Source organism: Mobula hypostoma, chromosome 6 (genome assembly GCF_963921235.1).
Source record: "Mobula hypostoma chromosome 6, sMobHyp1.1, whole genome shotgun sequence".
In the NCBI taxonomy this organism is placed as follows: domain Eukaryota; kingdom Metazoa; phylum Chordata; class Chondrichthyes; order Myliobatiformes; family Myliobatidae; genus Mobula; species Mobula hypostoma.
This window is the reverse complement of record NC_086102.1, coordinates 28,451,952-28,740,309: the sequence shown is the minus strand read 5'-3', so window position 1 is coordinate 28,740,309 and position 288,358 is coordinate 28,451,952. Positions and strand designations below refer to the sequence as shown.

At 40.9% G+C, this 288,358-nt stretch overlaps 3 protein-coding genes across 6 annotated transcripts; 1 reads left to right on the top strand and 2 right to left on the bottom strand.

Annotated features, from left to right (window-relative positions):
* Nucleotides 1-17,711: 17,711 nt before the first annotated feature.
* On the bottom strand, nt 17,712-78,298 carry hunk (hormonally up-regulated Neu-associated kinase). The gene is made up of 10 exons (XM_063049816.1): nt 77,368-78,298; nt 72,696-72,988; nt 60,232-60,287; nt 56,389-56,524; nt 53,575-53,702; nt 45,832-45,982; nt 32,871-33,039; nt 29,275-29,355; nt 23,189-23,357; nt 17,712-19,389 (listed from the first exon to the last, which is right to left on the bottom strand). Exons 1-10 carry the CDS (start codon nt 77,590-77,592, stop codon nt 18,728-18,730), a joined length of 2,070 nt encoding a protein of 689 aa, XP_062905886.1. The 5' UTR covers nt 77,593-78,298; the 3' UTR covers nt 17,712-18,727.
* Nucleotides 78,299-118,945: 40,647 nt separating this feature from the next.
* On the bottom strand, nt 118,946-140,811 carry cpox (coproporphyrinogen oxidase). The gene is made up of 7 exons (XM_063050483.1): nt 140,237-140,811; nt 136,579-136,722; nt 133,948-134,058; nt 132,218-132,359; nt 129,112-129,330; nt 125,732-125,836; nt 118,946-122,208 (listed from the first exon to the last, which is right to left on the bottom strand). Exons 1-7 carry the CDS (start codon nt 140,721-140,723, stop codon nt 122,121-122,123), a joined length of 1,296 nt encoding a protein of 431 aa, XP_062906553.1. The 5' UTR covers nt 140,724-140,811; the 3' UTR covers nt 118,946-122,120.
* Nucleotides 140,812-157,151: 16,340 nt separating this feature from the next.
* On the top strand, nt 157,152-284,454 carry eva1c (eva-1 homolog C (C. elegans)). 4 transcript variants are annotated; one of them, XM_063050480.1, is made up of 9 exons: nt 157,152-158,975; nt 226,557-226,710; nt 241,400-241,605; nt 248,211-248,334; nt 250,836-250,985; nt 267,969-268,112; nt 271,553-271,627; nt 272,700-272,792; nt 273,822-284,454. In XM_063050480.1, the coding sequence occupies exons 2-9, from the start codon at nt 226,605-226,607 to the stop codon at nt 274,241-274,243; spliced, it is 1,320 nt and encodes a 439-aa protein (XP_062906550.1). In that variant the 5' UTR covers nt 157,152-158,975; nt 226,557-226,604; the 3' UTR covers nt 274,244-284,454. The 4 variants fall into 4 exon arrangements, with proteins under 4 accessions (XP_062906550.1, XP_062906551.1, XP_062906552.1 ...); XM_063050479.1 differs by lacking the exon at nt 226,557-226,710 and having other exon boundaries at nt 157,156-158,975; XM_063050481.1 differs by lacking the exons at nt 226,557-226,710; nt 271,553-271,627 and having other exon boundaries at nt 157,154-158,975.
* The last annotated feature ends 3,904 nt before the right edge of the window (nt 284,455-288,358 follow it).

The following is a 288,358-nucleotide window of genomic DNA, read 5'->3' as shown; positions in this document are numbered from 1 at the left end:
AGACAGCAGAGAGATTTTAGGATCCAAGTTCACAACTCCTTAAAAGAGACTACACAGATCGATAAGATGGTTAACAAGGCGTATGGAATACTTGCTTTTATTAACCGAGGCATTGAGTTCAAAAGCCAGGAGGTTACGTTGCAACTTAATAAGACCCTGGCTAGGCCACATCTGGAGCATTGCATACATTTCCGGTCGCCCCATTATAGGAAGGAATGTTGAGGCTTTGGGGGGGATGCAGGAAAGGTTCACCAGGATGCTGCTTGGTTTAGAGGAGATGTGCTATCACAAGAGGCTGGATAAACTTGGGTTGTTTTTTTCTGGAGCCTCGGAGGCTGAGGGGAGATCTGATAGAGGTTTACAGGATTATGAGAGGCATAGATAGAGTGGACAGAGAGTATCTGTTTCAAGATCGAAATGCCTAATACTAGAGGGCATGCATTAAAGGTGAGAGGGGGTAGATTCCAGAGGGATGCGAGAGGTAAGTTTTTTATTCAGAGTCATGGATGCCTGGCATGGTGGCATGGTGGTATGATGGCATGGTGGCATGGTGGTATGATGGCATGGTGGCATGGTGATATGGTGGTATGGCAGTATGGCGGTATGGTGGTATGGTGGTAGGGTGGAATGGTGGTATGATGGCATGGTGGCATGGTGATATGGTGGTATGGCGGTATGGTGGCATGGTGGTATGGTGGTATGGCGGTATGGTGGCATGGTGGTATGGTGGTATGGTGGTAGGGTGGCATGGTGGTATGGTGGCATGGTGGTATGGTGGTATGGTGGTATGGCAGTATGGTGGCATGGTGGTATGGTGGTATGGTGGTAGGGTGGTATGGTGGTATGGTGGTATGATGGCATGGTGGCATGGTGATATGGTGGTATGGCGGTATGGTGGCATGGTGGTATGGTGGTAGGGGCAAATACATTAGAGGTTTATAACAGATGTTTGGATAGCCAAATGGATATAAGGAGGATGGAGGGATATGGACATGGTGTAGGTAGGAGGAATTAGTGTTTGGGTGTTTTTGATTTGATTTTTAGCCGGTTCAGAACAACACCGTGGGCTGAATAGCCTGTTCCTGTGCTGTTCTATGTTCTATATTCCAGCTGACCCAGAAAACATTCTAGCTTGAATTCTTTGTCATTTAGAACTAAATTACACACTATACATAAACAGCCCTCAATTTTATCTATTTAATACTTTATTTTATTTCTGCCTTTCACCAATTTGGCCTTTATGTCATAATTTTCATCTGTCTTGAAAATATTTAATGTTATGTGTCATGAAGCATGACTTTAATGTTATGAGTTAACTCCCTGCTTGGGAGGAAACATACTGTAAAGGGAAAGTCATTTTGACCTTTGTTGTGAGAATACAAACTTCATTCTTTCTTCCACAACTATCAGTCACTGAACAGAACTAAAAATCTGTACCTAAAACAGTCAAGGCTTGAATTTATTCCACGTTCACACACTGGAATTGTAGCTAAATTCTAATTTTGCATGGTTGTGGCTGAGTTAGTTTGTTTTCTTTACAGAACACTTACTTCATTTATTGGCACCAAAAGGTTTAGGGTCTCTCCATTGTGGAGTTCCTGTTGACAAAGCAGCCTATTGGAATTCACATATACATGTGGCTCCCAGTGGCTCACTGATGGTGTGTCAACCCTAGTTCTTCAAGGCCCATGTTGCTTTGTTGTGCTGAGAGAGACTGAGCGAAATTAGATGCTATCTCAGCACGTAATGTAATCTACCTTCTCAGATGTAAAAGACCCAATACAAGAGTTGAATAGTCAGCTCCACATGATGATTAACATTTATTCCTCCATTTGACATCATGGCCACAGGGTAGGAATTGTTATTATTGGTAGGATGTTGACCAAAATCTGCCTGTCCTACTGCATAAATTACAACAGAGTACATACTTCAAAAAATTCTTCAGTGACTACAAAACATTTTGGCTTGTACATGAGTCCATCACAGGCAAAGCCCGTCAGTTCACTGAGAACATCTACAAGGAGCGCTGCACAAGAAAGTAGCATCACTCATCAAAGACTCCCACCATCCAAGCCTGCTCTCTTCTCTACTGCCATCAGGAAGGAGCTACAGGAGTCTCAGGTCCCATACCAACAAGTCCAAGAACAGTTATAACCCTTAAACAATGAGGCTCCTGAACCAGCGTGGATAACTTCATTTGCCTCAATTCTGAAATGATTCCACAACCAATGGACACAATTCCGAGAACTCTACAACTCATGTTCCCAGTAAACACAAGAGAATCCCCAGATTCTGGAAATCCAGAGCAACACACACAAAACACTGGAGGAACCCAACAGGTCAGGCAGGATTGGATAATTATGTCTGCGGGCAGGAACAAGCACGAACAAATTGGGATATAAACACCTACAATGGTTGGTATATAGGCTTGTATGCAACATTTTGGACCAGTGGAAATGGTCCAGAAGGGTTGTATGGAAACTATTATTACCATTTTTCTTAACAACTAATTTCATTACTTAGCCTAATAGGTTAGATTTACCACAGTACATAATTATCTATTTAAATGTTTATTTTGCTTTTATATCATCTCAATGTGTACTTAAGAATGTATAAATAATTGTAGTTTTATACATATAAAAAATGGAAAAGGTTATATGTGTGAAAAAAGTACATGATAATTGTGAACTCCTTATCCAAATAAAAATAAAATTAAAAAAAAAAAGAAAATAAGGCAGGGGCAAGCATAGTGGTCGTCATCTGAGTGAACAGAATGGTGATCTTGAAGATTTAGCTCTTCGAAGCTTCAGTCAGAGAAAGCAAAAGAAATGAAAAGCTCCAGGTTAAGATTTCTTTGTCCTTCCCTTCTTTATATCTGCCCAGCTAGGACAGTAGAGACGCCAGGCAGGATAGCTGAATGCTCCTGTTGTGGGATGTGGGAAAGCAGGGAGATCTCCAGTGTCCCTAATGACTACAACTGGGAGAAATACATCCAATTGCATCTTCTAACAATTCACATTAAGGAGATGGAGCGGGAACTGGATGTACTCCGGATCATTCGAGAGGCTAAGGAGGTGATAGACAGGACATATAGAGAGGTAGGTAGTTACACTCAAGATGCAGAATGCAGAAAACTGGGTGACAGTCGGGAAGGAGAAAGGGGTTAAGGATACAGTGCAGAGAACCCCTGTGGCCATCCCTCTCAACAACTCTCAGGGATACTGTCCAGCTGTTGGATAATTTCAGGGGGAGTGACCTAACAGAGGGAAGTCACAGTGGTCCTGTCTCTAGCACTGTGTTTGCCTCTGTGACTCAGAAGGGAAAGGCGAAGAAGAGGCATGGTGTGGTGAGAGGGGATTTGTTAGTTAGAGGAATGGACAGGACATTCTGTGGGTGTGAACAAGAGTCCCAGACGGTATATTGCCTCCTGGTGCCATGGTCAGAGACATCTCAGATTGAATCTTCAACATTCTTAAGTGGGAGGGTGAACAACCAGAGGTCATGGTCCATATAGGTACCAATGACATGGTAGAAGGAGTGATGAAGTTCTGTATAGGGAGTTCAGAGAGTTAGGTGCTAAGTTAAAGGGCAGGACCTCCAGGGTTCTGATCTGAGGATTGCTACCCGTGCCATGTACTAGTGAGAACTAGGAAGATTATACAGTTTAATCTGTGTCTAAGGAGTTGGTGTAGAAGGGAGGGCATAAGATTTTTGGATCAGTGGGCTCTCTTCCAGGGAAGGTGGGACCTGTACAGAAGGGACAGTTTGTACCTAAACTGGAGGGAAACTAATATCCTAGCAGGAAGGTTTGTTAATGATGCACCGTGGAATTTAAACTAGAGTTGCAAGGGAATGGGATCCAGAGGGCCAGAACAGTTACCGGAGAGGTTGTGGAGGCAGATGTTGGTATAACCTCAGACAAAGTTAGAAATCAAAAGGTTGAGCATGGTGTGACTAGTGTCCTGAGCTGCCTATATTTCAATGCAAGAAGTACAGTAGGAAAGATGTATAATTGTGTTGAAGATGAAGTAGCTGCCTTACAAACAGAGGCGATGTGTAGTGAGGAGAGGCTGTTGATAGGGCAAAATTGCAGTCTTTTAAGAACCAACAGAAGGCACCTAAAAAGTCATTACAAAGGTAAGGATGGAATACAAAAGTAACCTAGCCAATAATATTAAATAGGATACCAGAAGTTTCTTCAGATGCATAAAGTGCAAAAGAGCGTCAAGAGTGGATATTGGACTGTTGGAAAATGATGCTGGATAGGTAGTAATGGGGGACAATTTAATGGCAGATGAACTGAATAAGAATTTTGTATCAGTATTCATTGTGGATGACACTAGCCCTATGATGGAAGTTCCACGTGTCAAGGGTCATGAAGTATGTGAAGTTAACGTAACTAGAGAGAAGGTTCCTGGGAAACTGAAAGGTCTGAAGGTAGATAAGTCAACAGGACCAGGTGGTGTACACCCCAGTGCTCTGGAAGAAGTGGTTGAAAAGATCATGGAGGCATTATTAATGATCTTTCAAGAATCACTAGATTCTAGAATGGTTCCGGAAGACTGGAAAATTGCAAATGTCACTCCACTCTTCAAGAAAGGAGAGAGGTTGAAGAAAGGAAACTATAGGAGAGTTAGTATGACCTCAGTGGTTGGGAAGATGTTGGAGTTGATTATTAAGGTGGAGGCCACAGGGTATTTGGAGGCACATGATAAAATAGGCCAAAGTCAGCATGGTTTCCTGAAGGGAAAATCTTGCCTGACAAATCTGTTGGAATCCTTTGAAGAAATAACAAGCAGGATAGACAAACAAGAATCTGTTGATGTTGTGTACTTGGATTTTCAGAAGGCCTTTGACAAGGTGCCACACATGAGGCTGCTTAATAAGCTATGAGCCCATAGTATTACAGGAAAGATTCTAGCATGGTTAAAGCAGTGGCTGATTGGCAGGAGGCACAGAGTGGGAATAAAGGGAGCCTTTCTGATTGTCTGTTGGTGACTAGTGGTGTTCCACTGGGGTCTGTGTTGGGACTGATACTTTACGTTATATGTTAATGACCATATATAAAAACTTAAATTAAGTAGTGCAAAAAGAGAGGAAAAATATATGGGTTTATTCAGAAATCTGATTAGATTCTGAATTTTCTTTGAATATTGTAAAACTTACATATAAGCAAGTTCTTCTTCCATAGACTTCAATACTGGTGGCCAGAGTCATAGACAGGTTCAACTGGCAACAAGGACCCATCTTCGAATGGGTTGTCACCTTTTCACAATTCTCCTGTGAGAATTAATTCTCTAGAAAATTACTTCAATCAATCCAACAGGAAAATGACAGACATTCATAGTTTCTTTTAAATTTTCCTTGAATCTTTCAATGGTTATAAAAACATTGGAGTTGTGGAGTTGAGGGGAAAATTAATGTTTTACCAACTCTACAAAAGCACACAACTAGATATCAAAGGCGTTGGCCATTTTCTGATTGAGTTGAGAAGTGAGAGAGAGTGTGGAAAGAGGTTGGTGCCCATGGAGTCTGCATCAACCATAAAGCACTTACTGTGACACAAATCTTATCATTAGCCATTTATTCTTTTCACATTTCTATCAGCTACACCCACGCCCAGATTGTACAACTCAACAACACAATATGGGCCATTTACAATGGTCAATTGACCTACAAACCCACACGTCTTCAGGGTGTGAAAGGAAACCACAGCACCCAAGGTCACAGGGAGAATGTGCAAAATCCACACGGAAAACAGCCAAGGTTAAGATTGAAGCTGGGACTCTGGAATTGTGAGGCAGTGGCTCTAATGGATACAGAACTGTACCATCCTGTTGGATGTTAATAGAGGAAAACAAATAGGATAATATTTTGTGCAAGGATAAACAGTTATACTTTAGATCATGTTGAACTATACCATAAATCCCACTAGAAACTAGTTTGCTTTAATGTAGTTTCATGGTCTAGGTCATGTACCTTTAAAGAACAATGCACTAAACAGAGTGTCTTTCACCACTTCTTCTAATTCATTTCCCTGTGGGGCCAATGTATGCTTAGCATTTGACCTGCACATGTGCATGACATTATAGTTTTCTAAGTTCAATAGGTACATTTAATATATACAATATAAATCCTGAAATTCTTTTTCTTTGTGAACATCCATGAAAACAGAAGAGTGCCCCAAAGAATGTATTTCCAAACATGGGCTTCAAGCAACCATTTCTCAGTCCCTTAAATTCCTAATTCTCACATTTATTGGCTGTTTTTCCTTTAACGTCATAAATGCTGAAATCTACCAACATCTCTAAGTTCACATCCAAGACAATACTTGTTTTCCCTCTTTATAAATGCTTAGCCTTGTTACACCTGCAGCTACAGCTACATTATTAATGAGCATAATAAACTATGAGGGGTCTAACGCTGACCTGTTTCAGATATCACCACCACAGGGAAGTCCAGGCTGATGTGCATCAACTGGTAATCATCTCCACCTGCAGAACATTCCAGGAGGGCCCTCTTCCTTCTCTTGGATCATCTCATCATGTAGGTTCTGAACGCTGAGGAAAATATTATCAATTGGAGAGTTTGTTAGGATATCACTGCCATCGTAATGTATGTAAGTACGTATTTGACTTTCTGAAAAGCATTCGATTTTTCAACATTGTTTGAGTTTTTTAGGGGGTGGATTTAGTGGGTATACTTCTGCCTCTTTGCTCTACACTCCACCTCAGTAGGTTGTGGTAATGCACCTTATGTTGGTCTGCTAACTGCAATTAAGCTTCATAAGACGAAGAAGAAGATATTACCTATCAGATAATCCACATCTACTAACTAGGTGGCTTTCCTGTTAATCCTTTGATATCAGATTCATACTTGCACTGTTTATAGCAATCTAAAATGTGGTATGATATGAGCTTATGTAATTTTCTTGCATTAATTAATTGATCATCACCATTATGTGCCGTGTCAGTATGATGTGGGCAATCATGGTCTTATGACCTTGATTGTTCTTGACAAATTTTTCAACAGAAGTGGCTTGTCATTGCCTTCTTCTGGGCAGTGTCTTTACAAGATGGGTGACCCCAGCCATTACCAATACTCTTCATAGATTGTCAGTCTGGCATCAGTGGTTGCATAACCAGGACTTGTGATATGCACCAGCTGCTCACACAACCATCTCCCACCTGCTTCCATGGCTTCACGTGACCCTGATCGGGTTGGGGGGGTGGTGGGTAGAGTGGTTGAATAAGCAGGTGCTACACTTTGCCCAAGGGTGACCTGCAGGCTAGCAGAGGGAAGGAGTGCCTTACACTTCATTCGGTAGAGACATACCTCCACCCTGTGGTTAACTGCACGTGATAAAAGTGTTATGGTTGAAGCAAGGGTTGGAAGGGATAAAACAATATGAATGGTTATTGTGTGATAGGACTACATTTTTATTTCAAAGCCACAACCTCTGTACCTATATCCTTATCTCCTTTGGACCACAGCTGTCTGAAATTCCTACAATATTTAATACCCATGTCGTGTAATGGTAAATGGAACAGATAAACAGATTGTGATGAAGGACAGGCAGCGAATTTGGGCATAGTGTATTCAGTTGGATTGATTGAAATATGTCCATTTTAGGGTGAGAAGGATCAGGAACAAGGGTGATGGATTCAGGACATAGATCAGTACATAAACTTACAATGTTGTGGCCATTAATGAGACTTGGCCTTCCCAAGGGCAGGAATGGTTGGTGGAGGTTCCCAGGTACATAGGTGTTTCGAAAGGGGTAGGGGGAGGTAAAGAGTTGAGGAATGGCATTGCTAATCAGGGATAGTTCAAGTCTGCACAAAGGGAGGACGTCATGAAGGGATCATTTACTGAGTCAGTGTGGGTGGAAGTTAGAATCAGGAAGGGAGCAAGCACTTAATTGAATGTATTTTGTAGAAGCCCCGAGGAGCAGATCAAGAGGCAGATTTTGGAAATGTGCAAAATTGACAGGGCTGTTGTCATGGGTGACTTCAGTTTCACTGATGTTGACTGGCATCCCCTTATTCCCAAAGTTTAGATGGAGGAGAATTTATTAAGTGTGTCCAGGAAGGATTCTTGAACAACTAGAGGAGGGTCATACTGGGTCTGAAACTAGGCAATGAACCTGGTCAGATGTCAGATCTCTCGATGGGTGAGCAACTCAGATATAGCGATCATAACTCCCTCACCTCTACTATAACCTCGAAAAGGGATGGGAGCAGACAATATGGAAGAATATTCAATTGGGGGAGGGGGAATTATGATGTTTTTGGGCAGGAACTTGAGAGTGTAAACTGGGAACAGATGTACTCACAGAAATGCATAACAGAAATGTAGAGTTGTTTAGGGAGCACTTGCATAGGGTTCTGGATAGATTTGTCCCACTGAGGCAGGGAGGGAGGTATGGCAAAGAGATCAAGTGAAAGAAAAGAGCATACCTAATGTTTAGGAAGCAAGGATCAGACAGGGCTCTGGAGAGTTGTAAGGGAGACAGGAAGAAATTTAAGAAGGGACTTAGGGGAGCCAGAGGGGATATAAGAAGGCCTTGGTGAGTTAAATTAAGGAAACTTCCAAAGCATTCTACACATACATGAAGAACAGGAGGTTGACTAGAGTGAGTGTAGCACAGAACTTCCAGATAAGATGGGCAGGTGGGTGTTGTGAAACTAAAAACAAGAAGTATAATAATATAAGATAATAAAAGATGTTAAACTGAGGAAAGAATGGGAGTGTAAGATGAGGTCCAGCATCCTTAATAATTAACAAATTGAATTGAATTGAATTGACTCTATTTCTTACATCCTTCATATACATGAGGAGTAAAAATCTTTACGTTACATCTCCGTCTGAATGTACAATGTGCAATTTATAGTAATTTATAATAAATAGTATGTACAACAGGATAGTCAATATAACATAGAAATACAGTTGTATCAGCATTAATTAATCAGTCTCTCTGCTCAGTGGAAGAAGCTGTCCCGGAACCTGTTGCTCCTGGCTTTTATGCTGCAGTACTTTTTCCCAGATGGTATCAGCTTGTGTTTGGGGTGACTCAGGTCCCCAACAATCCTTTTTACACACCTGTCTTTGTAAATGTCCTGAATAGTGAGAAGTTCACATCTACAGATGCGTTGAGCTGTCTGCACCACTCTCTGCAGAGTCCTGCAATTGAGGGAAGTACAGTTCCCATACCAGGCGGTGATGAAGCCAGTCAAGATGCTCTCAATTGTGCCCCTGTAGAAAGTTCTTGGGATTTGGGGGCCCATAGCAAACCCCTTCAACCGTCTGAGGTGAAAGAGACACTATTGTGCCTTTTTCACCACACAGCCCGTATGTACAGACCACGTGAGAACTTTGGTGATGTGTATGCCGAGGAACTTAAAGCTGTTCACCCTCTCAACCTCAGATCCATTGGCGACAATAGGGGTGAGCCTGTCTCCATTCCTCCGGTAGACCACAACCAGCTCCTTTGTTTTTGTGACATTGAGGAAGAGGTTGTTTTCTTGACACCACTGTGTCAGGGTGATGACTTTTTCTCTGTAGGCTGCCTCATTATTATTTGAGATTAGGCCAATCAATGTACCATCGGCAGTAAATTTAATTAGCAGATTGGAGCTGTGGGTGGCGACACAGTCATGGGTATACAGACAGTAAAGGAAGGGACTTAGTACACAGCCCTGTGGGGCACCTATGTTGAGGGTCAGAGGGGCGGAGGTGAGGGAGCCCACCCTTACCACCTGCCGGCGATCTGACAGGAAGTCCAAGATCCAGCTACACCAGGCAGGGTGAAGGCCAAGGTCTCTGAGCTTCTTGTCGGGCCTGGAGGGAATTATGGTGTTGAATACTGAACTGTAGTCCAAGAACAGCATTCTCACATTAGCATCCTTTTCCTCCAGATGTGTAAGGACAGTGTGTAGAGCTGTGGCTATTGCGTCATCTGTCGATCGGTTGTGTTGGTAGGTGTTTTGTAGGGGGTCCAGGGTGGGTGGTAGCAAGCTGCAGATGTAGTCCTTGACCAGCCTCTCAAAGCATTTGCCTATTATTAAGGTGAGTGCGACAGGACGCTAGTCGTTCAGACATGTTACCTTGGTCTTTTTAGGTACAGGAACAATGGTGGATGTTTTGAGGCAGAAGGGCACTCTACACTGGAAGAGGGAGAGATAAAAAATGACTGTAAACACACCTGCCAGTTGTGCCGTGCACACCCTGAGTACTCGCCCTGGGATGCCGTCTGGTCCAGCAGCTTTGCGACTGTCCGCTCATTGGAAACACCTGCGTACTTCAGCCTCAGAGATGACCAAGGTGCAGGTCTCTTTGGTGGCTGCCCTCAAGGGCTCAGTGTTGGCAACATCGAATTGAGTGTAAAAGAGATTTAGCTCATCTGGGAGCGAGGCAACGATGTTGGAAAACACCACTGCATTTAGCTTTGAAGTCTGCGATGGTGTGCAGACCTTGCCATAAGCTGCGTGTGTTGTTGCTGGAGAGTTGTGTCTGGATCTTGTCCCTGTATTGTTGTTTGGCTGCCTTTATGACTTTGTGCAGATTGTAGCTGCATTTCTTGAGTCACCAGCAACGTAAGCTCTATGTCGCGCAGTAAGTGCTGCTCGCACGGAATTGTTGATGGTTCTGCTTTGATCGATTTCTGAGACACAACATCCTCAATGCATTCTGGATGAAACCCGTGACCCCTTCTGTGAACTCGGAGACATCCTCATCATGAAAGACATTCCAGTCGTCGTCATCAAAGCAGTCCTGTAGCATGGAGGCCGATTGGTTTAATGAAAAGTGGACGGTTTTAACTATGGCCACCGCTTGTTTCAGCTTCTGCCTGTACCTCGGCAGCAGCGAGATGGAGGAGCGATCCGACTTTCCAAACGGCGGACGGAGGAGTGCTTTTTAAGTGTTCTGGAAGGGAGAGTAGCAGTGGTCGAGTATGCTCTGTGTGCTCACCTGGATGTGCTGACAAAACTTCAGTGAGACTTTATTCACTGACGCTCTATTGACAGTACAAAATGAAATCTATCCCAGGATTCTCAAAAAATCATAATAGGAAGGAGTGCATGTTCTAGCAATTTCTTCTATGGTCTTTTTGACTAAAGTTGTGGTAACCTGGATGAATATTTTTCCTAATTTATAAATTTCTATAATTTTGTGATTTTTTAAAACTTATTCCTTTGACAAAGCCTCTGGCCACCAATATTAACCTTGGCTTATGGAAACCAAGTCAATATGCATTTCTTTGAAACACTTTGCATTACTTTCCAATTTTAAATACACTGTATAAATGAAAACAGTGTATATTGACATGTTCATTGTTGTAGAAGAAGCAATGCTGAATTATATTCACATGTTCCTCATCCATCCCCACCAGCTGGTGGATAATTTGTTGCTTTTTTAACATGTAAAATAATGAAGAAAAAATGATTTGCGGTGGTCCCATTGTATTGTAGCTGATGCATGTGTGATAGGTCAGACCTCCATCGGAATGGAAGGGATGAGCAGGATAAAAGTTCAAAGTTCTAAATTCAATCTTCAAAGTACGTATATGTCATCATATGCTACCTTGAGAAACATTTTCTGCAGGCATTCACAGTAAAACAAAGAAACAAAATAGAAGTAATGAAAAACTCTACACACTAGTTGTAAAAATTCAGCTCAGATACTTTGCAGTCTTATCACAATGAAGGCCGTGAATTATAATAACATAAATCCAAAACGGAACCTGGTCAAACACCACTGTGTTCCTTCCTCATCAGTTATAATTTACTTCAAAGGTTATTCTGGAAAGCAGTTTGCTTTTAACAGGGCTGTCTTGACTTCTACAGAATAAACAATAACATTTTCACTTTTAGTCCAGATATAACACTGTCTCCAGAATAAGTTGTTTACTCATTGTAAACAGAGTGTCAGACGGGGTCCATTCTTCATCGTGAGTCAGTGGAAGAAGGAGGCCTGTCTAGCAGCATAACTGCTCTTGTAATGCAAACAAAATAAAGAAAGCGTGTGTTTGAAGAGAAAGTTTCCAAGGATCAAAATATTTGCTCAGAAACATTTTTTTTAAATGTCATGAATCATTGCGGCAGAGTCTTTACAAATTACAAACATTCTGACGCTGATAAAAGAGATGGCAGACGCTGGAATCTGGAGCAAAATAACTGCTGGAGGGAATCAGTGGATCAGGCAGCTCTGGTGGAGGGATATATACAGTCGACATTTTGGGTTAAGATTCTTCATCTGGACTACAGCTGCTGCCTGTGCTACCAAGCTCCTTCAGCAGATTGTATTTTTTTTGCTTAACATTCCAGTGCCAATAATTTAATTCACGTTTTTAATGTAATTCTTGTAAGAATTAAAATGATTTCTGAAGGCAAGTGTTCAGCAATATGAATGATACTACAAGGGCAGAAATGAAATAAAAATACTGCATGAGGGACCCTAATCCTAATGCTCGAAATCCTAATGCCTCATTAAGGTGAGGCTTTGTGGGTTGCTGGTGCCAGCCTTGTGTGGGGTCCCAATATTCCACCATACGCAACAACCAAGCTTCGTTTATTCAGACCTACTAAGTAACATCATAAAACAAACTCCTGCAGAACCCATATGATCTGAAGGAGTCTTTCTGCTACATTAAGGAGAATCCACAGCAGTCTGAGACTATACTGCTTTAGGGGAAATTAAGTTTTATATGATTCAAATTTGAATGAGTAAATTAATTCAGGATCAGACTCTTAGTAATTAAATCTGTTGGCCAATAAGTAGATTGCTTCCATGCTGAAGAACTGCTGATAAATAATACTCATCTGCCAAACTGGATCCACATGGCAGATTACAGGATTACATCATCCTTTGTATACAGTACTGTGAAAAGCTTTTGAAAATAAGCAAAACAATTTCTTCCCTTTTGGAGCAAAGCAGAACATTTTAGACTCACCCTGCAAATCCATCAGCAGACTCACAGAGTCCCTTCGGCCCAATTGATCCATGCAGACCAAGGGTTGTATCTAGGCTAGTCCCATTTGCTCATGTTTGGTACATATCCTTTTTTATGCCATAGACCAACACCATTAAGCAAGGAGTCCATGGACCCTAGGATGGGAACCCCTGTTTCAACCTTTCCTGTACCTGTCCATGTTCTTTTTAAATACTGTTAATGTAAGTGCCTCAACCACTTTCCCTAGCAGCTCATTCCATATACTGACAACGCTCTAGGAGAAAAAAGGTTGTCCCTCAGGTTCCTGTTAAATCTCACCCCTCACACCTTAAACCAATGTCCTCCAGATTCCCCAACTCTGAGTAAAAGAGTGTGCACATTCATCCTATCTATGCCTTTATGCTCATCTACAACGTCACCCCTCTTTCTCCTTTGCTCCAATGAATAAAGTCCCAACCTGCTGAACCTCTCTCCATAAGTCAGTCCCTTGACTCTTGGCGATATCCTTGCAAATCTCCTCTGCACTCTTTCCACTGTAATGGCATCTCTCCTATACCAGGGTAACCAAAACTGAGCACAACATTCCAAGCGTAACCTCTCCAACATCTTGTACAACTGCAGTGCAACAGTCAAACCTCCATACTCAATGCCTGGAATGATGAAGGTCAGCAGGGCAAAAGCCTCCTTCACCATCCTGTTTACCTGCGACTTCACTTTCGGGGAACCATGTTCTTGTGCTGGTGTAATAAGGGCTCTGGCGAGAGGATATACAGAAAGTTAAAGGTCAATGTGATAGTGCAGAGTAGAGGGATGAGTAATGAAAAACAAAGTCTGTCAGGAATAGAAGGAGCATATTATCATAAAGATATTCCTCAATTTAGAATGAGAGAAAGAAATTGTGGAAATTGCAAGCTTAACATAACATTCACTGATTCACTAAAGGCACAAAAAGAAATGAATGGATGCGACCAATAGTTATTATGAAGATACTGTTGTGAAGTGTCCAAGGCTGGGATTTAAATATGTCAGGGTATCTAACATCCTGGGGAAGTGCCAAAGTAGAAAGGGAAAACTGAGAATAAAATAATGGAATTACAGCAGAAGATGGATGCAGGATAAGTTTGGGTGCAGCTAAGAAATTGCACAGGACAGAAAACATCAGTGGGATTTTGTGTAGGCTCTCCAGAGACTACTGGTAAGTAAGCACACATAACAAGCTTAACACAATAATCATCAGGCACTTCAATCTACATTTGTAAAACAGAAGTGTTCGGCACATATACATAGCTAGGGAGCCTAAGACTTTAACACAGTATTACACATGTAGATTAAAGTGCCTGATGATTGCGGCCAAAAAGTTCTATTCTAAAGGTTCAAAGGAACATCTAAACAAGCGTGATGCATTTTGGAGATAAGTCCTGTGGACTGCTGAAGTTAATATAGAACTTTTTGGCCGCAATGAGAAAAGCTATATTTGGAGAAAAAAGGGTGCAGAATTTCATGAAAAAGACCCCTCTCCAACTGTTAAGCACGGGGGTGGATCAATCATGCTTTGGGCTTGTGTTGCAGCCAGTGGCGCAGGGAACATTTACCGGTGGAGCGAAGAATGAATTCAATTAAATACCAGCAAATTCTTGAAGCAAACATCACATTGTCTGTAAAAAAGCCGAAGATGAAAAGAGGGTGGCTTCTACAACAGGATAATGATCCTAAACACACCTCAAAATCCACAATGGACTACCTCAAGAGGCGCAAGCTGAAGGTTTTGCCATGGCCCTCACAGTCCCCTGACCTAAATATCATCAAGAGTCTGTGGATAGAACAGTGCAAGCAAGACGGCCCAAGAATCTCACAGAACTAGAAGTCTTTTGCAAGGAAGAATAGGCAAAAATCCCCCGAACGAGAATTGAAAGACTCTTAGCTGGCGACAGAAAGTGTTTACAAGCTGTGATACTTGCCAAAGGGGGTGTTACTAAGTACTGCCATGCAGGGTGCCCAAACTTTTGCTTTGGACCCTTTTCCTTTTTTGTTATTTTGAAACTGTAAAAGATGGAAATAAAAAAGCAATCTTGCTTAAAATTTTAAAGAAATGTGTCATCTTTAATTTTATGTCTTTTGGAAATTAGTTCATCTTTTACTCGCTTAACTATTCACAGTAACAGAAATTTTGACCAGGGGTACCCAAACATTTGCATGTCACTGTGTGTGTGTGTGTATATATATATAGACAGATAGGATACCAAAGACTTTTGGACAGTATTGTATCTACTAAATGTTTACCAAAAACTTAAGATTCATAGATATTGCTATTTCAAGGACAAATTAAGACAGGATGGAGATAGATGCCTTTCCGCTATGTGCTTCAAATGAAATCAAACCTTTGCACAGAACAATTCATGTGATAAATAATTGAATCTGAATCTGTTTTCAGAATTCAAAGGATGACCTAAAAATTGATAAGGAAATGTGAAGAAGAATACAAGAGTAATCCGGAAAAAAACAAAGAGGCAAACTAAGTAATGAAGGGTACGGATCAAGAGCAGGCAGATGGAATCAGTTAAATTAGCATTTTGGTCAGTGCAGCGATAGTGGGCTGAATGGCTTGTTCCTGTGCTGTACTGTTCTGCAAATCTCTCTATGTATTCAAAAATGAAAAGCTTAGGAAGAGCAGAAAAACTGAGTACTTTTTTAGAATGCAAGAGATTGGAAGGTGGTTGTTTTTTGAGGGATTGGGTTGTCCTTGTACATGATGGCAGAAAGTAAACCGAGATACAAAAAACAAGTAGTAGGAATTAAAGAATATGATAGTCTTTATTGCAAGAGGATTTATATACAAGAGTAAAATGTTGTACTGCATTTACAATATATAGGAACCCAGTAAGACTGCTCCTTGAATATTGCATAGAGGTTTGGTCAGTCTACCTACTTGCCTGAGATGGAAGGTATTTAATTTAAGAACATTAGAGACAGGGGTTGGTGTAGCCTGTCTCAGTAAGGGGAACTGATCCAGACTTGGCAACAAGACCATTTTTCCATTCGCTCCCCTTTGGATTTGACTTCCTTGTAGTTTAAATGTCAATCTCTACCCTGAATAGATGAAATAGATCCCCCTCCACAGCTCTGTGAGTAAAGAATTCCAATAATTCCCAACAATCTGAGAGAAAAAAAGTCTTCCTAATTTCCTGAAACGGGTAATCTCTTATTCTGAATCTATGTAGTTCAGCTCTATATATCTTCACCAGGGAAAACATCGTCAAGGATTCCATTGTGTCATTTCTCTTCAGAATTTTATGTTTCAGTATGTTCACTTGCCATTCTTACATATCCATTTGTTCAGCTTTTAAAATAGTAACCTGCAGGCTATACTGAACAACAGATGGTAAGTCACACAGAGAATTTTAACTTCTCTCTGCCCCTGTTGCTACCAGACAGGCAAGGTTAAAAAGTCCCCTCAGGAAGGCATAGTTACAATTTTCAGTGAAATGTGCCAAATGTTGCTAAAACAAATCTTTAGAAAAAAAAACTGAATGCAAATTTGTTTAAATTTAATCAGGCATCCAATTTATATAAAAATGATTTCAGTGCTGTGCAAAAGTCTTAGGCACGTACATATAGATAGGATACCAAAGACTTTTGGACAGTACTGTTTATATTGAAAGTTTACCAAAAACTTAAGATTCATAGATATTGCTGTTTCAAGGGGAAATTAAGAGAGATGGAGATAGATATCTTTCCACCATGTGCTTCAAATCAAATCAAAATTAACCCAAGCAAGAAATTATATTAAAAACAGCTTACAGTACCATGCAAAATCCTTAGAACCCTAAGAATTTTGCACAATACTGTAGAACAGTACAGCATAGCACAAGCCCTACTGCCTCCACAATCTACCTCATGATTAAGCTAACCCTCCCACTTCATCATCATCATCAAGTGCCGTGCCCAGTTTGAGCTTTGACTGCCATGGCCCACACACTCCTGTTTCGGGTCAAGTGGATCAATTCATTGGTATTCATTTCCAGTTCTCTGGCTGCTGTCTCCATCATCATTTGTCTTTGTCTTCCTCTTGCTTTCTTCCCTTCAATCTTTCCCATAATTACAGTGCATTCTAACTCCTCTTTCCTAATCACATGTCCAATGAAGTTACATTGCCTTTTCATGATCTCATACATTATTTCTCTTTTTGTGTTTGCTCTGTTCATGACATCCTCGTTAGATATTCATTTCGTCCATGATATTCTTCGCATCCTCCTCAAAAACCACATCTCTGCTGCTTCAATTCATTTCCTCATGTTACTAGATATTGTCCAACATTCTGAGCCATATAACATAACTGGATAAATGTAACATTTCAGTACGCTGAGGCAAGTTGTCATGGCTAGTTTAGTATTGATCCGTATACTCTTCATTCTTGTAAAGGTGTTTTTTGCTTCACTATTCTTCTTTTGATGTCCAAGTCGCACCTGCCATCTGATGTCACCCAGCTTCCTAAGTAGCAAAAGTTCTTTACTTGTTTTATGTCTTCCCTATTTATTCTCAGCCTGCAGATAGGATTCTCCTTCTTTATGGATATCACCATACATTCTGTCTTTTTGCAATTGATAGATAGACCTATTTTTGCTCTTTCTTCAACAACTATATCAATTAGGTTTTGTAGTTCTTCCTCCATACTTGCAATTAACATAGTGTCATCTGCATATCTGAAATTGTTGATGTTTTCACCACCAACTTTGATTTCCAAGATGTCTCTTATTTTTTGTGATATTGTTTTACTGTACACATTAAATAAATCAGGGGAGAAAACATACCCTTGTCTAACGCCTCTCTTGATTTTCGTAAACTGACTCACTTCTCCACCTATTCTTATAGCGGCAGTTTGTTCCCAGTACAGATTTTTGATTAGGCAGAGGTCTTTCAAATCTAGATCTAGAGTTTTCTGTAATATTTCAAATAACTTATCCCTCCTACATAACCCATAAACCTCAATTTTTTTCATCCACATGCCTATCTAAAAGTCTCTTAAATGCCCCTAATGTATCAGCCTCAACCACCACCTACAGCAGTGCATTCCACACACCAAACACTCTGTGTCAAAAACCTACTTCTGACATCCCCCTTATACTTTCCTCCACTCAACTTAAAAAGATGTGCTCTACTTTTGCTGTCCTGGGGATAAAAAACTCTGGCTATCCACTCTATAATGTTTCTCAGACTGCTTAACAAGTTTGATCAGATATTTGCTTTTCTGTTAAATATCTTACTTTCCACAAAAGAAACATAATTGCTTGTCTGAAGTTTAGACCATATGGCATCAGCACAGAATATGACACCTATAAAGCACAAAGTACATGGCAAGGCAGCTTTCGAGGTGCAATTTAACTTAAGTTCTTTGACGAATGGCCGCGTGCAATATAAAACACATCTGCGTGATTTGTAGCATTCAGAATCCAGACAATGGCTCACAAACAAACAAAGATTTTTCAGAAGTGGTTTCCCTGCTCTTTTTAATATACAACAACAGAGACTATTGTACAGGAAACAGTTCAATTTTGTGCTATTTTATAATAATACTGACCAAATTCACGGCCTTCTGATCCAAATTAGCTTAGCACAACAAAATGAGATTAAATATTTTCTATGAGTTCCTGAGAGAATTTATGTAAAAATATCATAGAAAAGAAATCATATAATATATATTTATATAGTGTATTGAATGAGAAATCTCATAAACCTTATGCATGCATCCCCGAGATAAACCACACCTCAGTCTATGGCTCAGGAGTGAAATGAGCACTGGGGTTGTAGACTGCCAGCAGTATACAGTATCTTCTGTATAATGTTTGATTTTGGGGTCACATGGCCACTCACATCTATGGGACTGTCTGTTCTTAACTGTAAAGCCTCATTTCGTTTTCTTAACATCTGTCCAATGCCCATCATTGGGAATTTGCCTCTGCTTTTAACCAAGTAAGGATTGGTCAATTCATTAGATTTTGCATTAGTTGCATTTGATGGAATAAGTGATGCCCTCTGGGGCCTTAAAATATCTTTCTTTCCATCATACATTGGAACAGTGTGAGCTGGATGACTCAGAGATTTCGAGGGACTTAAGCATTCATGCTGTTCAGTGGATGCAGAAAAGATCATTTGTGTAGATGCTATGTCCCTCTGCTGAGGAACCAGTTCTTGTTGTTCTTGCCCCATGCCAGGATGATACCCAGTGGTGGTGATTGGCAATAGATCTTTCATTCTTCGTTTCGAGCTCACCAAGCATAGTGGCTGGGATTCGTGCTGCCTGATAGGCAAAGGAGTCCTTGGCTGGGGATGATGCATTTCCAAGTACTCTAAGGAAGGTGACTTGAGGTAGCCGTTCTTGCTGGATGTTGCTCCACCTACTGGGATGGATCCAATAGGGCGGCAAGGTTCTGGCAACAGCCCTGCAGGGAAAAGATTAAAAACAGACTTTGAGGCTTCAGATTTCCAAAATTTAAATAAATAAGTTATCTCAGCAACCTTGCAAATACTTAACGCACTCAGCAGAAAACCTTGGATGTTTTGCATTGCAAATATCTGCACATAATTTAAAATATGTGCTTGAAATTGGTTGGGTTGCTGGCCAGTACAGCTTGGTGAACTGAAAGAGCCTGTTCTGCGCTGCATCTCGAAATAAAAAAATTAATGCATTCCGTGCCTTTTTATTAAATTATTGCACCTAAAGTCTGAGACTTTAATCTGTTTATTTTAAATGGCTAAAGCCTTCATTAAAATAGATGGTTAATATGATACATAAAATGTTTATATATAATAATAATTGAGAAATGGACTTTCTATTATGCTTTATAGTCAGTGGGGAATGATAGAGGAGAACAGGTTCAGAGGTCATTTGGTCTATTGCCTGCACTGTCTCATACACGAGAAAATGTACAGATGCTGGAAATCCAAACAACACACACAAAATGCTGGAGGAACTCAGCAGGCCAGGCGGCATCTATGGAAAAGAGTAAACAGCTGACATTTCAGGCCAAGGCCCTTCATCAGGACCAGAAAAAAAAAGATGAGAAGTCAGAGCAAGAAGGTGGGAGTAAATGTCAACTGTTCAATCCTTTCCATAGACACTGCCTGGCCTGCTGAGTTCTTCCAGCATTTTGTGTGTGTTGCCTGCCATGTCTCTGTTGAAGTGCAATCCAATTAGTCCTATTTCTCTACAATTTTCCTCTGTCCGTGCAAGGTTTCATTGAATTTCTATCTGCCTGGCGGTGCCAAGGCAGTTCATCTCATTCCCTAATTATATATGGAATAAGATTTACCTCGAATTCCTTCTGGTTCTTCTGCCAGTTACTTTAAATTTATGCTCTCCGCATTTCAACACTGCATACAATAGAAATATACTTCTTTGTTTATTCTTGTGTATATTTTCAGGAGTTGAAACGCCTCCATCAAATCTCCTCCCTTGGCCTTCTCTACTCTCAGGAGAGTTACTGCCACAACTCTAGTCAATCCATTTATCAATGCTCTCTTGTACCTGGAACCATTCAAGTAAATCTCTTATATACCCTCTTCCAATTACCATAACCTTTCTCAAGTGTGAAATTGGAAACAATCAGGAAGCTGGGAACTAGTTAATGTTTTATGTAACTCTAACAAAGCTTTTTTGCTCCTATGCCATTGTACACAAAGCTGAGGATCCCATATTCTTTGCCAAATGCTTCGTTAATCCATATTGTCACCTTCAAATACCGTAGCCTTTCTATGTTATTGTACACTTATCATCTGATTCATTACATTTCAAGCTCTATGTGTCCCATCCACAAAAATTCTTTTAGATTATCTATGCCATTGATACCTATTGGTTCCTTAAAGTTGTCATGGCCGGTCGAGGGGGCGGGGGGCAGGGTGTGCATGTAGTAGTCGGGATAAACTCCCACTACCTATTAATTCCTCCCTCCCAATGGTGTGCATCTTAAATATCCTCTGACAACAAAGTCCGGCTCCTGGTTTTCATGAGTGGCTTAACTACTAGACCCGGCAGAACCGTTTCTACTGACAGGAGAAAGGGCAAAGGCAGGTTACTGGCGCCTTAAAACCAGCTGCTTCAGGCAGATAAGACCTGTCAGCCATATTTGGCATCACCCATGTATCTACAGACAATTAAATACATAGATCTTTACAAATTTTACCCTCAGTTTTTAGAATCCTTACACATTTTACCCTCATTTCCCTCTTTCAAGCTTGCATTTGTATACAAAATTATGAAGGATATAGATAGGATAAATGCAAGCAGGCTTTTTCCATTGAGGTTGGGTGGAACTACAACAAGAGGCCATGGGTTAAGGGTGAAAGGTGAAAAGTTTAAGAGGAACATGAGGGGAAACTTCTTCACTCAGAGGATCATGAGAGTGTGGAATGAGCCGCCAGCACAAGTGGTCCCTGCAAGTCTGATTTCAATGTTTAAGAGATACATAGATACATGGATAGCAGGGATATGGAAGGCAATGGTCCAGCTGTAGGTCATTGGGAGTAGGTGGTTTAAATGGTTTTGGCATGGACTAAATGGGCTGAAGGGCCTGTTTCTGTGTTGTACTATTCAATGACTCTATTTCTTCTCAAGCAGTCAATTTATCCGTCTTAAATACTGATACTATTTCTGGTTTATTTATTTTACCACAACCATCTCACTTGTCACAGCTCTGGTAAAATCTTCTTCCGGAGTAAATGCTGATGTAAAGAATTCATTTGGTAGCTTATTGTTCTCCGCTAATAGTTCTCCATTGTCTAATTTACCTTACATATTCTGACAACCTTTTTTTATTATTTAAATCGATTAACTCCTCTTCACGTTGATCATCGTTCTATTTTTCATACAGTCTGTTTGCTGCTCGCATTTCCTTTTCCTCTTCTTCTCTGTACTTGCTATAATCAGCTTTATTCTCCTTTGAATTATTCAGTTAACATCTATCATATGAATTATTGTGTTGACCTGTTGATATCTATCATGAGAGCCCCTCCGCAGCTCCATCCCGTTTCCTAAATCTTTCACCATCCAGGAAGCTTTGGCCTTCCTACAACACTTGTGGGGAAGTATCAGTAAATTTTAAGTAGTTTGATTAATTGCTTTAAAAGATGTTACCGAGATTTTCAATCAAGCTGCATTTTTGCAGACCACCGCTATAACGTAGTACATTAATTTAAAATATAAACTTAATTCTTTCTTTAATGCAAGTGTAGGATATTTAAAATTTCAAGGACTCAAATGAAAAATTATTAACTGGAAGAGGACAAGTTACGGACAGCACAGTAGCAAAGTGTTTAGTACAACACTTTTCAGTACCAGTGACATGGGTTCAATTCCCACCACTGCCTTTAAGGAGTTTGTACCTTCTCCTGTGAACATGTGGGTTTCCTACAGGTGTTCCAGTTTCCTCCCACGGTCCAAAGATATACTAGTCGGTAGGTTAATTGGTCATTGTAAACCGTCTTGTGATTAAACTAGGATTAAATTGGGGGATTGAGGGTGGAGCGGCTCAAAGGGATAGAAGGGCCTATTCCGTGCTGAACCTCAAGCAATAAATAAATAAAATACTTTCTAAATAGCATAAGTTTACATATAATTTATCACTGCAGTCATCCACATTTAGAGAAAACTTTTCTTATTCACCATTTTAGTACAAATGTGCAATGGGACTTAAAAATGGACAAAAAGCAATATTGGAAATCTGTAAAGAGAGATGATTGTTTTAGGAAAGGGGGTTTCATTAGTTCTGTTGAAAGATCTATACCAAAAAGATTGTATTTCCAGTGGTGTACACTTCCATTGAACAGTTTGACAGTGCAAGAAAGGTGTTTTGAATAACAAAATCTAAGCTTTTACATGATTATGTAATGAAGTTCAAAAGAAAGCTATTGATCTATAGATGTACATTGGGGTAGAGGTTCATCCTGAGTCACTTATGCCAAATGCATAATGTATTCTACAACTTGATGCTATGTATTAAATATATGCATGACGTACTTAATACAGCACATTGTATTTCTTTTCTGGAACTTATTTTTAATGGAAAGAAATTTCAGAACTCATGCTCATTTTGCTGTTATGAATGGGCAATTGCTGTTACATTGCTCATTTGGTGCAAGAAGATAAGCACATATTCCTATGGTAACTCTATCCCCTCCACAGATGCTGCCCCACCTGATGAGTGTTTCCAACATTTCCTGTTTATCCCATTCTACTGAACTTACCTCGCTCAGCTTTGGCGACCTTTCTGTCAGTCTGCGCAACTTTATTGGAGTTCACTGGAGCAAGAAAACAGGGTGACTGTTTTGAAATATTAAAACCTTTCTCTGCCTTTCTGGGGAAAGGTTTCTGGATAACATCCATTCGTTTCCCTGGATCCTTGGTCTTCTTTTCCTACAAAGGAGAAAACAATTTAACTTATCATTCAAACAAAAAGGACTATTTCAAAGAAATTATATCTTAATGGACAATTCCATTCAAAGTACATCAGAGAATAAACAAACTGTGCTGGCTTGCAGAAAGGTCTAGGCAATATTAAAATGAATAGAAAATAATATTTTTACCACTGAGGTGCCAGTCAGTGCTCATCTCTAAGAAACAAGATTCAATGCCAGTAGCGTCTCTGAGCTCTTACCACCAACATATAGGCGTCACTATTCACCAAGAACGTAACTGAAGCAACCACATAAATACTGTAGTTAAAAGAGGTCAGAGGCTGGCTGGTCCCATGGAGAAAGACTCACCTCATGACAGTGACTCTCATGTCTATACAGAAAGAGATCAGGCCAAAGTTCTGCTGCGGAACATGACAGACCCTCAGTACTCCTCAAAGGTTCAAAGGTTCATTTATTGTCAAAATACATATCCAGATACAACACTGAAATTTGTCTTCTCCAGATAGCCACAAAACAAAGAAAGAACATGAAAGTGGTCCAGAGAGAAACATCAAACCCACCCCCTCCGTACAAAAGAGAATGGCATCCTGATCACCAACCCTCAAAACCGTGCACAAAACGGAACAGGAACATTGACCCCCTCCAAAAAAACAACCCTCCCCTGAACAAAAAAACTAACAGAACGTCAACCCCCAAACACCCTCCCCTCTCACAACAAAACGGAAAAGGAATGGGTGATATAAAAACACAGGATATCAAAACCATATGTATGACAAAGCATGGGCAACTGTCGGTCTTCCATACAACCTTGCCCAGGCCTGCGCCCTGGAGAGTGAAGACTTTCCAGGCACAGATCCATGGACTCACAAGACTAACGGATGCCTTTATTCTCATTTAAGTATGAAGTCCACAGTCCATAAACACAATAGTCCAATCCATGAAGGTAGAACCATGAAACCATCCTCGGATATCACCAACATTCATTAAAGAGAGAGAAGCCACACGATGCAGGGAGGCCACCAGCCTGGAACAGCAAGCCAAGCTGCAAATGGCCACTCACAGACTCCTTCTTTAGCAGCTATCAAAAAAGGAAGGCAGTCGGCGCTGAACTCTCGCTCACCTTCCGCATTCGCCTCGATGTCTCAAACTTGCTCAATGCTTTAATCAGCAATTAATGGATGCTTTAATTGGCAAAATGGAGTTGAACATCAGCTCGTGTTCAATCTCATAGATTCTTCGTATCGAGGCCATCCGAGTACGCGCTGCCTTGCTTGCTGGACAGTTCAAGGTACAAATGCATCTCCCAGAGTACTCTTGAGGGAGAATTCAGAGTCCTTTTGATAATAAACTTCTACAAAGTTCAGAACAACCTTCTGTTGCTCCAAAGTTCTGTGTGCCTGACTTAAACAAGCTCAGCTTCAATTTCCCTTCAAAAAAAAATCCTGCAAGTAATTGATGATCCCTTTAAAGTGGACAGGTGCAAGCCTTGCTCCTGCTGCTCTGATTGATTTCCAGTTCATGGTCCACACTGTATTAATTGCATGTGCATAAATCAATTTGACAAGCAAGACATCAATTGTGCATTGCATGCGGCGTGATGTGTCCCTGAGCACTCTGGTACCGCATGCACATGCTTTCTATGCCCATGAAATTGTGCAGTGAAAAATCACATGCTGTGCCACATGACCACATTTACCAGTCTATTTCATTCTACAGTTCACTTGCACAGCCCAGGGCCTTAGTGAACAAGACCTGAGGGGTGCAATGCCTCCCTGAACTGTGGATTGTGAATAATTTAACATCGTTTAATTTTGGAGTTGTACTGATTTAGCTATCTAATAAATATTCAAAAATATTTTGCTATTTCATTAAACACTTTTGATCTTTAACAATGTAATTTTTTAATAATTTATGACTATGATTCTGTTTAACTATAATTCCATTAAATGTAAATTTTAAATTTTAAATTAATTAATTTGTTAGTCCATTTAATTATAATGGAATAACAAAGTAAATTATTTAAAATTTAAAATGTAGATTTAATAGAATCATAATTCAAAAGAATCATAATTCCATGACCATAAATTAAAAGGAATCATAGTTACAGTCATTACAACACTGAAATGGATTCTTCTGACTCATCATATCCATGCCAACTATTTTGCTATCTACACTAGTTCCAGTTTCCCATATTAGGCCTGTATCCTCTGGTCCCTCGCCTATTCAAGTGCATGTCTAACTAGCTCTTACATGTAGTGATTATATCTGATTCCATCCCTTCCTCTCACAGCACATTGCAGATGACAATGGCTCTGTCAAAAGAATTCCCTTTATATTGCCCTTCAAATCCCCCTTTATAATTCCTCCCTCTCACCTTAAGCCTACACTCTCCTTTCTTCGCCACCTCTACTGTGAGATTATTTGAATGCATTAGTTCCTCATATTAAAAAAAATTCAACAATTCCCATGGGAGCACATCCTGCACCTCCAACTTATTTCTCCATACCCAACCCTTGAGGATGTCATGTTAACTTATTTTTTCCCCCAGTCAACTGCATTTGAAGGAACGTTAGACACACCCAGAGCTTAAGTTTCAGACCCATTGAAATATTTTTTGACTTGTGATCAGGACAGATCTCAGAATCTCAGCATTTTGAGGCTTGCATCAGCTTCGCTTTGGGAACTGTCAGTCTGTCTCAACAAGTTAGCTTGACTGGCAATTTCATTGCCTCAGCACATGCCCAATTGTACCTGATTGTCCTGTGCATTTAGCTTTCAGGCAGAAGCTAGGTTACTTTCAAAGGCAAAGCAGCTGGTGAAGTGAAACAGTTCCTTCATCAGCAGGATTCCCTCAGAAAAATTGAACATGAAATTTAAACTACATGAACATGAAACTAAAACACAGCTGCTCTTTGTAGGAATCTCACAAACACTTGACGCGACTTTGCACTAAAGAAAGATTTGTAAAAGCAGAAATTGTCAAGGCTAAAGAGCATGTGGCAGCTGCAAACGTTTGTCGAACTGCTTCAGGCAAACTTGAAGGTGAGTGGACAAAGAGGTCAGTCTGTTCAGTGAAGCAAACAAAGGACAGCTTTCTATTAGCTTTCACATCTCACTGTAAGCTGATAGCGGCAACCATTAACACAGCAGATGGACTGTCTGTACTGTGAAACAATAGGGACTGATTTATTAGAAATAACAAATAACTTTCAATTACATGAAAAACTGGAGTCTTTTCTCGGTCAAGGTAGAATTTTTTTTTGCTGTTGTCATTAGTACCCTGAAAACAGAACTGTATACGTATATCACACTGTCCTTGGATCACCCATGTTTGTTGCAACTTTGGATGGTGCCCTCCCAAAATGAACACTAATTAGGGTATTGGAATAGGGTTAATACCCTAGCTAGTTATACCTTAGGGTATTAACACCAGAATATTATACAGGTTTCCCCCGCCATCCGAAGGTAGAGCGTTCCTATGAAATGGTTCATAAGCCAGAATGTCGTAAAGCGAAGCAGCAATTATCATTTATTTACATGGGGAAAATTTATGAGCATTCGCAGACCCAAAAATAACCTACCAAATCATGCCAAATAACACATAAAACCTAAAATAACAGTAACATATAGTAAAAGCAGGAATGATATGATAAGTACACAGCCTATATAAATTAGAAATACTTCTCTACAACGATTGCCTGCACTGTTCTCTGTAGCGAAAATCTCACGCAAGCGCTCTCGGCAGAAACATGGTGCAAGTGCTCTCCAGTAACCTTTAAGCTATGAAACTGCCAAATCATACCAAATAACATGTAAAAATACACAGCCGATATAAAGTAGAAATAACGTATGTACAGTGTAATATCATTTATGGGAATCGGGAAGACAGCGTTGATCACACTGATGATGGTGTGTTAGGCTGAGTCGTCGGAGGCTGGGGTGGTGCAGTGGTCCCCACTCTCCGGGCAGCAAACTGATACCGATCCGTGGAGAATGCAGTGGTCCAGCGGTGGCCGGGACGCACCCAGCACATCTTTAAGAAAAAAGCCGAAATGAACAAGCTAATTAATTAGGTGCCGCCTGGCACCTATATGTCTGCCCAGATCAGAGGCGATTGCTGATTGCATCGCCTCTGATCTGTGCCGACATTTACGTGCCGGGCGGCACCTAATTAATTAGCTTGTTTATTTCGGCTTTTTTCTTAAAGATGTGCTGGATGCCTCCCAGCTACTGCTGCATTTTCCGCGAATCGGTATCTGTCTGCGGCCTGGGGGTTGGAACCACTGGGGTGGTGGGACACGGGGGTGTCATCTCATCGTCGATCAGGGCAGGCAGGTCATCTTCTATGTCTGCCTGCCTCGATGTCAAAGGTCGAGGTTCGTTGTCTGCTGTGGCTGATGTGGAAGACTTGAAAAACGACAGTATGCTTGACTGCTTAACCTTGCACATTTTTCCATCATACAGTTCTTTGTAAGCACTCAAACCATCTTGCAAATATGCCCTAAACCTACGTACCCTTTCAAAATTAAAGTCATACTTTTCTGCAATCATTGCAGCAAAAATCTCACGCAGTTGCTTCACGTTCAGTTCCTGGACAACTTCACTTTCGCTACAGCATTCGGTTTTGATTGTTATCCTTTCCTCTTACAATTGCATCAGCTCTTCATCTATCAGTTCTTGGTCATGGGATGCCAAAACCTCTTCAACATCATCTTCGTCAGCTTCCACAAGCCAAACTCACTTTGTCCTTACTTCGTTCACCACGATCAAAACGCTTAATTATGTCTAGTTTTACGCTAAGTTCAACACCCTTATGAGCTCTTTTAGGCGTTTCCAATACCTTAGAACTCATCTTGCAAACGGACGCTCACAGGCACGTGTTTAAGCAATGCCAGCAAGAATGCCGTTCCAAATCCGGGGGAGAGTGGCTGCTCGGGGCGCACGGCGCGCTGCTTTTTTCGCGCGCTGCTTTTTTTTCACTCACTACTTTTTTCACACGCTGCTTTTTCTGCGCACTGCCTTTTTTCGTAACAGTGAAAACACCTTCTGTTAGCAAAAACAGGCAACTAATGTAGGTCTTTCGTAACAGTGAGGTTTCGTAAAGCGAACGTTCGAGAAGCGGGGGACACCTGTAATAGGGAACTTTTGAGTATTAACTCAATTGACAGAATATTACTGGAGGGAAAATTAGAGTATTTGTATTTTATTATTACTGAAGGCCCCTATTTCCTCTCTTTTTCATTCTTCATGTTGTAGCACTATTTTTTATAACATTCCTCCTTCTCTTCCCTTTAAAAAAACGGTTTTGATTCCTTCCTCATCATGGATCAAACCAAAATATTGCACACTTTATCCATATACATGAAACTCTTTGCAAGACTTTCTTTTACAGCATTCTAGACTCAAGAGATTCTGCAGCTGCTGGAAATCCAGAGCAACACACAAAAAATGCTGAAGGAACTCAGCAGGTCAGGCAGCATCCATGGAGAGAAAAAAACAGTCGATGTTTTGGACCGAGACCCTTCACCAGGACTGTATCTCTACGTACTGATGCTGAGAGTCCAAACATTTCCAGTGTCCATTATCTATATTTCTTTTTTTCCCCTCATTATGTTTGGGAGAATTCTACTTGTCCCCAAGACGTAGATCTGCCCTGCACATTACAAAGCTCAAGCAGCCCCAGCAGATACAGCCACACTTAGATAAAACAGGAAGCTTCCAGAACTAAAAAGGAATCACCAGACTGATGACTTGTAGATAGTAGATAAAATCAAAATACATTTGCTTTTCTGAGATAATTATTCTATGTCCAGAATAGGACGCTTAGTTTGAAGGATGCAACTTGGAAATGTAAAATCATAGATGTGAAAATCAATATCAAGAAAAAAAATGGATCTACTCAGATTAAACTGTACCTCCTGCATTTCCTTGAGTCTGTATTTATCACACTGATGCAGTAGGTTCTTATAGCAAATGCCATCTGCAAAGTCTGCTTTCTGCAAAAGAAGTAAATATGATTAACATTGGCAAATGATTTTCTCAGTCCTGTTCTGAATCCTGTTAAATGGTAGAAAGAGTTTTGTATTGATTTAATATTACTTTCAAAGAGTCTTTGTTTTAAAGTGGTCCCTGGGTTTAAAATCAACAAAATAATTTGGTTCAGCTAAATTTATCTTTCACTATCCTGTTTTAACAAAGTTTCAAGGGATTGACAAAGTTTTTAACTTTTTTTTATCATTCTGTTCTTTTATTACTGTTTGGTTTAACCTGACTGGATTAGAGAATTTACTGGACTCAGTGGAATGAACAGAGAAGTGATTAAAAGCAGAGAACCTCTGTAATCTTATCCCTTCAACAGTAGGCATACTAAGTTAACTTTTGTACCATTAGGTTCAGTGTTCAGTTATTCTTCCCATCCATTTCCCTCAAAGCTATAGTTAGTGGTTAATTACCTCAACAAAATTTTTTGTAGAATTATATCATGTTCTCAGGTCATCAATAATTTTCACATTATTTAAAGTTTCAGAAAATAGAATAAAAGCATTGTATAATATAATGATCTGCTATGCAAAAAAACATGAAGTAAACAACTTAGAATCAAGCAGACTTAGCATGTTGACAAGTGGAAAATTTTGAGTGGGGTTCCTTTGATAAATTGACTGATGTATGCACTTGACTAGGTGAATGAAAATGCATGACACACTATAAATTATTGCTTCTTAAGAGTTCCTAAATTGTTAAATGAATTTAATAAATGATTAAAAAGAAATTTAATTTACAAAAATTAATAATACATTAAATATACATTTAATTGACTGTGGATTTCTTTCCATCAAACTCTTACTTTTTAAATAATTTCTAAATCAAACACTATACAATATCAGTCCTGTCTGTAGGCTCTTTCATGTTGTTACCAGCTAAGGAAATCAGTGAACTTCCAATTAAAAAGTTGTGACTGGTACACCAATGTATCAAAGGCATGACACAAATATACCTCAGTCCTTTAAAAGTTTCTTTACCCAAAATACCATACACTACTCTTCAAAAGTGAAATGAACTTTACACATAATCAACTATTTACAAACATAATTATATAAGATAGGTTCAATATTTACATTTGGATCTACATTTATAAATTCACTCAATTATACATTCAATTGATTTATTGGTCCTCTTAATCTCCCATTCCACAAAATTGCATTTGTCATCCCTGAAGTGTCTATTTTTGACATCCTCAGTTCTGGTGCATCATCTTCTCCTGTTGGAAATGTGGCATCCATTCAATATTCAGTGGCTCCTGACCCCATCCTATGAAGTAACATCTGCATCATGGAACTGACCCTATAACTCAAATCCATGCATATTCAGTACCTCATGTTCTTGAGCACCTTCTTCACATTTACCAGTTAAACCACACTAACCCATGCCATTCGCAATTTGACTCCATAACATGGGTAATGGCTGCACTATTTCATGGACAGCACGAGAACCAAAATGCTTTCCATCAATCAAATTGGGCCAGAAAGGATTTACTAAATTCAGAGGGGTGTAGACTCAGCGAGCAACAACCATCAAGGGCACCTTCCAAAGAGCGTGCCTCAACATAGGCGGACCCTCGGAAACACTTCCACTCTTTCCATTTAAAGGCCAGATGGTTGAAACAGTTTGTTCCCCTCTGGCTTACCAACCTGCCTTTCAACTGCTGCCTCCCATTTTGAGAGAAAAATCCAATTTTCTATCCTCATTGCAAAGTATCATCCTCTCAGTGCTACCACAAAGCATCAAAATACTAAACCCGCTGCCCTTGAGGGCCCTTTTGGCACAAGCAGTGATAGAGAGACAGCTATCAATAGAGTATTCCTTAATGGAGCAGTAAATCTCAGCTAATCAATAGTGGCTAGTACACCCATGTATCAAAGTCATCCCACAAGATGCACTCGGATGTTCAATATACGCATAGGCAGCGTAGAACACAGTATCCTCTACACAGAATATTGCAGCACAATATGGTGCTGACCTTTTAACCGACTCTAAAATCAATCTGACCTTTTCCTTTCACTCATTTCCTCTGAATTTCTTTGCATTTCTTCCTGCAAAGGCACCCTGTAATCTTTAGCATTATACACTTGTCATAGTTAGTCCCAGCCCAGAGTGCATATTTGGACTAGCACACTACCAGGAGTGAAGGACAGCTGCCCTGTCAGAAGTGTTGTCATTCAATCGCAGCAGGGGCCCTCCTCCATTGACATAAAAGATCACATTACATAGTTCTAAAGAAAAGTTGGGTGTGGGTGATTGATTATCTGCTCACCACATTTGTGGAAACAGATTAGACATGAAGAGGAAGCCTTCAATATGGAGGAGTCCGGGACCAGGTTGCATCACCTCAGAATACAAGGGATTCTCTTTAGAACAGAGATGATGACACATTTCATAGGCATGAACATCGATTTTTCCAACTTCCAGTAATTTCTTTCCCCTGCAGCTTCCCTCTTCTTCAATTCCCCACTCTGGCCTCTTAAACTCTTCTCCTCGCCTGCCGATCACCTCCTCCTGGTGCCCCCCCTCCTTCCCTTTCTCCCATGGTCCATTCTCCTGTCCTATCAGACTCCTTCTGCTCCAACTCATTGCCTTTTTACCTATCTTCTCCCGGCTTCTTACTTCATCCTACTCTCCCCCCCTCAACCCACCTGGCTTCACTTGTCACCCTCTAGCTTGTCTTCCTTCCCCACTCCAGCTTCTTGTTCTGGTTTCTCTTCCCTTCATTTCCAGTCCTGATGAAGGGTCTCGACCCGAAACATCGACCGTTTATTCATTTCGTTAGATGCTGCCTGACCTGCTGAGTTCTTCCAGCATTTTGTGCGTGTTGCTGAGAAGGAATTTCTTTAACCAGAGAATTTTGAATCTCTGGAATTCATTGATGAGGATGGCTGTGGAGGCCAGGTTGTTGGACATATTTGAAGCAGAAGGTTGATAGTAAGGGTGATAGAAGGGAAGAAAATGGGGTTGAGAGAGTTCATATATGAGCCATGATTGATGGGCTGAATGGCCTAATTCTGCTCCTATATCTTATGGTCTAAATATCGCGCAAACATAGGCTGCTGTGTTTATCACAGGAGTAAACACATTGGTTGTAAGGTACTTTTGGCTGTCCTAGATCATATAAATATAGATTTTACAATCCAGCCTTGACAAGGTGGAGGCCAACATTATTGATCGAACATCCAACCATTTATACTTTCAGGGTGAGTAGGGTTGAGGACCACAATGCACCCAATCAAGACAAAATACTTATTTATTTCCCCTTCAAGAACCCCAAGAAACTGAAGCTAACCCCATTCTGATATCAGCATAGACCAAAGATCAAATCGTGTCCACTAGGTTCCATGATCCATCTAACACAGCATATTCTGTTGCTACAACAACAGAGGCTGTGTGGTATTTCTTGCCAATTTAATTTCTTCCTTTGCATAGTTCTTTTCAAAACATCACTGCTCAGTCTGTTACTTACCCCAATGCTTTTAAAATAGTGATCCAATTTCCTATTGAGCAGAAAGTAGATGGAAAGAGTGTGGGAGGCTCGGTTTGACAGCACTGTGTTTACAACCTCAGCGTGCTTATATCCCATTTTCTCAGTCATGTGGAGCACCACACTCTGATTCAAGTCCTCTGGATGAAGCCTAGAGTGGTAAAAACAATTGGATGTTTAACAACAATCTTTTTTATCTTTCCAGAACATTGGAAGGAGAGAGAAAACAAATTTCAGAACTAATTGCTGTTTGCTTTTGATAAACAGCATATGACTCACTCCAACAGTACACAATGTAATTAATGCTCATCATTTTCAATAGACATCAGCAGCGAAGTACCACAACATTTCATTCAAAACTGAGTAACTGAGTAGAGTGTTCGTACATTATCCAATTCTCATGTAATTAAATGGCCTAATCACTTCAGTGAGAGAAAGGAGGCCATAATCTAGTCCTTAATTTTTGATTTTTTAATTCAACATTTTGGCTCTTTTATTCTAATTAAGGCAGCAGCTATATTTAATTAGGAGTTTGAGAAGATTTGGTATGCATCCAAAAACTCTTGAAAATTTCTACAGATGTCCTGTGGAGAGCATTCTAGTGGCTACCTCACAGCCTGGTATGGAGGGCCTTCTGCACAGGATCAAAGTAAGCTGCAGAGAGCAGTCAGCTCTATCATGAGCACTAGCATCCGTAGTATCCAGGACAGCTTCAAGGTGCGATGCCTCAAAAAGGCGGCGTCCATTATTAAGGACTCCCATCACCCAGGACGTGCCCCCTTCTCATTGTTACCATCAGGAAGGAGGTACAGAAGCCTAAAGGCACACACTCAATGATTCTGGAACAGCTCTCTGCTATCTGTTTTCCGAATGGACATTGATCCTATGAACACTACATCACAACTTCTTTTATTTCTATTTTAGACTACTAATTTAATTTAACAATTTAATATTTATATACTTTATATAATTCAGGTTTTTTTCTATTATTATGTATTGCATTGTACTGCTGTTGAAAAGTTAACAAATTTCAAGACAGATGCCAGTGATATTAAACCTGGTCCTGATTCTGATTTATAGAATTTTACTTTTTCATGTGGACTGCTTTAATTCTGTGAATATCATTATTCTAGCTTCTGCTATATCACCTAATGAACGTGCTTATAAACCTGCTCCTTTGAGGCCATTGTTGGAAACAGGCAATTGCTAAAATTGCAGCTACTTAATAAACCACTGAGATTAGAAGACAGGCTAAACTACTTAAGTCTAGGCACCAGTCTTCATGTTAACACGGATTCTGTTGCTCTTTGTTCAGGATCAGGAATGAGATAAGATCAACATATGGCTAAGCAGCAGACTTTAATTGAGCAAGTTCCATGTCATCATTTGCAACAGGGCTTTACCTGACAGGAGGACAAATTAGACAGTTGGTCAAAAATATTAAAAATCCACAGGTAGAGCATCCTCATCTATCATTTTTAATTATCATTCTGTTTCTCTTGAAAATAGTTCTACACCATGACTGCTAACTAGCCAACAGAGTACTGTACAAAAGCCTGAGGCACACACATGTAAATATACTGTAGGTTAAAATAGGAAGGTGGTTGGGAAACATAAATTTGAGTACTTAGCTTTGTGTTAGTTCAGTAGTATTAAGTGTTATTTGGTAACTGGAAAGACATGATACACCCTAGCTATATATATGCGTGTAAGGTTTTTGCACAGTACTGTACATACACATTAGCTTCTCTTCTGAGGCCAGCACAGTAGAGTAGTGGTTAGCTTTATGGTGCCAGCGGCCAAGGTTCAATTCCCTCCACTGTCTGGAAGGCGTTTGTGCGTTCTCTCTGTGAGCACGTGTTTCATCCAGATGCTCCAGTTTCCTCCCACCTTCCAGAAACGTACAGGTTAGCAGGTTAATTATACACGGGAGTAATTGGGCAGTGCAGGCTCGTCGGGCCGGAAGACCCTGTTACTGTGAGCTGCATTTCCAAATATAAATCAATCAATCAATAAATAAGGTGAACTTCAGACGAAACATAGCATCACACTACACAAATGGATGTAGATTTAAATGTTACATCCGTGAAACGTAGAGGGTGAGTCAGGGAAGAACTCTTTTCTAGCCAGCTTGTTTCTTGTTTCATCAGTGGAGCGACAGTAAATGTCATGTGTTGAGCAAAAAGAGCAGACGGTTCTCTTCAGTTTTCAAAGAAAAGTGGAGGGCTGTGCTCCAATTATATAGGGCACTGGTGATCCACATCTGGAGTACTGTGCACACTGGCCTTATTTAAGAAAGGATGTTAATACATTGCATGCGGTTCAGAGAGCTTTACTAGACTAATACTTGGAAAGGACAGATTGTCTTATGATAAATACAGGAGATTCTGTAGATGCTACTCAGACAGATTTGTAATGCTGGAGTTAAGAAGAGAGAGGCACAGGAATCTGAAATATATGGGTAAGAGTGACCATAATATGGTGGAATTCTTCATTAAGATGGAGAGTGACATAGTTAATTCAGAAACAAAGGTTCTGAACTTAGAGGGGTAACTTTGAAGGTATGAGACGTGAATTAGCTAAGATAGACTGGCAAATGACACTCAAAGGATTGACGGTGGATATGCAATGGCAAGCATTTAAAGATTGCATGGATGAACTACAACAATTGTTCATCCCAGTTTGGCAAAAGAATAAATCAAGGAAGGTAGTGCACCCGTGGCTGACAAGAGAAATTAGGGATAGTATCAATTCCAAAGAAGTAGCATACAAATTAGCCAGAAAAAGTGGCTCACCTGAGGACTGGGAGAAATTCAGAGTTCAGCAGAGGAGGACAAAGGGCTTAACTAGGAAGGGGAAAAAAGATTATGAGAGAAAACTGGCAGGGAACATAAAAACTGACTGTAAAAGCTTTTATAGATATGTAAAAAGGAAAAGACTGGTAAAGACAAATGTAGGTCCCCTACAGACAGAAACAGGTGAATTGATTATGGGGAGCAAGGACATGGCAGACCAATTGAATAATTACTTTGGTTCTGTCTTCACTAAGGAGGACATAAATAATCTTCCAGAAATAGTAGGGGACAGAGGGTCCAGTGAGATGGAGGAACTGAGCGAAATACATGTTAGTAGGGAAGTGGTGTTAGGTAAATTGAAGGGATTGAAGGCAGATAAATCCCCAGGGCCAGATGGTCTGCATCCCAGAGTGCTTAAGGAAGTAGCCCAAGAAATAGTGGATGCATTAGTGATAATTTTTCAAAACTCATTAGATTCTGGACTAGTTCCTGAGGATTGGAGGGTGGCTAATGTAACCCCACTTTTTAAAAAAGGAGGGAGAGAGAAACCGGGGAATTATAGACCGGTTAGCCTAACGTCGGTGGTGGGGAAACTGCTGCAGTCAGTTATCAAAGATGTGATAACAGCACATTTGGAAAGCGGTGAAATCATTGGACAAAGTCAGCATGGATTTGTGAAAGGAAAATCATGTCTGACGAATCTCATAGAATTTTTTGAGGATGTACCTAGTAGAGTGGATGGGGAGAACCAGTGGATGTGGTATATTTGGATTTTCAAAAGGCTTTTGACAAGGTCCCACACAAGAGATTAGTGTGCAAACTTAAAGCACACGGTATTGGGGGTAAGGTATTGATGTGGATAGAGAATTGGTTAGCAGACAGGAAGCAAAGAGTGGGAATAAACGGGACCTTTTCAGAATGGCAGGCGGTGACTAGTGGGGTACCGCAAGGCTCAGTGCTGGGACCCCAGTTGTTTACAATATATATTAATGACTTGGATGAGGGAATTAAATGCAGCATCTCCAAGTTTGCAGATGACACGAAGCTGGGTGGCAGTGTTAGCTGTGAGGAGGATGCTAAGAGGATGCAGGGTGACTTGGATAGGTTGGGCAAATTCATGGCAGATGCAATTTAAATGTGGATAAATGTGAAGTTATCCACTTTGGTGGCAAAAATAGGAAAACAGATTATTATCTGAATGGTGGCCGATTAGGAAAAGGGGAGGTGCAACGAGACCTGGGTGTCATTATACACCAGTCATTGAAAGTGGGCATGCAGGTACAGCAGGCGGTGAAAAAGGCAAATGGTATGCTGGCATTTATAGCGAGAGGATTCGAGTACAGGAGCAGGGAGGTACTACTGCAGTTGTACAAGGCCTTGGTGAGACCACACTTGGAGTATTGTGTGCAGTTTTGGTCCCCTAATCTGAGGAAAGACATCCTTGCCATAGAGGGAGTACAAAGAAGGTTCACCAGATTGATTCCTGGGATGGCAGGACTTCCATATGAAGAAAAACTGGATGAACTGGGCTTGTACTCGTTGGAATATAGAAGATTGAGGGGGGATCTGATTGAAACGTATAAGATCCTAAAGGGATTGGACAGGCTAGACGCAGGAAGATTGTTCCCGATGTTGGGGAAGTCCAAAACTAGGGGTCACAGTTTGAGGATAAAGGGGAAGCCTTTTAGGACCGAGATGAGGAAAAACTTCTTCACACAGAGAGTGGTGAATCTGTGGAATTCTCTGCCACAGGAAACAGTTGAGGCCAGTTCATTGGCTATATTTAAGAGGGAGTTAGATATGGCCCTTGTGGCTATGGGGATCAGGGGGTATGGAGGGAAGGCTGGGGCAGGGTTCTGAGTTGGATGATCAGCCATGATCATAATAAATGGTGGTGCAGGCTCGAAGGGCCGAATGGACTACTCCTGCACCTATTTTCTATGTTTCTATGTTTCTATATTATATAAGATCATAAGACCATAAGACATAGGAGCAGAATTAGGCAATTTGGCCCATCGAGTCTGCTCCACCATTCAATCATGCCTGATTCTTTTTTTCTCCTCCTCAACCCCATTTCCCGGCCTTCTCCCCGTAACCTTTGATGCCACATCTAATCAAGAACCTATCAACCTTTGCCTTAAATACACCCAGCGACTTGGCATCCATAGCTGCACATGGCAACAAATTCCACAAATTCACCACTCTCTGGCTGAAGAAATTTCTCCACATCTGAATCATGAAGGATCTAAACAGGATGGATGAAGAGAGGATGTTTGCACTGATAATAAATTCTAAAGCTAGTGTGCACTGTCTGGAGGTAAGTTAAGATAAAGATGAATTGATTATTTATTTCTCTCCCTGAACAGTTAAAGGTAAAGTCTGTCCCGAGCCTTGTGGCCCTTATGCCGGTTTCTGCAGCATGAAGCGACTGAGAGTACGAGACTCCCCAGCATTTGTCGGTACCCATTTTCAGCTGGGTGGACTGGCAAGTGCTTGAATACTCTTAAGCCCAATAAGTTTAAATATTTAATAAACGAGGAAATGAAAAGTTACTGCAGATCAATGACTATTGGATTTGAGATTACTGTCAGGTCCTTTATGATCCATCACGGACAGGTTGGTAGATTAGCAGTTAGTGCAATAATTTTACAGTGGAGCAATCACTAATTGGGGGTTGATTTCTGCCGCTACGTTCTCCCTGTGATGGTGGGTTTCCTCCAGGTGTTCCAGTTTCCTGCCACATTCCAAAGGTGTACGGTTAAGGTTAATAAGTTATGGGCATGCTAAATTGGCACAAAATCATGGTGACACTTGTGGGCTGCCCCATTTATTCACAGTTCAGGTAGCACTGACACCCAAAGGCAGATGGGCACAGGTAGTAGAAGCTGAAAGATATGGATGCTGAAGTGCAGCACAACTGTTTGACAACGATTACATTTCTTTTGATTATCCAGGGCCTTTAATAGAAATTCTAATAGACAGCTAAAGCTGACATTTTTTTGTTTTCCAGTTGGGTGGGAAGAACATATTGTCAGACAGAGATGCCTAGCTGGCTGACTATTTAGCTATAAGCATTCTTTGTTCCAGCTGTGGGATTTTTCAATTGTCCTCCTGGGGATTAGCTCTGTGATCTGCCTGAACTAGAAGAAGGCTAAAGCAATACCTGGAACCTAAGTCAAAGAAAATAAATCAAAATTGGGAGCATTAGCAAAGGTACTGAGAATTTGAAACAGGCTGGCCAACCAATGCCCTTAAGCTTTCAACCTGTGACAAGGCGAATTTTCCAGTAGCTTGAAGTGTACAAGACTGACATCCATAATTATTATTGTCCACATGGTTTGATACTGATGAAGTCAAGAAGGCATCTTGTGGTATAATGTAAGAATATTTAAGTAAGATTATTTGTTCCCTAAATAATTACCAAATGTTGTTCACACCAATAATTTCAATGTAATTGAGCACAATCTAACCTGAACATGTGAGAAAAGAATGATGTGGGATTAAAGAAATTGCGAACAGTTCAGAAACATGTATGAACAAGTCATTAACAAAACTGACTTATCTTCATTTATATAGCTTTCAACACTGATCCATGTATTTCAGTTTTTTAAATGTTTCTTCCCAATACCCCAATACATCTGGTATTACTCCTTCACTGAGTTCCCAATTGAATGTGCACAAGTCATGTGTTTAAAATTTCTGCCTGTTGTGTTCACAAGCTGGGTAATAGGTAATGTATAACTGATGGGTGGTTTAATCCATCCCCTTGCCTGGGAATTCTGGCAGAAACCTGAGACCAACAACATAAACAGTAACAACCTGCACTCTATCACTCCACAATACAAGTGGGTTAAGGTATCAAAGTACTGGTCAACCAGACTGTTGAGTAAGCGAATCACAGTTGCTCAGAACTGAAGTATTTGAAGGGGCAAGGTCTGATATCCCACAACCAAATCCTGTGAATCAAGCTGCGTGCAACACTACTTGCTAGGCAGGTACTCCACAGGCTCTGAGGATTCTAAACAGCTCTGAGCTATGGGATAGAACCGCAAAAAAAAACCTGCTTGTTCTGCTTATTATTAACAAATACAACATTAAAGTTAACTAAAGCATCCTTAAAGGTTGAAATTAGATTGTAACTCAATGAAGTTTGGTTACTTTGGGTCATATCTATCAGCTGTTCCTCACTTTTGAATTAACTTTTAATAAAAGCTTTAATCTAGTTAATTTAAGTTCATTATGAAATAATAAAACCAGATAATTTTTACAATTTTGCACAGGCTGATAACACTCATCTATTTTGGCATTTGGGACTAGAAAATCAGTCAACGTAACACATTTTATCAGTGTTGCCTGATAGAAAATGAGCATTACTTGAACGAAATGCAGCAATGAGCATCTGAATCACTCCCATCCATCCAGAAATTACACAATGCAAATTCCGGAGTAGTTAAATCTTGGTCTTGACATGATTACTGCATCAGTCACACACACACACACATTGCTCATTGTTCAGTGCTTCTTCTGGGAAATTAGACTAAGTTGCCTGGTCATTGGTTACTCCCGGGCAGAATTTGACTTTCGTACCAAAGAGTTTAAGGGGAACCAGAGGGGGAGCTTCTTCATTCAGAGGGTGTTACGAGAGGAATGTGCTGCAGTGAATGTGGTGGATGCAGATTTCATTTTAATATTTAAGAGAAGTTTGGATAAGTACGTGGATGGGAGGGGTATGGAAGGCTATAGTCCAGGTTGTAGGTCAATGGGGCTAAGCAGAATAACAGTTCAGCACAGACTAGATGAGTCGAATGTCGTTGTTGTTGATTCTCTCCATACCTTCTGGATCAATGGCCGGCAACCTTGCCACCTCTTTAGCATTTGTCTGTTTTTTATAAGGCCAAGTTGGTAGCTCAGTGCTAAACTCAACACGGATGGACAGCATCAAGGAGCCAGCTGGATTTGAGTTCGCTCACTTCAAAGTCCGGTGCGGATGCCACTACACCACTGGCCGGCAAAGGTGGTCCAAATGCTGTATTTCTATGCTGCAGTGCTCTGTGAATCTGCCCTGACTGAATCCAAGGCATGGGTATTGACCCACCAGTCCCCTGAGACTGTAAAGCAGAGACCCCAATCTCCACACCCCCACCGTATCCACCCACATACCTAATCACTGCCCTGACTGAATCCAAGGCATGGATATTGACCCACCAGTCCCCTGAGACTGTAAAGCAGAGACCCCAATCTCCACACCCCCACCGTATCCACCCACATACCTAATCACTGCCCTGACTCAGATCCTGATGCCTATTACTAACTCCAAGCTGTCCAGCCCACTTTATGGCTTTCAATACCTTTTCAGTTTGGCCCTTTCTGAATGCATGGTTCACAGAAAGGCTCCTATACAGGTAATTGGGAAACAATTACCAATAATTTGGTAAATAATTGGGAAAGGTAAGAATACATTGTTGTTATCAAACACAAAAGTAAGAGGTTACAGTTCATTGATAGAGGGCATTAGTGAGATCACATCTGGATTCTGTGCATTGTATGATATTGGCCTCATTTTTAAGGAGGAATGTCTGCATGTTGAAAGCCGTTCTGACAAAACATAATAGACTTAGTCCTGGATTGGCTGGATTGTCTTATGAGGAAAGGTTGAAGTGACCGACATTTGAAGTGGTGCATACAGCCCAGTCCATCACAGGCAAGCCCCTCCCACCATCGAGTACACTTACATGGAGCACTGCCACAAGAAAGCAGCATCCATCATCAGGGACCTCCACCACCCAGGCCATGCTCTCTTCTCACTACCTGCATCAGGCAGGAGGTCCCACACCTCCAGTTATTACCCTTCAACCATTAGGCTCCTGAACAAGTGTGCATAACTCACAACAATCCTGAACTGATTCCACAACCTATAGACTCACTTTGAAATACTCTGTAACTCGTGCTCTCAGCATTACCTTCTTTTATATTTGCACAAGTTATATTTACACATAGGTGGTCGGTAATTATTTATGTATATGTAGTTTTTCATAAATTCTATTGTATTTCTTAACTTTCCTATAAATGTCTGCAAAAAAAATCACATCGTTGTATATAGTGACATAAGCATTCTTTGATAATAAATTTACTTTGACTTTGACTTCCAAGAGTTTGGATGGACTCAATCTGTATCCAGAGGCGTTTCAAAGAGTGAGAGGGAACTTGACTTAACCATGCAAGGTCTTGAAGGATCATAATCAAGAGTGGTTGTGGAGAGTCCATTTCCATTGGGAGGAACTAAAACAAGGGGTCACCCATTTAGGACACAGGTGAGGCAAAATTTCTTCTCTCTGAGGGTTGTGAAATTTTGGATTGCTTTCTTCAATGAGCGGTGAAAGCAGGGTATTTGATTATCATTAAGACAGAGTTAGAAAGATGCTTGATAAGGTTCAGGGACTGAATAGCGATCAATGGCCCCAAATGGATCAGTCACAGACTTATCAGAATCAGAATCTTGTTTAATATCACTGGCTTATGTCGTGAAAGGCAGAGCAGGGTGAAAGGGTCAGGTCCTACTTCTGATTCTATCCCATTTGTTTGTATGTTTGTTTTTTAGCATTGCTATTTTTGGTGGACCAGGTACACTGCTTCCTATATGAACGATTTTGTAAGGTTGTTTTATTTCACCACACTCTGGTGAAATAGTTTTCTTTTCAATACAGTGACTAAGGTTAAGATCTTTCTTTCCCCAACGGCAGTCTGTCATGACTGTCTGTCATCATCAGAATCTGATGGATAGATTTGCATCAGTCCTAAGTTAACAGCTGCATACAATCTATCTTTTTTTTCACATTGCCTTAGTGTTTCTGCCTTCCTTTAAGGGACCTTCTATTTTACACCATGCTACATTCCTGACAGAGATGAAAGCAATCAAAAGAGATGATGATAACAATTTGAGTTATTCTAAAACCTCTGTCAAAATCTACCCTCCAATCATCAGGGCAGGTGCAAATCCGACTCAGAATCCAATTTTCCCTGTGGCTTTGTATCCTGCCACAATATACTGGATGTCAAATATATTGTTCCTTCTTGCGGGCGGCTGTTAATCTTCTGTGATTTTAATTTGAAGTGAATCTCTAAATCTCCAGTGACTTGGTTTGCATCCTTACATCTAACACCTTCTGTGCAATAATGTTTATGAACAGCAGGGCTGGGCTTGAAACTCAATTGCCGATAGGTGTCTGCCTTGAACATTTTTGTTTAATTAGCAGAAGCTCTACTGAAATTGCAGCTTCTGATGGGAACATGAAAGAAACCATGCATATTCTGGTGAATCATATAGTATTTGTTTTACGGGTATTCTTCTGACAACAGGGGAGAACCATGCCAGCATTTATGGATGATTACTCTGGACAACATAGATTTTGTTTCCTCAGTGCTTTTAGGTGTATTTTATGGATTTTTGGGCTGCTGATTATGAAAAGCACCATGAGATATCCCTATCACATACCATTTTTTTGAAATCACCTATATTTGTTATTTCAGTTCATAATTTGAGTCAGAAAAACTGATGCCAAGAAAGGCATTTTTGTTGGTCCACAAATCCAACAGGTTATCAATGGCAGGCAATTCAAGGAACTTCTAGTGGGACTGGAGAAAATCACATGTTGAAAATTTTCTTGGCAACTACAGTGCACCAAGCTACACGCAGCTGATTAACAACGTGCTTCAGGCACACAAAACGACGAGGTACAACATGTCACTAAAGATTAATTTTCTGCATTCCTACTTAGGCTTCTTTCCTGCAAATCTTGGCACTGTCAGGGATGGGCATGGTGAAAGGTTTCTCCAGGACATTGGAGGTCATGGAGAAACGGTATCAGGGCAACTGGAATCCATCAATGCTAGCCGATTATTGTTGGACATGTAAGCAAGGAGCCTCAGATACTAAGTACAAACAAAAATCATCAATAACACATTTTTAGCTTAGTTGAACAATTGCAAGCTGTCAGCTCTGTTATGCAATTAAATGCATTATATTCAATAGTTAATTTCTTATTTCTCCAAGTTCCTACATGATACAAGTGGACTGACTTTATTTATTTATTTACTTACATATCTATTTATCTATCTATTTATTTATTCCAGTGTGGAATAGGCCCTTTTGCCCCTTCAAGCCATGCTGCCCAGCAATCCCCTGATTTAATCCTAGCCTAATCACAGCACAATTTACAATGGCCAACTAAACAGCCAACAGGAATGTCTTCAAGCTGTGGAAGGAAATCAGAGCACCCAGAGAAAACCCACGCAGTCACGGGGAGAAAATACAAACACATTACAGGCAGCAGCGGGAACTGAACCCAGCTCGCTGGTACTGTAATGCATTGTGTAACCACTATGCTGCTGCCGTGCCACCCCAAATTTATTACATTTGTGCTCAGCTTTGTGCGGTCTATCATAAACAAAGAAAAATGCCTGAGGAAGCAACACTTTTGAAAAAATTTGTTGTCCGGTGTTACTTGACTTGTCATTGGAGTTGTACATCGCACTGAATCCAAGCACCTAATTTATGCCAGTCCTATTTTCCTTATCGCATCCCCACCAACTATTTCCGAATTAGACATATGGGCCAAATGCAGGCAAGTGGGATTATCTTAGATGGACATTGTGATCAGCATGCCTGAGATGGGCCAAAGGGCCTGTTTCCATGCTGTACTACTCTGTGAATCTGACTTCAATTCTTTTGCCACATAACTAAGCTAGGAACAATTTATAGAAGCCAATTGAACCAACCCATCTTTAGCAAGTGGGAGGGAACTATTTGCACTATTTATTTATTCATTTTTGTAGCTTGCAGTAATTGTTTTGTCTTGCACTGTATTGCCGCCACAAAAAAAAAGCAAGTTGCACAACATACGTCTGTGATAATAAACCCAATTCTGATTCCATAGCAACCAGAGAGAAACCAACACAGTTACTGTGGGAACATGCAAACTCCACACAGACAGCACCCAAGGTCAGGATCGAACTCTGGTCTCCGAAATTAGTGAAGCAGCAGCGCCACCTGTGAACAACCTCTTTTCTCAAATGGGTTTGTACTCATGTTTCATAGAACATAGAAACCTACAGCACATTACAGGCCCTTTGGCACACAATGTTGTGCCGATCACATAGCCTATTCTAGAATTTCCCTACCGCATACCCCTCTATTTCCCTAAGCTTCATGTACCTATCCAAGAGTCACTTAAAAGACCCTATTGTATCCACCTCTACCACTGTCAATGGCAGTGCATTCCATGCACCCGCCACTCTCTGTGTGAAAAACTTACATTTGACATCCCCTTTGTACCTACTTCCAAGCTATGCCCTCTCATGTTAGCCCATTTCAGACCTGGGAAAAAGCCTCTGTCTATTGACATGATCAATCCCCCTCATTATCTTATACACCTCTGTCAGGTCACCCCTCATCCTCTGTCGCTCCAAAGAGTAAAGGCCAAGTTCACTCAACCTATTCTCATAGGGCATGCTCTCTAATCCAGGCAACATCTTTGTAAATCTCCTCTGCACTCTATCTATAGTATCAGTGGCAGTGATCGTACATGTAAATTGGATGACAGTAATTTTGAGTTCCATTTGATACTCGACAATAAAATATAGGATGGCAGCCGAGTGCATCATGTGAGATGTTTTCCTTCAGTTTGGGAAAAATGGTCCTGATGTCCTCTCAGGAGAACATTAAATATTCCTATACATTACATTTTTTCCCAAAAGAAAAGGGAATTCTCCTTCTGCTCGGTAATATTATTGCACCAAACAAAATCAATCAAACAGATTTGCCTAGAAATTCAATTCCATCGTACAATGTTTTCATACACTTGAAGGTTCAATTTCATCATGCAAGACAAGCTTTTCACTGTATCTCAGTACATATAACAAATAATAAACCAACTTCAAATCCAATTCATTAAAAAATAAATCACAAAGGAAAATTGTGGATTTTCTCTAAAAGCCACAAAGTCTGTGGCTTCCTGCCAGGTCCTCTGAGCATTGAATGCAATGAGAAACTCAGGCATGCACAGTGATGGCCAAGTAAATCCACAACTTTTGCTGAGATAAACAGGGCTTAATCCTGCTATTTGAAACAAACAGATGTCATTACGCCCTACCGGTATGAGTAAGCCATGCTTGATGTAGGTGTCCTTGATGTAGGTGTCCCTGAGGAGTCGTCATTCAGCCAGTGATCAGAAAGTACCTGTTGAATGTTTGGCCGTTTAATGGGGTCAGGCTCCAGTAAGGATAGTAGAAAATTAATAGCAGCTGGGAAAATAATAAAAATAGTAATACAACATTTATTGATCACACTAAAATATCAATCTCTCCCTCTCCCTCTCTCTCTATCACAGAGTTTTAGTTATTTTCTCCTTGACATCTTTATGTAATTTCTCTCAGTCTGTGTCAGGATAGCATTCCAAAGTGATGCCTCATTTTGTTTTCATTGGAGTTTAATACAGGCACCTGCTTTACATTAATTTAATATTAACGGGCAGTCATTCCAAATTCACTCTGTGATTAAAGACAGCGTTGCAGCCTGAAGTATACAAATTTTACCAGTCAAGGGTTTGGAATGTTTCTGAGAGTTATGTTTTTATTTCTGGATTGCATTAACACTATAATATTATCAATTTTCATCTGAAAACAGACTTTAGAAGTAAAGAATAATAACAAATACTGCCACTATGAAATATTATGAAACATGCATAGAAATCGTTCAACAGTCCATTTGTCAGATTTGAATTTTATTAACCCTGAGTTAAAATGCATGTTGTTGTGAAGGGTATTCTGTATATAATTTTTCTCTCCCAGTAGTTAAGAACTTAGCCCTGTAAGACCCTCTTTCCTCCACTGGTCAGATCAGAGCTCCCACCTTCCACTATGTATTTTTATGGTAATTGTGTTTTCACATTTTTAATCACCACACCACCACTCGATAAATGCTAGAGATTCTGCAGATGCTGGAAATCTTGAGGAACTCACACAAAATGTAGGAGGAACTCAGCAAGTTGGGCAGATCTATGGAGAGGACTGAACATTGACTGTTTATTCCCCTCCATGTAAAATGCTTGTTGTGTTGAGTCCCTCCAGCATTTTGTATGTGTTATACCATCACTCTGTTGGAATTCTAGAAAAGCTTAAACAGATTGGGAACAAATTCCTTATTTCATTCAAGAAACTGACATGATTTAACTGGAAACAAAGATTTATCCTTCTAACAAGAAAATTAAAATCAGACATAGTAATTAAAATTATTTTAATGGTAGAATAAGCAAATGGATTTTAACAACTCTGCCAGTTCCTTCAAATTTTAGTTATAATTATAACTTGATCTCTAACAAATTAATGCTAGTGCAGACATGTTTACCACATAAAATATCTAAAGGTATTTTGAATTTTAATTGCCTGTGACTTCTACTTATATAAAATTAAAATGTTCTTTTTATGAAAACCAATTGAGAATTTATTTTTTTAAGAAAGAGCCTTTCATGCCAGAGCCCTTTCATCATAGAAAAAATAATTTTAATAAAACTGAAAAAAATTAAGTTTGCATTTTTATTCAGCAAGGCATGTCAAATTTTAACTCACTCATGGAGTCAGCCTTATTCCACAATAGCTGTGTTCAATCTCTCCGGCTACATGCTAATTCTGAGAATGGATATATCTGTGGTAGCTATCAATATCAATCTTACCTTTATAGATATTGAAAAATACTCCACTGTAAACCCACCTTATAAGGTACAAGCTAAAGACATCTCCTTAATAAAGATCGACCATGGTCATGACCATCAGGACCAATCTTCCATGTTGATCAGTGAGAACATTTATCTTATCTGCTATGTTACTGCTCAATACAGATCTTGGAAAAATGATTGCTAGACTCAATGACTTACATTCTGAAATCTTGTCCTGCATGCCTTTAGGGAGGTATCTAACTCGCTTAATAACTTACTTCCACGGCAATAGTGGGACTGAACTTGCATCTCACCACTCCTTTAATACCAACCCTTTGTTGCTTTTGTAAAGTACAATGCCATTACAAGCCCAACAACCATAATAACAAAAGCATCATCAGCAGAGTGGCATTAACAGAGTACATTGAAATCTACTCAGTTTCCAATTCATCATCACATTATAGAAAAGTATCTTTTTATTGCAGTTGTATTTAGTGATATTAAATATAGCATCAACAATATAATACTTAGAAGAAATGCCTTGATAAAAGGGTAAATTACTGTGAAGGACAATACCGTAATTTTAAAACATTTCTTGCTTTGTGGTATAATTTCTGTTGCTTTTCACCCCCTGGTCCTATAATTTTGAAATTAAGGAAGGAAGGAGTAACCTGAGCTTTGAAAACAAAAAGTCACATGAGACGAAAGAACTGCCAATTTTTCTTCTCCTTTGAGATTTATCTTTGCATTGCCTGGAGCACATCTGCACAGTTCCAAGCATATAAAATTCACTGGAAGCAGAGCAATGCCAGTTCATCTGCTAATCAGAGAGATCATTACTGATCCAAGACCTAACTCCACCTATCAGTCTTTATTACCTTGGGATGAAAGCCATTTGATTCTAGGTGTTTGTCATTCTTAAGTTTTGTCATTATCTTTGTTGAAATTCTACTATGTTAACTTTGGCAAGACCACATCCTGACTTCACTGCTAGTTACGTTGGAACATCTGGCATCTATCCCATTCCTCAAATGTAAATACAGATCAATATAATTATTCAACATGCCTGTCTAAGCTTATTTTCATTTACAATGTCATATTATCTGCTTTCAAAAGGCTACATTTTTACTGATGACACAGTTCTTCTAAATTGCAACTGGATTTTGTTGGATTGATTGGATATCCTTTGCAGATTTCCATTCACTCACTTTTTAAAAAATCTTTTGCTCCCCTTTGTATCTTTTCTATCATGAAGATCTGTGCAAGCTTTTGCAACTTTGCTATCTTTTTCATTAGGTTTTATGTTGCCCCTTAGTTTAATCATACATGGATTTTGATTCAGTAATTAGAATTCTTCCTCCTAAACTGGTTATGCATCACCTTAAATTCTTTACTCTCGTCCTATTGATCAGTTTTTATAAATCTTCTGTTGTTTTTCCCCATTAACAGATTTACCCAGATTACTGTGAAAGAAATCTCCTCTCTCTTTTTCAGTTATTTTCTCAGTCATAATAAAATTCTTAAAAGATATCTTGAAAAAAGTCCATAACATGTGCAATATATTATGGACTTTTTTTTTAAAAAGTGGCTGCTTGAACTACTAATTCCTGTCTGGATCCACTTTTCTTTGTTTAAACACAGTGAGAAACTAAAGTGACATAAATTAAAAACAGCCACGGACGCAGTAGGGTTGCATTATTTTTAGTTGGATTTGATATGACTCATTACGACAGTGCCCCAGTTGGTTCCACGTAGATACAGTTGTTGAAACTGATAACAGCTGACATATCTCACCTACCATAAAATAAGGCTTGTTGGCTGCATTGAGTATCACAGTGTTGGATGATGCATTACAGGGAACTAAACAGGGGAATGGAACTAATCAGGAGTACTTTGACCACAAGACCATAAGACATAGGAGCAGAATTAGGCCCTGTGGCCCATCAAGACTGCTCCACCATTCAATCATGGCTGATCCATTCTTTTCTCCTCCTCAACCCCATTTCCCAGCCTTCTCCCCATAACTTTTGATGCCATGTCCAATCAAGAACCTATCAATCTCTGCCTTAAATACACCCAACAACCTGGCCTCCACAGCTGCACATGGCAACAAATTCCACAAATTCACCACCGTCTGACTAAAGAAATTTCTCCGCACCTCTGTTTTAAATGGACGCCCCTCTATTCTGAGGCTGTGCCCTCTTGTCCTAGACTCTCCCAACACGGGGAACATCCTTTCCACATCTACTTTGTCTAGGCCTTTCAACTTTTGGAAGGTTTCAATGTGATGTCCCCCTCATCCCTCTAAATTCCAGCAAGTACAGACCCAGAGCCATCAAACATTCCTCGTCTAACATTTTTATTCCTGGAATCATCCTTTTGAACTTCCTCTGGACCCTCTCCAATGCCAGCACATCTTTTCTAAGATGAGGAGCCCATAACTGTACACAATACTCTAGATGTGGCCTCACTAGTGCCTTATAAAGTCTCAGCATCACACCCCTGCTCTTGTATTCTAGACCTCTTGAAATGAATGCTAACATTGCATTTGTTTTCCTCACCACCGACTCAACCTGCAAGTTAACCTTTAGGGTGTTCTGCACAAGGACTCCCAAGTCCCTTCGCATCTCAGATTTTTCTATTTCCTCCCCATTTAGAATATAGTCCGCACATTGATTTCTACTTCTAAAGTGCATGACCATGTCTTTTCCAACATTGTATTTCATTTGCCACTTCTTGCCCATTCTCCTAATCTGTCTAAGTCCAGCTTTGGCTCAATGGGACAAATAGCCTATGTTGATTTCATAAGAAATTAAAATTTTAATAACCACTGTTTTCTACTTCAACATCGACTCAAGATTCAAGAGTTTGGAGTTCAATTCCCATGCCATCTCTATGGAGGTTGTATGTCATTCCGGTGAATGTGCTGGTTTCCTGCGAGTGCTCCAGCTTCCTCCTACGTTCCAAAGGCGTATTGGTTAGTAGGTTAGATGGTCATTGTAAATGGTCCTGTGATTAGGCTAGAGTTAAATCAGTAGGTTTCTGGACGGTGTGGCACGTTGCGTCTGAAGGTCCTAATCTGCACTGTGTCTCTAAAAAAATAAATTAGATCATGATTCACGTGTATATATCACACGTACATCAAAACATAAAATGATGTATGTTATTTGCATTGACAACCAACGCACCTGAGGGTGTGCTGGGGATAGCTTGTAGGTGTCAGCATGCATGCCACTGCCCATATAGCACCTGGACAGGATTCCAATTCCAGTTTCCAGGGAACACAGACTCAGGCCTGCAGACACTGGGCTTCGACCTCACCAGTAGACTCACAGAGGTTCACAGACCCGACTCCAGCCAAAGGGCTTCGACCTCTGGACTTCTGATTCATCCTTGGGCTACAATCCTTGGCATCAATCCCAGGACACGCCAAGCACCAATACCAGGCCTCCAAATCAGGAATTACTGATGGTAGGAAACCAAACACTAGGCCTTGAACTCTGGTTTCACTGACCCCATAAACCCAGGGAGTCATTAGATCTCATTCCTCCTGCCCACACAGAAATCCAACTCCAGAACCTATTGACAACTTCCTGACTTGAAAGCACCCTCATCCACTCTCTGCCGATCCGACACGAAACATCCAACTATGGATATCCCACATCCATGTTGCTGGTCTTCAAACGCAAAACAATCACTTAGACATTTGTAAATGGGTGGAGTATATGGGCTGATGCATTCAGGCATCAATAACTTGATACATGGCATATCTCTCATTAGGAATTCAATAATTCTTGCAGTAGGGAAAGCTCTCCTGTGACTGCCACAAGTTGAACAAAAATCTCACGTCCACCAATACCAACAAAATTGTAAAAGCAAATAAAATATATTTAATTTTTCCTGAGAGAAATAATAAATTCAAGAAGTCTTTGCAACCACAGGGAATCACTGGTTTCAATCAAATACCTGCAGACTGCAAAGTTCTATAACTAAGTGATCTCTTCGGTGCTTCAATATTAATACAAAATTTTGTAGCCATGCTCCTTGCAGAAACCAATTCAACTGCAGTATTGGATTATAGTGTGTTCTGCAGCCTCATGGGACACAAAAGGCTTGGAAAATGATATTTTAAAGGGAAACATGAAATCAGAATGTATTCTTTCCTAATATAAAGAGTACTTTAGAAAGGAGGAAGCCATCATTGAAAATACAACTTCCCATTATTATAGTAGGTATAAGGGCAGCAGATTATCAGTATCCCTATGTCTTCCATTTCACACATCATTCAAGCTGTCCTTATAGGAGTGGTCAGAGAAGGAATCAATGTGTGTACAAAAAACACATGTGGAGATAGAAAATGTGTGTGTGCAAAAATATATGCACAGAACAGAAATGCGCCATGATAACGACTGAGATTTGCTAAAATATGTTTTTAAAAACTCAGTCACAGCAGCATTTTCTGAGTTGTGTTTCTTTATCAATTCACTTTTGTCAATTCAATTCATTTTATAAACTATACAATATTCTTATGTTGTCCTGAGAGGAAACTAAGTTATCCTGAACTGCCATAAGCTTGATTTTTGGGTGCCAAAAATCTTCCAATTTATGGAATTGAATTTCAACTTTTAACCCACTGTATTTCCCCAGAAAACAAATTGCAAACAAGCAACAAGCTGCAGCCATTTTACTCATTCTATTCATTCTACTGATTTATATCAGTCTAAAACATAATTGCCACACTTTTAACCTTGGATTAATTCACTGAACAAGCGCAATGTAATCAGCTCCAGCATGTGAGTTAGGCCATGGTACGTGCTTTAGTATCTCAACAAGTTTTCTAAGCATGGACCACTCAGATCAAAGAGACTCCAAGTTCATCATTAGTCTACGCTTAGCACAAGTCTACATTCAGTTACTTGGCTTCAGGCCAAGCAAGAGTGTTTCAGCCAACATGCAGGCTGATCCCTTCTATGTGAGCGTGAGAAGCTGTTGGAATTTTTCTACTGCTACAAGAACAGTCACTGAAGTACTCATTGTTTGCAATTTTATGAACTAGCGAGGCGCCAATACATTTGAAAGAGGAGAGAAGATGATGAGAGAAACATGGTGCAAAGGAAATTTTAAAAATACGTTGTGATCACTATTTTAAAATGAGGGCACATTGAGTTGTTGATGCTCCAGAAGGTATAATTACTCCTGCCTGGTTGGCTTTGAACACTGTTGACCCAGCTTCGTTTGCTAACCTCTGTATAAACTAATACATTATGTTCTCAGATGTTTGACCCCTTAGGATATTTGGTTGCCATTACATTTTTCCCCCCAGGGAAATTATTCTCAGAAACATCTGCATTAAAAATTGCAAGTGGAACACATACAATGAAAATCTTAAAGTTTCATTCATTTTCTTGACGAAGCATTTGCAAGTAAATTTAGTCACTTTTGTAAAAATCTTTAGAAGATTAAGTTCCCACTGTTTGTTGGGGTCAACCATGGATGCCGCGATCCAGCTGTCAATATGCAATACTCAATACAGGGCAGAACGATATGGGGAGCAAGTTGTTGCCCATGTAGCAAGCTCCCCTCCATATGCAGCTGATGAATCCAAAAGAACGGTAGAGACTGATACAGCTTGGCACCAGTGGTGTCGCAGGAGTAGCTAGTCAGCGTTGAACTCAACACAGGGTTACCTTAGGGACTCCAGCTGCTGATTTTTTTTTCTCGGGGTTACTACCAAAGCCTTCACAATGAGTGGTCATAGTCACAAGGCAGCAGAGGTTTGAGAACAGAGTTTTCCTTCTCAGAGGTGAGCTGCATCTACCCAAAGTGACTGATTTAAGGCGCCAGTAGCCCAGCTTTGCCCTTTCTCCTGTCAGTAGAAATGGTTCCACCAGGCTGAGTAGCTAAGCTACATTGTGAAGCCCAGGAACTATTTGAGGCGCATGCAATTGGGAGCATTTAATAGGTAGTGGGAGCTTATTCCCACTACATCCCCCACCCCACCCGCTATGAAAATCTAGAAGATTGGGAAGATATTTTAAGCCAACAGAGTAGAAGTAAATGAAAATAAAATTTTTAATGTGATTTCCTGGTTTCAATTATCCTCCAAAGGTACAGAAACTGTTGGTCCCATAGAAAATTGCTCTTGCATAATGTATTATAATAAAACTCATTGTGTGTAATTACCTGATGAGAGATGGACAGGTAGAGGATTAAGGTCTTTATCCACCATTTTCTGGTGCAAGGCTCTTAGGCTGAATGGTTCTACTGTGAAAGGTAAGGTCCCAGTCAGCATTGCATAGGTATTCACACCACTGGAAGACAAAAGAAAAATTTAGCGAATGTACCATTGAAAATTAAATTGAACTTTTATCCTCATTACTCTGAACACCAACACATATCCACCATACCTCAATCCTGCTACATTCCCACATTTCCTGTCCATAGCTCAAATGTAAAATCACATCTAAAGATTATCTTTACTTGTTATATGCACATTGAAACATCAAAACATGCATCGAAATACATCGTTTTGCATCAACATCTAGCATAGTCTGAGGATTGTGCTGGAGGCTGCCAACAGCTGTTGCCATGGTTCTGCTACCAACATAGCATGACCACAACTTACAAGTTTGCAACTCAATCGCTGACCTCCAACTCTCAGATACATGGAAATGTTCAGGAGTGATTTATTCTGAACATTATCTCAGAATAAAAAAGAACTTTCATTCTTTAACCTCAAAGCTGGCTTGGAATTCTGTGATTTAGAAACTGGTCTTCATCATAAACTACCTGTTAGGAATGACCATACGTCATTTGAAAATTACTTGTAAATAACCCATCTGCTGAGCAGATGCAGTGATGATTTAGATCAGTTCAGGCAGTTGGCCTTTGATTACCAGATGAGAATTGGACTCCAGTAGCAACAGGAGAATCAGGAAGATCCTAAGGATAAGCTTGACTGGTTGGCTGAACCCTCTGTAAACTACGCTGTTGGTGAAAAACAGTCAAACCTGTGATCAATGTCCTGAGGTGAAGTCCAAAGTTGGAGGCCCAATGACTGTGATTCTGAGAATCTAGGGACAAGGACTAGAGGCAAGGAGATGCCTGTTATGGGACTGGAGGCCTATCTGGTTGTGTAAGCAGGTGGGAGCGATGGGAAAGGTGCTTGTTTTGCTGTTGACTTGTTCTGTTTTGTTGTTGCTTGTGTTGTTCTGTGTAAGATTGTGGGCATGCTATGGAATGTGTGGTGACACTTGTGGCTGCCCTGAGCACTTTATACTTCATACTTCATACTTTATTGTCATCAAACAATTGGTACTAGAACGTACAATCATCACAGCTTCACGCTCCCTGGATTACAAATATTAAATATTAAAAATATTAAAAATAGTAAAAATTAGTAAACATTAAAAATTTAAATTATAAATCATGTTTGTAAATAGAAAATAGAAAAATGGAAAGTAAGATAGTGCAAAAAAACCGAGAGGCAGGTCCGGATATTTGGAGGGTACGGCCCAGATCCGGGACAGGATCCGTTCAGCAGTCTTATCACAGTTGGAAAGAAGCTGTTCCAAAATCTGGCCATACGAGTCTTCAAGCTCCTGAGCCTTCTCCCGGAGGGAAGAGGGACAAAAAGTGTGTTGGCTGGGTGGGTTGTATCCTTGATTATCTTGGCAGCACTGCTCCGACAGCGTGCGATGTAAAGTGAGTCCACGGACGGAAGATTGGTTTGTGTGATGTGCTGTGCCATGTTCACGATCTTCTGCAGCTTCTTTCGGTCTTGGACAGGACAACTTCCATACCAGGTTGTGATGCACCCTAGAAGAATGCTTTCCATGGTGCATCTATAAAAATTAGTGAGGGTTTTAGGGGACAGGCCAAATTTCTTTAGTTTTCTCAGGAAGTAAAGGCACTGGTGGGCCTTCTTGGCAGTGAACTCTGCTTGGTTGGATCAAGTCAGGTCATTTGTGATATTAACCCTGAGGAACTTAAAGCTTTTGACCTGTTCCACTTGCGCACCACCGATGTAAACTGGGTCGTGCGGTCCACTACTCCTTCTAAAGTCAACAACCAATTCCTTCGTCTTGCTAACGTTGAGGGATAGGTTATTGTCTTAGCACCATGCCACCAGGTTCTTAATTTCCTCTCTGTACTCAAACTCATCATTACCCGAGATACAGCCTACAATTGTGTCATCAGCAAACTTATATATTGGTTGAGCAACACACATCAAAGTTGCTGGTGAACGCAGCAGGCCAGGTAGCATCTGTAGGAAGAGGTGCAGTCGACGTTTCAGGCCCTTCATCAGGACTAACTGAAGGAAGAGCGAGTAAGAGATTTGAAAGTTGGAGGGGGAGGGAGAGATCCAAAATGGTAGGAGAAGACAGGAGGGGGAGGGATGGAGCCAAGAGCTAGACAGGTGATTGGCAAAAGGGATACGAAAGGATCATGGGACAGGAGGTCCAGGAGGTCTCGTATCCCTTTTGCCAATCACCTGACCAGCTCTTGGCTCCATCCCTCCCCCTCCTGTCTTCTCCTACCATTTTGGATCTCTCCCTCCCCCTCCAACTTTCAAATCTCTTACTCGCTCTTCCTTCAGTTAGTCCTGACGAAGGGTCTCGGCCTGAAACGTCGACTGTACCTCTTCCTAGAGATGCTGCCTGGCCTGCTGCGTTCACCAGCAACTTTGATGTGTGTTGCTTGAATTTCCAGCATCTGCAGAATTCCTGTTGTTATATATTGTTTGTGCTGGTTGTTGATGCAAACAACGCATTTCACTGTACTACAGATGTGATTTTAAAAAATCTGAATATGTTAGAAAATGTCAGCAAATAAAACTTGCCTGGATAAGACAAATGAATCTAGTCAATAAAATTAGAAAGAAAAATAATGTAGCATTCATTTTGAAGAATAATATAATACATTAAAATTTGAGGCATTTACTTGCAATGAAGTTCTACTATTTAAATCTAGTCTAATCATTAATAAAGCACTTACATTGACCATATATCAACCTTGGGACCGTACTTCTTCCGTGCTAAAAGTTCTGGAGCTGCATAGGCTGGACTCCCACACTGGGTGCTAAAAGGGTCAGAATAACCCAAAATTCCAGCACAGTTGCTCAATCCAAAATCTAGTGGATCCAAGAGAAAGAATGTCAAAATCAAACTGGACATGTACAGTCATTCTCAGCTTCAAGACATGCCTCAAAAATTTCCTTGACAAAATCTGTCCACAGATTGAAGTGTTTCATTTTCCCAGTCTTGTCTATCGACACTATTTTATCCTCAAATTCCAATATTCTACACTTCCTGCTACAAGTTAGAGTAGAAAATATTTACATACTTTTAAATCTCCAATTTTACAAAACAATTTGAAATAACAATTGCCACTCTAAAATTTGAAAAAAAAAACTCAAGTTAAGCACTTTAAAAAATCTTCAGCTATTCCAAATGAAGCAATTGGTATTAACAATCATATATAAATTACTAACATTTAACATAAATCTTTTTAAATTTTTTGAGTCATTGAATTACAATATATAACAGGGGAAAATGCTTTTCTGCTCAATGTCTCCACGCTAAACAAAGTGCTTGCACAGTTCAATTCTCCTGCATTTGACCTGCACATACCACTAAATCTTTCCTATTCATGAACCTTGAATCTGGCCAAATGTCCCTTAAATGTTGTAGTTGTACCAGTCCCTACCACTTTCTCTGGTAGCTTGTTCCATATACAAATATACAAAATATATATATTTTTTGTGAAAAATTTACCACTCAGGTCCGCTTGAAACCTATGTTTTAGACTCCCCTGCCCTGGGATAAAATCTTAGACCATCTCCCTTACCTGTGCCCTCCATAATTTTATAAACCTCTAAAAGTCATCCCTCAGCCTACTTCATTCCAAGAAAAAACATCTCAGCCTATCCAGTCTGTTTTTAAAACTAAAGCTCTCCAATCCAGGCAACATCCTTACTAATCTTTTCTGCACCCTCCCCAGGTTAATCACATCCTTCCTATAGCATGGTTACCAGAACTACACACTCTATGTGTGTAGCACTGTGAGGATCATGTTTTTTTGATTTCTCAAGTACTTCCAATAGCACACAGCCCTCATTGTGGGGGAAAAGCTCTTTCAATGCAGGATGGCTCTTCCATTGTGTCCTGGACGATGGACTACCTGACCGGCAGACCACAGTCTGTGGCGCTTCGGAGCTGTGTGTCAGACATGGCTATAAGCAGTACTGGGGCCCCACAGGGAACTGTATTGGCTCTCTTCCTGTTTACCTCGTATACCTCGGACTTTAGCTACAACACTGAGCCATGTCATCTGCAGAAATTCTCTGATGACTCAGCAATAGTTGGGTGTATAAAGGGAAGACGGGAGAGTGAATACAGGGCTATGACGCAAGACTTTGTCAAGTGGTACAAGCTGAATCATCTGCAGCTCAACATCAGTAAGAGAAAGGAGACGGTGATGGACTTTACAAAGACTAAGCCTGCACTGCTCCCTGTTACTATTGATGGCGAGGACATGGTTGTGGTAAGGACCTACAAGTACTTGGGAGTGCACCTGGAAGGCAGACTTGAGTGGGGCACCAGCAAAGGGGCTGTGTACAAGAAGGGCCAGGGTCACCTCTACTTCCTGAAGAGACTGAGATCCTTGGCAGTATGCAAGCCTTTCCTTCACATGTTCTACCAGTCTGTTGTTGCCAGTACAATATTCTATGCGGTGGTGTGCTGAGGCAATGGCATCAACATGGGTACTGCCAAAAGGCCCAATAAACTGATCAGAAAGGTTGGATCTATTACAGGAGTCAAACTAAACATACTGGAGGCTGCATTAGAACAAAGGACTCTATGGAAAGTCCTGGCATTTCTGGAGAATGTTTCTCACCCTCTGCATGCTACCTTGGCTGAACAGAGGAGCACTTTTAGTAACAGACTAAGACAACTGGACTGCTCCAAAGAGCGCTATATGAGGTCATTCTTATCCTTGGCCACTAGGCTCTATAATGAGTCAACCTATAGCTGGGGAAGTGATGACCTGCCTCCTGTTAGACTGTTTGAGGTAACTCATTTTTTATTCTTTCTTACTTCTCTTCTAATATTTGTATATCTGTGTACTTATAATGCTACTGAGACACTGTAATTTCCTTTGGGATCAATAAAGCATCCATCTATCTATATACACTAGGTGGGATGTCAAGTAATATACAAGGTCTTACTAATGCCTTGTATATTATTTGACATCCCACCTAGTGTACTCAGTTCGTGTCTAATGAAGATAAGCATGCCATGTGCCTTCTTCAGCACCTTGTCTATGTGTGTCATTGCTATGTGTTTGTGCTCCTCGGTCTCTCTGTTCTACAATGCTCCTCAGGGCCTTTCAATTACTGTTTAAGTCATGCTCTGGTTTTGCTGCCCAAGATGCATCACTTCATACTTATCTGAGTAAAATTCCAATCTGTCAGTCTTTGGCCCACTTTCCCAGTTAATCTATATTCTGTTGTAACTTCAGGCAAACTCCTTTACTGTCTACCACCGCACAAATTTTAGTGTCATCTGTAAAATTATGATTCATGCCACCTACATTCTTAACCAAATTGCACCGATCCCTGTAGCACGTAACTGGTCGCAGGCCCACACTCTGAAAATCAACACACCACTACCACCCCCGACTCCTTCTACAAAATCAATGTGTGTCCAGTCAGCTATGCAATCATGGATCCCAAGTAATCTCACCAACTGGACCAGTCTACTATTTTGGACCTTGTCAGATGAATTGCTGAAGTCTACATAGATAACATCTACCACTCTGCCCATGACAATCCTTTTGGTTACTTCTTCAAAAAACTCATGAGACATGATTTGCTAATGCACAAAGTCATACTGACTTTCCCTAATCGTTCCTTAATATGCTTCAGGACATCAGAATTCTATTCACTGAATTACTGGATTTTCTACACAGTAAATACAGAAGAAAGTATTAATTTTAAGACCTCATCAATTTGAACATTGCAATATGTGCTTTTATATAGTTCCTTAACATATCAAACACTTTCCAGAATGAATAGCAGTTGGAGACCAGCATCAAAAGCTAACAGTTTACTTTTTTAGTAGCTGCCTTTAACTATATTGCCGGTGCTTTCAGGTATCTGCTCGTTCTCACAGATGAAACTTTCTAGTTCACTGTTTACTCCTAACAACTTAAACTAAGATAAACAAAAATCTGGAATATTCATGAGATTAATCATTATCTCACACAAAAAGAAAAACTAAAAAAAACAATTATTTGTGTGGAGGAGCCCTTTGTCAGGCAAATGTTCCTATGAAAGTATTTACACCTTGTTGCTTCAAGCAGTTTCTGAACTGGCTTGTCTTTCTCACTTTGTTTCTATTATGTTTCATCTTCTCAAATCCCCCTTCAATTGTTATTTTTAATTTTAACATCTGCATAGTCCCTCTCCCAGAAAAATCCTCTAATATTGGTCAATCTCCTCTCAGTATTTTTATTAATTTTACCACATAGTATTCACCAGCAATTTTCCCCTTATTTTATTTATTTAATATTTATTGAGATACAGTAGCAATAGGTCCTTCCGGCCCTTTAAGTGGCATTGCCTAGCAACCCCTTTGGGACCGTGGGAGGAAACCAAAGCACCCAAAGGCAACCCATGCAATCACGGGGAGAACGCACAAACCTCCTTACAGACAGCAGTGGGAATAGAACCTGGCTCAGCAGTACTGTAAAGCATTGTGCTAACCCCAACAGCATGGGAAAAATTTCAAAGTATCCAACCCTTCCCAGTTCTGAACCAATGCCCACTGAGCATACCTATTAATTTTATATTGTTTTCTTCATCAAGTAAAAGGTTTTCAATCTTCAGATCTCTGCAAAAAGAACAAAAGTGAAACTCATTAACTCATTCAGAAAACTCTCTGTTACTGTATTTAGAAAGAAATAACTTTGGTTAAAGGGGCAAGACACTACTGAAGAGAAACAAAGCTAGAACTAAAGTAATTAAGCCAAACTGAACGTATGCAATTACTCAGAATTAGCACATTCACAAAATTTGAATGCAGTCATTGAAAACTAGGTAGGATGTTTACTGCTCATGAAATGGGCTGTTATGCTCTGGGGATCCGTCAAGCTTGTTTGTGGCACATAGGCACTGGCGGAATAAATATCTCATTCTACAGCTCTGAAGTACAGCAACACATTATAATTTATTTTTAAGCATGTCTAATGGCTTTGAAAACTGTGAAGACCCACAATATTTGCAGCAAGTGGGGCAACACCTCTTTTCACAGTGTCGGTAAACACTCCTGCATTCGATTCCTCTGTGGGTTATTTAACCAAAAAGACATTAATGGATTAAATAGAAAAGCATAGATGGGAAACTGTTACTACTACATTAAATAATTATTGCACAGATGAATTCTCAATTGCAGGTGCAATGCTCTTTCTAGTATGGCAGTGAAATAGCTTCAGGATAGGCAGAAATGTCTGCTTTGCAAAAGCAACAAATAGCTGATTTTGTGGCAATTCAAAGCTACAATTGCAACCAGGAATGAATTGTATTTGAGCATTTCAATTCCAAATTGGATACATGTAAATAGCTTAACATTATTCTGTTCAGTCTGCAAGTAACAGATTTGTATGTGCAGAATGATGCATTCTCACTAGAAAAAACAAGATTTTCAGTGAAGAATCTGTTAAAAGTGCAACCGACTGGGTCTCATATATCCTCTGAAGTAATTCCTATTACGATAATACTTTGTTCTCATTCTATATATAATTATTCTTCACCTTCCTAAGACCACAGGACATGGGAGCAGAATTAGGCCATTTGGCCCATCAAGTCTGCTCTGCCATTCATCATGACTGATTTATTTTCCCTCTCAACCCAATTCTCCTGCCTACACCCCATAACCTTTGACACCCTTACAAATCAAGAACCTATCAACCTCCACTTTAAATACGCCCACTGGCTCGGCTTTCACAACCGTCTGTGGTAATGAATTCCACTGATTAACCATCCTCTGGCTAAAAAAAAAACCTCCTCATCTCTGCTCTAAAGGGACTTCCTTATTTTGTGAAGTTTTCCCCTCTGGTCCCAGACACGCCCACGACAGGGAACAACCTTTCTACATCCAATCTATCTAGGCCTTTCATTTTGGAAGGAACAGTGTAGTTGTCCAAACTGCTGACTTTTTAATGTGCACCTTAACACATTAGTCAAAAATAGTATAGGATGCAAAACATTTCTCAGTATAAGGAGGGAAAAATCAGCCCCTGAGTACTGAAAAATCCATCCATATACTTTTTGATTGAAGACAACTTGGTTTTATCATTATAAGTCTTTAAGACATAAGAGACTGTGCCACCATTCTATTATGGCTGATTTATTACCCTCCCAATCCCATTCACCTGCTTTCTCCCTATAACCTTTGACTCCCTTAGTAATCAAGAACCTATCAACTTTCACTTTAAATATACTTGTTGACTTGGCCACCACTGCCTTCTATGGCAATGATTTTCACAGATTCACCACCATCTGACAAATTCCTCCTCACCTCTGTTTTAAATGGATGTTCATCGATTCTAAGGTTGTGCCCTCTGATCCTAGATTCCCTCACTACAGGAGACATTCTCTACACATCCACTCTATTTAATCCTTTCAATATTCAATGGATTTCAATGAGATCTCCCCTCATTCCTCTAAACTCCTGTGAGGGCAGGCCCTGTGCCATTAAACACCCCTCATATGTTAACCTTTTCTTTCCTGTAATCATTCTCGTGAACATCCTCTGGACCTTCTCCAATGGCAACATATCTTTTCTTGGATAAAGAGCCCAAAACTGCTCAAAATACTCCAAGTCTGGTCTGAGCAATGCCTTATAAAATCTCAGCATTACATCCTTGCTTTTATATTCTAGTCCTCTCAAAATGAATGCTAATATTGCAATTGCCTGCCTTAACACCAACTTAACCTGCAAGTTAACCTTTAAGAAATCCTGCACAAGGACTCCCAGGTTCCTTTGCACCTCTGATTTTTAAAAAAATTTCTTCCTATTTAGAAATAGTCTACACCTCTATTTCTTCTACAAAGGTGCATGACCATACACTTCCCTCCACCATATTCCATCTGCCACTCCTTTACCCATTCTCCTAATCTGTCCAAGTCTTTTTGCAGACTCACTGCTTTAAAAACGTGGGTTATGACCCAAGAAAACAAATGGCTGAAGTCACATAGCACTTTAGTGCAAGGGACTTCATTAGGTGTGTCAAAAATCAAACTTACAAAAATTAATGAAGATAGCAAGAAGAAAAGTGCCAATTCTTACAAAAAGATGGCTACCAGAAAACACAATAATAGCTCCATACTTCGTCCAGTGTGAATTCCTGGCAGCCCCCATCTCTCTCTCTCCAACTGAGGACAATCTGCTCCTTTTTTTAACACTTGGACAAACCATCTTTAATTACCTACAAAGTTAACTTAAGACCACACATGAATTAGAATATGATGCACCCCACAGTGTAGTTACTTCTCTCACTCTCCTTTTTCTCCCTCTATCCCTCTGAATATACCCCTTGCCCATCCTCTGGGTTCCCCCACCTTGTCTTTCTTCCAGGACCTCCTGTCCCATGATCCTCTCATATCCCCTTTGCCTATCACCTGTCCAGCTCTCGGCTCTATCCCTCCCCCTCCTGTCTTCTCCTATCATTTTGGATCTCCCCCTCCCCCTCCCACTTTCAAATCTCTTACTCACTCTTCCTTCAGTTAGTCCTGACGAAGGGTCTGGGCCTGAAACGTCGACTGCACCTCTTCCTAGAGATGCTGCCTGGCCTGCTGCGTTCACCAGCAACTTTGATGTGTGTTGCTTGAATTTCCAGCATCTACAGAATTCCTGTTGTTTACATATTTACACATCCCCATTACCAAAGGAATGGAAAAATCAGCCACATAAAGTGGAAAAGACACTATAAAGGTAACCCAAGTGTATTAGCTCAGTTTATGACCCATTATGAGAATATACCAGGGAAGACGTGTGGTAAAGAAGGCAAATGCAATGTTCAAGGGAACTAGAATATAAAAGCAAGGAGATAATGCTGAGCCTTTAAAAGACATTAGTCAGGCTGCACTTGGAGTATTGTCAACCATTTTGGGCCCCATATCTCAGAAAGGATGTGTTGTCATTGGAGACAGTCCAAAGGAGGTTTATGAGGATGATTCCAGGAATGAAGGGGTTAACATATGCAGAGTGTTTGGCAGCTTAGGGCCTGTACTCACCAGAATTTAGAAGAATGCATGGGGATTGCATTGAAACCTAAATAGAGTGGATGTGGAGAAAATGTTTTCTATGTTGGGGATATCCAGAACTAGAGGGCACAGCCTCAAAATTGAGAGGCGACCCTTTAGAACAAAGGTAAGGAGGAATTTTTTTCACCCAGAGAGTAGTGAATCTGTGGAATGCTCTGCCACAGACTGCAATAGAGGCCAAGTCCATGGGTATATTTAAGGCAGAAGTTGATCATTTCCTGATCGGTCAGGGTATCAGAGGATATGCCGAGAAGGCAGGTGTATGGATTTGAGTGGGATCCAGGATCAGCCATAATGGAATGGTGGAGCAGACTCAATGGGCTGAATGGCCTGATTCTGCTCCTATGTCTTGTGGTCTTATGGACACTGAAGTGCGTACACTCAGAATGACAAGGTTTGTGTGTGTGTAAATGCACTTGTGTAAGGAATGTGTTTACTAAGTACTCTCCATCACACCCTGCTTCCTCAGCTCTACCTGCCCCTTCACCTATCTTTGTATCATCTGCTAACATGGCCACAAAGCCAGCAGTTCTGTCATCCAAGCAACACAGACAAAATGCTGGAGGAACGCAGAAGGCCAGGCAGCATCTATAGAAAAAAGTGCAGTCGACATTTTGGGCTGAAACCCTTCGGCAGGACTGGAGAAAAAATGCTGAGGAGCAGACGTATAACATGATAAGAAGTGTTCTCGACAGCCGCCCCTACGGAACACCACTAGTCACAGGCAACCAACCAGGAGAGGTCTTTATTCCCAATCTTTGCCTCCTGCCAGTCATCCAATCTTCTGTCCTGTTGGTATCATGTATTATGTTAGATATCTTCTCCTCCACAATCACCTTCAGCACGAGTGCACCACAAGCCTGTGTGCTCTATTTGCTTTATACTTATAACCGTGAGGCTAAGTACAGCTCCAATGCCATGTTTAAGTGTGCTGATCACTCCACTGTGGTTGGCTGAATCAAATGTGGTAACTAAACAGCATAAAGGAGGGAGATTGAAATTCTGGCTGAGTGGTACCATAACAACAACCTCTCACTCAACATCAACAAAACCAAAGAGCTGATTTATTGACTACAGAAGGAAAGAACAGGAAGTACAGGAGACAGTCCTCTTCATGGGACCAGAAGTGAAAAAGGTCAGTAACTTTATATTCCACAGTGTTATCATTTCAGAGAATCTATCTTGAGTCCAGCATGTGTCGTTGTGAAAAAGGCACACAAGCACCTCTACTTTCTTAGAAGTTTGCCAAGATTCAGCATGTTATTTAAAACTTTGACTAACTTCTATAGATGCACAGTGGAGAGTATACTAACCAAATGCATCACGCCTGTATGGAAACACCAATGCCCTTGAGCAGACAAATTCATAGATAGAATAGTACAGCACAGTACAGGCCCTTCGGCCCACAATGTTGTGCTGACCCTCAAACCCTGCCTCCCATATAAGCCCCCACCTTAAATTCCTCCATATACCTGTCTAGTAGTCTTTCAAACTTCACGAGTGTATCTGCCTCCACCACTGACTCAGGCAGCGCATTCCACGCACCACCACTCTCTGAGTAAAAAACCTTCCTCTAATATCCCCCTTGAACTTCCCACCCCTTACCTTAAAGCCATGTCCTCTTGTATTGAGCAGTGGTGCCCTGGGGAAGAGGCACTGGCTATCCACTCTATCTATTCCTCTTATTATCTTGTACATCTCTATCATGTCTCCTTTCATCCTCCTTCTCTCCAAAGAGTAAAGCTCTAGCTCCCTTAATCTCTGATCATAATCCATACTCTCCAATACAGGCAGCATCCTGGTAAATCTTCTCTGTACCCTTTTCAATGCTTCCACATCCTTCCTATAGTGAGGTGACCAGAACTGGACACAGTACTCTAAGTGTGGCCTAACCAGAGTTTTATAGAGCTGCATCATTACATCACGACTCTTAAACTCTATCCCTCGACTTATGAAAGCTAACACCCCATAAGCTTTCTTAACTACCCTATCCACCTGTGAGGCAACTTTCAGGGATCTGTGGACATGTACCCCGAGATCCCTCTGCTCCTCCACACTACCAAGTATCTTGCCATTTACTTTGTACTCTGCCTTGGAGTTTGTCCTTCCAAAGTGTACCACCTCACACTTCTCCGGGTTGAACTCCATCTGCCACTTCTCAGCCCACTTCTGCATCCTATCAATATCTCTCTGCAATCTTTGACAATCCTCTACACTATCTACAACACCATCAACCTTTGTGTCGTCTGCAAACTTGCCAACCCACCCTTCTACCCCCACATCCAGGTCGTTAATAAAAATCACAAAAAGTAGAGGTCCTAGTACAGATCCTTGTGGGACACCACTAGTCACAATCCTCCAATCTGAATGTACTCCCTCCACCACGACCCTCTGCCCTCTGCAAGCAAGCCAATTCTGAATCCACCTGGCCAAACTTCCCTGGATCCTATGCCTTCTGACTTTCTGAATAAGCCTACCGTGTGGAACCTTGTCAAATGCCTTACTAAAATCCATATAGAGCACATCCACTGCACTATCCTCATCTATATGCCCGGTCACCTCCTCAAAGAACTCTATCAGGCTTGTTAGACACGATCTGCCCTTCACAAAGCCATGCTGACTGTCCATGATTCTCTAAATGCCCAGAGATCCTATCTCTAAGAATCTTTTCCAACGGCTTTCCCACCACAGACGTACGGTTCACTGGTCTATAATTACCCAGACTATCCCTACTACCTTTTTTGAACCTTCAGAAGATAGTGGATATAGCCCAGATTATCACAGGTAAAGCCCACCCCACCACTGAGCACATTTGTAAGGAGTGCTGTCACAGGAAAATAACATCCATCATCAACCACCCCCACCATCTAGGCCATCCTCTCTTCTCACGGCTGCCATCAAGGAGGAGGTATAGGTGCCTTAGGTTCCACACCTCCAGATTCAGGAATAGTTATTACCCTCCAATCACCAAGCCCTTGAACCAGGCTCTTGAACTCACCCCAAGACTGAACTGATTTCACAATCTGTGGACTCACTTTCTACAACTCATGTTCTCAATATTTATAATTTACTATTTTGTTTTTTGTTTCTTTTTTGTATTTGCATAATTTGTCTTTTGCATGTTCATTGTTTGTCCATCTTTGTTGAGTGCAGTTTATCACTGAATCTCAGGATAGTATAAGGTGACATACTACATATGTACTTAGATAATAAATTTGCTTTGAACTTTAAACTTTATACCTTGATTATGTCCTGATGGCCCAAACTGTTGACTGTTTGCTCTTTTCCATACATGCTGCCTGACCAGCTGAGATCCTCCAGCATTTTGTATGTGTTACTTTGATTACCAGCATCTTCAGATTTTCTCTTTTTTGTAATTTTATGTTTATTATCAGTGAGCTGTTCTTCACAAAGGGCTTAATCAAATGTCTTTTGCAATTTCAGTTAAAAACACATGCTTTAACAAGTAACTTTAATATCCTCTTCAAAAACTTCCATTGGGTTTATCTTTTACCAATCTATCATTTTGCAGAACAACTGTAAAATTCTCAGTTCATTCAGTCACTCTTTTCTAATTATAGATTTCAGCATTTTCCTGTAATAGATGTTTTGCTGACCTGTCTAAAATTCCCCGTTTCCTCTCTCCTAATTAGCATAATAACATGCACAATGTTCATTCCCAAGTTACATTTCCAGAATCAAGAGAAATTTGAAATGTGATAATTAGAGTAACTATTGTGTTCTTGGCTAGCTGCTGTAACATCCTAGATCTTGAGATATGACAGTCTATAAAACCATTATTTCCATTGCCACAGGAATTTATATTATGTTACCTTTGTGGTTCCTTGTCCCTGATACAGAATTAGTTTTTCTATGAATTTCGGGATTCTGTCTTCTTCTACAATAAATACTTATATAAAATACTTGCCAATATAATCAACCAATATCATGGTGTTGTTTAAAATATCACAATCATTGGTTTTTGCTGGTATCATATTGGCCCAACCACACCAAATTTAATTGTATTTTTAATTGATTTTAACATCCTCTTATTAACAGCTCATCCACCTCTTTACTATATTTTGTCCACAGATCAACAGAACCCACAATAGGTCTTTCACTTTAGTCTGCTCTTTTATTTTACTTTTATGTTGTTCTCTATCTCTGTAATCAACCATGGCTTGCCTTTATTTTAACAATCATTGTCACTTTGATGAATAGGCTGGTCTTGCATCAAAGCAAGCACTGTTTTGGACACTGCTGGTGTTCTGTGGTTTTATCCATTAGTAGATTGCCTCTCAAAGTCTAACCCTATATCCCCACCATGAGAGGTGGAAACGGGTAAGGTCAGCCAATAGGGCTCTGGTGAAACCGTATACGCCAATCCCCTGTACAGTGGATACAATGGATTACAGAAACATTGATGAACTCCAACCATACCATCGACTTTGGACAATGGAGATGGAAGGTCATCAATGGCCCATGCTCCACTGGGAGATAAGGACCCAAGAAGATTAATGGGTTATTCTCTGCTGTGGCTGGTATTTCTTGAGGAATGGCTGGATATCTCCTTGTCAATTCCGATGCTTGTGCATGTTCAGTGAAAGACAGATGTTGAAGCCAAGGTGAAGGTCAGCTATAGACACATATAACCTCCTGTTCCACCATGGAAATTGCAGAGAGAACATCAGTGATGTACAGAATTACTGAGCTGAGAGGCAGGGTGTACAAGGCTGACAGAAGAAACAGCATCTCATCCATGCAAATAGGGTTATCAACTTGAAGTAAAAATACAAATGCATATAAATGGTTTATTTATTTTTCCTTGTTTAACTTTCTAATAATTACTTTTAGGACTGGATGGGGCTTTTGATGATTTTTAGTCAATGACAACAATTGAAACTATTTTTAAATGTATTTGATGCTTCCAGTTCTTTGACAGCAGTGAGTGGTCAAAGAGCATCAAAGTATAGAGAGGAAGACCTTAAGATCTGCTACCTGAGGTTAAATCACTACTTGCTGGCAGAATGAGTCTGATTAGTTGGAACTCTGATTCTGAATTAGGTCATTCTGGGTGGGCTGGGGACACCATGAGCAGTGAGAACAAAGTGGTGGGTCAGATCCAATAGGTGGAGTGGCTCGATATCATAGCCAGTCCTCTTTCTTGCCTACTCCCGACAGGTACTAACGCCTTTACAAACTAAAATTTGTTAAGTTTGAACCTTCAAAGATTGAATAATTCATTCTCCACATCTCTTCAGCATAGAGAACTTCAGAGATTTATCACCCTCTGGGAGAAGAGAATCTTCTCACCTTTGCCTTCAATTAGAGGCAACTCATTCTGAAGCTGTGACTCCCGGTTCTGTACCGCACACCCTCCCGTCTCCTGGCATCTATCCTGTTAAAATGTTATAAGATCAGCAGTCAATCTTTCAGACTTCAATGTAAATAGGCTCAACATGTTCAAATGTTCCTTATAAGACATCCTTTCATCATAGGAATAAAGGCTCGTGAACCTTCACTAAAATTCTTCCAGTGCAAAATCCTGCCTTAAATAAAAGATCGTAACTATTCAGCACCCCAGGTGTGGTGCCATGAATCCCTGTAAAGTTATAAGACTTACATTTGAATATACATATGAATGCATTTTTGTACTTAATTCCTCTGTGAATAAAGGCCAACATAACATTCCATTTACCCTCATAATTACTTGCTGTACTCGCATGTTAACGTTCTCTGTTTCATGTATAAGTATTCCCAGATCCCTTTGTCAGGCAGCATTCTGGAGTCCTTCTCCATTTAAAATTACCCTAATTTTGTATTTTTAATACCAAGTGGATAACTTACCATTTACCCTTATTCTGGTCCGTCTGCAAAATACTGAAATAGACATTCAACCTACCTACTCTCAGTAGTCACCAGTACACCTGCTCATTAATGCAAATATCTAATCAGTCAATCATGTGGCAGCAACTCAATGTATAAAAGCAGGGAGCAGGGAGGAAAAAAAGGTTCAGTTGTTGTTCTGACCAAACATCAAACATCAACATGTGATCTAATTGACTTTTATCGTTGGTGCCAGACAGGGTGGTTTGAGTAACAGTCTCTAGAATTCACAAAGAATGGTGTGAAAGACAGAAGACATCCAGTGAGTGGCATTTCTGTGGACAAAAACATTAATGAGAGAGGTTAGAGGAGAATGGCCAGACTGGTCTAAGCTGACAGGAAAGCAACAGTAACCCAAGTAACCATGCATTACAGCAATGGTGTGCAGAAGAGCATCTCTGAATGTTCAGCAAGTTGAACCTTGAAGAGGGTGGGCTACAGTAGCAGAAGACCATGACCATACACTCAGTAGTCACTTTATTAGTTACAGTACCTCCTATACCTAACAAAGTGGCCACAGCGTAGATTCCTTTGCAGACATTTTGCATTGTCCTCATCGCTTACTTTCCTGTCTACTTGTGTGTCATTAGCAAATCTGCCTCAATTCACTCCATCCCTTTGCCCCAACCAATAAATAATTCTGTACATAATTGATACTAGTGATGCTAGTAGCATCCATATCATGGAACTCTAATTAAATCTAGAATATAGCTGCTTCACCTTCCTATGGATGTGATTAAAATAATGTGTCTTTGTGAGTGATTCATTTTCCTAACCCACTTTTTTATACTGTGGATTGTGAGCGTATACAATGAGATACTAAAGGAGGCTCTAAACAGGGGTTCCCAACATGGCTTCTACGGACCCCTTGCTTAATGGTGTTGGTCCATGGCATAAAAAAAGGTTGGGAACCCCTGCTCTAAAGTGATATAACTGGTAAAATCTGAGAAAATGTTGGACAGAGCTATGAGTAAATGTATTGAGAAGCTTCTGAATATACTCACTCATATCTCTATCAAATCAGTATCTAATGTGATATGTTATTTACCTAAATGGATATACCATATTAGGAATCTTGAAATGGCCATTGCTAAATTTATTGCATTAGGTGAATTAGTTTTTAAAATCAGTTAGAGGTAGCAGAATAACTCACACAAAATGTTGGAGGAACTCAGCAGGTCAGGCAGCATCATTTTTACATTATTGACATACAGTGCAGAATTCGGCCCTTCCGGCCCTTTGAGCCGAGCCACCCAGCAATCCCCTCGATTTAATCCTAGCCTAATCACAGGACAATTTTCAATGACCAGTTAGTCTACTAACCGGCATGTCTTTGGGTTGTGGGAGAAAACTGGAGCACCCGGAGTAAATCCACGCGGTCACGGGGAGAATGTACAAACTCCTTATAGGCAGCGATAGGAATTGAACTTGGTTGCCTGTACCGTGAAGCATTGTGCTGACACTATGCTATGGAGACAAATAAAGAATTGGTCTTTTTGGTTGAGAAACATCGACTCTTTATTCCTCTTCATAGGTGCTGCCTGACCTGCTGAGTTCCTCCAGCATTTTTTGTGTGTTAGTCTGCACCTGTAGAACTTCTTCTGTTTTAGAGATACCAAGATACTATTTTCAATTTTATAATATGTACCAAATTATTTAAAAATACATATGGGAAAAAGAAGAAGATGGCACCAGCAAACAACGCTACCAAAGGCAACCCCCTCAAGACAGTTCATGAAGCAACCCCCTTCACTTCTTCTGCATCTTCTTTTCATTTCAGATATGGTTCTGCTACTGTTACAGCCTGTTATCTACATCCTGGCATTGTGATGTAAAGCTGATAAGGCATTCTGGTGCTTTACTGTCTCCAGAGTATTCCACAAGGCTGCAACAAAGCATGCAGTGTGGAAGACAGGAAGCAGGGAACGAGCTCATGATCAACTCCTTCTCTCCCTGATTTTGCTGATGAAAGCGCTGGGGAAGATTAAAATCATCGAGGTGGGTGCTGAGGGAAAGCAAGTGTTCAGTGCCATCTACCAGCCTCTCAATCACTGCTGCCGGAGAAGGCATCTGCATGTGGCAGTCTCGTGCCCTTTCTCACTCACTACTCCCAAGGGAAGGTCCTTGCACTTGAGTTACCTCTTCCTCCCTTGATGCTGTCAGCAGATGGTGCTGGAGCAAGGTTTAATTGACCCGGATTGTAGACTTGGACTCTAATTTAGGTTTATGATGCGTTCTAGTTTCTAATTCTCGCCCTGGTCACTCTTTTTTGCTACTACTTCTGGGCAACTTTTGAATCAGGGCCGCCTGCAGATAACGAACACTGAGATGAAATGTACTGAAATATGCCTTTTGATTTTGTGTTTTATATTCTATGTTTTCATTCTTTTTGTTGCCGTTTGCATATTTTTTTTGTGCGTGGGGTGGGGGGTCGATATTTGATGTTTTTCTTTGAACGGGTTGGTTCTATGGTTCTTCTTTGTTTGGTGAGTGCCTGTGAGCAAGACGAATTTCAGAGCAATATACTGCATACATACTTCGATAATAAGTGTACTTTGAATCTTTGGAAAAGGTACCATCCAGTCCATCAAAACTCTCTCCATTCAATAGTTAACTTTCCTATCACATCAGCATCAGACTTCTAACATGCACATTAAATAACTTAAACATTGCTGGCAGTTTTTTTTTCCTATGCTAATGAATAAAGATATTCATCAAGCCAGATATTCTAAATTTCCTTTATCCCATTCCCATTTACATTCCAGTTTACCTAAACAACTGTAACAGATGTCAGAACATTGACTTCAAGGCTTTCTGATATGCTATTCATCATTTTAAGGTATTTATTTTGACATATTTCAGGTGGTAGCATGACTTTTTGATGTTGGGAACAGCAGTGTCAGCCAAGTGTGCTTACATGACAGACAAAGAGTTGATTACCATCATCAATAATGATACTATGATAATATGCCCTTTTATAAGATTAAATCTACCCGTGAAAAGCAAATACACACACACACACACACACACACACACACACACACACACACACACACACACACACACGTATGCACACCCATACACCTACCTATGGACCACTCCTGCTCGGTGCAGGTGCTCCACTGCTAGAGTGAGTTGCCTGATATATCGGCGTGCCTCTGCTTCTTCCAATATCTTTCTGTCATACATTTTGTGCATTAAGTTGCCTCCTGTGCATAGCTCCATAACCAAGTAGTAGCTGTTCTCTGTTTCGAGTATATCCAGAAGCTGCGTGATATTTGGGTGCCTGATCATCTGGTGGATCTGTCCTTCTCTCCGCAGGTTCTTTGTTACATAGGAGTCTTTCTTGGCTTTCTTCTTATCAATAACCTTCACAGCCACCTAACAGATAACAGAAATTCTGATTACCATTCAGCACGAAATTTACTCCAGCCCACGTCTGCAACTAATTGATGAGCTAACTCCTTTTGGAAAGATAAATGACTCAAAATGAATAGGTGCCGTGTGGCCACTTGGATCTTATGAGGTTTGAAATGTTCATACTTTCCCAACTACAATTGTGAAATACACCCAGCAGTTAAAACTGTGTCTGGAGAGTACGGTTCAAATTATACATTGTAAGTAGTAAACAGAGTGTTGGTGATTATCGTCCTCTGATTGATGATAACCATTTGGAAACAAATTAAGGACGGTCACACAAGAATGTGAACTGTATAATGTCAAAGCATTGTTGTTTTACAATAATCTTTTAAAGTTAAATCAGGCCTGACATTAAATAATGCCAGCAATTCAGTGCATTATTTCTCAAAGCAGGAGACTTCACATGTTGCAATCTGGAGCACCTCAGAGCTCTGGTGGGGAAAAGGAAACTTTGACAATATTATATGCGTTTCTGCTCACCGCACTACCTGATTGATGGAAAGGATGCACAGGCAGTTCACCAGGATGTTGCTTCAGTTATGACTCTGGCTAGACTGGTTTATTTTCCTTGGAGCCGAGGAGGATAAACACTAACTTATCCCTCTCTTTTCCAGTTCTGATAAAGGGTCACTTACTTGAAACGTTAACTGTTTTCTCTTTTAGATGCTTTCTTTTACAGTCTGAGGCATAGAATGCTTGAGAAAGGAAATCACTGAGAACCATATAAAAAGTTTTATGCAGTTGTGATCACCACGCTAGAAGAAGGATGTGATCATAATATTGTTGGTGTGGGAGTGTTGCCAGCAATGGAGATCATTAATTAAAAATTCAAGTATTCATTTTTAAGATATTTTCAGTAAATGTTAATAATTTAATGTACTTTTTATATCTTTACACCTGCTGTAATTTTCATGGAAAATTGATCAATGTTCAATTTTCTGCTCCGGGAAGAACTTTAAGAGCATTGTGATCTTGCACAAGGGAGAACGCTGCTTTCAAACCAAGGACATAGAACATAGAACAGTACAGCAGAAGAACAGATCCTTTAGCCCACAGTCTGTGTTGAACACGATGCCATATTAAAGTAAATTTTTCTACTTGCACATGATCCATATCACTCCATTCCAAGAATATTCATTAGCCTGTCTAAATGCCATTGAAACACCACTATTGTGTCTGTTTCTGCCCTATCCATTGGCACAATCAGGTGACCAGAACTGCACACAATACTCCTGGTGTGGCCCAACCAAGACTTTAAAAGACATGCTTGTGAGGCTCTCCTGTAGCTGATTTGCTTCTTTGCTGCCACCAATAACTTAACTGAGAAGAAAGGAGAAGCACACCAGGGGATTCAAATCAAAGTTAATTGAGGTAAAGGTGGAGGAAATAATTCGGTCCTTGCACAGAATGTGTATTTAGAACTGAACTCTGTTATTGCAACTCATGGCAGTCTAGTCTTGAACTAAAAATATATAGAACTACATATTCTCCAAACCAAAGGGGACCATCAAAAGCCAAACCCTTCCATATTTTGGCCATCTTACTTGGAGTTCTATACTTGTATTCTTGCAATCTAGTTTCCACTATTGTTACAATGCCTCCTTGTTAAATCTATTGCAAAAAAGTGGTAAAGCAGAACATTAATGTTTATGCATATTGAATCTTCACTAAAAATACTACAAACTGAATGTTCCAGACTGTGTGACATTGTAGAGAAGTTGGCACATCATGATTCACCCGAGCAACCAAAATTACAGTAAGAACATAAACAGGAATACAACATGTTCATGCATAAGGCTATATTATTGATGAAGATCGCCAATAAAACCCTTTATAATTAATGCATTACTCTTTGACTTTCTCAGTCTGCCTCAGTCTTTAATATACTTGACCACCTCACCCCCTTCTCCCGTCTCTCAGCTACACACCAGCTAGGTTTGTCTGAATTCATCAAGCTCCATTCATATTTACCTAGTCATAACCAAAGATCATTAGCAATCCCTTTCCTGGATCTTATCTCTTTCTGAATTATAACCAAAAATCTTCAATCCAAAATATTAACTGAGTTTCCCCTTCCATAGATTCTGCTTCTATTTCAGACTTCCAGCATCTTCAGTTTTTTAATGTTAATTCCTCTCCCATCTCTATGGAGATTTGACATGACATCTAAAACTTTGATGAAATTTTCATATACGTGTGGTGGAAAGTATATTGACTGGCTGCATCACAACCTGGTATGGAAACATCAATGCCTTTGAATGGAAAATCCTACAAAAGGTAGTGGATTGGGCCTAGTACAGCATGGGTAAAGCCTTCCCAACCATGGAGCATATCTACATCAAACACTGTCATAGGAAAGCAGCATCCATCATCAGAGAACCTTGCCATCCAGGTCATGCTCTTTTCTTGATGGTGCTATCAGTTAGAAGGTACAAGAGCCTCAGGGCTCATACCACCAGGTTCAAGAACAGTTGCTACCCCACAACCATCAGGCTCTTGAATAGAAGGGGACAACTACACTTGCTTGTCCCGTCAGAAAAATGTTCCTACAACCAATGATCTCACTTTCAGGACTCTTTATCTCATGTTCTCGTTATTCATTGCTATTTATTTATATTTGCATTTGCACAGTTTGTTGTCTTCTGCACTTTGGTTGATCTTTCATTGATCCTGCTATAGTTACTATTCTTTGGAATTGTGAGAATGCCCACAAGAAGCATAGATGTATAAGGTGTATAAGCATAGGTGTATAAGGTGACACATATGTACTTTGATAATAAAATTAACTTTGAACTTTCCCTTCCGGTGGCTACAGCATTGCCTCTGATTATAACCATGGACTTATCCATGTTTATTCCTATTCCTCAGTGATATCATCAAAAGACAGGAGCTATTTTCATCAAGTTGTGCCACACCATTCTATCATTCTCTGTCTCTAAATTTGTCCAGCACCCAAAATAAGCCAATGAAGTACAGATAATTTTCTCCTGTTTTTGAACCAATTATTCCAAGTTTCCTCTGGTCAGTCTCTGAAGTTGAAGTGGATAGTCTGAAATATTGGTAATGCATTTGACTCAGAAATTAGTTTTCAGCTATTGTGCCATCAGAAAGAGCAGCTTCGGTCTCTATGAAATTGCCCGACTTTGTCCATGCCCAAGCTAATCTCCTGTGAAACCCCTCATGTCTGTTGTAAAATCTCAAGACCTGTCTATTCCAACACAATACTGGTCAGCTTTTCTTGGTGTTTCCTCAAAATATGAATTATCCAAAATTTTGCAGCAATCTTAAACAATCCCATTCACTGACTATCCTTATGCTTGCTGACCACTCTGGCTTGGCCGAAGCAACACATTAGTCTAGAAATTGAATATTACCCTTTCTTAGTGTGTGAATGCCCATTCAGCTTCACAGAAAAACAAAAGCAAAATTGACCAATAAGACATTTGAAGGTACAGGAGAATGGATTACACGCAGAAAATTTGACTGAAATAGGGGCCACACTTAACATAATGAACCTTCAGCTGCTTCGCTATACACCAGTCTAAGGAAGGTATACTCTGCCTGGTAACCGCGTCCAATGCGGCCGTCAAGGTGCTGAGAAGCAGAGAGGAAACACCTTCTACATTCACTCTAGGGATGGGAGGGATGACCTATAGGGAATAGTTCAGTAGAAGTGGTCCATAGTCTCTGATGAGTAGCAAGGTGAATACAGAGTCCCTCCTCCCCTGGACTGAAGAATTTAGAACTAAGGGTCGTGGTCTCAGTTTAGAGATAGGGATTCGTTTCTCTGCTCAAAGGGCGGCGAGTCTTTGGGAACCTTCACTCCAGCAAGCCACTAAAGTCCTTCCTTTATGCTGAGATTTTTGGTCAATAAGGGAATCAAGAAGAACAGGTATCATGTGGGTAGTGTACTGGCCGTTTTCTTGTTTTAACGAATAGCAGAGTGGAGTTCTCGCGGCTCTGTGATCTGCTCCAGCTCCTTTCCCATTGTATTACGGGTCAGATCACATCTGGCTCTGAGTTAAACCACCATCCCGAGGGAATACTTCTCCAGCATAAGTTAGCGCGCCTTTGACCAAAGGCGTTCAACTCCAGTGTAACCCTGCCTTGCTCCTCAAATGCTGGGAAACCTGTTCCTTATCTCCTGCACTTTTGTAAACATGCAAGGAGTTGTTCTAAACTATTGTCATTATCAGACCAGAAAACAGTAATTCTGGAAATATTGGCGTTAGACCTCTGAAGCAATTCATCTATTTTTAAGTTTTTGGTGTTTCAGCCAAATGCCCTTCAATGATCCAATTGAATAAAAAAATGAAATAAGAGTCGGAAAACTAAGTTACCTTTTCACCAGTCAGAACATGCAATCCTTCTCTGACTTTGGCGAAAGATCCCTCGCCTAACTTTCTCCCAATCAGATAACTTCCGACCCGCTTGGTGTGGTGGAAATTGCGGATTGACTCTCGAGAAACATGGGCAACCGAAAATGGAAGGTTAATTTCCGAGCCGGAAACGCGGAGCTCTCCCGGTGACGGGTCGTCCAGGCTGTCTCCGGCCGCCGCCGGCATCCTTGGCCTGGGAAGTGGCTTCTTTCGCCGCCTCTGCAGGAACGTGCCGGCGATCCGGAGCGATAAACGCAGGCAGCAAAGGTCCACAAAGTAAGTAGTACGCTCCGATTTCCAACTATCAGTAGTTCAACATCGGTCCAAACAACTCAGGCACCAAGTGGAATTGAAAGAACTCGCTCTGTGCAGGTGTCCAGTTACTTGCACTTAGTCTAATTGACACAAAGAATGTTAGTCAAGCAAGTTCCGTTTCTCTTCCCCGCACTAGCAATGTTTACAAGTGGGGCGGCGAACAGTTTATGTCAGATGTAGAGATCGTCATTCCGACAGCTCCACTGTACTTCCTGTGAGAGAGGCAAACGAGAGGGGTTTCAGAGGCAGCAAAGTAATCAGACAACTGCCATATCGGCGTATTTCTCTTCAGAAAACCCGCGGGCACGGTTTGCCGCTGGAACAGCATAGAGAGAGCAGCAGCTCTCAGTTCTGGAAGATATATATTCGTGTTTTCAGTTTGATCCCATTAATCGTGTCTGATCCATGTTGACAGATGCGATGCCGCTCGGCGATTCGTATAGATTTCTGGTCAGTTTCGGTCACTGGAGAATTCTCTGAGACACACACAGACATGCACACACTGAGCTGCGCGAAGGGCACCACTGATTTCATCTTTTGAACTTCTCGGATTTCCAGAAGGCGGGAGCAATCCCAACCTCTTTTCCTCGTACGCGATTTGTGATTTTTTTAACCTTCCCACTGTCTCCTTTCAAATTTGATGACGCCTTGTTCCTTCCTCCTGTGAACTACCTTTTATTTTATTAATTGTACCTTTCCCGACGGCACGGTCTTTAATCAGCTCCTTTTGAAATCCGGTTAAACATTTCTTTCCGATTCTCAGCTCACTGAAGTAAAAGAAAGATGCCTTTAACAATACACTTTTCAAACTCTTTGCGCAGCGTTTATTAATGATGTATCATGTTTTCCCTCCTTTACCAAAACGGCGCCGAAACTTTTCTCCCAGGTTTTCCGATTTTGTTCGTATCTCCTCATCGCCAGGGAAAGGGAAAGTTGCTCCGCTTGGACATATTTCTATCACCATACATGGCTGGGTCTACATGCTGGTTATTATTAATGTGGCCTTCACCCCAGCGGAGTTTCTGCAGAATTGTGTGATTGTGACCCTTGCTATCGTCTGTTTCCTTTTTAACTTGACGCTTCTGGATCTTTCCGTGATTTTATGCACGTTCGCCCTGACCCGCACAATACTGACCCTTTCCTGGTCTCTCCCCTCCTCGGCTAGCTCTTTATTTTCCTTTTGGTTTCCCGTCCCTCGTCGAATTTTGTTCTATTTCACCCTCCCATTTCCCCTCTAATTCAGTTTATCGCGTCTTTAATTTGCTTTCTTTCGTGCTTGCCGCCCGTTTTGCATCTAGCTTTGCTCACCAGGGAGCCCCGAAGCAAAGCAAACGCTAATAGTTTTCCGTTCACCGTTTCATTTGAATATTTGTCCCGAGGCAGCAGAGCTCTTAATTGGCCAGTGTCTTACGTCTGGAGAACAATCTAATTCCCTTTCATGCTGTCTAACAACCCGCAGCAATGTTACAAGAATTTTTCATTCAATTATATATTCTGAGGCTAAATAATGCACATTTACACTCAGTGGCCTCTCCATTAGATGCCCCTTGTACCTAATACAGTGGCCACGGAGTGTATATTCATGGTCTTCTGCTGCTGGAGCCCACCCTCTTCCAGGTTCCACATGTGTGTTCAACTGCTCTTCGGCACACCACTGTTGTAACTTGTCCTTATTTGAGTTACTGTCACCTTCCTATCAGCTTGAACCATTCCACTCTGACTTCTTTCATTAACAAGGTGATTTTGCCCACCGATCTGTCCCTGCCCTCACTGGTTTTTTTTTTAATTTTCACACCATTCTCTGTAAACTCTAGAGGCTTCTGTGTGCAAATCATCACGTTTCTTCCCCATTCTGTTGTTTGTTCAGAACAACCAAAGCTCTTGACCAGGACTGTACCTCTTCCTAGAGATGCTGCCTGGCCTGCTGCGTTCACCAGCAACTTTTATGTGTGTTGCTTGAAATTCCAGCATCTGCAGAATTCCTTGTGTTTTCTTCTTGACCATTTCTGCATGCTTTTATGCATTGAGTTACCGCTGCATAACTATTGCCTGATTTGATATTTGCATTAATGAGCACTGTTTCGGCGTAATTAATAAACTCGCCACTGAGTGTAATTTTGCTATAACAAAGACAGATTTGTGTGTTTTATGATATATAAACTTTCCCAATCAAGGGAAAATTAAACAAATACAATTGGAGGCAGCATGGTAGCGTAGTGGTTAGCACGATGTGACATTGAATCTGGACTAACAATCAATGTGTTCTACTTTACACTTACATACTGAAGAATGACAATAAATAATCGATGGTAGTTTAGCAGTTGGTGCAACGGCATCATAGCAATTAGCACAATGCTTAACAGCACCAGCGACCAGAGTTCAATTCCCACCACCATCTGTAAGGAGGTTGTACGTTCGCCCTTGACCACCTGGATTTCCTCCGGGAGTTCTGGTTTCCTCCCACAGTCCAAAGACCTACCAGTCAGCAGGTTAGTTGGTTTTTGTAAATTGTCCCATGATTAGGCTAGGGCTAAAGCAGGAGGTGGACGGTGCAAGGACATGCTTCGTGCTAAATCCCAATAGATAAATATTTAAAAATTACAGTTCAGGGTTCAATTGCAATGCTGTCTGTGAAGAGTTTGTACGTTCTCCCCATGACCGCGTGGGTTTCCTCTGGGTGCTCTGGTTTCCTCCCACAGTCCAAAGATGTACGGCTTAGTAGGTTAATAGGTCATTATAAATTGTATCGTGATTAGGCTATGGTTAAATGGGGGGATAGCTGGACACTGCAGCCCAGTGGGCTGTAGGGGTCTGTTCCGTACTGAATCTCAATAAATAAGATAAACAACGCTTTACAGTGCAGGTGATCTGAGTTCAATTCCCGCCACTACCTGTCAGGTGTGTGTACGTTCTCCCCGAAACTGCATAGGTTTCTTCCAGGTGCTCTGGTCTCCTCCCACAGTCCAAAAACGTACCAGTTGGTAGGTTAACTTTTACATTGTAAATTGTCCTATGATTAGGCTAGGATTAAATCAGGGGATTGCTGGGCAGCTTGGCCTCGAAAGGCCAGAAGGGTCTATTCCACACTGTATCTCAATAAATAGATAATCATCAGACCATCCTGGCCTATGTTTAATACCGTGATATTTCGGGAGCCTTTGTTGCTGATTTTCTGATTCTAGAATATATTAAAATAAGAGAATGCAGAACATAACACTTGACTTTCATTCTGTGGAATGGCTTGAAACCATCAATTGTTAAATAGATGATGAAGCATGGGGAATACAGAAATAGAGATGTTTCTTTTGAGAGGAGAGCATTTGAATCAGACTGAGTGTAAAATACGGCAACTCACACCAGTTTGTTTGGAGCTCTGACCAGCGATCAGTCAGCCTTTGGGATTGATAAGCAAGAACAAATTAAAGGAAGTCAGGGGAAAGCACAACGGCTGTCGTCTGGACAGTTAGAGTAGTGATTTTGAGGCTTCAGCTCTTCAAGGCTTTAACAAAGAGGAGCTTCAATCAGAGACAGCAAGAAAGAAAAACTATAGGTACCTTTTTTCTCCTCCCTTCTCTACATTTGCTTAGTTGGGACAGTAGAGATACCAGGCAGGATAGCTGAACATTGCTCTTGTGGGGTGAAGGAAGGCAGGGAGACCGCTAGTATTGCAGGGAACTGCAAATGCGAGGTGCATCCAGCTGCAGTTTCCAACAATCCATGTTAAACAGTTGGAGCTGGAACTCGATGAACTGTGGATCGTTCGGAAGGCTGAAGGGGTGATAGATAGGACATATAGAGAGGTGGTTACACCAAAGGTGGAGGACACAGGAAATAGGGTGATAGTCAGGAAGGGGAAAGGGGTTAAGGATCCAGTGCAGAGTACCCCTGTGGCCATCCCCCTCAACAACAGGTGTACCACTTTAGATACTGTTGTGGGGGATGACCCAATTGAGGAAGGTCACAGCGGTCGGGTCTCTGGCACTGAATCTGGCTATGTGACTCAAAAGGGAAGGGGAAGAAGACGTGTGCTGTGGTGATGGGGGATTCGTTAGTTATGGGAACAGAAAGAAGGTTCTCTGGACAAAAACAAAATTCCCGGATGGTATGTTGCCTTCCAGGTGCCAGAATCAGGGACATCTCAGATCAAGTCCTCAGCATTCTCAAGTGGGAAGATGAAGAAACAGAGGTTGTGGTCCATGTAGGTACTAATGTCATGGGTAGGATGAGTGATGAGGTTCTGCATAGGGAGTTCAGAGAGTTAGGTGCTAAGTTAAAGGGCAGGACCTCCAAGGTTGTGATCTCAGGATTGCTATCTGTGCCATGTGCTAGTGAAGCCAGAACTAGGAAGATTATACAGTTTCATACATGGCTAAGGAGTTGGGTTCTCCTCCAAGAAAGGTAGGAGAAAGGTACAGAAGCAACAGTTTGCACCTGAACTGGAGGGGAACTAATATCCCAATGAAAGGTTTGTTAATGCTGCACGGGGTGGGAGGGGAGGTTAAACTAGAGTTGCAGGGAGTGGGAACCAGAGGGCCAGAACAGTTAGTGGAGAGGTTGTAGAGGCAGATGGTGGTAAGTCCTCAGACAAAGTTAGGAATCCAAAGGTTGAGCACGGTGTGACTAGCATACTGAGTTGCCTATATTTCAATGCAAAAAGTATTGTAGGAAAGGCAGAAAATAGCGCTGAAGATGTGGTAGCTGGTTTACAAACAGAGGCAATGTGTATTGAGGAGAGGTTGACAATAGGGCAAAATTACAGTCAACAGGAGTTGCAATGGAAAAGGCAGACAATATAAAAAGGGTGAATACAGGACTGAATATATATCTGAATATGTGCTACATATGGAATAAGGTAGATGAATTTGTAGCACAATTACAGATTGGCATGTTTGATCTTGTAGGCATCACTGAATCATGGCTGAAAGAAGATTATAGCTGGGGGCTTAATGTCCAAGGCTACACACTGTATCAATAGGGCAGGCAGGAAGGCAGAGGGGGCAGTGCTTCTCTGTTGGATAAAAAATTAAATCAAATCATTAGAAAGAGCTGATATAGGGTGGGAGGTGTTGAATCATTATGGATAGAACTAAGGAATGGTTCTGTCAGGGTAAAAAGACCCTGCTGAGAGTTATATACAGATGTCCAAATAGTAGTAAGGATATGACCTACAAATTACAGTGGAAGATAGAAAATGCATGCCAAAAGGGGAAATGTTACAATAGTCACGTGGATTTCAATATGCAAGTTGATAGGGGATATCAGGTTAGTGCTGGGGTCCAAGAGGGGGAATTTCTAGAATGCCTATGAGATGGCTTTTTAGAGCAGCTTAAGGGTGATCCCACAAGGGGATCAGCTATTCTGGATTGGGTTTGTGCAATGTACCAGAATTGATTAGAGAACTGAAGGTAAAAGAATCCTAAGGGGCATGATCACAATATTATCAAATTCACCCTGAAGTTTGAGAAGGAGAAGCTAAAGTCAGATGTATCAGTATTAGAGTGACGTAAAGGGAATACAGAGGTATGAGAGAGGAACTGGTAGAATTGAGTGGGAAAGAACACTAGCAGTGATGATGGCAGAGCAGCAGTGGCTGGAATTTCTCGAAGCAACTTGGAAAACGCAGGATGTATACATCCCAAAGAGGAAGAAGTATTCTAAAGGCAAGACGATAGAATTGTGGCTAACAAGAGAAATCAAAACCAACATAAAAGCCAAAGACAGAGCATATAATACAGCAAAAATTAGTCGTAAATTAGAGGATTGGGAAGCTTTTAAAAACCATCAGAAGGCAACTAAAAACATCATTAAGAAGGTAAAATGGAATAAGAAAATAAAGTTAATGAGGATACCAGAAGTTTCTTCAGATGCATAAACTGTAAAAGAAAAGTAAGTGTGTATATTGGACAGCTGGAAAACAATGCTGGACAGGTAGTGATGGGGGATAAGGATTTGGCAGACCAATTGAATAGTTTACATCAGTCTTCACTGTGGAACATATCAGCAGTATGGTGGATGTTTCAGGAGTCGGGGTCGTGCATTGAGTGAAGTTACCATAACTAGAGAGGAGGCTCTTTTGAAACTTAAATGTCTGAAGGTAGATAAATCACCTGGACCAGATGGCGTACACCCCAGAGTTATGAAAGGGATGACTGAGGAGATCGTGGAGGCATTAGTAATGACCTTTCAAGAATCACTAGATTCTGAAGTGGTTCTGGAAGACTAGAAAATTGCAAATGTCACTCCACTCTTCAAGAAGGGTGAGAGGAAGGATAAAGGAAACTATAAGCCAGATAGTCTGACCTCAGTGGTTGGGAATTATTGGCGCCACCCATATCATAATTGTATCCTTTTGAAATGCTTTTTGTTCAAAACTCTGAAAATTATTTTTATATCAAGTATTTTAAATCTGGGTTGCAAAATATGGTTTATAAAAGTAGAATTAAAACCTTGTCTCCCATCAGGGACACCAAACATAAACCACATCTTTACACTGATGATGTACAGAGCTGATGTGCCTGAGGCCTGAAATCCACTGATCTAGGTATCTTGTAGGCAACACAGCAGGAGCTGGTGTAACTTTTTACAGATTTCAGTCACTCAACTCCTTTTGTGAACTCCATTCAGTTCTGCTCTGCATTAAGTAGAACTACCACCCACTTCTAGCCTTCTTAATTCCAGAGAGTTTAAAGACTAAATGCTCCTGTGGGAAAAGAATATAATCCCAATCTGTAATTCAATTGATTTCTTCGTTAAAACCCACACAAAGAGAACAGTACTTTTTCTTCAGTGAAGTAGACCACATTCAGCAACTCATTATGGTTATATTAGTTTCAAAATGAAAGGAAATATTTGTTGTTCGCTTTTTATAAGTTAACTTCATAGATTCAGGTGGCAGCAAGAATATTACCCAGTTTGTTTTCTGGACAGCTCTGTGATAATTATTGCCCTGCAAGATTCTGATATGGAAAAAAGTCCTAAGCAATCTGGGCCCTGTTCAGCTGTTCATACGCCAATATCTTATTTTGTACAATAAGTATTCCTATTCTCACTTGCTTGATGATAAAACACCATGAATACAAACAGCATGGGTTTCATTCTGAACACCTTAAAAATAAATTATTTCAGAACAGACACAAAGACTTTTGGGTATGCTGGTTTGGGTGATGCTACTTTTCTATGGTCTTTTTTCACTTTGTGGAAGAGCGCTTAAAGACATTAATCTGTGGAATTTTTGTTTGCAGTCCATTCGGGTCGTACCCCCTTCTCATTACTACATCAGGGTGGAGATACAGGATCCTGCAGTCTCACACTCAGTGATTTAGGAACAGTTTCTTCCCTCCGCCATCAGATTTCTGAACAGTCCATGAAGACATAAATACTAGCTTCTTTTATTTGTACTGCTTATTTATTTACATAGTTCATAGATTTTGTGTTACATTGTACTGCTGCAGCAAAACAACAAATTTCACAGTATATGTCTGTGATAATAAATCTGAATCTGATTTGTCACATGAATTCAGTGCATATTTTGATATAAATTCATACAACTATGTTTGTTGATATCTTGTTTCAAAATATTTATTTTAATCATATAGTAAGCGGTGTGATTAATATAAAGATTTCCAAATCAAGTAATTATCATTATTGCAAGCATTATTTATTTTATCCTTCATGTCAGTCATAGCTTACATATTCATTCATCTCACCTTTAGTTGGAGAGTTAAATAGATTGCTTCCCCTTGAATTGGCTGTGTCCAATTCAAGATTCAAGATTGTTGATTGTTATTCTTCAGTACATGAGTGTAAAGGGGAACAAAAGGATCTGACGCAGCATAAAAAATAAGCATATAGAACACAATAAAAAAGAAATAAGCACAATAAATATAAATATAAAACGCAAACAACAGGAATTCTGCAGATGCTGGAAATTCAAGCAACACACATCAAAGTTGCTGGTGAACGCAGCAGGCCAGGCAGCATCTCTAGGAAGAGGTACAGTCGACGTTTCAGGCCGAGACCCTTCGTCAGGACTAAATATAAAAGAAATCTTACAAAACACAATGCACAAAAAACTGTAATAGACAGACTGTATGTACATAAAGTGACACTGAGTAATAAGACCATAAGGTATAGAAGCAAAATTGGGCCATTTGACCCATCGCGTCTGCTCCGCCATTTCATCATGGCTGATCCAATTTTCCTCTCAGCCTCAATCTCCTGCTTTCTCCCCATATCCCTTCATGCCCTGATCAATCAAGAATCTATCAACCTCTGCCTTAAATATGTAGTGGTGGAGGGTTGTCATCGGATAAGGTGTCTGTAGTAGCAGTGTGGGTTCGTGTTGATCAGCCTGATACCTAGGGGACAGCAACTGTTTTTGAATCTAGTGTTCCTGGTGTGGATGCTGCGTTGCCACTTCACTGATGTGATTGGGATGGACAGTCCTTATGCAGGCTTTGATGTACTTTCTGAACTGTGGACGATGTGTTCTGGGACGAAGAGAAGTTGTGCAAGATGTGCAATGCCAGGAGTTTGAAACTGCTCACAGTCTCCACTGCTGTGCCATTGATGTGAAGAGAGGTGTGAATGGTTTTCCTGAAGTCAATAACCATCTCCTTTGTCTTGTTGACATAATAAGGAGGTCCTGAAGAAGGGTCTTGGCCTGAAATGTCAACTGTTTATTCTGTTCCATAAATGATGCCTGCCTTGCTGAGTTCCTCCAGCATTTTGTGTGTGTTGCTAAGAAAGAGTTTATTTACCAGGCACCAGGCCTCAAGCTCTTCCACCTCCTCTCCGTAGGCTGTCTCATCACTGTTTGGTTGAGAGTAATAATTTGCTAATTGCTTAATATTATGCTACAATTGATCAGTTATGGAGTCAAAGAGTCAAACAGCCAGAAACAAGTCCATTGTGCTATCACGTCTAGGCAGATCAAGTACCATTTGTACTCACCCCAGGCACCAATACTTGGTGCATGTAGCTTTCTGCATCTCGGACTTGAGTGTTCATTGAGATACTTCTTAATTGCTGTGAGAGTAATGATCTCCACAATCTTCTCACCCAGTGATTTCCAGATTTTTTTTCTCAGATATCCTCTGACCCTTCTCCTCACCTTAAAACTACGCTCTCCGGATTCAGGCACCTCCATTATGACAACAATCTTCTTAAGGCTGCTGGAGGTTCTAGGGTTTGGATGCTTCAAAAGGAAAAGGAAAAGAGGTAAAAGAGAGGGATGGGTATGGCATTACTATTACTAGGGACACTATCATAGCTGCAGAAAGGGAGGATGTGGAGGAGGCGTTCTCTACTGAGTTGGTGTACATGGAAGCCAAAAACAGGAAAAGTGCAATCATTCTATTGAGAGTAGAGTATTGTTTAAACCCCACACCCCCCATTGGCAATAGAGACACCGAGGAACATATCAGAAGGCTGATTTTGGAAAGATGCTAAAATAACAGGATTGTTGTCCTAGGCGATTTCAAATTCCCTAGTATTGATTGGCGCCTCCTTAGTACAAAAGATTGGATGGGATGAAATTTGTCAGATGTGTCTAGGATGGATTCCTGACACAATATGTGGACAGGTCATCTAGAGGAGAGGCAATGCTGGATCAAGTACCAGACCATAAATCTGACTAGATGACCGATCTCTCATTGGTTGAGTGTTTCAGAGATAGTGACTGTAACTCAGCAGTCCCCAACCACCGGGCCGCAAAGCATGCGCTACCGGGCCGTGAGGAAATGATATGATTTGGCAATATGAGTCGGCTGCACCTTTCCTCATTCCCTGTCACGCACTGTTGAGCTTGAACGCACGCAAAGTCATTACGCACGCGTCATCCATTTCAGCGCGGGAAGAAGATCAACTCCTCGGGCTTGCAAATGACGACGGGCTGAAAAGTATGTTTGACATAACATCTCTGCCGGCATTCTGGATCAAAGTCAAGGCTGAATATCCTGAGACAGCCACGAAACCACAGAAAACGTTGCTTACAACATATTTCTGCGAAGCAGCGTTTTCTGCAATGAATGCAACGAAAACTAAATTGCGGAATAGACTGGACGTAAGGAACCCCCTTCGAGTATCGCTGTCTCCCATCACCCCTCGATAGGACCGTCTTGTTGCAGGGAAACAAGCCCAGGGCTCCCACTGATTCAGCGATATTGGTGTGTTGCAATGATTTTATATGTTCATATGGGGAAAATATGTGCTGTGTGTTTAATATCCAAACGTTACTTAGAATGTTATGATGCTATTGACATATAACCATATAACAATTACAGCACGGAAACAGGCTATCTCGGCCCTTCTAGTCCATGCCGAACGCTACTCTCACCTAATCCCACCGACCTGCACTCAGCCCACAACCCTCCATTCCTTTCCTGTCCATATAGCTATCCAATTTTTCTTTAAATGATAATATTGAACCCGTTTCTGCCACTTCTACTGGAAGTTCATTCAACACTTACTTCAAGTTCCCCGTCCTCCCCTGATAATTGACTTATCACTATATTCATGCGAGGAAAATATGTGCTGTGTGTTTTATATTAAATTCGTTAGATAACCCATTTAGAAACGAAATTGAGTGTATTAACCACTTATCACCAATATTCTGGTGGTGATTAACACCCCCCCCCCCGTCCGCCGGTGAATAGAATCGCCAAAATCGATTTGCAGGGGAAAAGAATCGGCAGGCGCACGCATGCACACTGGTGCCCGCGCAAGGCTTCATGGTCATTGTAGTCTTTCTTGGGGTAACTACAACGTATTTGACTGGTACTCTGGTCCGTTGGCAATCCTTCCACCCCCCTCCACCCCCCGTCAGCCGGTCCGCAAGAATATTGTCAATATTAAACCGGTCCGCAGTGCAAAAAAGGTTGGGGACCCCTGCTGTAACTCCACGACTTTAACAAACATTGTACAGGGATAGGAGCAGATGGTATGGAAGAGTATTTAATTAGGGGAAGGGTGAATTCTGATGCTATTAGGCAAGAACTTGGGCACATAAATTGGGACAGATGTTCTCATGGAAATGCATAATGGAAATGTGGACATTGTTTAGGGAGCACTTGCCTGGGGTTCTGGTAGATATGTTCCATTGAGACAGCAAAAAGGTGGTAGAGTGAAGGAACCATGGTTGACAGGAGATATGGAACATCTAGTAAAGAGGAAGAAAGAAGCTTATTTAAGGTTAAAAAGCAAGGATCAGACAGGGCTCCAGAGAGTTATAAGGTAGCTAGGAAGGAGCTTAAGAAGGGATTTCCGAGAGCCAGGAGGGGACATAAGAAGGCCTTAATGAGTAGGATTAAGAAAACCCCAAGGCATTGTACATGTACATGAGGAACAAGAGGATAATTAGAGTGAGGGTAATACTAATCAGGAATAAAAGAAGAAACATATGCCTGGAATTAGACAAGATAGGGAAGGTCCTTAAAGAATACTTTGCTTTTGTATTCGCTAGTGAGAGGGACATAATGAATGTGAGGACAACATAAAGAAAGCTGATATGCTGGTGGGTGCATGAACTGAATTGTCAGAGATGGTGGTAGAGGCAGAAGCATTAGGGACATTTAAGAGACTCTTAGATAAGCAGATGGATGAAATAAAAAATTGAGGGCAATGTGAGAGAGAAGTTTTAGATTGATTTTGGAGTCTTGCGAGACCATGGATCTGCGCCTGGAAAGTCTTCACGCTCCAGGGCGCAGGCCTGGGCAAGGTTGTATGGAAGACCAGCAGTTGCCTATGCTGCAAGTCTCCCCTCTCCATGACACCGATGTTATCCAAGGGAAGGGCATTAGGACCCATACAGCTTGGCACCAGTGTCGTCGCAGAGTACTGTGTGATTAAGTGCCTTGCTCAAGGACACAACATGCTGACTCGGCTGGGGCTCGAACTCACGACGTTCAGGTAGCTAGTCGAATGCCTTAACCACTTGGCCACGTGTCCACACATTGGTACAACATTGTGGACTAAAGGGCCTGTACTATGCTCTACTCTGCAATGTTCTCACCACCCATTCTACCTCTGACTCTCATAATTTTGTCTGTCTTTATCAGGTCGTCCCTCAGCCTCCTTGATGCCAAGGAGAAAAAGCTCAGGCTATCCATTCTCTCCTCATAACTGAAGCTTTCCACCTCAGGATCATTTCTTTTGTGATTGCAAGACCCTGTTAGACATTGATTGCCGCAGGCCTACTTCCTTTGAGTGGTGGATAAGCGGCAAGGCAGCAGTGTCTCCTCGGTTGTGGCGAGAACTAGGGCTCAGTCCTCGGGCTTGCATTGTAGCATGGTGTCTGGGCTCGGTTGGGGATGGCCTCTCCCATCTAGTGTTGGATCAGTGGAATTAAAGGCTGGTCTGCTGGGAACCATCAATTTGCAGGACTTGTCACTTGGGGGTTGGACTAAAAATGTGTTTTCTACGTGGCTATGTTCTTTTTATTTCCTTTATCATTATTCTGAATGTGCAGGTATGCTTTGGCACATTGGCTCCAGAGCACTGTTTCATTCAGCTGTATCCATGTATGGTTTGAATGACATAAATTAACTTGATTTGATTTGAGGTAACATCAAACAAAGTCATCGAGTACAACAACACAAGCAATAGGCCGGTAGCATCCTGGTAAATATGGCATTTTAAAAGGACTTAAAAACCTGATGGAAATGTTCAGCAGGTTTGTCCACATTTTATGGACATAGCATGGAGCCCGGGCCTTTGGCCCATCAAGACTGTGCCTGGCATCAATCATCCATTAACACTAATTCTTTTTTTTATTCTCCACCTGTTCCCATTAACTTCTCCCAGATTCTACTACTCACCTACACACATGGAGATGGGGGTGGTGATGGTGGTGGTAAATCCTGAGGATAAATATCTAGAAACTACAGATAATGGGTTTGTTTTACTGCCGGTTACAACAATTAGTCATCAGACTTGGTACACCATTAAAACATCACTTTTACCTCATTCAGTGGGTCACAATATTCCCTGTTGTTCTATAGTTTGAACAATTTATAGGTAGCTGAGGTTTTCCTCAGATTGTGAATTAAAAATAATTAAAGTGGTTAAGAATGCAAAGTAGGGCACCCTGTGGTGGACAGAAATGTACTGTCAGCATCATTTCGGATTTCCTCATTTGACTGCATGTGTGCAACTATCAGAAGCTGCTGTCAGTTTTATCAAGTGATGACAGTAATCAGTGATGACCTTACTGCTTTTACAATCGCAAAATCTGGGCCAAAAAGGGAACTTTGTCCACTCAGTGAGTACGTTATTAGGTACACCTGTACTCTTGCTCGTTACTGCAAATATCTAATCAGCCAATCATGTGGCAGCATTTCAAGGTTTAAAAGCATACAGACATGGGCAAGAGGTTCAGTTGTTGTTCAGACCAAACATCAGAATGGGGGAAGAAATATGATCCAAGTGACTTTAACTGTGGAATGATTGTTGGTGCTAAGTGGGGTGGTTGAGCTATCTCAGAAACTGCTGATCACCTGGGATTTTCACGCACAGCAGTCTCTTGAGTTTTCAGAGAATGGTACAAAAAACACATGTTACAACAGTGGTGTGGAAATGAACATCTCTGAATGCCCAGCACATCATACTTTGAAGTAGATGGACTACAGTGCAGAAGACTACGAACATGCATTCAGTGGTCAATTTATTAGGTATAGGAGATACCTAATAAAATGATCAATGAATGTACTTGCCACTAGCTGAAGAGAAATTCTTCAGCATCTTTCTGCCATCTTCATTTTATGAATGTCTTTTCAGATGAGCTCATCTAGAGTGGCCTCTCCAGTTCTTACAAGAACAGACCTTGCCTTGAGTGGGTAAGACTATCAGCCATCTTCAAATGGAATTTAGGATTTTTAAAGGTATTTTTAAAAGAACTTCAGTGGTCTTTCAACATGAGTTAGCACACATTCCCAGGCTTCACTGGGTGCAGGAAGGTACCCTCCATGATGGACTGCTGCGGATGGGCACATTTCCAGATGCAGGACTACATGATGAGGAATACACATATAGTAACATCAGTTCTACCATTACAAAGGCTTAATGGGGAGAAGCCACAATTAAGGACCTGTTACCATTGCACACTGAGGTTCTGGAATCCATTAAAGTGCCTCAACTTGCTTAGTCATGGAAAACATATTAAAGTAAAATCAATATTCTGAACTTAAAGAGGGGTAACTTTGAAGGTATGAGACGTGAATTAGCTAAGATAGACTGGCAAATGACACTCAAAGGATTGACGGTGGATATGCAATGGCAAGCATTTAAAGGTTGCATGGATGAACTACAACAATCGTTCATCCCAGTTTGGCAAAAGAATAAATCAAGGAAGGTAGTGCACCCGTGGCTGACAAGAGAAATTAGGGATAGTATCAATTCCAAAGAAGTAGCATACAAATTAGCCAGAGAAAGAGGCTCACCTGAGGACTGGGAGAAATTCGGAGTTCAGCAGAGGAGGACAAAGGGCTTAATTAGGAAGGGGAAAAAAGATTATGAGAGAAAACTGGCAGGGAACATAAAAACGGACTGTAAAAGCTCTTATAGATATGTAAAAAGGAAAAGACTGGTAAAGACAAATGTAGGTCCCTTGCAGACAGAAACAGGTGAATTGATTATGGGGAGCAAGGACATGGCAGACCAATTGAATAATTACTTTGGTTCTGTCTTCACTAAGGAGGACATAAATAATCTTCCAGAAAAAGTAGGGGACAGAGGGTCCAGTGAGATGGAGGAACTGAGCGAAATACATGTTAGTAGGGAAGTGGTGTTAGGTAAATTGAAGGGATTGAAGGCAGATAAATCCCCAGGGCCAGATGGTCTGCATCCTAGAGTGCTTAAGGAAGTAGCCCAAGAAATAGTGGATGCATTAGTGATAATTTTTCAAAACTCGTTAGATTCTGGACTAGTTCCTGAGGATTGGAGGGTGGCTAATGTAACTCCACTTTTTAAAAAAAGGAGGGAGAGAGAAACTGGGGAATTATAGACCGGTTAGCCTAACGTCGGTGGTGGGGAAACTGCTGGAGTCAGTTATCAAGGATGTGATAACAGCACATTTGGAAAGCGGTGAAATGATCGGACAAAGTCAGCATGGATTTGTGAAAGGAAAATCATGTCTGACGAATCTCATAGAATTTTTTGAGGATGTAACTAGTAGAGTGGATAGGGGAGAACCAGTGAATGTGGTATATTTGGATTTTCAAAAGGCTTTTGACAAGGTCCCACACAGGAGATTAGTGTGCAAACTTAAAGCACACAGTATTAGGGGTAAGGTATTGGTGTGGGTGGAGAATTGGTTAGCAGACAGGAAGCAAAGAATGGGAATAAACGGGACCTTTTCAGAATGGCAGGCGGTGACTAATGGGGTACCGCAAGGCTCAGTGCTGGGACCCCAGTTGTTTACAATATATATTAATGACTTGGATGAGGGAATTAAATGCAGCATCTCCAAGTGTGCGGATGACACGAAGCTGGGTGGCAGTGTTAGCAGTGAGGAGGATGCTAAGAGGATGCAGGGTACCTTGGATAGGTTGGGTGAGTGGGCAAATTCATGGCAGATGCAATTTAATGTGGATAAATGTGAAGTTATCCACTTTGGTGGCAAAAATAGGAAAACAGATTATTATCTGAATGGTGGCCGATTAGGAAAAGGGGAGGTGCAACGAGACCTGGGTGTCGTTATACACCAGTCATTGAAAGTGGGCATGCAGGTACAGCAGGCGGTGAAAAAGGCGAATGGTATGCTGGCATTCATAGCGAGAGGATTCGAGTACAGGAGCAGGGAGGTACTACTGCAGTTGTACAAGGCCTTGGTGAGACCACACCTGGAGTATTGTGTGCAGTTTTGGTCCCCTAATCTGAGGAAAGACATCTTTGCCATAGAGGGAGTACAAAGAAGGTTCACCAGATTGATTCCTGGGATGGCAGGACTTTCATATGAAGAAAGACTGGATGAACTGGGCTTGTACTCGTTGGAATTTAGAAGATTTAAGGGGGGATCTGATTGAAACGTATAAGATCCTAAAGGGACTGGACAGGCTAGATGCAGGAAGATTGTTCCCGATGTTGGGGAAGTTCAGAACGAGGGGCCACAGTCTGAGGATAGAGGGGAAGCCTTTTAGGACCGAGATTAGGAAAAACTTCTTCATACAGAGAGTGGTGAATCTGTGGAATTCTCTGCCACAGGAAACAGTTGAGGCCAGTTCATTGGCTACATTTAAGAGGGAGTTAGATATGGCCCTTGTGGCTATGGGGGTTAGGGGGTATGGAGGGAAGGCTGGGGCGGGGTTCTGAGTTGGATGATCAGCCATGATCATAATAAATGGCGGTGCAGTCTCGAAGGGCCGAATAGCCTACTCCTGCACCTATTTTCTATGTTTCTATGTTTCTATAATGTTGATAGTAAATGAATCTTTTCTGTACAGTAAACACAACCTGGTGTGCTGTGAACTTTAATGCATAGATGAATTTAAGTTGCATTTCAAGTTATATGAATGAAGAATCTTCTTGAGATAAAAAGAAAGCCTCCCATTCATTTAAGTTTTGGACCAAGAGAAATGTAGCAATAAGACGTTGTCAGTCTAAAACGTAGCTGTGCTTCATACCACACAGAAAAGTTTGCAAATGCCAATCTGCAGGAAATCAATCTCCTCTACTTTTAGTCTGCAGGTTACTTAAAGATTGCATTTATGAGAACTGTCCATAAATCAAATTTTCTGTCAGTCAGAAATGATCAATTTTAATCAGAGTTAATTAACATAAACATTTATTTATTATTTTCCACCGTGTTGTTACAGTGAAACAAAGTTGGAGAGGAGCATTCTTAATGGTATTCAGTATCTTGTGTCCATATGTCAGGCGTACAAAGAAAGTCCCATGTCCAGGAAGCAGTGAATCACTTCCTAAACTACCCACCCATTTACCATGTCAGGAAACTCCTGCCCCACCCATGGCAGATTCTGCGGATCTTACAGCATCCTCATCAGCCATCTCATAAACCAGAGAACTGGAGTGTAAGAAATTTCTTCCTGATCCCAACAAACTGCCTTTGAGAAAATGACAAAACTAATTTATATCCTCAAGTGCTTGCTTCAAATTGAAATAATAGCACAAAAAATGGCAAAAAAGTATAAGTTTTGCAGACAACCCTGCATCCAAAGATCAGCAAGATTAGTATAATCTGAATAAAATCTAGCAGTCTCAGGAGACTAGGTACTCAAAAGATCCTACCGATGTGAAAAAGCAATCTATCAAATCAATAGACTGTTGAATTGTGCAGTCAAAACATTAAAATAGGTATGATATTGTATTTTAGACTACATTGCAAGATGATTTATGTTCAAGAGTGAAGCTAACTTTTTCCAACTGTATTAAAACTCAGGGGAAACCACACAGGGGACATTGTACACCTATCTAGGGGAGGAATTAACAGTCAATGTTTCGGAATGAGACCCTTCTCAGTCCCGGGGAAAACGGAAGCATTTCATGGGGAGGATGTACAGAGACCCCTTACAGAACAGCACCGGAATTAAACTCTGAACTCTGGAACACCACTAGCTGCAATAACATTACGCTAACCGATATGCTCTCATGGTGCTCTCTTAGCCTCTCTGACCACATCTCCATAATGTTAATCCCAGCATACCAGCCGCTGCTGAAAATGGAGAAGACTGCCGTGGGGACCATCACTTTATGCTTTAGGACTACTTTGAACAGATTTATTGGCAGAAATTCAAGGAGGTTATCAGTGATCATAAAGCTATTCTCTTCAAGGTAAATATGGAAAAGAACAGCTCTGGTCCTCAGGTTGAGATTCTAAATTGGAGAAAGGCCAATTTTCATCGTATCAAAAAAGAATCTGTCAAGTGTGGATTAGGACAGATTGTTTTTTTGGCAAGGGTGTACTTGATAAATGAAAGGGCTTCAAAAGTGAAGTTTTGAGAGAACAGAGTTTATATGTTCCTGTCAGAATAAAAGGGAAAGATAACTGGTTTAGGGTACCTTGGTTTTCAAGAGATATTGAGGCCCTGGTTAAGAAAATGTGGGTATATGCAGGCAGGAGCAAATGAGGTACCTGAGAAATCAGTATCAGGTTTAATATCATCAGCATAAGTTGTGAAATTTGGTAACTTAGCAGCAGCAGTACAATGCAATACGTAAGAAAAAATAAAAAATAAATAAAACAATTACAGTAAGTATATGTAAGTATATTGAATAGTTAAATTAAAAATAGTGCAAAAACAGAAATAATAGAAGTGAGGTAATGTTTATGAGTTTAATGTCCATTTAGGAATCAGATGGCAGAGGTGAAGAAACTGTTCCTGAATCTCTGAGTGTGTGTTTTCAGGCTTCTGTACCTCCTTCCTGATGGTAACAATGAGAAGAGGGCATATCCTGAGTGATGGGAGTCCTTAATGATGGATGCTGCCTTTCTGACCCACTGGTCCTTGGAGATGTCTTGGATACTATGGAGGCTAGTACCCAAGATGGAGATGACTAATTTTACAACTTCCAGTAGGTTCTTTCGGTCCTGTGCAGTAGTGCACCCCCTCCCCCATACCTGATAGTGATGCGGCCTGTCAGAATGCTCTCCATGGTACACCTGTAGAAGTTTTGGAGTGTTTTAGGTGACAAACTCCTAATGACATTTAGCCGCTGTCTTACCTTCTTTATCGCTGCATTGGTATGTTGGGACCAGGTTAGAGTCTCAGAGATCTCGACACACAGGAACTTGAAATTGTTCACTCTCTCTGCTTCTGATCACTCTATGAGGGTTGGTTCATGTTCTGTCGTCTCACCCTTCTTGAAGTCCACAATCAGCGCTTTGGTCTTATGTATAAGAAATGTTATAAGAGGAGTATGAGAAGGAGGACTATAAGAGATACAAGACAACACTTAAGAGAAATATCAGGAGAGCTAAAAGAAGTCATGAGGTTGCTCTCACAGACAAGGTGAAGGAAAATCCTAAAGGCTTCTACAGATTTATTAAGAGCAAAATGATAGCAAGAGACAAAATTGATCCTCCGGAAGATCAGAATGGTAATCTATGCATGGAGCCGAAGGAGATGGGGGAGATCTGAAATGGATTCTTTGCATCTGTATTTACTCAGGAGATGGACACAGGGTCTATTGTTGTGAGGCAATGCAGCAGTGAGATCATGCACCCTATGCAGATCATAGAGGAGAAGGTGTTTGATGTCTTGAGGCAAATTAGGATAAATCCCCAGGGCCTGACAATGCATTCCCTCGGAGTCTAGTGCAGAAATTACAAGGGCCCTGGCAGAGATACTTAAAGCATTCTTAGCTATGGGTGTCGTGCCAGAGGATTGGAGGATAGCTCATGGTTTTCCGTTGTTTAAGAAAAGCTCTAAGATGAGCCAGGAAATTATAGGCTGGTGAGCCTGACATCAGAGGAGGGAAAGTTATTGAAAGGTATTCTAAGGGACCAGATATATAAGTGTTTGGATAGACAGAGACTGATTAGGAATTTTCAACATGGCTTTGTGTGTGGTGAGTCACGTGTAACCAATCTCATAGAGTTTTTTAAGGAAGTTACCAGGAAAGTCGAAGCCAAGACAGAGGAAGTTGTTTACATGGACTTTAGCAAGGCCTTTGACAAGGTCCCATATGGGAGGTTGGTCAAGAAGATACAGTCACTCAGCATTCAAGATTTAGGAAGTTAGATATTGGCTTTGTGGGAGAAGCCAGAGAGTGGTTGTAGATGGTTGTCACTCTGACTGGAGGCCCGTGACTAGTCGTGTGCTGCAGGGATCAGTGCTGGGGATCTATGTCAATGACCTGGATGATAACGCGGTGAACTGCATCAGCAAATTTGCAAATGACACCAAGACTGAGGGTGTAGTGGACAGCGAGGAAGAATATCAAAGCTTGCAGCGGGATCTGGACCAGCCAGTGAAATGGGCTGAACAATGGCAGATGGAATTTAATGCAGATAAGTGTGGGGTGTTGCACTTCGAGAGGACCAACCAGGATAGGTCTTACACTGTGAGCAGCAGGGAACTGAGGAGTGTGATATGACAGAGGGATCTGGGAATACAGATCCAAAATTCCTTGAAAGTGGTCTCACAAATAATTAAGGTCGTAAAGCTTTTGGTACATTGGCCTTCAAAAATTAAGTAGAGAAGTTGGGATGTTATGTTTAAATCATCTAAGACTTTGGTGAGGCGTAATTTGTAGTATCATGTTCAGTTTTAGCTACCAACCTACAGGAAAGTGGATTGAATAAGATTAAATAAGACTGAAAGACTGCAGAGAAAATTTATAAGCATGTAAGGATATAAAGAAAATTTACCAGCTGGGATGGGTCAAGTTGATGTCAGCAAACAATGATTCCTCAGGCAACATCTTCCGGATAGCCAACCTCTTCAATTATTTCATTTTTTCCACATCTTCTGCTTCTTCTTTTTGTCTCAATTGTGTTATGGAAACTGTTGGAGCCTGTGATGTTCAGTTCAAAACCTGATCGAACGATCTTGAGCTCTGCTGTGTCCGGAGATGACCGAAAACACGAACTGCCTCATGGAGAAGACCAGAGACGGGTCCCAAAAAGGACTAAGAACACGAGCTGCATTGTGTAAAAGACCAGAGACGGGACATAGGGTCATGAATGACTCCATTTCCAAGTGCTGAGAAAGACTGAAGCATCAAGGTGAATACAGAAGAGGTCAGCGGTCACTCTCATCGGAGACCATGGGGCGACAGCGGTCAGTAGCCAGGTCAGCGCCATTCGAACTCGCCATGGTGGTCACTCTTTATGGAAGGACTGAGTTCGTGCAGCCGCTCTCCTCGAAAGATGACAGGAGGATGTTTTCGATACTCTGAGATTCATGTGATTATTGGACAGTACTTTATATTTGTCTCCTTCAGTTTTTGGTGTTTTCTTTCTTGTAGCCGATTGGCAGGTGGGTGATATTTCACTTTTTGTGAGAGGGAGGAGTTGGGGATTTAGGGTCTAATGTCCTTGGTGTTTTTCTGTGTAGGCAATCTGTTAGTTTTTTGTGTGTGAGAGAGGATTTGGGGTTTTGATGCTATTGTTGCTGCTATTTTCTACAAGGGAATGGCTATCTGGAGAAGACAAATATTAGAGTAATATTGCACACAATACTTTGACAATAACATTAACCTTTGAACCTTTGGAGGACCTAAGTTATAGAGAAAGATTGAATAGGTTAGAACTTTATTCCCTAGAACATAGAAGATTGAGAGGAGATTTGATTTAGGTACACAAAATTCTGTGGGGTATAGAAAGGGTAGATGCCGGCTTTTTCAACTGTGGTTGGGTGAGATGAGAACTAGAGATCATGGGTTAAGGGAGGTAAGTGAAATCTTTAAGGGGAGCATGAGGGGGAGCTTTTTCATTCCGAGGGTGGTGAGAGTGTGGATCGAACTGTCAGTGCAAGTGGTGGGTGTTGGGCCAATTTTCTCATTTAAGGAGGGCATGGTCCGGGTGCTGGTCGATGGGACTAGGAAGATTAATAGTTCAGCATTGGCATGGCCTAGATGGACCAAAGGGCCTGGTTCTGTGCTGTATGACTCTATGAGGCTGCCACAAATGGAGAACACACAGACCCCGAGGAATATACCTCATCTATCACCAGCTACATCAGTTATAGTGTAGACAATGTTGATGACTCAAGAATGGTGATCTCACAGCCCAACCAGAATCACTGTCTGAACACCGAGGTGAACTTCCTACTAACAGCCTGGGGCACTGGTGACAGAACAGCTCTCAGGGCAGCCAGCAGAAACCTTAGCTAAGGCATCAAGAGGGGAAAGACCACCTATGCACAAAAAAATTCAGGAACACTAGTCCAATAATAATCCTTGGCATATGCGGCTGGACACCAAGGCATTACTGACAGCCAAGGAAAAACAGTGTTGGCTTTACCAGTGACACCTCCCTCCCTAATGCTCTAAAACACTTGTATTCATGCTTTGAGGCATGCACCGCAATGCCAGCCACGGAAACTAGCCCCCTCCCAGATGAGCGACCACCGTCTGTAACAGCAGCAGATGTGGCAAGAACCAACCCCCATTAGACTCACTGAAGTCATCACGGACACCTTCAACACTGCACTCATCCAGGCTACTGTCCCCACGTGCTTTAATCAGCCACCAACATACCTGTCCCAAAGAACTCTGCACCTTTAGAACTAAATGACTACTGTCTGACGGCATTCCACTCCTGTCAGCAATAGGCTTACCAACTGAACTGCTCTACAACAGACGCCATATCATCTGTCATGCACCTGACCCTGACACACGGAGAAAACAATGACGCATGTCAGAATTTTCTTTTTGGATTTCAATTCAGCATTCAACTCTATTGTCCACAAACCTCGATGAACCCTTCCTTAAAGGTCCCAACAGACCTCAGATGGTCAGAATGCACAACCACTCCTCCCTCCCCATTATCTTTAACATGTGTGCCCCCCAGAACTGTGTGCACTGAGCCCATTGCTATACACTCTGCTCACACATGACTACACAGCCAAACGTCAACTGCTGACTCTTCCAGGGGTTTTTGAGTAAGTTAAACTTCCAGCTAATATTTCTTGCTCTGCCTCTTGTCGTAAACAAGGGTCCTCGTTGGCCCGATGTTTCAAGGGGAAACAATGGGGTTTGCTTTCGCTTAATTAAACAATGCATTCAGCTGGCTTGAGAAATGTAACTGAAAAATATTCACATTCATGTGAAGACATTAAGTAGTGAAACAAAAAGAGTATAAATGTTAGAGAGCAATCAGGGTCATTAGGAATGACAGGAAGAATGACAGAATGAAGGGCTGACTGGAATCCATTCCTCTGCCTTCAATTTCTGCGATGGATGACTCATCTGGCTACAGCTCATTGGTAAGTCTTTTTAGCTTATAGGAATTGTACCTGTGTTTTGGAAATCCTCTGTGTTTTAGAAATTATTTGTAATTTGGAAATCTTTTATAAGATAGAAATCCTCTGTTAGTCTTAAATGTCATTTAAGAATTTTATCTGAACTTAAACATGTATCACTGAAAATAAATGAACTGTAGGGTGCGGGACCCATCACTTAAATAGTGGGTATTGGCAGTGAAACTCACCATGGAGGATAAACAGGGAAGTGATCTAGCCTTTGAAAATGAGGCGGCTGTAGTATAACCTCCCTTTAGTGAGGGTAGCTGTAGCTATCTTTATCGGACAGAGCTGAAGAACTTTGCAAACAGCAAGCCCAATAGCATCACAATAATAACCAACTTTAACACTAAATGGCTGAATATCCAGGGACCACTGCAGTACACTTCCGTTGTTGTCTAAGACACAACCAGAGGATACAGGTTTAGACTCTCATCTGAATCTCTGCAGGATCCTGAAGAAGGGAAAAGTGTCGTCAGCACCAGAAGCATTTCCTTGTCTTAATGAAGTGGGTGGACTTCACTCAGGACGCATTTCCACATCCTTGCACTTTCATTCACTTGGCCAATCATCAATGAACACAAACAGGCATGTGAAGTAGACCTCATCAGACCTAAATGCAGTGGCCAGTGTTAGCTATTCAACAGCACTACAGGAAAGGAAAAACATATATAAACAAAAAGAATTGCAGAGACAACGTCAAAATCAGAATCACATTTACTATCACTGACCTATGTCATGAAATTTGTTGTTTGTGGCAGCAGTACAATACTGACATAAAAGTTACAATAAGATACAAAAATACATACATAATGCAAAGATTAAATTTTATTTTATTTAGACGTACAGCACAGCAACAGGCCCTACGACCCAATGAGCCTGTTCCACCCTATTAACTTACTGACTGGTACATCTTCGCAATGTGGGAGAAAACCAAAGCACCCAAGGAAACCCACATGGTCATGGGGAGAACATACAAGCTCCTTACAGGCAGGAATTGAAACCGAGTTGCTGGTTCTGTAATACTGTTACACGAACCACTGCACTGCCATGCTGCCCCAAAGCATAGTGTTCATGGCTCATGGACTGATCAGAAATTTGATTGCAGAGTGAACGTTATTGTTCTTAAAACACTGAGTGTGGACCTTCACATTCCCGGACCTCCTCCCCAATGGTGGTAATAAGAAGAGTGCATGTGCCAGATGGAGAGGCTCTTTAATGATGAGGCACTGTCTTTTGAAGATGTCCTAGATGGCAAGGAGAGCTGTGTCTGTGATGAAGCTGGCTGATTCTACCTCCCTCTGCGGCGTCTTGAGATCCTGAGGTACAGAGGCCCAGGTTTGGAAGGTTGTTCGTTAGTACTGAGTGGACGATGGTGGTGATCGTTGATGTTTTGCTGTTGTCCCGGTGCTCCAAAGCTGAGTGGAGAGCCAGTGAGATTGTATGCACTGCAGGCCTCTGATTCTCTGATATTAAATGGAACCATTGAACCATTGAGCCAGATGACAAATCGCAGTAGATCCAGGTCCTTGCTCAGGCAGGAGTTAACTGTAGCCATAACCAACCAATTGGAGACACGAGGAAATCTGCAGATGCTGGAAATTCAAGCAACACACACGAAAAATGCTGGTGAATGCAGCAGGCCAGGCAGCATCTATAGAAAGAGGTACAGTCGACATTTCGGGCCGGTACCCGTTGACTGTACCTCTTCCTGTAGATACTGCCTGGACTGCTGCGTTCACCAGCATTTTTTGTGTGTGTTACCAACCAATTGGAATTGGTTTATTTGTGCCACATATATGAAGGAGAAGTGGAAAACATACATCTGCATGCCATCCACACAGATCATTTCAAAACATAGGTACATCGAGGTAAAACTGATAACGGAATACAGAAAATAGTCTATTGGAACTAAGTTTTAAGGAGTTGGACAATTATAATAGACCTCATGAATAGATCAGCTTGCAAAGCCTTTGCAATGTGTAGACGTTTATACTGAAGAATTTTATAGTCACATTCAGGTCCCCTAAGCAATTATTACTTTCAGCTGCAACCTTTTGAAAGGATACAGGCCTAACCTACAGGTGCAAATTTCTATAATTCAAAGCCTCTTTTGTTGAGGTTGTAAAATTATAGATTATATGTTAACTTCCACTGCTCTTGTGGGAAGCTTCTACGACACTAAGATCAGTATGGACACCATTTATAATCCTTCCTCCTGCCCAATGAGCTAGAAACATAGTCAGCAGTTTCACACATCTCGACTGCATACCCCTTGGAATGCAGGCTGAATGGATTTATTCTTTTTCCAGACCTGTAAGCAGAATTACTGTCACCATTTATGTTAAAACTATAGTGCCAATGTAAAATGTAGTCACGTAGTCACTTGTCTAACAGGTCTTTCTCACAATTTATCAACACCTCATTGAAACATTGAGCTCTGGTGCTCTTTTCCAAGTTTAGTCAATGATGTTTGATGTTTGCACCACTACCCTATTTCCAGAGATGCAAATAAGTGTTAAAATATACTTTCATTTACATTAAACAGTATTCTAATTACAGCCATTACTCTCAGAACACTGCATACTTTAAGTTAAAGCATTTCCTGAGACACTAACTGCGCTGTCTGACATATGACCCAACTAAACAAAGTGACCTGTGGCTACAGTAAAGTTAATAAACTTCAACTGAACCCTAACCAGCTGCTGGAGAATTTTTTTTGCCAGCTATGGTCAATGTATATCCAAACTACTAATTCTGCATGCAAACGGGACCGTAATTTGAAGGTGTTGCTCAGAATAGTGAAATAACAGACTGAAACTAACCACAGATTATGTACTGGGCTGAAGAGTAACTAAATTTCAACAGATTGTTAAAATCTGTTTGCCTGTGGTTTGTTTAAAAAAAATATCCATGGCCTTGTCTTCATTTCAGCTGTGAACCAGCTTTGGGCAATAGTAATCATTTTCACAAACCTGTTTTGATAACTTGCAGGCAAAGAGTTTTAAAAACAGCCAGTCTGCTGCGTCACTTATCACATGATAACCAATCTGTGACTGCTATTGTGACACAAAAGGTTAATTTATTTTGTTCACTTGTCAAAGATTCCTGATCATATTTTTTTAAATTTTGTTTTTCCCTCCTGTAGTGACATGCCCTATTTGCCTTATCCAGAAGCTGAGTTTGCAACCTGTTTCCTAGTTCTCTGCTGTGTAACTGGTTTCTAGAGTTGTGTGTGTTGATTGATCTGTTTCTCCCCTGTGGGGAAATACTTTGACTTTTGCAAATTTACTGATTTTCCCAGATGGCCCCATGGAAGCTCTGTGAAGAGAATGCTGATATTGATCATTATGCTACCACTCTGCACGCAGTCGGTTCGTGCATATGTTCAAACGCGCATCAAAATATACTTCTGATGACCTTGTTCTCAAACGACCACCATCCAGTGTTTGATTTGCACATGATCTAAGGCACAGTTAGAGCCATGGTGCAGAAACAGTCTCTTCTTTGCACTAAGTCCATGTTAATGGCAGGACCTTCCAGACATCTACGCTTCAATATTACTCAGCTCCCCGTTGTCACTGAAGAGATATTGAAGAATTATTTCATTATGAGCAACACACACAAGATGCTGGAGGAACTCAGCAGGTCAGGCAGAGGAATAAACAGTTGACATTTCGAAGTACGAAGTAAATTTATTATCAAAGTACATATATGTCAACATAGACTACCCTGAGATTCATTTTCTTGCAGGCATTCACAGTAGAATAAAGAACTGTAATAGGGTCAAAGAAAAATGACACACAAACACCGACAAACAATTGATCTGCAAAAGAAGACAATCTGTGCAAATACAATAATAAATAAAGAAAGAAAGATGTAAATAAATAATACTGAGAACATGAGTTGTAGAGCTCTTGAAAGTGAGACTATAGGTTATGGAATCAGTTCAGAGTTGAAGTGAGTGAAGTTATCGATGCTGGTTCAGGAGCTTGACGATTGGAGGGATACAACTGCTCCTGAACTAGGTGGTGTGGGACCTAGGGCAGGTCCCAATAGCAGCAGTGAGATGGAAGCATGGCCTGAATGCTGAGGTCCTTGATAATGGATGCTGATTTTGGGCTGAGACCCTTCATCAGGACTGCAAAAGAAGGAGGAAGAAGCCAATTCCTAAGGAAAATCTGTTTTTTTAAATCAAGCCATAAGGATTTTTATTACTCTTTTCCCAAACACTTTGTGTTTTTTTTTTACCTATCATAATCTGGGCAAGTAGATGGGCATCTTTTCAACACATCATTCCTATACCTAGAAGAACTGAACCTTTTGGAACATGTTTAATCTAATAGTCAAAAGAACAAACAGCTACATAAAACATCAAGCAACACACATCAAAGTTGCTGGTGAACGCAGCAGGCCAAGCAGCTTCTCTAGGAAGAGGTACAGTCGACGTTTCAGGCCGAGACCCTTCGTCAGGACTAACTGAAGGAAGAGTGAGTAAGGGATTTGAAAGTTGGAGGGGGAGGGGGAGATCCAAAATGATGGGAGAAGGCAGGAGGGGGAGGGATGGAGCCAAGAGCTGGACGGGTAATAGTCAAAAGGTATACGAGAGGATCATGGGACAGGGGGTCCGGGAAGAAAGACAAGGGCGGGGGGACCCAGAGGATGGGCAAGAGGTATATTAGAGGGACAGAGGGAGAAAAAAGAGAGTGAGAGAAAGAATGTGTGTATAAAAATAAGCAACAGATGGGGTACGAGGGGGAGGTGGGCATCAAATTAGGAGGAACCCTTTTAAAGCCCCATTTAAGAGTGGTTGCAAAGATACATTTCATACAATGTAATCCTAGAAGACTTGATACTTGTTTTTTTTCCCCAAACATTGCACATAACATTGAACAAGATTACACAGAAACTGAATTCCACAAATGCCTTGCATTGGAGTATGTGAAATCTAAACTGCAGTAAAAGTCAAAATTGATGGTATCTGACCAATCACCTCTACCCTCTGGGCAGTGGCAGAGTAAATTAAACATTTACAACACAAAGGGAAAAAGTCTTTGTACTGTCTTCACACTAATTTGTCAAATTATAAACACAGGAGATTCTGCAGATGCTGGAAATCTAAAGTAACATATACAAAATGCTGGAGGGACTCAGTAGGTCAGGCAGCATCTATATATGGAAAGAAACAAACAATTGACATTTCGGGCCGAGACCCTTCAACTTTGTCAAATTATCGGAATCAGTAGAGGGCCCACATTGCATACATTTCCTGTGCTCATACTGTAGATTTTTAAAAATTAAAACAAAGTGTAAGAATTAACAAACAGCTGAAATAATATTTATAGAGACCCGTTTAATCAGAATTTGCATTTCCAGTGGTTGGATAAGGACAGGCAAGAGCACAGAAAATCGAATAAGCAGATCATAACACTGCAGCTAAGACTTACTGCTTTACAACATTTTGTAGCCAAAGTCAAAGTCAAAAAAATTCAAAGTAAATTCATTATCGAAGTATGCATATGCCATCCTAGGATTCATTTTCTTGCAGGCATCAAATGTACGTACATGTACGCACAGGTGCAGTGAAGAACTTGCTGCAGCAGTTTCGCAGACACGTCACATCAGATAAGCAGCATTCACAAAAAAAAGATCAATCAAACATAAATTATATACAGTTTTTACAAGAGAGAACACAGCACCAAAACAAAACCAAGTCTGTTTTAGGAATTCCAGGAAAAAGAATCACAGGGTTGTATCTGGTGACATGTACGTACTCTGATAATAAATGTGACTTTGAACTTTGAAAGACTTTAATATGATGAGCATTTGATGGCTCTGGGCCTCTACTCACTGGAATTCAGAAGAATGAGGGGTGGTGACCTTAATGAAACAGATGGAATTTTGAAAGGCTTTGATTTAGTGCATGTGGAGAGGTTGTTTCCTATGGCGGGGGAGTCTAAGACCAGAGGACACAGCCTCAGAATAGAGGGACGTCCTTGCAGAATAGAGATGAGAAGGAATTTCTTCAGCCAAGAGTGGTGAATCTATAGAATTTGTTGCTACAGGTGGCTGTGGAGGCCAAGTCATGCTTATACTTAAGGCTGAGGTTGATAGAGTCTTCATTGGTCAGGGCATGAGGGGGTACTGGGGGAAGATAGGAGATTGGTGCTGAAAGGGGAAATGGATCAGCCACGTGAAATGGGACACCTCTTTTCCCTTATTAGGGGGAGAGAGAGAGAGAGAGAGAGCCTGTGGTTGTTGAATTACCAGGTGAATCAGTAGTCTTTGGGGTACTCCAGGAATGAAAGGGTTACCGTATAAGGAACGTCTGGCAGCTCTTGGGCTGTATTCCCTGGAGTTCAGGAGAATGAGGGGGGATCTCATAGAAACATTCCAAATGTTAAAAGGCCTGAACAGATTAGATATAGCAAAGTTACTTCCCATGGTAGGGGAGTCTAGGACAAAAGGGCACAACTTCAGGATTGAAGGACATCCATTTAGAATAGAGATGCAGAAAAATTACTTTAGTCAGGGGATGTAAATTTGTGGAAGTTGTTGTCACGAGCGGCAGTGGAGGCCAAGTCATTGGGTGCATTTAAGGCAGAGATAGATAGGTTCTTGATTAGCCAGGACATCAAAGGGTATGGGGAGAAGGCAGGGAGTGGGGAGGACTAGAGAATTGGATCAACCAATTGGTGGAGCAGACTTGTTGGGCCAAAAGGCCTACTTCTGCTCCTATATCTTATGGTCTTAAGTCTGTGTCTTCATTGATGCTTTGCTGCAGGCCTGAAGGCTTGGTAGAAGATGCAGATGCTTTTTTGCTGGTGGGGGGGGGGGTTGTCACTTTGCTGCTGCTTGTGCGTGGTAGGGGGGAGCTGGGGAGGCTTTGGGGTTCTAGCATTTAATTGTCATTCATTCCTTGGGGTACTCCAATTTTTTTGTGGATGTTTGCAAAGAAAAAGAGTTTCAGGATGTATATTGTATACATTTCTCTGACATTAAATGTACCTATTGATGAAATGGTGGAGCAATCTCAATGGGCCAAATGGCCTAATTCTGCTAAAGGTCATGTAGCAGTTAGCGTAACTGTTTTGTTTTGTAATTCCAGTATATAAAGCTAATTGGAAGAAAACACAGAACTAGGATAACTCATGTACATTACTTTTGTTTTTACTTTAAACTAGGCATGTGCATATGACATGGTGGCATCATAACATATACAGTTCACGTATTTTTACATATAACCCATAATGAATTATTTAAAATTGGAATGATTAATCAAACAATATATTTACAATATTGCTCAAGTGCTACTGAAATATTAAATACACAACAGTTCTCCCAGTTTAACTATAAACTCCCTCAGTATAGAATGTAACTCTACTCAAATATGTAACCTATTACTCTCTAGTCATCTATATATACACACATGTACAAAATATTATACAATGTGACTACTATATACACATCCAGAGCACAATAACTTTGAAATTGTTCCATTCAGGACTAAAAAATTAATTGCTGTGGAGGATTTCTTCCTCTAGTGGGATAATGTCTTTCCTGACAAGGGACTGCTGTGGTATCATCCAATACTTTTCTGAATTCACTTTCAGCTCACTCTGTTGCAGGGGATGTGGCATGCAAATGGCGGATGGATCTCCAGTCAAGTTGTAGTTGTCTCAGCCACTCACATCCCCACAAAGCTGTCCCTCCTGTTCTTACCACATACAAGTCCAACATAGCTTGTTGGTTGTTGTATTTCATTATTATTAATGTTATTTCCACAGTAATTATCTTTTCTCCAGTTTAAGTTCTCTGTTGGATATCTGCAGGTTTCAATTCAGTATCATTGAAATGCCATTCAAACTCATTTTGTGAAATGACTGAAACAGCCTAACGAGTATCCAATTCCATCTTAATTAATTTGCAACTCACTTCTGGTGAGTTATTGCTTATCTTTCGTTAGTTTTCACATTGTAAGTCTCAAGGCTACTCAATCCTGTGTCACTCACATCATTATCATATTTTTCATCACAGCATGCAGGTAGTGCTCTTTTTGAAACTGTAAATTTAATCTTTGTCATTTCCCTCTGCAGTCCACTTATTTTTGTCTGACCAAGATGCCCTTTGCATGTGACGTACTTTGATGCATTTTCTTCAAGTTTTGTCTTTAGATCTACATTTGTCTGGCATATGTGAACCTAAGCCCTGAGCAAATTGAATGCAAACAAATACACTCAGCAAAACTGGTACTCGTTTCTCATTGGCTATTTCACTTGCTTTCAAATACTGCTCAAATTGCTCAGCATACAAAATCCAGTCATCTCTTGTGCAATCGAACACGTCAATCTTTCAGATGTAGCCCCAGCCATTTCTGCTTTTTTAAAATTTATGATTATTATCACCCAGTACTCACTGTTTATAAACCCGTGAATTCTTGTGTTTTCTGCCTTTTTGAAAACTCGAACATTTTTCCTTCTGTGAAGAAAATGTGCTGCTCCAAAGAAAAAAAAGTGTGCTGCATTTTTTAATACCAACCATTTCTCACTGCATTTCTTTTAACTCTAACAACTCACTGCACTTCAACAGGTATGTAGTCTACTTGGGTTCATGTAAAATATATTCATCACCACTGTTATGTTTTGTAACCCCATAACATAAAACTAATGGGAAGAAAACACCCAATTAGGACATCACTTATACATTAGTTTTCTTTTTACTTCAAGTGAGGTGTGAACGTATGACTTGGTAGTGTCATGATGTATGCAATTCACCTATTTTTACATACAAAAACTGGGGCTTTTGGGGTAATTAGGCTTTTGCCAGTTGGTTCAAGAAGTGAATGGTTGAAGGGATGTAGCAGTTCTTGTGATCATGAGGCTCTGTTGGACATTGATGGTATGGAATATTGCAAGTTTAATTCATTAGTTCATTGGCAAACTGCAGGGGAGCTGAATGGCCTCGGTTTTAGCAAGGATCAGGCCTCAAGCTGCAGTGTGGCCTCTGCAGGTGCCCAGTGGGAGGCATCAGAGCCAGGCACTCCATCAGAATGCCGGAGGCATTGTGGCATGGCGCCCTTGCTGGAGGTGCTGCCCCCCAGTGTTCCGTCAGCAGAAGACAAGCTGTACTGTGTTCAACTTCAGATTGCTGCAACATTCAAAGACTTTGGGTCTTGGACTATATATATATATACATTTTGTACGACTGTGTTTTACTGTTATCTTATATGTGTTTTGTGCTGTGTATCACTGTTGGTATTGTGTTTTGCACCTTGGCTTCGGAGTAATGCTATTTCATTCAGCTGCATTCGTTGGTATTCGTGTATGGTTGAATGACAATTAAACTTGAACTTGAACTGTTCTTAAACCTGATTGAGTAGAACTTCAGAATCCTTCAGGTAACTGTGAAAAGATTGTATGGCCAGGACTGGGGAGTGGGGTAATCTTTGATTAAGGATGTTGCCTTCTCAAGGCAGTGCCTGTTGTAGATATATTCAATAGTGGGGAGGGGGTGCCTGTGATATATTCGGCAGAGTCAATGTGACTAACTGAGCCACACAAAAACTGGAACTGAGAAATATAAAAGTCTTTATTCACACAGCAATCCTCCAGGAGAGAGAGTCCAAGGGAATCCAAGAGAGTTCAAGAGAATCTCATTCTCCTGACATGATGCTTTATACCTTTACACAAAGATAACAGCAGCTGAGTAACAACAGTTTCAATTGCTATAATCGTACATAACCTTAATATTTTGAAACTAATCAGGTAAATTTGGAGAATTATTTACAATTTCAGTACATCCCAACTAGCAGAACAACACACACAACATGCTGGAGAAACTCAGCAGGTCAGGCTGCATCTATGGAACTGAATAAGGGTGATTCTTCAATTAAAATTCACTTGAAATTCTGAAAAATGAAATTTCTTGAAACTCTGTTCTATTTATGTTATAACCTCTATTCTTGGCTCAGGAATGAAGACCAGGTCTTGGCATTGATCAACCTTTAAGAAAACTTTTACATTTTAAGGTATATTTGCAGTTTTAACAGATGAGTGTCATTACCATCACACCATCAAAATACTGAATTTAATTTAAAATGAAATAACAAAGTATTCAAAGTAAACCTTGAAAACAAAAATCATGTCCTTTAATAAAATTATTTAAACTTATTTTTAAGTACATTCAGAATATATTTTTGTGACACATTTTCTTAAGTGTGTCAATATTTTCCTTGGCTAAACAACAAAATATTTGTTTACTAATTAGACTATTGGAATTTCACCCTCTTTGACTGAATGCTGATTTTTGCTTCAAAGCACTTGACTCTCCCAAATGAGTTCAGACCAATATTACCAACCAAAACTTTATTTCCCACCAAAATACACACTGTGATGGAAATGACAACATATTTCTGACATTGACAAACGATAGTTTTAGTTTAACATTAACTCTTACAAAACATCTGTCCAACTAGAAGGAGCAACACTTAGAATTAAAAACACATCCTTACAGTCAGCACCATTTATCAAAATTCCATAAGAGATCACAATTTTTAAGACAGGCGGCTAGAGAACTTTGTTAAAAACATTCACGTGGAACATGAACAGAGGCAGCCCAGCTGAACTCGGCTTTGTCTAGTCTTGTTAAAAAAACAATAATGCTTACAAAACATCTGCCTAACCCTCCCCAACTGGGGAATAAGCAGCAATTCAAGTTTCAAACAAACAGAGATCATTGTTTTTCAACTGTCCATAAGAGAGAATACTTTTTTAACACTGACATAACATTTACTCAACCCTCTGCTCACTTTTTTTTATCAGTAAGACTTATGAAATATTCACAGAGATCTCAACAACTCTGAAAAAAAGCAACACTTTAAATTTAAAGCACCTTCTTATAGTCTCAGGAAGATGGAGGCCATTCTGTTCTTGTTGCTGGCCCACTGGAGATACTGATGGGGTATTCTCTGTTATAAAACTTTCTACTGCATCCCTTTTGTTTCTTTGATTAACTCTCCACTGTCATCTCTTCAGTCTCTGTTCGTGCTTTGGTAATTGTGGGATGATCTTAAGTTTTCCTGCCTTCCTTTCTTTTATATCTCTCGCTTTCTTTTTCAAGCTACTGCTGCTATTCCACTGGGTCTTCTGTAATTGTGCCTCCGTATTTTTTGATCGGTCAGCTGACGATTTTAGGGCCATCTTGACAACTTCTCCACCAGTTGTACAATGGTAAAGAGGTGACAGTAATGATATTCCTCACTTTTTAAATAAAGAGTTAGCTAAGTCTCGCACTTGCTAACTCGACTGGATAGCTAGCCTGGAAATGTAATTTGAATATACCGAAATAAAGTGAAGTTATTTATTTCTCAGTTAAAACACTCAAATATTAACTCATTTGGTAATGACATGTAATAAACATACTCACAGATCAGGAGGTATAAACTTTTAAATTACTCACATTTCTGGACATCAAACTATCAGTCTTCTGTCATGACAGACACTATTACTTCTCATTCTTACGGCAACTACATAAGCAGTTGTTTGAATAAACTTGATTGATCTCTAAAATGTGTTGCATGTTGGTAAAGACTTAAGTGTTGGGCGCAGCGATTCTTTGTCATAAAAAATGTACAAATTGTACAGAAAATGATTCACATGAATTTGACATGCATTTTAAAAGTCCTTGTAACAAAATGCAAACTAAAAGTTTCATGAGTTTAACACTTGTTACTTTATTTTGAAGACAAAGTTACAGTGTCTGCATAGGGGCCCAAAATAGTGAAATTTGGACACATTCAAGTTTTTACCTCACTTAAAAATTAAGAAAATATTATTTATGAAGCATACTTAAAGAAGTTTAGTGTTACAATTGCCTAACTCTTAAAACTACAGTACCTGTTTTTGTATAAGCTATTTTTTTTCTAGAGAATCTACCCCAGGGACAGAAAAGTTACCCTAATTAAAGAGTCACCCATAAACATTCAATGTTTCAGGCTAAGAACCTTCTTTGAATATTCAATAAACTAAAAGCTTCTTGAGTATAAACTCTGCACACTCAAGATATATTCTTTTGTTACAGCATTTAATGATAGCTTCATGAATATACAGCTAACCAGAAGGTTAAGTGACAAAACAGATTTTGTCCTGAACGGGACATTAAGTGACATCTTTAGTAATGTTCTAATAGCAGGAACATTCATCTATGTCTTCCCCCTATGTAGTTTCAATGGGACAGAAATCAGAATATCCCCCACCTAATATCACTGGCCACAAAGAATTAGTTGGAAGTTAAATTGTATACAGGTTTTCATTCCTGAATCCTGGATCTGATTTTAATTAATCCATAATATCATAACTCCAAAAGAATCCCTAACAGAGTCCACTAATCTTAGCAGTTTCTTACAATCCTGCACATTCGAATTGCCTTACCAGACCATGATGTCCTGAAGAAGGGTCTCAGCCCAAAACTTCAGCTGTTTGTTCATCTCTATGGATGCTGCCTGACCTGCTAAATTCCTCCAGCATTTTGTATGTGTTGCTTTGGATCTCCAGCATCTGCAGAATTTCTTGTGTGCACAATGCAACCAGTCAAAATTCTTTCAACAGTACATCTGTAGAAGTTCGTTAGAGTGTTTAGTGACAAGTTGAATCTCCTAAAAAAAGTAAAGGTGGTTGCACATTTTCTTTATGATTGTATCTATATCGGACAGGCCATCCAATATGTTAACACTCAGAAATTTAGATATGCTGACTCTCTTTATTTTAGTATACATTCTTTGAATACATTTTGTGACAACTAAGAGAATTTTGACTCTAAATGCCAAGCAGATACAGAATGATAGACACAACAGATTCTGCAGATGCTGGAAATCTTGAGCAACACCCACAAAGTTCTGGAGAGAAAATTAGCAGGTCAGGCAGAATCTATGGAGGGGACTAAACAGTCTGAGAAATGCCTAGATTCTTAATCCCTGGGAATTGACTAGGATCACCAACATTTAACCAGACCACTCACCGAAGCTGGTGAAATCTTTCTCTATGTTGCATGTTGACCCTGATAATGTTAACAAAAGAAATGGGCAAAGTTATATCTTTTGCCCTCTCGGCTTGGTTACTGTCATTCTCACACATGTAGCAATTCAACCAATCATGAATTGTGACGTTGTAAGTAGACCCACATTTTCCCTATTTACTTGTCAAAATACTCAACAAACCTTGGAAGCCAGAAGTTTTCTCTTAAACTTTCTATGCTTCACTGATAAAGAGTCTGTGCTCATCTCTCTTATTCCTTGTATTATGCTAGTGAATCCCTTCTGTGTTCCTCTATGCTCTTGACATCACTTTAATAATTATCCCAACAGTTTCACCCCATACGGGCCTCTCCTCTCTCCGTGGCTTTAGGCTTATTTTCTGCCTCATTCCGAGTACTTTAATCTTTGAATTGGACTTTTACTTCAGATGCTTTCTAGATCTCTGCAAATGAATGATCATTTGCATGCATGCTCTCACATTTACATGCCTGACCTAGTTTAATTGTCTGGCCCTGTACTTTAAAGCACGAATGAACTGTTTTGCTTCTCCACTGTGCACACAGATGTTGTTTTATTTCTTTTGTGAATCCTTGCTTGCTACACATACATTTTATCACCAACATCATCATCAGAGGAAATTCAAGAGACAATTTTTTGAAGATAAGGACACCCAAAATAAAGAGACATGCATTAATGCAACATTTTTTCACAACATCTAAATTATCTAATTAAAAGCTTCACAGACAAGAGAAAATCTGCAGATCCTCGAAATCTGAGCAACACATACAAAATGCTGGAGGAACTCCGCAGGCCAAGCAGCTGCCATAGAAAAGGGCACAGTTGATGTTTTGGACTGAAATCCTTTGGCAAGACAATAAAAAGGCTTTTTGAAGGGCAATATCATTGTGTTGTAGAAAAAAAATGGAAAATAAACTGTAGTGCACTAATGAGCAGATAATGTTTTGATGACGGAGAAATAACATAAATATTTCCAGAGGAATGCAGATAATACTCCTCTGTTCTTTAAGATATTGTTTTGTGACCATACTGTACATTTCAAACTATGAGAGCGAGTGGGTCTTTGCTTTAATGCCTCATGTAATATCAGCCTCTAACAATGCAACACTCTTGTAGAATTGAATGGGCTGATGTCCTACATTCTTGTGGAGAAGGTCATTGTTAGTTGCTGTATGCACAGAGGAATTCAGTCATCAGTTGTCACCTTTGCACTTTCAATCTATTGAATTCAATGAGACCAGTATGAAGACAAGAGCATAGTTTACTTTCACATAAATTTAGAGCAAATACAGAACAGACACAGTGGCAACAAATTGTTGGGGACTTATTGCACTAGAAAACAGATAGAAGGTACAGACTGATGTTGCAGAATCACAAACAAGAGAAAATCTGCAGATGCTGGAAATCAAAGCAATATACACAAAATGCAGGAGGAAATCTACAGGGCAAGCAGCATCTATGGAAAAGAATGAAGAGTTGATGCTTCAGGCGGAGACCTTTCATCAGGACTGGGAAAAAAAGATGAGAAGTCAAAGTAAGAAGGTGGGGGAGAGGAGGAGGAAGTACGAGGTAGTAGGTGACAGGTGAAACCTGGAGGAGGGAGGGGTGAGGTAAAGAGCTGGGAAGTCGATTGGTGAAAGAGATTCAGGGCTGGAGAGGGGGGAATCTGATAGGAGAGGAAAGAAGGCCATGGAAGGAAGGGAGGGGGATGGGCACCAGAGGAAGGTAATGGGCAGGTAAGGGGATAAGGTGAGAGAGGGAAATGGGAATGGGGAATGGTGAAGAGGGAAAGGAGGGGAAGGGAGGGGAGGGGGTAGGAACAGAAACACAATCAACACCAAGTGAAACTATATTGGAACCTGGTAAAGAAGGAAGAATCATGAAAACTATTAATCAGACAGAGGGAATAGAAGACAAAGAAAACATTTTGTGGAGTACGTATGCAGATACTGCTTTTCTTTCTGTTGCAAAATATTCAAGAAATGTTTGCTTAGTATTCATCCTTCATATTAACCTGAAAAAAGTAAAATTCTAGATGTATTAATTGGCGTTCTAATCTGTCATTGGCTTGAGTGAAATTGGCTGAAATATGTTTAAGGCTCCATAAGGATATATACATATATTAGAAATGTAATTGCAAAGAAAGCATTACAGCACCTCTACTTCCTCAGGAGTCTGCGGAGATTTGGCTTGTCATCAAAAACCTTGGCAAACTTCTATAGATGAGTGGTTGAAACTTTACTTATTGCCTGCATTATAGCTTGGTATGGGAACACCAAATCCCTTGAATGGAAAATCCTACAAAAGGTAGACTCAGCCCTGTACATAAGGAGGAAAGCCCTCCCAACCACTGAGCACATCTACATGAAATGTTGCTATAGAAAAACAGCATCCATCATCAAAGATCCTCACCCCCCCAGGCCATGTTCTTTTCTCACTGCTGCCATCAAGTAGAAGGTACAGTACAATTACCTCAGGACTTGTACCACCAGGTTCAAGAACGTTTACTCCCCCTCAACCATCAGGCTCTTGAACAAAAGGGGCTAACTACACTCATTCTTTATTCATTGTTCATTGATCCTGTTTACAGTTATTGTTCTATAGATTTGCAGAGTACGCCCACAGGAAAAAGCATCCCAGGGTTAGATGTGGTGACATGTATGTATTCCGATAATAAATTTTACTTTGAACTTTTGAATTTTGAATTTTGCATAATCACTTGCACTTTTCATATGCATGAACACATTATTGTCTGGATACAATTAGCATTTCATGTAGAAAACAAACCAAAGGAGTCAGATTAAAAACACCAAAATCTATTGTATAAAGAAAACACGTCAATCAAATAGAAGAAATCGAAAAACTGATTCCAAAGTACTTCCAGTAGTCACTGGATTGAAAAACTATTTTATACTAAAAAAAACATTGTAGACACAAAGGTAGGCTTTCTAGTCACCAAGCTATTGGAAAATTGATAGTAGCAATGTTTGGCAATTGCACGACTAACATAACCGTGCTTCTCCAGAAGCAGACCAGTGCATTATTACAATATGTAAATTATACACTTTCTCACATTTTATGTTAAGAATGAGCTGAGCATCTCTCCCATTGAGTAACAAGTCTAAAACTCAAAATAAATGATAAAGACCTTCCCAGTGGAGTTGATTAGATTAGGTAATTCCTCTTTCAATGAAGTTTGGTGACCACATCGTTGTGAATTATTGAGACTGAATCTATACAGATAATTTGTGTGTAATTATCCTCCACTCTGCATTTTCTTTCTTTAATTAGAGTCAGAGTTATACAGCCTGGAAACACAGGCCCTTTGGCCCAACTCATCCACACTGACAAGGGGCCTACTCAAATCAGTCTCATTTGCCAGCATTTTGCCCATATCCCTAAACCTTTCATATCCAGGTACTTGTCTAAATGCCTTAGAATGTTGTAATTCTACCCACCTATACCCCTTTCTTTGATGGCTCATTACATATACAGAGTGGTGAATCTGTGGAGGCCAAGTTTTTATGTATATTTAAGGCAGAGGTTAATAGATTCTTGATTGGTCAGGGCATGAAAGGATAGGGGGGGCCGAGGCAGGAGATTGGGGATGAGAGGAAAATTAGACCAGCCATGATGAAATGGTGGAACAGACTAGATTGGCCAAATGGCCTAATTCTGATCCTATATCTCATAGTCTTATGGCCTTATACCCACCGCCTTCTGTTTGAAAAATTTGCACCTCAGCTCCTTTTAAATATTTCTCCCTTCACCCTAAACCTAAATCCTCTTGTTTCGGAATCTCCTACTCTGAGAAGTATACTGTGAAAATCCACCTTACCTATCCTTTCATTACTTAATAGACCTCTATAAGGTCACCCCTCAGTCTCCTGTTTTCCAGAGAAAACAAACTCTCCTTACAACTCAAGTTATCTAGTCCTGGCAACATCTATTCTTCGCCGTTTCCATCTTAATAATATCCTTTCCATAGCTAGGCAACCAGAGAGGCATGCAATACTCCAAGAGTTTTCTCACCTATGGAGACACAAGAGATTGCTGATGCTGGAATCTGGAGCAACACACAAAGACCTGGTGGAATTCAATAGGGTGGGCATCATCTATAGAGAGTAAAGACCAGCCAACATTTTGGGTTGAGACCCTTCATCTGGACTGGTCAGACCAATATCTTGTACAGCTGTAACATAATGTTCCAAGCCTTATACTCAGTGCTGTGATCAATGAAGGCAAGCATGCCAAACGCTTTCTTCATCACTCTACCTTTCTATTGGTAGAGGATACTCAGCAGTTTCTATTTCTTTCCAAGATTATTGATATTTGTGAGTAATAGAGCACAGCTTATTGGCTGTTGCAGTGTTGGCTATAAATATTTTCTTCACAACCACTTTCATTAGTCAAGGTGACAAATATCTTTAAATTAATTCTAATTTGACCTCTAAATTGACAAACAGTGTATGTAATAGTTTGGTTTTGAAAGCACCAACAAGGTCACTGTTTATAGTGGTGCTTTGCCTATACATCAGCAGGAAAGGATTTGGTCCTCATTTTCGCAGCTAAGTACAAGTCAACCTTAAGGTTAGTCAGTAATTGTGCAAATAATGTGTTCTGATCAAGAACATATTTTGATCTTACAGTGGCGTATAAAATCATGAGGGGCATAGATAGGGTGATTGAGCATACTTTTTCTTGCAGGGTTGGGGAATTAAAAACTAGAAGGCAGAGGTTTAAGCTGAGAGGTGAAAGAAACCTCTCAGGAACCTAAGGGGCAACATTTTCACTCAGAGGGTGGTCTGTATTTGGAATGAGCTGTCAGAGGAAGTGGTTGAAGCAGGTATATTAGTAACTTTTAAAAGAAACCTGGACAGCAAGGTAGATTGGATAGACTTAGAAGGATGTGGGCCAAACACGGACAAGTAGTACTGACTCAGATGTACATCTTTGTCAGCATGGACCATTCAAGCCGAAGAGCCTATTTCCCTACTTTATGACTCAATGATCAAGAACAGTCAACCTATAAAGTAGGAAAGGCAGTGACCAACAATCTCTTTCTAAATGTTCATTGACAATCACAGCTTAAAAGGCAGTCATGCTCATGGTAGTTACACTAGATTTAATAGTTACACACTGCAACTTTTGAAAATAGCATCAGGGAAAAAATGTAACAGGCAGCAATTCCAGTTTCCTTATTTGAGGTTCTGCATCAAAGATTCATCCAGTCAAATTTAGAAATATAATCGATTGATCCAGCCTTTTATTATATGTTGCAAATAATAGAGCATTATGCTAATTTTTTGCCACTAATTTGTATAAAACACAATGAATCAAAGTTCAGAATCAAAAACCAGAGAATATTACAATATATTTGTGGCTACATAATTTGAGAATAGTCTGCTGATGTTACAAAGTACAGGTACTTTGCTACAGGACATCGCTTAACATAATATGCAATTAAAAACCAGCAGAGGGAAGCAGTCCATGGACAATAACTTGTGGCTTATTATATTTGAGTACATCCAGCCGGCTCCCTTGCATGCTTTCCATCTGTGCTGGGTTGACCGTCGATCTAGCAACTCGGCCTCGTAAAAATAAGGAAGCCTGCTAAAAAAAACGCCATCATGATGGTGTCCCGATGACTCCACTCGGAGTTAAGGGCTTTCTTTTCCTTCTTCATATTTGAGTCCAGGTTGTTGGCAAAATATCAGACAGCATACAGGAGCGAGACAGCTCAGTTGGTTGAGTGATATTGCAACAACAAATCTCACACTCAATGCCAGCAAGAGCAAGGAAATAACTGGACTTCAGAAAGAGGAAGTCAGGAAATGACAAACTAGTCCTCATTGAAGGCGCAGCAGTGGGGAGGATGAGCAGCTTCAAGTTTCTTGTTTGTCCATATCTCTGAGGATCTATCCTGGGCCCAACACATTGATGCGATCATGAAGGCAGCATACCTACTGCTCTACATCATTAGGAGCTTGAGGACATGTAGCATCTCAGCAAATTTCTACAGATGTACAGTGGAGATCATTCTGACTGGTTTCATTACAGGATCAAAAGAAGCTGCCAAAGGTTGTAGACTCAGATAGTTCCTTCATGGGCACAACCCTCCCAGTCACTAAACACACCTTCAAGATGATGCCTCAAGAATGCAGCATCCAACATGAAGGGTCTCCATCATCTGGAACATGCCTTCTTCTCATTTCATCCATCTCGTGCCTGAAGACATTATTCTGGAACAGCTGCTTCTCCTCTGACATCAGATTTCTGAGCAGAGCATGGACACTCCCTCATTATTTGTCTTTTGCACTATTCATTTTTTGTAACATAACTTTTGTCCTGCACTGTGCTGCTGCAGTACAAACAACACATTTCACAATGTACGGTATATCAATGATGACAGAACGTAATCTAATTCTGAAGGGGAGGTTGCTTTTGGGATCATACAGCATTTTCATGGAATAAATTGTGAACCTGGCCTATTTTAAATGCTCAACTTTATTTAAATTCCCTCAGTTGATTTCTGATAGAAAGAGGCATCAAGCCAAGAGGTCAAGGCAGACTAGACAGCCCAAAGCATCTCTTAGAACTAGAAATTTGCTGGGTACTCCTGCTCCCCAATTTTTTTAAAAAAAACATTAGGAACATAGCTTTATGAGCCTGACCAACTACCCAATCTGACATAGCAGTAATGAAAGCTATGGTCAGGGTAATATTCAAATTCTCTTACGCTGCCATACAAGTTATAGAATCCTAATTTATGTTTGCTAATTAAAGCTCAGACTGCTCTGCTTTCAAAACTAGCAGATTTAAAATCAGAAATGGAGCAAAGGAAGGAAAAGTAATGCATTTCACATTTTTTCCTGACGGGGGGGGGGGGGGGTTGGAAGATCAGGAAATTGGAAACAACCGGTGCAATCCCTTGTTCAAAAGTAAGACAGAAAATCATCAATAGTTTAACATCGATTGTTGGTAAGATGCAAGAATCAATGACCAACGCAGACGCAACTAATCATTTAAGGAAGGTAAATACTAATTTGACAAATTTGCTTGAATTCTTTGAGAATGTGGCAGTTGAATTCATGGAGGGGATTCTGTAGATGTAGTGTATTTAAATTTCCAAAAGGTATTTAACAAGTTGTCACAAGGATCTGGTGCATTAATTAAGAAGCTAAGGTACTGAAGGAAGTGTGTTAGTGTGGATTAAAACTGGCTGTCACATAGAAGAGATGGAAGAAATGAGTCATTTTCAGACTAGAGGGATGTAACTCATGGTAGGTAAATATTTGAGATGGAGAATTTGAGACCAATGAGGAACTGACAAGAGTTGAGGCCAGCTATGATCTTAAAGGAGTGCTGGGCAGGTTTGATAGACCTGGAATCTGAGTCCTGCTTCTATTTTCTCACTCCAAATAAAAAGCCATCTTCCTACATTCACTGGAAGAAAAATCAAAAATAGTAGAAAGAGCCTTGAATCCAATTAAAGGATCTCAGAAAATTTCTAAGACTCATGAAAGACAAATTACAGGAAACCAGAGTGGCTCTTTATTGAAATCAGAGCATAAAGTGCAATTGAATATCAAATTGCAATATTAATCTCAAATACTGAAACAATTATTATTCTTTATAAACTTTATTTTAATAGATATACCATTTAAAAATCCCAACACCAGAAGGGAATATCAACAGTTCTGAAAAATTACAGAACTAGAAAAAAAAATCGGTACATGGGGATAGAAAAATGATTTGGATGTTATCTGTTGTAAAGCTTTTCCTCCCAGATAAATTTTGTCCTTTCATCAATTCCAACATATAAAAACTTTGAAGCTCTATCTTATATTTACAATAAATACTTCTGCACCTGATCTTTTTCTAAATGCTTTTTTAAAACTACAAACTAGCAGAATCAACTTTGGAAAAGAGATTATTATATCCCATTAACCATCGAAGATTAACATCACATTAAAAGTGGTCACATTCCATTGTTTTATAATACATTTGACCTGTTTCATAAAAAGTGCACAAGATTGAAATATATATAACAAGTTTTGAAAGGCTGCACATTTCATTTTAAATTAAGACAAAACTTCTACCTTGCTCAGACCAACAATGAGATATGGCTTTTGTTTCTCAATTATCTTAATGCAGCATCAAGTACATTGAAACTTTGACATCAAATCAATCTTATCTTTCACTCCATCTCCAATCTTGGAGGGTGTAGAATTGACAAAGGCAATACATTCTGTATGTATACCTAGTGGATTGAAAGTTTATAAATAACTCATTCCTTCTACAAATCATTGCAGCATTTTGTCTTTGGGTGAGAAAAGCAATAGCCATTATGTTTATATTTTACAAAACAACGTAACAAAAGAAAGACAAGCTCAGTCTTCAGCCTTCTTGTTTACTCTTGTTTATCCACATTAATGAGCCCAGTCTTTGGGATTCTTCAATATCTCCAGTATTTCTGCCTCTTTGGTACCCTTGGCAGGATTATGCATATATTCCCATCTGCACAACAGAAAAAGAACAGAATATGAATGAACACCAGTCCTGACATCCACCCCTATTTTTGAAAAAGACAAGGAGATTTTAATTAAATCTGCATAACTGGCTGTCCTTATACCAGTGGTTACACTTTCCCCATCTGCTAAATCTCCACTTTATTTTGTGTGCAGATCACTGGAAATGGAGACTTCAAAATCACCAGTGAAATGGCAGAATGACCAGGACTGGGGACTGGCAACTGTAAAGTCTGAATAAGGAAACCAATTCAGTCTGGAGAAGTTCAGCGTTAAATAAAATACAGACAGGAAGGAAAACAAGGCTTCCCTATTGCCTTTTTTTATGCCTACTATTTTGATGGGAATTTTGAGCCAATATTGCCAAAAGCAAGACTACTGGTATGGGAAAGAATAGATTCCAACTCAATATTATAAACATCCTCCAACTTCAGATCTAAGATTTTACACAGTTGCATTAGGATGTTGTAATGTGTCACCTAAATCCATTCCTTTGCCATCAAATGTACGAACTTTAGAATCAAAGTGGTATGACTCAGACTATTACCAGGTTCACCAGATTGATTCCTGGGATGGCAGGACTTTCATATGAAGAAAGACTGGATGAACTGGGCTTGTACTCATTGGAATTTAGAAGCTTGAGGGGGATCTGATTGAAACGTATAAAATCCTAAAGGGATTGGACAGGCTAGATGCAGGAAGATTGTTCCCAATGTTGGGGAAGTCCAGAACAAGGGGTCACAGTTTGAGGATAAAGGGGAAGCCTTTTAGGACTGAGATTAGGAAAAACTTCTTCACACAGAGAGTGGTGAATCTGTGGAATTCTCTGCCACAGGAAACTGTTGAGGCCAGTTCATTGGCTATATTTAAGAGGGAGTTAGATATGGCCCTTGTGGCTACGGGGATCAGGGGGTATGGAGGGAAGGCTGGGGCAGGGTTCTGAGTTGGATGATCAGCCATATCATAATAAATGGCGGTGCAGGCTCAAAGGGCCGAATGGCCTACTCCTGCACCTATTTTCTATGTTTCTATATTATGTTTAACACTACCAAGGGGATGAATTTCCAGAAAAAATATTTATTTATATACTTAGAGATACAGTACAGAATAGGCCTTTCTGACCAGTTAACCATAACTCAATCACAGGGCAATTTACAATGCCAATTAACCTGCCTGTTATGTCTTTGGACTGTGGGAGGAAGACCAAGGCATTCCATGGGATGGATGTACAAACTTCTTACAGAGGATGCCGGGATTGAACCCCGAACTCCAACATCTTCAGCTGTAATAACATTGCATTAACCATGGCTCTGCCAAGGTGCCCATTTCCTTTGACTTCACATTGATCACTATGTTTCAACAAAAAGGCAATACATTTTTAATCACAAACGAGAAAATCTGAAGATGCTGGAAATCCAAGCAACACACACGAAATGCTGCAGGAACTCAGCAAGCCAGGCAGCATCTATGGATGAAGGGTCCTGACAAAGGGTCTCGACCCAAAACGTTGACTGTTTACTCTTTTCCATAGATGCTGCCTGGCCTGCTGAGTTCCTCCAGCATTTTTTGTGTGCTGCATACATTTTTGACACTTGTTTAGCATACAGCAATAACCTGCATTTCTGGATGCGCACCTTTCTCTGGTTTGTTGTAATCCTTCTGAAATCTACCCTTTGGCCCAAGTTTCATATCACTTTCTGCTTGCACTCCCTAGACAGAATGATTTTATTGAATCTAAGCCCTGTCCATCACATAACTGTTATTATCTATATTCTTTCATCGAAGTTAGGGAGTATAGGTAAAGATTAATTTAGAAGATGAGGTATACAATATGAAAAACTGCAGGAAAGCAAGGCCAACCATTTGCTACTTTTTACTTTAAACAGAAGAATGGTTACTTTCACAAACAGCACCCATTTGAACTACATAACGAATACAGTTTGAGAATGCGGCTTTCAGATTTATAAATAATAACACCATCACGGAAAAATAGGAACGTGAAATATATGACTACCATCACAACAGATCAACAGCCAATGCCATTTCACTGGCTCTTCACTCAACCCTGGAACACCCGGAGAGTGAAAATGCATACATCGGGCTGGCTGGTGGCGCAGTGACATCGGCGCCGGACCCGGGAGCGGAGGTTCACGGGTTCGAAACCAGTCGGGTCCGCTCCCGAGTATGCTTTCCATCCATGCCAGGTTGAGTGTTGAGATCGCAACTCCACCTTGTAAAATAAAGGGAAAATACTGCGAAAATGTCTGTGAGAGGAGTGGTGCACAACACAGTCTCTCTCTCTCATTCCGCGCCTTGTAAAAAGCCATGAAAAAGACATCATCACAGACGCAGGCACACACCAAAGAAAAAAAAATAGAAAATGCGTACATCAGGATGCCCTTTATTGATTACAGCTCGGCATTCAATACTATTATCCCCTCAAAACTAATGAACAAGCTCCAAAACCTTGGCCTCAATACCTTCTTGTGCAATTGAATCCTTGATTTCCTCACTTGCAGAGCCCAGTCAGTTCGGATTGGTTACATCTCCACAGTCACCAACAGCATGGATGTACCACAAGGTTGTGTGCTCAGTCCCCTGCTCTACTCACTCTATACTCACGACCGTGAGGCCAAGCACAGCTCCAATGCCATATTTAAGTTTTGACTGTCACTGGTCAAATCTAAGGCAGTGACAAATCAGCATGTAGGATGGAGAATGAAAATCTGACTGAATGGTGTCCTGACAATAACCTCTCACTCAACGTAAGCAAAACCAAAGAGCTGATTATTGACTACAGGAGGAGGAAACCAAAGGCCCACGAGCCAGCCCAGTCTATCACAGGTAAAGCCCTCCCCACCATTGAACACATCTACAAGGAGTGCTATAGCAGGAAAACAGCAACCATTAAAGACTCCCACCATCCAGGGTATGCTCTCTTCTTGCTGCTGCTATCAGGAAAGTACAGGAGCTTCAGGACTCACACCACCAGGTTCAGGAACATTTATTAGCCCTTAACTCTCTGGTCCTTGAACCAGCAGGGACAATTTCACTCAACTTCACTCACCCCGACCCTGAACTGTTCCCACAACCTATGGATTCTTCATCTCATGTTCTTAGTATTTATTGTTTATTTATTATTATTATTTTTTGTAGTTGCAGTTTGTTATCTTTTAATATTGTTTGCTCGTCCATCTTTTGTGTGCGGTTTTTCATTGATCTCAGGGTAGTAAATGATGATATATGTATTTAAATAATAAATTACCTTGAACTGAAATTAAACAACAGGATAAAACTAATACAGTTGGTCAAGTTCTACACTTATGTAATTCAAAAAAAACTTAATTTCAAGAATTTTGAAGGATATGTTACTTTAAATAACAAGTACCAGCATAATTATACTCAATCCATCAAAGTCCTTGGTATAAAGTATAGCAGTATATAAGCATATAACATCAGTAGGCTAATGGACAAAGACAGTGAAAGAATTAGCATTTGTAACAAACCCTTACCTAGCAGTCAGTGGAAGGGACATCAAAATGCTTTCAATCCTGGATCCTGGAGTTGCCAGCCCAAATTTTGTTCCTCTGTCATAAATCAGGTTGAATTCTACATATCTGAAATAGATCACCAGGGAATAACCAATGACAGTATGTAGAAAGGCAGGAGAAAAATCTGAGGCTACACTGCGGTAAATTTTTCATTTAGAGACACAGCACGGAACAGCCCCTTTCATTCCAATAAGCCACGCCACTCAGCAAACCACTTATTAACACTAACCTAAACACAGGACAATTTACAATGACCAATTAACCTACTAAGCAATCGGTCTTTGGACTGCAGGAGAAAACCAGAGCACCCAAAGGAATCTCACAAGGTCACAGGGAGAATGTACAAACTCCTCATGTTAGATTAAACCAAAACACAAACATCCCCATCAATGCTCCATGACCTGCTGTGCAGCATTTTCTGTGTTCTGCAAAATCTGGTATGCTTTTGACTGAACATACAGTGCCACCTACTGGAACTTCTTTGCATCATTCCACTCTAGAGAAACAGGCAGGAGTATCCATGGATCAGACAATGGGTCCACTACTATATCTTTCTTTCTACAGAATTTGTTTTGCTTTAATTTTTACTTGCCACTTCTTTTCTTCCTGCTTATCCTTGTCCTTTCAGGCATGGAAAAAATGTAGAGACACACAAAAGCTATTCACCTTCAAGTTCCTACTGTAATCATTTTAAGTTTAAAAAAAAAGATTTAAAGATTTATTTTATCTGTGATATGTACATCGATAAATCGAAATATACAGTAAAATGTGTCATTCGTGTGAACAACCGATACAGCATTCCCAATAGTTACTAACCCTAACCTGAACGTCTTTGGAATGTGGGAGGTGACCAGAGCACCCAAAGGAAACCCACATGGTCACAGGCAAAATGTACAAACTACTCAAACAGCAGTGGGAATTGAAACCCTACTCCTGATCGCTGGTGCTTCAAAGCACTACGCTAACCGCTATGCTACCGTGCTGCCCCAACAACTTTTTAAAAATTTCAAATACTCTGCATCAGGACAACCTCCAGTGAAGGCATTTAATAAGAATATCTCATGTAGATTGGGCCCAAAGATCTCAGTGCACAACCTACTAGTTTCATATCAATCTGTGATAGAATAACCTAAATTTTGCTCAAGGAGGACAGCCAAATCTTGCATCAAAAACATCTGAGAAACACAATGAAGCTTTTTTTAAAAAAAAATATATTTATTGCACTTCATATTCCTTCCCCGGTGAAGCCAGTGCTGCTGATTTGAAGAGCTAGTGATATTTTGACACTCCCTAAATACCAGGAAATAGCAGATATTATCACTACATAGAAATGAGCATTGTGCCATCAATGGATATGGAAACCTCACGGGAAAGGGGAACTGAGGCGAAGGATCAGTCATGGCTGAGGAGTTAAGAGAAGAAGGCACCGCGTCACAATAAGGGATAAGTAATTTAGGACTGAGGTGAGGAGAAATTAATTCACTTAGTGGATGGTGAATCATTGGAATTCTATAACCTGGAATACAGAAAGAGGCTCAGTCAATGTGGTGTGGGGCAGCATGTTTAAGAGACCATGGCCTTCTCTTGATGCTGTTCTTATGCCCCTATAATCTTAAATACCTAAATGCAACGCTTCATTGTTCAACTTACAATTCAAAAGCAAAAATCATAAATAAAACAGGATGTCCTTCCTTGATCAAATTTCCAGGTGCAAGGAGCTCTACTACATGGGCCACTAACATTTGTTGCAATTAATCAAACTTATAAAACCTTTAGACTAATTCCTGATTTATAGAAAGCATCCCTTTAAATCAATACCTCCACATCAAAAGCTGTCAAATTAACCAATCTCCCCAATCTACATGGGAAAATCTATGGCTTCATTACGATTCTGTGAAACACAAGGACATTTCGTAATGCTTATAAGCTGCTATTCCTCCACATTTAAATGGTTCATATCTTGTGGAAATGCTGTTTATTTCCTACTGCAAGTAGGTATTATGCACATCACACGCAGAGGGCGTGCACTTTGCCTTTGTCCTAATAACTTTATGGCAAGACAAGTAAAATTGGAATACCATTACCCAAGAGAGTAGCTAAAAAGGGGGAAGTTATATATTAGCATCTAGTTAAATAACTAATATGACCATCTACACATGCATTGCATCACAGACTTAAAAAGAGCTTATGAATTATAATGATGCTACAAATCATATCCTGGCAGCACACAGGCACAAGTAGTTTTGCTTTCTCACATCTTCAGCAACCCGGGATTTAAGCCCTTATTTCCTATGCTCCTTTTATGTAGCTTGCATTGATTTCCTCCAAGTGCTCTGGTTTCCTCCCACATTCCAAAGACACATTGGTAGGTTATCTGGCTTGAACTGTAATTCAACCCTGGCAGGAGTTTGATGGGCATGTGCAGAGTAGCTTACAGGAATTAAGAGTAATGTGACTGATGGGATTGATCTGTGAGCACTGGGCCCAATGGCTTCTTCTTCGTCACAAGGGAAAAAAAGTTCAAAGGGAAATTACAGGCTGCAGATTGCAGTGATAGTAGTTCAGAAGTAGTACATCTAGAAGTTTTGTAAATTGCCTGCTAAACATCGCCATATATCACCAGTGCCATCTTATCCATTAATAAGAATATAATAGTAATGTCTAAAAATAAGAACATATTAGATTACTACTATATTAACTTTAGTGAAACAAAATGCAGTGAGTTATTTGCAGCTACTTAACAACTGCACACCTTGATATTTTTGACTACAATAAAAGCTATAATAGGTTATTATATTGAATCATGGGTATGAATTAGCTTTCTTAAATGATAGTATCAGATGGAATACTGTCCTCACACCATGGTGAGTTTGTTTTCTGTAAAGAAAGATATGAGGACATTACTGAGAAAACCACTCCCACAAAAAAATGACAGCAACTGCTGGCATAGAATCGAAGATTGTAAATGTGCTGCTTATCATCAAGACAGTTAAGTGCCAAAGCCAATACGTTATTTTGTTCCACAGTCGTTCTCTATGGCTGCAGTTCACGCAAAACTTAAGACAATTTTATGTTTGTGTTTAATATTAATAATCCAGATTATTTGATAACATATTAGTGTTTTCAGACGCTTCTTATGTGCAAATTTGCCAATACATTTCTAATGTTACAATAACAATATTTCAAGCGTGCTTAATTAAGAATATATAAAGAACTGCATTGAAGAGAATTGCAACTATCTTTTAATGGGGAAAGAATATAATTTTAAATTACCACATAATGACCAAATTATCAGCTTCTGCAAGGTACTTCTCTTCTTTTAAGGATTTTGTTCAACATACCTGCCCCTGCGGAGTTGCTGCCATGCTTTCTCCTCTGGCGTAAAAGAGTCATAGAGGTGCTTCTTCACAATGGGAATATAGCAGGGAACCACTGCCTGAGCACAGCTACGTACAAATTTCAACAACTCATCTGCTGAAGGAGAATCCAGGTCGTCAAAAAATATGCCACCTACTCCCCTCCGCTCTCCACGATGCTTGATGAAAAAATAATTATCACACCTTTATGTGGGAAAGTGGGAAGAAGGTGGTTACAGATTGATAAGACGTTTCCAATTCCTTTCTCTCTCATTTCTGCAATACCCAAACAATACAACGGTGTTGCATATGATAACATACATATTAACATAATTATAATTGTAATTTCTACCTTGGGACCAGAATTACAGTGTAAATACGATCATGGGGCTGGAGAAGATCACAAACTTCATAAGAATGGACTTGTGCATTAAAAATGCAAAAAAAAACACAAATAGACTGTAATGTAAGGAGTTTAGAATGACAATGAATTCCAATTAATTAGACCATTGGTTAGTTGGGGTAGCCATTTATTTGGGACAACTCTTGAAGAACAAAAACTAAATTGAGAAAATAGCCAGGATTCCCTTTGTTTATTTGGGACAATATGCCACTTAATTGGGGCAGGAGACTGTTGCTGAACAGTTTCTAACTAGCATCAGTCACATGCGTTCGCGTGGCCATTAGGCACTAAGGCATGCTTAGAGTGGTCAGGTCTTAAAACAGCGTCAGCTATATGTATTTGTGTTCAAAAAGCAGTGATTTTTGTTACCGATAGTTGGTAAGAAATAAGCAGTAAACAATTCTGAACTGTTTTGCAGTTTCAAGCATTCAGATGCTAGAAATGCCCAGGAGTGAAAATGAAATGATTTCACTACTTCAAGTCAAGAATTATGAAAAATCCTCCTGAAGATTTGAAGGGTGCAATTGTGTAAAGCATTGTATGAAGGCAGTCCATTATCTGCACTAGGTGTCTGCACTGATTTTGTTCATTTACAGTCAATCAAAAGAACAGAGCAGATGAATTCTTCTGTCAATAACTATTAGGAACTAATACAGTTTTACAGTACCCTAGGAGCACTGTATTGATAGTGGGCTAAGTAATTCTGTATTTCATTTAAATGCATAAATTGTTACTCAGTTAAATGGTAGTTTGTCTGTTTTTCTAATATCTTTTTAACTATTTCCATGAAACTATGGCTAATTGGGACAACCGCTTAATTGGGCCAAAATGTACTGTACCTAATCTGTCCCAATTAACCAGCACCTACTGTATTACATATTGAATTAACAGCACTGAGCGATACAGTACAAAGAGAACCTTCTGGAATACCAAATCTATAAAATTGGTTCACACTGGGATGCAGCCTCCAAACTTTCATAAGAAAGATCACGTTATTGTTCCAGCAAATGTGGCATTTATCCGATAAATTAAGGCAAATGACAAAACACTCCCCAATATCAAATAATATGGACAGCTACCAGAATGAATAGTAGTAGACTGGTGCAAGAAGATAAAAGATCAGTGCTGAAGAAGGGTCTCGGCCCAAAACGTCAACTGTTTATTCTTTTCCATGGATGCTGCCTAACCTGCTGAGTTCCTCCAGCATTTTGTGTGTGGTTAACTTGCAGTACAACTCAGTTATGATCACTTTTTGTAGAGATACAATAACACTTTCTACAAAATACAAAGAAAGCCCGTGCTCTTCTATATGCACATTCTTGTATAAGTGCATTGGATGTCATGCACTTCCAGCACAAAACAGGCATCACAAATGGTGCTCTTCCTTAGACTTGAAAAACAAATGCACTCTCACCAAAATGTTTTGGGACAAGCATGCAAGGTCAGTAGAGAAGAGCAAAGATACAGTTGGTGAGATAGTCCACAATGGAAGAATACAGCAGAAATCAACTAGTTCTCAATAATATCTTGCAGTTTTGGATATCTTTACAGAAGTAAAAACTGTGGTGGAGAAAGGAAAAAGAAAAACAAATCAAGGACAATTATGGAGGGAGCATTATTTCGGTTTTGTTTGCATAAAATAGGAAGATCTTTTCTTCAGCGAAGAGTAATTATTAAATTATTTCTGTATATAAGAATACATTCAAGTGCCAACTGCCAACGTAAAATGTTACCAATATAAAAGTTCATCAAAACAGAGTTGGTTTAATTTTACTATTGTTCTACTGAATGAACTCAAACTTTAGAAAAATTAAAGATGTAAAATGCACAATAACGTTTTAATGCATTTGACATCACATCATTATCTTCAAGACTGCACTCTCATGGACTAACTCACACACTACATGTTCAAGCACAAACTTATGCCATCACTAGGGTGAAATGGGTGACATTACTGTTATTTCAGACATGACCAGCAAGAATGCTAGAAAAGGATATAAACTAACAACCAAAGACTGAGCAACATAAAACAGCCCCACATGGTTGAACATAATCAAAATGGGCAAACTTCGGAGCACTCAAACAATTGGGTGCATCCAGCTGGTTACTCATCCTCAGCAGTGAGGAAGGCATCAGTGTTAAACAGAATGACCCACCCTCTACAAATTAGCAAGCAACCGATAAGGACACACCATCTAAACCTTTTGTTTGCTCCTGATAATGGTTGCCTCACCCAAAGTCACTGTGACCGGCCTTCACATAGAGCAATCAGGCATAATCTTACAGATTCCAAAAACATTCAGTCATTTAGCTCTATAACAACTCTGATCAGTGTGTCCTGGCCAGAGAACAGCAGGCTTGAATACGTATCTACATCTCCCTTACTGCTGATATTGCTTGTGTACTTGTTTCCTTCTCTTCTTCTCTGCGAGTTCCATTTCCCCTCTTTTCTTCCCCCCGTCTTTCAGTACAAAGATTAACAAACCATTTGAACACTCCCAAAACAGTTGAATATTTACCAACCCATCTATTATCTTACTACAGGCCAAAGTTCTTGTTGAGTGATTGTGAAAATCAGCCTACATCAACTCTGCATTTAGAATTATTATTTGTTTTACAGCAAAATCCCAGTTCAACAAAACAAAAATTAATATTTGTTAAGAAGGATATGTTATCTACTTCACTCACCATTTTTTAAAAGCTGGATAATAACTTTTATCATGTTTGTCACAGGCCTCCTTCAGAGTTTTGTGGAAATGCATAGCGTCATCTTTATTCAGGTAGGTAGGGGTAAGGTCTGTTCCTCCCCCAAACCACCATGTTTTTTGACCTAGCAGATGAAAATTTACAAACCTAATTGGTAGCCAACAGCAAGATATTTCATATCTGAACAATTATTCACAATTTATAGCAGTGACTCTTTGCTCTTTAAATGGTCTTTCATATGTCATGAGTCAAAACTGAAAACTTTAAGCTCTACCACGAATACGCCAACAAGTAGAAGTTAAAGACTGATCAAAGACATCATCAGCAGTCCTCTTAGAAATGAATTACACTAACTACATGTTGACCAATGAATTGGGTTTGGTTGTGTGTTTGGGGCTCAAGAGAAGAATATCACTGATCATGCTTAGAATGATGACACCACACATTCCCCTCTGACAAATCATTAGCTTTATTTTCAGCTGACTTGACAAGAGGACTCAATTTAAAGTTCAACATGAAAATTTAAGTTCTTCCCCAACAGGTGACTCAAAAATCTCATTCACGAGACAAAGTGCAGGAAAAAACAAAAAAAAGTGTATTCTCATGGAAGTCTGAAAACTTCACTTACATTAGTTGGTCCAAACTCTTAGAAGAATTGGGTGACAGTGTTGGTTATAACATAACCCTTCTCAAGAGAGTGGCTAAGGGTTAAAGGGCGGCAGAGAGGTGGAGCTAATAAAGCTGCTTCTCGAAGCTTCGGCAACCCAGGTTTAATTCTGACTTGTGTCCTGTGTGAAGTCTGCACTTTCTCCCTGTAACTGTACAAGTTTTCCTTTGGACACTCCTGTTTCCTCATTGTTCCCCAAGATGTGCCAGCTGCTCTGTTAATTGGCCTCTGTCAATTGCTCCTTAGTGTGTAAGCAAGCATTAGAATATGAAGGAAGCTGGTGGGAACACCAAGAGAATAACACAGAACTGGTGCAAATTGATGGGTGCTGTTTAGCTTTGACTAAGTTGGCCAAAGGATCTGTTCCCATGCTACAATCCCCTACATGGTCTTTATGTGGCTGGAAAGGTTGAGTTCGACAAGGTGGGTGACTGACAATCAGAGACAATGACTTCCTGGTAGTTTGCAGAACTGACCATCTCAATTGCAATGCAGGACAAAATACTTCAGGGCTAAACTGTATTCCTTCTTGCTCATTATTGCATACTGCCCTCTGCAGTAGTAACACATGACATTGAGAAGAATCTTAAAAATCAATTGTGTCAACAATGCTTAAAATTAACTCACAATATACATTTTAGTACAGCCCCACTTTGTCATTAATACAGAAGTGGTTTGCCATTGATGCCTTCTGGGCAGTGTCTTTACAAGCTGGGTGACCCCAGCCATTATCAATACTCCTCAGAGACTGTCTGCCTGGCGAGAGCGATCACATAACCAGGACTTGTGATATGCACCAGCAGCTCATACGACCATCCACCACCTGCTCCCTTGGATTCACATGACCCTGATCAGGGCCTAAGCAGATGCTACACTTTACCCAAGGGTGACCTACAGGCTAACGGAGGGAAACAGCAGCTTACATCTATTTTGGTAGAGATGTGTCTCCATCCCGCCACCCTAATTCAGGTAAAATATTAGCAGACACAATATAAATTAGCAATCTACCATTGAATATATGGAATATTTTATTGCAGATAGTTACCATCTCCTTCTTGAATTTCAAAATATCGGTAGTTGAAATGGATTGTTGGAATGTGAGGATTCTTGGGATGGATCACAGAGCTCACTCCCATGGCACAAAAGGGCAGCTTTCCTGCAAACCAAAGCAACACATAACGAAAGGTGACCATTTACCCGTTTACTGAAAGCTCAATTTTACACATTTATATCCTGCACCAAAGCCAGAAAGTATAAGTTTATAAAAAAATCCTTTCATGGCACAGATGCTCTTCAAATCAAAGTAAATAACAGAGGTACTGTGCTGTTAAGAATAGACTACACACTGGTTGACAGTAGCAACTGGTCTGAAAATATACTTCTGTAAATAGGCCTTGAGCTTTATTACCACAAGGAACCACATGTAGGCCAGTGGTACAAAACAAAAACTCAAGCTGTTGGACTCCACCGCTGTGTCTACAAGGGGCAGTGCTGGAACCCTTGTGGTTTGTAATTTACATAATCAATTTTAATGTGAGTGTACAAGGCATAGTTAGTAAGATGATACTAAAATAAGTGGTGTTGAAGATAATATAGAAGGGAATGGAAAAATACAGGGGGATCTTGACTAGCCAGGAAACTAGGCCTCAGATAGGCAAATGGCTTCCAATCCAGATAAATGTGAGGTATATTTTGGAAGATCGAACCAGGGTATGTCTTATACATTGAACAGTCGAGCTCTGGAAAGTGTTATGGAACAGAGAAACAAAGGAGTGTGAGTATGGTGTTTGCTGAAAGCAGCAACACAGGTAGGTAGAGTGGTAAGGAAGTCATTTGGCACACTGGCCTTCATCAGTCATGAGTTGGGAAGCTACGTGAAGTCACATAAGATGCTGCTGAGGTTGCACTTGAAGTATTGTGTACAGTTTTGTTATAGGAAAGAAGCTTTTAAAGTAGAAAGAGTGCAGAGAAGTTTTACCAGGATGTTACCTCACTTCAGGGCTCGAGTTACAAGGAGAGGTGGCATAAACCAGGACTTTATTTCCTGGAACGTAGGAGATCCAGAGACTACCTGGTAGAGGTATAAAGGACCATGAAGGGCACAGACACGGTGAAAGCACCTAGTCTTTTCCTCTCCAAAGAGGTGGTGCTAAAAACAAGAGAGCATCAGTTTAAGATCAGAGGCAAGAGGTTTAAACATCAGGTCCCTTTTTTTAAAAAACACAAAAGGTGATCCATATATGGAAAGATTAGCAGACATAGTGGTGAAACGGGTGCATTAGCAACATATAACCATGTAGATGAGTATTTGTATACAAGAGGTTTTAAGGTCTATAGGCAAACACTGGCAGATGGTACTAGTTTGCTGGGCACTAAGGTCAGCATGGACAAATTGGGTTGCAGAGCCTGTTTTGATGCTGTATGACTTGATTACATTACTAGAATAATAAAAATGCATGAAGGCACCTGGTAAATGTGAGGTATATTTTGGAAGATCCATTAATACTCAATTTGGGGACAACAAGCAGTGCCCGCCAAAGTACATAGCAAATCAATTTACCATATGTTTCCAAAACAAGAATAAAAACCCTGAAGGCCAAAGAAAGGAAACACGCTATGATTTATGTCGTTGCTGTGAATCAATTGTTTTGATAGCAGGATGTTACACTGTTTAACAATTTCGTTTTGCTGGGGAAGGAGAGAATGCAGATGAGATGTGTGCATCCAAATTTTTGAAGTTATTTGCAGTTTTTTCAATTCTAGTTGACTGGCATGTATGCAAGAAGCTGCACAAAGTGTGAAAGAAATCAAGAAAAATTAGATGAAGTGAAAAATAATTTTCAATGACTTGTTTGAAAGAAAATCCTAATTTTGGAGTAACACTCAAAATGCTGGAGAACTCAGCAAGTCAGGCAGCAACTGTGCAGAAGAATAAAAAACATTGTGTGTGATACTCTGTATTTTCAGCATCTGCAGAATCTCCCAAGTTTCTGTCTCCATTTTGGAGCACCGATTTCACAGTATTAACATGGGAGGTTGAAGGCGCCCCAGATTGCAGACCTCAACCGGAGCTAGAGCATAGACAGGTTTGCTCTCCAAGTTCCAGGTAAATAAGGATGGAATTGTCAGAAAGTGCAAAAGTTTTGAATGAAAGATCAGGTAGCAAGGTCACAAACCACAGAAGCATTGGTGGAAGGGGGACAAGTGGTACATAGACCTCAAGAACACTGTGGCTGAGGTCGGAGTTCAGGAGGAGAGATCGATGATTGGGGTGGCAGGGTAGCGTAGTGGTTTACACAACACTTTACAGTGCTAGCTGTAAGATTAGGGTTCGATTCCTGCTGCTGTCTGTAAGGAGTTTGTATGCTTTCCCTGTCTTCTCCGGGTGTTCCGGTTTCCCCCCACATAGGGTTAGCGAGCTGTGAGCCTGCTATAGTGACACCAGAAGTGTAACAACATTTGCAGGTTGCCCAGCACAATCTTCACTGATCCTGCAAATGACACATTTTACTGTATGTTTCAACATACATTTGATAAAAAAAGTTTTAATCTTGAAGGACTTAAGAGTACAGTTGCAGCATTAGGGATGGAGTGCTGCCACAGGAATGGGGAAACTTTCATGATGCCACATCACTTTGTAGTTACGTACAACAACTCCCTCTGATCCTTCCCTTACCATCTTTTGGCTTTAGTTCTTTTCCTCTGCTCCTCATCTGCTTTGCAGCTTCTTCTGAAAGATTGCCATATACCACAGAAACATTGACCCCGGCTTTCTCAAAGACCTTCCCATCTTGAAGCACACAGCTTATACCACCACCACCTGCAATTATAAACGAATCACAATGAAATTAATTCAATCTCCAAGGTCATGCTTTTGAAAGTACTTGCATAGAACATTCACCCAAAATGACATTTTTGTTTGCCTTTACAAGGATTGTGGAAAACAACAGGCGTTTCTTCCTCCAGTTACTACTTTACCATAGCCTAATCGTATGCTAAACATGTATAACTAGAGAACTAAGATATAAGCAAGAGGAGATTTAGGTATGATAATGCAAAATATTGATTAGAATACATTGAACAGCTCTGGACATGTTGCACAACAAAAGGTATATTATATTTGAAGAAAAGCCCACAGAGCAAAACTTCAAAATATGGAAATCAATTTTACATGAAGTAGTAATGGGGTTATCCTATCCTGTTGTGTGGCACTAAAATTGTATAAATAATGAAAGTTGCCTTTATTATCTAAAATAAAAACAGAAATGCCAGAGATACTCAGTATTTCCAGCACTCAAGACAACTGCTTAGTTCGAAGACTCTTGTGCACCACTGAGTTATTAAACAATAAAAGCAGCAATAGCTATCAATTCCATGACAAAGTTCTGCCATCTTGCCACATAATATTCATGAACAGCGGTGGTCAATTAAACAGCTGGTAAGAGCTAATTAAACAGCACATGAAAGTTCCTAGCTTCAACATTAGTGGGGACCACCATGACTACTAAAGACAATGGAACTACTTTGAACCAGTATGGTTGCCCATCTCAGCTTTCTTCTGTGACCCTCAGAAGCTAGTCCTCGGCCGGATTGATGCACTGGCTTGTAACACTAAAACCGGCCAACTCCATGGGACAAACCAATATTCCAGCTATGGTACTGGAGTGCACCTACTTTTCACCTCTTCCATTTCCGTATCCACCTTGTTAATCTCCCGTAATGTAAAATAAAAAAAGGAGCAAAATTCAACCATTTGGGCCCAATCCATGAATCAAATATGGTCAACATACATCAAAGTTGCTGGTGAACGCAGCAGGCCAAGCAGCATCTGTAGGAAGAGGTGCAGTCGACGTTTCAGGCAGAGACCCTTCGTCAGGATCAAATATGATCATGGTTTATGGATCGTGGATAAAGGATTTCAGAACAATGGTCTCACCTTCTCCCCTATATTTTTACTCATTAGTAAATCAAACAGGAGATAGAAAGGTTTAATGAATTGGCCACCACTGCCTTCTGTGCTAGAGAATTATAGGTGTTCCCCACCGCATGGTTGAAGAAAGTTTTCCTTTCTTTCTTTTTCAATCTTTTTATTAGTTTCATAATGATAAACATACCATAATATTGATACAAAGTTGTTGGGATTACATTGTTATGATTAACATAGTTAAATATAAACTCAGTTAACACATGGGTATTAAACCTCTCAATCATACAGGATGCAAATGTAATAAACAAAAAAAAGAAAAATATAGAAAAAAAATCATGAAAAAGGAAAAAAAATACCCCCAAAGAAAAACTAACCTAAACAGTGTTAATCCACTAAACTAAGAAAAAAAAGACATGGGTGTTATGTAACATCAAAGAAAAAGGAACCATTAGCTTCGTTGACTCCGCTCCTCTCAACATATATTAGAAAGAAATAGAGTAAGTTTGAAAAGGTCAAATTACATCATATGAAAATGTTGAATAAATGGCCTCCAAGTCTTTTCAAATTTAATAGAGGGATCAAAAATAACACTTCTAATTTTTTCTAAGTTTAAACACAACATCGTTTTTGATAACCAATGAAATGTGGTGGGAGGATTAATCTCTTTCCAATTCAGCAAAATGGATCTTCTAGCCATTAAATGTAAGAAATGCAATCATCCGACGAGCTAAAGAGGTTAAATGACTTGGTTCTATCACTGGTAACCCAAAAGTTGCAGTAGCAGGGTGAAGTTGTAGATCAATATTCAGAACAGTTGAAATAATATCAAAAATATCTTTCCAATATTTTTTCCAAAAGAAGGACATAACCAAAACATATGAGTTAAAGAAGCTATCTCAAAGTGGCATCTATCACATACAGAATTTATATGAGAATAATAACGAGCTAATTTATCCTTAGACATATGAGCCCTATTCACTACTTTAACCTGTATCAATGCATGTTTAGCACACATAGAGGATGAGTTAACTAAATGAAGAATTTTTTCTGACGAAAGGTCTTGGCTCAAAACTTCGACTGTACCTCTTCCTAGAGATGCTGCCTGGCCTGCTGCGTTCACCAGCAACTTTTATGTGTGTTGGTTGAAGGTTTTTTAGTCATAGTCATACTTTATTGATCCCCGGGGAAATTGGTTTTTGTTACAGTTGCACCATAAATAATAAATAGTAATAGAACCATAAATATTTTAATAATATGTAAATTATGCCAGTAAATTATGAAATAAGTTCAGGACCAGCCTATTGGCTCAGGGTGCCTGACCCTTCCATTTTTCAAACGGTAAAGTTCCCTTTCCCAATCAGTCTTAACTTTATTAAATACGTCTGGAAGTATTTTCATAATTATATTATAAATAACTGCTATTACACCTTTCTGAAAAGGATTTAAATCTAAAACTTTTTCCAAAATATCCGCTGAATATAAATTCGGGAAAGTAGGAGAAACAGTACGTATTTTAAAAGTTTCTAATCCATAAATATCTAAAAAATGGGATCCAGGCAAGGTATATGAAGAAAGTTTTCCTGATCTGGGTTCCGTGGCATATCCACATCCTGACACTGTTTCGGCATTCCCCAGCATCAGGTACGTCCTTAACCTTGTTAATACCGGTGGAATTTTATAACGTTTTATGAGATGCTCTCTCATACTTTCAAACTCCACAAAACATCAGAGTAAGAGACTCAATCCCTCCTGGTAAGTCAGTCTGGTCACTCCATAAACCAGCACAAAGAAGAGAAAATCTGCATATGCTGGCACTCCAAGCAACAGGCACAAAATGCTGGAGGAACTCAGCAGCATCTACGGAAAAGAGGACAGTTGACGTTTCTGGCTGAGACCCTTTGTGAGGATAAAGGCTCCTGATGAAAGGTCCTAGCCGAAACGTCTACTGTCCATTTCCCACCACAGATGCTGCCTGACTTGCTGAGTTCCTCCGGCATTTTGTGAATCCTTCATGATTTCCTGCATCCGCAGAATTTGGTACCCGATAAAGGGTCTATACATTGCTGCAGGGTGTCTCCGCTCCAATAATTACATTGACTTGTAATGAAGCCCAAAAATGACAATCTGTGGTTCTGTAAATTGACCACACATTTGTAGAAAGTGACTTGATGATCAGCTCTAGCATTAACCGTTTAAAACCGTAACTGCATGCAAAAACAAATCAAGACTACTCAAAATAGGCATAATATCCAAAAATCTTAAATATATGTCTAAGAATAACATTCGTAAGCTATATTCACACATTTCTTTCGCAGTTTCGTTGACAACTGGCTACCCAACAATTTCCTTAACTGTAGTTGACGCGCATGATTATCAGCAAGTAGATTTGAATTGCGAAATACTGTACCTTCTTCGCGGTGCCATCGGTCTACTTTGAAAGCCTGACCACCCTCAATCTCAGCCAAGGCTTTGCAAACATCAGCCTGTACCTCCATGATTATCAATTCCATCCGAGTCCTAATTTCATCCTTGTTTTCCAGCAGTTTGTTGATGTCGGTCACCGGATCAGACATGAAGTGACTGCATTTCTGCAACATTTCATTCAGCGCTTGCTGGTCTCTGTTGGGCGGGCTTTTGGAAGCCATCAGAGCCCGGTTGCGATTGAGCCCAAAGCCGGCGACCGTCGCCCCGACAAGTGCAGCGGTGCCGACCAGGAACCTCCTGCGCAAACTACTGGCCCGTGGGGTCGTGCCGGAGAAGCAACGGAAGGCGGCGGCGCCTCCTAAAGCGGAAAATGCGCTACGGTGTTGAGGTGCCGACACGGCGGAGAGAGCCGCGCCGCTGCTTCCCAGCAGGGAGCGGCGCAACACCAACAGAGCCAGGGGCCGGGACATGGCAGCAGACCCCCTCGCCTGCTCCGCGTCCTGTACCAACACGGAATGTCCGCCCGCCGCGCGCACCGCTCGAGACCGGAGTGGGGCGGGGCCTCTCGCGGAACCAGATTGGTTGACCGCGGGGCTTTCTGGGATTTGTAGTTTAATCCCCCACAGATGTTCGGCCCTGAAAGTTCACTGAAAATAACCAACAACTACTAAAGATGCTGGAAATATGAAATAGAAACGGATAATACAAGGAGGACATGTAGAGGATGAAATAATGTTTTAATTTGAAGACACTTCGTCAGAAGGCCTAGAAAGTCAAAGCACCATCCTCCTTTTCTTCCATGATCTAATATCCTCTCCCTTCTCCAGCCCAATCATTCAACAAGCATCCCTCCCTCTCCCAGTTTCACCTATCACCTACCACTATATACGCAGACATCCCACCCTGCAAAAACTCATTTCAGGGAGATAGCACCCACGCCCCCCGCAACCCCATATCCCCCCTCCCCCACCGTCGACCTCCGAGGGTGTATGTAATACTTTGTTTAGTGATTGTATCTAATCTGTAAACCAAGTTGGGTATATGCAGAAAATGTGACATTAAAATATGTACTTATATCATATTATCATGTTTAGTCTATTACAACCTTAAGCAAGTCTACAGGGAGTTTGGCGTCATCACGTAGGACATCAATAGAGTAGCTCCTTAGCAGCTAGCCAGCTAGTTTAAATAACGTTATCTATGTTAATGAACGAATGACACCTGTTAAACTCACCTCAACATGTCTTTTACATTTTAACCCACCATGGGCAATAGAAAAGTCACTGTGCAAACAGTGCAGCGAGCAACAGTGTCATTATTTTTAAGGTCGACTGTAAAGCCCGCCCATAGAGAAAACTGATAGGTCTACTTAGCAGGGGTCCGCAATCGTTTTTGCACCGCAGACCGGTTTAAGATTGACAATATTCTTGCGGACCGGCCGGCCGGGGGCGGAGGTGTTAATCACAACCGGAATATAGGTGATAAGTCAATCGCATCATAACATTTTAAGTAACGTTTGGATATTAAACACACAGCGCATATTTTCCCCGTATGAACATACAAAATCATTGCAACACACCAATATCGCTGAATCAGTGGGACCCCTGGGCTTGTTTTCCCGCAACAACACGTTCCTATCGAGGGGTGATGGGAGACTCGAAGGGGGTTCCTTATGTCCAGTCTATTCCGCAATTTAGTTTTCGTTGCATTCATTGCAGAAAACTGCGCTTCACAGAGATATGTTAGAAATGGAAGCAACGTTTTCTGTGCTTTCGTGGCTATCTCAGGATATTCAGCCTTGACTTGGATCCAGAATGCCGGCAGAGATGTAATGTCAAACATACTTTTCAGCCCGCCGTCATTTGCAAGCTCGAGGAGTTGATCTTTTTCCCGCGCTGACATGGATGATTCACCGGGGACATTCACAAATGGGTCACTGACCCATTCCTTTGCACGTCTCGGGTCACTGATGACCTCGCGTGCGTTAAAATTCAACAGTGCGTGACAGGGAATGAGGAACGGTGCAGTTGACTCCTATCGTTTCATATCGCCAAATCATATCGTTTCCTCGTGGCCCGATGGTTGGGAACCACCCTTAGCACGAAGAGAGACCAATCAGGATGCTCGCTCTCCCTCTCAAAAAAATCTATTTTCGGGATATTGTATGTAATTTCCGGGCGTCAGGAAGCCACTATCGATATGCGGGAGACTCCCGGAGCTTCCGGGGGAGGTGGGACGTCTGTATACGTCTTCTTCCCCTCCCTCCACCTTCTTGCTCGAGCTTCTCATCTTTTTTTCCAGTCCCGATGAAGGGTCTTGGCCCAAAACATCGACTATTTATGCTTTTCCATAGATCCTGTCTGGCCTGCTGAGTTCCTCCAGCATTTTGTGTCTGTTGCGTGGATTTCCAGCATCTGCAGATTTTCTCATCTTTATTCTACCGGTCCTCCTTGGTGCTGCAAATGTACCCATACAGGCAACATGGAATCACACAATTCATAAACTCAATAGATTTTGCAGATATTGGAAATCAGGAGCAACACACATAAGATCAGGCAGCATCTATGAAGAGGAATGAACAGTCGATGTTTCGGGCCAAGACACTTCATCAGGATTGATGAATAGGATTGTAAAATTTTTTTCCCCCGCTACTGAAAGAGGGTAACACACAATACATGGCGCTTAGAAAACTAGAGGGCTATGGGTAAGCCTAGGTAATTCTAAGGTAAGGACAAGTTGGGCACGGTTTTGTGGGCTGAGGGGCCTGTATTGTGCTGTAGGTTTTCTATGTTTCTATGTACAATTTCCTCTTCGTTAATCAGTTGAGCAATGGCAGGAGGTGCTCTTGCTGTCAGTTGGTCTGATCCCTTGAAACATCATGAAGTCAGGAGTAAGTGAAGAGGACTCCCGAGGTTAATGTATCTGTACACTTCATGTGGTTGATCCATCCTGTCCCCCACCTGTGGAACGGGATGTAACCAAAGATCACGTTCATTTACTGAGATGCAGGCCCTTCTGGCTCTTCAAGCCATGCCATACAGCAAACCCCAATACAACCCTCGCCTGATCACAGGACAATTTACAGTGACTAATTACCCTACCAAGTGGTACATCTTTGGACTGTGGGAGGAAACTGGAGCACACCTGGAGGAAATCCACGAGGTCATGGAGAGGACATACAAACTCCTGACAGACAGCAGCGGGAAATGAACCCGGGTCACCGGCACTTTAAAGAGTTGTGCTAACCACTATCCTACCATATTGCCCCACAGACAGAGGTGGGAGTTGAACCCCAATCTCACAGCTGGCTGCTGTAAAGTGTTGGGCTCTGGAGGGCTTTGGTACCTTGGCTCTGGGGATTTTGAAGAGTCTTAAAAGTAAGCTGATTCAGGGAGCCTCCAACATTGGAAAATCAGGACTGCAGCTCCCTCATTCAAGAAAGGAGGGAGGGAGAAAGCTGAAAAGTATAAGCTGCTTAGGCTAGCAATGGCCATTGGGAAAATGTTGGAACCCCTTGAAAAGGAGACGGTAGCAGAAGTTTTAAAATAATAATGATATCAAGCAGATTGTCAGAGAAAGTAGAACAATACAGGAACAGGCCTTTCAACCCACAGTGTCTGTGCCAACCACGAGGCCTGTATAACTACACGAATCAGCACACCACGTGTTTTCATCCAAATAATTATCGAGGTCCCAGCACTGATCCTTGTGGAGAACCATTGGTCATGGATTTCCATTCAGAATAACACCCCTCCACCATTACCTGCTGTCATCTAAGGCCAAACTAACTTTGAATGCAATTCACCTTTCAGAATCAGATTTATTGTCATTGACTTATATGATCAGACTCATATGATTCAAAACTAATGAATAAGCTTCAAGACTTGGGCCTCATTTCCTGCTTGTGCAGTTCAATCCTCAACTTCCTCACTTGCAGATGCCAGTCACTTTGGATTGGGCAACAACATCTCCTCCGCAATCTCCAACTGGTGCACCAGTCAGCACTGATCTCCCACTCACCTTCCGCATTTTCTTCAATGTCTCAATCTTCCTCGACACCTTAATTGGCAATTAACTGAAGCTTTGATCAGCGAAATTGAGTTGAACATCAGTCTCAGGGTTTCTTCGCATTGAGGCCGGCCAAGTACGCTCTCTTCTCAGAGCCAGCAAAGTGCTGGATCATTCAATCAATCTCCAAGCTGTAAATCGCATGCGCTAACAGTCCCAGAAACACATTGAAGGTGAAAAACAGACACAAAAGAAGTAAAAAAAAGGCATTTTTGAGGGCTATCTGGAAGGTGTCAATGACAGGGTTATATCTGTGATGGAGCTGGTTGTATCTATAACGCTTTGTAGCCTCTTGAAATCCTGTGCATTGGACCCTCCATACCAGATTGTGATGCAGCCAGTCAGAATGCTCTCTGCCATTTTTATATAGGAAGTTGTAAGAGTCTTTGGTGCAATACCAAATCTGCTCAGGCTCTCAATGAAGAAGAGCCACTGGCACATCTTCTTCATGGTTGTGTCAATGTGTTGGCCCAGGATAGATCCTCCAAGGTCCCACATGACTTCATCTTCTGGACCAGCCTACAAAAGCTTTATTAAGGTCCATATGTACAACATCCACTGCCCTATCCTCCTCAATCCTCTCCATCACCTCTTCAAAAAAAACTCAAGTTTGTAAAACATGAGCTCCTCAAAATGAGTCATATTGACTATCCCAAATAAATCGATGTTTTACCAGATGCAAGAAGATCTAGGAATACTCTTTAGTATGTTCTCCACCTCTTATGTAAGGCTTACCCTAAACTCCTGGAAAAAGAACATTGGCTATTTTTCAGTCCTTTGGGACCTTACCTGTGTCTAAAGAGGATGCAAGTGTCTTTGTGAAGATGTCATCAATCTCTCCTCTTGCATCTCACAATAACCTGCGATCAACACCCTCAGGCACTGCAAAATTATCCACCTTAGTGATCCTTCAGAGCGCCAACACCTCCTTCTTGATATTAACAGGCTCTAGAATATCTGCCCATCCCACTCTGATCTTGCTTTCCTCCATGTCCTCCTCCTTGGTAAATATCAATCTGAAATACTTATTTAGTACCTCACCACTTCCTCTGGCTATAGTCATAAGTTGTCTCCCTTGCTCTTTAGTGGTCCCACACTCTCCCTCTTGTTTTTAATGTATGTATAAAATGCCTTGGGATTTTCTATGAAGCTGCTCACTAAGAACATTTCATGGCCCCTGTTAGCCCTCCCCTTTATGTTCTCTCCTGCTTATTTAGCACTCCTCAAATGCCCTGCCCATTTCAGCTTCCCAATCTTTACATATGCTTCCGTGTTTTTGAATTTAACTTTCAATATCTCTCATCATCCAAAGTTCCCTAACCCTGCCATCCTTGTCTTTCTTCCTCACAGGAACAAGTTGCTCCTGAATTCTAACCAGCTGACCTTTACGTGACTCCCATTTGTCAGATGCGGACTTACCTAATAGCAGCTGGGTGATCGACACCCCCTAGCTCCTTGCTAATACTGTTTTAATTTCTCCAATTTAGCACTTGACCTTGCATTCCATTATTATCCTTTTCTATAACTATTTGGAAACATACAGAGTTATGATCATTGTTCCCAAAATATTCTCCCACTGAAACACTGATCACCTGGCCAGTCTGGCCTCTTCCCTGGTCTTATTGTTTACATTCTGTGTCAAGAAACTCTACCAGCATTGACACACACACACACACAAAGAAATACAATCAAATTTACTCGATGGGCTGAATGGCCTAATTCTAGTCCAATGTCCAATGGTCTTTATGAAAAACTCTGCATAAACAGACAAAGACAGACAAACAATCAATGTGTAAAAGACGACAGACTGCAAATAAAGAATAACATTGAAAACAATACTTGTAAAGAGTCACTCAAAGTGAGTCTTTTGGTAGTGGAATTGGTTCAGAGTAATGGTGAATTAAGTTATCCACATGGCTCCAGGAACCTGATGGTTGGGGGGAAATAATTGTTCCTGTACCTCCACCCTCTTGGAGAGGACGTTTCCAATGGTGGAAAGGTCTAAAACCAGAGGACACAGCCTCAGATGGAGGGGTGTGCTTTTAGAACGGAGATGAGGAGGAATTTCTTTAGCCAGAGAGTGGTGAATCTGTGGAATTCTTTGCCACAGGCAGCTGTGGAGGCAAGACTTTAAGTATATTTAAGACCGAGGTTGATAGACTCTTGATTAGTCAGGGCTTGAAGGGATACGGGTAGAAGACAGGAGACTGGGGCTGAGAGAAAAAATGGATCAGTCATACTGAAATGGCAGAGTAGACTTGATGGATCAAATGGCCTAATTCTGCTTCTGTATCCAATTCACCTACCGAAACAACAGGTCTGCAGCAGATACTATCTAGTTGGCTGTTCGCATAACCGTGGAACATCTGGACAGCAAACATGCATACATCAGGATGCTCTTTATCAATTACAGCTTGGAATTTAACACCATCATCCTCTCTAAACTAATCAGTAAACTCCAAGACATGAGCCTCAATACACCCTTTTGTAATTGGATCCTGGATTTCCTCACTTGTCGACCCCAGCAATTTAGGATTGGCAAACACATCTTCTCCACAATCTCCATCAGCACAGGAGCATTGCAAGGATGTGTACTTAGCCCTCTGCTCTGCACGCTTTACACCTACGACTGTGTGGCTAAGTACAGTTCCAATGTCATATGCAGGTTTGCTGATGACACAACACTGCTGGGGACTGTGTTAAAGTTGGTGATGAATCAGCATACAGGAGGGAGATTGAAAATCTGGCTGAGTGGTTTCATAACAACAACATCTCACTCAATGTCAATGAGACCAAGGCACTGATTGTAGACTTCAGGAGAGGGAAACCAGAGGTCCATGAGCCAGTAGTCATTAGAGGATCAGAGGTGCGAGGATCAGTAACTCTAAATGTCTGAGTGTCACTATCTCAGAAGACCTGTCCTGGACCCAGCATATAAATATAATGGCTTCTTTGCAATGTTTCACTGCTAAGGCTAATGTAATGGCTTCTCTGTAAGGTTCATTGCTGAAGTAACAGTTTCTCTGTAACAGCAATGTTTGGGTTATGGCTGGAGATAACAGGAGTGTGGCATGCATGTTAGTCAATCGGAGATTGTTGTTTTGCCTTGTGTATCGGGAAGGATGTTTTTTTCGTGGTCTTTTGTCGAGCAGGGATGAAGAGGGAAGACACATGTGGAGAGAGCTGGTAGACCACTGGACAGATTGGACTGGGGTCTGAGGGTCCGAAGGTCAGCGACGCTCAGAGGAGATCAATGGTGGATGAATGACTACGTGAGCTTCAACAGCAACTTTGACTTTGACTTGGGCCCTTTTTTCAAATTTTCATTACTAACCCTATATTCGAATTAAGATTCATAAAGTTCAATCATTTAATTGCATATGGTGTACTTTCTGATATTTTGCGTTGTGGGTTTGTAACTGGGGGTACATTACACAGCATCCACACAAACGTGATTACCCAGTTTGGCCTTGCTGAAGGCTGATTCCCCCAGATGAACGCGAGCTGGGCAAGCCTGAGGGTTACAATTGTGGGGGCTACGTCCTGGATTGATTCTGTTGGATGCTGTGTGATTGCCCTGTTTAAATCTGTGCTGGTATAGATGCTGCTGGGGTAGAGCAGTGGTGTGCCTCCATGGGGTTGCCAGTAATTAAGGGTTCTATCGTTTCTGAGGAAGGAGGGGAAAGAGTAGTCGGATTGGAAAGTTTAATTAGTCCCTGTCCCCAGTGAAGAGTGAGGGTTCTGAGTTGTCATCAGCCCTTACCTCCCTGGCGAATAAGTGGCCCAGTGCACAGGCAGCGGGTCCCCACCGGAAGCTAAGAATTTTCTCTGGAATAACGCCCATCCCCAAGGGGGAAGAGGAGTATGAGACGTGTGTGGAGCTGACCTCTCAGTTGTTAGACGAGTGGTAGTGCTCTGATGACGAAAAGCGACAGAGATTGGTTGAAAGTTTGAAGGGGTTAGTGGCTGATGTAGTAAGAGGCGTGACAGTTAACCAACCCTCTGCTCCCCTTGCTGAGTATCTAGACGCATTAGAGAGTGCTTTTGGTATGGCAGGGAGCCCACTGGAGCTCATTGGGGGGGGGGTTTCAAAACATGCGTCAGGAGAAGGGGGAGAAGTTTTCCGCGTACGTTTTTCGGCTAGAGAGACAGCGAGATTGCTTGCGGCACCGGGGGGAGGGCGCGTGTGGGGGGGGAGTCATTCAGGCTGCTGAGGTGGATATGTTTAGGATGGGCCAGATAGCCAATGGCACCCAGCCCCAGGACATGATTGCTTGGGGTCTCCGGCAGTCCCGTAAAACGCAACCCCCTCCCTCATTTGTTCAGCTGATCAGAGAGGTGCGGGAGGAGGAGAACATGTTGGGGGTGTGAGAGGACTCCGTCAGCAGGGTACAGTCCTCAGTAGTAGCCCCTTGTGGCCAGCCCAACCCGGGAAATGGTAAAGGAGATGGTGGCAGAGCTGAGAACTGAGATGTCCCGGGTGTTAACAGCAGGTGTGGACCTTCAGTATGATAGGACTGGTAGAGAGGGACACCCCCCCCCACCCCCCCAGTGGGACAGACTACACGGAGGGCTGCAGGTGGCTGGGGTTCTGTGAGTAGAGGGCTGGACGGTAGCGTGTGCTATAACTGTGGGGAAGAGGGACACTTCTGGTGGGAATGTGAGCGGCAGGAAGCCCCTCGGAGCGAGCTCCCGGGTTTCTAAGCAGGGAGAGGTGTTGGGAAACTTAGAGGAGACTCAGTGAGGTAACGGCCTGGTGTCTCCGGGGGAACACATTCCCAGCAATGTGCCAAGGAACTCCCGAAAACAAAAGACCCTATTCCTGAAGGCTTAATGGGACCACACTCCAGTGTGTCGCTACGGATAGAGGGAATATACGCTAAAGCCATATTCGACACCAGGTCGCAGGTCACGTTACTGAACCATTCCTTTTACAACCACTATCTGAAGCATTTACCCTTGACACCATTCAGAGCGCTGGGGATTTGGTGTATCAGTGCTGGTGATTATCCATATGAACAGTTATTTGTCAGTGAAACTGGAGTTCTCGGAGGCCGATGTGGGAGTGTCTGAGGTTCTCGATACAGTGGTGCTGGTTTCTCCGGACCCTGTTGAGACGGGCGGCGTTTCAATTCTGGTGGGGACCAGCCCCCCTCTTGAGAGGAGGCTCAAGAGGGCCTGCAAGGAGAAGGCTGGTGAGAGTTTTCTGGGGACATTGTCCGTGCACCCGGTGTTTCGAGCTGCTTTTGAGGAAGTGTGTGGCAGCATCGGGCCGGATACCGAATTTAAACGAGGGACTGTGTGGTTCACCCAGTCGAAGCCAATGGTGGTACGGCCCGGGGAAGTAGCGAGGGTGATGGGGACCCGCAAATTTCCTGGAGTGCCTGAGGGCGAAGCCCTCTTAGTGGATGCTCCGGAAGACCATGAGGAGGAGTCGGGATTTCCAGCTGAGTTACTGGTGAGGCCCGAATTGCAGAAGCCCTCGGTTGTACAAGCAAGCAGGAGGGCAGTGATCATCAGGAACACGACGAAGAGGGAGGTCACCTTCAAGCAGGGGATGCCCCTGGCGCATTTGTTCCCAGTGACGGTGATGTCTAGTGCCCCCGTGAGGCACGCTGGGGAGAAACTATTGGAAAAGGGGGAAAAGTTGACCGTTGAGTCATTCAACTTCGGGGACTCCCCGGTGCCGCTGGGTTGGAAAAGGAGGCTGGTAGAGAAGATGTTGAAGCTGGAAGGTGTCTCTTCCACTGGCGAGTTTGATGTGGGTTGTTCCAAGAGCACTCGTCATACTATCCAGGTGACCGAGGACACCCCGTTTAGAGAGAGGTCGTGGCGACTGGCCCCTGCAGACGTGGAAGACATGTGGCAGCATTTGTGTAAGTTGAAGGAAACTGGGATCATCACTGAGTCCCAAAGCCCCTATGCATCCCCAATTGTAGTAGCCCGGAAGAAGAACGGGAAGGTACGCATGTGTGTGGACTATAGGACTTTGAACAGGCCCCTGACCAGTATACGGTCCCAAGGGTCGAAGAGGCACTGGCCCGTCTGAGTGGTGTGAAGTGGTTTAATGTGCTGGATCTGAAGAGTGGATATTACCAGATCCTGATGAATGAGGCCAACAAAGAGAAGACGGCATTTATATGTCCCCTGGGATTCTTCCAGTTCAAAAGCATGCCGCAGGGCATATCGGGAGCCCCGGCAACCTTCCAGCGGGTCATGGAGGAGACAGTGGGGGATATGAATTTGCTTGAGGTGTTGGTGTATTTGGATGACCTCATAGTATTTGGATCCGCCTTGGAAGAACATGAAGCGAGGCTACTGAAGGTGCTCGGCCGCCTAAAAGCTGCAGGGTTAAAACTTTCCCTGGACAAGTGCCAGTTCTGCAAGACGTCTGTTAGCTATGTCGGACATACAATCTCACGGAATGCAGTACCTACAGACCGGCTAAGATAGAAGCAGTGACCATTTGGCCAAGGCCCCAGACTGTGAGCGCTCTGCGCTCTTTCCTTGGGTTCTGTGGTTATTATCGGAGATTTGTGAAGGGCTACGCCAAAGTGAGTCACCCCTTGAACCAGCTTCTGCGTGGTTATGCTCCCTTGGGGAAGAAAGGGAGGGGGAAAAGAGGACAGGAGGGTGAAGAATATCTAAACCCATCAGAGCCCTTTGGACAGAGGTGGGATGTAAAATGTGAGGAGGCTTTTCAGTCGCTGAAGGAGCTGCTGACCCAAGCGCTGGTGCTGGCTTTTGCAGACCCCCAATTGCCATATGTACTGCACACAGATGCCAGCTGAGAGAGTTTAGGGGCGTCCTGTATCAGGATCAGGGCACCGGGTTGCCTGTGGCGTTTGTCAGCCAGAGTTTGTCTCCCTCCGAGAGAAACTATCCCACGCACAAGTTGGAATTCCTGGCGTTGAAATGGGCGGTGGTGGATAAGCTGAGTGACTATCTCTACAGGGCCAAGTTTGGGGTGAGAACGGACAACAACCCCCTAACTTATGTCCTGACCTCGGCGAAACTTGATGCCACATGCCATCGGTAGTTGGTGGCGTTGTCTGCCTATGATTTCAGCCTGAAGTACGGCTGGGAAGCAGGAATATTGATGCGGATGCTTTGTCCCGACAGGCGCATGAGGGACTGGTCAGGGATGAGGAGTGAGAGAGCTTTCCTGCCCCTGGGGTGAAGGCCATGTGTCAGTTTGCCATCACCATGAAGGCCGAGGAAAAGGAGAGGCCGGATTGAGCAGTGGATCAATTGGGGGCTTCTGATGACGCCATACCCCAAGTTTACTGTAACCTAACTGCTCTGAAGACAAATCAGCTGCCAGAATTGAGTTCTGGGGAAGTGGCAGCTGCTCAGCGAGATGATCCGGGCATTGGCATTATTTGGTCCGCAGTTGAAAAGGGAGACATGGCTCAGGCAGAGAAGATGAAACACACTTCGGTGCCTCCATTACTGAAAGAATGGCCTTGGTTGGAGTTGAAGAACCAATTCTTATACCGGGTCACGTCAGCCCTGGACAGACCTCGGTGTTGCCAGTTGGTTCTGCCCGAGAAGTTTCGGAGGATTACGTTGAAGTCACTTCATGATGATTCTGGGCATTTGGGGGTGGAAAAGACCTATGGATTGCTCAGAGACCGGTTTTACTGGCCCTGAATAAAGTCGGAGGTTGAAGAATACAGCAAGTCGTGCATTCGCTGCATATGGCGGAAGACACTGCCTGTGCGGGCAGCACCTTTGTCCCACTTGCAGAGTGCAGGGCCCCTGGACCTGGTGTGTATGGATTTCCTGTCCATAGAACCCAATGCCAGCAACACAGCGAATGTCTTGTCATGACAGACGACTACACTAGATATGCTCAGGCTTTTCCTACCAAGGACCAGAGGGCAACTACGGTGCCAAAAGTGTTATAGGAGAAGTATTTTGTTTACTATGGCCTTCCCAGGTGGATACATAGTGACCAGGGACGGGACTTCGAGCGCAGACACATCTATGAGTTACTGGGCATGCTTGGAGTTGAGAAGTCGAGGACCACGCCCTGTCATCCGCAGGGAGATCCCCAGCCTGAGAGGTTTAATCGGACCTTGCTAGACATGCTCGGGACCCTGGAGATCAGCAAGAAGAGCAGCTGGAGTCAACATATTGGGCATCTTGTTCACTGTTACAACTGTACACGAAATTAAGCTACTGGGTACTCACCATGATGTTTGGGCATGAGGCGAGGTTGCCCATTGACCCTTGTTTTGGGACTGACGAGAGTGACTTACCACTGAAGCCTTATCTGAAGTATGTGTCTGATATGAGGAGAGAGCTGAAAAGGGCTTATGAATCGGCTGGGGTCGTGGCCGCCAAGCAGAATCGAGGAAATAAGAGGAGGTATGATCAGAAAGTGAGGTTCTCCCAACTCCTGCTCATAAGGAATTTGGGGCTACCTGGAAAGCACAAGTTGGCTGACCGCTGGGCGGCCACACCCTGGGTGGTGGAGAGTCAGATGCCAAATCTACCAGTTTTCCAGGTGAAACCAGAGGAGGGGAATGGGCCTGTCAAGATTCTCCATCGGAACCACCTGTTGCCCTGGGACAAGAGGTGCAGGTAGACCCAGAGCCCGACTTGGAGCCTACACCTAGTAAGAGGACCCTGCGAAAATAAAGGGCGACTGCAGGGCCCACAGCAGGAGAGGCTGGGCCAGGCCCTGCCCATGAGAGGGATACTGATTTGGAGGATGATGATCTGGATGTGTGGTACGTGCTGCCTTTCGCTAACTCCCCATTGGTTGAGGAAGAGACTCCTGACCCTTCTCCTGCTGAGTCAGGTGAAGTGGGGGGGGGGCTATCAGTGGCCAGCCTGGGTTACAGCAGGACCCTGAAGGAGAGGAAGCGGGGCCTGGACACGAGCCAGGGGGCTCCGAGTTGCAGGGGGGGCATGAGTGATAGATCAGGGGAGGACTCGCCAAGCAGACCCGAAGTATCCGCAGCAGCGTCTGAGCCTGAAGAGTTAGGTGAGGACGTACGGAGGTCTCAGAGAATTAGGAGGCAACCGCATAGATTGGTCTATGTAGCGCCTGGGGAACAGGGCGTGATCTCTACTGTTTTGGGGAGCTATGTTACTGCCTTTTGCACCTGGATTGGGCTTTGTGTTTTGCAGGAAGGGTTGGCGAATTATCTCAACGTCATGAAGACATGACTAAATTTGGTGGGGGGAGAATGTAATGGCTTCTTTGTAATGTTTCACTGCTAAGGCTAATGTAATGGCTTCTCTGTAATGTTAACTGCCGAGGTAACGGTCTCTCTGTAGCAGCAATGTTTGGGATATGGCTGGAGATAACAGGAGGTCCGAAGGTCGGCGACGCTCGGAGACCAATGGTGGGAGCATGACTACTGAGTGAGCTCCAACGTGAGGTTGACTTGACTTGGGCCCTTTTTTAATTTTCATTACTAACCCTATATTCAGATTAAGTTTCATAAAGTTCAGTCATTTAATTGCATATGGTGTACTGTCTGATATTTTGTGTTGTGGGTTTGTAACTAGGGGTACATTATTCAGCATTCACACAAAGGCAATTACCCATTTTGGCAGGGCGGAAGACTGATTCCCCTAGGCAAACACGAGCTGGGCAAGCCTGAAGATTACATAAATATAATTGCAAAGAAAGTACAACAGTGCCTCTACTTCCTCAGGAGTCTGCAGAGATCTGGCATGTCATCAAAAACCTTGGCAAACTTCAATAGATGTGTGGAGGACTGGCTGCATTACTGCTGGGAACACCAATGCCTTTGAGTGGAAAATCCTACAAAAGTTAGTGGATTCGGCCCAGTACGTCATAGGTAAAATCTTCCCAACCATTGAGCACATCTACATGAAACATTGCCATAGAAAAGCAGCATCCATCATCAAAGATCCTCACCCCGCAGACCATGCTCTTTTCTCACTATTGCCATCAGGTAGAAGGTACAACTGCCTCAGGACTCGCACCACCAAGTTCAAGAATAGTTACTACTCCTCAGACATCAGGCTCTTGAACAAAAGAGGACAACTACACTCATTTAAGGACTCTTTTATCTTATTTCATGTACATTATTTATTTCTATTTATTTATTATCTGCATTTGCAGAGTTTCTTTATAGCTTACAGATCAGAATCAGGTTTATTGTCCCCAGCATGTGACGTGAAATGTATTAACTTAGCAGCAGCAGTTCAATGTGATATATAATATAGACAAAAATAAAATAATAATAATAATAAGTAAATAAATAAACAGAATCAATTACAGTATACATTTATTGAATAGATTAAAAATTGTTCAAAAAACAGAAATTATATATTAAAAAAGTGAGGTAGTGTTCAAAGGTTCAATTTAGGAATCGGATGGCAGAGGGGAAGAAGCTGTTCCTGAATCGTTGAGTGTGTGCTTTTAGGCTCCTGTACCTACTATTTGATGGTAACAGTGAGAAAAGGGCATGCCCTGGGTGCTGGAGGTCCTTAATAATAAACGCTGCCTTTCTGAGATACTGCTCCTTGAAGATGTTCTGGGTACTTTGTAGGCTAGTAACCAAGATGAAGCCGACTAAATTTACGACCCTCTGCAGCTTCTATCAGTCCTATGCAGTAGCCCCTCCATACCAGACAGTGATGCAGCCTGCCAGAATGCTCTCCACGGTACATCTATAGAAGTTTTTGAGTGTATTTGTCAACATACCAAATCTCTTCAAACTCCTAATGAGGTATAGCCGCTGTCTTGCTTTCTTTATAACTGCATCAATATGTTGGGACCAGGTTAGGTCCTCAGGAGATCTTGACACCCAGGAACTTGAAGCTGCTCATTCTCTCCACTTCTGATCCCTCTATGAGGATTGGTATGTGTTCCTTTGTCTTGCCCTTCCTGAAGTCCACAATCAGCTCTTTCATCTTACTGATGTTGAGTGCCAGGTTGTTGCTGCAGCACCACTCCACTGGTTGGCATATCCCATTCCTGTACACTTTTTCGTCACCTCCTGAGATTCTACCAACAGTGGTTGTATCACCAGCAAATTTATAGATGGTATTTGAGCTAAGCCTACCCACACAGTCATGTGTATGGAGAGAGCAGAACAGTGAAGCACACATCCCTGAGGTGCGCCAGTGTTGATCGTCAGTGAGGAGGATATGTTATCACTAATCCGCACAGATTGTGGTCCTCTGGTTAGGAAGTCAAGGATCCAATTGCAGAGGGAGGTACAGAGGCCCAGATTCTGCAACTTCTCAATCAGGCTTGTGGGAATGATGGTGTTAAATGCTGAGCTATAGTCCATTGAACAGCATCCTGGCACAGGTGGTCTAATGCCGTGTGAAGAGCCATTGAGAGTGCATCTGCAGTTGACCTGTTGTGGCATTAGGCAAATTGCAGTGGGTCCAGGTCCTTGTTGTGGCAGAAGTTTAGGCTAGTCATGAACAGCCTCTCAAAGCATTTCATCACTGTAGATGTGAGTGCTATTGGGCGATAGTCATCAAGGCAGCTCACATTCTTCTTCTTAGGCACTGGTACAATTGTTCTGGATTACAGTTACTGCTCTATAGATTTGCTAAGTATACCTGCAAAATAAAAATCTCAGGGTTGTATGTGGTGAGATGTATGTACTCGGATAATACATTTTACTTTGACCTTGTATCTTCTGGCCTACTTGATGGTGGTAGCAAGAAGGAGACATGGCCTGAATGGCGGGGGTCTTTGATTATGGATGCTGCTTTTTTTTGTAGCAGCGCTCCGTGTAAATGTACTGAGGAATGTGGAGGGTTTTGCCTGGATAGGTTGTGTCAAACACTTTTCATTGTCTTTTGTCCTTCTCTCCCTCGGTCTACTGGTAGGCCTATAGTATAACCCCAACTGTAGTGATGACCCCGTCTTATTCCTGGGCTTGATTCACAGGACGAGCCCTGTCGGACATCCTCGTTAAGAGCCGCTGTGACATTCTCCCCGAGTAGCAGTGCAACTCGCGCATCTCTTTTACACCCTTCACGATCGCGACTGAAACATCTGAATCCTGCATAATTGAGCTGTCAGTCCTTTACAATTCACTGCAGGACATATTATACAGACACTGAAGTGAATGGACCACATAGATCATATTACTTTTTTCCCCATTTCGTACTGCATGGTCCCTCCCGACTGATACATTTAGTATAATTGCTACAGCGAAGGTGTATTTAATTTCATCGATGTATCTTTGGTACTGCCTTGAATTTGTTAATCTGAGATTAATTTAACCTAAACTTAATTAATTGCGATTTTTGAACATCGTAATTAGTTTCCTAGTTTCCTGGCGTCGATTGTTGTTTACTCTTTGATATAAACAACTAAAAGACGAGAATAATTGAAAATAGAGGGTGGGCGACACTTTACCATTACACCACTAGAGGGTGCGTTTTGTAGTCCCGAGCATATTTTTATCTAAATATTAGTAACACAGAAACGTCATCTTTATTTGATAATATATTATATCATACAACACCTGAAAAATCACTGTGATGTTTGCGCATTGAGTACAACTTTGAGACTGTAACTTTTTGCAATGCAAATTACGTCAATTAAGACTTCTTTGGAAACCTCAGTTTTTGACGCTTTTGAAAGGATAAATTGTTTTGAAAACAAAAAATTAATATCAAGTGCATCGGGTTCGGATGGTGCAATAGGTATTGTGCACTTAAAAAGCTGGGAGCGGAATACTTAAGTTTCTTTGCAAAACGATAGACGTCACACAGGTGCGTAACTTTGCTTATAGACATAGAATTAATTATTCCGAGTATGAACTGGCCCGGCCGGTTCCCACCTTACTTGCGCACGACATTTTCAGGTAACACTGTCCTGTGACTTTGCACAATAAACTGTAATTACTCTCTACGTTGAATTATACTCTCATTTTCTCCGTATCATGTACATGGTTCTGCATTCGTGCTTTTAGTTCTGGCTCACGTACGTGGCTCATCAGACCCAGGAAAAGTTGTCGTCTCCATTAATTCAAGGTTAGTGGGGAAAACAGGATTACAATTGGTTCCGCCCACGGCCGCTGACGCTCCCGTGTTGTCAATTCAACTACCGAAACAGGCGCGGTGGGGATCTTACCTAAAGATCCTACAGCTGACCAATCGTTTTTGTGGAAGTGATAACGAGAAGGTGATGTGGCGGCGAAAATTAAGGAATAGGAGTTACTAAAAAAAAACGTGAGCTGCCAGGAGCAACAGGAGGCGCAAAGCAAACGGCAGTGGTAAAGTTTCAGGAACCGAGTTGGAAGGAGCGGGCAGGAGCTGGGCGCTTGCAGCTGCCAGCGAAAATGGCAAGGAGGGAAGCGTCATCACTTCTCCGGTCCGGCAAAACAGGGGGCGAGAGGTGATGGAAAAACCAGAGCCACAGCAAAATATTCCTCAAAATGGGAATGAAGGCAGCCCTGACGTTTTCCTAAATTCAGCCTGCACGACAGTGACTTAGCTAAATCGAAAGGTTGTCCGAATTAAATCCTTTCGGAGCACCATCCGTAGGCGGCACGAAATACCTGGATTGCGCAACGTGGAGCTGAATTGCAAAACAAAATCAAGCGCAACATATTTTAAAGGACTAATCTTTGGCGAATTACAATGGGATTAATAGGTGTTGTGGATAACGCAGGCATGGAATAATACCTGAGCGCTGAACATAGTCTTTACCAAACGATTTATACATAAATCCAAACTGGGGACCAAACAATTTTGGAGGAAGCTACGAGCCACACCTCCAAAAGTCGGGGAAATAAACTGCAATCAACAGCAATAGCGGCCAAAAAGCGTAACGGTGCAGGATGGAAGCAATTCGAGTTGGTTTTGTGAAAGAACTTTGTAGCAGGTGGGGTGAGAGGCTACGTATGATTTAATGTCTAAGCGTCAAATAACACCGGGCAGTTGCGGTAAGGAAGTTGTAATTGCGGTAAAACAATCATTTTGTAACTAGAGACGCAACCGGCTGGACATTCAACAGGAAATTAACACTCAGATCAGCAGCTTTAGCTTGCGCCCTAAACTGGACACCTCTGCCCTCTTGCTTGGGAATCTGCACATCCGCCCTTCGGGTGGTGGGGTTCATCGTCCTCGTGCCTTCCAGGGGTGGGGTCCTATTTCCCACGCGCCCACAGGTGTGGGATTCGATTATATCCCACGCGCCCCCAGGGTCGGGTTCTCTTTCACGAGTCCCCGGGGCTAGGGTTGTGTTCTATCCCACGCGTCGACGCTGGTGAGATTCCAGCCTTTCAGTACACCCCCACCCCACAGGGCGAGAGTTTCTTTTCCTTCCCTCGGGCGCCCGCGGGTGGCTTGGATTGCGTCATTCCACGCCTCAGTCGGGTGGGCGTGCCCTCGAACTGTGTGCCCAAGGCGGCCACTTTCTGTGGATCCTGTGAAGCGAGGTGACAGCTCATAGCATCTGCTCTTTTCCTGGCATTGGCACTCCCGGGCTGAGGACTGGACCTGTGGGGCGAACGTCACTTAGAAATGGGCGTACAAGGGCGGATTTGAAATGATGTGAACTCCTGACTGCACTTGCACGATGACCCTGTTCGATGGAAGTCAAAGGAGACAGATACCAGCACTTGCCATTGTGATCTACCTTCTTATATTTATCCGGACCAAAGAGATGAACGCCTCAGGCATTTTTTCAGGTAAGGAACGATTTTTTTTCACAAGAACTAATATGCACTTGACAGTTAGCAGAAAGAAGAAAGCTGAAAAGCATTCGGTATTGTTTCTACTTCTATATGCGACTTGGTAGTTTTGTAAAGTCAATCTTTTTATTTATTCTCGTCCGAGTGGCATCTAATCTACTGACACAACTTTCTGTACCCGGTCATAACATTTTGTCATTTGCTTTGTTACTACGTGAATCGTTATATACCTCATATCTTCCCTTTGATTGCTACGTTTTTGATATCTATATTGAAATGATTCTATAATATTAGTCTGGCGCGTTATCCCATCTACTTCGCCATGCAGAATGTTAAAAACTTGTTTTTGGAGGTAACGTTGGTATTGTGGACTTCTGTTGTGCAACACGAAGCATATAAGGGAAATGGGATTACCTCCAGATGACAGTAGAAGTCCCATTGCTCTTGTCCCCACGGGAACATTTTTAACATTGTCTACTTACGCTCTTTTCTTAAAATGCCTTTTGCATTTTCCCTTGATATGTTTTACTGTAGCATACGCACTCAGTAGCCACTTTACTGTATTAGGTATCTCCTGTTGCAAGTTCAGAGATGCTCTTCTGCACACCACGCGTGGTTATTTCAGTTACTGTCGCTTTCCCGTCATCTTGAACCCATCTGGTCATTCTCCCAGGACCGCTCTCATTAACAAGATGTTTTCTTCCACAGAACTGCCGCTCACTAGATTTTTTCAGGGTTTTTTTTTTGCATCATTCCCTGCAAAACTCTAGAGACTATTGTGCGAGAAAATACAAGAGATGGAGCTGTTTCTGAGATGCTCAAACCACCCACTTCTGGCATCAAAAATCATTCAGTCAAAGTCACTTAGATCACATTTCTTCCCCATTCTGATGTTTGGCCTGAATAGCAACTGAGCCCCTTGACAATGCCTGCATGCTTTTATGCATTCAGTTGTTGCCACATGATTGGCTGATTAGAAATTTGCAATAATGAGCAGGTGTATTGGTTGGTGCATCTAATAAAGTGACAAGTGAGTATCACAGCTTGGCATGGAAACACCAATGCCCAGGAATAAAAAAGGCTGCAGAAAGTGGTGGACACAGCCCAGTCTATCACAGGCAAAACCCTCCTCACCACTGAGTATATTACATGGAGCACTGCCACTAGAACACAGCATCTGTCATCAAAGACCCCCACCATCCACACAAATGCCCTTTTCTCACTTCTACCATTCAGGTTCAGGAATAGTTGTTACCCTATAACCAACATGCTTCTGAATGAGTGTGGATAACTTCAATCACCACTAGATTCTTTACAACTCTTGCTCTCATTTTTTTTTATTTGCACAGTTTGTTTTCTTTTGCACATTTGTTGCTTGTCAGTCTTTGTTTATGTATAGTTTTTGTGAAATTATGTTGTATTTTTTTCCTGTAAATGCCTCCAAGAAAATGAATCTCAAGGGAATATAGTGCCTTGAAAATGTATTCAGCCCCCACAACTATTTTCACATTCTTACTGTCTCATTTTCTATATTTAAAATATGTTGAAGTAGGATTTTTGAGCTAATCTATAAAACATTACACATTACGTCAAATCAAAAGAAAAATTCTCAAATCTGTTGACAGTTTACTAAAAATTATAATCCAAAATTGTGAGCTGAAAAAGTATCCACCCCTTTGTAATTACTATGCCAACTTTCCCCAGTAGCTATATGTTGCCTTACCAACTCATCCAATTTGTTGATATAGGAAATAGGAGGATCACCTGTTTTCGATGAATTTATAAGAATACTGTAAATACACCCTCCTTCTGTAAGGTCCAATAGTATGGTAGATTTTCAACAGCCCAAACCAAAATGAAGCCAAAAGAGTATTCAAGACATGATAATAGAGAAGCCCAAATCTGGTGAAGGGTATAAGACCATCTCAGAGGCTCTGGACATAGCTGGGGCTGGGAGCTCAGTGCTGTTCAGCATGAAAGAGTGGAAAAAATATGAAACCACAGCCGCACTGCCTGGGTAAAGGGTACTCATGGAAGAGTGGCAAGGAAGAATAATCTGTCAGAAAAAAAAGCATAACTTTGCATGTAAAGACTCTGACAAAGGGAAGAAAGTCTTTTGGTTAGATGAGACAAAAATGGCACCTTTTGGCCTCAACACTAAGCAGTACATGTGACATAAATCTCATATAGCCAGGTAATGGCATCCTTAATGTAAGGCACAGTGGAGGTGGTGTCATGCTAAGGGAAGCAAGAAAAAAAACTGCAGATGCTGGAAATCCGAGCAACGCAGACAAAATGCTGAAGGATCTCAGCAGAGCATGCAGCATCTATGGAAATAAGTACAGTCAATGTTTTGGGCTGAGAAACATCGACTGTACTTTTTGCCATAGATGCTGCCTGGCCTGCTGAGTTCCTCCAGCGTTTTGTGTGTGTTGTCATGTTATGGGGGTGCTTTTCAACAGCAGAGACTGGACGTCTGGTCAGGATTGATGGGAAGATGAACACAGAGACATCCTGGATAAAAACGTGCTAGCCTCTGCCAGAAAGCTTAAACTGGAGAGGAAGTTTATCTTTCAACAGGACGTCGCCTCAGAGCACACTGCCAGAGCAACCAGGGAGTGGTTTCAAATGGAAAAAAAAATTACGTTCTTAAGTCGCCCATCAGAGTCTTGACCTTAACCCAAATAAATGTCTCTGGCAAGATCTCAAGCTTGTTGTCCATTGCTGCTCCCCAACTAACCTGACATAGCTTGAGCAATTTTGCAAGGAAGAATGGGCAAACCTTGCCCCATCACGTTGTGCACAGCTAATAGATACTTATCCAAAAGGACTACTAGCTGTAATAGCTGTGATAGATGGTTCAACTAAGTACTGAGCAAAGAGGAATGAATACTTTTGACCTGCTGACATTTCAGTTTTTGAATTTTAGGTGTTCTTGCACTGCAATTTTCCCTGTTTTTTGGGCTCTACTATGGGAAAAAAAGGAGCATGTGATTCCCAAAAATAAAGTCCTCAGTTAAATAGATCAAAATCCCTGGTTGTAATATTCATTTAGTAAACAAATGGTTGAGGGGTGACACATACATACTTTGATAATAAATTGACTTTGAACTTTGAGCTTTGAGTTGCTTTAACAGTTGGTAAAAAATTTTTCATAGGTCAAGCGAACCACAGCATGAAGGTTTATGTCAGGATTTTGGTGTGACCCACAATGGTATCTCTAATTAGGCTGCCTTTTATTTATTTTCTTTTCCGCTGGGCATTTATGCTGTATGTTCCGCCAGTCAGTAACTGGAAATAGCATTGCCTTTGAATATGTTGTTGTTAGTAGTTCTAAAGTCCTCCAAAAAATTCTGATCTCTCCTAGTGTTACAAATTAGTGGCTCGGTAGTTTTGATCCAAAATACTCAGCCAAATAAATATCATCAGGGATCAAGGAAGAGTGCCACATATTACAAGATTATGCAAGGTGCTTAAGTTCTCTCATCAGCTTAATCCATTAAAATAATATCATAGTCACTGGAAGCCATATAAGGACGCCCTTTAACCAACTGTTCTTCTCTGTCAGGAAGTCTATGGCCTCCACTCCTATAGTGAACATGACCGAGACAGGATACATGTTGTCATGGGATAAAAATGAAAGCAGAGTTTGCCACACTGTAACATGCTATACTCCTGCTCCAGTACACTGTACTATACATTTCCCCTTAACTCTTCATTAACTTCCATCACTACTCCCTTTACATTCAACGTTATTAGAAATTGAAACAGAGAACTTGTAATCTAATTCCTGGAGCTGTGAGCTGTAGGAATTTTAACCGTGGTGGGAGCAGCATGAAATGCTGAATCAGTGCCGCTGGATGCCTGTCCAAATCAAAGCAGCGCAATCACTGATAACTTTCATGTCACTTTTTAAGGTTGAGATATTATTAAGTTAGCAAGTTCTAAACTACTTATGTCATTTTATGAAGCTGTGTGCTTCTCTGCAGATGTAAATACTGTATATCCTTATTTGCATTTTCTGTGATCAGTCAAATTGCGATTTTAAGCTAACATTCGTGCTCTTATTCAGTATGAATGTTTGCTAGCTATTTTACACAGTTATACAGGATGAAATATATGATATTACAGCTACTATTAAATGCAGTTAAAGAAGAGAAGGACCAGAATATTGTTGATTACATGGTTTTCAGGGAAAACAGAGTTGGGAGGGGCTGGGGTTTGCTGCTCTTCCATATTTGCTGTTTCAATTATTGTTTTGAGGAGGGATGTTATCCAAGAAAAATAAAAGAAATGTCATAAATGGTCACCATTTATTTATAAAATAAATTTATTTATTTATTGAGATACAGAACTGAATAGGCCCTTACTCCTCTTTGAGCCACACCGCTCAGCAATCCCCGAAGTTAGTCATCGCCTAATCATGGGACAATTTATAATGACCAATTAACCTACCAAGCAGTATGTCTTTGGACTGTGGGAGGAAGCCCTCGCAGTCTTGGGGAGAATATGCAATCCCTTTCCAGGCGGTGGTGGGAATTGAACCCAGGTCACAGGTACTGTAGAACATTGTGCTAACCACTGCACTACTGTACCACCCAGCTTAATGCTGGACTGTGGGCCACCAAACACTTACAGCAATATATAAAATCGAAGAAGCAAGCATTTATTTGGAAGTCCTTAAACCAAAGGGCAGTATGTGTAGATTTCATCTACCCTAACAAAAGCAGTATAAGAAACATAAGAGTTTATGGAAGATGTATTCAGGAGAACTTTTAAACGTGGTATATCAACGTGGATAGGAACAGTTTGAACATGATTTTAGAAAATAAAGCTGGGATAGCAACGATATTGGTGGTGGTGATCGTAATAGTTTTGTAATGGTAAAGAATAAACATAAACAAGTTGTAAAAGTTCTACTTTGGAATAACGCCAAATTTTTGAGACTAAGAAATGATTTAGCAAAAATGCATGGCAGGCAGCTAATTTTGACTTGCATCAGAGGAGTGGGAGGTATCAAAGACTGAAACTGAGTTCAGAGCATGTATGTTCCCACGAAGAAATGTGTGTGAAAGTAATTCCTGCCTCCTTCCCAGATGTTAAAGGAGAAAAGGGCAGTCAGTGTCCAACACACAACTTTGCAAAACTCCAAGGACAGGAAGTGTGAAATAAGAAGCAAAGAGTTTATTGAAAAATATACTGATGGGCAAAATCAAGATAAAAGATATTTAAAAATATATAAAAAGCCAGAGAAAAGCAATGATAATTGTGCATGAGGGTGCTAAAATTACAGGTCTCAAAGTTCACACTCCAGAGTGGATATTCCCTGTGCATGGGTACGTGTGCTTGCAACACTGTGTGTCTGACAGAGTGATCAGCAGCACTGGGGCTCCACAGGGGACTGTCTTGTCTCCCTTTCTCTTCACCATTTATACCTCTGACTTCAACTACTGCACAGAGTCTTGTCATCTTCAGAAGTTTTCAGATGATTCTGCCATAGTTGGATGCATCAGCAGGGGAGATGAGGCTGAGTACAGGGGTACGGTAGGAAACTTTATCACATGGTGTGAGCAGAATTATCTTCAGCTTAACGTGAAAAAGACTAAGGAGCTGGTGGTAGACCTGAGGAGATCTAAGGTACCGGTGACCCCTGTTTCCATCCAGGGGGTCAGTGTGGACATGGTGGAGGATTACAAATACCTGGGGATATGAATTGACAATAAACTGGACTGGTCAAGGAACACTGAAGCTGTCTACAAGAAGGGTCAGAACCGTCTCTACTTCCTGAGGAGACTGAGGTCCTTTAACATCTGCCGGACGATGCTGAGGATGTTCTACGAGTCTGTGGTGGCCAGTGCTATCATGTTTGCTGTTATGTGCTGGAGCAACTGGCTGAGGGTAGCAGACACCAACAGAATCAACAAACTCATTCGTAAGGCCAGTGATGTGGGGATGGAACTGGACTCTCTCACGGTGGTGTCTGAAAAGAGGATGCTGTCTAAGTTGCATGCCATCTTGGTCAATGTCTCCCATCCACTACATAATGTACTGGGTGGGCACAGGAGTACATTCAGCCAGAGACTCATTCCACCGAGATGCAACACAGAGCGTCATAGGAAGTCATTCCTGCCTGTGGCCATCAAACTTTACAACTCCTCCCTTGGAGGGTCAGACACCCTGAGCCAATAGGCTGGTCCTGAACTTATTTCATAATTTACTGGCATAATTTACATATTACTATTCAACTATTTATGGTTCTATTACTATTTATTATTTATGGTGCAACTGTAATGAAAACCAATTTCCCCCGGGATCAATAAAGTATGACTATGACAAATGGGCTTCATTGAACAAGATTCTAATCAAGTAGCAAGGAGGTGCATGCGTACCAAATGATGGAAGATGAAGACCTCAGAACGAGTTATGGTGAAAGGATCATTTTCACATCTAGAACATGTTAAGACGGGCCAAGTGGCCTGTTCTTGTCAAAAACTTAATAATGTTCTAACTGACACCACACATTCTCCAGAAAGTCCTTCAAATTCATTAGAATCTGAATCTAACAAACTATTGTTAGTGGCTTTTCCCAGGCTAACATCTCCACCAGTAAGAAGTTAGCTACACTCAGTTAAGTACATTATGTGGCCACATCATTCACTTGCGTTGAGGAACGACTGCTTTTTCCCAGATTTGTCACAGATTGAGATTACCATGTGGATGAATGGAAAGTTTCAAATGTTCTCAAAGACTCTTTTAAGAAGTGGAGGGATGGGTTAGTAAATTTGCTGATGACACAAAAGTTGGAGGTGTTGTGGATAGTGTGGAGGGCTGTCAGAGGTTACAGCGGGACATCAATATTATGCAGAACTGGGCTGAGAAGTGGCAGATGAAGTTCAACCCAGATAAGTGTGAGGTGATTCATTTTGGTAGGTGAAATATGATGGCAGAATATAGTTGTAATGGTAAGACTCTTGGCAGTATGGAGGATCAGAGGGATCTTGGGGTCCGGGTCCATAAGATACTCAAAGCTGCTACACAGGTTGACTCTGTGGTTAAGAAGGCATATGGTGCATTGGCCTTCATCAACCGTGGTACTGAGTTTAGGAGACGAGAGGTAATGTGCAGCTATGTAGGACCCTAGTCAGACCCCACTTGGAGTACTGTGCTCATTTCTGGTCGCCTCACTATAGAAAGGATGTGGAAACCATCGGAAGGGTGCAGAGGAGATTTACAAGGATGTTGTCTGGATTGGGAAGCATGCCTTATGAGAATAGGTTGAGTGAACTTGGCCTTTTCTCCTTGGAGCGACGGAGGATCAGAGGTGACCTGATAGAGATGTATAAGATGATGAGAGGCATTGATTGTGTGGATAGTCAGAGGCTTTTTCTCAGAGCTGAAATAGCTAACACAAGAGAGCACAGTTTTAAGGTGCTTGGAAGCAGGTACAGAGGAGATGTCGGGTAAGTTTTTTACGTAGAGAGTGGTGAGTGTATGGAATGGGCTGCCGGCGACGGTGGTGGAGGCGGATACGATAGGGTCTCTTAAGAGACTCCTGGATAAGTACATGGAGCTTAGAAAAATAGAGGGCTGTGGGTAACCCTAGGTAATTTCTGAAGTACATGTTCGGCACAGCATTGTGGGCCGAAGGGCCTGTATTGTGCTGCAGGTTTTCTATGTTTCTAACAGAAACATCTCCACTTACTCTGAGCACACTCAAAGTGGAGAAGGAGCATTTGGAATGGTACTGAGCGCTTGTGTCAGTGCATCAGGAACAGTAGAAGCCAAGGAGAAATGGAGGAAGGAGTCTGCCACCTTATTAACTCTCCACCCACCTGCCCTGTCAGCCATATCCTGCTCCATCTGCAGAGGTCCATGCTGTTCGCACCTTGACAGATATAGAGTTATTGATAGTATTTAAGAAGCATCTCAACAAACATCTCTGTTGCCTAGGCACAGATGGCTATGGGCCAGTTGCTGGAGGATGGAATTAATACAGATGGATATCCACTGGCGACATGGATGTGATGGGCCAAATGGCTCAGACTGTAAAATATAACGGGTTAATCAGTTGGACATGCAATTCAGACCGTGGGTGTTGTAGTTCTATGTGTGGGGAGGGCAGACAACAGAAGATAATACATAAAATGTGATTCAGTATGGGAAATGTAGAGAAACAGAAGGCAGGAGAGTATGTCCGTTAATCCCTCAAAGTAACAGGTTTGATGGGTAGGATAGTTAAGAAATCGAGATTTCATGTCTTTATTTGCAGAAGCCTGGAATATAACAACAAGGAAATTCCTACTGGAATTCTGTGTGCAGGCCTGGTCAGGACACAACAGAAAGATATGATGACATCTAAGAAGGCTGCAGGGGAGGTTTATATGAATGTTGCTGGTGTTGGAGATTGGCTGGGCTGAAGTTGTTTACTTTGGAGCAGAGGAAGTAGATGGGAGATTGCACCCTGTGGCACAAACATCCTGGGATTCCAAGAAAGGATGAAAAGGATCAACCTATCTCTTTCATCGGCAAGAGGGCAGTAAGATAATTGGTAGGCGGAATAGGGGAGATTTGTAAAATAAATTCAGCCAGCGTGCCTGAAATGCTGATGGAAGCAAAAATACTCATCATCTTTAAGAAGTACTTGGATGAATACCTGATGTACAGTATGTGAACTATAGGGTTGTGAACTAGAAACTGCAAGTCTGCTTATTACAAATAATTCTTCTTATGTGAGTAACAAGATTGTGATTCCAATGGCTTTACTGGCAGTACACAATTCTATGAAATTTTATTGACACATTAAGAGTTCTCCAGATTTTCATTGAAGTCTTCGATAATTTTAAGATGTAGCAAGTGTAATACAGGGGTAAGCGTTGTGATGAAGGAAAACAAAACATCTCCGTGTAAAAGGTAAGTACTGAAGCACAATGGAATCATCTGTCAACTGCAAATTGTAAGGCAGTCGAGTTTTATGGGGTCTGTGGTTTCTTCTTCATCCATTAGCCTTTCTGTTTCAGTGAGTGCAGCAACAGTTGTACATGTACAATTCAGGGAGCACAGGGACTGCTTGGGGGGATATTAATCGTTCTATGGATTCATGCATATCTATTGAATGTAATCCAGCAAACCTATCTTCCAAAGTGAACTGAGTGGAAAAATATAAAAGTTTAAAACATTGATACAAATGGTGGTGGGTGGTTTTGCTTTTAACAAAGAATTGAGTTAGTCCTACCTTGTTCTAATTTCAAAGGCAGTACGAATAGATATCATCTTTACAAGATATCTGCCTTCAGATATAGTTGCAAAGTAAGGTTAGAACATTTTTATTGGCTTGTTGACAATATGTTATGTAGTCTAATTCTTGATACTTTCCAATGAATATATTAAAGTTGATGTGAAGGCCATGCCACAGAAATACTATATTTTTGATGTTTAAATGCTGTCTAATCCATTTATAATTTAAGGTACTGTGATTAGAGTACAGAAGGTGAAGTGATCCCGGTAGTTCATGATACTGTGTGAAGAACTACATGCAGAGCTGAGCGGGAATTAGGGGAAATAATAAATGTAAGAAGTAGCTGATGGATCTAAATTCATTGGTTGCACGCTTCCTGTTCTTCCAACTTCTATAGCAGTGAGATTTTCATAAGCATAAGTTACAAGCAATAAATCAAGGGCAAAGCTTGAAATCTGTGCTTAACTGTTTCCTTAAATTCACAGCTGTCACACTATTATTTAAAGCAACAGTATAAAAACTGCCCAGGGAAAGATGAGACTAATTATTTTCAAGGAAAAGGTAAAAGTAAGTGAAAACACATGGCAAAGACATAACTCAGCCTTTCGCTTGATTTTCTGCAACTTTAGTGACTTAATACGCCCTTTAATCTAATTGAAAGTAATCACTTCATGCAGTCATTTCAGAAGAAGCATGATATTGACAAAAAATACTGATTCGGAAGAGGGAGATATCAGAATAAATGAATTAATTTGGAATAAGAAGCAGGTCAATAAAACAGCATAGAGAAACGAGACTGCAGTTGCTGAAATTTGGAGCGAAAGTAAACTGATGGAAGAACTCATTGAGTCAAGTTTCAATTTCAGATAACCTGCACCTCCTATGTCCTCTCTTTTTCGCTTCGTTCAGCTTTTCCACAGTCCTCCTCCAAATTTGGTTCCCACTACATACCTCCTCTTATCCCGCCCCTCTCTTGCAGTTTTCAATGCTGGCCAAACTTCTCTTTCCTCTTCAGTCCTAATGCATAAACTTGACTCAAAACCTTGTCATGTCCCTGGTGCCCCTGGAGATGCTGCCTGACCGTTAAGTTCTTCCAGCAATCCTCCTAGTCACACATGCATATGCATGATATGCAAGGGTTCACAGTAGGGTAACAGTTAGCAGAATGCTTTACAGTGCCAGCGACACGGGTTCAATTCCTGCCACTTACTGTAAAGAGTCTGTACATTCTCCCCATGACCGCGTAGGTTTCCTCTCACATTCCAAAGGCATATGGGTTAGCGGGTTAATTGGTCGCATGGGTGTAGTTGGGCAATGCGGATTCATTAGGCTGGAAGGGCTTGTTGGTGTGCTATATCTCTAAATAAACACATTTGTAACTAGGAGGAGAAATTGTAAGGGATGGCATTTTCAGACAGCTGTTGCCTTTGTATAATTGGATGGTAGGCTTGGATGAAGCTGTAGAAGGAGCCGTGGAAGGCTGATGTAGTGTGTCCTATAGATAACACGTACTGTCACCCAGAACACACCAGTGCTCAAAGAGGATGATGTTCGGCTCAGTGGATGAGATGCTGATTATTTCAAATATGAGCAACTCAAAGTGAGTAGATATTTAACAGAGAAATCCAGAGACGTGAAGTGATTTCTGATTCACTGGCCAGATCTAGAGAGGTAACTGTAAATGAGTGAATGGAATGGAAAGGAATTATTGGTTTTGGCTCTCAGTGGATGGTCACAGAGGTGAAACTGATTTTGTTGGGATAGGTGTATGCAAGGAGACAATGACAGTACCTCTGAAGATCCTTTGAAAAAATCCTAGAGAGGTGCAGACAATTTTGGTAGGCTTATCAAGTGGTGGTGGGGGTGGGGAGGATGCTGAAGTCGGGGAAGACATTAAGAGTAAAGGCAGACAGAGAAACAGTGAAAATGTGTGATTGGAGTTGTATGAGCACTTCCTTGAAGGTGAAAATGAAGAATATCATGATTTGGCAACAGGAAGTGGAAAAGCAGGACTCAGTGGGTTAGAAGAATCTATAAATATAGAGGAAATAATGAAATTAGGTTTAATGTATACATAAATTAAGGACAAAATAGATACAGAGGGAATTGGATTATCATTATCGGTTAATTATTTCCAGAATTTTTGTGAATGTCATCCATATGACCGCTTATTATGCATATTGGTAATTCTGCACTGGAACATTCTTGCAGCCATGCGTGTTAAGTCTTTTGTCACAACACACTGGAGGAACGCAGCAGGTCGGGCAGCATCCGTGGAAACGATCAGTCAACGTTTTGGGCCGGAACCCTTTGTCAGGACTGAAGATGGAAGGGGCAAAGGCCCTTAGGTTGAGTCATTGTGACTCATACTGGATTAGAGTTACGTTTTCACTGACATTACCTGATTCAAATGTGTTATGGATAGTTGATCATGGATACTGTTGTCTCACCTCTAAATGATCTCATCAGATTTTTTTTAACGCTACGCAACCTTTGGCACGGATCAGTTATTTCATAATTATTAACAAGGTTTAAAACCTGTGCAAATGGAACTTGGTCACTCTCCAGAGACATTAAGATGATTGAGATTGAGGGGAGATTTGATAGAGGTATACAAAAATATTTATTCTATTTAGAGATACAGTGTGAAACGGCCTTTCCAGCCCAATGGCCAGCAACCCCCCTATTTAACACGAGCCTAATCACTGGCCAGATTCAGGGAGGGAACTGAATGGGTGAATGGAATGGAAAGGAATTACTGATTTTAGCTCTCAATGGATGGTCACAGAGGAGAAACTGATTTAGTTGGGATAGGTGTACATGCAAGGAAATCAGAGCACCCAAAGGAAACTCACCTGGTCACGGGGAGGGGATACACACTCCATACAGAGATTACTGCAATTGATCTCTGAACTCCAATGCCCAGGTTGTAATAGTACAACACACCATGAGGGGTATATGAAACGTATAGACAGGGTAAATGCAAGCAGGCTTTTTTACTGCTGGGGTTGGGTAAGATCATAACTAGAGGTTTTTTGAGGATGTAACTAGTAGAGTGGATAGGGAAGAACCAGTGGATGTGGTATATTTGGATTTTCAAAAGGCTTTTGACAAGGTCCCAGACAGGAGATTAGTGTGCAAACTTAAAGCACACGGTATTGGGGGTACAGTATTGATGTGGATAGAGAATTGGTTGGCAGACAGGAAGCAAAGAGTGGGAATAAACGGGACCGTTTCAGAATGGCAGGCAGTGACTAGTAGGGTACCGCAAGGCACAGTGCTGGGACCCCAGTTGTTTACTATATATATTAATGACTTAGATGAGGGAATTAAACGCAGCATCTCCAAGTTTGCGGATGACACGAAGCTGGACGGCAGTGTTAGCTGTGAGGAGGATGCTAAGAGGATGCAGGGTGACTTGGATAGGTTAGGTGAGTGGGCAAATTCATGGCAGATGCAATTTAATGTGGATAAATGTGAGGTTATCCACTTTGGTGGCAAAAACAGGAAAACAGATTATTATCTGAATGGTGGCCGATCAGGAAAAGGGGAGGTGCAACGAGACCTGGGCGTCATTATACACCAGTCATTGAAAGTGGGCATGCAGGTACAGCAGGCGGTGAAAAAAGCAAGTGGTATGCTGGCATTCATAGCAAGAGGATTCGAGTACAGGAGCAGGAAGGTACTACTGCAGTTGTACAAGGCCTTGGTGAGACCACACCTGGAGTATTGTGTGCAGTTTTGGTCCCCTAATCTGATGAGAGACATTCTTGCCGTAGAGGGAGCACAAAGAAGGTTCACCAGATCGATTCCTGGGATGGCAGGACTTTCATATGATGAAAGACTGGATCGACTAGGCTTATACTCGTTGGAATTTAGAAGATTGAGGGGGGATCTTATTGAAACACATAAAATCCTAAAGGGATTGGACAGACTAGATGCAGGAAGATTGTTCCCGATGTTGGGGAAGTCCAGAACGAGGGGTCACAGTTTAAAGATAAAGGGGAAGCCTTTTAGGACAGAGATTAGGAAAAACTTCTTCACACAGAGAGTGGTGAATCTGTGGAATTCTCTGCCACAGGAAACAGTTGAGGCCAGTTCATTGGCTATATTTAAGAGGGAGTTAGATATGGCCCTTGTGGCTAAAGGGATCAGGGGGTATGGGAGGGAAGGCTGGTACAGGGTTCTGAGTTGGATGATCAGCCATGATCATACTGAATGGTGGTGCAGGCTCGAAGGGCCGAATGGCCTACTCCTGCACCTATTTTCTATGTTTTCTATCTTTCTATGTTGGCTAAGGGTGAAAGGTAAAAATGTTTAAAGGGATCATGAGGGAGAATTTCTTCACTCAGAGGGTGGTGAGAGTGTGGAATGAGCTTCCAACAGAAGTGACGGATGCAAGTTCAATGTCAACATTTAAGAGAAATTTGGATATCTACATGGATGGGAGGGCTTTGGAGGACTATGATCTGGGTGCACATTAATGGGACTAGGCAGAATAATAGTTTGGCACAGGCTAGGTGAGCTGAAAGTCTTGTTTCTGCGCTGTAGTGCTCTATGACCATGAGAAATATTGGGATAAATATTTCCAGCTTATAAACAGAGGATATGAAGGGGATGGAACAAGACCACATAGCAAAATAGTTAAAGAAATCCCTAAGGCACGTTGTAGTTGGCTCTAACAGAAATGTAAGAGTAGACTAAGCTTACCATAGCAGTCGTCCTATTTATAGAGAAGTAATAGAGATTGTAGTTTGAACACGGGGAATCATCCTTGCGGGTGTCCATCTGATAACATTTTGTGCTTTTTAACTTTAAACATTAGCTTTGTTATTTTTTAAAGAACTGAGATGAGATAGCTGTATTGGTCGAATCATGTATAAGATTTTAAATCTTGAAATTAATCACAGGCAAATCATCAATACATAGATTTATGGAAAGTAAATAGCAGTGTTCAAATTATATTCTGTCATAATTTGTTCAAAATAAACTTTCAGTTAAATTTTTGTCATGTTGTTTTCTTAGACACAAATGAATGATGAACAAATATATGTTTTTCAATTAATATACATTCACATGAAGAGTAATCCTTACAGATCACAGAGTATTTGAGTAGGCTGGATATCTTTTGTAGCACAAGCAAGTCTTTACAATCAGAACAACATTGTAATTTGGTTTTGATGAAGGGTCTCAGGCCAAAATTTTGACTGTTTATTCCTCTCCTTAGATGCATCCTGGTCTGCCGAGTTCCTCCAGCATTTTGTATGCCTTGCTCGAGATTTCCAGCATTGTCTGAAATTCAGAAAAATTAATGTTTTTCAACTTGAAAAATACTGTCCGATTTGGCGCCTTGCAGCATAGCGGTTAGGGCAACGCTGTTATAGCTTGGGGTGTTGGAGATTGGAGTTCATTCCTGACGCCTTCTGTAAGGAGTTTGTTGTACATTCTCTGTGTGACCACGTGGATTTCCTTTGGGTGGTCTGCTTTTCTCTCACAGTCCAAAGATTTACCGGTTAGTCAGTCAATTGGTCATTGTAAATTGTCCTATGATTAATTTTGGGTTAAATAAGTGGTTTGCTGGTTGGCGCGGCTCATTGGGCCAGAACAGCCTGCTCCACACTGTATCTCTAAATAAAAAAAAATATTTAATACTACTAATTATAGGGGAAAATCACTGCTTGAATCATTTACACTGTTCTCTTTTTGATTATTTTTCTAATTATTACTGAATCATTGATTAAAATATTTTGGTCTGCTCTCTTCCACTGCTCAATCATATGAACCTATAGCTGCTGATTATAAAAGATAAAGTTATTTAATGAAAGTATGTCTGTGTGATTCCATAGTAGGTTAATAATTGTTTAGTAACAAATGCAAACCAGAATGTTGACCAGCATGAAAAAGTAGAAGAGCTTGGGCAACTAGACGTGGTTTCTGTTTCTGATTAACAAACATTAATTCTTACTGGAAGACGTGTACTGTACATGGAGATAAGGCAAAGGTAGGATTGGTATTGGCAATGATGCCATCTATGGTTAAATTATCTGCCAATATTTACTCACAGTTCATAGAAGTTTACCCTTACGAAAAATTTGAGGTTTTAGATTGGGGAACAGGGAAGAAATTTTTAAATCTATCAGTCAAATGTAGGTTATTTTTTATTATTCTATATTCCACATTAGTAGATGTGCATAACAAAAGGTTTTATTTAAGTAAAAGTAAAAATATGTCAGAGGCTGTTAAATATAAACTCAAGAACTACAACCACATAGAACCCAATGATTTTTCTGTGGGGAGATAGAAACTGCTACAACAAATACAAAGAGAAAAAGGTCATATTAGCATAACAGTACAGTAGTTTGTTGTACAGAGCTCTGACAATTCTTGGTTTATAAACGGCATAATAAATGCCTAAAAATGATTACAAGGCATGAATAGAAATGTTCAAGGTCGTGAGTCAAAGCTGAGTGGTTCATTTAAATGCCAAGGTTAGATTATGGTCACAATGATAACCCACAATATCTGGGTGGTGATTGTTTTTGGAGGGAGTGGGAGGTTGGATGTGAGAACATGGGCAAGATTTACTGGTTCTTTGTTTTATGTGTTAGACACTAAGAATAGTAAACGTGTTGCCATTATTTTTAAAATTAATCATCAAGGTGAATATTTATTGTCTATCCTTTGTTCACTGACAGAAGTTGACCAAAATATCTGACAAATCTCATACACTGGTGTTTCCTTGAATACAAACAAGCTACATTTTGTTTGCTAAAGGAAATTATTGAACTTGTTCAGCTTATATAACAGTGCAAAAATGATGGTGTTTTTTTTTACCAGATAATTAAAAATATGAATTCTTTGGTCCATCTCTAGCTGAATTATAGCAAGCATAATGAAAAGGTCAAACTGGGTACAAAGGTCATGTGAATAGAAGTACACCAGCTTTGAAAGTAAGCCTCACCAATGCAGAACCATGCTATAGTTGCAGACTGGTTTGTGTAACTTTAAGACCTTGTTTCTGTATATGGTGTTTTTATTTCCCACTTTCAATGGACAGGATTTACTCTAGATCAGGAGTTCCCAACCTGGAGTCCACAGACTCCTTGCTTAATGGTATTGGTCCATGGCATATAAAAGGTTGGGAACCCCCGCTCTAGATGTTACTCCTAATTGAAGGGTGTTTTGCCAAGTTATTAATAAGGATAACAACAGGCATTGCAAAATAAATAGTGTACATTATAAGCAAGGATAGGATAGTTTTGATTCTTCCAGTTTTGACTTGTCTCTTCATCCTAATATGATTCCCCCCGGTTACACAATATTCCCTGTAATAACAAAACTGTGATGAAACAAGGAATTCATGTCAAAATACTTAACATAAAGGTATTAGACCTTCAGAATAAATGGAAGATAATTGAGATAATGAAAGCAAACTGCATCCTGTTTAGACACTGCATTAATGTGAAGGAAATAAAAGTAGTGTAAAAAGCAAATAATGACTAAAGCCTGCCACCTCTATCGCAGTAAGAGTGATTTGCTTCCAACTAAACTATGTCATGATCTGCTACTTTCTTGTAGCATTATATCGAGGACAGCAGCATTGACTAAGAATGCTTCTGCAGCTCACTTCAAACATTTAACATGCTTAAAGTGAGCTGCCAAAACTTTCAGACGTCTAAATCAAAAAGAACAATTGACTAAAGTCCGCCAGAAGAAGCAGGATCTCCCGTGGCCACCCATTTTAATTTCACTTTCCCATTCTCATTCTGATATGTCAGTCCATGGCCTCCTCTACTGTTACGATGAGGCCACACTCAGGTTGAAGGAACAACACCTTATATTCCATCTGGGTAGCCTCCAACCTGAAGGCATGGACATTGATTACTTGAATTTCCAGTGATGCCCCCACCCTTCACTATTCCCCATCCCCTTTTCCCTCTCTCCTTGCCTGCCCATCGCCTCCCTCTGGTGCTCCTCCCCTTTTTTTCTTCCATGGCCTTCTGTCCTGTCCTGTCTGACTCCTCCTTCTCCAGCCTTGTATCTCAATCAGTAATCAACTTCCCAGTTCTTTGCTTCATCCCTTCCCCTCCCGGTTTCACCTATCACCTTGTGTTTCTCTCTCCCCTCCCTCACCTTTTAAATCTATTCCTCAGCATTTTTTCCTCCAGTCCTGTCAAAGGGTCTCGACCCGAAACGTCAACTGTACTTTTTTCCATAGATGCTGCCTGGCCTGCTGAGTTCCTCCAGCATTTTATGTGTGTCGTTCAGATTTCCAGCATCTGCAGTTTTTCTCCTGCTTGTGATTAAATGGGTTTGGATTGTTGTATTACAGTGTGTTTTGAGGGGAAGGTGGGAGATGGTATAAGTTTATACCTGTACTTATTAGAGATTGGTCTCACTTATTATCTTCTTCTCAAATATCGTAGCTGTTGGGTGCAGTGCCATCTGCACAGCATAATGGGAATTACCTGGTTTGACAAAATGACACTGAAGTACTACAGCCTGCAGCCATTTCAAGGATGGAAGCCATGCTAGCAGAAAGACAAATGCCTTAAATCTTAAGGACAAATGAAGATGAGAAAAGCCATGCAGGTGCTACAAGGAGTGCATCAAGTGGCACATAGTCTGCCAAGAGTACCCGAGTCGTGCAGCACAAAAACCAGCCCTTTGGCCCACCTTTTTGTCCATCTACACATATCCCATTTGCCTTCATTCAGTTTGTATCCTTCTATGCTTTGCCTCTTCAGGTGTCCGTCTAAATATCTGTTAAATATAGTGATTGATTGTATCTAATTCCACCACCTTCACTGGCAATGTGTCCCAGATATCAACCAGACAGCAAGTTTAAAAAAAAAAGCTTTCCCCTCAGATTCCCTTCAAAATTCCTTCTTCCCACCTTAAACCTCTGTCTTCTTATTTTTGATACCCCTACCATTAAAAAAAAATAAATTCTTCCTACACTACTTGCCTTTCTAAATTTTGTGTTACACTGTCAGGTCTCCCCTCAGCCTACTTCACTCCAAGGAAAGGAAACTGCAGTGGATTCCGATTAACTGGGACATGTCGGGTCCAGTACATTTTTGCCCAATTAGCCAAAGTTTCATGGAAGTAGTTTTAAAAAAAAAAGTATAAAAAGTCAAATTACTATTTAACTGAGTAACAAATTATGTATTTAAATGAAATAGGGAACAAATTAGAACACTACCAATACTGCTACAGTACTATAAATCTGTGTACTAACTTTGTATTAGCTATCTCAGGAATAATTCATCTATGGTACGCTGCCATGTTCTTTTAATTCGCTGTAAATGAACAAAGTCTGTGCAGACACCTAGTGCAGATAATGGACTGCCTTCCTTGCCTTCCTGCATGAAGTAGCATCAAAATTCACTCTGTTTTTGCAGTCCTATTTTTTTTAAGCTCTCTCATACATACTCTATATACTCCAAGATATTTTTTCAATTCCAGTTTCCTATACTTGTCATAAGCTCCATTATCAAATTTTCAATAGCCTTTGTCATCTAAGGTTCTCCAATCTTGCTATTCTTGCCTTTCACCCAAACCAAAGGTGCTGGTCCTGTACTTTTGCAATGTCTCTTTTAAAAGGGTTCCATTTGTCAGATATCGTTTACCATAATCATTTACTCTCAAACCATTTTTGCCACATCCTCTCTTGCCATTGAAACCAGTCTTCCCCAATTTAGGAATTAGACTTGTGGACCAAACTTATCCCTTTCCATAATTCCCTTGAAATGTATGTAGTCCTAGTTATGGTCTCTCTTCCCAAAGTGTTTTCACACACTTCTCTGCTACCTGACGTGAATCAACTTTAAGATGAGGGCAAGAACTGCTCCATCTGTAGTAGAGTTATTTACACATTGTCTGAAAATGCTTTCAGGTATGCACTTCACAATTTTGCCCCCTCGCCCCTTGCACTAAGTCAATCCCACTCAATATTGGATAGGTTAACATTCCCCACTACTATCACTCTTCTTTATTTATGTATCTGTTCCGCTAACTCCCACTGACTGTTGGGGGTCCTCGAGTAAAACCTCAGCAAAGTGATTTCCTTTCTTATTGTTAAGTTATACATACATGGTCCTATCAGATGATCCCTCCAGGATGTCCTCTTTTAATGCTGCCATTATATTCTCCTCAGTCAGTGGACCTTCTCCTCTTACTTCTCTATCTGGTACGCTGAAAACTTCTGCCCCATGACGTTTTGCTGCCAGTCTTATGTCCCACTACTATATTTCTGTGATTGCAATAATAATATAAGTCCAAGTGTTGATTCATACCTTAAGATCATCTGAGACTTCTTGCATTGAAGTAAATCAATTGAGCCTGCTAGCAATCCCATGCCCATTAATTTGCCTCTGTATGCTCTGCCCACTGGTTTGAATCATTCTCTATATTTGAGTCAGTCTCCCCACTTGCTGAAAAGCTACTATATTATGTTCACATTTATTTTAAATCCTCTGAGTATCAGATAAGAATATTGGTCCCTTTCCACCATAGGTGCAGCCCCTCCTAGGTCCTATCTGCCTCAGAAGAGATTGTAGCAATCCAAGTAACTGAAACCTCACCCCTTCCACCCGCCGCACCAGATCTTTAGCCACACATTTGTTTGTGCTATTCTCCTCTTCCTAACCTTACTAACACATGCTCAGGGTGTAATCGTGAGATTTCAATCCTAGGTGTCTTGGTGTTTTTTTAATCTTCTGCCTAACTCCCTAAATTTACTTTGTAGGAGCACATCCATTTTTCTATCTCTGTTGTCTGTACTAGTATGTAGTTGGACCTCTGGATGTTATCCCCCTCCCTTCGGAATGTCTGTACCTGCTCTGAGACGTCCCTGACTCTAGCACTTGGATGGCAACATACTATTCTGGGGTCTCGCTGTCAGCCATAGAATTGCATGCCTATTCCCCTCACTAATGAATCCCCTCCACTAATGACCACCTTGGCTTTTCCCTCTCCAGCTGTGCATCAGAGCTAACCGTAATGCCACATTTTGACTGTTTGGCCTCTGAGGAAAACGACATCCACCCCTGCAGTAAGCAACAGCTATTGGACTTTATTGATGTGAGAGGATATGACTGTGCTGTGGAAGCTTGCTACTGTAGCAGCCCCTTGTAACTGTGCTTGTACCTTTATTTTGTGGGTTTTGAGGTGGCTGAGGAGGTCAATGTGGGAAATGCAAATCATCCCACAATGGGCAGGAGGTGCCTGACACTGTGAGCAGAAGGATAGTTCCTGAGTTAGATTGTTGCTTCCACCATTTGTGGAGGACTTACTCGTGCTCCCAGTGCACAGACTTGAGATTCTCCAAACTGCTTCTTCTCTGCTTTGAGTGGCCACAGGCCAGAGATTCCCAAGAATATTACACTTCTTCAAGGGGATTTGAGTACATCCTTTATACTTGAATCTTTTCCTCTGTCTCTCTGGTAATCTCTTTCCATGACAGAACTCATAACGGAGTGTCAAGTAATGGGTCCATGAACAACGTGACCTGTCCACCATGGTTGTCTGAATGCAACTATGGCCTCAGTACTGGAGATGTTGACTTGGGAGTGGACTCTGATGTAACAATTTGCCTTTATTCCAGTAAACTTAGATAAATTTTTGTCCTTGACATCTGCCTTTACCATGAAGTAGCTCTCAAGATAAGGGAAATAGTTGATGTTTTCCAGCTTCTTACCATGAGGACAGCAGTGCTGCAGGGACAGGTTGGTAGAGGGCCTTGTGTCTTGCAAATGTTGTGTATAAGACCCATTCTCTCACATGAAAGTATCGATGATGGCTTGGAGCTCAGCCTCCCAACTTGTGCAAATGCAAACCATTGCTTGCAATTCAGCTGTAGATGTTCAGATCCCTTGGCGGAACAGAGATTAGACTAACAAACCATCTCACATAGGAGCAGAAGCCATTCAGACCACTGAATCTGCTTCACCATTCCATCATGGCTGATTTATTCTTCTTCTCAACACCATTCATCTGCCTTCTCCCTGTTACTTTTGATGCCCTAATTAATCAAGAACTTATTAACCTCCATTTACTCAATGACTTTGCTTCCGCAGCCATTGGTGGCAGTGAATTCCACGGATTCACCACCCACGGGCTGATCTTAAAGGATGTCCTTGTAAGGCTTGTCCTCTGGTCCTAGACTCACCCACTAAGGGTAACTTACTCTCCATATCTATTCTATCTTGGCATTTCAATATTTGATTGGTTTCAATGAGTTGGTCTTCCTTCATCTAAACTCCAGCACGTACAGGACCAGAATCATCAAATGTTCCTCATACATTAACCCTTCCATTTCCGGGATCATCCTGATGAATATCATCTGGACCCTCTCCAATGCCAGTGCATCCTTTCTTAGATAAGGTGCCCAAAATCTGCACACAGTTCTCAAGTACAGTCTGACCAGTGCTTTATAAACCTGCAGCGTTACAACCTTATTGAATAGTTTCTCAACAGTTCTGACGATTAGCCCCACTCCTACTGGAAGTTTGTTGGAGGTGAGGTGTGACGTAGCAGTGGAAAAGACTGAGAAAAGTGTTGGGCAGTGATTCAGCCTTGCTTGACACTGGTCCGTTGTGATTTACGGCACTATCATATTTATTCATTTATTTTACTTAGAGATTCAATGAAGCACAGGTCCATCCAGCCCACAGAGCCACGCCACCCAGCAACCCACCTATTTAACCGTAGCCTGATCACAAGACAATATACAGTGACCAATTAATCTACTAACCGGCACATCTTTGGACTGTGGGAGGAAACTGGAGCATTCAGAGGAGTGCGATGTAGTCATGGGGAGAATGTACAAACTCCTTACAGATGGTGCCAAAATTGAACTCTGAATTCTGGGAAGTCCGAGCTGTAATGGTGTTGCACTAGACTGTGGCGCAATGATCATAGTTAACTAAAAATGGCAGTCTTGTTCCAAACTTCCTTTCTATATCTAGAGTTTCATAAAACTTTCACAGAAATTGCAACCAGGTAGAATTTGATTTGATTGTGATGGTGCGATGAATCTTTTTACTTTTTATTATTCTGTCTTTGACATATTTGTAATTTAATTCATGGCATATATATTTCTGTGTTATACAATAAATTATAACTATCGTGCTTTTTCATCAAATTATTTACGGGTTATTTTAAGCAAAATCATATAATCCAAAAGGAGAATGAATTCAGTTTTAGTTACAACATTGAATTTGGTTCATTTTATATAAGCTCAAGTTGAAAGGCTTTGTTAGTGTTTTTTTTACCAGAACACTAGTGACTCATGGTTACATAAAATACATTTATAGTACTAATTAAAAAGTATTTGTCCCCACTCCCTTGGAAGTTTACATGTCTTCTTGTTTTACAACATTGAATCATCGTGGATTTAATTTGTTTTTTTTTACACTAATCAACAGAAAAGACTTATGTCGAAGTGAAAACTGATCTCTACAAAGTGATCAAAATTGATAACAAATCTAAAACGAAAAATATCTGATTGCATAAGTATTCACTCCCTTTAATATGACACATCAAATCATCACTGGTGCAGCCAATTGGTGTTAGAAGTCGCATAGTGACTAAAATTGAGATCTGTTTTTGGAGACCTGTGTGCAGTCAAGGAGTTTCAATTGATTGTAGTAAAAGTACATCTGTATCTGGAAAGTTCAACTGCTGGTGAGTCAGTATCCTACACCATGAAGACAAAAGAACACTCCAAGCAACTCCAAAAAAAGGTTATTGAAAAGCTCAAGACAAGAGGTGGTTACAAGAAAATTTCCAAGCCACTCAATATCCCTTGGAGTACAGCTAATTCAATCATCAAGAAAAGGAAAGAATATGCAAGAACCATTCAAGAAAGGGGCTAGTGAGGGAGGCCACCAAGAGACCTATGACAACTCTAGGAGTTACAAGCTTCAGTGGCTGAGATGGGATAGTCTGTGCATAAAACACCAGTTGCAGTTTTCTGGGAGAGTGGCAAAGAGAAAGCCATTATTGAAAAAACTCACATGAAGTCTTGACTAGACTTTGCCAGAAGGCATGCAGGAGACTCTCATGTTAGCTGGAAGAAAGTTCTATGGTCTGATGAAACTAAAATTGGGCTTTTTGGCCATCAGACTAAACGCTATGTTTGGCATAAGCCAAACATCGTGCATCATCAAAAGTATGCTATCCCGACTATGAAGCATTATGCTTGGGGATGCTTCACTGCTGCAGACCCAGAAAGGCTTTTGGAGTTAAATGGTAAAATGAATGCAGCAAAATACAGGGAAATCCTGGAGAAAAACCTGTTGCAGTCTGCAAGAGATCTGCAACTTGGGAGAAGATTTGTTTTCCAGCAAGAAAATACCCCAAGCATAAAGCCAAAGCTACACTGGAATGGCTTAAAAACAACAAAGTTAATGTCCTGGAATGGCCAAGTCCGAGTTCAGACCTCAATCCAATTGAGATTTTGTGGCTGTGCTTAAGAAGGTCTGTTCACTCATGACCCCCATTCAATCTGACAGAGCTTGAGCAGTTTTGCAAAAAAGAAAGGGGAAAAGGATGATAGAGACTTATACACACAGACTCAAGGCTGTAATTGCTGCCAAAGGTGCATCTGCTAAATACTGACTTGAAGAGGGTGAATAATTATGCAATCAATTACCTTGTGACTTATGTTTGTAATTAATTTAGATCACTTTGCAGAGATCTGTTTTGACTTTGACACGAAAAAGTTTTTCTGTTGATCAATGTCAAAAAAGCCAAATTAAATCCACTGTGTTTCAATCTTGTAAAACAATAAAACATGAAAACTTCTGGGGGGGGGGAATAGTTTTTTTTTATAGGCACTGAGGTCAGTGAAAGTCCACTGCTTTCAAATTATTTATAGACCTTAGCTATTGTTCTAATTCAGCTGATGATTAACTATTATTTTTGTACTGCATAGTCAAAGAACAAAATGTGCTGTATCTTTTCTAGGACTTTAGCTTTTCCCCCCTCTACTCTTAAGTTAACATCTGTGTAGTTTGTTTAAGTAGAGCTGAATAGACAATCCACTATAGTTATGACGTTCTTTATCTTTTCATCTCTTTCTTATATGTATATTTCACCAAAGGGAGGTTATTTCTTTCAAGAGTTAAGTTATTTGGTAAGGTAAAATCCTAATTGTAATTGAGGACATGCATGTCATCCACCAGGAATGATGGATACAGTAGGTTTATAAACACAAGAAAGACTGCAGATGCTGGAAATCCAAAGCAACACAAACTACAAACGTTTGTAAATGCTGGAGGAACTCAGCACGTCAGGCAGCATCTATGCAAATGAATATACAGTTTTGAGATGAGAGCCTTCTTCAGGATTGGAAAGGAAGGGTGAAGAGGCCAGAATAAAAAGGTGGGGGGGGGTGAGGAAGGATAGGTCGAAGGTGATAGATGAAGCCGGGTGGGTAGGAAAGGTAAAGGGCTGGAGAGGAAAGAATCTGATAGGAAGGAAAGGAGGGTGGACTGTAGGAGAATGGGAAAGATGAGGGGACACTGGGGGAGGTGATAGGTAGGTGAGAAGAGGTAGGAGGCCAGAGTGGGGAATAAAAGAAGAGGAGAGGTGGAGGGATTTCTTTCTGGTGAAAGGAGAAATTGATATTCATACCTTCAGATTGGAGGCTACCCACATGGAATATATGGTGTTACCCCTCCATCCTGAGGGTGGCCCCCTCTTGGCACAAGAGGAGACCATGGACAGACATGTAGGTTTATAAGTTTTGCCTTGTTGGGACCATCATACTTGCTACAAATCTAATTTTGTTACCTATTACTAGAAGGAAAATCTTTACATGCCTGGATTTGCCCTGAATCTCCAATAATTTTCTAATGGTTCCAGGGCTCTGGTATCCATTAGCCTGCATTACATGTAAAGCATTAAGGGAATTAGTGCGTTTGACTCACACTTTTGCCTGGCTGTAAATATTGTGGGAGCTGTAGTTCTCTACACACAGGAAAATTGGGGCACATGAGTGGTACTGATTGAGAAACAGTTGTAAGAAAACTTATCAGAAGACAAAAATTTCATGCTTGTTTGGGAGTTGAACATGTTTCACCAACAGAGCTATGTGTCCATATGATGATGCAGCTTATGAGATCTCATCTTTGGCTATAGTCTGTTGTTTAGGGTCACTGGCATGCAGGTTCAACTAAATACAACATTTCTCAAATGCAGTGGCTCAATATTCCTTCCATTTTGGAAAAAAATCATATATATATATTTGTGTGTGTTCCCTATATCTCCTCTGGATGAAAATGTCTTTCTTTTCTCTTGCTCTAAACCTATGCTCTCTGGTTTTATATATCTCTACCATGAGAGGAAGTTTCCTTCTTTCTATCCAATCTATGTTGCTTATAATTTTGTGTACCTCTATTAGCTCCTTCCTCAACCTCCCCCACTCCAAAGAAAACAAGTCCAGCCTCTCTGTCTCTCCTCATAACTGAAATACTCCAACCGAAGCAGAACCCTAATTAATTACCTCTGTATGCTCTCCAGTGCAATCACATCATTCCTATAATACAGTGACCAGAACTGAACACTGTACTCCAGCTCTGGCCAACTAGTGTTATATAAAATTGTACCATCATGGCCCTGCCATTATATTCCATGCCCCGGCTAATGAAGGCAAGCATCTCATGCTCCACCTTCACCATCTTATCTAACTGTCCAAAATTCTAAATTGTAATGTACATGTTAAGCAGTGTAGTGTGTTCTACTCTCTATATACACGTCTTTGTGGCTAGTCATAGCTCAAATGCCATGTATAAGTTAGCTGACGAGGAGCTGATTGTGGACTTTAGGAAGGGTAAGACGAAGGAACACATACCAATCCTCAGAGGGATCAGAAGTGGAGAGACTGAGCAGCTTCAAGTTCCTGGGTGTCAAGATCTCTGAGGATCTAACCTGGTCCCAACACATTGATGTAGTCATAAGGAAGACAAGACAGCGGCTATACTTCATTAAGAGTTTGAAGCGATTTGGCATGTCAACAAATGCACTCAAAAACTTCTATAGTTATACCGTGGAGAGCATTCTGACAGGCTGCATCACTGTCTGGTATGGAGGGGCTACTGTACAGGACCAAAAGAAGCTGCAGAAGGTTGTAAATCTAGTCAGCTCCATCTTGGGCACTAGCCTACAAAGTACCCAGGACATCTTTAGGGAGCGGTGTCTCAGAAAGGCAGTGTCCATTATTAAGGATCCCCAGCACCCAGGGCATGTCCTTTTCTCACTGTTACCATCAGGTAGGAGGTACAGAAGCCTGAAGGCACACACTCAGCAATTCAGGGAACAGCTTCTTCCCCTTTGCCATCCGATTCCTAAATGGACGTTGAATCTTTGGACACTACATTACTTTACTTATTATCAGTATTTCTGTTTTTGCATGTTTTTAATCTATTCAATATATGTTATTGATTTACTTGTTTATTTATTATTATTTTTATTCTTTTTTTCTCTCTGCTAGATTATATATTGCATTGAACTGCTGCTGCTAAGTTAACAAATTTCACGTCATGTAACCAGTGATAATAAACCTGATTCTGATTCTGTGCCATCAACTTTTCTAAGGTGACATATTTGTATTTAAATAGCCAACAGAGGGTTTACATGCAAACTGCTTAATATATTAAATTATTACTAAAATATTAATATAGTAATATAAGAACATAAGAAATAGGAGCAGGAATAGGCCATCTGGCCCATCAAGCCTGCTCCACAATTCAATAAGATCATGGCTGATCTGACGGTGGACTCATCTCCACCTATTTGCCTTTTTCCCCGTAGACCTTAATTCCCCTACTCTGTAAAAATCCAACCTTGTCTTAAATACATTTACTGAGGTAGCCTCCACTACTTCACTGAGCAAAGAATTCCACAGATTGAGCGCTCTTTGTGAAAAGCAGTGCCTCCATCCGAAATTTGCTCCCCTGAATCTTGAGGCTCTATCCCCTAGTTCTAGTCTCACCTACCAGTGGAAACAACTTTTCTGCCCCTATCTTATCTATCCCTTTTATAATTTTATATATTTCTATAGGATCTCCTCTCATCCTTCTGAATTCCAGCGAGTGCAGTCCCAGACTCGATCTCTCCTCATAATCTAACCCCCTCATCTCTGGAATCAACCTGGTGAAACTCCTCTGCACAGTATCATTTTGAGCCTCAGATTGTAAATGGCTCCCAAAATGGTTGATATCATCCCCCCTCTGAGGGCAGTAGGATTTTCTAAGGGGATGACAAAGATAAAGGGAGCAGTGGGAGGGGGCGCTTGGTAGCAAGGGAACAGCTAATGGATTACAGACTTAATTTAAGAAATTAATTACTTATTATAAGTATTTGATCTTCATTGCCTCATAATTGATTGCAATGATCACATAATCACCTCATCTCTTGCTAACCCACTTTGTTTGATGCATGTTATAGTTTTTGAAAACCAATGTGATATTTCTGTATTTGCATATCATGAGAAACCTGGACTGAAGAAATTGTGTTATTTCTGTGTTATTGCCTGCACAATATTGCCATTCACTACTCTAGTACAGTATTAGCTATTACAGTTTCCATACCCTAATCATGCCATGACACAGTTCCTGTGAATTCAGTTATGGCATTCAGTGGGGTGAGGTTCAAACTCTGCCCTTCCAAATGATCTTGACCGCATTTCTCTAGCTCACTGCCCCACCGAGACATCACTGCCCCACTTTATGTACCTTCAGGCAGTCAGGTTTTGCCTGAGCAATTGATCTCAGTCCTTTAGGATGGATGTAAACAATAGGTGATTGACCGTGATCATTATTCCATCAGGAAAATGGCAGAAGCAGACTAAGTGACAAAGAAAGTACAGACAGTATAGTCTGGAGTACCTGAAATATGGATTTATACTAACACCAGGCAACAAACAGCAGCCAGTGTATCTGCTGTGTGAAAAAGTTTTTCAAATGAAGCAGTGAATCTATCCAGGCTCCTTCAATATTTGAAGAAACTTCCCTCTGATAAACAAGTAAAAATTTGGCTTATTTTCTGTCACTTCGTGAAAACTTTCAGAAACAAGAAAAGACTTAAAAACACGTTTGCCAGAAATTCACAACAAAACAGTCATGATTTGTGTGCTTCATAGTACATCTCGCTGCTCATTGCTAAACGTGGAAAGCCCATACAATTGGAGAACACATACAGTTTTGCATAAGTTACCAGACCAAATAATTAAAGTGATTCCACTCTGTGACAACTCTGTTCAAAGACGAGTAGATGAAATTTGTGAGAAAGTGGAAGACAGATTGTGCAACATACTTTGGATGAAAGAATTTCCTGTACAGTTGGATGAGTCAACTTTGCCAGGCAACTAATCTTTGCTTCTTAGTTATGTTTGCTTCATTAAAGATGATAGCTTGGTTCAAGAGTTGTTATTTGCAAGGAGACGAGAAACAGATATGAAGTGGGAATCAATACTTTGGGTTGTTGAGCAATTTTTCAAAGAGAAAGACATTCCACTCATGAACAGTTTTGTTCATGCAACAGATGAAATACCATCAATGATAAGATATCCCCATGGGGTTATTAACCCAGGGTCCTGAAGGACTCTGCTGAGTAGCTGTGTGGAGTTCTCCAGCACATTTTTCAGTCTGAGTCTCAGCCTGGAAAGGGTCCAGTGGCCCTGACCTCACACATCATGAAGACCCTAGAGAGGCTGGTCCTGGCTCACAGCTGAACCCTGGTCGGATCAGCCCTCGTGCCCCTGCAGTTTACCAGGAGCACATTGGAGTCAATGATGCTGTCACCTACCTGCTGAACAGAGCTTACTCCCATTTGGATCACGTGGGCAGCACCGTGAGGATCAATACCATACAGCCGTCATTGCCAGAGAGAAAAGCTCCATTCAGTGCAGGTTGGCGCTTCCATTGTATCCTGGATAACTGGCAGACCACAGTTTGTGCAGCTTCAGAGCTGTGTGTCAGGCATGGCTATAAGTAGTATTGCAACCCCACAGGGGACTGCATTGGCTCTCTTCCTGTTTACCCTGTATACCTAGGACTTTTGATACAAGACTGAGTCATGTCAGCTGCAGAAATTCTCTGATGACTCAGCAATAGTTGGGTGTATAAGGGAGGATGGGATGATGAATACAGGGCCCTGGTGGACGACTTTGTCAGATGGTGCAAGCTAGATCATCTGCAGCTGAACATCAATAAGACACAGGAGATGGTGATGGACTTTACAAAGACTAAGCCTGCACTACTCCCTGTTGCTATTGATGGTGAGGATGTGGATGTGGATGTGGTGAGGACCTACAAGTATCTGGGGGTATACCTGGATGACAGACTTGAGTGAAGCACCAACACAGAGGCTGTGTACAAGAAGAGCCAGAGTCTACTCCACTTCTGGAGGCGACTGAGGTCTTTTGGAGAATACAGCCCTCTCCTTCACATGTTCTACCAGTCTGTTGTCGCCAGTACAATCTTCTATGTGACAGTATACTGGGGCAATGGCATCAACACGGGTGATGCCATCAAGCTCAATAAACTAATTAGAAAGGCTAGCTCTGTCATAGGAGTCAAACTAGACACACTGGAGACTGTGTTAGAACAAAGTACCCTACAGAAAATCCTGGAAATTCTGGAGAATGTTCCTCACCCTCTGCATGTCACCTTGGCTGAACAGAGGAGCACTTTTAGTAATAGTTTAAGACAACTGTGCTACTCCAAAGAGCGCTATATGAAGTCATTCTTACCCTTGGCCATTAGGCTCTATAATGAGTCAACCTATAGCTGGGGACGTGATGACCCCCTCCCGTTAGACTGTTTGGGGTAACGTTATTTTTTATTTTTTCTTATTTCTCTTCTAATAGTTGTATATCTGTGCTGTTGTAATGCTACAGTGACACTGTGATTTTCTTTGGGATGAATAAAGTATCTATCTGAGCATCTAATTGAAAACAGTTGTATGTAACATTTATTATTCACCGAGTTATTCAGAGACAACATCTTGTCACAAAAAAACTTAAGTAATCGGCTGTACAAATCATTAAGTATTGTTATCACAGTGGTAAATAAAATCAAGTCTCATGCTCTCAATTCTGACTATTTTGAGAGCTTTGTATTGAGAATGATGAACAATTTAAACACTTGCTGTTGCACACAGAAGTCAGATAGCTCTTGAAAGGAAACTACCTGAGACGCTTTTATGTATTTTTTGAAACTGCGATAAAATTCTTTGAAGACTTGAATGCTGCATTCAGTAATCAACTCAATAAGATTAGCCATGATATTGCTTATAAGTTTAAATTATTCACTAAGTTTAATAAAATCAGTCTTCAGTTGCAAGGAAATGATGTGAATCTATTAAGGTCAAATCAGTCATCTTCAAATTTCTGTCCAAGTAAACCCCATTTAAGTGCAACATTGGGCGTTGTGACCTTTTCCAATTTATGAGCCTCTCTGAGCTGGAAGAAAAAAAATACCAGATGAGGATCTTTAAGTATACTTTACCAGCTGGGTGAGCTGCATAAACATATGTCAGAGAGATTTTGGGATCCTCTCTCAATACAAATTCCAGATTGGATAATAAATCCACTTGTAATGAAGAGTTAACAGGAAGGATGGAAGAAGAACCGATTTTGCTACAAAATGACTTTGAGCTGAAGCCGAGGTTTAAAAGGAATCAAAACTTTTTGTTGCAGAAAACAATCTCTGAATGCTATCCTGCACTGTGGAAAATGGTCAACATTTTCTTTATTGCCTTTCCAACATTATATTTAGTGGAGCACGGTTTCAGTGCAGTCACCCATCTTCTTTCAAAGCAACGAAACAGACTGTTAGTCGCTGAATGTGGGCACCTGAGTCTCCTTCTAAGTAACATTCAGCATGATGTTGAGAAGCTGATTATCACTGCACCAAGCCCATCCATCTCATTGAAAGGTGAAAATGTAACAAAATAGTGAAAAATTGGACTACTAATGCACAGTCTAAAATTGTTGATGAAAATTGTTTTTTCAGACCTGAAATGTTGACTGTACTTTTTTCCATAAATGCTGTCTGGTCTGCTGAGTTCCTCTAGCATTTTGTGTGTGTTGCTCAGCTTTCCAGCAGATTTTCTGCAGATTTTCTCTTGTTTGTGAAATAATTTTATTTGTAGTTTTAAATAGATTCGATTTTTTTTTTTTTTTTTGCAATTGTTTGTCACTGCTTTGGACTTTCACTATGCATCATAAAACAAAAATCTTTATAGTGTTTAAGTAATGGCCGGAAAGGGAGATGTAATGTAATAGCTAGAAATGTGGTCTGGGAGTCAAGGGGGTAGTAACCCAAAAAGTTTGGGAACCATGTTATTATAGATGGTCTGGCCAGTTAGACAGATGCTTGTAAGATGGAATTTAATTCAGAGAAATATAAGATACTGCATTTAGGGAGGAGTAACAAGGTCTGGAAATATACAGCAGGATTTGAGCGTGATGGAGGAACTGAGGGACTTTGGTGTCAGTAAGTTGGTCCATGTGAAATGTTGGTCAGGTTAATAAGCCTAGATCTTTTTTTTTTTTGTTCAGGTTACTGGAATGAAACTTTCTGGCTGAGAAGTAAGCGTGCTATTACTGAGTAACTTACAAACGCTTTCGCATTGATACACTCTAGGCCTGGATGCTGGCACCATGTTTCAGCCCGTACCCGACCTTCCCAAGTCAACCCGGAGCTTAGATCGAACAGACCTCACTCTCTGGTTAAGGTGGACGGGCTCGGAAAGTCCTCTCCTCTGACCTTTCTCCACTTCGCACAGCCCGTCTTCATTTTGACCATGTCTTGACTTCACTCCTACCACTTCTCCTCGAACGTGCCTCAATCTTGCTCTCACCTACACACCTCAACCCCTTGAATCAGCCTCACTTTCTCTCATTGTTTGCAGTGATAGTTTAGCATAGTGTATTTTTTTACAGAAAAGGTGTTATTAATGAAGTATTTAGTTGTAATTCTTTCTTTGGGAACCAACAGTAAGCTGTCACTCATCTTCAGTAGCGCCATCTTAAACCAGGTACTGTGAAAACAGGAGGATTGGTCTGTGCGGATTCTGCTTTCTGATTATCTTACTTTGACTTTGTCATTTTTTTCTGCCCAAGTTTTGTTATGATTCCTCTAGAACAAAGTGAGTTGGGCAGAAATGAGAAATGATTTTGCATCTATTATAAATCTCAGCAGAAGAGATGAAATTATGGGAAATTATGACAAGAAAACAAAAGGTATGAACGCTCTTAATCTGAAATAAAAACATTAAAACGAAAACGCTAGCACAATAATAAGGAAAATTGCACAGGGTCTTGCTTAATATCTAAGTATAGATTGTTGCTTCCTTAAGCAGATGGGAATAGACTTGATGGAGAGTTGTCACTCAGATCAATAACATTTTCTAACCTTCTTCCAAGTTCTGGTTTATTAATTTCTATACACATGACCTTCATTATGGAATTCAGCAATATAAAAGAAACATTTAATCTCTGTGGACGCATCACTTATTTGATTTTATTATATTGCTATTGTATAGAGAAAGATTTGTATCTTGTGGTTTCAGGTTATTTTGCCAGTTTTCTGCAATAGGAACCACAAAAATGTGTGAAATTACATCATTGTGGGGATGAATTTCCCCAGGTATCTTTAGCATTAAAATATCTCGGTAGTAACCAAGCTGTAACATGGAATTATCTTGCATCTAGCTTTGAACACTATTTTAGTAAAGAACTATACAGTAGGAATGGGATTAGGAATTGACCGATCTTTGAGATTGATTAATTATGGTTAACAGAGAATGTAATTACCAGTGAAACTGCATAGTACATAGGTGGAAAGTAGTTCAATTAACAATGATTTGCATTTGAAAATAATTTTTAGGATTGATAAAGTTACCTTATTGAACATCTTATCACATCTTTATCAGCTAGTCATCTGTTTTCAGCCTGGAAGTTCCGTGAGAACTTTGCCTAAAAGGGGGCGAATGCCGTAGTACTCCACTAAATCAGGTATCTTAGAAAAGTTACGAAAGGAAAGGAAATGTTTAAATAGGCAACACTCAGGGATCCATTGGGGGGGGGGGTGATAAGAGATCAGTTGCAGGATACATCAGCAGTAGAAAGGGAAAAAGGGAATGAACATTTATGAATGTGGGAATAATTCTACCCTGAGTCTCTAAAACCCAATATTCCTATGTTAACAGAATCCAAGAACACTAGGACTAGCATGTAAGCAAGTTGAACTTTACCAGCAGGCTATTACAGAGACGATGACCTTGTAGAACAAGTACCCAGTGCCTGCCCTACTGCTGACAGTGCATTACCTAGGATCTAAGTATCACCTAGTTTTTATGCTGGTGGAACTTCCTAGGTTGTTATATGTAATATGAAAGAACACAACTCGCTGTGCGTTTTCAAAAGATGTAATCTATAGAAAGGTGGTATTAGTAAGTGGTGACTTTTTGCATGCAGCTCCAATGGCAACATCAAATATTCCTGTTTAGGACTACTACAGCTGAAATCCATTGATACTCAAAATCTAGCAATATCAACGGATCTCGGACTGCAGCCTCTAGTCACGAGTGCAGTCCCACTTTAAGAAAATGGGAGCGTAGAAGTCGAGCCAGTTTGCAAGTAAGATTGAAACACAGAGCCCTTAAACCCCATCTCCCAACTATCCTGCTGGTGCATGTACAGTCTCTGGAAAATAAAACTGAAGACCTCAGAGCACAATTACAGTACAAGAGGGACATCAGGGACTGTTGTGTACTTTGCTTCATGGAAACATGGCTCATGTCCGCCATTACAATTGCAGCGCTGCATAATTGTTTCACCATTCTCCGCAAAGATGGGACAGTGGAGTCTGTTAAAGGTAAATGAGGTGTACTGTGTTTCATGATTAATGCATTGTGGTACACAGACATGGCAGTTCTGTCCCAGTCTAGGTCACACTCCTGGGAACACTTAGCAGTCAAATCTTGTCTGTTTTATCTGAGGGAGATTTCTGCCATCATCCTGGTTTGGATGTAAACACCACCTCAGGCCAACGTCAGGCAGGTACTGGAGGAGTTGAGCACTGAGATCAACAGTCATGAAACAGCGCACCTAGATGCCTTTTCCTATTATTGTGGGATATTTCAACCAGGTAAGCTTAAGGAAGTCTTTGAACAACTTCAACCAACATATCACCTGTGGAACCGAAGGAGCCAACACACTGGACCACTATTATACCACCATCAAGCACACTTACCATGCCATCCCATACCCACACTTTGGTAAGTCCATTCACCTAGCTGTACTTTATTCCCAATGTATAGGCAGAGACTAAAGACTGCAACTCCAATGGTGAGGACCATGAAGGTATGATAAAGGGAAGTGGACGAGCACTTGCAGGACTGCTTTGAGTCAGTGCACTGGACAGTATTTTTAGGGAACTGCCTTTGAATCTGAATGAATATGCCACAGTTGTCACGGACTTCATCAAGACCTTTATAGATGAGTGTGTGCCTTCGAGAACGTACCAGACATACTCAAACCAAAATCCACAGATGAACAAGGAGATTTATAGTCCGTTGTGGCATTCAAAACTGGTGATCCAGAACTATATAAGAAGTCCAGGTATGACCTACGGAAGGCTATTTTAAGAGTGAGAAAAACAATTCCATTTGAAGTTAGAGACAGAATCAGATGCACCTCAGCTCTGGCAGAGTTTGCAGGCCATTACTTCCTACAAGGCGAAACCTAATATCATGAAACTACACCTGTGCAAATCCCTGCGTCATCTGGTGACCCCTTGATCCCTGTCTTAGAGGCTAATGTCAGAACATCCTTAAGAGCGTGAATCCCCTAAGGTGTTAGGCCCTGATGGTGTACATGGTAGGGCATTGAAAACCTGTGCCAGGCAGGAGTGTTCAAAGACATATTTAATCTCCCATTGCTGCAGTCAGATGTTCCCACCTTTTCAAAAGGGTGGCAATCATACCAGTGCCCAAGAAAAGCAGGGTGAGCTGCCCCAATGACTATTGCCTGGTTGCACTCAGGTCTACTGTGATGAAGTGCTTTGAAAGGTTTGCAAAGTTCTCAGTTCAAGTAATCAGCACAGTGTCAGAGGTAAGTGCATAACAGAGAAGTCAAACTGAGTAAGGAAGCCAGATTGGATATGGAGTAACTGCATAACTGTGAAGTGTCTGAAAGCAAAATGGTGAAGTAGCGAGAGTTGTGTAAAGACTTAATGGGGTCACAGGATGTAGTGACATCATGCCACATGTTTGCACCATGAATAGGTAGTTTCTCACTTTTTTTTGAAGATCTCCTATTCTCCAAGTCCAGCAGTAACCAAGGATGCATTGCACTCTCCACAAATGCAACATGCTAGAAAGCATATTTCTGCATGAACTTTAAAAGAGAGTAAGATTGACTTCTGCTTCATGCCAGACTACAGTTGAACATAAAGGCTATAGATGCTCACCTCTGAGTAATTTCAACCGAGGTGAAGTACTGGAACCCATTTGTCATGGTACCCTAGCACACCTTATTGCCTTCAGCAAAGGAAAAATAAAAGTGGCATTGCATGCATTTGAATAGTTCTACATTTTTTGCCTGAAAGATTTTAAATTCATCGCCTCGATTACAAATTTGCCACAGTTAAGATCAGAAGTACCATGGTGTGTTGATTACAATAATAGGATTCTGATTCAGCCTTCAGATCTTTTGACTTGCAGCCTACTATATCAATACAATATGATAAAACTTCCATTTTCTCACCTGTATCTGATTATGTCATGGTAATTCTACAAGCGAGTAATAAAGGCGAGGCTGCTGATCAAAGAATGATGCGAAAGAATGAATTGCCTCCAGGTTGCTTTCACTCACCTCGTTCCGAGTGGCATCTAAAGGCTTGGGAGAGCCTGAAGGCTAGTGTTTATTTAAGGTACAAGAACAGGAAAGGAGCAGTATTTTCAAAAGAAAAGCAGCTCTATAGGCGAAGCATTAGGATGGTGCCTTACAGTTATTGTTTAATTATACATTATATCATACACATTAAGATCAAGTGTCATTGCTGAATATTCTTTTCCTGATAGTAGCAATAAGTCTAATATAACAATCAAAAAGCTCTCAAAGATTTTAGTTATATAATATTAACTAAATAAGGCAAAGTGAAACCATTTTTATCTGGTAGTATTAGAAAGCGAAGAATAAATAAACCGACTCAAAAGTGTAACTCAATAGAGCACTAAAAATGCTGGCAGACGGAAGGGTTGTCATGAGGACAGTAAATTACTGAATGCTATTATTCCTGAATTGGTTTCTAGAAATACCAATTGGTTTCAGAGAGGACAGGAAAATTTTTAATTGGGGAAAGGCAAATAATGAGGCTATAAGGCTAGAACTTGTGGGTGTGAATTGGGATGATGTTTTTGCAGGGAAATGTACTATGGACATGTGGTCGATGTTTTGAGATCTCTTGTGGGATGTTAGGGATAAATTTGTCCTGGTGAGGAAGATAAAGAATGGTAGGGTGAAGGCACCATGGGTGACAAGTGAGGTGGAAAATCTAGTCAGGTGGAAGAAGGCAGCATATATGAGGTTTAGGAAGCAAACATGAGGTTTAGGAAGCAAGGATCAGATGGGTCTATTGAGGAATATAGGGAAGCAAGAAAGGAGCTTAAGAAGGGGCTGAGAAGAGCAAGAAGGGGGCATGAGAAGGCCTTGGTGAGTAGGGTAAAGGAAAACCCCAAGGCATTCTTCAATTATGTGAAGAAAAAAAGGATGGCAGGAGTGAAGGTAGGACCAATTAGAGATAAGGATGGGAAGATGTGCCTGGAGGCTGTAGAAGTGAGCGAGGTCCTCAATGAATACTTCTCTTCGGTATTCATCAATGAGAGGGAACTTGATGATGGTGAGGACAATATGAGTGAGGTTGATGTTCTGGAGCATGTTGATATTAAGGTTAGAGGAGGTGTTGGAGTTGTTAAAATACATTAGGACAGATAAGTCCCCGGTGCCTGACGGAATATTCCCCAGGCTGCTCCACGAGGCCAGAGAAGAGATTGCTGAGCCTCTGGCTGGGATCTTTATGTCCTCGTTGTCCACTGGAATGGTACCGGAGGATTGGAGGGAGGCGAATGTTGTCCCCTTGTTCAAAAAAGATAGTAGAGATGGTCCAGGTAATTATAGACCAGTGAGCCTTATGTCTGTGGTGGGAAAGCTGTTGGAAAGATTCTTAGCGATAGGATCTATAGGCATTTAGAGAATCATGGTCTGATCAGGGACAGTCAGCATGGCTTTGTGAAGGGCAGATCGTGTCTAACAAGCCTGATGGAGTTCTTTGAGGAGGTGACCAGGCTTATAGATGAGGGTAGTGCAGTGGATGTGATCTATATAGATTTTAGTAAGGCATTTGACAAGGTTCCACACGGTAGGCTTATTCAGAAAGTTAGAAGGCATGGGATCCAGGGAAGTTTGGCCAGGTGGATTCAGAATTGGCTTGCCTGCAGAAGGCAGAGGGCGGTGGTGGAGGGAGTACATTCAGATTGGAGGATTGTGACTAGTGGTGTCCCACAAGGATCTGTTCTGGGACCTCTACTTTTCGTGATTTTTATTAACGACCTGGATGTGGGGGTAGAAGGGTGGGTTGGCAAGTTTGCAGACGACACAAAGGTTGGTGGTGTTGTAGATAGTGTCGAGGATTGTCAAAGATTGCAGAGAGACATTGATAAGATGCAGAAGTGGGCTGAGAAGTGGCAGATGGAGTTCAACCCGGAGAAGTGTGAGGTGGTACACTTTGGAAGGACAAACTCCAAGGCAGAGTACAAAGTAAATGGCAGGATACTTGGTAGTGTGGAGGAGCAGAGTGATATTGGGGTACATGTCCACAGATCCCTGAACGTTGTCTCACAGGTGGATAGGGTAGTTAAGAAAGCTTATGGGGTGTTAGCTTTCATAAGTCGAGGGATAGAGTTTATGAGTCGCCATGTAATGGTGCAGCTCTATAAAACTTTGGTTAGGCCACACTTGGAGTACTGAGTCCAGTTCTGGTCACCTCACTATAGGAAGGATGTGGAAGCATTGGAAAGGGTACAGAGGAGATTTACCAGGATGCTGTCTGGTTTAGAAAGTATGCATTATGATCAGAGATGAAGGGAGCTAGGGCTTTACTCTTTGGAGAGAAGGAGGATGACAGAAGACATGATAGAGGTGTACAAGATAATAAGAGGAATAGATAGAGTGGATAGCCAGCGCCTCTTCCCCAGGGCACCACTGCTCAATACAAGAGGACATGGCTTTAAGGTAAGGGGTGGGAAGTTCAAGGGGGATATTAGAGGAAGGTTTTTTACTCAGAGTGGTTGGTGCGTGGAATACACTGCCTGAGTCAGTGGTGGAGGCAGATACACTAAAGTTTAAGAGACTACTAGACAGGTATATGAAGGAATTTAAGGTGGGGGCTTATATGGGAGGCAGGGTTTGAGGGTTGGCACAATATTGTGGGCCGAAGGGCCTGTACTGTGCTGTACTATTCTACGTTCTATAATAGTATATTCTGGATCTGCTCAGGCAGGTCTGAGAAAGGATGGGCCCCTTATCTAAGAAAGGATGTGCTGGCATTGAAGAGTGTTCGGAGGAGGCTCATGCGAATGATCCTGGGAATGAAAGGGTTAATGTATGAGGAGCATTTGACGGCTCTGGGCCTGTACTCAATGGAGTTGAGAAGAATGGCGGGGGGAGAATCTGTTCAAAGTCTATCACATATTGCAAGTGTAGATGACGTGAATGTGGAGAAAATGTTTCCTCTCATGGGGGAGTCTCAGAGGGCACAGCCTCAGAACAGGAGGACATCCCTTTAGGACAGAGATGAGGAGGAATTTCTTTAGCAAGAGGGTGGTTAATCTGTGGAATTTACTGCCACAGGCGACTGTGCAGGCCAGATCATTGGCTATATTTAAAGCGGAGGTTGATAGGTGCTTGATTCATGAGCACATCAAAAGTTACCAGGAAAAGGCAGGAGAATGAGGTTAAGAGGGATAATAAATCAACCATGGTAGAATGATGTAGCATACTCAAAGGGCTGAATGGCCTAGTTCTGCTCCTATTTCTCATGGTCTTGTGGTCTGCCTTATGTCTCACAAAAAAACAGGCTTTACAATCGATGTGAGGGTCTGGCTCTACCTGTGTGCCACATATACACCATTGAATATTCCTGGAGTGACAATCAATGTGTATTGTGCTTCACTGGATGTTTCTATCCATATTGTGGGTCCATCATGTTCCATGCTTCAGAGGCATGGGAATGCTCAGAACAAACACCACAGGACTTCGGATTTTTATTATTTAGGATTTTGATTGAGGACGGAGATATGGGGAGGCAGCTTTAGAAGTGGAATTAATTGGTTGTTTAAACTTCTTTAATAATAAAGCTTAAGAGAAAACATGTAATCCAGAGACCACTAAAGCACAACTCGTGGGGGCATACAAAGCCAGTCTGATGGGTGTGGAGAGCAACAACTATCGGTGCTGATATACAAATTTATGTTGAAAACACATGACAGGAAAGTTGCCAAAAAGGAAGTGTGCATATGTTTAGTCTTCTTTGATCATCTAGTTATTTCTCTCCCATGCTTACCTCCTTGTGGCCCTTGTGGCTAAAGAGATCAGGGGGTATGGAGGGAAGGCTGGTACAGGGTTCTGAGTTGGATGATCAGCCATGATCTTACTGAATGGCGGTGCAGGTTCGAAGGGCTAAATGGCCTACTCCTACACCTATTTTCTATGTTTCTCTGTTTGTCCTTGAACTTCCAATGAAGATCAACAGAAAATGTTCCATCAGTTAAGTGCTTTGCAACCTTATAGATGTAACATTGAATTCAGCAGTTGCAGGTAATAAGTACTGTTTGTGCAAGTTGGATTTCATCATCATCTGGAAATATATCTTGTTTCTTTTATTGACATATTATCACCCCCTTTCTCTGTGCAATTTTATCTCTTCTCTCAGTCTTCCACATCATTACACACTTTTTCATTCGGTTCTATTGTCCTTCTTTCTTTGTAAGTAACTAAAACTTTTATTGAGATACAGTGCAGAATATCGAGCTGCGCCACCCAGCAATCAACTGATTTAACCCTAGCCTAATTACGTGACAATTTACAATGACCAATTAACCCTACCAGCCTGTACGTCTTTGGATTGTGGGAGGCAACCAGAGCACCCGGAAGAAACACATGCAGTCACAGTGAGAACGTACCATTGAATTGCAGCGGGGATCGAACCTGGGTCCCCTCTACTGTAAAGTGTTGTACTAACCACTACACTACCATGCTGTCCTGTTGCATTTAAACATTCTTCCCAGGTATGATGAAAGGTCTTTCTCCTGAAAAATTAACTCTATTCTATACCATGACTACTTGACCAGCAGAGCATTTTAAATTTTATTTTAGATTCTCAGCATTCAGACTATTTTGCTTTTGTCTTACTGAATTTTAAGTTACTTATTGCCGATTGAAAACAAGGAAAATATTCACTGCATCCACTTATAACTGAACATTAGCAGTGTGCTAGGTTAGCATATGTAGGAGGCATCTTCTCTAAAATACTGTAGGCTTTAGGTGTGCTGTTCACCAAGTTGTACCTCCACCTAGAACTGCAGCACGCCTACCTATGACATAAATGAGGGTTCCTAGATGGTGTACCTACAAGCTAGACAAGAATCTGAAGTGTGTTAGTTAAAAGCAGATTCTATATATGCAAAATTATTTAAAAACATCCTTACTAGATATTATATACCGAGCAAGAATCTTCTGAACTTTCCTAATCTTAAGTTTTGAAAACAATCATGCTAGATGATTTTATGAAATCTTTAAAACCTGCTCAATTCAGAATCAGAAACCTTTATTATCGCCAAGTATGTGGACACATACAGGGAATTTGATGCCTCTCTTATCTTTATTGAACATACCTTGCCTTTATTTAACATACCAATAATTCCATTAATTAAAGTAAGCATGCTCAGATTTGCAAATCAGAAAATCAGTCATAGTTGGGACTCAGACATGTCAGCAACCGCAGCAACCTCACTCTAACTGTCAGCCCGGAGTTTCACTGTGACATTAGTGTATTGCAGGTATAAAAGCATGTGTGGTCTCAGAATTCAAGAGCTCCAAACCACAAGTGTAACTTTAGAAGGAGAGAAAATGTATCAAAGAATATTATTGTAAAATATATCCTAATACACATTGTGTTGGTGCTGCTTCATGCACCCATGCTGAGTTTAACCCATAACCCATTTTTGACACCTCTGTCCCCTTTCTAGATCTCTCTGCCTCCATCTCTGGAGACAAACTATCTACCGATATCTTTTATAAACCTACCGATCCCCAAGGCTATCTTGGCTATACCTCTTCCCACCCTGTCTCTTGCAAAAATGCTATTCCCTTTTGTCATTTCCTTTGTCTTGGCTTCATCTGTTCCCGTGATGAGACTTCCCTTTCCAGGACACCACAAATGTCCTTTTCCTTCAAAGAATGGGATTTCCCTTCCTCCACCATTAATGTTACCCTCGCCTGCATTTCCTCCATTTCCCGGACATCCGCCCTCACTCCATCTTCCCAATGCCTTTACAGAGATAGAGTATCTCTTGAGCTCACTATTACCCATGAATTTCCATATCTAACACTTCATTCCCTGCAAAATCCGCCACCTTCATCAGGATCCTCCAACCAAGCACATCTTTACCTTCCTCCCCTCCCACTTTCCACAGGGAGCGCTCCCTCCCTGATCCCCTTGTACATTCGTCCTTCCCCACTAATCTCCCTCGTGGCACATATCTTAGCAAGTGACAGAAGTGCTGTGCCTGCCCATTCACCTCCTCCTTCACTTCTATTCAGGGCCCCAAACAGTCCTCCAAGTGAGGCAACACTTCACCTGCAAATCTGTTAGGGTTATCTGCAGCTGGATCTCCCGATGAGGTCTCCTCTGCACTGGTGAGACTCGAGGTAGATTGGAAGACCGCTTTGTCAAGCACCTTTGCTCCATCCATACAAAGCGGAATTTCCTGGTGGCCACCATTTAAAGTTCTATCCCCATACCTGTTCAGGCATGGTCAGTCCAGTCCATGGCCTACTCTTCTGCCTTGATGAGGCCACTCTCAGGATGGAGGAGCAATGCCTCATATTCCATTGAGATAACCTCTGACCTGATGGTATGAACATCAATTTCTCCTTCTGGTAATTTTTTTCCTTCCCTCTTTCCACTTCTATTCCCCAATCTGGCCTCTTACCTCTACTCTTCATCTGCCTATCACCTCCCCTGATAGCCCTCCTCCTTCCCTCTGTCCCATAATCCACTCTGCTCTCCCATCAGATTCCTTTTTCTCCAGCCCTTTGCCTTGTCCTCCTATCACTTCACAGCTGCTTACTTCACCCCCCCCCCCAACCTGGCTTCACCCATCACCTTCTAGCTTGTTCTCCTTCCTTTCCCGCCATCTTTTTATTCTGGAATCTTCCCCCCGGTCTTTGCTGCTTGATGAAGGGTCTCTGCCCAAAATGTCAACTGTTTATTGATTTCTATAGAAGCTACCTGACCTGCTGAGTTCTTCCAGCATTTTGTGTATGTTGCTTTGAATTTCCAGCCTCTCATGTGTTTCTAATAATTTTGTTTGGAAATGTCATGAATAATTAATCAAGTATTTTAATTATCACAAGTTTGAATGATTTTGACTTGGTTCCTGGTATATGCAGGGCTTAATATAAAAATAATGAAGTCTGGCACCAAGCTAATAATTGCTTATTGCGTAGCTCTGGAATTTCGGTGTAAACAGGGAGAGGCAGTCACTGCTGTTTCATTCATATTGTTACACAGCAGTGCAAGATCATGCATGCTTACACTGTATTAAAGATGACCAAATGATAATTTCTTGTAAGAATGCAAAAGACTTCTGAACTTTGGTGTGCTAAGCCTAATGTGATTCAGTGGCACATGCGCAAGCAGGGTGAGCTCAGAATTGGATAGAGTAGTGATATTTTCCACCTGAGGGCATGAAAAAAGAACTATGAAATCAATTCAAGTGACTCTGCCTCACAAACAACATAATTATGAGAATTTTAAATGTGAAATATTGAGTTAAACGGAACAGTTTTTAAAGTGAATTCAGATTTTCCTTGAGAGTACATTGGGGGAAGATCTTCAGTAGTAATCCCAGTTTCCAGCAGTGACATTCATCCTTGGCCAACTGCTGTTTTGATAGACCTCCAGACGAGTGCAATAGGGCAACACAGTTTTCCGTAGCTCTCTCACTCTCAAGCTGCCTGCTAAACCTGAGTTAAAGCTGATCCAGACACAGCAACACACACAAAGAATGCTGGTGAATGCAGCAGGCCAGGCAGCATCCATAGGAAGAGGTACAGTCGACGTTTCGGGCCGGGACCCTTCATCAGGACTAACTGAAAGAAGAGACGGTAAGAGATTTGAAAGTGGGAGGGGGAGGGGGAGATCTGAAATGATAGGAGAAGACAGGAGGGGAGGGTGGATCTACGGGAGAAGACGGGAGGGGAGGGGTGGATCTACGAGCTGGAGAAGGGGGAGGATCGTGAGACGGGAAGCCTGGGGAGAAAGAGAAAGGGGGAGGGGAGCCCGGAGAGTGGAGAGCAGGCAAGGAGTTATAGTGAGAGGAACAGGGGAAGAAAAGAGAGAGAGAGGAAAAAAAAGGGGGGAAAATAAAAATATATAAAATAAAGGATGGGGTGTGAAGGGGAGGAGGGGCATTAACGGAAGTTAGAGAAGTCAATATTCATGCCATCAGGTTGGAGGCTACCCAGATGGAATATAAGGTGTTGTTCCTCCAACCTGAGTGTGGCTTCATCTTGACAGTAGAGGAGGCCGTGGATAGACATAGCAGAATGGGAATGGGACGTTGAATTAAAATGTGTGGCCTCTGGGAGACCTTGCTTTCACTGGCGGACAGAGCATAGGTGTTCAGCGGAACGGTCTCCCAGCCTGCGTCGGGTCTCACAAATATATAGAAAGCCACACCGGAAGCACCGGACACAGTATATCATCCCAGCTGACTCACAGGTGAAGTGTCGCCTCAGCTGGAAGAACTGTCTGGGGCCTTGAATGGTAGTGAGGGAGGAGGTGTAAGGGGACGTGTAGCACTTGTTCCACTTACAAGGATAAGTGCCGGGAGGGAGATCGGTGGGAAGGGATTGGGGGGGATGAATGGACAAGGGAGTCACGTAGGGAGCGATCCCTGCGGAATGCAGAAAGGGGGGGAGGGAAAGATGTGCATGGCAGTTGTTTTCAAACAAATGGGAGACATGGGGTATGTAGGAGAAAGGTAACTAGTTATGCTCTGAGTATTATTTAATATTTGAAAATGCCAAAGAAAATTAAAAATCATTCAGTCATGTCAATAGCCTTGACAGCCAGTGAGCCTGCAGATTATGTCTTCACTAAACGGGCCTACAAGAGAACTCCCTTAATTTTTCAACCTTAGATTGCCTGTGGTGCTAAGATGTAACTGCGCATTGTTTAAAAAAAAATGCTCAACTATGCACTCCGGACCAAGAAATAGTTGAGAAGTCAGGTCCCTAGAATGTTGTCCGCAAAGTTCACCTCCACATTTGTTTTTCTGTTGTCTCGCTACTTAACTCTTTCTCCTTTTTTATTTCTATTGAGATCTATTGCTTTTTCCTCTATTTTTTCAGTTCCTTTCATCATTCACATAGCTAAGCCATCAGGCTTAATGTTCAGGCGACTCCTCAGGAGATATTTTCATTGTGCCAAGTGGGCTATTGCTGCAATAACATTGTTTTAGGAAGAAGAGTGAAATATTTATCTATCTAAAACTATAATTTCCTAGGTTTTCTCCATGAATATGCAGTCATTCATAGCTTTCATAATAAGTCTATAATTGATTTACTTTATATCTAACTTATAAAACCATAAGATATAGGAGCAGAATTAGACCATTTGGCCCTTTGAGTCTGCTTTGCCATTACATCATAGCTGATCATTTTTCCTCTCAGCCCCAACCTCCTGCCTTCTCCCAGTGTCCCTTCATGCCCTGACCAATTAAGAAACTACCAACCTCTGCCTTATATATACATAAAGACAGCCTCCACGGCTTCCCGTGGCAAAGAATTCCACAGGTTCACCACTCTCTGGCTAAAGAAATTCCTTCTCATCTCCATTCTAAAAGGATGTCCCTCTATTCTGAGGTTGTGTCCTCTAGTCTTGGCCTCTCCCACCATAGGAAACATACTCTTCACATCCACTCTATCGAGGCCTTTCAGCATTCAATAGGTTACAATGAGGTCACCCCTCATTCTTCCAGCGAGTACAGGCCCAGAGCCATCAAACGCTCTTCAAATGACAAGCCATTCAATTCTGGAATCATTTTTGTGTACCTCCTTTGAACCCCCTCCAGTTTCAGCACATCCCTTCTGAGATAAGGGGACCAAAACTGCTCACAATACTCCGTGAGGCCTCAACAGTGATTTATAAAGCCTCACCTTTACATCCTTGCTTTTATATTCTAGTCCTCTTGAAATGAATGCTAACATTGCATTTGCCTTCCTCACCACAGATTCAGCCTATAAATGAGCCTTTAGGGAATCCTGCACAAGGACTCCCAAGTCCCTTTGCACCTCAGTTTTTTGTATTTTCTCCCCATTTAGAAAATAGTCAGCCCTTTCATTTCTTCTACCTAAGTGCATGACCAAACACTTCTAAAAACTGTATTCCATTGTCCATTTCGTTGCCCACTCTCCTAATCTGTCTAAGTCCTTCTGTGACCTCTCTACTTCCTCAAAAATATCTGCCCCTCCACCAATCTTCATGCCATCTGCAAACTTTGCAACCAAGCCATCAATTTCATCATCCAAAGCATTGACAGATAACAGAATAATTGGCCCCAACACAGACCTCTGTGGAACACTACTGGTCATGGCCAGTCAGAAAAAGCTCCCTTTGTTCCCACTCTTCGCCTCCTGCCAATCAGCCGCTGCTTTACCATCCTAGAATTTTTTTTCTGTAATACCATGAGTTTGTAGCTTTTTAAGCAGCCTTGTCAAAGGCGTTTTGAAATTCCAAGTACGCAACATCAGCAGATTCGCCGTTGCTTATCCTGCTTGTTATTTCTTCAAAGAATTCCAACAGATTTGACTGGCAATATGTTCCCTTGAGGAGCTCTAGATTTTACATCATCTGGCCTTATCTACCTTCAGGTCGTTCAGTTTCCCAAGAACCTTCTCTCTAGTTACGTTAACTTCACACGCTTCATGACCCCAAATTATATCAGTATTCATATTGGATGGTTCATTCCAAATCTTCCCACGTGAAAATTACTTCATAAACTTTAATAATTCCAGTCATCTTATGAATTATTAGCGAAACAATCCCAAGAAGAAGGCAATTTGTAAAACTATGGATGATGACTTGTTATGATTGTACAGAATAATTGATTACCTAAGGAATCTTAAGTGTTTAGAAATATAAAGCAGCTGAATGTTTACTGAAGAAAGGATGTTTATTGTATGTCATTTTCACAGATGGAAAATAGCCACTGTTTAATCCTAGTCAGCCCATTGCTGCCAATGAGAGTTGTAGAAATCTAAATGGGCTTTTTTGTTTATATAATCCACTTAAAAATTACTGTTTAGGTACAGTGGATTCCAGTTAATTGAGTCATTGGCTAAATGGGACATCTGCTTATTTGAGGCAACTCTTGAAAAACAAAATAAAAATCTAGAAAATGGCCAGGGTGCCCTTCATTCATTTTGGACACCATGTCACTTAATTGGGACAGGAGACTGTTGCCAAACAGTTTCTAACTAGTATCAGTCATGTGGCTATTGGACACTACACCGTACTTGGAGCGATATTTTTTAAATAGCATCAGTTGCATGTTTTGGTGTTCAAAAAAGTGATTTTTGTCACTGATAGTTTGTACAAAATAAGCAGTAAGACAATACAGAACTGTGTTTTCAGGCATTCAGACTGGAGATGTCAGAAACGAATGGAAGTGAAAATGAAATGATTTCACTACTTCAAATTAAGAACTACAAAAAATTTAAAGGTATCGACAATCATCATGAATGTTACAATGAAATTGAAGATTTGGAAGATGCAAAATGAAAGCATTTATTGAAGGTAGTCCATTATCTGCACTAGGCATCTCTGCTAATTTTGTTCATTTACGGTCAATAAAACGAATACGCCTGTGTACACTGGATGAATTCCTCCATCGATAACTATTAGCAACTACTAATACACAGTTTTCTAGTACTGTAATTTGACAGTATTCTAATTTGTTCTGTATTTCATTTAAATACATAATTTGTTACTCTATTAAATGAAAGCTTGTCTTTTTTATACCTTTTTAACTATTTCCATGAATTTTTAGTTAATTGGGGCAGCTGCTAATTTGGGCCAAAATGTACTGGTCCCAATGCATCCTAATTAACTGGAATTCACTTAATTAGGAGGACAAATACATAACATGCAAATATGATATAACTTTGAAACACTCTACAAAATGTTGTGAACCCAGAACTTGCAGAATTGTTGGATCAAGAGACTTAGGAGCTGGAAATTAGTAATGCTATTTAAATTCATCTTGGATGGTACTTTCCCATACCAAGAGTACATTACAATGTGGAATTCCACGGTGACACATGAGGAAAATCATTCCTATGTACTCTTGAAAGGACCAGGAAAAAAGCAGTGACTATTCTCTTTGGCAGTTTCTGAAATGTTCTATGTATTTACTAATTAATTTACAGGGGATCAATTATTTCACATGGGCTAAAAGGTTCTTAGTTTTTTTTCCCCCTTCTTCAGTTCAGTAAATCCAGTTGCACCGTTATCTTGAACAGGCGATCAAGCCAGAATCTGACTTGTAGCATTTGTTGTGGTTATGTAAATTACCCGCCATCTAGGACCAAAGGTTGATTTATTTTGTATCTAAATAATTATATCAATTTTCATATTTTATAATGCTGTCATAACTTCCATTATGTACAGTAAGTGATTTTGTAAAAGCTCGTACTTTATATTACGAACATGGAACATAGATCAGAACAGCACAGGAACAGATCCTTTGGCCCAAAATGTTGTACCAAACTAACTAATTTAGTAATTAAGTGCCCAACTGAACTAGTCCCTTCTACCTACACAATGTCCAAACTTTTCCATTTCCTACTCATGCCTCCGTCGTATCTGCCTCCACCACGACACCTGCCAGCACATTTCAGGCACCCACCATTCTCTGTGGGGGGAAGAAAACCTTACCCCATTCGTCATCTTTGAAACCACTCCCTTAACTTAAATTAATACCCTCTGTTATTAAGCAGTTCAATCCTAGGGAAAAAGTTGAGAGAATGCCAGGGCAAAATGTTCCATTGGGCCTGTTAATAATCCCGTGTTACAGATTTTTTCCATGTGTGGGAGTAGCCTGAGTTGATTCAAATTTGTACAGAGCCTCCCAAAGTTGTAGTTACTTTATAGGAGGTACAGGGAGGTGAGGTACTACTTCCATTCTATATTGAAAATGGAAGGTATTGTACAATAATAATCACAAGAATCCACTCTGATATTCTGACTGGTGACTTTAAAGATTAGCATTATTTGTCACATGTATATCGAAACATTGCTCTTGTGTCAATGTCGGAGATGTGCTGGGGGTAGCCCAGTGTCACCATACTTCCAGCACAAACATAGCATGCCCACAGCTTACTAACTCTAACTGGGATGCCCAAAAATTACTGAATCTAGCCTGTATACCAACAACTTACTGACTCTAACTCGTATGCCCACAACTCAGTGACTCTAACCTGTATCCCTTTGGTTGGAATGTGGGAGAAAACAGAACTACCCAGAGGAAACCCATGTGATCACAGGGAGAATATAAATACTCCTTACAAATAGCAGCAGAACTGAAATCCGATTGCTGTGGTAGCTTACAAGGTTTTTGTACATTTCTGAATTATAGCACAACATACAATTACGTCTGTAATATTGCAATATACTATAAACCTTGGGCATTTGTAGTGGCATCATTTAGATTTACAAGGATGTTACCTGGATTGGGGAGCATGCCTTATGAGAATAGTTTGAGTGAACTCGGCCTTTTCCGCTTGGAGTAGCAGACAATGAGAAGTGACCTGATAGAGGTGTATAAGATGATGAGAGGCATTGATCGTGTGGATAGTCAGAGGATTTTTCCTAGGGCTGAAATAGCTAACATGAGAGGGCACAGTTTTAAGGTACTTGGAAGTGGGTACAGAGGAGATGTCAGGGGTAAGTTTTTTACGCAGAGAGTGGTGAGTGTGTGAAATGAGCTGCCGGCGACGGTGGTGGAGGCGGATACGATAGGGTCTTTTAAGAGACTCTTGGATAGGTACATGGAGCTTAGAAAAATAGAGGGCTCTGGTAACCCGAGGTAATTTCTATAGTAAGGACATGTTCGGCAGAGCTTTGTGGGCTGAAGGGGCCGTATTGTTCTGTAGGTTTTCTATGTTTCTGTTTACTCCGAAGGGCATGTATCTGCTTTGCTGTTAATCAGTTACAGTGCTTTCTCCCCAATGTGATGAAACTGCGGATATTTCTCATGTTTTCAGAATTTAGCAAATATCAACTGCAGTCTGCTTACTGTGTTTATTTATTTATTAAGATAGGCATGGCCCTTCCGGCCCTTCGAATGCGCTGCTCAGCCATCCCCAATTTAACTCTAGCCTAGTCACGGGACAACTTACAATCACCAATTAACCTACTAACTGGTATATCTTTGGACTGTGGGAGGAAACTGGAGCACCCAGAGAAAAAAACATGCATTCTGTGAGGAGAATGCACAGACTCCTTGCAGGTGACACCGGAATTGAACTTCAAACTCTGACGCCCCAAGCTGCAATAGCATCACGATAGCCACTATGCTACCATGGCACTCAGTACTTCATGCTTAGTTCAAAATAATATGGGTTCTGGTACTGGAGTGATACCCCGTGACTATGATAGGTCAAATCTAAACAAAAGCAATATAAACTCATATACAGTTACTGAATATATACTGCAAAATGTTGCCAGTCAGATTATAGTACCTGTGCCAATGCAATTGCAAAACCTCTTTCACATCTTGATATCCTTCATTCCACGTTAATAATGTTTTATTGCTTGAAAGACAGAAATTTACTGAAATTTCGAAGTCCTGGTGGGGTCAGCGGAAGCGGAAAAGTTATATCCTTTCCCTCATTAAATTAAAAGCTTGATTCTGCTTCACCTCACTATCATTTGCCAACAGATTTGGCATTACTTGGTAGTTAGCTGTCAAATAATTAAAATGCACACAATGCCTTCTGGTGATCGTTCAGCAATAATAATTTTTCTAATTTAGTAAAGAAGAATTGGTGCCCTGTTTTAATGATTTGTAGTACATCGAAAAAAAATTTCTCTTAGGCTACGTCCACACTACGCCAGATAATTTTGAAAACGCCGTTTCGAGTAAAAACGACAGGCGTCCACACTAAGAGTTTTTCAAAATATCTCCGTCCACATTAGGTGGATATTTGGGCGAATCTCCTCCTACTGGGCATGCGCAGGACACACAGAAAACAAGCAAGAGGAAACGATATACTTCGTGCGCATTTGTCCAGTTACAGAGTAGAAAAACTTCAAAGGAATTGCTCTTGGCTCTCGCACAGGAGGACTTAAAACTTAAAAAAAAAACAAATACTGGAACGTATGGAGGCAACCGACAGGGAGTTCACAGGCAATATGCCCCAGCTGACAATGAACATTGAAAAACTGACTAACTCTGTTACATTAATAAAGCACCTTGTTAAATGTATAAAAAGTCTGCATCAGCGTTATTTTGTATTTCCATACAATGCTACATTAGGCTGTTACACATCTATTGTCAGAGAAGTACTTGCATAAATAGGTAAACCACCTTCATACAAGCAAGGACAGAAAACAGGGTGGAGTGAGTATACTTATTTATTTAGTAAGCTATGGGTCAACTGGCTTCAGTCTCGTCCGTCTGTTCTGAAATTGTTAGGTGGTGGCGTTCAAGAAAACAACAAATATCTCTTCCAGCACGTCATGACAGCGTTTTTAAATAGTCAAAAAAGCTCACTTTACAATTTCACTCTCACGCCATTCACACCGACTGCGCGTTATAACAGCTTGCGCAGTACCAAGCAGGAGTAGAAAAAAGCATTGTTGTTGTGGTGTTGTCATGACAGTGTTTTTAAATCTCTCCGGTTACCCCATACACACTACGCCGGATATTAAGCGTTTTCAGATTTATTCACTCTGGAGAGTGTTTTCGAAAATCTCCATTTTCAGGGGGCTGAAAACGCCGGCTCGGTGTGGACGGGAGGGCAAAACGAAGAGAAAAAGCTTCGTTTTCAAAATTATCCGGCATAGTGTGGACGTACCCTTAGTATACTATTTTCAAAGATTCTACAAATAAAATTGGCCATTTTTAATGTATTTGTTCAACTGTATTCACTTAATTAAAACTCTATATGCTTGTTCTATTTTATAAGGTGCACAGAACAAGATATTCTCTTTGTTGCAAATCTCAGATATATCAATGGCCTTCTATAGATTTAAGGAACTAAAGGCCTCCATTTACATTCTGCACTAATGACAACTGCTGACAATTGAGTCTCTGCTTCAAAAGAGGGGTTGGCTGTAGCAGATACTAGATTCCTTCACAATACCTCTGGATCTGGACCCCAATCCATTCAACATTGCACACATTTCATCTATAAAATAAATATCCTCCAACTAGTTACTGTGCTCTGTCAAGATACAAAGCATTGATCTAACGTCTACGTACAGTAACTGATATTTTGTACATCCTAGCAAACTAACAAACAGACTTTTCTTCACAATGTTGTTTTCCATTTCACTGTATGTTTCGATGTACGTGTGATAAATGAATCTGAATTTAAACTTGATGGTATATATTGCAATTGCACTGTTGAGTACATCTCCAACTGCACACAAGAAGCTGGAGATCATTCAGGACAAAGCATCTTGCATTTATATCATGTTAAAAATTCACTCCACTCAATGTGACTGTTGCAAATCAACAAGTTTCAGGCTTATTCAGTACTACATCCCAAGCATGTAAAGAACATAAGGGCAAGAGGCATATGGAAACTTCACCATCTTCAGGTTCCCCTGCAAGTTACATTCTGTCCAGACTTTATTTTCATTTATACATCGTTACAGGGTTTAAGTATAGGAACACCCTCTTTTGGGTTATTTTCACCAGGCAGACTGTAGTGGTTCAAGAAGGTGGTTCTTAACAAAGGATATTAAGAAAATGCAATAATTTCTGGCCTGTGATGGCTTATTGATACCCAAAAGCCGTGAATAAAGGGATAAATATTCCACATTATATCACTTTTATACACTCATGATGCCACAATATTAAAGGGTATATTATGGAAAATCATTCAATATTTTGTCCAAGTTGGAGAAGTGAGAAGCACTAAACTGTACCATTTTTATTTCCATTCAGCAGTGAATGTTGTCATCTCACAACTGGCTAAGAAACCTGAGCCCGAGATTTCCTTAACTCCTGTCAACACGGAGTTTAGTTGTTGCTGTAGGAGCACTGAGGCTTTCAAAAGTAAAAATATCAGTTCAAGATCTCTGTTCACCCTTACGAACAAAATACAGTTATGTTTTACATTATTTCAAAGTTATTAGATGTGGCACTTTCATCAAAGTTGCTGGTGAACGCAGCAGGCCAAGCAGCATCTGTAGGAAGAGGTGCAGTCGACGCTTCAGGCCAAGACCCTTCGTCAGGACTGACGATGTGGCACTTTATATTTTTACTTGTACACTATCATTTCTCACTTAGATCCCATTATTATTGAGCTTATTTGCTTTAGCTATATATATAAAAATGCATTATTGTTTTACAAAATACTTTACCTTGAAGCTTTTTTGTTCACTGACAGAGTAAAAACTATACCCTGTCAATGCAATAGTCTCTGCGTTGTTTAACAATGCTCAGGGATTGGAAGTTGTTTTGTTATCATAAAGGAACTACATAAATGCAAAAAAAAAGAGATTTAGTTTATTAACTTCTGCAATGCTTTAAACTATGATGTGTATTCCAACTGCATCCATTCCAGTTTTGGTAATCTATTTATATGTTTGAGACCAATAACATAAAATTACTTCAGTAATGATGAGTTGGACGTGCATGTGATAAAAATGTTGTATATTTATGCAATCAAACGTAGTATTTTTAATAAAATTATTCAGTTAAAGATTTTTTAAAGTTTCAAGTTGATAGCAATGAAATATTTCAGTAGGTTTTCAAAACTATTTTAATTTAATTTTTGGTAAAATTTTCATAATTATCAGTTTAAATATAAGAAGTGGATTGAGAGGAAGACAGGTGTATTTAACAGAAATACTGATTTCTTTTCCAGCAACTGAACATGGATATCATGCAGTGATATCAAAATGTTCTCAGCTGTGAGGAAGGGTATTAATGCACCAGAAACTACTAGGATGAGAACTTTTCTTGCTTCTATCAGGGATCAAAGTTAAATAAGATATAATAGTCGCCATTAAGTCCTAAGTTGACATGAATGTTGCAGTAGTGAGTGAGGAATTTGAGTTAATGCAACTTCAGCATTCTTGAAAAGAATAAGAGACAGTATCTGTGTAATGTAAATGTTGCACTGACAGTAAGGGGTTATCTTTGAGCATTAGGCATATTGAGGTAGAGAAAAGGCTCTGCACTATGTCTGTTTTTACCCAACACACTGCTAAAGTGCGAAAGTGTGGACTGCGGCTGTAACAAAATGCAAACAGTAACATTTTGGCACCTTGCCTACTTATTGTGAAATCATTCCAGTGAAAAAAGCTAAGTCCCAGTTATGAGTCCTATTTGCACAATCAGTGTTGTTTCTAACAAGTTGGACTCATTACATAATGTATGGAAAATGAACTCATAATTACATCTGTATGAGTTCTTTAAATTTGATGTCACATTTATCAACTTTTAAAAATTTAACCAAGATGAAATAGAAAATACATGAAACATTTCACAGTGAGGCAATCCCAGTAAAGTAATTGTAGTTGTTTAAGGTGGTAATTGTTCATATGATGTAATCCCACAAAATGCCCACATATTTGCTGTAAGTATGAACTGAAAAATGGCATTGTGATAACATGGGCCATTTGTCATCTTCAGCAATAAATTTTAGGAGCTGGGCACTAAAGAAAAGAATGTCTAAGTGGGAGAACAGGGTTGTCGCTGAGTGGAATCGCTTGAATTGTTTGGTATGGTGAGTTGTGCAAAATTGCACTCAAACCACCTGGTAGAATCAGTTCTTATTGTGTGGGGCTTTCCAGATTCAGCAATGAGTGACGAAATGCTGTATGAAGCATGCAAACCATCACTGCTTTATTGCAAAGTGCTTGCAATCATGCTTTCTGTTTTTGAAAGTTTTCATGAAGTGAGTGAAAATGAGCCAAATTCACACCTGTTTATCAGAGTATATATTCTTCAAATGTTCAAGGAGCCTGTACGGTTTCATTGCTTCATTTGGAAAAAAAAACTTCTTCACACAACAGACACATTGGCTGCAGTTGGTGGCTTGGTGCTGGTGTAATCCATATTTCAGATATTCCACACTATACTGTCGACACCTTTCATTTGGTTTGCTTCTGGCATTTTTGTTATGGATCAACGACAGCAGTCCATCAGCCAGTGTTTAAGTCCAACCTCAGGCACTATGATCAATAAAGTGGAAAGTTATAATGTTATCATAGCTCAGGCAAAATTTAACTCTCTGCCTGAAGATACGTAAAGTGGGGCAGTGGGCTAGAGAAATGTGGTCAAGACCATTTGAATGGGCAGATTCTGTATGTTATCCCACGGAACACCATGCCTAATTTCACAGGAATTGCGTCACTGTGTGTTTAGAGTATGGGAATTATACTAGTTAACACTGTACTGCAGTCATGAATGGCAATAATACACAGATTGGGCTCAAAATAACATGATTTCTTGAGTGCAGATTTCTCATGGTACACCAAATACAGAAGAATCACATTGGTTTTTCAACAACTATAACATAATTTGAGCAAAGTCTAAGAGAACAGTGGGTTAGCATGAGATGAGATGATTATGCAATCAATAATGAGGCACTGAGGATCAAATGTTTATAATAAGTAATTTACTTCTTAAATTAAACTTGTAATCCCTCAGCTGTCCCCCATGCTACCAAGAGCTCCCCCACCACTCAATTTATCTTTATCGCCCTCTCAGAAATTCCCACTGCTTCTGGGGGATGGGGTGCGACGTTTCTTAACTTAAACTTGAACTCCCTCATCTGTCCCCCACTGCTCAATTTATCTTTATCACACTCTTACAAATTCCCACCACCACTGGGGGGGGGGTGCGGAGTGCGATATCACCCACTTTGGGAACCACTGCCCTAAACCTTCCTATCCGTGCACTTGTCTAAATGTATCTTAAACATTGTAATCGTGCCTGGAACATTTGTTGCAGGTTGGGTGAGCAGGACTCATATGACCTTAGTGGAGCTGGGTGAGTTTACAACCCTCTGCAGCTTTACCTGATCCTGTGCAGTGGCCCCTCCATACCAGACGGTGAAGTAAGCAGCTAGAGTGCTCTCTATGGTGCATCTGTAGACATCTTCTAGAGTCTTTGGTGACATACCAAATCTCCTCAAACTATATTTTTTCTTCACCACAATATCTAACTGTGTTGCCACTTTCAGGGAGAATTTATCTTCACCTGGCAGTGGGAAGTAGTGTAAAGGCCCAAGGTATTGGACATTGGTGAATTGGCAATACAGATGAACAACAGAATTGACAGTGCGAATTGCAGTCCTCCTTTCAAGGTTCGGGACAAAGGCTGGAGTGATGAGGGAGGAAAAAGCAGGTTTAAATCAAAGGTCAGAGAGATAGGTGATGAGTACAAATAGCAGTTAGGAGATGGATTCAGAGAAGATCAAATATGTGATGGATGGGGAACAGATGAGGTTCTAGTTTTTGGTATTTTGTCAAGAGATCAGTGGTTGGGGAGATAAAGTGATAGGGTCTATACTATGAGTGGAGAGTGGAACCGTGCTTAGGGTAGAATGGGTAAGCCATTAAATTAATGGAGGCCTACCTGAGCTAGCAACTGTATAAAATATGATTGGATCAAGAGTGTCCAATAAGCATCCTTTAAAATACATGACCATTAAGCCATTTTTAAAACAAAATCCAGTCTTTATTTTGTCAATGCCACATTTGTAAAGCTGTCTGTCATAATCCATAAGAATTTGCATGTGTTTTTTTATTTGTCATTGTTGCCTTATATTGACTGACTTCAGATAATGTTATCTGAAACAGCAAACTACAATAGTTAAGAGTAGATATGTTTTGGCAATTAGTTACCTAATATTTACAAAACATTTCGATTGCCTATAAAACGTATTCACCTCCCCTTGGAAGTTTTCATGTTTTTTTTGTTTTACAACGTTGAATCAGAGTAGATTTAATTCAGCTTTTTTTGACACTGATCAACAGAAAAAGACTATTTTGTGTCAAGGTGAAAACAGATCTCTACAAAGTAGTCTAAATTAATTACAGACATAAAACACAAAATAATTGATTGCATAAGTATTCTCCACCCAAATCATCACTGGTGCAGTCAGTTGGTTTCAGAAGTCACATAACTAGTTACATGGCAATCACCCTGTGCAGTCAAGGTGTTTCAATTCATTGTAGTAAAAGTACACCTGTATTTGAAAGTTTGAAATGCTGATGAGTAAATGTCCTGGCAAAACCACACCATGAAGACAAAAGAACACTCTAAGCAACTCCACGAAAAGCTTATTGAAAAGCACAAGTCAGGAGATGGATACAAGGAAATTTCCAAGTCACTGAATATCCCTTGGAGTATACAGTAGATAAGTCAATCATTAAGAAATGGAAAGAATATGGCACAGATGCACATCTGCCTAGAGCAGGCTGTTCTCAAAAACTGAGTGACCGTGCAAGAAGGCGACTCGTGAGGGAGGCCACCAAGAGATGTATGACAAATCGAGAGGATTCACAAGCTCCAGTGACTGAGGTGGGAGAGACTGCTCATACAACAACTGTCGCCTGGATGCTTCACCAGTCGCAGCTTTATGGGAGATTGACAAAGAGACAGCCACTGTAGAGAAAAACTGACATGAAATCTCAGCTAGAGTTGCCAGAAGGCATGTGGGAATCTCCAAAGACAGCTGGAAGAATGTTCTATGGTCTGATGAAACCAAAATTAAGCTTTTTGGCCACCAGACTAAACGCTTGGTTTGGTGTAAGCCAAACACCGCACATCATCAAAAACACACCATCCCTATCATGAAGCATGGTGGTGGCTGCATCATGCTGTGGGGATGCTTCACTGCAGCAGGTCCTGGAAGCCTTATGAAGGCAGACAGTAAAATGAATGCAGCAAAATACAGGGAAATCCTGGAGAAAAACCTGATGCAGTCTGCGAGAGAACTGCAACTTGGGAGAGGATTTGTTTTCCAGCAAGAAAATAACCCAAGCATAAAGCCAAAGCTACACAGGAATGGCTTAAAAACAACAAAAGTTAATGTCCTGGAGTGGCCAAGTCAGAGTCCAGACCTCAATCCAATTGAGAATTTGTAGCTAGACTTGAAAGGGGCTGTTCACTCATGATCCCCATGCAATCTGACAGAGCTTGAGCAGTTTTGTAAAGTAGAATGGGGAAAATTATAGTGTCCAGATGTGTAGAGCTTATAGAGACCTATCCACACAGACTCAAGGCTGTAATTGCTACCAAAGATGCATCTACTAAATTCTTTATTTAGTAGATGAATATTTATGCAATCAATTATTTTGTGTTTTATATTTGTAACTAATTTAGATCACTTTGACGCAAAAGAGTCTTTTTCAGTTGATTAGTGTCAGAAAAAGCCAAATTAAATCCACTGTGACTCAATGTTGTAAAACAATAAAACATGAAAACTTTTATAAGCACTGTAACTGCAACTTAAAGTACATGAGAAGAAGAAAACACATTAAGAGAAAGAGACATTCAGTAAGAATTTATGGAAGTACTCTATTTTTAGTATCTACTTATTTCTTTGGCACATTTTTCTCTTTCCCACGATCAAGATACCATAATACTTAAGTTTGTGTCTAGTTGAAACAATATTACACGAATTTAATGTGTTTTGAAGTACAACTATTCTTATATTAGCCAAGTTTCTTTATACACTTGGAATGCCTGTACACTTTCAGTTAGCAGACAGTCCACTATGATTTTATGCTCTATTTAAGACTGCTATTATTGCATAGAATTATGGAAAGCCCACCTGTCTATATCGTTCTTGTGATCGCAATTTCCTCAAGAAATCATTCAAGTAACTGAAAGGATTTGGGTACACAGAGTCTGCCTGTGAATGATGTTCACAAATCTAGAACTTAATAAAGCATGACCATGATTACATAGAAGAGAAATGAGGTAAGGTTTTCAAATACTAGGCAACAAAGTGGGAAAATGCAACTAAATTTTGAAATATAAATCAAGCTTGCTGTTGTTTTCCAAGTCCAAATAAAGCTCAGCTCAAAAATCACATTAATTGCATTAAAGCAAACTAAATATATATTATGATTTTAGCACAGAGTTAATTCAGTGGCATTTCTCCACAGTCCTGACTGAAGTTGACATTACATATGTTGTTCCCTTGAGAGCTGATGATACCTGATTTCCTTGCAGTGAGAAAGCACATAATTGATGAGGAGCTTGGAGAAAACTACCACGTGATACGTGCGCACCTTACCTAAAGTAAACTCGGTTAGACCCACATTTCAGACTCCTGTGTCTTCCTTTGAAGTAGGTTAATGTTTTGAAACAAAACATATCATTGGCTGTGAGGTAATTTTAAAGCGAACAGAACATGGCTACGGACCTGTTCAAGCGAGACACTTGAACAAGAAAAAAAACAGCAAGGAACGCTGAGTTAAATACGTGGCCCAACATGTGCAGATGGTTGAGTTTAAAAAAAAATTAGTGCAAGTAGTCGGGGCTGCTCCCGAGTACGCTTTCCATCCGTGCTGGGTTGAGTGTCGAGATCGCAACTCGACCTTGTAAAATAAAAGAGAAAAGTACTGCAAAATGTCTGTGTGAGGGGTGGGGCACCACACGGTCTCTCTCTCGCTCCGCGCCTTGTAAAGGCATGAACAAGACATCGTCCCGCCAACATCGCACACACACGCACGCACACGCCAAAAAGAAAGAAAGCAATTTACTAGGTGTTGCAAGGCTGCCCAGGCATCAGTATTACCTGAATGACATTATTGTTACCAGTAAAGATAACAAGGAACATCTCCAAAGCCTCAAAACAGTGTTAAAAAGATTAGATTATGGGCTCAGAGCATAACATAATGTATGGGTTCTTTAAACCAAGCATCACTTACTGTAGTCACACAATTAACACACAAGGATTAAACAAGTCTGCTGAGAAAATTCAAGCAATGAATTTTGACTCGAAAGTTGTTGTTGGATAGTCTGGAGTGTTGTCATATGTTACAGCGTGACAACAATAGGATGCAGAACTGGGATGAGAAATGGTAGATGGACTTCAACCCAGATAAATGTGAAGAGGTTCATTCTGGTAGGTCAAATTTGAAGACAGAATATAATGTTAATGGCAAGACCCTTGCCCTGTGGAGGATCAGCAAGATCTTGGGGTCTGTGTCCATAAGACACTCAAAACTGCTGCACAGGTTGACGGTGTTGTTAAGAAGGCGTATGGTGTGTTGGCATTCATCAACCATGCGATTAAGTTCAAGAGCCATGAGGTAATATTACAGCTATATAAGACCTTAGTTAGACCCCACCTGGAGTACAGTATTCAGTTCTGGTCACCTCACTACAGGAGAGTGCAGAGGAGATTTACAAGGATGTTGCCTGGATTGGAGAGCATGTCTTATGAGAATAGGTAGAATGAACTTGGTCTTTTCTACTTGGAGCGACGGAGGATGAGAGGTGACCTGATAGAGGTGTATAAGATGATGAGAGGCATTGATCGTGTGGATAGCCAGAGGCTTTCCCACGGCTGAAGTGGCTAACACGAGGGGGCATAGTTTTCAGGTGCTTGGAAGTAGGTACAAGGGGGGGATGTCAGAGGTAAGTTTTTTTTTACACAGAGAGTGGTGGGGGTGTGGAATATACTGCTAGCAACAGTGGTGGAGGCGGATACAGTAGGGTCTTTTAAGAGACTCTTAGATAGGTACAAGGAGTTTAGAAAAATGGAGGGCTACGTGTTAGGGTAATACTAGGCAGTTTCTAGAGTAGTTTACATGGTCGGCACAACATTGTGGGCTGAAGGGCCTGTAATGTGCTGTAGATTTCTTTGTTTTATGTTCTGTGTTCAATGGTGGATACCCCAAGGCTAAAGGACATTACCCCACAAGAGTAAGAAATGCTCCACAGCAAAGTCTTCCTTTGAATTAGTTTGATGTTAATGAATTAGTGGACAATTCTGATTTGATGGAGACAGCCATGAAAGCACAGGGAAACATCTGGAGAAATTTCTGAAACACTAGTTCGCTGCTGTTGTTACTGCGCAGTCGGGAATCTTCCGGAGGGAAGGCCTTAAAATCCCTGGTTTTGCCTGCTTTTGGCGACTGAGGTTGAATCGTTCAGACAGAGATGGTGCTCAGTACTCGGTGTTGGAGAGCTGATCGGAGGCTCGAAGTTTTTGGATGACTCAGAGTCAGACTGTGTTTGGGCATGGCAGGGAGAGTTTTTCTTCCTTCTCCCGTCTGCGTAAGATATGGGACATTTGAGAGACTTTGAACTTTTTACTGTGCTCATGGACTTCTTCCTCAAGTTATGGTATTGTTGCACTGTTGTAACTATATGTTATAATTAATGTGGTTTTGTTAGTTTTTTCAGTCTTGGTCTGTCCTGCGTTTTGTGATATCACACCGGAGGAAATATTGTATCATTTCTTAATGCTTGCATTACTAAATGACAATAAAAGAGGACTGTGTGTTTTCATAATCTAATCTAATGTTCTAAAGTTACAAAATATAACACCATGTTTTTTGACTGACTGTAAATGAACAAACTCAGTGCAGACACCTTGATGATAATGGACTGCCTTCATATAATGCTTTCGATGATTGCATCCTCCAAATCTTCATTATCATTGTAACATTCAAGATGATTGTCAATACGTTCATAATTCCCAACTTATTGAAGTAGAAAAATTGTTTCATTTCACTCCCAGCTGTTTCTGACATCTCCAAGCCAGAAGTACTTAAAACTGCAGTGAGCAGATTTCTGAATTGTCTTACTGCTCCTTTCTCTCCAACTATCAGTGACAAAAATCACTGTTTTTTGAATACCAAACACATACAACTGACACTATTTAAAAACTGATCGCTCTAAGCAGAGTGTATTGCCTAACAGCCATGCAAATGTGCGTGACTGACGCTAATTAGAAACTGGCAATAGTCTCTTATCCTAATTAAGTGGCATATTGTCCCAAATAAGCAAAGGGAATCCTGGTTATATTCTTGAGTTAGGTTTTGTTCTTTAAGAGTTGTCCAAAATAAACAGTACCCTGATTAACTCTTGGCCAATTAACCAGAATCCACTGTATTCTACTAAATCGTTGTATAATTTGGTACTTGTATTTTATGTTGTAAACTGATTACATATATTTTGGTTGTTATAATTGCAAGCTGATGCCAGTATTGGAGCTGCTGTGCTTCATGGGGTTGGGAGGAGAGGTGATTAGAGCAGGGACGTTTGAAGGTAGTTTCCCGAATAATTGTGAGCGAGGGAAAGCTGGTGCAGTGTTCCCAAGTGTTGTTAAACAGAAAGACCTTGGGGGGGAATACAAGTATGTGTAGTTTCCTGAAAGTAACAACACAGGGTGTTGGAGAAAGCATAAGCATGTTTGTCTTCATCAGCGGAAGCATTGAGTAGAAGTGTTGGGACATCCTGTTATTGATGCACAAAATGTTGGTTAGACTGCACTTGGTGTACTCACTGCAGTGCTGTTTACCGCAATACAGGATGATATGATTAAACTACACAAGATTGCTACCTGTGCTACGTGCCAGTGAGGGTAAGAATAGGATGCTCTGGAAGATGAACAAGTGGCTGAGGAACTGGTGTAGGGGGCAGGGTTTCAGATTACAGGATCATTGGGACCTCTTCTGGGGCAGGTGGGACCTGTACAAGTGAGACGGGTTACACTTGAACTACAAAGGGACCAATATCCTTTCAGAGAGGTTTGTTAGTGCTGTTGGGGAGGCTTTAAACTAGATTTGCAGGGGGATGGGAACCAGAGCGCCAGAGCTGACAGTGGGGCTGGGGTGAAAATAAATGATGTTAAAAGTTCAAGCAAAGCCGCAAATAGAAAGGTTGTGAGTGGTGGTAAAAATCTTCTGAGGTGTATATATTTCAATGCTAGGAGTATTGCGGGGAAGGCAGACGAGTTGAGGGCGTGGACTGACACGTGGAATTATGACGTTATAGCAATTAGTGAAACTTGGTACAGGAGGGGCAGAACTGGCAGCTTAATATTCCAGGGTTCCAATGTTTCAGATGTGATAGAGACAGAGGAATGAAAGGCGGGGGGGGGGGGTAGCATTGCTTGTCAGGGAAAATGTTACAGCAGTGCTCAGGCAGGACAGATTAGAGGGCTTGTCTACTGAGTCCTTATGGGTGGAGCTGAGAAACAGGAAAGGTATGGCCACATTAGTGGGATTGTATTACAGACCACCCAATAGTCAACGAGACTTGGAAGAGCAAATCTGCAGAGAGATAGCAGGCAACTGCAGGAAACATAAAGTTGTGGTGGTAGGGGATTTTAATTTTCCACATATTGATTGGGACTCCCATATTGTTAGGGGTCTAGATGGGTTAGAGTTTGTAAAATGTGTTCAGGAAAGTTTTCTAAATCAATATATAGAGGTACCAACTAGAGGGGATGCGATATTAGATCTCCTATTAGGAAACGAGTTAGAACAAGTGACGGAAGTGTGTGTAGGGGAGCACTTTGGTTCCAGTGATCATAACACCATTAGTTTCAACTTGATCATGGATGAAGATAGATCTGGTCCCAGGGTTGAGGTTCTGAACTGGAAGGAGGCCAAATTTGAAGAAATAAGAAAGGATCTAAAAAGTGTGGATTGGGACAGGTTGTTCTCTGGCAAGGATGTGATCGGTAAGTGGGAAGCCTTCAAAGGGGAAATTTTGAGAGTGCAGAGCTTGTACGTTCCTGTCTGGATTAAAGGCAAAGTGAATAGTAATAAGGAACCTTGGTTTTCAAGGGATATTGCAACTCTGATAAAGAAGAAGAGAGAGTTGTATGACATGTATAGGAAACAGGGAGTAAATAAGGTGCTTGAGGAGTATAAAAAGTGCAAGAAAATACTTAAAAAGGAAATCAGGAGGGCTAAAAGAAGACATGAGGTTGCCTTGGCAGTCAAAGTGAAGGATAATCCAAAGAGTTTTTACAGGTATATTGAGAGCAAAAGGATTGTAAGGGATAAGATTGGTCCTCTTGAAGATCAGAGTGGTCGGCTATGTGCGGAACCAAAAGAAATGGGGGCGATCTTAAATGGGATTTTTGCATCTGTATTTACTAAGGAAACTGGCATGAAATCTATGGAATTAAGGGAAACAAGTAGTGGAAACTGTACAGATTGAAAAGGAGGAGGTGCTTGCTATCTTGAGGCAAATTAAAGTGGATAAATCCCCAGGACCTGACAGGGTATTCCCTCGGACCTTGAAGAAGACCAGTGTTGAAATTGCAGGGGCCCTGGCAGAAATATTTAAAATGTCAGTGTCTACGGGTGAGGGGCCAGAGGATTGGAGAATGGCCCATGTTGTTCCGTTGTTTAAAAAAGATGAAAAGTAATCTGGGAAATTATAGGCCGGTAAGTTTGATGTCGGTAGTGGGTAAGTTATTGGAAGGAGCACTAAGAGACAGAATCTACAAGCATTTGGATAGACAGGGACTTATTAGGGAGAGTCAATATGGCTTTGTGCGTGGTAGATCATGTTTGAACAGTCTATTGGAGTTTTTCGAGGAGATTACCAGGAAAGTGGATGAAGGGAAGGCAGTGGATGTTGTCTCCATGGACTTCAGTAAGGCCTTTGACAAGGTCCCGCATGGAAGGTTATTTAGGACAATTCAGTTGCTAGGTATACATGGAGAGGTGGTAAATTGGATTAGACATTGGCTCAATGGAAGAAGCCGAAGAGTGGTAGTAGAGGATTGCTTCTCAGAGTGGAGGCCTGTGACTAGTGGTGTGCCACAGGGATCAGTGCTGGGTCCATTGTTATTTGTCATCTATATCAATGATCTGGATGATAATGTGGTAAATTGGATCAGCAAATTTGCTGATGATACAAAGATTGGAGGTGTAGTGGACAGTGAGGAAGGTTTTCAGAGCCTGCAGAGGGACTTGGACCAGCTGGAAAAATGGGCTGAAAAATGGCAGATGGAGTTTAATACAGACAAGTGTGAGGTATTGCACTTTGGAAGGACAAACCAAAGTAGAACATACAGGGTAAATGGTAAACTGAGGAGTGCAGTAGAACAGAGGGATCTGGGAATACAGATACAAAATTCCCTAAAAGTGTCGTCACAGTTAGATAGGGTCGTAAAGAGAGCTTTTGGTACATTGGCCTTTATTAATCAAAGTATTGAGTATAAGAGCTGGAATGTTATGATGAGGTTGTATAAGGCATTGGTGAGGCCGAATCTGGAGTATTGTGTTCCATTTTGGTCACCAAATTACAGGAAGGATATAAATAAGGTTGAAAGAGTGAAGAGAAGGTTTACAAGGATGTTGCCGGGACTTGAAAAACTCAGTTACAGAGAAAGGTTGAGTAGGTTAGGACTTTATTCCCTGGAGTGTAGAAGAATGAGGGGAGACTTGATAGAGGTATATAAAATTATGATGGGTATAGATAGAGTGAATGCAAGCAGGCTTTTTCCACTAGGCAAGGGGAGAAAAAAACCAGAGGACATGGGTTAAGGGTGAAGGGTGAAAAGTTTGAAGGGAACATTAGGGGGGGGCTTCTTCACACAGAGAGTAGTGGGAGTGTGGAATGAGCTGCCAGATGAGGTGGTAAATGCGGGTTCTTTTTTAATATTTAAGACTAAATTGGACAGATACATGGATGGGAGGTGTATGGAGGGATATGGTCCGTGTGCAGGTCAGTGGGACTAGGCAGAAAATGGTTCGGCACAGCCAAGAATGGCCAAAAGGCCTGTTTCTGTGCTGTAGTTTTTCTATGGTTTCTATGGTTTATAAACTGTACAGAAAACGTTTCTCAAGGATGTCAGCTGCATAGAAGGGTTTGTGTTATAAGGAGAGTGGATAGGCTGGGTCTGTTTAGCCCAGAGCGAAGGAGGCTGAGAGGTGACATGATCAAAGTAAGTTAAATTGTGAGAAGCATAAATAACCCCCTGGCAGTGGTGTGAAAAACCTAGAAGGCATAGACTTAAAATGAAAGGGAGGGTGTTTGAACGAGTTTCATCTTTAGAAAACGAGTAGGTAGTATCTGCAATGAACTTCCGGAGGAGGTGGTAGAGACAGGACCAGTAACAATATTTAAATGACCATGTATTTGATTGAGAAAGGCATAGAGGTTTATTGAATTAATGCAGACAAGTGGTATTAGCATTTATGGGTATGGTAGATAGGGCCAGTTCCAGAAAAATGCAGTTCTGACATAGTGACTCTAATAATATAAAAAGTTGTAATTTTGCACCAATTTCCTTTGTGCTTTTCTGCATGAGAACGGAAATTTGTAATATGCATGTTATATATTGAATATCTGTGTCTGTACAGATTTCCTGTCTGTGCCATTTGACTCCCTGCTGTCACAGTTGCAGTGTCAGTGTTCCTTTTTACTATAAATTCCTGTATCCACATTTATAATAGAGCCATGCTGTAAGTGAATAATACTGCTTTACAGTGCCCTGAGCAGTATTGTTAGGGAGTGCTTTCTGTTTAGAGAATTGTCAATCATTTTATTTTTGTTCAAGTGAGTTCTGCTTTTAACTTTTTAAGCTAAATTTTCTTTTTTGGGTACCTGGTATTTTCTAGCTTGGCTTTTAACAGTTTCCACTGATTTGATTACAGGGATTTTCAGCACTCTGAAAACAAATTGACTGCATTTCAAAATATAGTTTTATTTCTTTTTTTATTTTTCTTAAAATATTTACCATTAAACCTGGATTTGACTATCACTATTGCCTCAGGCTGTCCCTGGCGTGCTGTGTGTACGTTCATGCCACAGCCTCTTCAATGATATTTTAACTCTCTTTAATTTCCGAACCGCTGGTTGTGTTTGAAGGTCACCTTGGCTGATGGATATTCTCCCTTCCTTTGCTCTTTCATGTTCCAACAGATATTGATGCGGCTGTTGGCTTATTGTCAGACGCGATGACCCCTCCCCCGACCATTTACTATAATCTCAGCTACAAGTGCTGAGCATATTTGATCTTGCTCACTAGTCCTTTTTGGGTCCCAGACCGAGTTCTACCATTTCCTGCTCTTCAGCTCCCAGCTTTCGATTTTGTAAATTTAGTGGAGCAAAGTCAATGTGACAGCAGTGATGTCCTAAGTACAGGGACTCTGATAGTAGGACCATTTATGCAGCTATTTCAGTTCCTGAAGGGAGTTTTCACATTCTTCCAGTGACCGTGAGGGCTTCCTCTGGTCGCTGTAGTTTCCTCCCACACTCCAAAGGCACACTGTTAGGGTCAGTAAGTTGTGGGCATGCTATATTGGCACTGGAAACATGGTGACACCGGCAGGATGCCTGATAACATTTCAGACAATCGATATATTTCACCGCATGTTTCGATGTACACGTAACACATAAAGTTAATCTTATGAGCAGAATAACAGTTAACATATTCAAAACAACAGACCAATTTAACACTATTGATATAACCATGTAATAATTACAGCACGGAAACAGGCCATTTCAGCCCTTCTAGTCCGTGCTGAACTCTTACTCTCACCTAGTCCCACTGACCTGCACTCGGCCCATAACCCTCCATTCCTTTCCTGTCCATTTATCTATCCAATTTAACTTTAAACGACAACATCGAACCTGCCTCAACCACTTCTGCTGGAAGCACGCTCCACACAGCTACCACTCTGAGTAAAGATGATGGGAAATTTCAATGTTCAATCAAATGTAATATAAATATTTTATCCGATATCTTGAAATCATTAATAAAAATACTTGAAAATATATATTTTTATGATCGCAAGCTCCTGCTGGACATTAGGAACTTAAGGTACTGCAGGTCTACACCATCAATGAGTTTCTCATTGGCAGAGAAGCCGAAGGAGATGGACTTGGTGTGGATCGTCCGGCTGTCTGCAATCAGAGGAGTCAGTACTCAAAGGCGGTGTGCAATCTACAGTAAGTGATCGTCTTAGTCGCTTTTCCTGCGATTGCAAGACCCTGTTAGACATTGTTAATGCGAAATGCTGCACGTCCGATTCACTAATTAATTGATGGACGACAGTGGTGTACGGTGGGGGAGTTGTGTGGCCTCGACTAGGCCTCAAGCCATGGTGGCTCCTGTTTACAGCTGCCCGGGAGAGAGGTGTCAAAGTTGGTGCACTTCACTGGAGGTAGCATGGTGTGGCATCCAAGTTGAAGTTGGTGCTGCCCCCTGTTGTTCACTTGGCAGAAGACAAACTGTATTGTGTTCAACTGCAGACTGCTACAACATTCATGGATTGAGGGCCTTGGAGTATATTAATTTTTGTGTGACCGTATTTTACTGATATCTTATGAGCTTGCTATTTTATATGTGCCATATGTGCTTTCTACTGTGTGTGACTCTTGGTGTTGTGTTTTGCACATTGGCCTCAGAGCAATGACTTGGCATCCACTGTCTTCTGTGTAGAAAGTTACACCGATTCACCAACTTGGTGACAAAATTTCTTCTGATCTCCATTCCAAATGGTAACGCTTGCATCCTGTGATACCTGATTTCAACCTCCCAAGCCATGGCAAACAGCCTCCTTGTATCTAGTCTATATAGGCCTGTTAGAATTTTATAGATTTTTATGAGATACCTTCTCAATCTTCTCCAGTCCTGTGAACATAGACCTAAACAGCACAACATCTCTGCGTATATTAGTCCTGCCATCTTTTAATCAGTTTAGTAAACCTACAATGTGCTCTGTCCATGGCAAGAATCCTTCCTCGGAGAAGAAGACCAAGTGTGCAGACATACTCCAGGTGGAGTCTGACTACGGACCTTTAAGGTTTGGCTCCATGAAAACCACTTGCAACAAAGGCTACATGCCATTTGTCTTCCTAACTCCTAATATGAATATGAATATTTTAAATATGAAAATACAAAATACCATCTCTTCACTTCATGGCTGGTGAACCTTTGAAAAATACTACCACAGTATATCCAAGACTGAGACTGCAAGATATGTGGGTACTTGGGAAATCAAAGGGCATGGAAGTAGGACAAGAAAATAGTTGATGTAAATATTCAGATGTGATCATTGAATGACTGAACGTGCTTGTGGAGCAAATAAGCTACTCTTTATGTTTGCATTTTCTTAAATTACAATTGAAACAACGCGTGTTGACTTATCCAGAATACAAGTCCTTTCTTCATTCTTCTTGAGTATGCTGACAGCTGGAATCGCATTTCTTCAGTTTCATAAATCGCTCTGATTACATGTGCAGCGACAAGTTTATAACTGGTTGCGACAAATGGGCCCTTGAACCAACAAGTTTTGTTTGATTTGTTTTATTTCAAACCAGAAATAGTTTTCTACAGATATGGTATCCAAATCAAAAGTATCCTTGGGCTTGTTGGATTTCAAATTTTCCCTGATTTTGGTCATGTAAAAAAAGAAAGTTAAGTAAAATTAATTCTTAACAAATATTCTTCTACTATCGTTTTCCAAAGTAGGTTAGATACTTTAGGTCAGGTTGACTTGCATCTGAACTGGCACATCACTCTAAATCAGAGGTTCACAAGCTGGGGTCCTCGGACCCCTCGATTAATGGTAGGGGTCCATGGCAAAGAAAGGTTGAGTACCCCCTGCTCTAAATGATGCAGCAAAGTCAGAGACATTCTAATTTGCTGAACTTCCAGAAATGTCTAATATTTAGGGAACAGGACTTTTAGCTTAAGACCTGTATCATAGTTCAATCAGCATTCGACATCACATCACTGTAATAAAGCCTAAATTGACTTGTCACAAGATTTATCAATTTCTTCAGCTCAATTTTATGGCACATACATTCTGAAAATGTTAACTAACAAATTACATTGTTGTCTATGATTAAAGATTATATTTATGAAATATTCCATATTAAAGATTTGAAAGTAAGTGTTTACCATTTACTGCCATTAATAATGTCTCATATGAAGGTAATGTATGCAGACATCCCACCCTGCAAAAACTCATATCAGGGAGGTAGCACCACCACCCCACCCCCCACAACCACATATTCCCCCCCGCCACCCCGGTTGACCTCCAAGGGTGTATGTATACAGGACATTTGATTATGAAAGAACACAACAATTTATTTGATCACATATTGAAGCTATTTACACACACACACACACACACACACATATTCTTTGTTGAGTATTTTGTTGGCAGTCTCAATGCTAATAGCTAAATGCTAATGCAAATAGCTTTTCTATTTCTTTTGCAAATTTTCCTTGTACTGTGATGTGGCTTGCTTGGCAGATTTGAGCGTTTTGCCAGAAGCCTCAACCTCATAGCAGTCTGTGTCAATGAATTTGTTAATTTTGCAAGGCATCAGATTCACAAGATTCACAATTATATTATACAGTATTATATTATCATGGTCCAGGCAACACACATCAAAGTTGCTGGTGAACGCAGCAAGCCAGGCAGCATCTGTATGAAGAGGTGCAGTCGATGTTTCCTACAGATGCTGCCTGGCCTGCTGCGTTCACCAGCAACTTTGATGTGTGTTGCTTGAATTTCCAGCATCTGCAGAATTCCTGTTGTTTGCATATTATCATGGAGTCGTTTTTTTATTCTATTACAACTTTAAGCAAATCTGCCGGGAGTTTGGCCTCATCATGTAGGTCATCAATAGAGTAGCTCCTTAACAGCTAGCCAGTTAGTTTAAATAACGTTAACTATGCTAATGAACAAATGACACCTGTTGAACTCACCTCAACATGTCTTTTACAGTCATTTAACCCACCATGGGCAATAGAAAAGTCACTTGCAAACAGTGCGGCGAGCAACACTGTCACTATTTTTGACCCCTATTAGGTAGGGGTACAGTTTAGTGTAGTCTGGGGTGAAGTATGTTTTATATATTTTTTTGGAACACTCTGCCATGGCACTGCAGGACACTAAACTGAACTGATGGACAATGAAAGAGAGAGAGGTCGACTATAAAGCCCGTCCACAGAGAAAACTGATGGGTCTACTTAGCACAAAAAGAGACCAATCAGGATTCTCTCTATCTCTATCTCTCTCTCTCCCCGCCCCCCCCCCTCCTGCTCACTCTCAAAAAAATCGATTTCCGGGATATTGTATATAATTTGCAGGCATCAGGGAGCTGCTATCAATATGTGGGGAAACTCCCGGAACTTCCAGGAGAGGTGGGATGTCTGTGTACGGAGAAAATTAAGCATGGGTTATTGAGACCTTAATTCACGTCATCTGGCCTTGATGTCTTGCTGCGCTGTGCATAAAAGTTCATTATTGCAATAGGTTCAGAGACAGAAGTGTCAACTTGTGTAAATGACAGTATTGTTCCAGTCTTTTGACCATATGTTTCAGTAAATCTTGTGCAAGTAATTCAAGTCATGTTGAAGAACGGTGTTCTCAGAACTAATCCGGTTGCTACCATTGTGGGAGCAGTCAGTATAAATCATAACCATTTTCCCATGAGGCAAGCACGGCTTCATGAGAGAGGAATAGCCAACTTTTCAGCTGGCAAACTCAAATTAATCTCTTGATATCTCTTTTAACAAAGTATTTTTAATAAAATTAATATGCTAAACAATTATTAGAGTCATAGAAAACTACAGCAGAGAAACAGGCCTTTCAGCCCATCTAGTCCATGCTGAATTATTTAATCTGCCTCAACCCATTGACCAGCATCCAGACCACCTCCCTCCCATTCATATACCATATCTTAAACATTGAAACTGAGATTGCATCCATCACTTGCACGAGCAACTTGTTCCACACCGTCACTGAATGAAGAAGTTTCCCCACATATTCTCCTTAAACATTTCACCTTTCATCTTTAACCCATGACCTCTAGTTGTAGTCTCACCCAACCTCTATCAAATCTCCCATAAAACTGCTGCAGTAAAGACCTCCAGCACCCAGGGCTTGCACTTTTCTCACTGTTACCATCAGGTAGGAGATACAGGAGCCTGAAGGCACACTCTCAGAGATTCAGGAACAGCTTCTTCCCCTCTGCCATCCGATTCCTGAATGGACTTTGCAGCTTTGGACACTACCTCACATTTTTTAATATACAGTATTTCTGTTTTCGCACAATTTTTAAATAATCTATTCAATATATGTAATTGATTTACTTGTTCATTTATTATTATGTTTTATTTTTTGCTAGATTATGTACTGCATTGAACTGCTGCTGCTAAGTTAACAAATTTCACATCACATGCCGGTGATAATAAACCTGATTCTGATTCTGATTCAACTTAGGGAATAAAGTTCTAACCTTTTCAGTCTTTCTATATAACTCAGCTCCTCCAGTCCCTTCAACATCCTTGTAGATTTTCTCTGTACTCTTTCAATGTTATTGACATCTTTCCTGTCGGTAGGTGATCAAAACTGCACACAAATTGCTCACCTACCACCCCACCAGCCTCCGGGTCCAACATATTATTCTCCGTAACTTCCGCCACCTCTAACGGGATCCCACCACTAAGCACATCTTTCCCTCCCCCCACCTCTCTGCATTCCGCTGGGATCACTCCCTACACAACTCCCTTGTCCATTCGTCCCCCCCATCCCTCCCCACTGATCTCCCTCCTGGCACTTATCCGTGTAAGCAGAACAAGTGCTACACATGCCCTTAAACTTCCGCCCTTACCACCATTCAGGGCCCCAAACAGTCCTTCCAGGTGAGGCAACACTTCACCTGTGAGTTGACTGGGGTGATATACTGCGTCCGGTGCTCCCGATGTGGCCTTTTATATATTGGCGAGACCCGACGCAGACTGGGAGACCGCTTTGCTGAACATCTATGCTCTGTCCGCCAGAGAAAGCAGGATCTCCCAGTGGCCACACATTTTAATTCCACATCCCATTCCCATTCTGACATGTCTATCCACGGCCTCCTCTACTGTAAAGATGAAGCCACACTCAGGTTGGAGGAACAACACCTTATATTCCGTCTGGGTAGCCTCCAACCTGATGGCATGAACATCGACTTCTCTAACTTCCGCTAAGGCCCCACCTCCCCCTCGTACCCCAGCTGTTACTTATTTTTATGCACACATTCTTTCTCTCACTCCTTTTTCTCCCTCTGTCCCTCTGAATATACCTCTTGCCCATCCTCTGGGTCCCCCCCCCCACCTTGTCTTTCTTCCCGGACCTCCTGTCCCATGATCCTCTCGTATCCCCTTTTGCCAATCAACTGTCCAGCTCTTGGCATCATCCCTCCCCCTCCTGTCTTCTCCTATCATTTTGGATCTCCACCTCCCCCTCCAACTTTCAAATCCCTTACTCACTCTTCCTTCAGTTAGTCCTGACGAAGGGTCTCGGCCTGAAACGTCGACTGTACCTCTTCCTACAGATGCTGCCTGGCCTGCTGCGTTCACCAGCAACTTTGATGTGTGTTGCACAATATGATCTGTTATTTTGTTGATAAACCGTAAGCCATACCATAAACAAATTAGTTATTTCAAATGGACAGATCAAATAATGTAAGTATTTCCAACAAGGACATTTCTCATTGCCTTCCATAGGCATTCAAGGAGATTTTGAAGTCACTGTCGATCAAAATCTCAGTTGGGCTAGCCACATAAATATAGGAGCTATAGAGTAGACTAGTTAACTCACCTCTTAACACAGTAAATTCTTTCAGCAGTCTAACAGATACAGATCAGAAGTGGAACACTCCACTCTTGCATGCATGACTGTAGTTCCAGCAACAATATTAAAAAAGCTCAATGCTATCCAGGACAGGAATCCCTACATTATCCACCACCCTAAACATGTGAATCCTTCATCATTAGCACAATATGAGTGCATTTTGTACTATAAAACATATACACTGCAGTAATTTGTCTAAGCAACACTCATAACACACTGGAGGAACTCAGCAGGTCGGGCAGCATCCGTGGAAACGATCAACGTTTTGGGCCGGTACACTTTGTCAGGACTGGAGAGGGAAGGGGCAGAGGCCCTATAAAGAAGGTGGGGGGAGGGTGGGAAGGAGAAGGTTGGTAGGTTCCAGGTGAAAAACCAGTAAGGGAAAAGATAAAGGTGTGGGGGAGGTGAAAGGCAGGAAAGATGAAGAAGGAATAGGGGAAAGCGCAATGGGTAGTAGAAGGAGGCAGAACCATGAGGGAGGTGATAGGCAGCTGAGGGAGTGAAACTGGGATGGGGGACGGGAGGGGGAGGGAATTACCGGAAGTTGGAGAATTCAAGACCCTCCCCCTCCCGTCCTCCATCCCAGTTTCTACTACCCATTGTGCTTTCCCCTATTCCTTCTTCACCTTTCCTGCCTATCACCTCCCCTACCCCTTACTAGTTTTCCACCTGGAACCTTCCAGCCTTCTCCTTCCCACCCTCCCCCCACCTTCTTTATAGGGCCTCTGGCCCTTCCCTCGTCAGTCCTGACGAAGGGTTCTGGCCTGAAATGTTGACTGATAATTTCCACGGATGCTGCCCGACCTGCTGAGTTCCTCCAGTGTGTTGTGAGTGTTGCTTTGACCCCAGCATCTGCAGGTTATTTTGTCTTAGTAATTTGTCTAGGCTACTCTAATAGTATCTCTAATATCCTAGACCTCTACCACCAAGAATGATATCACAGCAATCATGATTTCTCTTCTAAGCTGCATAGAAACGTAACAGCATTCTTCATTGTCAATAGCTTTAATTATACACCTCTCCTATCCAACAATATTAGGCAGCTTAAAAGGAGTGCGTCCACCAGAATGACAATCAAGCCAAGGGTATTTACGATGGCTAATAAATTCTGGCTTTGCCAACAAATTAATAAGATATTTTTTAAAAACTGTTATTAAGCAAAATTTCCTTCCTAGTGTTAGTCCATAATGTTCTGCTTGTGTTCTTTTTCTTTATTCTTATACACTTCCAAGCTGCTTGCTAAGTGACTTCTTCTTGTATAGGAGTAGTACAATACACCAGGACCCCAGACCTGAAAAGGTATACATAATGAAAGAAAGCACAGCTGAGCTTTTACTCGCAAACACGAGGAATTCTGCAGATGCTGGAAATTCAAGCAACACACAACAAAGTTGCTGGTGAACGCAGCAGGCCAGGCAGCATCTCTAGGAAGAGGTACGGTCGACGTTTCAGGCCGAGACCCTTCATCCTGACAAAGGGTCTCGGTCTGAAACGTCAACTGTACCTCTTCCTAGAGATGCCGCCTGGCCTGCTGCGTTCACCAGCAACTTTGATGTGTGTTGCCTGAGCTTTTACTGTTCTGTTTATATCAAAACCATTGACTAAATATTGCCTTCCATTCTTTTCATCCCTTTTGCTGTTACCAGTTGCAGAACACCTTTTAGAAGCAAAAATTTGTTTGTACTTTTAAGGTGAGTGCATCTGAGATACTGATTTTATCTTACAGATGATGTTGAAGTTGCAATCTTTTTCCTTATCAACCATCTCAGATGTGTTCCCCTTATTTTACTCAATATGCATTTTGTCATTTGCCTTGTTATTCCACACTACATGCACATCATATAGAACAGCAAACAGATGCTTCTTCAGATTCCTCCGACATTAACTTCCTTTGATCATAATCTATTGTGATATCATTTATGCTTCAGCAAATATGTACTACCAGTCGGAACAGACAGAACAGAATTGTTTGTTTGAACCTGTGCAATACTCATGATTATCATCAACCATAGATTGCTTAACTTTGTGGAACTACAAATGTTAGGTCTTCATTGTGTTCTGGTTTTATCAGTATATTATTTTTGTGTGGAGATAAATAATCATGAAAGAGCAGCGTAGTAGAGCAATGGAACATATTTTTGAAAGGGATACCGTAGTGGAAAAAGCAACAGACTGTTATCTGAAATGAAATACCACAGATTCCTAATGCATGATGAGAGTATTCTATATTGAGCTAGTAAATACATCTATTAACCAGCATATAAACTTTTCATCTTGTAGAGAACTATCAGCAGTTGCATTTTGGGCTTCATAGAGGGATTCATTTGAACTTAAATGATTGCCATCATAATTGAGGAATTATTATTTACTATTTTTTCATTTTCCTTTTGCTTCTTTCAAATAAGACCATAAGATATAGGAGCAGAATTTGGCTATTTGGCCCATCGAGTCTGCTCCACTATTTCATCATGGCTGGTCCATTTCCATCTCAATGCCATTCTCCTGCCTTCTTCACATAAACTTTCACGCCCTGACTAAGAGTTGATAATAACCTACCAACCTCTGCCTTAAATGCACCCAGTGTAACGTAAGATGTCACAATGCTTTTCAGCATCAGCTATAAGATTGCCGTTCAATTCCTGCCGCGGCTCAGATTAGTTATGTTTCTTTGGTTTTTTGTTACGTTCCTTTGGATGGTTTTGGGGACATAGAGGGGAGCTAGTGGTTAGGTTAGGGTTTATAGACAGGGATGTGGGGAAATTGGAGGATAAGCCCCATTCTGCGTTTGGAGCCAGTTGCGTGGGTTTGGTTAGATGTTGGGCTGGCGGACTGGGAAGGATATTCTGGGACCCATTATCAGCGAGACCAGAGCTTGAGGCCTGGTTTTTGGGGTCCCATCATTGGCAAGTTTGCCATTTGAGGCCTGGCATTCGGACCTTTATCCAGGTCCTCACTTGTCATTATCTGGGAGTCCTGGGCTGACAATGAAGATTGAAAACTGAAGACTGATTGGAGGTTAGGATCAAAGCCCAAATACCGACTGGAAGTCCAGAAGTCAAGGTCCGATGGCCAGAGTCCAAGTTTGTGAATCTTTGTGAGTCTGCTGGGGAAGTTAGTGCCCAGTGTTTGCAAATCCACAAGTCTGCTGAAGGCCGAAGATGACCTGTCTTGTGTTAGAGGACTGAGTATGTGCATGGGTGAGAGGGACTGAGGAACAGGGCTTGTATTGCTGTTGTTTTATTGCTTGGTATGCTCCATTTTGTTATGTCCTGTGTTGTTCTGCCAAGCATTGTGTACATGCTATGTTAGCACCTGAATGTGTGGCAACACTTGCAGGCTGCCCCCAGTGCATCCTTGGGTTGTGTTGCCTGTTAACACAAATGACACATTTCACTGTACTTGTGATAAATAAATCTGAATCTGAGTTTGTCCGTTCTCTTTGTGAGCATGTGAGTTTTCTCTGGGTGCTCCAATTTTCCCCACACTCCAAAAATGTACAATATGGGTTAATGAGTTGTGGGCATGTTATGCAGATGCCGGAAAAATGGTGACACTTGTGGGCTGACCAGCACAGTTCTTGCTGATTTGATGCAAACAACGATCATTTCACTTTGTTTCGATGTACGTGTGACAAGTATAGCTAATCTTTAATCTGCTCAAACAAGGACTGCCAGGAGAAAATTACTGGTTTGAGAATATCTTATGTATATTGTCCCATGAGAGATTTGTAGAGTTTTTCCACCAAATTTGCAATTTTTCTGCAGTAAGTTTGATGAAAGTCTTGTGCCGAGTCCAGAAAGGTCACATAAACATTACTCTGGAATTCCACACCAACTTCAGCAGAAAGTCCTCGAAGCTCCGGAAAATGAATGTCAATTGTGCCATTTTGCATTTAACAAGTGTTACGTACCCCGTAACTGGGTTGCCAAACCAGCAGAAATGGATCACTCAGTTGGAGTCTGGAGTACTAGAACTAAGAAAGTTTTATTAAGGAAACAAGCAACACAGTAATCGAAAGGATAATAAATGCAACAGTTCAGTGATGATAAACACACATGTGCACAGAATTAAGATAACAGCATCAATCAAGCTCTATCGTTGTCTAGGGGTAAATGACCAATTTCAAAATGACTCAAAGTTCAGTCCAGTTTAGTGGTTCAGTTCGCAGTAATCGTTGCCATGGCGGTGGACAATGTGGGGGAAGAGAGAGATAGAATAGGAACAACTCATCATTCAGAACGGCTTCACTCACAGACCAGCGAGATGGCTCACAAACAGCTTTTTTTTTGGGCGGGTCCTTGGTGATGTCACCTGAGGTCACCGACTGTGACCCCTCCTCCAGATGCGGTCGATCCTCTGCAGTGAACCCGGCACCCAGGCAAGGGCGGACACACACCGGGTTCCCGCTGATCGTACCTTTCCACCCTTGTCGTTGTCTGGGACTTCTCACCCACTCGTGAGAAGCGCACCGCTTCCAGGGTCTCGTTACCTCGGGTGGCGTGTGTGTCTGTCTTAGCGAACCTGTCCCTTTTTATCCCCCTGCTGGGGTATCGCCTGTCCATCACTTCAAACAGTTCAGGGTTCAAAGGGGGGAGTCGCTCCAGACAGCTCTTCCTCCCACATCCCTTCATTACACATCTCCAGACGCTGCTCCATTGTTCCTTATCTCTCCTTCCCCTGAGGGCAGGTGGCAGACCAACTGCTGATGCCACTGATGCTAGCCCAGGCCAGCAAACATCTTAATTTTATGTGTATTCTCGTAACACAAGGGAAATGAAGAATAACATTTTTCGATATACCAAGAAGGGGGAGAAACTAAGGGATGGTTAAAGCTTACTAAAAGTGTGATTAGGTGAGCATATCGCAACTACAAAACAATTGTATCACTTTTCATTGGAACAACACCTCAGAGATGATGCAGACAGAAACTGGAAGATTATTCATATTACACACACTAGATTCTGAAGGAACTCAGCAGGCCAGGCAGCACCTATGGGAAAGTGTACAGTCGACGTTTTGGGGCTGAGACCTGATGAAGGGTTTCAGTCCAAAACGTCGTCTGTACTCTTTTCCTCAGATGCTGCCTGGCCTGCTGAGTTCCTCCAGCACTTTGTGTGTGTTGCTTGGATTTCCAGCATCTGCAGATTTTCTCTTGTTTGTCATTAGACTGTTCATGTTGCTACCAGCATGATTGCCAAACAGCTACAAGATAGATACATTTCAAAAAGGAGGTAAAATGCATCTGAAAATCCTTGGAGAACAAAGAGAGGAAGTTGCAGAACATGGATTTTCCAAAAATCACTGAATGTTGGAGAGGAGCCTAGAGGCTGAGGGAAAACAGATGATACTCTTATTTTTTAAAAATAGCAGCAAAAACTGCCTCGACAATGTAAAATGATTCATTTCATATAGATAATGGAGAAAGTGTAGAAATCATTCAAATATAAAGTTATAGGGATAGCAATAAAATAAAAAAAGATAATTGATATCATTCCTCTACAGCCTTGGTGATCTTATTTATTGGATATCTTTAAAAGTGAGAGGAAGGAATTATATGCTAGCTGTAGTGTTTTTTTGTTCTGATCGTATTCTTTCTTGCTAAAAGCTGTGTATATATTTTTTTCTTGTGAATGCTGCTTATATGATGCTCTGTGCCTGTGATGCTGCTGCGAGTAAGATTTTCATTGCACCTGTGCGTGCATGTACTTGAGCATATGACCATAAACTTCTGACAATCGGCGGGAAGGGGCAAAGGCTGTAGGTAGGTTTTTTTTTCATTTAATTTTTCTTTTTCATTGCACAGTCAGAGCAGTGGGGATGCCAGGCAGCATAGTGGAATGATGCTCATCATGTGGGATGTGAGAAGGCAGGGTGACCTCTAGTGTCCCGGATGACTGCTCCTGCAAGAAGTGCAGACGACTGCAGTTTCTCACAGACCATGTTAAGAAATTGGAGGTGGAGCTAGACGAACACAGGCTTATGCAGGAGGCTGAGGAGTTGATCGACAGTGCACACAGGGAGGTAGTTGCACTTAGGTGCACTACTACGACGTCAACTCAGGCCTAGGGGCTGGACACAGGTAATTGGGTGACCACTGGTGGGGGGGGGGGCGCGCGGGGGAGTGGAGAGGATAGGCATTCAGTTCAGTGTTTTGCTGTGCTGTTCCTCGCAGTAACAGGTATACCACTTTGGATACCGTTGGGGGTGGGGTGTGTGGCGATGACCTAGCAGAGGAAAACCACTGTGACCGGGTCTCGGGCACTGAGCCTGGCTCTCTGGTTCAGAAGGAAAGGGGAGAAGAGATGAGCCTTAGTGATCAGAATTATAATCAGGTTTAATATCACTGACATATGTGGTAAAATTTGTTGTTATACGGCAGCAGTACCATTGCAATACATAATAATAAAAGCTATAAATTACAATAAATATATATAGAGCTAAATAAATGGTGCAAAAAGAGAAAAAAAGGTAGTGAGGTCCTATTCATGGGTTCAATGCTCATTCAAAAAAATGATGTCAGAGGGGAAGGAGCTATTCCTGAAAAATGTATGCCTTCAGGCTCCTGTACCTCCTCTCTAATGGTAGCAATGAGAAGAGAGCATGTTCTAGGGATTGGGGCGCTTAATGATTGATGCTGCCTTTTTGAGGCATTGCCTCCTTGAAGATATCCTGGATGCTGGGGGAAGCTACTGCCCATGATAGAGCAGACTGAGATTACAACTTCTTGCAGCTTTTTTCGATCCTGTGCAGTAGCCACCCTGCATACCAGAAGGTGACGCAACTGGTTGTAATTCTGTCCATGGAACATCTGTAGAAATTTGTGAGCGTCTCCTCAAACTCCCAATAAAATACAGTCGCTGCCGTGCCTTCTTAGTACTGTATCGATGTGTTGGGTCCAGGTTAGATCCGCAGAGGTGTTGACACTCTGGAATTTAAAATTGCTCAACGTTTCCACTGCTTATCCCTCGATGATGATTCTCGTGTGTTACATCATCTCACCCCTTCTGAAGTCCACAATCAATTCTTTGGCCTTTCTGATGTGGACTGCAAGGTTGCTGCTGCAATGCCACTCAACTAACTGATCCACCTGCTTCGTGTACGCCTTCTCGTCAGCATCGGAAATTCTGCCAACAATAGTTGTGTCATCAGCAAATTTATAAATGGCACTAGAGCTGTGCCAATTCATGGGTGTAGAGAGACTACAGCAGTGGGTTAAGCACACATCCTTGTGCTGTACCAGTGTTGATTATCAGCACGATGTTATTTTCAATCTGTGCAGACTTTGTTCTTCCGGTTCAGTTGCAGAAAGAGGTACAAAATTTTTTGATCAGAACTGTAGGGATGACAGGGAATTCAATGGACAGGGGAACAGACAGGAGGTTCTGTGGATAAGAATGAGATTCCCGGATGATATGTTGCCTCCCAAGTGCCAGGATCAGAAACATTTCAGACTGAGTTCGCAGCACTCTTAAATGGGAGGGTGAGCAGCCAGAGGCTGTGGTGCATGTCAGTACCAATGACATGGGAGGGAAGGGTGATGAAGTCCTGCAAAGTGAGTTAGGGGAGTTAGGTGCAAAGTTAAAGGACAGGACTTCCAGAGTTGTGATCTCAGGATTGCTACCCCTGCCATGTGCCAGAGAGCCCAGAACTAGGAAGATAATATAGTTTAACACATGATAAGGAGGGAGAGCTTCAGATTTTTTGATCATTGGGCCCTCTTCCAGGAGGGTGAGACCTGTACAGATGAGGCGGTTTGCACTGAACTGGAGGGGATTAATATCCTTGTGAGAAGGTTTGCTGTTGCTGCATGGGCAAGGGTTTAAACTACAGTTGCAGCAAGGTGGGAACCAGAGCAATAGAGTTCAAAATTAAGAGACATCCTTTCAGAGCAAAGATGAGAATTCTCCTCAGCATGATGGCGAATTTTCTAAATTCTCTACCCAAGGTGACTGTGGAGGATCAGCTGTTGAGGATATTCAAGGCAAAGATTAGCAACATTTCAAATACTAAGGACATCAAGGGTTTAGTGCAAGAAAGTGGCACTAAGATGCCATAATATTACTGAAAGATGAAGAGACTGTGAGCTGCAGAATGGCATCTTGCTGTTTCCATTTCTTCTGCACTTATTGAGAGCATTGATTAAATATTGATATGACATGACCAGATAAATAACACATACACTATATTGCTTTCTGTCATGGTGCAGTAAAAGTGTTTTGTAGATAGATGGACGTTGGGTAAGTTGCTGTCTACTTTCAGGCTTGAATACCAGCTGAAGGCATTTGAGTTCACCTTTTAGTGATGGTAAGGATTTCTAGTAATCAAAGATTATCTGGGTTAAATCTAAGATTGATTTTATGGTCATAAAGATAGCCCCTGAATGACAATGAAATGAAAGAAAATTGAATTGTAAATGGGCATCCCAGTGTCTGACTGATTAACAGGAAGTGGTAGGAAAGCAAATTATTGCTGACCGAGTTTTCATAACGCTACAGTATATGCCACAAAAATGAACTAATTGCCTTCCTATTATATTGTACATCAAAGGAAACACTTCAAAAATAACATCAAAATCATCTTCAAGAAATTCACCATTACATCTAAAAACAGGGAAGACATTGAAGTTAATAGACAAACCTGAAGGAAATCTGTTCAAGACGGAGCTGTTCCACATGAGAACGACTTCCGCTGTGCCACAGAGAACAATGAGTAGCAGCTGCAAAAGGAGAGACTGAACAACCAAAAGACCCAACCACTAACCACTGTCATGACTTACTGTTACCCACGCTGTATCAGAGTATGTGTATCCTGGATTGTTCTCTACATCCATCTGAGGATCCACCAATAGACAACCCCATCATACTTGTTCTGAGTGATCGCACTACAAATATATTGCCCATCAAATGTTGTTGCAATTGTTGCATTACAGAGGTTTAGACTTTTTAAACTTGATCTAAAGTGTTTTTAAAAAAGTATTCAACAATCCTCTTTTCCCCCCATAGATTACTTATCTAAGGTTTTACGTAGTCACACAGAGCAAGCTTGTGATGGCAGTCGTGTAAAGCTGCATTGTCCTCGAGATACAACAATAAGTATACAGTCAGCATTTTACGGACGCAAGGTGCCAAGTTCCCTTTTGTGTCCAAGTTTAAATTCCAGAAACACTGTGGAAGAAAATTTAAACTGCACAGCACCAACCACTTTACAGGTAGGACAAGAAATTATCAAATAAGTTTTACTATTACTCTGAAAGTAGCAAATGTATTTGCACAATTTTATGTTAAAATTAAGTTTTAACTTACAGATTTTGGATTGGTGATGAAAATCAGTGAGTTTTCATTGTGATTTGCACTGTCTGGCCATGGACTACCCTTTCTAAATTATTCATGAAACAGGCGTACATACATTGAGAAAAGGATACAAATAAGCTTATTTTCACATTCAGACTGTAATAACTGTATATTGAATTTCAAATGGAGGAATCTAAAACAGATCCTTATATGCAGATAAAAGTCTAGAGACTCACATGCATTTTTTAATGAAATGTACAACTGATTTGAAGATCCAGGTTGCTTAGGTCAGTTCAGTGTATGTTATAGGTAACAGATGTGTGGAGCTCGATGTACAGTATATGCTATGCTCAACTACAGCAGCTCTCTGTGCAACACGTGTAATGTTGCCACTGAGAGAGGGAAGAGTACCTCAGAATCAGGGTTAATATCACTGGCGTATGTCGTGAAATATACTGCTTTGCAGTCATCATATTTTGCCCATAATAATTGACAGATATAACTTTAAAATAATTAATTACTCTATTCTAATAGCTCTAAATAACATATTTAGAAAACCAAACAAAATCTGCGGGAAAGTGTTATGAAGGGAACATAATTGAAATTTTGTGTTGATCTTTCTGCAGAACCAAAAAGGGGTTTCCCAGTTCTCGGTCATTCGCACTTTTTGATTCAGGATAAGAATATTTATGTGTGAAACATTCTTATCCAAATGTACATACATCCAATCTGAAACTCAGAAATAGGATATAAATTATCCAATCCCTCTGAACTCCATTTTCCTGCCTTTTCTCCATAACTTTTGACACCCTGACTAATCAAGAACCTATCAACCTCTTCCTTAAATGTACCTGGTGAACTGGCCTCCTGTCACAGGGGGCGCTGGGAACAGACCCAAATGCAAGACACAGACACTGAAGTACTAGGAACAGGAACAGACAAAACTAAATGACGGACAGGATGCAGTCTAGGAGTAGGGACAGGAACACAGACTAGGCTAGGGAAGCAGGACCAGGATGAGGGACTGGGAACAAGGAGCCTGGGCATGGTCTCTGAGCCAGAGACTGGACAAGGACCCAGAACCTGGGTCTTGACTCAGGCTCAGACCCTGGAACTAGGCAAAAACATGACAAGGCTTGGGTTCTTGGAGACCAGGCGAAGACATGATGAGGCTCGGGGTCTTGGAGGCTAGATGAGGACATGACGGCGCAAGGGTACTTCGAGGCAACTCCTGGGCAGGATGCGGGACTCCACCCCACAGAGGTACGGACAGGAAGGGACAGACCCAACCGCAGGATAACGGCAAACAGCCTGGCTTACCCGACAGAGGTAAGGGACAGGGAGGGAGCTAGGTTCGGGGTGACTCCAAGACTCAAGGCAGCCGGTAACCTCAGTAGGCTACGGAGCAGCCAAATCCATATCTGAATGACTGCACTAGCCTTCCACCAGTGGGTTGCTCTAAGGGGAGACTGACAAGACAACCCAGCAACCACACTCGATCCCGGGGCCACTCATATTCCCTGCCCCAAGATGAGCATCAGGTGCTTATGGTTAAGTCCAACAGAATCAAGGGACAGCCGGAAGACCTGGAGTCCGGAGTCCGCCGACCAGACCATGAACCGGAATGCAGACTTCAGACCGGACCATGACACCTCCACACCCATCTGAGACAATGAATTCCAAAGAGTCACCACCCTCTGGCTAAAGAATTTTTTCCTCATCTCTGTTCTAAATGGACATCCCTCAATTCTGAGGCTGTGCCCTCTGGTCCTGGACACACACTATAGGAAACCTACTCTCCAGATCCACTCTAACTAGGCCTTTCAATATTTGACAGGTTTCATTGAGTTCCCTCCTCATTGTTCTAAACTCCAGTGAGTACAGGCCCAGAGCCATTAAACACTGCTCATATGTTAACCCTTTCACTGCTGGGATCATTCTCATGAACCTCCTCAGGACCGTCTCCAGTGCCAGCACGTCTTTTGTTCGATAAGGGGTCCAAAACTGCTCAATACTCCAATTGTGATCTGACCAATGCCATATAAAGCCTCAGCATTACATCCTTGCTTTTGTATTCTAGACCCCTCAAAATGAATGCCAACATTGCATTGGCCTTCCTCACCACCGACTCAACCTGCGTTAACCTTTAGAGAATTCTGCACAATGGCTTCCAAGTCCCCTTGCACCTCTGGTTAATGAATTTTCTCCCTATTTAGAAAATAGTCCATGCTTTTATTCCTTCTGCCAAAGTGCATGACCACACACTTCCCTATACTACGTATATTCCATCTGCCACCTCTTTGCCCATTCCCCCAATTCATCTAAGTCCTCTTGCAAACTTCTTGCTTCCTCAACACCCTCTGCCCCCTACCTATCTTTGTATCATCCGCAAACTTGGACACAGAGCTATCAATTCCTTCATCCAAATCATTAACATATAACATGAAAAGAAGTGGTCCCAACTCTGACCCCTTTGGCACAACACAAGTGACTAGCAGGCAACCAGAATAGGTCCCCTTTATTCCCAATCTGCCTCCTGCCAGTCTACTCCTTGAGAAAACCATGCTGACTTTGACCTACTTTATCATGTGCCTCCAAGTACCCCAAAACCTCATCCTTTATAGTGGACTTCAACATCTTCCCAACTACTGAAGTCAGGCTAACTGGCCAATAGTTTCCTTTATTCTGCTTCCCTCTCTTCTTAAAAAGTGGAGTGACATTTGCAATTTTCCAGCCCTCCTGAACTATTCCAAAATCTAGTGATCCCTGAAGATCAATACTGATGCCTTCACAATCTACTGCTTCCTCTTTTAGAACCATGGGTTGTAGTCCATCTGGTCCAGGTGACTTTTCTACCTTCAGACCTTACAGCTTTGCAAGCACCTTCTCCTTAGTAATAGCAACTACACTCACTTCTGCCCTCTGACCTCTTGCATTTCTGATATACTGCTGGTGTCTTCTGTAGTGGAGACTGATACGAAATACTTATTTAGCTTGTCCGCCATTTCTTTGTCCCCCATTATTTCCTCTCCAGAGACATTTCCCAGCAGTCTGGACTCTCTTTTAAACATTATATATCTGAAAAATTCCTTTTGTACTTTTTTATATTATTGGTTAGCTTTCCTTTTCTCTTTTTATGGCTGTTTAATTGCCTTCAGTTGGTTTTTAAAAGCTCTCAATCCTCCACCTTCCCACTAATTTTTTGCAATATTATATGCCCCCTCTTCTGTTTCTATTCTGTCTTTGACTTCCCTCATCAGCCATAGTTGTGTCATTCTCCATAGAATACTTCTTCATCTTTGGGATGTATCTTTCCTGCGCCTTCTGAATTTCCCCCAGAAACACCAGTCATTGCTGTTCTGCCGTCGTCCCTGCTGGTGTCCCCTTCCATTCAACTTTAGCCAGCCCCTCTCTTATGCCTCTGTAATTCCCTTTACTCTACTGTAGTACTGATACATCTGACTTTAGCTTCTCCTACTGAAACTGCAGGGTGAATTTTATCATATTATGATCACTGCTTCCTAAGGTTTCTTTACCTTAGCTCGCAAATCAAATCTGGGTCATTGCTTTACACCCAATCCAGAATTGCCATTCCCCTAGTGGGCTCAACCACAAGTTGCCGTAGATAGCCATCTTGTAGGCATTCTACAGATTCCCTTTCTTGTGATCCAAAATCAGCACCGGCCTGAATTTTCCAATCTATCTGCATTTTGAAATCCCCCATGACAATCATAATATTGCCCTTTTAACATGCATTTTCTACTTCCCATTGTAATTTGTAGCCCACATCCTGGTTACTGTTTGGAGGTGTGTATATAACTCCCATTAGGGTCTTTTTTCCCTTGCAGTTTCTTAACTCTACCCACAAGGGTTCTACATCTTCTGATCCTATGTCACCTCTTTCTAACGACTTCATTTTATTTTTTACCAACAGAGCTGCCCCAAACCCCCTACCTATCTGCCTGCTCTTTCGATGTTAAGCTCCCAACAATGATCTTCAGTGGAAAACAATGCTGGAGAGGTAGTAATTAATGGGGACAGCGAAATGGCAGATGAACTGAATAAGTATTTGGCATCATTCTTCAGTTTGGAAGACGCTAGCAATGTGGTGGAAGTTCTAGATGTCAGGGGACATGATGTGTGTGAAGTCAGTCATTATGAGTGAGAAGGTTCCTGGGAAACTGAAAGGTCTGAAGGTAGATAGGTCATCTGGACCAGATGGTGTACACCCCAGGGCTCTGAAAGAGGTGGCTGAGGAAATTGTGGAGGCATTATTGATGATCTTTCAAGAATCACTAGATTCTGGAATGGTTCTGGAAGACTGGAAAATTACAAATGTCCCTCCACTCTTCAAGAATGGATAATATAGGCCAGTTAATCTGATCCCAGTGTCTGGGTAGATGTTGAAGTTGATTGATAAGGATGTGTTTTCAGGGTACTTGAAGGCACATGATAAAATAGGCCGTAGTCAGCATGTTTTACTCAAAGGAAAATCTTGCCTAGACAAAGCTGTTGGAATTCTTTGAAGAAATAGTAAGCAAGATAGACAAAGGAGAACTTTACTTCACTTTTCAAAAAGCCTTTGACAAGGTGCCATACATGAGACTGCTTAAAACGTTAAGAGCCCATGGTATTACAGGAAAGATTCTAGCATGGGTAAAGCAGTTACTGATTTGCAGGAGGCAAAGAGAGGGTATAAACGGAACCTTTTCTGGTTGACTGCTGGTGACCAGTGGTGTTCCATAGGGGTCTGTGATGAGATCAAGTCTTTTTACATTATATGTCAATGATTTGGATGATGGAATTGATGGCTTTGCTGCAAAGCTTGTCGACGATAAGAAGATAGTTGGAGGGGCAGGTATCTTTGAGGAAGTAGAGAGGCTACAGAAGGACTTAGACAGATTAGGAGAATGGGCAAAGAAGTGGCAGATGGGATACAGCGCATTTTGGTAGAAGAAATTAAAGGGTTGACTATTTTCTAAATGGAGAGAAAATACAAAAGCGTGAGGTGCAAAGGGACTTGGGATCCTTGTGCAGGGTTCCCGAAAGGTTAATTTGCAGGTTGAGTCTGTGGTGAGGAAGACAAATGTGATGTTAATATTCATTTCAAGAGGACTAGGATATAAAAGCAAGGATGTAATGTTGAGACTTTATAAATCACTGGTGAGGCCTCACCTGGAGTATTGTGAGCAGTTTTAAGGCCCTTATTTTATAAAGGATGTGCTGAAACTGGACAGCATTCAAAGGAGGTTCACAAAAATGATTCCAGGATTGAATGGCTTGTCATATGAAGAGCGTTTCATGGCTCTGGCCCTGTATTCACAAGACTTCAGAAGAATGAAGGGTGACTTCACTGAAACCTAGTGAATGGTGAAAGGCCTTGATAGAGTTGATATGGAGAAGATGTTTCCTATGGTGGGAGAGTCTAAGATCAGAGGACACAGGCTCAGAAAAGAGGGGCGTTGTTTTAGAATGGAGATGAGGAATTTCTTTAACCAGAGAGTGCTGAATCTGTGGAACTCATTGCCACAGGCAGCTGTGGAGGCCAAGTGTTTATGTATATTTAAGGAAGAGGTTGATAGACTCTTGATTAGTCAGGGGATACAGGGAGAAGGCAGCAGATTAGGGCTGAGAGGAAAATTGGATCAGCCATAATGAAATGGCGGAGCAGATTCGATGGGCCAGACGGCCTAATTCTGCTCCTAGATCTTATGGTCTTAAAATACAACCGAGTCCAATCACAACCAGATTTATATTACTTATATTTTCTATTTTCTATTTTTCTATTTTCTTTATTAAAAATTATGTTGCCTTAATAAAAATGGTGCATACTTTTCCCAGAATATCATCTAGCATTCTTTATCCATGGTCAGAAGGGGAGAAATTTAAAGTATCAGTAGAAGTAAGACAGAAATGTAAATTGGGTTTACTTGCAACTGATAAGTGGGTCAAACTGTTTGGGTTCAAACTACTCATATTGATCAAGGAAAAAGAAGATTTAGGATGAGAAAATAGAGACTCATTTATCAGGACCTAGCCATGCGCAGGGATAGCATTAACAGAGAGACCAAATATGAAATTACGATTAGTTAAATAAAAAATAAATAATGGATTATATATGTAAATGTTTGGGGATCTAAATGACCTGAAGCATCGTGAGATTAGCATGAACCAATTAATGGCATTACAGAACTTTTTGTATCAGAACTTGATAAATGAAGTGGATTGCCAGCTTCACAGCTATTCTAATTCTAGATCTAATTATTGAAAGGCTGTTCACAATCAAAGTGGTGTTTAATTATCTTAGTTATTATTTTCAAAAAAGAACCATGACTGTATTCCATAATTTTTGCTTGTTTATGCTAATATTTTGAGACTGTGTATTTATAAATGTTAACAAAATATTTAATGTTCACATTGTAAAAACTAGTTAGATCACATGTTCAACCTGAAAATAATGCATGGGTCTGTGGATAATATCTTTTATTCCTGAAGCACGTCTCCTTACTTTCATTTTTGCCAGAAAATACTGGACGAATGCCAGGACCAGCAATCTTGCCAGGTTCTAGTCAATAGACAAGTTTTTGGACTTGACCCATGTCCAGGCACCAGCAAATATCTCCTTGTCTCCTATAAATGCAAGCCCAGTAAGTAATACTTTCACAGTTAATGAACACACATTTTCTCATTAACCCTTTCAGTTCACCTTTAAGAATAAAAAGTACTCATTATACAATGCGAGAAATTATACTAATAATTAGAGCTTGTATTATTTATACTTGTGGTAACCTGTTTATTTTCATTTTCTTTCCTTTGAACGATTTTATAGTTCAGATTTAGAAATTATTAAAGCCTATTAGTCAATGCAATTGTTTCTATTTTAATTCGTTTGTTTAATTTCATCATATCTTTCTCCACATTGAGGACAACAGGGTTAATTTTTTGATTGATCTCCCTTGTGGGATTTCTAGCCAAGAAAAAGCAGAGCTCAGAAATTTGGTGCTCCGTTTCAATAGCCATACATGTGACAGTGTCCAGCTGGAAATGTATTCCACTGATGTGTTCTAGATGGGAAGGTGAATGGTTTGTGTGTTGATATTCTTGACACCAGAAATTAGTGGCAACAATCATCAGCTTGTCAGGGATAGGAGTTCAAAAATACAGAGCTTAGCTAGTCAACGTTAGTTTTTTTTTATTTCATCATGTTCCAAATGTAGTATAGCCTTCTACCTGCTATATGGTGAAACAAATCTTTTTTTTTCTTCCTGACAGACTTAAATTGGCAATAGTTACTGCTTTGACAAGGAACATGTTTATTCTTTGGCCATATTTTGTTGGCACAGATACCTTTTCTTTCAATTTTATTAAAATAATATCAGACAGAAGCACACTCACAATTAATACAAAGACAGGATTTCAGACACCATAGTCACATTGCATATGTTCCTGCTCATGCATCGTAGGATCTTGCTTTAGGAACTGAAGCTTGTCCTCATTTATTCTTTACAATAAAGCTGGGAATGGAGCTTAGTTTGAAGTGTTCTTACACAATAGTCTTTCAGTCCTTGCATAGGTCTCATCTTGCTTAAATGCATCCCAGATTTGGGTATAGTTTAATTAAATCCAGATTAAGGCTCTCTGTCTCCCAAAACAATAGTCTCAGAGATCACCCCTCCTGGTGCTGTTGCAAGTAATCCAATGATTTCTCTGAATGGGATATCTAAGTGCCAGTATTTTTCTATTGGTTCATGGCCTGTTTGAGCAGGTTTGACCAAATTCCCAGAAAGGCAAGATTAAATGTACAATCTGTGTGGCCATTTCTGTATCTGAGGGGTATGTCTGGAGTGTACTAATCCATTGCATTTTTCACTGATGAACAGTGCTAAGAGACAATCACATAGGCATCTGTTTTGAAGCCAACTGCACTTAGCTTATGCATGGCTGGAACTCTGTATCATGTTCTGGTTACCAAAGTAAATGTGTTATAGTACTAAACAGAATGCAAATTAATTAGTGAGGATATTGCCTGAACTTTTATTAGCAGAGGGCTAAGGCCTAAGAGACTGGGGAGTGGAGTTCCCAAAATTGTTCTGTTTAGGATGGGTGAACGCAATAAGCTGCATGTCTTCTTTCTGCACCATTAGCAATGCTAAGACTTTAAGAGAACATCCATACAGGTCTCTGGCTATGCTGCATTGCACATTTTTACATATCTATTGGAACAATTCTCTGGTAAGTTAAAAATTAAAATAAGCCTGAACGTTTGCTTGGGACTGGGAAAATCCATTTACATGGACTGAACATTTTTCATGATAAGGTGGAGAAGGATTTTAACAAAAGTCAAAGATTCTAGCATTCAAATAAATGTTATGTGCATTACAACTCTTAATTCTAATTCATTTAGTTGTGTGCAGCAACCCCTAAATGGCAAAAAATATCCGAATTCTGTAAGTAGTCCTGGTACGTGCAAAGCATTTATTTCACCTGTAATCCCAGAGTCAACAAAAGTTAACTTTTCTGTTTAGTTGCCAGTTGTCTCTGAGATTCTAATGATGGAATTTATGAATAATTTAATACAGTTATTATTTTCTCTGCTGTTGTAGCCTGATAAAAGATAACTATAGAATGGAAGTTGTTTGAATTTTGTTTTGGTCTCCTGCTGTAACTTTGGTGGGAAGTAAATGGAACCATCCTTCCAATGCAGTTTTGAGATATTTATGCAATTCTGTGGAACACTTGTTCACTTCCCAATATGAGAAGCAAGCTGTACATGCTGTTGAATTTAAAGACCCCTAAATTTAAAATTTAGAGTTAGATGAAAATGAGAATTAACTGTGCTATATCTGTGCTAAACAATATCTAGCAAGAACTCAGGAAAGATTAATTTTGCCTGGCCAAGCTCCTTAATTATTTTTAAAAAGTAGTATTTTATGACATCATAATTGGACTATGAAATTCATTAACATTAATTTTTAACGTTTTTAAAAATCATTCCACAAGTGTTCCACACACAAATGAAACATGAAGTGACAAACTTTAGATGTAATTGATGTGTAAGTAAAACATAGAGTTTTATGCTATCATCAAAGCTTGCATATGTTGTCACCTGGAAGTGTAACAATGTTTAACATACTGCTTTTACTTGCAGAAGAGTACAAAAGCAAATTAGCTTGTGAGGGCAAGGAACTTAAAATTCGCTGTAGAAACTCTGCATTGATTAATATCTATTCAGCAACATATGGCAGAATGTCAAATGGAAATCATGCTTGCCCATCAAACCTTAAGTTGCCTAATATTGGTAAGTTATACAGAGATTCAGCTTTTCAAGCAAAACTTCATTCAACTAAAAGAATAACAGCTTGGTTCTTAAAAAGTGGAAATTGGTAAAATTGAAGGGTTCTGGTTTAAGTTTCAAGTCTTGACTTTTTTCTTTTTGTTTAAAACGATAAAATAAATCAAAATTAACCATGAATTTCAAAGCACAAAGTGTGAAGGACAGTTTGCCTTCACTGAGAGGTTGATGGAAGATCTTAGTTTATTCTAAGTAGTTTAGGTTGTCTGCAAATTCTGGTAAGTGATTGAATCAAGATGAGTGTTTCGACTTATTCCGGTATACGTATAATAAGAGGCATACGCCTACACAAATCTGCGTTAGATTTGTGCAGACAGTGATGCAAGCTTCACAGTGCAATTTAAAATCTCAGCACGCACTTTTACATACCCTGTTTTTCAGTTGACTTCCAAGTTAAATAATTCTTCAAAGCAGTTAAAGTCCTGCCAAGATATTGTGCTTTATTTGGTGTCTCTGGAGTGGCTAACATTGTTTATGGTGTCAATTTGACTACCAAAGTCAGGATCAACAGCTACAATTACAGTGTAGTTTGGTGTTGATAATTTGAATTTCATTTCAAAATGATATCATGTAGTTAAAATTACAATTATTTTGTGTTTGTGCAATAACATGAAGATTACATGCAGATTAAACATCAAAAAAGAGACTTACAGATTGTTTTTAGTTGCGTTCATACTTAACTTTTAAATCTAAGAGTGTACAGTACTTGAAAATATTCATCTTGCATATTACTATATATTCTAGATATACAATAGATATAGAAAGGTTTATAGATATAGAGAGATACCGCATGGAAATAGGCCCTTTGATCTAGCAGGTCTGTCAACCATCAACAACTCATTCATACTGATTACTTTTCTTTTATTCTACTCACATTCCCATCAATTTCCCCCAGATTCCACTACTCAGCAACGCACCGGGGCAGCGGGCCAGTTGACTTTACCATTCAGCAAATTTTTGGGATGTGGGAAGAAACCGGAGCACCTGAAGCAAACCCTTGCAGTCACAAGGAACATATGTAACTCCACACAGACAACATGGGAGCTGGACCTCTGGTACTGAGGCAGTGGCCCTACCAGCTGTATCCATTTAACATCTCCAGGCAACTGTTAGTTATTGAAACAACCTCTTAAAGCACTTTGTCGCAGTAGATGTGAGTGCAACTGGGCAGTAGTTATTGAGACAGCTCAGTGGGTGTGGATACATGTGACAAGCTACCAGAGGAAGCTGACTGGCCGAACTGACCTGTAGTGTATATTCCATATTTCAATCTGAATTCCACTAGTGCATCATCTATTGCAGTTCTCAGGCAAGGAAGAAAACAATTCGGCCCAGCTTATCCTCTTGGCTAGAAAAAAGTGCAATGGAAAAAAAACTCAATGGCTTATCAAGTTAAACACCAGGGTAAAAGAAACAATTTAATATAATGTGAAGCCAAGGGAGCTTGTGTTTAGGGAGCGTTTTGCAGTTGAAGTATTTGCAGGCAAACTAGGTGCCAAACAGTAAATTTGCCATCCCAACTTCAATCTGCTCTGAGGTGCTTCAAAGTTTACCCAATTTTCGTGGAAGAGTGGTTACTGTTGAAGTTAAATATAGAAAATCCAGTAGCAATCTCTTTGGAAGAATCAAGTTTAAAACTCTCTGGTCATCAAACAAATTCATATTTGCAGAAATTTTTTTGCGAACATTGTCAATTTGTAATGAATTTATTCAGTAAAGCTGAGATCAATATTCCAGCTATTCCCATTGTATCATAGACAGTGGTTGCTCTGTGCTTACTTAATAACTGGCAGCAATTTATATTCTAGCTCTTAGTTTAGTATCAGGAGCTGGCAAACAGCAAAACAGTGCTACATGTATCATGTCTGCTTCCAGCCTCAATTCTTCCCTCAGGTGAAAGCGTTGTTGCCCATTGATAAAGCACATGTATGATTTTGCCACGGGCCATGCAAATATAAATATTTTGAAAACCTTGTTGGAAGGATCTAAGGATTTAAATCAAAATTATACTAAGACAATTATCAAATAATATTACTTGTATGGCACAGAAAGAAGACCTTTGGCTCAACTCATCCATGCCAATCAGGATATCCCATTTGCCTGTGTTTCGTCCGTATCCCTACAAACCTTTCTTATCAATGTACCTGTCAAAGTGTCTTGTGATTGTGCCCATCAGTACAGATTCTTCTGGCATCTTGTTACATGTACCCACACCCACTGAGCTGCCTCAATAACTATCACCCAGCTGCATTCGCATCTACTGTGATGAAGTGCTTTGAGAGGTTGGTCATGGCCAAAATCACCTCTTGCCTAAGCAAGGACCTGGACCCACTGCAATTTGCCTAGCACCACAGTAGGGTAGTGGGTAGTGGCTCCATATGTCACTACTACAGGGCGTGACAACCATGCCTTACACGAGTCCCGGGCTCAGCTGGCTCCGGCTGACAGTACCCGGTATGGGCCCCTATCCAGGGCTACGGATCCCACTGCCTTGTGGGTATCTTCGGGGGAAGAGAAGGCTAAGGAGTAAACCCTACACTCACAAATCTAGAGTGGAGCCCCTAAGGCGGTTGGATGACGTAACACGTCACCTCCCGGCAGCTCCTGCAGCCAAGCTGATGCCAAATGTACTGCTTGGCATTCCTTTGGACCACATCCGCGAGGCCGAGAGGGGGATCTTGATGTCTGGGCAGCCCAGGATCTCCATATTCATCGCCCAGGTCTGCTCCCCGGAGAGGACCGGGTGCATCCATTGTCTACTTAGACAGGTGGAGCCATTAATAATTAATTAACAGTAGGTCTACAGCAGATGCAACTTCACTGGCTCTCCAGTCACCCTTGGATCACCTGGACAATAGCAATACCCACCTTAGACTGCCGTACCTCCCTCTGCAATGGATCCTTGTCTTCCTCACAGGGAGAGCATAGTCAGTGTGGATCGGAAATAGCTCATTCTCCTCATGTTAATTAATACTGGTGCACCTCAGGAATGTGTGCTTAGCCCACTGCTCTATTGTCTCCATACCAGGGATTCCCAACCCTTTTTATGCCATGGTGTGTGACTATTAACCAAGAGGTCCATGGACCTTAGGTTGAGATCCCTGCTCTACACCCATGACTGTGTGGCTAGGGACAGCTAAAACACCCTCTAAAAATTTGCCCATGACACAAGTATCATTGGCAGAATTTCACATGGTGACAAGGAGCAAGATAGATCAGCTGGTTGACAGGTATCACAACCACAACCTTGCACTCAGCAGGGATAAAACCAATAAATTGATTGTGGACCAGGAAGAGGAAGTCGAGGGAACGCATTCCAGTCCTCATCGAGGGGCCAGCTGTAGAAAGAGAGAGCATTTTCAAGTTCGTAGGTATCAATATCTCTAAAGATCTATCTTGGGTCTAACATATTGATGCAATTACAAAGAAGGCACGATAATTAGGAACAAGAGAAAATTTGCAGATGCTGGAAATCCAAGCAACACACACAAAATGCTGGAGGAACTCAGCAGGCCAGGCAGTATCTCTGGAAAAGAGTACAGTCAACTTGGTATGTCACCAAAAACTCTTGCAAGTTTCTGCAGGTATGCTGTGGAGAGCATTCTAACTGGTTGCATCATTGTCTAGTATGGAGGGGGCACTGCACAGGTTCAAACAAAGCTGCAGAAAGTTCTAAATTCAGCCAGTTCCCTCATGAGCACCAGCTTCCCCAACATCAAGGACATCTTCAAAAGTTGATGCTTCAGGAAGGCAGCATCCATCATTAAGGGGCCCCATGGCCCACGAATTGCCCTCTTCTCCTTGCTGCCATCAGGGAGGAGGTACAGGAGCCTGAAGAAGCACAGTCAATATTTCAGATACAGCTTCTTCCCCTCCACCTCCACCTTCAGATTTCAGAATGGACAAAGATCACTACCTCACTATTTTTTTTTGCTCTCATTTTGCACGACTTAATTAATTTTTTAATATGTATTTCTTATTGTAGTTTATAGTTCTTAAACATTATTATGCATTGCTGCCACAAAACAACAAATTTCACAACATATTCCAGTGATATATTAAATCTGATTCTGATACTGAACACCTTCTCCTTAAATCTATGCCCTTTAGTGTTACGCTCCCCTGCTCTCAGAAAGTGTCTGCGATCATTCACCTTATCTATGCCCCTCATAACTCTATAAGGTCATCCATCAACCTTCTAGGCTCAAGGAACAAAGTCCCAGCTTATCCAGACTCCTCTTCTAGCTCAAGCCCACCAGTAACTGGTAACGTTCTCATTAATCCATTCTGCACCCTTTTCAACTTAATGACGTCCTTCCTCTACATGGGCAATTAGAACTGCACACAATACTCCAAGTGTGGTCTCACCAGAGACATGTAATTTGTGAGTTCAATGAGGTAAACAAGACAAAATGACCTGCAGCATAATGCTGGCTCTGCACAAACAAAGCCATAAAACCATTTATTTATGCTTTTAAGGCCAGCTATCAACAATCTTTTTGTGGATCCCTGCTTAGATTGCTGCAGACCCAGGTTGGTTCAGCAGAGCTTGCAGTGATAGCATGCAGACTTCTGGGAGGAATTAGACATGAAAGATAGGAGCCTAAAATTGTAATAGCAATGTTTTTTTCATTAAATTGTCAAGATCTACAAAAGATAAAGTAACCTGACTCAATGTCTTGTTTTGATATGGGCTACATAAATGATGGACAATAGGCCATAGTCACCTGTGCAGTGTTTCCATCTGGGCCTTTCATGGCTTCATAGAGTCCACATCCTTGTCCCTTCATTGGTGAGTGATTGGGAGAAAGGATGTGCCTTTCAATAAAGGGAGTTTTGAGCAGTAACATTACCACCTACAGGAACAGGTTTGCAACTATGTGGATTAGTTTTCCCTTGGATAGAACAGATTTTCATTCCCAGCAACCTGGGTTATCCTGTAATCTAGATATAAAAAAATAACACACAGTGATCAGAGACACTGTGTCACCAAATCTGCGTGGCAAAGAAATTTGCAGCGGTGTCCTGGAACCAAAGTGCATATATTAAGAAGGCATGTATTATTTAAAAGTTAGGTCCTTTGTTCTGTGCTTGCATGGTATTTTTATAATAAAGATCAAAAAAAGTAACAAATTTTGCCCGTTGCCGCTTACACATGGGAAGGAGGGGAGCTGGTGGGGGACTTTGGGGTTCTAACATTTAACTGTCATTCATTCTTTGGGGGCATTCCTCTGTTTTCCATGGATGGTTGTGAAGAAAAAACATTTCAGGATGTATATTGTATACATTTCTCTGACACTAAATGTATCATTGAACCTTTGAAATGGTTTAGCAGCAAGGAAGACATGATCAATTAGGCTTTCCAAGTAAATTCTCAATGGTGACATAATTTAACAATGATAGAGTATTGCCAAATGAGGTCTAATCATTCCAACATGCTCTAATTGCCGTGGAAACTACATGCAAATTGGTATCTTGATCATAAAAGGACTTAGGCCAACACATCAAGTAACAAGAATATGATAGAGTAAAGATTAATTCTCATCATTTCTTAGGTACACAGCCAACGATCTTTACAGAGTACCATCGAAAGCAACAAATAAAATCCACAGGGATGAACTTTGGGTTCTATTCTGTATTTGGGTAAATTGAGGAAAGCTACTTGATGGAGACACATACCTCAGGCACTTTTGGCTCATCAAGCTAGAAAATGCTGTAACAGTAACAGACATAAGGTCGGCAGTGTGTAAATGAGTGCACATTTGATTGCCATGCTGCCTTTTAATTACAATGATTTCATCGCAGCCAGCATTGACCACCCCATTTGTACTGAATGCTTCAGAAGGAAGTCAATATCCTGAATGGCCACAGCAGTTTAGCAAGCTGGCACAGCTTAATGCTAGCCACATCTTTGAAAGAAAGGTCTATTTCTGTGTACTGCAAGTCCTGGCAGCTGCTTGAAGAGTGAACCTGACACTCCTTGGCTCACCACCCACTATCATTCACCCACTCTATCAGCAAGGATACATGCCTAACATTCATAGACTTGCACACATACTCGGAACTGCTGTAAGCCTTAAACTAAGAACTTGTAGCTTACACACTGCTAACTATTCAACCATTTCAGAGAACAATTGTACGGTACTCACTCCCATGTTTCCCGTGCAGGAAAAGTGGCGTACAGCCAAGGCAGGAACTAGATTTTATTTGGTAATGCTTCTGCAAAGCACCATTGTGTGTGTTGTTTTTTTTTATGCCATGAATGCTCGACATCAAGGCTGTTGATTTGCAGAGCAGAATGGATTTTCCAGCGTTGTCACAGCTGCCTCATAAGCAAGCATCCAACAGGTTACCAGGATCACTGAAGCATGTTCTTGCAGAATTGGCAGTCACTCCATGCAGCCTAAAACTGCTGACCTCTCTTTGGAAGTCAGCATTCTTCTTTCACCAGTGCCCATGCTTCAGACTGTCACTTACCGTAGCTACTGGACTGTTGACACTTGCGTTAAGGTGGTATAGTCCACAGCCAGATCTAAGTCTAGACCACTTGAACGTCACGTGCAGTCTCCAGCACTGAAAGTCAATAACCTTTCACCAGCGGTGCTCCATCTATAAGGGTGACAATGTGTAGAGGCTCCAGGACAGGGCAGCTTTCACTACAAGCACATTAGTTCAACACAGTGTTGCAACCAGCAGAGCCTCTGCCTCTTGGAACCAGCAGTGTGTGTTCAATTTTGACCTCCAATACTGGCTGTTTGGAGTTTGCTTGTTTTCCTAGTCAACACATAGGCTTTGCCTGGATGTTCTGCCTTCCTCACACATCATAGAGAGGTGCTGGCAGATTAACTGGCTGCTGTAAGTTCAAGTTCAAGTTTATTGTCATTCAACCGTACACATGTATACAGCCAAATGAAACATTGGTCCTCTGGGACTAAGGTGCATAGCACAGTACATATAGTCATGCACAGCACATGTAGTTACAATCCACCACATACAGTCACACAATATGAGCACAAGTCCCTGAGTGGAATGGCCTGAAAATTGACAGATTGACATAAAGTGCAAGGTGCATGTCTGTGTAAGACAGGATAATGTTACTGACATTATTATAATAAAACAAGCAGTCATATGAATATGTGAAATAGCAGTATGCAGTACTGCAGTATCTGTGCAATATGAGAGTGTGTCCATAAGTTGGGGAGTGAGGGGGCAGGTCACTCAGGCAGGGACAGTAAATTTGTCCCTAGTGAATCAGGCAGGTAAGGGATGGGTAGTAGATGCATTTATGGGAATGTGAAGAGAAAGGTTTGCAATGTGGGAAATAGGATTGGGATCGCTCTCTTGAGTTGATTATATACTTGACGGACTGAATTGGTATTTGTTTATATTGTCGGCAAATATGGAAACTTTTTCACCAGTGTGTTTACATACAACTTATTCAAGCTCTCAGGACACTGATAATGTCTGTCAGTACCAGTGAAACTATGTATAAGTTAAATAATACAGAAAATACTGGGAATGCTTACCTAGTCAGGCAACATCTAACGAGAGAGAGGACCTTTCAGAACTGGGATTAAACAGAGAATGGAAAAATGATGGTGAGAACAGAAGCAGCACACATAAAATGCTGGAGGAACTCAGCAGGCCAAGCAGCATCTATGGCAAAGAGTAAACAGTCAAAGTTTTGGGCTGAGACCCTTCAAGACTGAAAAGAAAGATGAGAAGTCAGAGTAAGAAGTGAGGGGCGTGGAGGAAGAAGTACATGAGTTCCTCCAGCATTTTCTGTGTGTTGCTTTGGATTTCCAAAATCTGCAGAATTTCTTGTGTTGGTGAGAACAGAAGGCAGCATTTGTGGTAGAATAGACTGCAGGAAAATCTGACAGAAGTGATGCTGGAACCTGCTGGTCGAGTTTAGTGGGTAACAAGAGGAATGGCCGCAGAAGGTGTAAATAAGAGTAAAATAAACTCTCTTGTAGAAGCCAACAGTATTGAATTGGGTCCCTAGAATCTACTGAACTACTTTCTCAAAAACGAATGGTATCTGATTCAAATTACTTTTATCGAAGTTGGCATGCAGGATTGCAACATCAGTGATGGAATAATGTTGTGCTCATGAACAGAAATGCTTGAGTTTACTTTCCCACATGTGGACTGGTGACAGAAAAGATAACCGCTATTTGTTAGTCATCAATCTCCAATATATTGAATAAAAAATGTAGAATATTCCACATTAGATCATTTTCTTAGCATTTGTAGAGTTGAGGTGTGCCCTGTTAAAATATTTTCCTCACCCTATCAACTCAGAACATTTTGCTGTGTAGTTACTGGATGTGCCCTGATAAAGGAGCAGATGAGACTTTGATGAACTAAGATGCCAGCAGTGTCCTTTCTTAAGGAGTCAAAATGAAACCGAGAATAGTAAAGAAGGAAATGGGAAAATCAAATCAAATCAAATACACAAAGGAAATAAGTGGACATAGAAAGATAGGGTAAGGAGGGAGAAAAAAAGACTGAGAAGAATACTATGAGCTGTAAGAAAATTAAGCTTTAAGTTTTAAAATCCCTAACATCAGTAAGCACTTGTGGGAATGATTTTTCCAAATTTAACTTGTTCCTTTTCCAGATCAGAGAAGTTGTGTGGCGTTGCAGAAACATCACTGAGACAGAGGTTCAATTGTGTCATGATATTAATGGACTTCCAAGTAATTAAGAGAGATCTTTCTTACTTTAGGTGAGGATATACCTGTCCAAGTTCATTATCTAGCCATTGCCAACCACTTAAGTAAGCATATTGCAATTATATATTAAAATAATGAAAGTGGTTGCCAAATGTATTTTCATCATTTTGAATTATTGCAACCCAGGACACATTTAACATCCAAAATTGCTCCAGAAGACATTAATCTAAATTGGATCAAAACCTCATTCAATTGATTGCTCTGTTATTAAATGCACGTAAGTTGCCAATAACTCAAAAAGGACAGTTAAATAACTGAGACTTGCTGAAACTAGCTTCGGTTCTTATACCAGGGTGATGCTGCAGAGCCCACAAAATTCATATAGTCGACTTTGGCATAACGTCAGCAGGAGTAAGGAGTCAGAGGCATACACAAGGAGGAAAAGGGCAAGTGGAAGTACTCTGTAGTACCCCTCAATAACCATCTTCAAAATTGTGCAAATTGAGGTAAAGAGTGTAAAGGCACATTTTAGGAAAATTCAACAAGCAGTATTTCATGCAGATAACCTCTGGTTGATTTTTCTCTCACCCAGAAACAGCCAAAGCTCTGCCAAAGCTAGCTCAGGATTTTCCAGCAATTGAATTGATTTTTTGTTAAGTGTGTTGCCACTCCAAACTGAGCACTGAACTAACTGAAAGAGCCATCAAGGGATTACTTGAGTTTAAAATAGTTAACAATTTTTTTGTGTAAAGGAAGGGTCCTTGTTGCTTGAGTTTATGTTGAGTCTTTCAATTCAAAAATACAAAGAAAATATCAGAAAAAAAATAACAGTCACTGAGATCTTGAAAAGATCATGCTGTTTCTTTATACAAGGAAGGAAGCTGAAGCTATATCCTGCTGTCTTTACTCTCCATATACAACTGATGTCACATCCACTACCCCCCTTTCCAACCCACCCCACACACACAGCTAACATTTTTTTCTGGATAATCAGTAGTTCAATACATTTGGAATCCTGTGCTGTTAAGCATGTAAGTGGTGCCTTTTTAAATAACAGAAAAGCATGTTCTGTTTACCTAAAATGTTCCTGGCATTATTTCAAACCCCAAGAAGAGTGTTTTTCAAAATAACTTGAAAATAGACACATTGTACACAAGAGATTCTGCAGATGCTGAAAACTTTAAGTAACACACACAAAATACTGGAAGACTTATCAAGCCAGGCAGCATCTATGGAGGGGAATAAGCAGTTAACATTTCAGGTTGAGACCTCTCATGAGGACATTAGAAAATTTTTTTTAAATATATGTTTCAAAGAATGTGCATTTGCCAATATATTAAACATGACGTTCATGCACAGATTTAAAGGAATTTGGATCAGGTAAATCACTTGGTTTAAACTCCAGTTAAGGAAAAAGATAAAGGTTGTCATCTAAACTTGCCTAAAGTAACTTTTTGATATCAGTTTCTGAAAAATACTGATTTAGAAATACGGTCATGTAAAGAATTTGATTGTCCTTGTTCCCATTGAGTTCCTTGTAAATTGTGTAATATTCTGGCAAGCATTAAATCAACAGCAGTGATGAAGTGGACTCCTAAGGTCATTAAATACTTCAAGGAACTGCAGAGTCTAATACTTTTTTGAATGTGTACTTTAGCAAGAGGCTGTATTGTTTAATGAAGTGAAATAATACAAATAGAACAAAAACGTCCATTTTAGAAAAAAACACATTTTCAAAAAGATGGGAAAGAGAAAACAGAGAAAAAAGGTCACTAATTTGTTAGCCTAATATAAGTAGAAGGGAAGACACTGGAATCTGGAAAGAAAGATGCAACAATGAAAAATCCAGGAAAGAATAACAGGGCAGCATGGATTTATGAAAAGGAAATCATATTAGAGTAATCTATTAGTACTGTTTGGGAATATGATTGCACAAGAATAAGTTATTGAATATGCTGTATTTAAATTTTCAGAAAGCTTTTGATAAGATGTGGCAATGTGAAAATACAGGGAATTGAGAATTAGTTAACACAAATAAAACAAATGGGGATTTTTTTTCTCACATTGACAGGGTGTGACTAACGGAGTACCACAGGGATCAATGCTTGAGTCCATTCACAATCTGTACCAATGATTTGGCCAAGAGGACCAAGTGCACGTTTCGTAGTTTGCTGATGATAATATCATAAAACAAAACAAAGTGGGATTGTGAGCATGAAGGAAAATGCAAAGACATGATAAACAGCTAGCCCGCCATGGTAGTGTAGCAGTTAGCGAGACGTTTTACTGCTCGGGGTGACAGAGTTTGGAGTTCAATTCCAGCGTCCTCTGTAAGCAAGTGGGCATGTGGGTTTCCTCCATGTGTTCCGGTTTCCTCCCACAGTTCAAAGATGTACAAGTTGGTAGGTTAATTGGTCATTGTAAATTGTCCTGAGGTTAGTCTAGGGTTAAATCAGTGAGATGCTGGGTGGGGCTGGAAGGGCCTGTTCTGCACTCTGTCTCTAAATCAAAAAATAAACTGGATCACAACATAGTAGATGGGGATATATGAAGGTATCTACCTTGGTGCACAAAACAGTAAAGTTGCATCTATTTTTTAATTAAGAAGGCAAATGGTATGTTGGCCTTCACTTTGGCAGGACTTTAGCATAGGAGTAGAGATGTCATATTGCAATTATTTACGGCCTTGGTGGGACTGTGCCTAAAGCATTGTGTAAAGGTTTTATCTTCTTATGTAAAAAAACTGCATATTTGAAATACGGGAGTACAGCAAAGATTCACTGGACTGGTTCCAGGTATGGTGGACTGCTGTATATGAAGAGATTGAGTAGATTAGGCCTATATGCTGTAGAATTCCGGAGAATAAAAGGTTATCTAATTGAAATTTGCAAAATTCTTAGATTTGAACAATAGGATGCAGGAGGGATGTTTCCAGTAGCTGAGGACCTTAGAATCGGGCATCAGAATCTGAGCAGAAAGGATAAGTAATGAAGGACTGAAATGAGGGGAAATACCTTCCTGAATGGTAGTGAACCTTTGGATTTCTCTGCCCCAGATGACATGAAAGCTCATTTATTGAGTTCATTCAAAACAGAGATTGATATATTTCTGGTTATTAATAAAATCAAAGGAAATGGCACTGAGATAGAAGACAAACCACGGTTTTGATGAATGGTGCTGCTCATATTACTTATGTTTCTTGTATAACAGAGCACCAAACATGTAATTAATCTTATTTCAGTTCTACATAGTAGAAGATTAGCTAAATTTTCCATCAAACTGAAACTCCTTGAGGTCATGCAGGATTAGTGTGGAGTGTTTTGATCTGAATGGTTTGTGGGGCAGAGAAGTAGGATCATGAGTCTGCGTTTTCCTTTCTACATCAGACCTTTGACTTAGTACTGACATTGGTTGACAATATCTCTACTGGAGATGAAGAATATTTACTTCCTGCTTTCTCTAATATTCTCCCCTTTCGCTTATGCATATCAATTTGTTGTTAAACACTGAATTTTTGAACTTTCTGTTTTGTACATGAAGCATCAGGAAAATTGTGCAATTGGATTCATACCACAATGCCAAATGTTTTTGAAGAGAATGGCTGCTTAAAACAATATGTTAGCTCAGACTGGTCAAAATTATTATGGTGACACCTCTATATTGTGGAGGTAAAAAAAATCAATGGAAGAGAAAGAAGAAATTGTGCAGTATATAAAATATCAACAATTGTTATCAATCCAAATTTATCTGAGATGGATTTTTCTGAAGATGGAATAACTTCACAACTTCACTTGCCCCATCACTGAAATGTCCCACAACCTATGATATCACTTTCAAGGACTTTTCATCTCATGTTTTCATTATTTATTGCTTATTTATTTTTTAATTATTATTATGATTTTGTCTCTTTTGGATTTGCACAGTTTTTTGCAGGTGTATCTAATAAAGTAGCTACTGATTATAACAGATGTAAGTGGTAATAAAATAGACAGAGAAGTCCTCATTATGCAAATACTGTAATTATCTACATCCATAGTCATACAAACATGCATTCACTTTATGTTAATGGTGCTCAGCCTAGCTTGAGATGTACATATTTCTAATTTTGTCATTCACCCTTAAAAACATGTCATTATCTTGGCTAATTAATTAATTAATTCAAGACTATTTTAATGCACATTACAAAATCCATTGTACAAATGGAGAAATTAACAATGCTTGGAAAATAATAATTGGGTTCTTCTAAGTAATGCCTGCTGAGCTGAGTATTTCCAGCCTTTTTGTTTTTGTTAGAAAATGCCATCCATGCCCACACTTGGGGAAATCAGATCACCAGGTCCTAGGGTCATAGAGGTACAGCACAGAGCAGGCCCTTTGGACGATCTAGCCCATGCTGAAATCATTTTTAGGTCATGCTTCTGCTTTCTGCATAGAGGCAGAGATTGAGGTGTGTGGGTGCACCAGTGGAGAGGACCAGGAAGGGATGGCCAAGGGAGATGGAGGAATGTATACACGATGCTTTAAAGCAGTACCTGGACTATATTCATCAATGGATCTGAAGGAATATGCCACAGGCATCACCAGTTTCTTCAAGAGCTGCGTGGATGAGTGTGTGCCCACAAAAACGTACCAAGTCTTCCCAAACCAGAAGTCCCGTATGAATCAGGAGATTGTAGTCTGCTGAGGGTTAGACCTGTGGAGTTCATGATGGGCAATGCAGGGAACTGAAAGATGTCCCGGTATGACCTCCAGAAGGCCAAAATAAGAATGAAGAGGCAATTTTTTTTTTGATGAAGCTGGAGGCATGAATGGACACTGCTCAGCTGTGGCAGGGCTTCCATACCATCACCTCCTACAAAGTGAGAACGAATACAATAAGCACCAATAAACTTCACACCCTGATGTGTTTAATGCTTTGAGAGGAAGAATAATTCTACATGTGTATAAGTATGCACATCACCTGATGACCCCATGTCAGTTCTGAAAGCAGCCTCAGTCCTCGAGGCTGACTTCAGAACATCCTTCATGAGATGGCATCAGGCTCTCATGACATACCAAAGAGCTAAAATTGTGCACTGACCATCTGGCCGAAATTTTCAGGGACACCTTCAGCTTCTGAGTTTTGCAGTCTGAGGATCCCACATGCCTCAAGATGGCACCCGTTGTACCAGAGCCCAAGAAAAGCAGGGTGGCCTGACACAATAACTACCATCCAGTAGTGCTTACCCCCACTGTAATGAAATGCTTTGAGAGGTTGGTTATATTTTCAAATAAACCCCTGCCTCAGTAAGGACCTGAATCTGTTTCACTTCAGCTTTCCACACAATCGACCTGCAGCAGGCATTATCTTACTGGCTTTCCACTCTGTTCTTAACTACTTGGATAACCAGAACACACATGTCGGTCTGTAATTCATTGCTGCCTGAATGTGAGGAAAGGCTGAGTGATCTCGGGCTCTTATCTTTAGACCGAAGGAGATTGAGAGGTGAATTGACAGAAGTGTATAAGATGATAAGAGGCATAGATGGAGAGGTCATGTGGCAGCTTTTTCCCCAGGACAGCAATGGCTAGTACGAGAGGGCATAGCTCTAAGTTGATTGAAAGAAAGTATAGAGATGTCAGAGGCAGGTAACTTACACAGAGAGTGGTGGGTGCTTGGAACGCACTAACGGTGTTGGTGGTAGAGACAGTTATGTTAGGGAGGTTTTGGAGACTCTCAGATTGGCATGAATGAAAGAAAGATGGAGAGCTATTATATGTGAGGGGAATGTGTTAGATAGGTCTTGGGGTAGGCTAAAATATCATAGGCTGAACAGCCTGCACTATGCTGTACTGTTTTATGTTCTATGTAAGCAGCAAAGACAAGCAGGATCCTTATTAAGGATTCCATGATGGTTCCAAAGATGTACATGCAACTGGAAAATTCTTCCGTTCTGAAATGTTTCCTTTCTGCTTTATGCTTGCTCAGAATGGCAACTGACACGTGGGTTTAATGACACCAGGAGGGGAATTCACGGTCATTACAACCACTCTGCATTTTTTATACATAATGTTGCTAAGGCATTACAACCAGTGTCAAAATGATTACTTGTTAACCTTGGGTTTGATTCAGGGCCAAAACTGATAGATTTTTTTTTCCACAAATTCCTGAGGAAACGACAGCTTTTAATTAACAAAGTGATGGAAAATCTGATATGGCCTGAGGGGAAGGAAAAGATCTTTAATTTGTTCGTTTCTGTTTCCAGACCACAGGTTTCAGAATCATCTAATCTGGAGTATAGATCCAGTGCAGGAGCAGGAGGTGTGAGCCTAGTGTGATTGTGGAGATGCCAGGAGAGATACCAGGGGCTCACTCGCTCTCTCTCTCACACACACACACACACACTCTCGCTCTCTCTCGCTCTTGCTCTCTCGCACTTTCACTTGTTCTCATTTTCTAATTATATTACAAAAAAAGTGGTATTTGGATTGGATGCAGAACTGATTTTACATTATAAAAATGCCTAAAGCCTTATTTTCTTGTTAATTCAGGCTGTTTTTTCTGAGCACATCTTTTATTTTTAAGAACTTAAAATATTATCTGTAAATTCTTGAAGATTTTGAATTCTGTTGTAGATTCTATTCCACATGGTAAGGATTGCTAATGTATGTTTATCAAAGCTATACTGGTATGCAAATGATAATAAATTATTTAAGTGTTGCCAAAAGATTCACAGGGCAGACTGCATTTTTTAAATAACCAGTAAGTTCTGAAACTATTTTGTTTCATGTTGGTTTCAGTTATTTAACAGCTGATAATAAGCTAAAGCATTGTGAGACTGAAATTTTTTTTTTAAATTACAGATGCTGGAAATCCAAAATAAAAACAGAAAATGCAAGAAATACTCAGCAGGTCAGGCAGCATCTATGAAAAAAGAAGCAGTTAACGTTTAAGTTCTAGGATTCCTCACCAGTTCTGATGAAGAACTCTGAACTCGCAACATAAACTGATTCTCTTTCCATGTATGCTGTCTGGTCTTGTGAATATTTTTATGTGAGGCCGTGCTTGAAATGGTCACATACTACACGCTGAGCTGAAAATATCAAACACTCCTTTGGTGATGTTTGGAGCAGATGTCGATATGAAACAAAAGTTACTTAAATCAGATAAAATCTGCTCTATAACTGTTAAGCAGAGCATCAGTATTGTAAACTGTACTGAGGAGGTAGTACAGACTTTAGGAGTTATCTGAGGGTCACAGCACAGACATTAGGATGGAGCAAAAAAATTAGAATGCAAGTGGATTTGCAACATTCTGCTACTAGACAGGTTTTCAATCTTAGCTGGAGAACAACACATGCTTGAGAAAAAGTGAGGAAATTGTTGTTTTAAAAGAAGGAAAGGCTTTAAACTTTGTATGTTGTGAGTTTTAAGAGAGAGGCAAGGAATAACACAAGCAGGCTTATTGTTGTTGTAAACCATGACAATGGTTTGTTGGACCACTGTCAGAAGTTCTAACAAAGCTAGTAATGAAGATCAAATTATTTAAAAGTGAATTAATCTCTGGTTTTATAGATTTTTTTGCATTCTCCATGTAACAAGGGTGAAAAAATTGTGTAGTTTTAATTGTGAATACACAAAATATTCTAACCAACGTATTTTTATAAAAAGGCATCTTTCTTGATAGCACATTATTGCTTCTAGGTACCGTCTTAATAGGAGGCATATGAGGTGGCTTGTCCATAATCTTGAAATGGCCTAGAAACTTTCCTAATTTAGCTATGTATCAGTTGTGATTAGGAGAGGAGAAAACTTAGGACATTAAAATAAACATATTAAAAGGCACTGAAAAGGTAAAAAAAAATTCCGAATACTCAAAGAAAGTACTATAAAAAGTATAGTCCAAAATGTGGCCTGTTTGGATTTGCATTCATTCTTGGCCCTCTTCCATCAATTCATTCACTCACAAAAATACCCTTTTGTAGTTGTTGGTTGCATTGGCAAGACCAGAGTCATTGCTGTCTCTATATAAGACCATAAGACCATTAGATGTAGGAGCAGAAGTAGGCCATTCGGCCCGTCGAGTCTGCTCCGCCGTTCAATCATGGGCTGATCCAATTCTTCCAGTCATCCACACTCCACTGCCTTCTCCCCATACCCCCATATATGTGATTCTGAGCCCATCTGAAGATAGATTAAGAGTATACTTACACAACATATGTGAATTGTTCATGTATTTGTTAATTTATTTATTGTTTTCCTGTATTACAGAGTGTTTGTCACATAGTGCCTTGGAAGTTGTAGCAACAAGCTGTTACGGTAAACAAAACTGTAAAATTGTTGTCAGCAGCCACTATTTTGGAGACCCTTGTTTACCTGGAATGCAGAAGTATCTCAGTGTCATCTATATATGTGGTAAGAATGAGTCATTTCAGCATTAACATATTTATTTTGAGGGAGAAATGGTTCCGACTGCACAATAGATTTCTTTATTTCCTTCTGTGAGATTCGTGTAGATAGGCATGGCAGTTTGCATTGAGCCAGTCACTAAAGCACCTGTGTCTCTGCTGTATAGCTCTATGACCAACTCAAAGTATTTTATATCTTCATATTGCACTTTGAATTGTAGCTCAAATCTCTGTGTTGCAATTTCCCACACCAGCAAATTCCTAATCTTACTGATAGCTTTGATGTTGTGTTTGTCATAACTGATAAGGTTTAGTACTTTCGATACGGGATCTCATGGGATATTGAATCATTGAAGAATTCCTTTGGCCGCAGTGTGCTGGGAAGTGCCAACAACACATAAAATTGCATGCCTTTCTCAGTGTAAGTGCCACCAAGTTTGGGAAATGCAAGCAGAAATGCTGGCTGAGCTTTACCAATGATTCATAACTGTGTTATATGCTGAACCTGTCATGGCAGAGGGTGTACTTGCTTTAATTTGCCACCGGTTGTACCAGGGAGCCTGCCTGGTGAACCTGCGGCAGGTTTAATCTGACACAGACCCTGAGCATATTCATCCAGATGGAGAGGAACAGTTGCCAGGGAGAAGGGTAGGATAGTTAATATACAGCATTTCATTTAAAGTTAATTCTACTTCCATGTTTTTATTTATTTAAAAGTGCTTTTAAGTTAACTTAATCGTTATTTTTGTAAACTTTTAATCATTTTATTTTTAATTATTTCATTTCTTCTTAATATTTTTCAAATAATTTGACTGCTTCTGATGTCAGGAAAATTTAGCAGCATTTAAAATAACAAGTTGATTGGTTTGCCAGTGGTGAAAGTTCTTACAGGTATTATGTGATGACATTATGTTACTTAGCATGCTTGGCCTCATCTGTGAGGATGTGGATGGCAACTAGCAGCAAGTCAGCATCAGTGGATCCACAAAAGATTATGTATAGGTTAGCAGTGAACATAAATAACTTGCCACTGGCATTGGCAATAAGCTCCACACTGTAGGATTACTAATAATGACCAGGAAGCTGGAAGAGGACCATGAATGGGTAACCCATCCTTCTCAATGGCAGAGTTCAGCACTTAAGTATAACCAAAAGGGCTGAAATGCTTGCAATCATTCCTCAGCCAGACACATTGAATGAGTGATCTTTCAAACCATAAGACATAGGAGCAGAATTAGACTATTTGGCCCATTAAGTCTGCTCCACCATTTTCATGCATAAACTCAACCCCATTTTCATGCATAAAATATTTTCTAATATATGAATTCCCAAACCAAAGAGAAAATTAGGCATCTGGGAACAATAATACCTGCAAGTTCTTCGGAAGTCACATTGCTAATCAGATTTGCAAAGATATCTTTATTTTTGGTGGATACCCCTTGTCAAATCATAATACTGGTGTGCATTCAAGGATTGCACATTTCTGGAAGATAGCTCACCATCCTCTTTTTAGGGACATTTAGGCTTAGGCATGAAATGCTGACCTTGCCAACAACATTCATAATCCACATGGGAATAAACTAATTCAACTCAATCAGGCAGCTCTTGAAAATCTAAATTCTTTCTTGTTTTAATATCCTTCATTGGAGAGTTTACCTTATCATGCTGAAGAAATATAGTTCTGTTAAACGGTTCAATAACTGCATACTTGTGAATGATGACTTTTATTTAACACACATCAGTCAACTATGAAGAATGTAATGTGATCTCGTGGATATAGATCCACAAGTCAGCCTTAAGAGTTGTCATTGATTATGATGACAAATTGTTACTTTAAAAGATGAAACAGAATGATCTAAACATTCATAGATTTGTGAAATTGAAATAAATGAAGTAAGGCTCCTGAACTAATTTCTGCTGATAATAGTTAATTTATATAACAATACCAGTGATTACCTGTAGCTCTGCTATCCCATACATCACTGAACAAGTGGGCAGTATGTTCAGATTTACCTGTCATAATGTTATTTATTTGCAAAGTTCCTGTAGATATATTCAGTATTTTTTAAACCACCAGTATTTAGGCACATATAGTTTTAGCAATATTTTCAAATGAATAGCACTTTATCTCTTCTTTACAAGTGGTGTGATCAAATTAAAATCTAGTATCAAATCATTTTGTTTTGACAACATCATGAAGACAAACACATCCAACATGATTATTTTCTTTCAAGTAAAAAAAGTTTATCCCTTTTGACTTTTGAATGTCTTCTAGAAAGGGAAAACGTTTGATCTTTTCATGTTATGGTTATGATTTTTATATACTTAAAGAAAAAACTCAAAAGAACACGAGATCAGTTTCCATAGAGTCTCATATTTTTATCCACCCATGACTCTAGAGGAGGCATATAAAAGGGCAGATTAAAAATATAGGGAGATTGAGTGAGTTTGTAAAATGGGAGAAAGCTTCAGAAATTGGGAAGAGTGACATTCATACAGTATAGCTATGTTTCATGGAAGTTCAAGGGTTACAAAACTGGCCAGGTACACTGGAAATGTTTAAACTTTTAGAGATTAGAAAGGCTTGGATGCAAGTTTTATCATTGATTGGACATTCTGCGCTCAGCACTGTCCGGTATATCCAGTTTAAAATACAAAACGCCATATTTAGAGCCCTTTACAAATTGCACTATTCTCAATCTATGAAAGTTCAAGTGCAGCATGGTCAAGCAATGACAAAACTTGAATCCAATCTTTGCCCATCTCTAAAGTTTTAAAATTTCCAGTGATCTTGCCAGTTTTGTATCCCTTAAACTTCCATGGAACATTGATAGAATCTCCAGTGGTAATTTGCTACTTATTTTTGCTCCTATGACATTTTAACAGGTCTGAATATAGTCTGTGAAAGCAGGGTTTAGAAATGTAATAAATTTATCTGTTTAAGTTTCAGTGATTCATCTGGGGAACTTCAATGTTTTTCCTGTGAAAATTGCAAGTTGTTCATTGATTTATTTTATATTAAAAAAGTTACTGATTTGAAATTATAGCAACGCACATCAAAGTTGCTGGTGAATGCAGCAGGCCAGGCAGCATCTCTATTTGATTTGAAATTATGTCTTGATTTGTATTTCACGCTGTCTCCTCTTAATAAAACTAAAACTCGTACAGTTTGTTCAGTATCTTCGTATAATTAGAGTCATGTTATTGTCTCATTAAAGATAATTAGTGCAATATACCCTATGGTCCACAAGAGATAAGTGGTCAATTTACAGGAGTGGCATGTAGTACAACAATGCAAAGATTACCAACAGCTTATAGAGTCAATAATATGGCAAAATAAGAAAACTTCTTGTAGGGATCTTGTATGGTTTATATGCTCCATTAAGAGATAAATGAATACAGCTGCTATTTTTTATTTAATTGGTTTACTTTATAAATCTTTTTCAGTTTCCAAAATGTTGCTACAGGAAGCTGATCCAAGTTTGTCAGCTCTTCCCCCTTCATTGGTTTATAATAAAAATGGTAGGTTTATAACCAATTCTCTCTCATCTGAGGGTTCAGTCTCTGATAACATTGTATCTTGGGATAGGTATTGGCATTCTTTACAGAGTCATTTTAACATAACTGTTCAGTAATTGAATGTAATCAGCTGCCAGAGATAGTGGTGGAAGCAGACACAATTGTGACATTTAAGAGGTTTTTGGATAAACACGGGAATATGTAACAGATTGAGGAATACAATTCAGGTGCAGGCAGAAGGGAATTAGTTTAATTTGGCATCATGTTCAGTACAGACAAAGTAGGCTGACAGGCCTGTTCCTGTGCTGTACTATTTGATGTACACTATGGAAACATATTCTACTTGAGCCCTGTGCCAGCATAAAAGTGTAAAACTGGAAAGTAGAGCTGTGCTTTCTCTATAAGTAAGGACTTTTCATATTGCAGAAGTCTCTATGCTGTCCTGTTGAATCTGTACATCCATAAGCCTTTGACATTTTTAGTCCCAACATCTACACACAGTTGATAATAGTAGGTGTAATCCGAACCCCTCGCCATTCCTGCTTTGAAATTTGTTGTCTTATATTAGATGTAACATGAAGCATTGAAACTGCTCAGCATATCTTTAAATAGAATGACAAGGGAATGAAATCCAGATATAACTTTAAGCGGTCCCTTTTACATGATCCAACAACCAGGTTTACCTCTCATTGACAGGCATTCTCTGAGCAGGAAAAGTTAGAATTTGAATGCTGCATCCCAAGGTCAGCAAAGGCATGAATTTCCCTGTACAAATTGTGGCAGAAATGTTTGGAATTGTGTTCATGCAATGACCTTGTCCTAGCAGCTTCAATAAATGTCCTTAAGATATTTTTCAGATGGTTTTTCCAACATACAGCCAAGTAACACTGGTGAAATAAAAAATAAGGCAACTTGGTGATTTAGCTTAGTGCCATTTATGGAACCTTTCCTTGCTCAGTATTTGTTGAAATACTGGTCACACTTTATAGTTATTTCATGACAAGTAAATCACTTTGAGATACAGCACTTCCTTTGCCAATTACGATTAATTTTCTTTACCTTTTTACATATGTAGCCAATAGGTCCTTGGGCCCTCAAGAATCCAGATATTCAATGAAAGAAGGAAAAATTGTCATCAGCACCCTCATTATATTTGCTTATATTAGAAGTAAGTGTTCATTATTTTAGTATACTCTAATCAATTTAGAGCTAATACTGTACTTCACAGTGATCTTGTGCAAGTGATCCTTGAAGAGATACTTGAACTAAACCAAGTTACAGAAGATATTGAACATCTCCAATATTTTCAGTTATATAAAACAAAATATGCGGTGTTTGTGTGCTAAATTATGTATGCTAGCATTGAAAACAAACTAAATCTTGTATGGTGGTAATTTGAATGTTTAACTCAAAAACCTTTCTGCAAGATTCAAATATTTAAATTATATATTTTACTAGATCTGACTAAAATAAATCAGGCGGCTAAAAATATTGAAAAGCTTCATTATGTATCATTTTTCACTTAAATATTTCAAATATAAAAGCATGAACAGAGTGAGGTACAATATTGACTGGGTAAGAAATGATATTTATAAAGAAAAGCTACAAAATTACTCTTCCCATAAACACATAAAACACAGACAGAACAGCACAGGACCAGGCATTTGGCCCATGATGTCTTTGCCGATACGATGCCGAATTAAACTAAACCCAGCTGCTGCACACAATCTATACCCTTCCATCCTCTCCATGTCCATTTGTCTCTCTAAATGTCTCTTAAATACCTCTGGCACATCTGCTTCCAACACTCCCCTGGCAATGCTTTTGAGACATCTACCATTCTCTATGAAAGTATATCATATTGTAAAGAGAAAAAAATTCCTGCTCTTTATCCAGCCTATAAACTATGATTTGAAAATGCAAGTCTTATTCAAGGGTATACATTTGTTTTCAGATGAATTGTCAAAATAATGATACAAGGCTTACTGAAAAATAGCTCTATGTAATGCAGATTTAACATGAAAGGAGCTAAAGTTCAAAGGATTAAAGATGTGCCATGTGATACAAAGTGGTTCAATTTGCTAGTCGATATAAAGTGCTCTGCTCCTTACTCTGCATAAGCAAGGTCATACTAATATCCTCTCTCCTCTATTTACGAATTGTGTCAAATGATAGCACAATTTTTGTGTTGTTGCAGGTAACCCAGAAATGGTTGGTTTGCTGTTTGTATCCAGTGTATGCATTGGGTTAATCTTCACACTGTGTGCAATTGTGATTCAAGTATCCTGCAGAGTAGACATGCAAAAAACTTACCACAGGGAAATGGACTTACCGGAAACATACCACAGGAAAATGGACTGTTGTCAGGACAATAGTGACATTGAAGACAACAACCACAGTGATGAAGATGTAAGTACTAATGATGATGATGATGAAGAGAGCTCCTCAGACTTTACTTTTGAAGGATTAACAAAATTTTATGGGACTCCACGATCTAACAGTGCAGAAGCAGCTGAAATAGCCGAGAGGATAGAACGTCGAGACAGGATCATACAAGAAATCTGGATGAATGGAGGTTCAGAAGTGCCTGTCATAAGGAACTTTAATCAGTATTACTGATAACAAAGGAAATCAAAGACATCAGTGTGAATGTATTGGCAATTTGACACGATGGACAGATTTTGACATAGTCTTTATTATATTGACAAAGTTATTTTAATTTTATTTCTATAGATCCCTCATTAGCTATAAGTTCCTTCTATGAAGGAAATTTATGTAAACTGCATTGTGATATTTTTAACAAGGTGAAACATTATGACTAGACCTCAGCTTCAGGGACACCACTGTGAATTCAGCAAGTTTATGGTAAATTTAAAATTTGCAGAACACTGTACACTGGATCAGACTAGACATTCTTCATAATAATTCTGAAACAGAGATGTATTCTATTATTGACCACATTAGATTCTTTAGGCTTATAGTTATACATTTCACTCAGAGTCTGAATAAAGGGAGCATAAAGGTAAAAGAAAAGAGAATGGTTTCAATGTATCTCCTGCTAAAAATATTGTTTGCTCATAAAACTTATCACTGAACAGTTTGAATATATCTAATTGCATATAAAGGCAGCAGCCTAAGGATTTATTTATTACTTGGTATACAGCATGGAATAGGCTCTTCCGGCCCTTCAAGCCGCCCCACCCAGCAACCCCCCCCCCCAACTTAACCCTAGCCTAATTACAGGACAATTTACAATGACCAATTAACCTACCAACTGGTACGTCTTTGGACTGTGGGAGGAAACCAGAGCACCCAGAGGAAACCCACATGGTCATGGGGAGAACATACAAACTTCTTACAGATAGCATCGGGAATTGAACCCAGGTCACTGGCACTGTAAATCGTAGGGTTAACCACTATGCTACCATGCCCATCCATCTTCTAGTGTACCCCTGTTGTGTGGAAGTCCAACTTTTCACCAGCTGATGTGATGGCAAGGTGGTGCGGGCATACATTGCCCACTCCCTGCACATATGCCTGCAGAGAATCTCAGGGTATGTATGTGGTGACATGTATGTACTCTGATATTACATTTTACTTTGAACTTTCATGATAGCAGCAGCTGATATTTAAATACCAGTATTTGCATCATTACAGTTTTACACAGTAATGATGCTGAGGCTAATTCTAAAGTGGATTGAATGTGGTGGAAGAAATGGACAATTGTTTGAAGGATTGAGAGTTGAGGATTACAAGGTCATAGGAGCAAAATTAGGCCATTTGGCCCATCGAGTTTTCTCCATGATTCTGTCATGGCTGATTTGTTATCACTCTCTTATTATGCCTTCTCCCCATAACCTTTGACACCCTGACTAATCAAGAACCTATCAACCTCCACTTTAAGTACACTCAATAACTTGGCTCTACAGCCACCTGTGGCAATGATTTCCACAGATTCACTGCCCTCAGGCCAAAGAAGTTCCTCTTCATCTCTGTTTTAAATGGACATTCCTCCAATCCAGAGGTTCCCAACCTTTTCCACACCATGGACCCCTACCATGAACTGAGGAGTCCATGGAACCCATGTTGGAGACCCCTGCTCTATTCTGAGGCTATGCCCTCTGGTCCTAGACTCACCAATATGGGAAATATTCTTTCCACATACACTCTATCTAGGCCTTCAATAATCAATAGGTTTCAATGATATCTCACCTTCATTCTTCTAAACTCCAGCAAGTACAGCCCAGAGCTATCAAACGCTCCTCAGATATTAACCCTTTCATTCCCAGAATCATACTTGAGAATCTCCTCTGGACCCTCTCCAATGCCAGCACATCTTTTCATAGATAAGGGGCCCAAAACTGCTCACAATACACGAAGTGCAATCTGATCAATGCCTTATAAAGACTCAGCATCACATCCTTGTTCTTATATTCTAGTCCTCTCAAAATGATTGCTAGCATTGCCTTTGCCATCTTTACCACTGGCTCAACCTGCAAGATAACCTATAGGGAATCTTGCATGAAGGCTCCCAAATCCCTTTGCACCTCTGAGTTTTGAAATTTCTTCCTGTTTAAAAAATAGTCTATACTTTTATTTTTTCTACCACAGTGCATTAACCATACACTTCCCTACACTATATTCCGTCTGCCAGTTCTTTATCCATTCTCCCAATCTGTTTAATTCCTTCTGCAGACTCCCTGTTTCCACAATACCACCTGCCCCTCCACCTACCTTTGTATTGTCTGCAAAGTTGACCACAAAGCCATGAATTCCATCATCCAAATTGTTGGCATATAATGTGAAAAGAAACAGTTCCAGTACTAACACCTGAGAAACACCACTCGTCACTGGCAGACAACCAAAATTGGCCTCCTTTATTCCAATTCGTTGCCTTCTGCCAGTCAGCCAATCTTCTATCTTTCCTGTAATACTACAGGCTCTTTTCCTGTTAAGCAGCATCATGTGCAGCACCTTGTCAAAGGCCGCCTGAAAATGCAAGTAAACAACATCCACTGACTCTCTTTTGTTTAGCCTGTCTTATTTCCTCAAAGATTTCCATCAGTTTTGTCAGGCAAGAATTCCTCTAATGAAAACCATAAGGACTTTGGCTTAATTTATCATGTGCCTCCAATTACCCTGAAACCTCATCCTTAGTAATGGACTTCAACATCTTCCTAACCACTGATGTCAGGCTGACTGGCCTATAATTTCCTTTCTTCTGCCTCCCTCCTTTCTTAAAGAGTAAGTGACAATTGCAATTTTCCAGTCCTCTGGAACCATTCCAGAATCTAATGATTCTTGAAAGATCATTACTAATGCCTCCACAATCTCTTCAGCTGCCTCTTTCAGAACCCTGTTGTGTGGTCCATCTGATCTAGCTGACTTATTTACCTTCAGACTTTTTAGCTTGCAAAGCACCTTCTCCTTAGTTATAGCAACTGTACTCCTTCTGCCTCCTGATGCTCTTGAATTTCTGGTATACTGCTAGTGTCTTCCACAGTGAAGACTGCCACAAAGTACCTATCAAATTCATCTGTTATTTCTTTGTCCCTGATTACTACCTGTCCAGCATCATTTTCCAGCAGTCCGATATCCACTCTCACCTCTCTTTTACTCTTTATATATCTGGAAACTACGTGGGGAAGTGGCACTGAAGAGGAGTCAAAACCCGAGTAAATCAGACATGAGGAAATACCAGAGAAGGCAGATGCTTAAAAATGGATCAAAACACAAAATGTTCAGCAGGTTAGGCAGCATCTAAACGGACAGTCAGTGTTTTGGCCTGAGACTTTCATCTGGACTGAATGATAGAGTTGAGGGAGATAGCTATTCTCCACTCCCTTCTCTGTCACGACCCCACCCCCTCACCTGGATTGCCTGCCAACTCTTGCTGCACCTTCCCTCCACCTTTTTCATTAGTTATCTCCCCTCTTATCTTTCAGTCCAGATGAAAAGGCTTACTTGAAACATCAACTGCCCACTTCCATCCATGGATGCTATCTGGAACACCGAGTTCCTCCAGTGTTCATGTAGTAGATCAGCCATGATCTTACTGGTTGGCAGGGCAGGCTCGAAGGGCCTGATGGTCTTCTTCTTTTGCTATCTTCTTGTGTTCTTGTGTCAAAATGTGTCTTTCAATTTAAGAAAAGATGAATACAATAGTTTAATCTACCAAATGGTATCTTGAAATATCTGCCCAGCCATTTTTGCTGTTTCGTTAGAACACATGTCAAAAAATGAACAATTAAGATTATGAAATCAGAAGACAGCCTCTCCTCTCTTGATTTTCTACTTTCAATTACAGTTTCCAGTTACTAGAAAGAGATCAGTTGAACTGTGTAAATTTGGATTTTACCCCATTCAGCCCCAGCAGGAAACTGGAAAATGATACAGGCACCAATATTTTCTGTGGTATTAGTTGAAGATTATTTCAGGAATTGCATCTATATCCAAGAAATAATTATCATCGAGAAGCATTGGTACAATCTAATAAAAGGACGATCGAGGGCTAATTAAAATCACACTTGACTGCAGCTCCTGAAGATCCAGAAGGGCTGTAATATTCAATTAAGTTTTTAAAAAGTAATCAACTGACGGAATGTCCCTCAGGCTGAGATGCAAATCCGTATTGCATTCTTTTACCATGTCCTCTTTTGTTACTTTAAGGTAGGGGTTCCCATCCTTTCTTCTGCCATAGACCCTTACCAGTAACTGAGGAGCCTGTAGGCCCCAGGTTGGGAACCCCAATGGGTTGTAGGTTTAAACATGCTTTGCAATTTTTATGAACTATGCATTGCAGCAATATCAACAATACACATGTGTTTCCTTTAAAATATTAGGGCCATATTTAAACATATCATTGTTCATGCATTTTGTGTGTGTTGATTGTTCATGCAAGTTTGCTTATTGAAGATATTTTAAAGTGTTACTGTGATGCGCTGATGGTCTCAGGTGATGAACTACGTTATATATTTTCTTCATACTAGCATAGATTTGTACACAAGTTTTGTATTACGATCTTGGAAGGGATTAACAATTGGTATCTTGTTGCCTAAGTTGATACACAGGAGGAAGAAGAAAGGAATCACAAACAAAAGTGCGAATATTGTGGGCTGCAATGCCTTGAGTATCATTTCAGGTGGTGAGGCAACATGTTTGGTACTGAAGCATCCTTCACATTATCAACAGCAAATTTAGCATTTATAGCTGAAGTGCCACAATTCATTTTGACTTTCATGCTAAATGGGAAGACACTTGGTGTCATCAAAAATATATTTAAATGTACTTAAGTAGCATCCCAGCTGTGTGGCAAATATTTAAATAGAGACTGAACAGATGGACTTCTATGCATAAGGCTACAAGAAGTAGGAACAGGAGAAGGCCATCAGGTTCTTCAAACTTGTCCTGGCATTTAATATCATTCTGGCTGATCAATGCTGGGCGCTACCAATCTTTGCCATTTCTTACACCTATTCCTCAATCTGTCAAATATTTATCCACCTCCACTTTAAGTGCATCCAGGAATCCAACATCCACCACCTATCAGGAATTCCAGAGATTCACTATGCTCTTTGAGAACCAAGTTTCTCTGTACCTCAAATCTAAATAACCAGCTCTTTATTATGAAGTTCTGTCCTCAGTTAAGCACTCTCTTGCGAGAACATCCCAACATCTATCCTTTCAAGCCCCTTTGTGAGTTTGTGATGGACCCCTCACCCATTACCCACCTGCTGCTGTCTCTCAACCCCACCTCTCCCACTCTCCCACCTGGGCGACATTTTCCCATCAACCCCCTTCACACCTGTTTCTTACCAGCCCCTTCCTCATGCTTTCCTCTCGCCTCTTTATGCTGGCCATCTCCCCTCTGCACTCCCAATCCTGATGCAGGGACTAGACCTGAACTGCTGACCATCCCTTTGCAACCTGACCTGCTGAGTTCTTTCTGAAGTTTTCCTTTTGCGCCAGATTATACCATCTTCGGTATCTTGAGTCTCTTGCCATTTTGTTTCTGAGCTGCTGTGCATTTCCAGAATTTTCTGCTTTTAATTTACAGTATATTCAAAGATTCAAGATTCAAAAAACTTTATTGTCATTCTAACCATACATCAGCTCTGCAGGGCAGAATGACACAGTGTTTCTCCGGAGCAGTGCAATCATAACATAACAAACGCAACACTAAATAATAAACAACAATAAATAGTAAAACACAACAGCCACATGTCAGTTAAAATCAAGTTATAAGTGTCCAGTGCAAGTTAAAAGTGTCCAAAGCAGAGTCAGGTAGAGCAGCTATTTAGCAGTCTGACTGCCTGTGGGAGGAAGCTGTTCAGTAGCCTTGTGGTTTTAGTTTTGATGCTTCTGTAACATTTGCCTGATGGCAGAAGAACAAACAGTTCATGGAGAGGGTGTGAGGGGTCTTTAATGATGTACCGTGTCTTCTGGAGGCATCGACTCTGAAAGAGGTCTTGGACAGAAGGTAGGGAGACCCCAATAACCTTCTCTGCTCCCCTAACCACCCTCTGCAAGGCTTTTTTGTTGACAGCACTGCAGCTGGAGTACCAGGTTGTGATGCAAAATGTCAGCACACTCTCAACCACGCCTCTGTAGAATATTGTTATCCTGCAGTTGTTTGATTTAGTCTGTTTGCTGCTGACAGAGACGGTTAATATTTTGCCCCAGCTACACAAAGTTGGTTAGGGGAAGTTAAATAAGCATTCTTTTTTTCTAAATATTATACACTAACTCTCACTTTAAAAAAGTTATCTGTGGATAAGGGAGCATATCACTTCCATCGTAACTACGCTACATTAGCATCATGTATCTTTTAGAATTGATTCTAAAGTTCTCTTAACATGATTTTAAAGCTCTCAATGGTCTGGGACCAGAATATATCACAGAATCACTTGCATTTTGTAATCCTGCTCAATGTCTCAAGTCTTCTTCTGCCACTCCCTGAAGTTTGAGTTATCTCCCTTAATAAAAAATTGACAGGTCAGCCTTTTTTTAAAAAAGAAACTACTCTCCTATACTGTGGAATTCAATACCTAAACCCTTAAGAGTTGCAGACTCAGTTGACACTTCTAAACACCAGCTCAAAACCATTTTATTTAACCTTGCTTTTAGCTAACATCATTTTGTCCTTTATTTTTATATTTGCACTTTATCCCATTGTAAAGACTTTTCAATGTTGTTTGTATGAAAAATACTCTATAAATCGTTACTATGATGATGATGATGATTATTATTATAGGTTGATTTCTGTGATCAATGTGGTTAATGATTTGATATTAATTCAGGAATATTGGCTGTGGCTGATTCCTTCTGGAGCAGGAGTTCCCAACCTGGGGTCCACAGACTCTTCGGTTAATGGTAGGGGTTTTACAGCATAAAAAAGTTTGGAATCCCCTGCTCTGGAGAAATCATGATGATAAAAAGACTTATGGAATATAAAACAAAGCAGGTAGAATTTAGAAGTCAAGTGTCACCCATGGAGATCAAAGTTTTATGTAGACATTTCAGGTAGAGGCTCTTTATCAGAACTTTGTACAACTTTTGCCTCCACAGATGGTGCTGAAGTCTTCCACAACCCTGTTTTAGTGTTCCACATTTTAGCATGTGCAGTCTATTTTCCCTTTAGATGAAAATTCACCAACTTTCATACATACAGAAACTTAAAGTGCATTAAAATTCCAAGATTTGAATCATTGATTTCACTACAAATCCAATACTGCTTTCTGTATTTAAACCATTTAACAGGACAGGTCAAGTTAATATGATTTTGGAAGAAATGCTGACCAGAAAAAAATCTTGAATTTGCTTATTGTATGACTACATGCATGGCATGAGAATAATGATTGAGCACAGGTGACCATAGGATCATGCATAATTGCAGTACCTTTCATCATTGAACAGCCTATTAACTATTATTAATTAAGTGTTGGCATGATAAGTAGACAATTAGCTAAAGAACTGAACTCCTCAAATGTGATAGTCTCGTTCAAGACTTTAGACAAACCATACTTGCAATTGAAGGAATATGTTGCTGATATCAAACAATGAGGAAAATTTACTTACAAAAATATAGTCAATCATGAAAACTGTGCCACTTTTTTGAAATACTTCATAGATGAGGAAGAAGTGTGTCACATGAGAACAGCTGAATAGAATTTCTGCTCCAGCTACATCAGAACCAATTCTGTTCTTGTTGAATCATGAAATATGTTAAGTGCCAAGAAAGTGATGAAATTGTCAAGGGAGCCACAGGAGAACCACGGTGATATAATGCTTCTACTATGATGTGAAAGAGGATTCTGCAAAGAAAGCTCATCAAAAGAAATCCAGAACAATCCATGCACAGTACTCCAGGGAGAACCAGTTAGCAATTGTGTACACAGCCTTCAGCTGCAGGATTTGATCAACTATCAAACATAGTTTTGACTGAATTCCTGGCCCTATCCTTCATAAAAGTTCCAAAAGTTTACAGAGGTGGGTAAAATTACATTTTTGTGTTGGCTGGGTAGAGCAAATTATTAACATCTCTCACAATTTACGATGTTTGAATATTCACTAATCCTTAACTGCTCCAATGACCAGAGTTAAGTTGTATTCTGAAGGTTGCGAGCTGGGGCAGTTGTTTCTGTGCCACTGCGACTACTGCACCACCAGCGACGGCAAATATTAGAGCAGGGAGACTCAAATGTTTTAATGTTTATTAGTTGTCATTTTGCTGGTAATCTCTGATTGCGCTTAAAACAAGCCATTTATGTATTATGTGAATTTGTTTCCATTCTTTTGCTGGAGGAATTCAGGTTAACAACAAAAATGCTGTGTTGCAGCTGAACAGTAGAATTGTTATGCAATCAAGACTGACTGCAAATATGGAAATATCTTGCTTTAAATGTATCCAGAGTTAATTGCCCTTCTTTCAATTCAAAGGCCAATAGCTAATTTAAGCTTTTGGCTGGAGAAACAGGGAATAGAGAGGTCTAAGAAATGAAGCACAGAGAATGGGAAGGGGGTGGATGGAAATGAGCCAGAAGTGAGTAATGTTACATACCTCACGGAGATCTGTGATTTTTTTTTGTGTGAGAATGATGTAATGGTCTTTTGGAGGTCACCTGATGTAAGTTTCCCGCCGATGTGAGGTCACGTGATGACATGTGCACCACGGGTATATAAGGGAAGACCTCAGATGACGCAGTTAGTTTTTAGTTTTCCAGCTAGAACGTTAATGTGTTTCCGTTTCTGTTGCGTATTTATTTTATGACACAGTTTCATTTTTAAAACGGAGTGTTACGTTCTGTTGCAAGGTACAATAGTGCTGGATTGGCAATTTTTGCTGGATGTGTTGATGTAACTTTTTCCAGTAGTGTGGGAGAGTGAAGACTTTATCGAAGTAGGGGACCCGAAGGATGAAGAGAAGTTGGTATCCTTTGGCAGTTTAACAAAGGATCGACCTTATTGAGTCTTTGTTAAAGTAGCGACCTGCATCGAAGATAACTCTTGCCAAAAGAGAAAGGAAGTTCATGCAAAGGTTTGCTCTCTCTAAAAGAAATTAAGGTCAGTTGTTTTAACATAGAACAGTACAGCATAGTACAGGCCCTTTGGCCCACAATGTTGTGCCGACCCTCAAACCCTGCCTCCCATATAAGCCCCCACCTTAAATTCCTCCATATACCTGTCTAGTAGTCTCTTAAACTTCACTAGTGTATCTGCCTCCACCACTGACACAGGCAGTGCATTCCACGCACCAACCACTCCCTGAGTGAAAAAACCTTCCCCTAATATCCCCTTGAACTTCCCACCCCTTACCTTAAAGCCATGTCCTCTTGTATTGAGCAGTGGTGCCCTGGGGAAGAGGTGCTGGCCATCCACTCTATCTATTCGTCTTATTATCTTGTACACTTCTATCATGTCTCCTCTCATCCTCCTCCTCTCCAAAGAGTAAAGCCCTATCTCCCTTAATCTCTGATCATAATGCATACTTTCTAAACCAGGCAGCATCCTGATAAATCTCCTCTGTACCCTTTCCAATGCTTCCACATCCTTCCTATAGTGAGGTGACCAGAGGTGACTTTTATAGAGCTGCATCATTACATTGCGACTCTTAAACTCTATCCCTCGACTTATGAAAGCTAACACCCCATAAGCTTTCTTAACTACCCTATCCACCTGTGAGGCAACGTTCAGGGATCTGTGGACATGTACCCCGAGATCCCTCTGCTCCTCCACACTACCAAGTATACTGCCATTTACTTTGTACTCTGCCTTGGAGTTTGTCCTTCCAAAGTGTACCACCTCACATTTCTCCGGGTTGAACTCCTTCTGCCACTTCTCAGCCCACTTCTGCATTCTATCAATATCTCTCTGCAATCTTTGACAATCCTCTACACTATCTACAACACCACCAACCTTTGTGTCATCTGCAAACTTGCCAACCCACCCTTCTACCCCCACATCCAGGTCATTAATAAAAATCACGAAAAGTAGAGGTCCCAGAACAGATTCTTGTGGGACACCACTAGTCACAATCCTCCATTCTGAATGTACTCCCTCCACCACCACCCTCTGCCTTCTACAGGCAAGCCAATTCTAAATCCACCTGGCCAAACTTCCCTGGATCCCATGCCTTCTAACTTTCTGAATAAGCCTACCATGTGGAACCTTGTCAAATGCCTTACTAAAATCCATATAGATCACATCCACTGCACTACCCTCATCTATATGCCTGGTCACCTCCTCAAAGCACTCTATCAGGCTTGTTAGACACGATCTGCCCTTCACAAAGCCATGCTGACTGTCCCTGATCAGACCATGATTCTCTAAATGCCTGTAGATCCTATCGCTAAGAATCTTTTCCAACAGCTTTTCCACCACAGACGTAAGACTCACTGGTCTATAATTACCCGTACTATCCCAACTACCTTTTTTGAACAAGGGGACAACATTCGCCTCCCTCCAAACCTCCGGTACCATTCCCGTGGACAACGAGGACATAAAGATCCTAGCCAGAGGCTCAGCAATCTCTTCGCTCGCCTCGTGGAGCAGCCTGGGGAATATTCCATCAGGCCCCGGGGACTTATCCATCCTAATGTATTTTAACAACTCCAACACCACCTCTCCCTTAATATCAACATGCTCCAGAACATCAACCTCACTCATATTGTCCTCACCATCATCAAGTTCCCTCTCATTTGTGAATACTGAAGAGAAGTATTCATTGAGGACCTCACTCACTTCCACAGCCTCCAGGCACATCTTCCCACCTTTATCTCTAATCGATCCTACCTTCACTCCTGTCATCCTTTTTTCTTCATATAATTGAAGAATGCCTTGGGGTTTTCCTTTACCCTACTCTCCAAGGCCTTCTCATGCCCCCTTCTTGCTCTTCTCAGCCCCTTCTTAAGCTCCTTTCTTGCTTCCCTATATTCCTCAATAGACCCATCTGATCCTTGCTTCCTAAACTTCATGTACGCTGCCTTCTTCCACCTCACTTGTCACCCATGGTTCCTTCACCCTACCATTCTTTATCTTCCTCACCGGGACAAATTTATCCCTAACATCCCGCAAGAGATCTCTAAACATCGACCACATGTCCATAGTACTTTTCCCTGCAAAAACATCATCCCAATTCACACCCGCAAGTTCTAGCCTTATAGCCTCATAATTTGCCTTTCCCCAATTAAAAATTTTCCTGTCCTCTCTGCTTCTATCCTTTTCCATGATAAGGCCAGGGAATGGTGGTCACTGTCCCCCAGATGCTCACCCACTGAGAGATCTGTGACCTGACCCGGTTCATTACCTGGTACTAGATCTAGTATAGCATACCCCCTGGTCGGCCTGTCCACATACTGTGATTTCCTGCATCGTGAATCCTTTGGACAGAACCAACAGGAAAGTCACGTATATGAAGAAATCCTTCTCCAGAGAAGTCTCTCTCAATTGAAGGTATAAATCTGTTGGACTTTCGAATATTCCATTTTAAAAACTATATCTGACTTTCCCACTTAAAGAACTGTTTTCGTATTTAACGCTTTAAGAACCAGTGCCAAGTGACGATTTGTTGAACGGCTGCATAGCCGTTAACTCCCAGTTAAGTTTTTGATTTGTTTTTATTATTTATCCGTGTTTAATAAATGTTTGGTTGTTTTTATATAACCTGTCTCGATTGATATTCATTGTTGCCGGTTATGTAACAGTAGTAAGAGTACGAATTCCTTGTGTGACTGTTTAAGTTGATGTTAACTGTCAGTTTTGCGATGCAAATACCTGGACTCTGAGGTTAAATTATGAGATATGATTGCAACAAATGGGATTGTATTCTTTGGACTTCAATTTATTCTATAATAAAGAGACAATTTGTTTGATGTTAAGATATAAGAGTTTCAACTGGTTAGGAATCCTTAAAGATAAAATCTTAAGATCTAAGACTGATTTTTCAAAAGTTAAGCAACATTTTTAAACACATGATGGAAGAGATTTGACATGCTCACTTCTTGCTGCTGCCTTTGGGAAGGAGGTTCAGGAACCTTAGATCCCATATCACCCGCAATGTTTTGTAACTTCAAAACATAGGACTAATTGAAAGAAAAACATGGGGGCCAGGGATAACTCATGTACATTTAGTTTTACTTTAGCGAAGTGCACGTACTGTAAGGTGACATGACGTATACCATTTATGTACTTTCACCTATATTCCATAATCAAAGAATACTTAATTGAACAATATATTTATAATATTACTCAACTTTTTATTACTGAATACACAACACTCCTCCCTGCCTTGCTATAAACTCCAACTCAATATGGAATGCATCTGTTTGTATACATATTTACAGTATACTATATAATACAACTACTACATAGACAACCACACCATAGTAAATTCTAAATTGTCTCATTCAGACCTAAAGATTTAATCACTTCGGAAGATTTCTTACTCTTGTGGGATAAGGTCTTTCTTGGCGGGGGCGGGAGGGGTCGCTGCTTTGAAGGTGAGACATGAGGCTCTGAGCTTCCTCCATGGTGATTACAGGAGTTGACTCTGGGACTGCAGTAAGTGGTTCTCAGAGGTCTGGACACCTTTCTTCTCTAACAATTGACTCTGCTCTCCTCAACTGATCGATATAGCATCTTTAGACACAATCTCCTCTGTGTAGGAGAGTGGTCCAGTTCTGTCCTTAATTTTTCCAAGTACCCACTTTTGATCACCTCTGTAGTCCCTCGCCAGAATGGCTAGTCCTGGAGCAAAACATCAAATTGCCTTGTTTGAGGACCTCTCAATTTGCGTCATCTATTTTTCCTGCATACTCCTGAGACTTGTGTTTGAGGAGATCCAAGCATGAGTGCAAGGGACGTCCCAGGAACAATATAGCTTGTGAGTTATTGGTTGTGGAGTGCACTGCATTGTGGTATGCAACAACGAAATTGGTGGGCTTCTGGTTCAGCGTTAGTGCTGTGTGTTCTGCTGATGTTGCTCACTGTGTGTTATTTAGCTCCTGACAAACCCTTCCTCCAAGCCATGTGTAGCTGGGTGATATGGTGCAGAAGTAATGTGTCTTATTCCATTCATTTTCAGGGATGACTGAAACTGTTCTATGCTCCATTCTCACTGACCAGTTGTTCTGGAACACCAGTCCATGAAATAGACTTCCCAACACATCAATAGTGGGCAAAGCTGTATTGGAGGCTATTGGGAACACCTCTTGGCGCTTTGTACCTGTACCCACTACTAACAAGAAATTTGCACCTGTGAATGGTCCAGCAAAATCCACATGAATCCTCTGACAGGGCAATAAATGTCATTCCCAGGGACGGAAAAGCGTTGCTCTTGGCATCTTCTGGACACCTTGGCTTCCTGAATAGTGCATAGCAAGTTGTCCTAACCCAGGCTGTTCATAAAAGCTTCGAGCCATTTTGACCGTGCCTCGATGCTCGGCATATAGCTCCTTCAGCACTTCAGCTCTCAGTTTGGATGATACGACACTCAATCCCCACATAAGGCAACCCATGGCATGGTCAAGCGTAGTAAAAATGAGGGAACTGGAATTTTTGCTGTGCGTTCCAGCCATTTAGCACCTTCTGCTGCATCAGGCCACATGGCCCTGAGACAGTGTGGGGTCTCTTCTAGTTTCGCTTTGGATCATCTCTGTTAAGATGTGGAAACTTTAATTTGCATTAGATTATGAAGACACGCAGTCCTCTTTTATTGTCATTTAGTGATGCATGCATTAAGAAATGATACAATATTCCTCCGGTGTGATATCACAGAAACATAGGACAGACCAAGACTGAAAAAACTGACAAAACCACATAATTATAACATATAGTTACAACAGTGCAACAATACCATAACTTGATGAAGAAGTCCATGAACACAGAAAAAGTTCAAAGTCTCTCAAATGTCCCACATCTCACGTAGACGGGAGAAGGAAGAAAAACTCTCCCTGCCATGCCAACCACAGTCCGACTCTGATTCGTCCGAAAACTTCGAGCTCTGATCAGCTCTCCGACACTGAGTACTGAGCGCCATCTCTGTCCGAATGATTCAACCTCCACCTCGGTCTCCAACAGCAGGCAAAGCCGGGGGTTTCGAGGCCTACCCTCCGAAAGATTCTCGACCACGCAGTAATGACAGCAGCGAACGAGCGTTTCAGAAATTTCTCCAGATGTTCCTCTGTGCTTTCACGTCCACTCTCCATCAAATCAGAATTTTCCACGGCCGCTATTTAA

Coding starts and splice junctions, on each gene's coding strand:
- hunk (XM_063049816.1), bottom strand. CDS start 77,592: ATGCCGGCGGCGGCCGGAGACAGCCTGGACGACCCGTCACCGGGAGAG. Junction 60,288..72,695: donor CGAGCAGGAGTGGTCCATAG/GTAGGTGTATGG, acceptor TTCTTTTTGCAG/AGATCTGAAGATTGAAAACC. Junction 19,390..23,188: donor GGTCGCCAAAGCTGAGCGAG/GTAAGTTCAGTA, acceptor TTTTCCCTGCAG/GGCTGTTGCCAGAACCTTGC.
- cpox (XM_063050483.1), bottom strand. CDS start 140,723: ATGTCCCGGCCCCTGGCTCTGTTGGTGTTGCGCCGCTCCCTGCTGGGA. Junction 134,059..136,578: donor AGAACTAAAGCCAAAAGATG/GTAAGGGAAGGA, acceptor TTTGGTTTGCAG/GAAAGCTGCCCTTTTGTGCC. Junction 125,837..129,111: donor CAGCAACTCCGCAGGGGCAG/GTATGTTGAACA, acceptor GATCTATTTCAG/ATATGTAGAATTCAACCTGA.
- eva1c (XM_063050479.1), top strand. CDS start 158,864: ATGACCCTGTTCGATGGAAGTCAAAGGAGACAGATACCAGCACTTGCC. Junction 271,628..272,699: donor ATTGGTTTATAATAAAAATG/GTAGGTTTATAA, acceptor TTACATATGTAG/CCAATAGGTCCTTGGGCCCT. Junction 272,793..273,821: donor TATATTTGCTTATATTAGAA/GTAAGTGTTCAT, acceptor GTGTTGTTGCAG/GTAACCCAGAAATGGTTGGT.